This window comes from Peromyscus maniculatus, chromosome 10 (assembly GCF_049852395.1).
Source record: "Peromyscus maniculatus bairdii isolate BWxNUB_F1_BW_parent chromosome 10, HU_Pman_BW_mat_3.1, whole genome shotgun sequence".
Classification (NCBI taxonomy): domain Eukaryota; kingdom Metazoa; phylum Chordata; class Mammalia; order Rodentia; family Cricetidae; genus Peromyscus; species Peromyscus maniculatus.
The window spans coordinates 14,633,441-14,878,826 of record NC_134861.1 but is presented as its reverse complement, the minus strand read 5'-3'; the positions used below and the strand labels follow the sequence as shown (position 1 = coordinate 14,878,826).

The 245,386-nt window shown below is 45.1% G+C and overlaps 3 protein-coding genes and 1 long non-coding RNA gene across 55 annotated transcripts; 2 read left to right on the top strand and 2 right to left on the bottom strand.

Annotated features, from left to right (window-relative positions):
* The first annotated feature begins 16,584 nt into the window (after positions 1–16,584).
* Positions 16,585–104,732, top strand: Ddc (dopa decarboxylase). Of its 4 annotated transcripts, XM_042285607.2 has the most exons (16): positions 34,871–34,921; positions 35,009–35,094; positions 36,688–36,896; positions 41,518–41,631; positions 44,865–44,984; positions 52,299–52,433; positions 53,533–53,676; positions 72,519–72,585; positions 79,739–79,833; positions 83,520–83,587; positions 89,764–89,840; positions 94,113–94,132; positions 96,980–97,078; positions 99,530–99,631; positions 103,125–103,342; positions 104,319–104,732. In XM_042285607.2, exons 3-15 carry the CDS (start codon positions 36,696–36,698, stop codon positions 103,323–103,325), a joined length of 1,443 nt encoding a protein of 480 aa, XP_042141541.1. In that variant the 5' UTR covers positions 34,871–34,921; positions 35,009–35,094; positions 36,688–36,695; the 3' UTR covers positions 103,326–103,342; positions 104,319–104,732. The 4 variants fall into 4 exon arrangements, with proteins under 4 accessions (XP_015847354.1, XP_076402118.1, XP_006973100.1 ...); XM_015991868.3 differs by lacking the exons at positions 34,871–34,921; positions 35,009–35,094 and adding an exon at positions 16,585–16,744; XM_006973038.4 differs by lacking the exons at positions 34,871–34,921; positions 35,009–35,094 and adding an exon at positions 26,010–26,203.
* Positions 77,330–86,731, bottom strand: LOC143267565 (uncharacterized). Of its 6 annotated transcripts, none has more exons than XR_013042773.1 (4): positions 86,348–86,730; positions 81,883–83,787; positions 81,065–81,335; positions 77,330–78,240 (listed from the first exon to the last, which is right to left on the bottom strand). It is a non-coding gene; the product is annotated as an uncharacterized LOC143267565 (long non-coding RNA). The 6 variants fall into 6 exon arrangements; XR_013042774.1 differs by having other exon boundaries at positions 81,065–82,412; positions 83,657–83,787; positions 86,348–86,729; XR_013042772.1 differs by having other exon boundaries at positions 81,065–83,787; positions 86,348–86,731.
* A 6,491-nt stretch (positions 104,733–111,223) lies between the features above and the next one.
* Positions 111,224–157,734, top strand: Fignl1 (fidgetin like 1). Of its 13 annotated transcripts, XR_013042769.1 has the most exons (10): positions 111,225–111,541; positions 112,063–112,152; positions 113,964–114,082; positions 116,698–116,866; positions 120,355–120,449; positions 151,481–151,594; positions 151,699–151,772; positions 153,938–154,021; positions 155,587–155,797; positions 156,036–157,734. XR_013042769.1 is itself a non-coding variant. In XM_076545968.1 (4 exons), the coding sequence occupies exon 4, from the start codon at positions 116,708–116,710 to the stop codon at positions 118,739–118,741; it is 2,034 nt and encodes a 677-aa protein (XP_076402083.1). In that variant the 5' UTR covers positions 111,310–111,541; positions 112,063–112,152; positions 113,964–114,082; positions 116,698–116,707; the 3' UTR covers positions 118,742–119,461. The 13 variants fall into 13 exon arrangements, 1 of the variants encoding a protein (XP_076402083.1); XR_013042764.1 differs by having other exon boundaries at positions 111,224–111,541; positions 153,938–155,797; XR_013042766.1 differs by having other exon boundaries at positions 111,224–111,541; positions 152,349–154,021; positions 155,587–157,734.
* On the bottom strand, positions 146,322–242,438 carry Ikzf1 (IKAROS family zinc finger 1). 32 transcript variants are annotated; one of them, XM_076545973.1, is made up of 9 exons: positions 242,195–242,412; positions 226,612–226,665; positions 218,106–218,225; positions 184,292–184,351; positions 174,147–174,407; positions 168,616–168,783; positions 164,198–164,323; positions 160,606–160,740; positions 146,322–149,557 (listed from the first exon to the last, which is right to left on the bottom strand). In XM_076545973.1, the coding sequence occupies exons 1-9, from the start codon at positions 242,250–242,252 to the stop codon at positions 148,854–148,856; spliced, it is 1,686 nt and encodes a 561-aa protein (XP_076402088.1). In that variant the 5' UTR covers positions 242,253–242,412; the 3' UTR covers positions 146,322–148,853. The 32 variants fall into 32 exon arrangements, with proteins under 32 accessions (XP_076402088.1, XP_076402094.1, XP_076402085.1 ...); XM_076545979.1 differs by having other exon boundaries at positions 242,218–242,411; XM_076545970.1 differs by lacking the exon at positions 242,195–242,412 and adding an exon at positions 241,626–241,723 and having other exon boundaries at positions 160,636–160,740.
* Positions 242,439–245,386: the final 2,948 nt, after the last annotated feature.

Here is a 245,386-nt window from a genome sequence, read left to right as displayed (position 1 = left end):
CACATACCTATAACACCAACAGTTGAGAGTCAGAGGCAGGAAGATCAGAAGTGTCAAGGCTAGCCTAACAACAGTGATGTAGAGGCCAGAGGCCAGCTTGGACTAGATGAGACTGTTTTTCTCTGTGTAGCGGTCCTGGCTGTCCTGGATGGAACTCGTTTTGGAAACCCGGCTGACCTCAAACTCACTGAGACCCTCCTGCCTCTGCCTCCCAAGTATACCACCACTTCCTGGCTAAAAAATATGTTTTCAATGACCATTAAAACACTAAGGAGCTGGGGGCTGGAGAGATGGCACAGAGGTTACGAGCACTGACTGCTCTTCCAGAGGACCCAGGTTCAATTCCCAGCACCCACATGGCAGTTAACAACTGTCTGTAATTCTACTTCCAGAGGATCTGACACACTCATGCAGACATACATTTAATAAATAAATATTTTAAAAAAACCAAAACACTAAGGAGCTGGGCAGTGGTGACCCAGGCCTTTAATCCCCACAGTTGGGAGGCAGAGGCAAGCAGATCTCTGAGTTTGAGGCCAGCCTGGTCTACAGAGTGAGTTCCAGGGCAGTCAGGGCTACACAGAGAAACCCTGTTTCGAAAAACCAAAAATCAAAAAAACAACAACACTAAGACAGATATATATATTTAATGACAAAGGAATGCTTGTTAAATGTAAAACAATATTTGCTTTTTAAAGTAGAAAACTTGTTTGGACCACTTTGCACCTTGGTGCTTAGATTTCATTCTTAATAAAGATTGGGAACAACAATGAAAAATGCATCATTGACAGCACTGGACTGTTGTTCAAATCTTAGTCTTTTAATTAAAAAAAAAAAAAAAAAAAAAACACAGAGCCAGATAATCAGGGTGAAAGCTGAAAGATCAGAGAAGCAAAACAGCCAGCCACCAGTTCTTACCTCCATGAAATCTTCAGCCTAAAGAGAGTGAGTTCCTGTTTCCTCATGCCTTATATACCTTTCTCTACCCAGACATCACTTCCTGGGGTTAAAGGCATGTGTGCCTCCTAGTACTGGGATTCAAGGTGTGTGCCACCACTGCCTGGCTCTGTTTCCAATGTGGCCTTGAACTCACAGAGACCCAGACAGATCTCTGCCTCCCTAGTAATAGGATTAAGGGTATGTGCCACTACTGCCTGACCTCTATGTCTAATCTAGTGGCTAGCCCTGCCCTCTGATCCCCAGGCAAGTTTATTAGGGTACACAATATATCACCACATTGGACTTTGTCTTGGTTTGTTTTCTATCACTGTGATAAAACACGATAAGCAAAAACAACTTGGGGAGGAAAGGGATTCTTTCATTTTGCAGCTGTAGTCTATTATAAAGGGAAACCAAGGCAGGAACCAAATCAAGAGCCACGGAGGAGCCTGCTTACTGTCTTGCTCCACCTAGCTTACTCAGTTTGCTTTCTTACACACCCCAGAACCCCTTACCCATGGGTGGCATCCCCACGTCAGTCAAGAAAACGCCCCACCAGCTTTCCTACAGGCCAGTCTGATGGATGTATTTTTCTCAGTTAAGGTTCCCTCTACTCAGATGACTTGGTGTCACAAAATATTAACACAATTGACTCCTTGTCACCTTGGCACACTCCACATTACTATGACACCATAAACTTTCCCTTCTTCTTTGTCCCCAGGAGTCCATGAAAATATATCACAACAGAAAACAAAGCATAACTTTATAAAGATTTCAACATTTTAAAAGTCGAAGTTCTCTTTTTAAAAAAGGTCTCTTAAAAAGTCCCAATTCTCAACTGTGGGTTCCTGTAAAATAAAAAATAAGTTACACACTCTTATTCCAAAAAGAAAGAACCAGACCACAGTCACAATCAAAGCAAAACCAAAATTCAACAATGTAAATTAAATCCCGTAGCTCAAAGTCCCCGCATCTGGGCCACACCTTCCCAATGACCTCTCCTGGCCTCTCACAGTGCCGAGCCTCCGTCATGCCTTCAAAATCGGTAGCACCTGAGTGACTCCTACCCATGACCAAGTTCGGCTGCCAACATGAGATGCAGCCTGGGTACTCCTGGACCACAGCTTCTGTGTGTTAACCCTGAGGAAATAAGCCCAGGAGATTTCACTTCAATGATGCCGGTCTCCTCTTAACCACAGCTGGTTTCTCAGCTCCAGCTGACCAGCACCAATAGTCCCAGCAAAGCAGTGGTTCTCAAGCTGTGGGTTGTGACCCCTTTGGGGACAAATGACCCTTTCACAGGGGTCACCTATCAGGTATCTTGCGTATCAGATGTTTACATTCCAATTCATAACAGCAAAATGACAGTTATGAAATAGCAGCCCAAATCATTTTATGGTTGGGGGGTCACCACGATATGAGGAACTGTATTAAGGGTTGCAGCATTAGGAAGGTTGAGAACCCCGAGCCACTGCAGTAAATCGAAGGTTTAGCCTCAGCGGGGCTGGTCTCTTGTTGATCGTGGTGACTCTTCAGCTCCCGCTGACCAGATACCACAGATACTCACTTTAGATCTATGGCATGAACTGCCCTGCCAGCATCTCTCACACTTCCTTCAGAAGCTTCACAAGTCAGGCCTCCACTGACCTTGTAGAGAGCATCGTCTTCTAAGCTTCCACAACACAGTAAGCTCAGAGAACTCAATGGCTTTTCCAGGCCAAAGTTCTGAACATTTCCACAATACACACACACACACACACACACACACACACACACACACACACACCACCAAACCAAACAAAACAAAACAAAAACATGGTCAGTTGTGTCACAGCAGTAGTCCACGATCCTGGTGTGGTGTGATAAAACACCGTGCACTGCTGGGTACAGTAGTGCACTCCTTTAATCCCAGCACTCAGGTGGCAAGGCAGGCGGATCTCTGGACTTCAAGACTAGCCTGGTCTACAAAGTAAGTGCCAGGACATCTAGGGCTGTTACAAAGAGAAACCCTGTCTCAAAACAAAACAAATTAAACAACAACAACAACAACAACAACAACAACAACAACAACAAAAAACACCTTGCATGACCAAAAGCAATGTGGGAAGAAAAGGGATTATATCAGTTTATAGTTTACAGTCCATCACGAAGCAAAGTCTGGGCAGGAACTGAAGCAGAGACCATGGAGGAACACTGATTATTAGCTTGCTCATCTTGGCTTACTTTGTTTGCTTTCTTAAACAACCACATAGCCTACGATGGCACCACCCACAGTGCCACATCAATCATCAGTCCAGAAAAGGCCCCACAGGCTTGTCTCCAAGTCAATCTAAAGGAGGTATTTTCTCCACTGAGGTTCCTTCTCTGTAGCTGGTGAAAAAAAAAAAAACAACTTAGCCAACCCAGGTTTTATGTGTCATTCCCCCCACCACCACCACCACCACAGAGGTGAGGCTGTTATCAGGGCCCTGGAGGTCCAGGAGCTGTAAGAGTGACAGCCATGCCACCAATCTCAACCCAGCCCCAGAAAGCATCTTCAAGATAAATGACATGCTTTGAGGAGCCATGAAGGACCATCTGCAGAAAAGACAGTAGATACAGGTGCCCTTTTCTGATAGATTGGAGCCATATTTTTTTTTTTCTGGAATACCGTGTATACCTTCAAACTATAGGTTTGATCCCTTGGGCTAGTTCGTATATGACTGTTTTTTTTTGTTTGGTTTTATTTTTATTTTTTTTAAGTGGTACTAGGGATTGAACTTAGGACTTCCTGAGTGCTAGCCAAGCACTCTACAAATGAACTATATTCCCAGCCCCTTAGTTTGGTTGTAAAGAGCACAATTGTTCATATGTTGGATCACTTTTACCTTCTGCTTACAGCATCTGCTTTTCCCCAACCCTTTGGCACTCATGCACATTCAACTCTTTGCTGCCCTCCCAACTGCTTCTTGATATTGATACACAAAATAAATCAGCAAGCCCTGTGACAAAGGGCTGTGTGGAAAGTTCAAGGGCCAGGCACACAGGCCATCATAACTGATCATCTCATTAATTCCCCCCTCCCACATGGGGACACACACCTTCCAGATGGCTCTCCTGAAATGCTGTCCAATAAATTTTACAACCAAAAAACATTTTTACTTGGATTTTCCATTGCAAATTAATCAGATGTCATTTGGGAGGCTTGTTGTTTGAAATAAAAGTTATGGCCAATTCTCTTAGTAACAAAATCTTTGTTGGAATTACAGCCAGACCTTTGAATCCACTGGTCTCTGTAGATTTAACTAAGCCTGAACTGAAATTGTTGCGTTGTTGCCAATGTGTACTCTCTAGTTAGGTTCATGAGGTTACATAGATATTGAATATTTGCAGCCTCCCTTTCCCTTATTCCCTCAACAGCATGTACAATCATTATTACACAATCTTCATATTGTATTAGGTACTTCGTATTGTGTAAGTATTCAATCGACAATACAAAGTTTAAAAGAGGATATATTTAGGTTATATGCAGATATGGTAACATTTGATATATAGGACCTGAGAATTTGCAGATTTGGGTACGTACAGATTTTTTTTTAGTCTATACAACATATTGTAGCCTATCCCCCATAGACAAACAGGAACAGTACTGTGTGCTTTCTCACATATATACAGCCTAGAATGTTAAGGAAAGTTCAAAGGTAAGCACTAGGTCAGAGGGGAGATTCATCTGGAAGGTGTGTGATAAAACTGTGAAGATGTAGGTGACCACAGGTGGTCCTAGGCCTTGTGTGTTCTGTCCAATGACACCACTAGTCCATAGAACTTTAAATTCACTTCCATTAATGAGACAATAAAAGGGGACCATAGAGATGGCACCATGAATCAAAGCACTTGCTGCACAAGTCTGATGAGTTCAGTTCTGATCTTTAGAACCACTGTTTAAAAAAAAAAATGTATGTGGGAGTACCCAACAGTACCCATCTACAGTCTCAACACTTCTACAGTGAGCTGGAAGGTGGAGACAGAAGTAGCACTTGAAGCCTGTGAGCCAGCTAGCCTGGAAACCAGGTGAAGACAACGGGAAAGGCTGTTTGAAAACAAGCTGTAAATCAAGAACAAATGACACTCTGCCTCCAAAACAAGGCAGAAGGTAAGAACAATGAGAAAGACTGCCTGAAAATAAGTTGGAAGTCTGGAACAAGAGACACTCTGCTCCAAAAACAAGGGCAAGGTGAGAACCAGAGGGAAACCAAGGCCTCCGAACAAGCAGAAGACAAGAAAAACAGGAGAGACTCTGCCTCAAAACAAGCTGGGAGGTGAAACCCAACCCCTGACACCAGTTTTCCTCTGATGTCTGCTCATGCACCATGGATATTCTCACACACACACACACACACACACACACACACACACACACTATAGATCCACACATCCATGCACACCATAATACACACACATAATTAATTATTAAAGCCATCATAGTATTACACCCCTGTGCTCATTCATGGCTCTAAGACAAAAGATTATGAGATCAAGGCCAAGAAATACTCTGTCCCCTGTCCAAAAAGAACTGAAATATGTAAGAGGAAAGTGTTAGCCTCAGGGATCCCCCAGCTATATTTTAAGTTCTGAGTAGCAATAAGTAGATAGTGGCTCTTGCAGAGATTACAGAGAGAGTATATTTATCACCGTAAAAGGGTCAAGTAAAAGGCACGAGTGTGAGAGACTGAAGAACAGAAGTGGTGATGATGGGTTAAAGTGACCACTGGTCCATTTGAGAATCTGTCCCCACCATGCCCTGTTCGGTCGTTAGTCTGTTTCAGCAAAACTTGACTCTAGATTTGAGGGTAAGGACTCTTTGCTAACTGATCACATCCTACAGGGAAGGTGCACGGCTGGTCAGATTAATTTACATTATAATATACAGCCTACTGTCGGTGTTCAGGTGGGTCTTTTTACTCTGTGCTAATAACTGAATGTCAACAATTCACATAGGTGTATGTTGCATGTAAAATTCAACCATTGGAGCCTGATCTCCTACCCAGTGGCCTCTGAGGAGCAAAACAAAACAAAACAAAACAAAAACCCACATGCTTCTTAACTAAATGTCAACCTGTCAAGAAGCAAGTGGGAACCAGAAATCAAAATGTAAATTTTATATTTCTAAAAGAAGGCACTACGGCCCCCATCCCCCGCATTGCCATCAATGGGGTCTCTCTGCAGACTGGATTGTCTCAATATAGAACACACTGGCCTGTACAAAGCCAATGGATACAACTGCAGGAGTGGGAGAAAACCGTTGCTTGGCAGAACTTCTCAAAAGATGGCTTTGCCTTGCCTTGGCGACTGCATTTGAAATAGGGATCATTATCCAGGGTATGGCTCAATGGAAGAATGACATTCATCGATAATTAATTAATTAAGTTAAAGCAGATTTCATTCTACATGATTCAAAAGATATTTGGGCAGAGCATAGTGGTGTTTCTGTTTGTTAGTTAAGGAAGATAGGCCAGTTTACCTCACCAGACTCTTTCTAGTTTGAGAGATACAAAAACAGCTCACCCTGCTCCCAGCCAAACCACAGAACATTAGCCACATCTTCCTGGGAGTTATGCATGCACGTCCCCTCAGCCCTTCTAAATGCACTCAACCTGCATTCCACAGAATAGTTGCAGCCTCTCACTGTTCTGATAAAGCAGCCTTGCTCTGTTGAGATTGAGTCTATTTGCTTCTCTGCCTCATTTTTCTTACAGATAAAATTAGGGGGGGAAAAAAAGCCAAATTATCTCTATTTGCAGATGATCTGATAGGATACATAAGAGATCTCAAAGATTACACCAGCAAATATCTAAAAGTTTCAGAAAAGTGGCAGGATACAAAATCAACTTAAAAAAATCAGTACCCTTTCTGTAAGTGAAGAGCAAACACTCCAAGAAAGAGGTCATGGAAACACTCCCATTCCCAATAGCCTCCAAAAAGAGAAGGAAAAGAGGAAGAGGAGAGAAACGCCAGGGATTGAAGAGATGGCTCGCAGTTAAGATGGATCTTCTTCCAGAGGATCCAACCTTGATTCCCAGGACCCATGTCAGGCAGCTCATGAGTGCCCATAACTCCATCCCCAAGGGATCCGATGACTCCAGTCTCCATGGGCACCTGTACTCACATACATACACCCACACACATGCTCCCCACTCCATGATTAAAATTAAAAGAAATATTTTAAAAAATAAATATCTAGGAATAAACCTAAGAAGTGAAAGGCTTTTTCAATGAAAACTTAAAGTCTTTGAATAAAGAAATAGAAATTGAAAAACCTCTCATGTTTGTGGATTAGTAGAACTAACATTGTGAAAATGATCATTTTACCAGAAGCACTTTATAGAGTCAATGCAATTCTAATAAAAATTCCATTATATTCTTCAAGGAGAGGAAAAAAACAAATCCTAAAGTTCATATGGAGTCACAAAAGACCCTGTGTAGCCAAAACAATCCTGAGCAAAAAGAGGGATTACTATACCAGATTTCAAGTTATGTTACAGAGCCGTAACAATAAAAACAGCGTGGCGTTGGCACAAAAACAGACATGTAAATCAATGGGACAGAAGGGATGACCCAAACATAATTACAGCCCCAATATTGAACAAAGATACCAAAAATATACACTGGAAGAAAGACAGAGTCTTCAACATATGGTACTCAGAAAACTCAATGTCCACATGCAGAAGAACAAACTTAGACCCTTAGCTCTCACCCTGTACCAAAAAAATCACCTTCAAATAGGTCAAAGGTCTTAGTGTAAAACCTAAAACCTAAAACTATGAAACTGCTGAAAAAAAAACATAGTGAGTACCCTATAGGATAGAGACACAGAAAAGGACTTCTGGATAGGACTCCATTCGCTTCAGAATTAACCCCACCAGTTGACAGGTGGGGCCTCACAAAAAGAAAAGTTCTGTACAGCAAATAAAACAGTCAAATCAAGTGAAGAGGAATCCCACAGAGTGGGAGGGAATCTACTAGTTATACAACCAATAGAAAATTAATATCCAGAACACACACATTAAAAAAAAAGAAAGAAAAAAAAAAGCAAAGAATTAAAAAATGAGCCAATTTAAAAAAAAAAAAAAATGGACCGCAGATAGAATAGTTTTCAAATGGGAAAATAAAAAAGCTAAGAAATATCTTAAACAGTGTTCAACGTCATTAGCAATCAGGGAGATGCAAATGAAAATGACTTTGTTATTTCATCTTCTCCCAGTCAGAATGACCAAGATTATGAAAGCAATTGATCAGCCAGGGCTACACAGAGAAACCCTAGAAAAAAAAAAAGGAAGGGAGGGAGGGAGGGAGGGAGGAACGGACAATAAATGCTGTTGAGGAAGTGGGGGAGGGGAACTCTATTTCACTATTGATGGGATTACAAACCAGTGTAGCCACTATGGAAAGCACTGGGAAGTAGTCTCAAAATGCCAAACGTAGATGCCCCATCTGATCCATCTATGTAACTCCTTGCCATATGCCTCAAGGACTCAAAATCCTACTGCAGTGATACTTTCTCATCCTCGTTCATCGCCACTCTGTTCACCATCGCTCGTAAACAGAAGCAGCTTAGATGTCCTCAGATGATGAATGGATAAGGAAAATGTAGTACATCCACACAATGGAATTCAGCTCGAATGAAAACTGAAACCATGAAATCTGGAAATAAATGGATGGAACTGGAAAACATATTAAGTGAGGTAACCCAAACCCAGAAAGTCAAATGCCACATGTTATTTCTTCTCTGTGGCTCCCAGCTCTAAAGCTTTGGGCTTGACTTTGGAAACTTGCAGTTGCTGCAGAAACCGGGAGAGCAGAAATTGTCAGGTCTGAAGGAAACTCCATTTTCCCTAAATTCTGGTGGGTAGACAAAAGCCAGCATTCCTCAGGAACTTGTGAAACTAGTTCTCACTTGCCAAAAGGAGTCATTCTCCTTATCGATAGCTAAGGGGAAGTGTGGCTCTCCATTAACATATGCCTGGGGCGCCTCTCAACAAATCAAGGTGTGTGCCAGCTCCCAAGCTCTCTCGGTGGGCTTGCTATGTCCTTCAAAGTACTCACAAGTACTTGTTATATACTTCAAAGACCCCACTCCAGCTCACAGACTCCTTTCTCCCCCAGGTACCCATTCCCTTGTAACCCTGAAGATTATCCCCCTCTCCGTTCTCTCTGGTAGACAGCCTTGGCAGTGTGGAATAAACTTTTCCCTTTTCCACGCACAGAGCTTCTGTTTCAGTTTCTTTACTCAGCCCCTCGCATTCAGAAGTGAGGGGGGGGGCAGGCGCTCTAGAGAGCAGAGGAGTAGGTCAAGGGTGCTGTGACAAGGAGCAGCGGGGAAACAAGGACTTAATTAGCCGTGTGTGTGTGTGTGTGTGTGTGTGTGTGTGTGTGTGTGTGTGTAATGCAGAGGGAGGCAGACTAAGGAAATTTGAAAAAGCCATAGAAAAATCTATTATTTTATAAACTCACTTAAAAATTAATATATGATAAATACATATATAAGTCTGTGCATAAATGAAATCATCCCAAACTGAGGAGTAGTGCTTTCCCCAGGAACCATAGACTGTGTAACAAAAACCCCAGGACAAGGTAAGGGACACCTCCCTTGCAGTAGTATGATGTGGGAGTCCAAGAGACCCTCCTAAACAATTTAGGCTATGGCTAATGCACTTGGCCACTACTCAGTGTGCTTTCTAGTGCTGTGATAAACACTATGATCACAGGTGTTTGGGGAGGAAAGGGTTATTTATCTCAGCTCACAGTTTATAGTCCCATCATGGAAGGGAACTCAGGTAGAAACCTCAAGGCAGGAAATGAAACAGAGGCCACGTGGAAGGGCTTACTCCTACTTGCCCAGTGTGGAACCACCCATAGTGGGCTGGGCCCTCCCACCTCAATTGCCAATCCAAAAGAGAAAAGTACTTGCCTACAGGCTTGCCTACAGGCCAATCTTATGAAGGCATCTTCTCAACTGAGATTTTTTTTTTTTCTTCTCAGATGACTTTAGTTTGTGTCAAGTTAACAAATCAACACAGTTGTCTCCCAAAACTTAAAGGTAAGTCCCTGTTACTGAAGATGCTAAACAGGACTTGAAAGAAAATCAAGCTAGTATCGACCTGGAAGCCCCTTCCCTAGGGACTAGACTGGCACTCCTCATGTCAGAAGGTGGGTGCTGGCAGCAAGAGTTGCCAACAGGGCAACCCAGCAACAATGACCAGGCTGGCCAGATGGTTTCAACAGTGTGAGAGTGGTGCTTACACATTCACCTTTACCAATGACATCTAACTGAACCAAAGGCCTGCTGCTACTTAGTAAGCGGCACAACGTTATTCTTTAATTGGTGCCACGAGGTACAACAATACCCACTATAAGAGTTTATTAAGGGAAGGGAACAGAAGGGGTGTGCATAGGCCTATGGAATGACCCTGCAGGAAGAGGGGGGAGGAATAGGCAGGACTCGCCTTTATAGGTCCCCTACCCCCTCATTCTGCCCGGTCACCCTCCACCCATGCACATTCATATGGGCTTACACAGCTTCGCCACTTATGCACATAGATTATGTGACCACACTGCTTGCAGATTACGTGATCACACAGCACACAGATTACGTAGGACGTAAGGTCCTAGAATGACTAAGCATCTTGCCTGGCTACTGAACAGCACATGTGTGATCATGTAGCTGGGGGAGTGGCTACGAATTCTTCCACCTGCTCAATAGGAGTGTACACATGCCTGGTACCCTAAACCTAACCAAGAACCCACAGCTGGTGTAGTCATAGACCCTACCATTTTGCTAAATTAATATAATTACAATTGCTTTCTAAACACGTACACTTACGTCCATATCTAAGTACAACTCTCATCCTTCATCAAAGCAGCTTCTTTTTGCAGAAGACAGAGGCTATTATAGAGATCTACCACTGGTCAAAATGCAGAGAATAAGTGACCTGGGAAGAATTAGCCCCAACTGGGACATCTACCCTACACCTCAGATTCATGAGACAGGGGGAGGAAAGATGGTAGGAGCCAGGGGACTGAATGACTACTGAAAGAGAGTGAGTGACCTCTCAACAATGCGGTCACAAGATCTGCACAAGAGCACACAGGTCAACATGCCAACATGTACAGAGGGATTTTCACAACGCCCCACCCATAGATGAAGGGCTGCAGGTCATCAGTGGCTGCTCCTCAGGAGAGGATGACTAGTTCTCTCTAGGAACAAACCCTAAACACATGTACATATGGGTAACACGGTCTATCTGTCTGTCTATCTATTTCAATGATAATTATAGGCAAGGTCATGAATTTGACAAGGAGTGGTGAGGGCAGAAGGGAAGGACTTGGAATTGGTAGGAGGAGGGATAGAAATGATGTAAATACAGTGTGACTCGCATATGAAATTTTCATAAATGTAAAAAAATGATAATCATAGAAGTAACTGGCTGCCTATGGAAATTGCCTTCTCTCGTGTTCGGTAGTTACTGTTTAATCCTAATTTTCAGATTGGACAAAACCTGGTCTCCTCTACTTCAATAGAAGGAGATCACCACTTCGTAGCTGTGCGTGGAGACTCACACCTGGAATCCTAGCACCTCAGAAGCAGAGGTAGGAAGAACAGAAGTACTGTAGCTCTACAGTGAGTTCAGGCTGGCCTAGACTGCATGAGACAGAGAGAGAGAAAGAGGGGGTGGTGTCACCTCCTTAGAGGGGTTCTGGAAGTTTTCATTACCGTTGGAAAGATGGTATATATTGTGACATAGGATGTACATACATGTTTGCACTTGAAACTACGTTTCAGAAAATAATATTCTCACTATTGGGTGCAATATTCCTTCTTTTCTATTCAATTCTGTTCTTTAAAACAAAAACAAAAAAAAAAGGCTAATCTTCAGACCTTCACAATTAATGACATGACCCACTGGTAAGCTAAGGCCAGCAATTTGTAAAACACTGAATGAAATAGAATGTGCAGCCCAGAAATGTACCCATATAAACATAGCCAGCTGGTCCTGGACAAAGGAGCCAAGATAATGTAGTGAGGGGAGCAGCAGCCTTTTCAGTAGGCAGGGCTAGGACAAATGCGCAGCCGCATGCAATCAACCAGGCAGCGGGGACATAGATCTGAGACCTCACACTCTTTTCAAAATTAATTCCAAATGCATCACAGACGTAAAGTCCAAATACAAAATTGTAAAACTCCTAGAAGAAAATCCAAAAGCAAATCCAAGGGAGAAGAAAAAAAAAAAAAGTAAGATAGACCATTAAAATTCAACTTTTCTCTGCAAGGACTGGGGAGATAACTCAGTGAGGCAGCATTTGCCAGGCACTGTCATTGGCATCTGTAACCCCCGTGTTCCAACCATAAGATGGGAGGTAGAGACAGGAGAAGCCCTGCTGGAAGCTCACAGGCCAGAGAGCATGGCATGCATATCAGCCTGTCTGAAGATGGAGGGCAAGGACTGACATCCAAGGTTGTCCTCTGACCACACAATCGCCGTGGTCCATGCACACCTGCACTCACCACATATGCAGAGGTAGAATAAATACATTACAATGCTTAATTTTCTTGGCAGGAACAACCAAGTTCGTATTCCTATCAGGTCCTCATTAGGGTTGCTTTTCTAAGAAATGGTGATTCCCTGGGCGTTCCTCCTCTGTGCACTCAGCCAGTGTTGGTACTAAGGGCGGCCCATCTTTTCACCTTGAAACCATCTCTCCCAGTAAAGTCTGTACTCACAGCCTGGCCCCTGCCACACACCCAGTGCTATCACTGATGGCATGAAGCCCAGTCACCCCATCTCAGGAATAGCATTCACCACAGCAGCATGTGCTATCTTCTGCTTCCCTGGGTCACCGCAAGGTCACATTACATCAACAGTTCTCAGCCATCATCATGTTGCCACCAGAAAACATGAGCAATGCATGGAGACACTTACGGTTGTCACAATGAGGGTGAGTGGTACCCAGTGAACAAAGTCCAGATGTGGCTGAATACCCTACAATGCCAAGACAGCTCCCTCCATACTCTCCATCCTGTCAATGGTGCTGACATGGTATTTTTGTTTGTCACTATGATGGGAAAAGCAATGTTCAGATAACTAGTACAGCATTATGTCTGGAGTGTATCTATGAGGGCATGTCTAGAAGGAATTAACATTTGACTACATAGACTTTTCACCTTGAAAATCCAAGAAAGCAGAAAAGGGTTGGAAGGAGAGACAGTACCAAATAAGGACAGAGAGGGAATATATTGGGGATAGGAAGGTTCAAACACATAGAGTAGTGAGGGATGAAAGAAATAAGAGAACAGGAAGGGGGTCAAACAGGATAACGGGAGTGCGAGAAAACCACCCAGTAACTTACTATGTGATAAGCCAGTTTGAAAACACAAGAGCGAGTATGAAGACAGATACCCAGCAGGACTAGACAACACAGGTGCTAGAAGAAATGGGCCATTAAACAAAAACCCTGAGGCCAAGTGTGAGACACCTCCGGAGGAGTTACCAGTCAGAGAGTTGCCCCAAAAGCCCTCAAAACAATACAGGCTTTTGCAATTCATACTTAGTTTTCCACCAGAACTATTTTATGAGGCCTTCCTACTAGAGACAGCATACACGTCAGATGCAAGGTGTAGAGAAATCAAGTTGGAACTGGGCTAGAAGAATCCTCGGTTCTGGTTGGCTCTCATGGCTCCAGATGGTGCTACGCAAGGCTACTACCGTGCCAGTAAAAGCACCAACAGTTGAAGCCAGCTGAGAACTCAACAAATTATAATACCAACCTTCCAGGCAAGATATGCCCATCATTTCAATTGTGGCATGACTGTTATGGATGTAACAACCACCATTCCCTGAGTGGATCGGGGTTTGCTATAGATGAGAGAATCCATGCCTAATGCTGTAAACCTGGTCCAAAACCCGTGACTAAAGAGGTCTTAGACCTTGTGGGATGGTAACCGAAGATGGCTGCTTAGCTTAATTGGCATAGTATCTGTTTATACACACAGAGACATGATTGATTCTCTCAGCCTTACATGGAGAAGCCTTTCTTTGCAGAGAACAGAGGTAAATGCAAAGACCCATGGCTGTACAAGACACGGAGAATGAAGGGTAGTTGAGGGCTCAGCCATAGTTGTGACATTTACACTACTCCTTTAAGGTTTCGGGAACAGTGCAGGAAAAGAGACAGAAAGACTGTAGGAGCCCAGAGGAAGCGGAGAGAGGCTGCAAAATACCACCTTCTAAGCATGACACAGCCCTAACAGCCATGACCTCACAGCAGCTGTGTATAATTAGAAATGGGTCCACAGAAGTTGGGCTCTCTAGCAGTCAGTATGGAGAGGGAAAAACTCCTGGGGCCCTGCCACAGATCCTGCCTATCTATTGGCAAGATTCTAAGAGAGGGAGACATCGTATCTAGCTGTATACCACTGAGGAGGCCAGGCTGTGATGGTTAGCTCCAAACTCCGGATCACATAAATGGCTCCCAATTAAACCCATGGAACACTACACTAAACGGAAATATCTAAATGGGGCAAAGAAATTTGTAGGAAAGAGGGAGGCTCGTGAGGGTAGGAGGGAAGTTGAAGTTAACTGGGAGAGGAAACCACATGCACAGGGTACATACGTGAAATTGTGAAATAAACACAATGTATTAATAAAAGGAGCGTCCATCCTCACCAAGGTGCCACATAAGCCACAATATTGATGGCAGGAAGTGGGGAAAGAGGGCAACGTTTCTCTCTCTGCTTTAGCTTGACGTCGGAGCTCCTGATTCTGGAACCTTCACCCTCAGACTGCCCCGTGATCTCCTGTTTCCAGCACCCTCAGAACTGAGGTCACGGGGATGTGCCAGCACCCAGCTTACGTGGGTGCTGAGATTATTATTTTGAGGGGAAACTAAGTTGTGTGTTCTTATTGCTTCAGTTTTTATTGCTTCAAAGTCGTGTGCTTCTTATTGCTTCCTGCCAAATCCTTTCCACTCATAACTTGATTTCCTGTCCAGGCACCTCTTCTGAATTTTAAGCTCAGATACTGAAAGGTCTACCGGATATTTACTCTTAGATAAGAAGGTATCGGAAATTTAATTCCCAAACTGAATGCTCTGTGTCCTCCATCTCTCCTGAGCCAAAGCTGGTCTCATCTGCTGTGTTCTGTTAGTCCATAACTACAGTCTACTGCCCTTGGGTTTCATGCCCAAGAATGCATCTCTGTGCTTCCTTCTTCTTCCCAAGAGACTTCCTGATGTGTGTACATGGACTCTCGTGCACACATATGCATGTGTATATCTCAGACTTGTCTGCCTTTCTTATCTCAACATTCTCCCCTCTCCAGGCCTATAGTCTGTCTCTCCTGGATTTCTGAGCTTTCCTCCTCTCAGGAAAGCAGAGAGACTTCCACTCTACCCTCTCTTGCCTCTGGATTCCACACATGAGCCACAGTGAGGTTAAACATAAGTAAGCCAAGGGAACCGCTTTCTAGAGTACTCCAATGTCTTCCATTGCTGTTGAGGGGTGCACAGTAGGTATGTAGTGTGGCTTGCAAGGCGCATCGTGGGTGGTCTTTGGAGTTGGCTTTCTTTGCGGCCTGGAAGGGCTTGGGGCTCCCATAGACGCTGATTCCCACCAGGGGCCCTCCCTTGACTCTTACCTTGCTGAGAACTACCACTTCCCAGGCCTCAGTGGAGACTTGAAGTGTGGGGCACCTTACAGCAGGTCCCTGTGCAACTAACTATCTTGGCATGCTTTTCCCCCCATCTTTCCTTCAATAATTCTTGGGGGGATCTGAAATATCCTCAGTGTCACCCAGATTCTCTCCCAAGTCTCGGTTCTGACTGTATCAATCCTTGGGTCCAAGCCCACTCCCAACCCCCATTCCTGACCCTCCTGTGGAGTACAGACAGCTCTACCCAACCTGTGGCAACTACCTCTGGTGACAGCCATTCCGTCTTCAGCTGCCTGGACCCAGTCCTCCCCTGGTTGCCCATACACAATCTCACACCCACTCTCTTCTTTGTTCCCGATGGCCCAAGTTGGTCACCTGCCTGGAAGGCCAGCGCTTAGTGCTGCTCTGTGGGCTGTCCCGACGTGCCTTCTTCTCAGTGACACTTCCTTGGCTCTCCTTTATGCACCCATGAAACTCTGTCAGCTTGGATTTCCTGAAATTAATCAAAATCTCATTCCTTATACTGTCGCCTGTATCACAAGTGTCAAGGGGCTGGGAAGGAAGGCAAGCAGATGGGTTCAGCCCATGGTCTAGCTCTAGAGACTCCAGGAATACGCTGGCAGTTTGAAGGCTCTGGGCAGAGAGAAGGGCCTTTTGTCGGACAGCCTTTTCCTGACACAAGGCTTGGAGTTGTGGAATTACCTAGCAGGGCTAACAACATGAATTTGAGGCTATGTGAAGAAGCGTAGATGGTAGGATTATGTAGTAAGAAAGACCCATGCTGTCAGGGCTTATTGGAAATCAGGCTCAACCAGAGGAGCTTTCTTCGGAGCCCAAAGGAGAGCTGCACCCCAACCCCCAAGCACGTGTGCTTTCTCTAGACTTCCTTGACCTTTATACCATCAGAAATTAAAGTTTAACCAGAATATGAGGCTAAAATGCAAGGACGTAGCAATGCGTTGCTGCCAAGCTTCAGAGATAGTAACTGCCCAGGCACCAAGTTCACAGCTGAGCTGCCTCCTCCTCCTCCTCCTCCTCCTCCTCCTCCTCCTCCTCGGTTCGCAAAGCTGGACAACCTCAAACGGCAGAGAGGAGCTGTGAAGACTCCAGATTCCCAGCAAGTAAGTGTTACACTTTGTCAGATCACAGTTGCTGGAAAGGCACTGTTTCTGTTGGGACTCTCGGGCTCCGCTTTACCGAATGTGTGCTGAAGGCGAGGCTCTCCTGCGAATGGGGACCGTGGATGAGAAAATGCTTGTTCTTTTGCTGAAGCCTTGGCCAACCTCTCTTTTCTATTGTGACTGCAGAATTGTTACACATGTGTGTAGACATGCAGGCCCTGCTGGAACTCGCACACAGTGGGGACGCGATGATGGCAGGCTTGCCGTTCAGCAGCAGACAAAGGCGACAAGGTGTCTCCTTCGCGATATCATGCACAACAAGGGGGAATCGGGCACTTCACTTCCCTAGGCCCCCTCATCTGTGAAATGGGGTTTTAGTGGAACCTACCTTGCCAGGTTCCTGGGAAGATTAAACTCTCTATTCTGAACAAGTCATCACATACAAGGGAGATGATCCATGTGTATGAAGTCTTCCTTCCCTGAATAGTGTCTGTGGTTCTGTCAAGGGCTCTCTCCTTTCAGCTGCGCAGACAGTTTAATTTACATTACTAGTTACAATTCTCATTGAAAAGTAAACTCCCCCAGGCGGTGGTGGTACATGCCTTTAATTCCAGAACTCAGGAGGCAGAAGCAGGCAGATCTCTGTGAGCTCCAGGCCACCTTGGCCGAGAGAGAGAGAGAGAGAGAGAGAGAGAGAGAGAGAGAGAGAGAGACAGAGACAGAGACAGAGACAGAGACAGAGAGACAGCAGATAGAGACAGAGACAGAGACAGAGAATCCATTGGAAGAAATCATTGTGCATCTGTGTGAGTAAAAGCAACTTCTGTGTGTTTGGCTGGTACCGGCCTCCATCAAAAACAGAATGAATGTTAAGCTCCGCTTCGCCAGCGCACTGTCTAAGGAGGAAAAGGAGGGGAAGGTATGCTGCTTTCTCACGGTAAATGGAGATGAGATCAGAACTGCAAATACTTTCACTTCACAGCCTGGCATGTTCTGCACTGTCATTTTGGGGAAAGATGCATTTTGAAGCACTTTTTTGGGCCCAGGCACTATACTGGCTTCATATGAAGGTTCCTCAGAGTCCCTTAAATGTTAAACTTGCATCAGCATTAAAGGAAAGCATCAGCATTCAAAGGGTATTTCAAAGCCCTACTGGTTAGTGTTCTTCAGGGATGAAATCTTGCTATCTTCTGTATCAAATCCATGACCAACTATATTTTGCATTTATTCTTTATTTTTTCAATGCCAGCTCTTCTAGCTAATCACTATAATTTTACTATACTTCAACTTCATAAAAGCTTTAGGAAAAAATGTCACAGAAGCTTAAGAAGGAAGCAATATACGTTTTTTTAAAAAATCAAGCTGTTGAATGCAGAGAGCTGGACAGAAAAGGTGGGGCTGTGGGTAGGAGAACGAGATGGGGATAGAGAGAGTGGGAAGTACAGCCCGAAAGCCAGGAGGGCAGGACCAGATTTGAGGTGAACAGTTCTGGGCTTTCAAGACAGCATGCAGCATGGGACCAATGCCATCAAAGCAACCCGGGCTAAACATCGTCCTCAGGCAGGTCTCCTCCTAAGCCAGGGAGGGCTCATGCTCCCAGATCTGAAACAATCCCCTCACAGAACTCTGAGCTACCTCAGAAGGGACTCGGCCTGGAGGACACTCCCTTGGAGGGCTGAGGAAGAGAAGGAGGTTTTTCAGATTTGAATAAAGTTATTTGAGTAATCAACTCAATAATTGTAGTATATTGGTAAATTAAACGACAAACATTCTACTCCATCGAGACTATAATACAGAAAGAAAGAGTCCAGAGAGACAGGAAGCTCTTGAAGAGAGTCCTTAAAAACTGTGATAAAGATGCTGAAGTGTAGCTCTTCACAGCTGACAGCTTCCGTGGCGGGGTGGGGGGTGGGGGGTGGGGGGGTGGGGGTGGAACTCAATTTTCTTTAAGGGGCTGGTCACTGGGAGTTTGACATATTCCAATGAGTATATGGGTAATACAAATTGGACTTCATGGCTTTTTGTTGTTGTTGTTGTTGTTGTTGTTTTGTTTGTTTTTTTGGGGGGGGAGAGCACAAGGCTGTGAGAGTGGACCTGGGAAGAATGAGAAGTGAGTGTGATTGAGGCGCATGTATGAAATTCCCAAATAATTCATAAAAATATTATGTTGGGGGGAAGAGTATAATACAGTTCTAAACACATAGAAGTTCAAGTACATACAAGAAATCTTAGTACAATTATAGGGAGAAATTATAAATAGGCAACCAGAATGGAAAATTCCAGCATGACTATTACTTATAATTGTTTCTGTACCCATGAGGGATGGATCCTGGAACCCTGAGGATGCCAACTCCCAAGATTTTTCTCTTTCTTTCTTTCTTTCTTTCTTTCTTTCTTTCTTTCTTTCTTTCTTTCTTTCTTTCTTTCTTTCTTTCTCTCTCTCTCTCTCTCTCTCTCTCTCCCTCCCTCCCTCCCTCCCTCCCTCCCTTCTTCCCTCCCTTCCTTCCTTTCTTTCTTCCTCCCTCTCTCTCTTTCTCTCTTTGTTTCTTTTCTTCTCTCTTTTTTTCCCCCAAGACAAGGTTTCTTTGTGTAGCCCTGGTCACTCTGTAGACCAGGTTGGCCTCAAACTCAGAAATCAGTGTGCCTGGAATTAAAGGTGTACACTACCACCTTTACCTATGAATTTTCAAGTGCCTTTTTAAAACTGGCCTATTTAGCTTCCAACCTACAAGTACTACCTCCCCCCCATACCTGTGAATCCTCTCTAGGTTACATGCAATACCTAATAGCAGGTGAACATTTGTTAATACTCTATTGTACAGGGACAATGACAAGAAAAAACATGTGCATGTTCAGTGCAGATGTAATTTTAAAATACATTTCTGACCCTTAGATAGTCAAAGCCACAGTTGAGGAACCCACTAGTTTATTGGACACGTATGGGACCTTGCATCCAATAAATTGAAAATACAGTTCTCTCGAGTGTCCCTGAAATCTAATCCCCTCACCTCACAGCCAAGTACAAATGAGAGGAAGCCCAAGAGGCTGAAGGCCCAGTATCCCCTTCAAGGGCATGTTCCCAGTGATCCAGTTTCCAGTAGATCAAAGCCTTAAGCTTCCACCACCTCCAAACAGCACCATTGATGGTACAGGATGTAGGGAGGGATGGCTGGGGCTCAGCCGATAATCTCTGGGGGACACTCCAGATTCGAACTACCTGTCGCTCATCACACCAACAGTTTGGATAAGGAGTGTTATATGGCTTCCTGTCTCGATACAAAAGCTGATTAACTAAAGCATTGATTAGAAGAACAAGAACAGACAGTCATTGCAGTACATTGAGCTCCACAGCGCCGGGGCAAGCGAGAGCCGGACGGACACGGGGCGACTCTGTGCCTCACGGAGGAAAATCAAACATGAGCGAAGGAGATCCTAAGAAGCCAGGAGGCAAAATGTCCTCACACGCAATCATTGTGCAAACTTGCAGGGAGGAACCGAAGAAGAAGCATCCGGATGCTTCTGTCAACCTCTCAAGAGTTCTCGAAGAAGCACTCAGAAGGGTGGAAGACCACGTCTGCTAAAGAAAACGGGAAATTTGTCGACATGGCAAAGGCAGACAAGGCTCGTGATGAAAGAGAAATGAAAACCTACAATTCCCCGCAAAGGGGAGACCAAAAAGAAGTTCAAGGACCCCAAGGCACCCAAGAGGCCTCCTTCGGTCGGCCTTCTTGTTCTTTTCTGAGTATCGCCCCAAAATCAAAGAACGCCCTGGGTTATCCATCGGTGATGTTGCAAAGAAGCTGGGAGAGGTATGGAAAAACACCGCTGCTGACGACAGGCATTCCTGTGAAGAGAAGGCAGCCGAGCTGAAGGAAAATACCAAAAGGATATCGCTGTCCACAGAGCTAAAGGAAAACCCGATGTGGCGAAGAAGGGGGTGGTCAAGGCTGAAAAGAGCATGAAAAAGAAGGAAGAGGAGGAGAAGGAAGAGGAGGAGGAGGAAGATGATGATGAATACGTTGGTTCTAGCGCAGTTTTTTTTTTCTTGTCTATAAAGCATTTAAGCCCCCTGTACACAACTCACTCCTTTTAAAGAAAAAAATTGAAATGTAAGGCTGTGTCAGATTTGTTTTTAAACTGCACAGTGTCTTGTGTGTGTGTGTGCGCGCGCGTGTGTGTGTGTGTGTGTGTGTGTGTGTGTGTGTGTAGTTAACACACTGCCGAATGTGTCTTTAGATAGCCCTGTGCTGGTGGTGTTTTCAATAGTCACTAACCTTGTCTGGTACAGTCTGGGGGTTGTAAATTGGCATGGAAGTTTGAAGCAGTTCTTGTTGGTGCATAGTACATATTAGTTATATGGGGACGGTAGGCTTTGTTTTATTTTTGTTTGTTTGTTTGTTTGTTTTGCTTTGTTTTTTTCATCTTCAGTCGTCTCCGCCACAGCTTATATGAAGATATTTGTTGTTCTGTCAACTGATACCACTCTTTAATTGAAAAAAAAAATGCAGCTGTTTTGTTGACATTCTGAATGCTTCTAAGTAAATACAATTAAAAAAAAAAAAAGAATAAGAACAGAAGAAAATCCAATATTGAATTCCCAGTTATAATTAATAGCAAAAAAATATTAGAAGCATTCCTTTCAAAGTCAGTGGGACCAGGCTGCTTGCTAAGTGCTTCTAACCAATATTATTTAGGAGTAAGGGTTTTCAGGGCCAGGCACATGAGTAATTGCCGGTTGAAAGTGTTCTGGTTGCCACGTCTTAAAGGGTAAAAAGTGTATCACTACCACAATGGAGTGAAAACAGATCTTTTTAATACAATTCAATTAGCGTTTTACACTAGCCTTGTGTTTAATGGGGGCAATAGTCACACTGCTCCAGTGTGTAAACAATCTATTCGAACTTTTAAACTAGATCGAGCACTCGTCTCTTCCAAAGGGTTGGCTGCACTCTGAGAGCTCCAGATGTAGCTGGGCCTGCCCTAGCATGCAGCAAATGCAGGCCAGAAAACAAGGAAAGGAAAGGCCAGGAAGAAGTGAGATCCTTACACTCACAGAAGGTATGACTGTTGACCTGGAAATCCACCAGAATTAATAAGCAAGATACTAAAATTTTAAAGAGAGCGTAGATAAGTGGTCAAGACCCAGGTTTCCCTATAAAACTGTCTCAACCCTGTCTGTTTCTAATAAACAGTTGTACTCTGGTGACCAACCACAAAGTTGTACTCCCATACTCATGAGAACCCTGGATTCTATGTCTCACAAATGCTTGCTTTTCTAAATTTTTTTTCTTTCTTTCTTTCGTTCTTTTTCCTTTTCTTTTCTCCCCCCACTCTTTTTTGTTTGTTTGTTTGTTTGTTTGTTTTTTTAAGACAGGGTTTCTCTGTGTATCCCTGGCTGTCCTGGAACTCACTCTGTAGACCAGGCTGGCTTCAAACTCAGATGTCCACCAGCCTCTGCCTCCTGAGTGCTGGGGTTAAAGGCGTGCGCCACCACTGCCTGGCCTTTTCTTATTTTCTTGTCCATAGCTGCTTACCCATAAGTAGGAAGATGCCTCTAAAGCCTCCCTCTAGTTTCTGGCTTTTGTAGTTTGAAGTACCAGTAAGGAAAAACAACAACAACAATCAAACTGTATCTTTTATGGTTAGCTGAAAAAGTAAACCATTTAAGAAATCCTTTTTTGCTCCACTGTCATGAAAGACATGCACCTCCGTTTCTTTTAGAAGCTCGCCCCTACTGGTCAGGATGGAGAGAGGAAAGCATCCAGCCTCATGTCCTTCCAAGTGGAGCACAGTTGTTGCAGTGTCTAGGACCCCACCCTTTCCATTTTGGTCTGCAATGTGCACCTGTCAATTTTCCACTCTCAGGGCTCTGTTTTCCTCCTCCTGGAATTTCTGTTCTATTTAACTACCCATGAGTCTATTTGCACCCAGCAGACCTCACCCCACACACTGCACACAGTACCATTGTGTTTGTGACCGGGGAGCATGTTGCTCCCCCCCTCTCCACCCTCCAACCCCCACCTCGCTGCCACCATGATCTTCCTTCTCAGAACGCCACTGGCCTTTCTTAGACTTCCGCTTTTCCATTTCTATTTCAGAGTCCGAGACATGTGCTGGATTTTTATTACAGTGGCACCGAGTCTGGTCGCCTGGTAGAAAAGAATTCAAGTATTTATAACCTTGGCTGTTCCTATTCAGCACTGGTTTGTTTCCATTTAGGCTCACCTTCCTGTGTGGCTCTCCAGAACCCCCCAGAGCTTTTGCCGGCTTTTGTTAGCTCCGTTCCTCTTGGTTTGCTTCTGTTGTAAATGCTGACCTCTCTGCTTTCACTGAGGTGCAAAAAGTGCAGTTCCCCCTCCCAGGTGGTGAGAGCAGATTCCAGGACAGGACCAGGACCTGGGACCTGCTGGCTGGACCCTGTACCTCAGTGCCTTCCCATGCCACCCCAAATCTTATCCTTTCTACTCTTAAATAAATCGTAGGTATCTGGATTCTCTCATTCTTACCCTTTCAGCCTCCCATTTTCTCCCTGAGATATGCTGGTGAGTTTCTATACATGAACCTAAGACACATTCACGTTCTCCTTCAAACCTCAGAGAGCCCACATGTCCTTGGAACACACAAACATGGTCCCTGTGCTGTCCGGACGTCCCGGCCTCATCCCAAGTGATGCCATCACTTATCTTATTTTGTTGACTGATTTTTTTTGGGGGGGGGGCTGGTTTTTTGAGACAGGGCTTCTCTGTGTAGCCTTGACTGTCCTAGGACTCACTCTGTAGACCAGGCTGGCCTCAAACTCACAGAGATCCCTCTGCCTCTGCATCCTGAGTGCTGCGATTAAAGGCGTGTACTTTGTTGACTAATTTTTAAGAATAAAAACAGTTTATATACCATTGGGGTAAGCTGGGCGGGGGTGGCACACGCCTTTAATTACAGCACTTGGGAGGCAGAAGCAGGTGGAGCACTTTCTCTGTGAGTTCGAGGCCAGCCTGATCTACAGAGTGAGTTCCAGAACAGCCAGGGCTACACAGAGAAAACCTGACTTGAACTCCTCCAATACTAATACTGATATTGATACTGATACTGATGATGATGATGATGATGATGATGATGATGATGATGTTGGGGTAATGTTTCCATACATGTATGCATTGTATAGTACTTAAATTAGGTTAAACATGCCTATATCCTCAAATGTCTGTCTGCAGCTGTGTGGTTTTCAGTAAGTTCCCTGACCTCCCTGAGGTGGTCTCCCCATCTGTAAGTTGGTGCTGGGGAGAAAGGGATTGTGAGGCTCCGGGAACCCATAGGAAAAGGCTAGAAGAGAAGCTTTGAGTGCCTGAATGCCACATGCTATCAGGGCAAGTCTCAGAGGGTTTCACTTTGTCCACGGACCTCATCTCCAGAGGCTTCTGCCTGGGTGCCTTGGCTTCTTGTACGCAGCCAGTTTTTCCCAGGACCCTGCTCTGGGTAGAGCTCTGTGTCTCCCCATGGGCCTGATCTTCCTAGAAGTCAGTGTGTGTAGCCATCTTTCCTGTCCCCGTGCTCCTGGCCAGTCCTCCCTGATCAGGGACTCCTCTTCCTCATAAGAATATGGGCAACAGTGAGGTTGAGCTGGGGAGGCATCAGTCTCAGGCTATCTATCCAGGTTGTTGACGGCCTTTCCCACCTCACTGTGGCTTTCTCCGGTAGTCTAGGAAACCTGGGGGTGGGTGGCATTGCCAGCCTCCTGCCCATTCAGCTAGGCTCCGCTGATGATGGCACCAGGTGCTAGGGAGCTCCATCTGTGCAGATAGACCTAATCTCCTTACGTCCTCCATTGCGGGTATGGCTGCTGCCTGCACTGGTAGTGAGGGGAGTTGCCTGTGCTGGGGGCCAGGGTCCGTCACCCATGGCCAGCAACCATGTGCTGGCTCCCCTGGCCACACCACGTCTCGTATATTCTGCTGCTCTGGAAGCCACTGCCTCTGTCCCAAAGGTGTCTGTGAAGAGATCGTGCTGGGGCCACGTCACAAATGGTCAGTTCTCCTTGGAGAATTCCTGACTCTAGACTGTATACAGAGCCTGACATGGTGCATGTGTGTTGGATATGCAACTGTATATGTGTGTATATGTCAGTGTATGTATATGCCTGCATATGTGTACATTTTATGTGTACACATGCGTGAGCATAGTGATTGCATGCATACATTTGTATTGGTGTGTGTGTACACATGCATGCACATTTTTGTGTGTGCCTCTGTGTGTGTGCTCTCTGTGTATGTGTGTATGTGTTCTCTGTTCATGTGTATGTGCCCTTTGTGCATGGGTGGGTACCATCTATACATGTGTGTGCTCTCTCTACGTGTGTGTATTGTCTATGCATGTATGTGTCTCTGTGCGTGTGGATGTGTTCTCTGTTAATGTTTGTGTCCACTCTATGCATATGTGTGCCCTCTACACACCTGGACAATGTGGGTACCCTTTATGCATATGTGTGTGCTATTTGTGTGTGTATATGTTCTCTGTGCATGTGTCTGCTCTCTTTGCATGTGTGTATACTCTATTAATGGGTGTGTGCACTAGGTGTGCCCTCTGTAAACGTGTGGGTGCCCTTTATGCATATGTGTGTGCCCTCTGTTGTGTGTATGTTCTTTGTACATATCTTTGCTCTCTCTGCATGTGTGTATACTCTGTATGCATGTATGTATGGTCTTTGCACTTATGTGTTCTCTGTGTGTGTGTTCTCTGCACATGTGTGTCTGTGGTTCTGATAGAAGCTTCTGCATGGTGCTGCTGTTCAGAACGGGCTCTTCTTCCTTCCTTCCTTATCTGCATGGCCCAGGCTCCTGTTCTAGATTCATATGGTGATGTGTTCCCCTTACAAAGTCACACTGGTTAGCAGGATGTATGGTCTGCCTCTTCTCACTCACTCCTACCCACTGGACAGAAGTGTACAGAGCCCAACGCAGTTTGGCTGGTGGTTGGCCAAAGGGCCCCGGGACTGTTTTTGGAAGGAGTCGAGTGAGATTTAGGTTTGGCACTCTTAGTCCCTGACAGCCCCTGCGTCAGGCAGCATCCCAGTGGTCCCCATGGATGAAGCAGGGCCTGAGCCGGACTTCTCCCTCAGAATGGAGCCTGAGGTTTGAGTTGCTAGGAGTCTCCAGTAGCACTGACCCCTAGTCTAGGTCCCACACAGTGACAAGGAACCCAGGACCCACCTCTCCTGGGCCTCTCTCTGTGGCCCATTGTTCCCTCTCTGCCCCGCTGGGCTCCATCCTGTGGAGCAGGAGGCATACAGGGAGAGGAGCAGGAGAGGCTCTGGGTAAATAAGACAGAGAAAGCTGCTGATTGGCTTCGGGAGGCGGACACTTTGTCTACATAAATGGCAATCGCATCCTCTGTGCCTTTTAACTGTCACCAAGGAGAGAGAGAGAGAGAGCAAGAGAGCGAATAGAGAGGAGGCGACTCCAGCTGCCTGTGAGTACAGCTCTTTGTCTACATGGCTCAGGGTCAGACCCCAGCACCCACTTCTGGCCGACAACGACCCGGGGCTGGAATGGGAGTCTGTGGCTGATTTTGGTCATGGTGTCTTTCTAGGGATAGAGATGCTGCTGGTTGTGTCCAACATCACAGGTGTCAGAGCTGCTAAGGGAACTTCCTGAGAAATTTGGTACCAGCCTCTGCCTGCCTATTTTGAATCATTTCTATATGAGCCCAGCAGAGAATCGGGACTTCTGGGGGCTTTTAAGTTCTTGTTATTTGAACTATTGCAGTAAGTGGGTGGGCTGGTTTTCAGGAGACTCCTATACCTGTGGGATAGAAAGTGAGAAGGTGACTTTGGGGCCACAGACCTGGGTGTGGTTTGCAGGTGAAGGAGAACTAACAACAGTCTCCCACAAGTTGTAGTAGCCCTATTCTTAAAGGGTTGGGCACACGATAGACTCACAATACCTGAGAGCTCTGTTGTAGATGAGCAAGGCAGCCACAGTGGGAAGGTGCACCTACTCCGCCCTCCGCATCCTCTTGGCTCCAGTTTCCAAGGCAACTTCAGTCAAGTTACCTGGGTTTTCCTTTTATTTGCTTTTTTTTTTTTTCTTCAAAGGCTTCCAGTTCTGCTCCTTATACACAATTGCTTATTTGGAAACACCATGTTTCCCCTCCAAAACAGGATCAAAGTAAAAGTGACAATCTCAGGAAAGCTGGCCTCCTTTGGAACTTTCAGGGGTGCCAGAGGGAAGCAGACTTCGTTCAGGGTCACCCCAAGCTCAGCCACAGCCTGCAGAGTCCTGGATCAGGACATCCTAGGACAACGAAGAACTAGCCAGGGAAGGGTATCTGGATGTCTGCAGAGAGACAAGACATTGTCATCTGTGACAGCATCCTTTCCTCTTTCCTGGGCACATGGTCTGTGGGCCTCCACACAGGGATTGCGCTAATAAGATAAAGAAAATTAAATTCTCCTTTAAACCTCCACACATACAAGAAATGTCCAGAGATCTAGTTCCATTTTTTTTTCTCCCCCTGCTCTTGGAGCTATTAATTATCATGAAGGCTTTACCTTGAACTTTTGCAAACTCATCTTATGTCTGGTGTTAAGTTTGAGGAAGTGCCAGGGAGGCAATGCTCCCCGGTATTTTAAAACAATCCTAATGTTCTCTTCCCATTCATAGGCATTTTGGCAGGAAGACCCTCGGGGGGCACAGATGTACCTCGAAAGCAAGTAGATCAGGTTCATAAGGAAGGTTAAAATCCCACAGACTGAGTGACAAGAGGTAAGAAGGGATAGGCTTGCCTTTCTGCTGAGAGGCCCACGTGTACGAGCTACTGTGGATCTGTGCAGGTGTAGGCAAGCCAACTGCTGTCCCCACCTACTCGCTTACTTCAGAAGGGCAGGTAATTGCACTGCTCTGCAGAGCGGATGTGCAAATGGAGGGAAGGGAGGACAGCAGAGTTAGTCCAGCCTGTTCCCATGGAGATGCACCCAGGAGGGTACCCGGGCAGCATGGCTGCTCAGTCCTCTTGCTACTCTTCTGGTCTCCAATCAGAACCCTGGTGGCATAGGCAGGACCCCTGCAGCTGCACTTGGGGCTGTAAGCAACATCCCCATCAGTCCCGGCAGGAGCCCTTGTTGGAGTCCATCTGTGCCTCTCAGGCTATGGAGAGAGGGTAGGATGTCCAGGCCAAGGGCTGAATGGGAAGAGGCTGGTTTTGGAAGGAAAGAGGACTTGCTGACTGTGTGACTTGGGTATAGCGGCAGTAATAATCCTCACCTTACAGGGTTACTGGGTATTAAATAAGATACTGTGAATACCATGTGCTTAGCGGAAGGTTAGGAAATACTGATTTGTTTGGTTTCTCGGACAATAGAATGTGACAACCAAATGTCAGTGTATTCTCAGAAGTGAATGTGGAAGAGCCTGAAATACAGGGTTCCTAGCAACACAGTGACAGGCCAGCCACCGCGCAGTCCAAGGGATAATGAGGAATTGAGAAGCCAATGTTTACCACTGACCTCATTCGTGAGAGAAAATTGAGACTACCAGAAGCGGGTACCAAAGGGCACCAAATAGACTCACAATGCCAGGTGTCTGTGTTTGCAAAGACAATAAACCAATATGAGACTATTACCGAGAGGCAGCCACTGGAACAAACCTGAGGAGTCTCTGGCCTATAGGAAAGGCAAGTGGCCTGTGCTCTTTTGCCACAGGGCAAAAGTAAAAAGAGGATGAATTGAGGGGAAAACATAGAGTAGGGGAAAAGCATTCCTTTTGCGAAAAACTCTTGGGGGTGATGTCAAATAAAAGGAGCAAAGGAGAAAGTTTCAAATGAAAATCACCTGACACTTCTTTGGTAAACCTTAAAAAGTAGCAAATATCCCTGTCTCGAAAAACAAACAAACAAACAAAATAAAAGTAGCAAACATGAATAAAAGCAGGAAGATTTCAATGTTTTTACATTTGAAATTTGAGTGGATGAGAAAGGCTAGCTCAGGTGCATGTTTATATTGTCTGTATGTAGAGCTAAGCTTTCTACAGCATTGTAACTTTTCTGGGAAGAATTAAGCAATATGAAAAAAAGAATTGTACAACTCACACCTGTTTTGTGCACTGGGAGAATTCATAGCCTATAGGGACATCCTTGATGATGTCACCTGCCCTGTGATGCTTCAGTTCCTCCATCTGACCCTTGGCCGTACCAGTCCTAACATCAGGTGCCTGCTGGCCAGGGTGGGATGGATGACAGTAAAGTAACTTTGAGGTCTCAGTTTTGGTTGTGTTCTCTTTCTGCACATAGACATGTAGAGAAAGTCAAGTGCAAAAAAAAAAAAAAAAAGAAAGAAAGAAAGAAAAAGAAGTCTTTGTCCCAAATATTCTCTTTTTCCTTTGAAAGTCACAAATGTTATGAATTTTTCCAGGTTTCTCTAACTTCGGTCACACAGTGCGGTGACAGAGATATGGTTAGAAATAGTATTTCCCCGGGAGAACATAGCTGAAAATCATTATTTAAACTCCACGCATTGTCAGCCAAGAAAATGCTTAGATGCATCACGGTGGTTATGAAACAGGAAATGAGAAAGAAACAGCGGCTCTTTTCATGTCTGCAGAAGGGTAAGGGTAGGGCACCCTGGCAGGCTTTGAGCATCTTGTGGCATCATTACAGTTCTGTGTGGAGCTGGGATTGTGGCTCTCTCACAGATTGGAAATAGAGTTCAAAGGGCTGTGGCTTATGGCCTCCAAGCTCCTGTGCTGAGGTTTCACCACAGGACACGGTAGTCTTAGGAAGCGATGCCTTATGAGGCGCTTTGGTCAAAAGGATACAGTCTGGAAGATGGCCACAGCACCCCTGCAGAAGTCCTAAGGTGAGGCCCCGTTCCGTTCTCCAAAGACACTGCAAGAAGTCAGCAGTGTGAGCCTGGGAGAGGCACCTCACCAGAAAGCAAACATGATTTCAGAGCCCTAGCTTCTGCAACTTTGCAAAGCCACTGTGTGTGGAATGTAAGCCATCTGGTTTACCACATCTTCTGCAACAGCACAAATGGACTGAAGTGTGAGGGCCTGACCATGGTTACATTTCCACAACTGCTACCCAGGCCCACTCACATTTTGCTTTCCTTTGTGATGAACATGGCCTCTCACCAACTAAGGTGCCTTGGTAGCTGCTGTGCTATTGTGCCTTGGGAGGCATTTGGGAATCACGACTGTGTCTGAAGCCCGGGAGATGGTTGGGCTTCACGTTCTGATGCTGCTTTAGGCCACTTTTCTAGAGACTGTCAAGCAATGGGCATCTGCAACAACTGTTAGGATGCTAAGAACCTGTGTTCGAGTCCAGTGATAGTAGGAGTCAGACTGCCTGAGTTCGGCTGAAACGTGACCTTGCTGGGAGTCAGCCCCTCTGTGCTTCACCCTTCTTATTTGTTAAGAATCCTGACAAGGTTCTCAGCGACAGCGGAGTGTCCACCAAGCACCCATATGTTGTCCTGGACTCCAGAATGGAGTTATTGGCAGGGGACAGGAGCTCTTGTGGGAGGTCCTCGGGTCACTGGGATCATCCCTGCAAAGGAGATTGTGGGACGACATGAAGTGGCCAGAAATACAAGTCACCCACAGATAGGCCCAAATCAGACATGAGCGTAGGCTTGAGCTCTATGCTCTGGCTCCGTATTCCCCTTCCCTGAGTTTTAGAGCTTCTGCGGTTAGTGCAGCCCTCTTCTCAAGACTGGAAAGGAAACGGCGGCTCCAGAACAGCGGACTTTCCACTCGGTAAAGGGAAGTTTGTGAGTCGGAGGGCAGAAATGCAAGCCAGATAACGTGAAAGGGTGGCCTCGAAAGCCAGAAAAGGAGGTACTTCTGCCCAGTGAATTTTCCTTTCACTTGAAACACTAGAACGCACAACTTCGCTTCTAGTGTAGTAGTAGAACAGGCTGTGGTTTGTAAACTGGGGAAGTGGGGGCAGAAAGATCAGAAGGGCAAGGCCAGCCTGAGCTACGTAGTGAGTCCCCATCTAGCCTGAGAGGCAGAAGGTACAGAGGAGGGGAGGGGCGGGCAGGGGAGAGGAGAGGAGAGCATTCCCACATTTCCCCCGGCTTCCCCTACACAATGCTTCCCCGATTACTAATAAAAGTTTTTACTGAGTGTGGATTCTGCGGCAGGCCCTCAGCATGTGGCCTCTTTTCATCCTGCCGATGGCACTCCTGGGGGTACTTTCATGCCTGTTTGCCTTTGCAGGAGCTGACAGGAAACCTTAGAAAGGTTGAAGGTTGAAGGCTCCATGGTAACTAAAGAAGTACCCTTGACCTTGGGTCGCCTGACACTGGCACATACCAAGGCTGCTCTTAAGCCAATTTGGACTGTTCCTGTGCTTCACGGTCACCAGCAAAAATGTTCACCAAAAGTTCATTTAAAAACACGCCACTAAGCCAGCAGCTTAAGAGTTTAAAAAGACTCAGGGGACTTGGGGTTTTGTTGCTGTTGTGAGGTAAAGCATCAGATAGTCATTCTTCAAATTATTAGAGATTTCTCATGGCTAGAAACCTTGTTATGGTCTTGGATGGAAGCGTGGAAAATGTGAAATGCTAGGCAAGACTGCGCATGGGTGCTGGGAACCTTGCCGCCCTTCCCCCAGCTCGCAGGAGCTCCCTCCCCGGAACACACCATGGTAGGACGTGAGCTTCAGGTTTGCGGCCAAAATTCTTCACCAAGGTCCCATGGAAGCGGGATTCCTATACTACCCCCGACAACTTGTAAGAATGTCAGTAGGGGCCTGGACTGGGCTCTGGGAAAATGGCTGTGGCAGAGGAGTCCAAGAAATGAAATTGCAGAGAGGAAAAGCTGTAGCCTGGACATGGTGAAAATGATCTAGATCATCGGAGGCCAGATGAGGCTGTGGTTGCCGGCCTCACTCCAGCAGCTATGACTCTCCCAGAGGTGTGAATGACCTGGTGTTTAAGTTGTCGCAAAAGCAGGGCAGGGTCCAATATAGAATAGAGCAGAAATCAAATATTTAGAAGGCCAAACTGACTCATTCACTTATTTATTCATCCATTCATTCTCAGTTACCAAAGGACAGCAGTCGGATGGTAAATTACAACAATAATAATAACTTCTTAACAGAGGGTTGATGGGGAGGCCTGAGAGAGTTCAAGGGGAGTTCATATTTTCCTGAAGCCCATGGGTATGGAGTTGTGTTGACTGTCACTGATATAATAAAACATCCGGGGGGGGGGGGCGGGGGTGCCTGGCTCACCACACATGCACCAACGATGGTGGGGGGCTGCATGCAAGAGCCATGCAGGGCAGCTGCTGCCGAGACAGATCAGGTTGTGTCAACAGAAACCCTTTCAGGGGTCTGGAGAAGTAGAGACCGTTGCCCTTATCACAGTCTACATCTTCCAGCTAATATTTGCCCAACTCGGAGCCATGAATATCAGACAGCTCTCAAGTGAGTGTGAGAGTCTCTCGAGGCTGTGCTCTAAGTACCTTCTGCAAAGGTTTCAATGGGAAATAATCTTCAAATAAATGACAGGATGGTTTGAAAAGAATAACCAGGTATTATATTACAGTTTGCCTAGGAATATTTCCTTTCATAGTGAGTTGGGGCGTGCTTGTTTGTTTTTTCCTTGGCATATCCTGCTTTGTCCGTAAAACTGTCTCATTCCCAGTAGAAAGACCCCACTGGCACTTCAGAGAGGCTGTGGGTCTCTCAGCTTTGTAAGGCTTCCCTTCTCAAGACTTCAGCTTTCTGCAATGCTTGTACTCTCCTCGGCAGGACAAACAGTCTGCAAAAATGGTTCCTTTTAGGCGACTATAAAAAAAATCACATACCAGGTCCAAATCATAAGGGGAAATTTGTGAGATTTTTGCCATATAAAAATTAAAGCTCTTATAAGACCTCTTTATTCTGACTCTTATAAATCAGAATAAAATCATCCCAAATTAGGTCAGGCCTAAAGGAGGGAAATGTCATAAAACATATCACAGATACAGGCGTAGAAGTTTTAATATGTTAGGATCCTTGCAATTAAATTAAAAAAATAGCTAATATCCAAGTGGAAAAAATATAATGAATAAGCAATTCATAAATGAAGAAATCCAAACGTCAAAGAAGCATCAGAACACTATTTGATTTCAATAGTCAGCATTAAAAGAGAGCCATTCATGATTCTGAGACGGTTAAAGTTTAAAATTAACCTCAGGAACTGCACAGCACTCCCCATTAGAAGAGTAACTTGATAAAATAGTGTGCTCAGGGAAACTTGGCAGTATAATTTAAAAACACTAAAGCCATATATCTCTAGAAAAGTACTAAAAAAATATTTTAAAAAATGCTTTCCACTTTTAGGATTTTTTTTTAAAATCTAAAACAAACAAACAAATGAAAAAACGTGCAGGAACAGATAAGAGGTACAATTTGCAGTTGTAAGGAAAAGCTGCTACAGTAATTGCCTGTCATTTACAGAGTGATACAGTTCAAGACCTCCAGAGGCTACCTACCGGGAACTAACCACAGAAATGTATCCTAAGCATACATACCGGTGATGAAGCTCATTTAATAAATGAGACACAGAAAGAAGTTAACGATACCTAAAATGTAACAAAGCAGTTACTGCATTAGTACAAAGCTTACTTGAACGAAAGAACTGCTATGTTGTGATAGCTACCAAGGGACTAACAGGCAGGTAGTATTTACAGTGGAAAAACACTGTACTAAGGAACGATTCAGGTACTGGGTGACATGGAACAGGAAGGCACAGATGTCATCATGTTATTCAGAATTATGCACCATTTAAGAATTGCACATATTTTTCATTTAATGTTTTTGGATTGTAGTTGATTGCAAGTAACTGAAACCTCAGAAAACGAAAATGCAAATGATGGGCAGCTACCATAGCTGACAGTTCTTGAGTGATTGTTTAGTACCACTGTTCAAAGCTCTTCCTATGCATTTATTCAAAATTCATAATTAAATTCATATGGCGGTGCTATCATTATCTTGATCTTTGTTTTCTTTTTTTCCTTTTTCTTCTCTCTCTCTTTTTTGTTTTTGTTTGTTTTGTTTTGTTTTTCGAGACAGGGTTTCTCTGTGTAGCTTTATGCCTTTCCTGGAACTCACTCTGTAGTCCAGGCTGGCCTCGAACTCACAGAGATCTGCCTGCTTCTGCCTCCCGAGTGCTGGGATTAAAGGCGTGCACCATTGTTTTTCTGTTAAGGAAAACAAGGGTTAGTTTGGTAGCAATTCATGTAGTGTGTTAGTATATAGCCAAGTCAGGATCTGAGTCTGAGTAGGTCAGCTCTTAACCCTGAGCATCAGCCCTGAAATTCACCACCACTACACACACACACACACACACACCTTTCCATTAACAGAACGGGAAACAGGTAATGATGTTAATATTCCTCAACAGAGGTACAACGTCTGACTGTGGCCCAGTCACAGTGCGTAGTAATGCCTTCACGAGAAGGCACACAACAGAAATGCATTTATCAGTATGATTTCCATCCTGTTGCTAGTTTAGCACTTGCTGTTGCTAGAATTTAAATCTTATCTTTTGTGCCATCGTCTCCCAAGCACTCAGGGCTGAAATGTGCGCCCAAATGGTAACTCTGAAATGGGGGCTGGGCCCTCTATAAATTGTGCCTGTGTGTTGTCCCTTCAGCAGAGAACACTGGAGGAAGGAAAACCCTGATCAGGCAGGTTGTTCCTGGATACCAGCTATCACCTAACCCAACCTTAAGTCAGCTTAAGCCTAGTATGACAAAGAAGCCCTGCTGAGCCTACTGGGCGGATATTACGAGTATCTAATCAGATTCATCTCCTTCCACCCTTGGTATCTGATCCAGCTTGCTACCTCCCAACCCTCAGACTAACTCCCATGCTCTCAGTAATTTTTCTTGCCCACTGGTCTTACTAGCTGCTGTCATGGTTGTCCTTGGTTGTTATTTGGTTGGAGTTAGAGACACCTAGGAAATTGGTAAGGCGCATTTCTTGATGCTTCTGGGAAGTCGTTACCAGAAACCCTTAGAAGTCAGTGAACTGAGATGGAGCCTGGTCTTGACTCTGAGCAGCACCCATAGGCTGGGTCAGACGAACGGAAAGGCAGAAGAAGGAAGCCCCACTGCTCTGCCCCAGCAGACATACACTTTTGCAGCGGCCGTGACCTGTGGACATCAGACTCCAGCTTCTCCAGCCTCTCACTAAGTAAGTCCCAGCACCCAGTGACTCCCCGAGGCACCTTCAGGGCCTTGACCTCTGGCTGCGACTGCATCGTTGGTCTCTCCTGTCCAGAGGCTTCCTGGATTTAAGTGGCAACTGGTTTCTCTAGTCCTCCAGCTTGCTGACAGCCATTGTGGAAATAAACAGCCTCGGAGCATGTGAGTCAATCCAATAAACTCCCTTTTGTAGTTAGAAGTATATGTATATGGTGGGTTTCACTCCTCTGGAGAGCCCTGAGTAATCCCCTTTGGCTACATTCCCCATCTGTCCCTGGTGTTTCAAAGTTGAGGTCAAACTCTTTCCCCCCATGCAATACTCCTGAATAAAAAGTCTGTCTTCCCATTTTAAAAAAGTGTCTGATGAATCATTCCTAACGCATTTAACATCACAAAATCTGTCCAACCCCCCCTCCCACCCCAGACAATGGGGAGCATGGGGAAGTGCTGGGAACATGACATGGAGGTCAGCCCCATTGCTAATCACAATGGATTTGACTCATCCCCAGCACTTATTCTGATGGAAAATCCATCTTCAATTACAAAGCTCTGGACTAAGGGAAGGATTTAGAAATGTATCCTTTGTTTAGCGTTCAATTGTCTCTCACAAATTTAGGAACTATTCAGGAAAGACACATGTTACAATTGGGGATGATAGGATTCTAGGGGGTTGTCCATCTTTCTTGTTTTGCAAATACGTTCGATTTTTTTCCTACACATAAATTCCAGGCATTCAGGATCTCCTGCGTGCTAACTTGTATCTGAATCCTCAATTAAGGCTCATTGTGCCTTCGTGACCAAGTGCAGAGCTGGGGAACTGTGTGAGTCATCAGAGGCACACAATCCCTCTGAGGTTGAACAAGGCGATACTCTGCCTTATGTTTGAGCTCTTGTGATGTAAATAAGAATCCTCTTTTTTTTTCTAATCTGTTCCGACCTTATCCTTTATGTTGTTACTGTTTTTCTTAGTGATTTTACTGTTTAAAAATGACCCTCAAAATGTACTGCAAAAGTTGTTGTCTCTCAATCTTCAGCCCCAGCAAGCAGCAGTCAGCCCTGTGGAGAAAATAATTGTATTATTCAGCATCACTCAGGCTGTGGTAATGTTTATGAAGACAACAGACATGAACTCTGATAGCTGCCTGTGTGTGTGTGTGTGTGACATGGGTGATATGAAGAAAGCATCATTCTGACAAGCAGATCATAGGCAAAGGTGCAGGTCACCAGGAGATGGGATCCCAGGAAGACATCTCTGACTTTGGCCAGGGCTGTGCTGTCCTGGGCTCTGGGCTGAGCTCACAGAGTGATCATACCCTCACCCACTCCTTGGGGGCTGGCATTATTATCTTCATCTCAGCTGCCGAGTGGGGCTCAAAGAGCAAGGCTCTCTTTCAAATGGCTAACAAAGGGTACAGGCAGAATGTGGACCGGTGTTTGTTTTTAAAGTTGTAAGGATCCCTGAATGTGTGCTTTTTTTTTGCATTTTGCTGAAATAAAAAAATAAATAAATAAAAAATAAGAAGACGAAGTTGCCGCGGGGCCTTCCCTGAGTGTCTTGTGAGGTATGGAATGGGCATTGTGCTGCACTGTGTGGATCCAGTGGCATGTCTGTCTCATCCAGATGTAGAGGAAAGCAAGGGATGCTGAACTGGGAACTGAGTAGTCTCTAGGATGCAGTCACTGCCCCCTGGGTTTGCCCCTCCAGTTCAGAGGTGAAATGTTTTGTTGGTTGATTTCTATTCTCTCCATGGGCAGTTTCGAACATGGATTCGAGTGAATTCCGAAGGAGAGGGAAGGAGATGGTGGATTATATAGCTGACTATCTGGAAGGCATTGAGGGACGTCCAGTGTACCCTGATGTGGAGCCTGGCTACCTTCGGCCCCTGATCCCCGCCACTGCCCCCCAGGAACCAGAAGCATATGAAGACATTATCAGAGACATTGAGAAGATAATCATGCCGGGGGTGAGTATGCATATGAGGTCAGAGGACAACAGGGTTTATGCTAATAAAGCACCTACTGGAAGCTACAGCGTCACCGGGTCACTGAACCAGAGAAGTTAAAGAGAAATTCCTGCCATTGTTTCAGTTTTGGCTGAGACAATTTAAGATTAGGGGAATTAGGTGGTCCATGGAGCTCGGATGGGATGGGAAATGATAGATCCAAATGACATGGCCTCCAAAGGTAAAGGTTTTCTACCAAGGCCCCCAGGACCCAGTACTTGCTTCACCAAGCTCAGTTCCTAATTACCCTATGATGGCAAGAAAAAAATAAGCTCCTGGTAGTTGGTTGCAAGTAGTTTAATTAACTATCCCAAATAAAGGCACTTGTAGCATTCTTGTATCTGTCAAAAGGTAGCTTTCATGTCCTGAGGGGATGAGTTTTCTTCATTTTGTTTGGGCATGGGCAGTGTATACTGCTTCTGCCCAAGGGCACAGAATACCAGTGCCCTCCCTAATAGACGGGTGGATCAAAGGGTCGCAGTGAACCTTAGAGGTATGTCTCCACAGTACTACTTTACCCATCAAGCAATTTACCTAAAAGCCTGTCCATTAACATGATTCTGAACAAGTAGGCCTTACCCTGATCACCAAAATCATGTGTAAAGTCTGAGCTGGGCATCCGCCCCCTCCCCCAGCACTAAAGGTGAATGAGGAACAAGCATGTGGTATGCAGGGCAGCGGGGAGCTGGGATGGTGGGTACTCACTCTTGTTTTCAGAGAGAACACAGAGGCTCTGGGGAGGCAGCCAAAGTCACAGGCTCGAGTCAGCGCCTCAGTTCCAGAACACCTCTCACAGCCCTTGTCAGGTTTCATCTTTAGGAGATTTCCCCTGGTATTTGTTCTTTGAGTAAAACTCAAAATTCTGGCTCTGGCCTGCAAGTTGAACAAATAAGCTAAGCCAGTCAGCACAAAGCCGGTGCGGGGAGGTACAGTCAAATGTCAGGCCACAAAGGAATACAGGGGTGCTGGGAAAATGTGCAGTCTTCCTGCAGGAGTCTACACTCCATAGCAGTATTTACTGGGTCGAGCAGAACTGAGAAACGCAGAGGCTCTGGGGTTAGCTCCCTGGGTGACAGTTCCAGCCAGCCTGGTGCTCGCCCTGTGGTTGACCCGAAGCTACGTGAAAATTCTGTGCCGTGCAGAGCCCGTGTGGGACTATCAAGTCCACATGCTCTGTGGCTGTTCACAGAGAGAAAGGCAGGAGGAGTGTCCTTTCCAGTCAAGAATCGCCCTGGCCTTTCCAAGACGTGGATAGCGAGGAGAGGGAGCGGCAGGCAGCGTGGAGCCTCCGAGTACCTAAAGAAACGGACACCCTGGGCTCCAGCTGTGACCTCTGGCCCTGGGCATTTGTATAGTCTTTGGCCTCCTCCTCCATTGGCCTTTGCAAGTTACACTGTATAAAGGCATTTCCGCAAAGACAAACGAGTTACCACTGCAGATGTTTTGGTTTTTATCTGAACATTTTTTCTTTTTCTTTTTTTTTTTCTTTCTAAAGCCTCATGGGCTCCACTCCTGCTCTGCTGAACACATCACTCAGCCTGTGAAGTTCTCCAGAGCCTCTGAGACTCACTGTCAGCCTCCCTCCCTCCCTCCCCCCTTCCTGTTCTTGCTAACCCTGATTTTCTTTCACTCTCACTTTTTTTTTTTTCCGTTGGCTCTGTCCCACTCCCAGGCTTGGAGACAGCCATGCAATGAGCCTTGCTGGAATCTTCCAGTTTTTAATGAGCTATCCTAGTTGGTTATCTTTGTAATCATAATCGGGGGTTCCTTGTAGCACGTACTGGCCAGTAAATGTCTAATATGTGGTTTTACTGAGAAAAGACACGTTTGCATCTTTGCAAAGACTATGAAAAATGGCAATGTCGGCTTTCTGTGTTAGTCGGCTTTCTGACCCTGTAACAGATGGCTGAAATAACAAACACATAGAAACAAGGTTCATTTTGGTCTATAGTGTTGGAGGTTCAACCAGGACTCACTGGTCCTTTTGCTTTTAGCCTGTGGTGAGCCAGTGCATCGTGGCAGGATAGGGCAGAGGAAATCTACTCACCTTATGTGAGTGGAAAGCGATGCAGAGAAAGAGGAGGGGACCACTCGATCTTACACTTCTCTATGAGGGCACATCACAAGACCTAAAGCCTCTCATTCCTCCTGATAGTACCGCCTTGGAGACTGAGCCTCTAACACACGCAGCTTTGGGGAGTCATAAGAGCTGCATCATAACAAGTACACAGACGAGGTGACTTCAACATCTCTCACATTTCTGGAGGTTGGACTCAGATGAGGGATTCCTACAGCAAGCAACTCTGTACCCTCCAGCGATAGAGAGCTCTGGTCTTCTCCTCCTCCTCCTCACCCCCTCCTTCTCCTCCTCACCCCCCTACTCCTTCTCCTCCTCCTCACCCCCTCCTTCTCCTCCTCCCCACCCCCTACTCCTTCTCCTGCACCCCACTCCCTCCTCCTCCTTCTCCTCCTCCTCCTTCTCCTCCTCCCCACCCCCTCCTCCTTCTCCTCCTCCCCACCCCCTCCTCCTCACCCCCTCCTCCTTCCCTCCCCACCCCCTCCTCCTCACCCCCTCCTCCTTCTCCTCCTCCCCACCCCCTCCTCCCCACCCCCACCCCCTCCTCCCCACCCCCACCCCCTCCTCCTCCTCCTCCTTCTCCTCCCCCCCACCACACTTAGCCTCTCTCTTCCCTCTAATGGCTCCTTCGGTGCCTGACATCCAATGCTCCTCACATCCTGCAGGCCCTTACTTTCATCTTGACTTCAATGTTTACATGGAGTGATTTGAGCTCCCAGCTTCTCTAAGGTCAGGCTCTAGGCCCCTCCCGCTCTCAGGGATCATCTTTCCTTACACACTGATGAAGAATGAGTGCTTGTTTTATGTCTCTGCCCTCAGTTCACTTTGTGCAATCTCTTCCCCAGGACAGGCACCATCTTTTTTTTTAAAAAAAAAAAAAGCAAATCTATTATTTTAAAGAACATCAGCCGAAGACTGTGCATAGTGGCCTCATCTCAGAAGTCTGGGGATGACAGGGTAGATTCCATGCTTCTTACAGTGGAGGGTACATCTTGATTTCGGAGATCCTAAAACACAACAGAGTTTTGTCTTATAATCAATGAAAAAGAAGAATTTATTTGACTAAAATCTGGAGAAGAAAGTTACAGATGGTCTCATTGCCTAGCAATGCAGAAAGAAACCCAGTCCCTGGATTTGGGGAATCAGGAGTAGACCCTTTTTCCAGAATCCTTTGATCAGAACCATATAAGCCTTTTGAACTTTATTTTTTTTAAGATTTATTTATTTATTTAATGTACCTTGGGGTTTTGCCTGCATGCATGTCTGTATGAGGGTGTCAGAGCCCCTGGAACTGGAGTTACAGTTGTGAACTGCCATGTGGGTGCTGGGAATTGAACCTGGGTCCTTTGGAAGGGCAGCCAGTGCTTTTAACCCCTGAGCCATCTCTCCAGCCCTGCCTTTTGAAATTTGGAAAGAAAAAATATTTCCTTAGCCTGCTACAAATCACCACACAGAACATTGACTTTCAATGTTTCAAAAGCAGAAATTTTTGTTTAAGTTTGGGGTGTGTGTGGGGCGGGGGTTCAAACTTTCCAAATAGATACAGTGTCACAGCTCTCCATAGATTCTGGAATTGTTTGTGTATAGTCAGTCTGATCTCTTCTTAGAAGATCCCAAATCCCATCACAAGGGCCCCACTCTCATGACCTAAGTACCTCACCAAGGCTCTGCTTCCTAATACTGCTGTTTGGGGCTGAGGATAGGGAAGATGCTGCCCACTGAATCAATACAGATCTGTGTGTCCTCACCACGGTGAGGGTCTGTGTATCCACCATCCCCGGGATTCCCAAGAACACCACCTAGGTGCCTCTCTTCCTGGCCAACCTGAGCTTTTCTTCTGCACCTAATCCAGGGTTGGCCGGGAGCAAGTGTTTGCTCCCTCTGGGCTGATGGAGGCAGGGGGACAGTGGCCACTGTGGGAGACAGAGGTAGCAGCTCCTCTTAAAGGTGCTGATTTTTTGTGGGGGAGCAGTTTGTGCAAGCCAGTGGGAAGGTACCATACTAAAGAAATTCTTTTTTAAAAAAAAATGGGCATTCAAAACAAAACAAAAATAAATAAATAAATAAATAAATAAATAAATAAATAAACAAACAAACAAAAGTAACTGAATTTGCTAGAGCAATTTTGGGAAAGCCAAGCTTTTTACTCTAGGATTTCAGATGTCTGGTACAGCCTTTCTCTGTCCAGGACACTTAGTAAGAACCTGAAGCAATATTGCTATATCATTCCTACCTAGACTTCATGTGTTATGACAAATTATGATAATTTTCCATCTTCTCTTATGAAAACAGCATTTCCTTCTTGGCTAGCAAAAACCTTCAAGCACAAAACAGACAGTCTGTTCACTGTAGTGACAATGAGGTAAAAATCAGAAAGTGTAGGATGATTAAATTTGAGAAACTTGGTCCAAGTTGACTTCTGCATGCATCCTAGAGGAACTCATGGCCTTGTTCAGGTATAGCCAGACTCCCTTGCCCCAGAGTAACTGTTCCACCTTCCTACAGGTAACACACTGGCACAGTCCCTATTTCTTCGCTTACTTCCCCACGGCCAGCTCATACCCAGCCATGCTTGCAGACATGCTGTGTGGGGCTATCGGCTGCATTGGCTTCTCCTGGGTGAGTATCTCCAAGACCCTGTGGTGGAGTCTGTTCCTGCATGGGGAGGTGATCCCTTTACACATTGGACAGAAACAGGTGACTCTGTCACCTGTAGGTAGCAGGGCCGCTTTGCAGAGAGTAGAGTCTGGGCTCCAGGGAGGGAGTTTCTAAGGGAAGAGAAATTCTGAATGGAAAGTGGGAGAAGGAAGGAAGAAGGAGGGGGAGAAAGGGAGGAAAAGAGAGGGGAAGAAGGAAGGGGAAGGAAGGGGGCAGAGGGAAAGGGAGGGGAGGAGAAGAGAGGAGAGGAGAGGAGAGGAGAGGAGAGGAGAAGAGAGGAGAGGAGAGGAGAGGAGAGGGGAGGGGAGGGGAGGGGAGGAGAGGAGAGGAGAGGGGAGGGGAGGGGAGGAGAGGAGAGGAGAGGAGAGGAGAGGAGAGGAGAGGAGAGGAGAGAAGAGAAGAGAAGAGAAGAGAAGGAAGAGAAGAGAAGAGAAGAGAAGAAAGAGAAGAGAAGAGAAGAGAAGAGAAGAGAAGAGAAGAGAAGAGAAGAGAAGAGAAGAGAAGAGAAGAGAAGAGAAGAGAAGAGAAGAGAAGAGAAGAGGTCTTGCATAGGGCTTTTGTTTTGTTTTGTTTTGTTTTTATAAGCATTTGATTTGAATCAAAATCCCAGTCTAAGGCAGTGAGGCTTCTACAGCCCAAAGCTGGATCCTGCATTCCCCTAAGACCAGAAGATTGCTATGCACTCTGAAGTCTGAGAATGTTGCCACCCTGTCTCATTCCATCTGCCCCCCACTAGGCTACTGCCCAGCCTATCTGATGGGCAAGTATGCAGAGCAAAAGTGTCTGGAAATAGGCTTAAGGCTGCCTCCAGGCAGTCCATCCCTCCCTGTGTGAGGTCTCTTCCTGCATGGAATAAAGACTTAGAAAGTTCCCTACTCTGAAGTCAATGGGCCTAGGTCTCTCCTCTCTGTGTCCTAGCTGTGTGTTTCAGGAGGGATTTTAAGCAGGTGCCATTGACGCTCAGGTTCTGGGGCTACCCACACTATGAAGAGTTACTCCAAGTCTAGAGTTGTCTTTGGCTTTCTAGATGCAGAATGTCTCCCTTATCTGTACCTTGGAGCCCACTCGGGTTGACTAGTGTTGAGTGAGGACCTGGGCTATAGAAAGGGAGGGCAACTTGGGAATTCTCAGGAGCCAGCAGAGACCAGCTGAGCTGGCTGCTTCACCACCATGTGACACCTGCTTGTCTTCAAGCCGGGATCCTCAGGAGCTGAGCACATGGGAGTCACAGCTCATGGGAAGAGCTAAGGACACCTCCCTACTGTTGCTGTTGCTCTTCTGTCAGGCAGCTGGGACCTCCTCCTCCTGGGGACAGACCTGGCCTAGGCTGAGTGTACCCTTTTCTTTCATTAGATGTTGTAGTGGACAGTTTCACTGGTCTAGTTCTGCTGCTCCTGCATGTCTGTCTGGAGACCCAGCATCAACCTCTGATTTATCTGCTCGTCTGGAATGGTCTTTTATGTTTTGAATAAGGAAATGTCTGCCTTCCTGTTTCAGAGGTTGTATTACTTGATAGCTGCGGTTCATAACAGGGAATGCTGGTTCCTATGCCTGGAGTTAGGGTTAGCCTGACTGCAGTAAAACCCATCAGGATGAGGGTGACCATCAGATCAGCAGGGAGAGAGTCCTCAGTTCCTCTTGCCATCAATGTGTCATGATGCCAGAATGCACGGGTATCTGCAAGAGCACTCTGGACACCAGGTTGTGCTGGGAACTCAAATCACCTTTGCCTGGACCTAAGAATATACAGCCTCCTTCTGCGTGCAATGAGAGAAGGGAGGCCAGACGCCAAGTCACTGGGCAATTAAAAGACTTCATAAGATAAGTAGCTTGGCCAGGTGGCGGTGGTGCACGCCTTTAATCCCAGCACTCGGGAGGCAGAGGCAGGCGGATCTCTGTGAGCTCGAGGCCAGCCTGGTCTACAGAGCGAGATCCAGGACAGGCACCAAAACTACACAGAGAAAAAACAAACAAGCAAACAACAACAACAAAAAGATGAGTAGCTTGTCTGGTGTTGCCTAGGGGATGAAAGTAGCCAATGCCCATCTCCTTGACTCAACTCTGCCCTCTAAAATTCACTCACGGCCATAGAAGAGGGTCTACCAGTAGACCTTTCTGTGTTGTTCAAGTACACAGTGCATGAAGCAGGCAGGCTTGGTGGAGTAAGGTTCACAGAGGCCGATGCTGGGTCTCCTTGTCCCAATCTGGATGAAAGAAGCTTAAGTCTGAGACTGAGTGCAAGCACTTGAGGCCCATCTGCGATTGGGAGATTTTATCCTGGGGTTCAGTCAGAGTTGACCCCAAACTCCTCAGTATCTGAGCCCTTGCTTCAGCATTAGTTCCTAGAGAATCATGACTGTGTGTGTGGTGGGGCTGGGGAGGTTGATGTGTGCAGGGACTGTTCTCAGCTCACACCCTGAGACTTTCTGTCGTGGAGAGAAGATGGCGATGGTGAGGGAAGTCCGAAGGGGCTCATGGAGATCTACCCGGCACGGCTTCCTGTGTCCTATCTGGAAGGAGTTGAGGAAGAGCAGAGAGACGTCCTCCTTGTAAAGTTCTATCAGCGCTGCCAGGCCCAGGCCCTGCTTCCAGACCTCTTGGCAGAGCTAAGCCCCAAGGCTCCTCCCGATCTCTGGGAAATGAGAACACAGCATTGTCTCAATCGGTTTGCTGGGGGAGAAGAAAATACCATCGACTGAATCCTTTATAAACATTAGAAGTCTACTTGAGGGTGTGAAGAACACGCTACTGGCATCTGGCAGCGCAGCGTGCTGTGTGAGTGCAGCAGGCAGCAGGCATACATAAAACAGACAAGAATTGGGGTGAGCTTCCCCATTTCAATCTAGCCCACTCCTGAGACGACCCATTTTCCCGTCAGTTCATGACCAAAGGAGCCACGCAGGCGGGTTGACCCGTAATGTGCCCCCACCTCTCAATACTCTCCTAGTGGGTTCAGGTTTCAACATAGGAATGTGGGAAGACATGCTCCAGACACAGCGAGCAAGGGATTAATTCCCTGCCAAGAGTGGATTTGGGGGACAAAAAAAAAAAAAAATGTGAACTTTTTGTTAAATTGATCAAATAAAAGTCACCAAAGAAACAATGCTTTCCCATGTCACCCTTTTGTGCTGAGGCCAGCTGCCCCGTGGCTTTAAGTGCCTCACTCTCCCTCCCCCACCCCACCCCCACTGCAGGCTGCAAGCCCAGCGTGCACAGAGCTGGAGACAGTGATGATGGATTGGCTGGGGAAGATGCTGGAGCTGCCAGAGGCCTTTTTGGCTGGAAGAGCTGGGGAAGGGGGAGGAGTGATCCAGGTAAGATGGGGGAAGCGGGGAAGGCAGTCTTCTGGGAGTGTGGGGCCCCACAAAGAACCACAGCTGCAAACAGAAAGCAGTGCCCCAAGATTTCTTCCAGAGAACAGGAAAGCTGGGAAACTCTGGTCTTGGAGTTGACGGGATCTGGATTTAGATCCTGGTGCTGTTTCCCATGAGCTGTGGGCAAGCATTTATCACCACAGGCCCTTCTGCTAGATAGATCAGTGGCTACCACAGAGGGCAGCGAATATTTTTGTTGGGGTATCCACTGCTGGCCACCGTGCCTAAGCACTCTCCAGACGTATTTACTCCTCAGAGCACTGAAGAAACTGGGGGAGAAAACGACTGGTAACTTTCCTCCCAGCTTCTAGCTGGGAAGTTATAGACCATGCATCTGTGTATTCCAGAATCTAAGATCTTGCTACCACCCTAGGATCCTGTTTTTACCCCAAGTGACAGCTGTGGCCATGCCTCAATGTCTGTATGGGCTACTTGGCTGTATGTGCTATTTGTCGGTGAGCCAACAGCTTACCTAAGGCTTCTGCTATGTCCGTGCATACATTTAATTCATTCTCTGTATTCACTCGAACAACTGCAGGGCTTACATGAGGGTATCCAACAGATGCAAATGACAGCCGTGGTGAATTTTCCATTCCACCAGGATCTTCAGAGTGAATGATTGGAATTTATGTCCCCCCCTCTTTTTTTTTTTTTTTTTTTTTTTGAGACAGGGTCTGACTGTGTAGCCCTGGCCTGAATCTCACTATGTACAGCAGGCTGGTCTTGAGCTCAGAGCTCCACCTGCTTTTCCATCCCAAGGGCTGGTATTAAAAGAATGTACCACCATGTCCCAGCAAATGTGAGCCTTTAAAAAACATTTAATAGCACAAACAATGAACTACATTAACTCATCAGCCCTCCTTATGTATTGTTCTCATGTCAGATTCAGGGTTGCAATACTGAGAAAGGCCTGTTAACTTTAGAAAGAAGGATTTCAATATACATATTGTTTTCTCGGAATCTCCGAGTATAAGGTAAAGCAGTGAAGGTTCCACATATTTTATGGGTGAGAACACTGGGGCTGACAGGAGAATGCCTTGGTGGAAGATCACATGTCTAGTGTGGCCAAACTAAACTAGGAAGCAAGGCCCTCAATTTCTAGTCCTGAGACTACTCAATAAGACTGTGTGTTTTCGCCTCCCATGTACGACCTTTTTTCTTAAGGAGGCTACGCATAGTTTAGTGGCTTCAAACACATTTATTTTCCTATGGTTCTGCAAGTCTGACTTAGGTTTTAATGAGCTAAAATCGAGATTGTCATCTTAGAAGCCCAAGGGGAAAATCCATTTCCCCACCTCCTCAAGTTTTCTAAAGCCCTCTGGAATTCCTTGGCCTGCAGCTCCCATCTCCATCTCCAGAAGCAGCTGTGTTCCATCTCACTGACCTTTCTCTCACTGTCATGTTCTGACTGCAGATGTGGAATCGGGTCTCCACTTTTAAGGACCCGCATGATAGGATTGGGTCCACTCTGATAATCCAAGATAATCTTTCCAAGTCAGGGCTCTTAATGTTAATCACATCAGCAGAGTCCCTTTTCTCCTGAAAGGTAAACAATCTCGGTGTCTGGGAAAGAGGCCTGGCATCTTGGCGGTGGGAGATGAGGTCTGTGTTGTATGCTGTCTGCAGGGGAGCCCTGAAAAAGGACTTGCTGGTTCCTAGCCTCGGCCTGTACAAAGTCAAACTCAGCAAGGCTCCGATGGGCCGGGAAATGTAAATTCTTGTTCATTCTGATGCAGAGATCTGTGGGCAGGCCAGCAGTACTGTGATCAAACCATGCTTTACATTCTTTGGTTAGCTCACTTGGTCCTATCTAAGTCACTAAGTAGGCAGCTGATAAAAAATGAACTGGTAGAGTTGAGTGGGCTGGGACTGCCTGTAACACCAACAGTTTAGAGATGCAGGCAGGAGAATCAGGAGTTCATAATCATGCTCGGGGAATTCACACCAGCTTGGTCCACATGAGACCCTATCTAAAAATATATATTCTAGTAAATGTACATCTATACTGTACTGTAACAGAAGCATAAAAGGGTACTGTGAAGCAGATTTCTAAAAATGGCAGCAGGCATGTTCTAGGGAAGTCCCAGTAGAATTTTACAGGACCATTTTCTTCTTTTCAGAGGTTTTGCAGCACAGCCAAACCTCCTTGGCTAAAAGGCATCGAATAGGTGTTGCTCCAGCTTGAGAAGGGGCTGCCACACACTAGTCCCCAACATGAAGTCAGAGCCATTTTTGCGGGGTGAATCCCTGGTGGCTTTACCAGGCTCTGATGCTGAAATCCTGGTTTCCCAGGGACACTCTTGCCGTCCTTGACAAGGACAATCAAGTGAGAGTTTCCAGAGAAGACACAGCCCGTCAGGGCTTGAGAGGCCAGCAAAGCTGTCTGCAGAGGCATGGCCTGGAATTCTGGTCGATTTATTTCTGGGCAAGTGTCTCACTCTTCACAGTAGGCCTGACCCTAGAGCAAGCTTTCACTGTAACTCCATACTCTTTGCTGAGATCTTAGCAGTTGGTAAGCCCTCCTCATGACCCAGCTTTCTGTCTACCTTGGGGCATTTTCTCTGCCCTGTTAGTGAGTAGGCCACTTCCACACACTTCTCTGGTGCTTAAATTTCCATAGACTCAGTACTTTTTCCATAATTTCTCTCTCTCTTTGAATAGTCCCTCTCTTCCCCCTTGCTTTTTTGGTCATTTTCTCCTCTGTATTTTCAATAATTGCTCATGGTTTTCTGTGCATCACTGTAATTTTCCACATTGCCAATTTACTATCTTCAATGTCAGTTTTGATTACACTTTTTCACTTTTAAAAATTATTGTGCCCTCTGTATTTATGGATAATGGGCACTCACTGTAGAAATGGGAAAATACAGCAACTATTTTAGAGTATAATTCTCTCGAGGCCTTATCCAGTATCTCTATATTTGTGGGTTACGTAAATTGAGATGATACAATCCATACACATTTTCTGCATCATGTTTTATTTTGTTATATTTTCACTATTTAAATATTTAGTTTATTATTAATATTAATACTACTATTGTTGTTATTTCTAATACTGCTATTATTGTGTGTGTGTGTTGGGTGTGTGTGGATACTCAGCCATGGCTCTCATGGGGAGGTCAGAGGACAACTTTGTGACGTCAGTTTTTCCTTCTGTCTTCATGTGGGTCACCAGACTTGTAGGGCAACATGTCACCTAGTCATCTCACTGGCCTTCAAACATTTAAAACTATTTCTTCCTTTTTTTTTGGTTTTCAAGACAGGGTTTCTCTGTACATGTAGCCCTGGCCATCCTGGAACTCACTCTGTAGACCAGACTGGCCTCAAACTCAGAGATTTGCCTGCCTCTGCTTCCCTAGTGCTGGGATTAAAGGCGTGTATCACTACCGCCCCGCTAAAACTTCTTCTTAATTTACATTTTAAGTTAGAAAATAAAGCAAGGGGCTTCATTATGGCACTTCCATACACATCTTATCAGACTTTATTTTTATTCCACCCCATTCCCCCAGCGCCTATCCTGTTCCTCTCATACTGGTCCCCTTCTTGTCCAAATATTCTTTGAGAATATTATTACTGTACAATTTTTTTTATGATATGTCACAATTTATGCAAACAACACCTAAGATATTCAGGTCATATTACACTTTTTCAGTCTTGTAAGATTTCAGAGGGCAGCTTTCAGGATAAGAAGCAACAGTCTTCGAAGACCATCAGCTTCCTCCAGGTGACGCATCTGTACTCCACCAAGACCATAGCAGAACCACAGAGGCGAGCATTTCTGGGTCACTTGTCATACAGTGAAAACAATGTCATTTTTGAGTCTTTAGTATCCAAAGCTGAATCTTCTAGTTTGGTACTTGTCAAAGAAGTTTATTGAATGACGGCTACGCAACTGTGTTTTAGCCTATTTATTGTGCTTTATATAATCAATTTTCAGCCTCAAAATCCATATGAGGATTGGTCACATTATCAACCATAGTTTTCATAACAAAGAAACTGAGGCTCGTACAAGTCCGTGGCGGAAACTATTTAAAGGCGGTGTGTAAAAGATGGTGCTGTTAGCACCAGCTTGCCCGGGCTCTTTGCTTGTGATGGTGTGTGGAGGTTTGAATGCTACCGGGGGTTAAACCATCTTTAAAGACAATCTCCTTTTCAGAAGTCCCAGCCTTAGGTTAGGACTAATTCTGACATCTCCCAGGCCACTCTTCAACAAAGCCCTTGTGAGCTCAGCCCACTTAGTTTGGGTTGGTGGAAAGCAGACATTCACGTGTTTGCTGCAGGGAGCTGGCCCTTTTCAGCTCAGGAGGCTGATTGTCTGTAATTTGTGAGGCCTTAAAGAGCCCAGAGCCCAGTGACAGCCCGTGAGGCAGCCTGCCTTATCGATCCCCTCAGAGCTGTAATCACAGCTTAGCATCGGCGCAGCAGTGGGTGTCTGAGCCGAACGGCGGCACACCATCATTGTGAGGCCGGACAAATGAGACCTGCAAAATGGGTCTCTTAATTGGGTTTGAAAGCTCTTGTGGAAGAAAAGCTGCCAATTTCTTACCCTGTGTGAGGTGACATTTGTAAAACCTAGAAGATGAAAGGACCTTTCGGCTCAGGGCATCAGCAGCCTTGAGCATCGACTCTCCCCAAAGGTCCCTCCCACCTCAGAGCAGGCTCGCCATGGCAACCTTTGTCTGCCTGAAGCAAAGGCATGGGCGAGCCACACAAAGACGGGGGGGGGGGGGGGGGGGGGGGGGGGTGACTGGGTCCAGGTAAAGGAAGCAGCAAGTGTGTGGGCTTAGCTGGGTGCAGCGCGATCTGTTCAATTCCCCACTTGTCGGCTGGCCACGAAGCACAGTGGCCAGCTTGCACTCTGTCCTTGCTCTCTTAACAAAGAACAATTGCTCTCTTTCTCCCCTCGGCAAACTCCACTTCTAGAAAGCGACAGAGAGCCACTCACCTTGATGTTCAAGTGTGCCCAAACCGGATCTGTAATGGCATGCTGAGGCTCAGTGCTTTAATGGTGATAATTTTTTTTTTTTTTTTTTGCTCTGGACTTTTTTGCTATTTCTTAAATTATTTTTTTGTTGATAAAAGTAAAGAATTTTCTCTTAGAATATGGACAGTGTCCACCAAACTCATAGTGAATCCAGGGCTCTGAAGAGAGGGTGGAACCTTTTCCTAGCCGATTTTTGTTTTGTTTTTGGTTTTGTTTTTTTGTTTTTTCGAGACAGGGTCTCTCTATGTAGCTCTGGCTGTCCTGGAACTCACTATGTAGACCAGCTTGGCCTCAAATGCACAGAGATCCGGCTGCCTCTGCCTCCCAAGCGCTGGGATTCAAGCCGTACACCACTACGTCCAATTTTTCTACCCATTTTTTGATAGATCCTGAAAAACAAAATGTGGCCAGAAGGACTGAAAGAAGCAAGCCAGGAGGGGAAAAAAATAATGGGATGCACAGGAGAAGCAGGAGATGCCGTGTCTGCCGTCAGAGGCTTGAATTTCCTGAAATAGCGGCCAGTCTGGTCAGCCAGGCTTCCTTGACATGGTCTGAAACTGTGCAAAACAACTGCTGTGAAAGCGTGGCCTGAAAGGAGATGTGTGAGTCACTCCGACGCTGGGTGAAGGCCGTGGTCTGTCTGTTTATTTGAACTCATACAGTACAGCTACAGGAATAGGAACACACGCGTCTAGCTGAAAAGCTCACCCCATTCCTCGGGGAGTAGGAGTCGATTCAAAAGAATAGGTTAAAAACAGCGCATGGGAGATCAAAGTGGGATATCAGGATTGATGCAGGAGATAAAAGTAGCAATAAGAAAAATTTGCATTTCTACGCAATTCAGTGTACTGTACATTGCTCTGAAAGATTCCATGCTCTTTATAAACTTTCAGAATCAGCCCAAACTCTGATGGGTTTCTCCTGGGTTTTGTCTACCAGGGAAGCTGAGCACCAATGCTACGAGGTACCGAGAAAGACTGAAGGGGAGCTTCACTTTTAACCATGCCTAACTCATACTGCAAATCCAGGGAATGCTACAGCAGCCCACCTGAAGATGAAAAACTTTAAACACAGAGTTATTTTACAAATTAAATGGGATAACACGGTGGGCGCTGAAAGCTATTTCTCTCACTCACTCTCAAGTTCGAATGATGAATTGCGTACAATTCCATTTTACTTTGCTGAAATAAATGGGTGAGATTTCTTGCACTGGCTCACTAGGCCTGCCACAACAAAGCCCAGAACAAAGATGGCAGAAACAGCACATTCATTGCCTCTGAGGTGTCAGCAGGATTGGTTTTCTCTGAAGTTTAGCTCGGAGTTTTTCCGTACTATCTTCTCCCTTCTGTATTCTCCTGGTCTCAACTTTGTGTATGTCATGTCTGCTGGCCAGTTGCTGATTCTCCGGACAGCAGTCAGACTGGATTACGGTCTACCCTAAAGATTTAATTATTACTTTAAAGATCCCCTCTATCCCTTCCTCCCTCCTTACTTCCTCCTAACTTCCTTGCTTCCTCCCTTTCCTTACGGGTATTTTGAGACAATCTCACACTGTAGCCCTAGCTGGATTGGTACTTGTTAGAGACCCGGGTTAGCCTTGAACTCACAGTTATCCCCAGGCCTCAGCCTCCTTAGTGTTAAGACTACATGTGTGCGCATGATGTAGTGTACACCACGACTGGCTTTAAAGGTCTTATTTCTCTAAATATAGTACATTCTGAGATGCTGGGGCCTAGGACTTCAATATGTCGAGTGCAGGAAGTGAGCGAGCGAGCGAGCGACCGAGCACAATTCAGCCCTCTTACATTAAGGATTGGGCGAAACCGTCCAAGTCCACCTCTGTGTGTCAAGGAAAATGCATTCCTATGTTATAAGCAAATACAAATTGTTCTGTCCACATGCATAGGAACACAGAACAGGGATTGGGCAGGGTGCCCTGGATCAGTCTCTTCCTCTGATGGAAGTGGAGACAGTGTGTCCCAGACCAGGCCTAAAGAACCCATGAGAGAACACCTGCAGAGTCTTGTATATGCTACAGGATCAGAATGTTAGCTCACTGGGACATAATATGGATAAAGCAATGTCAAACTAATTACAAGAGCTAAACCAGCCCCTGCAGATGTTAGCTGCAAAAAAACGAGTGAATTTTGCAACTTCTGGCTCCACTTTTAAAGGAAACTATGGACACACTACTATGTCTTCCAACAGTTTGGGCAGGGATTCCTTTGCAGCATTTCAAATTTCCTTTGGCCTTTTTCTCTTGGATTCAGGGGAGTGCCAGCGAAGCTACCTTGGTGGCCCTACTGGCTGCTCGGACTAAAGTGACCCGCCAGCTGCAGGCAGCCTCCCCAGAGTTGACACAAGCTGCCATCATGGAAAAGCTGGTCGCTTACACATCCGATCAGGTTAGTGTGCTGGGGTGGGCATCGGCCCAACACGCCCTTACCCCCGACCCACCCCAGAGCTGAATCCAAGAACAGTTAGCATCATTTCAAATCCAAAAGCAGTTCCCCAGGGATCGTGAGGGGGGAAACTTCTTCTATCCTGGGAGCTTGGGAGATCTAGTCAGAAATGAAATACACATGCTGAGAGCCCCCACAACTGGCTGCTTCCCATTTCTGTAGTGTGGAATTGCACTGTGCCCCTGTGGCTTGCCTTTAAAGCTCCACTGTGGAAAAATTGGAAGTGAGGCTCCAACCTGGTGCCAAATCCCAGCTTTGTAAATCATGTACATTCTCAAAGCCTATTTTTTTTTCTATTAGCAAAAGGGATAAAAGCACCATGCTTGCTGTGACCACTCAGTCCAGCTTGTGGCTTGAAAGGACTGACTTGGAGTTCATTATACTGCTCATAAAACCCTGCAAATAGAAATTGAGTAGTTTTAGCTCACTTATTTTATTTACTTGACTTTGTGATTAACTATTTTATATTGTTCCTTTTTCTTCATTTTAATCCTGTTAGTTGTATATTCTTTTTTGTTGTTTGTTTTCTTTTTCAAAGCAGAGTTTCTTTGTGCAGCCCTGGCTGTTTTGGAACTCCCTCTGTAGTTCAGTCTCAACTCCAACTCAGCTTCCCAAGTGCTGGGAACTCGCTCTGTAGTTCAAGCTGGACCCAAACTCGGCTTCCCAAGTGCTGGGATTAAATGCATCGGCCACCACTACCCAACATATTCTTTTATTATACAACCCTGTCACCTTTGGTGTACATATTGCCATATATTTAACTCCATATGTATTTAAAGTCACACAAACGAATGAAAACCTTAATCAATAGAGAGCCAACACTTCACTCTGGGAGTGTTTGATTCCTTATATTGAAAAGCAAGTTTCCCGGATGGAAACAAGTCCAGGAAAGAGGTGACTTCATAAAGGAGGAGGAGAAGAAATCAACTCTGTCCCCTTCACGGGGCATCAAGAGCTCAGGCTGGGAGCTCTGCACAGCCAGTGCCTCAGGAGCCATAGGAACACACCCTCACAGACTCAGCCCTACCTGTTTTCCTTGCAGGCACACTCCTCTGTGGAAAGAGCAGGATTAATTGGTGGAGTAAAGTTAAAAACAATCCCTTCCGATGGCAACTACTCCATGAGAGCTTCTGCTCTTCAGAAGGCCCTGGAGCAAGACAAAGCAGCTGGCCTGATTCCATTCTTTGTAAGTTCAATGCTTGTTGGAGATGGCAATGGGTTCTGTGTGGGTCTAGGTAGAGTTTGGGGCATGCGTGCGTGCGTGCGTGCGTGCGTGCGTGCGTGCGTGCGTGCATGCGTGTGTGTGTGTGCATGCGTGCATGTTCTGGGAAGAGGCAGTCATTGTCTTTACTGGTTGTAGACTTGAAGGAGAAATTACCTCCTCACTCCAGGCATTTGAACACTTGGTGACACAGAGTTTTGGTGGTGCCTTTCACTAGGAGTGAGCTTTGAGAAAAAGAAAAGCCTTAGGTATTCCAGTTCACTCTCTCTGCCTCATGCTTGAAGCTCAAGATGTGAATTCTTACATTCCTGCCACTGCTACTATGTCTGTTGCATGCTGTCACGCTGCCATTTTGGACACTAAGCTTCTGCAACAGTAAGCTCAGATAAACTCTTCCTTCTCTGCCTTAGCCATGGTGTTCTATCACAGCAACAGAAAGAAACTAAGTTACACATATACCCACTGGTGAGCTCCTCACACTCCAAAGGATGCTCCAAAGCTTGTAGTCACAGAGTCAGCCACCATCAAAATCAGTGTGGGTCACAAGACAAAACAAAACAACATCGAATGTAAAGAAGAGACTTCTAAGGGGGAATGTCAGGGGAAGAAAGGAGATTGGAGAGAATGGGGGTGTGAAAGTAACCAGAATGTATTATATACACGTGTGATAGTCGCAAAGAATAAAATTAATGAAATTATATTTAAAAAATAACCACTGTAGGCTTTACTGCCTGGGTTTGTTGCTCTCAGCAGATACTAAGAAGGTTCTTTTGTTGTGAGCAAACAGTGAATTATCCCTCCCATGTAAAACTAACTAGCCAAATGGCATGCTGGTTCTTTTGTGCCTAGGTATGCATTCTAATGGGGGATGCACCTGGAGTTTGAGACTTGTCATGTTTCTGACGTAGCCACAGCAGTATGTTCTGCCTGGGACTAATATGTCATGTTTGAAGCAATTGGAGTGTCATTACTGTGGCTCTATGGGTATTCTGTCTGGCTACACAGTTTTATCAAGGGAGCTGTAGGAATGTTGACTCCAGGATAATTTTGGAAGTATGTCTATGGGTAGAATCAGGAATAGGTCATATTTAATAGCAAGATTCTAGTGTGCATCTGGGTTTGAGAAAGTTGTTGAGAATCCCCTTTTTCCTTTTTATTTTTTGGTGCTGGGGATGAAACCCAGGGTTTCTTGGAGTAGCCTTAACCCCTACACCCAAACTCTTCTATTATTATTACTTTTAGTAAGTTTATGAGATAGTAGCCTTCTAAGTGGATTTTTTTGTTTTGTTTTGTTTTTGTTTTTCAAGACAGGGTTTCTCTGTGTAGTTTTGGTGCCTGTCCTGGATCTTGCTCTGTACACCAGGCTGGCCTTGAACTCACAGAGATCCGCCTGGCTCTGCCTCCCAAGTGCTGGGATTAAAGGCGTGCGCCACCATGGCCTGGCACCCATGTGGAATTTTTAAACCGCTCTCAGTGTCAAATTATCCCTCCCCAAGCCCCTGCTTCACACTACACCCCCATCTTTCTCCCCATGTAATTCTTCCTGCCTCATTATTCTCCTATCCACCTTCATACCACCATATTCTACTATCCTCTTATCCTTAAGCTCTCTATTTCTCCCTCTCCCCCTCAGCAGTCAGTGTCTACTTTCCTGGCTTCTTCTCTAAATACTCCACGGTAAACACACGTATCTGAAGGTTGCTGCTAGGCCCCAAATATGGGAGACATTTCCTAGCAGTGGTGAATACAGCAGCAATGAAAATGGACGAGCGATTATCTCTGTAGTAGGATAGAGAGAGTCCTCTGGGCGTATGCCCCGGAATGATAATAGCCGGGTCACAAGGCACTTCTGCGGCTCCGTTTTTCACTTTTGACAGTCCAGATCTCTTGCTGATTTCCACTGTGGCTGTGGCAGCTTGCACTCCCACCGACAGTGAGTAGTGCTCCCCTTTTCTCACATTCTCCGAAGTATCTGCTCTCATTTATTTATCTTGGCCATGGTGAATGGGGCAAGATGAAATACCAAAGCAGTTTTAATTTGCATTTCCCTGATGGCTAAGAATGTTTCTTCATTGGAGAACTCTCTGTTCCGTGTTTAGCCCATTTTTAATTGAGTTGTTTGTTTTCTTGATGTTTAGGGTTTTTAGCCCCTTATCCTACATCCTAGACACCGATCTTTTGTCAGATGCACAGCTGGCAAAGGGTTTCTGTCCTTCTCTATGTTGCTCCTTCACTCAGTGTCCAGTTAAGCGTAGAATCTTTTTAATTGCATGCTATCCAGCTTCTTGATAGTTGGCCTTATTTCCTGGACAGCTGGGGTCCCGTACAGAAATCCACACCTGAGTCTATAGCCTGACCTGTGTTTCTTATTGTCCCCTCTAGATATTTTGGGTACAGCATTAAGGTCTTTGGTGCATTTAGAATTGATCTTTTTGCAGGGTGTGATTAAATTTCTAGGTAACATGGCACCTACAGCCACCTGATTTTTGGCAAACATTCAAAAGACAAAAACCCCATTAGGGCTGGAGAGATGGCTCAGAGGTTAAGAGCACTGACTGCTATTCCAGAGGTCCTGAGTTCAATTCCCAGCAACCACATGGTGCCTCACAGTCATCTGTAATGAGATCTGGTGCCCTCTTCTGGTATATAGACAGACTGTATACATAATAAATACATCTTTTAAAAAAAAAAAAAAAAAAGACAAAACCCACCCTGGAGAAAAGACACAGCATCTTCAACAAATGGTGCTGGAAACACTGGAAGTCTCATTTCTTGATGAAGAACGGCTTGCTGTTAGGAAGTACTCTCTTCCTCTGTAACAGCTATCACCAATTTCTCCATTTACACCGAAATTAATTACTGATGGATTTAGATGTTACCGACCATCTGGGTGTTTGGTTCACTTCTTACACTTTTTTCTCTACTTTTTTTTTTTACTTTTTAAAAATTGAGTGTTTTTATATTGTTCCATTCTCTTCACTTTAATCTTGTTGGTTATATATTATCTTGTTATATCTTCCTATCACCTTTTGTGTGATTATTAGTATACGCTTAAATCTACATGTTTTTAAACTCTACTAGATACTGCAATTTTACAAGAGCAACAACATAAAGTTAGATAAACCTACTATATCAGTCTCATTAACATTCATTTATTTTATATTTCTTATTTTCTTCTGTGTGGAAAACATTTAGAATTTATTCTAGTGAGTTGACAGTGTGGCCTGCTGCTTTTATTTCCATGAGAACATCTTTATTTTCCATTTACTTTTGAAAGATATTTTTACTGATAAAATACACAGACAAAAAACAACCTAAGGACAGGGGGCGCTTTTGTTTCCATTTTTAAGATTTTCATTTTATTTTGTGTTTCACGTGGGTGTACTCTGTGTCTAGTGTCCCTGGAGGTCAAGGGCATCAGATCCCCTGAAACTGGAGTTACAGATAGTTGTGAGCCCTCGTGTGAGTGCTGGGAGTCAAACAGCAGTCCCCTGGAAGAGTAGCCAGTGTTCTTAAACAGCCTAGCCATCTCCCGAGCCTCTGCATGTTCTGTATTTCCAGCTCACAGTTCAAGAGCAGTACATCAAAAGCAATGCATGCGAGCACACTCCTGTTTCAGATTGTTTTTTCCGCTTTTGACAGTCCGGATCTCCCACCCAGGGAATGGTCCTGCCCACAATTAAGACAGGTCTTCCCATTTCAGTTAGCACAATCAAGGTAATCCCCCACAGGCTTTCCCAGAGGCCTATCTCTCAGGTGACTCTAGATCCTGTCAAGTTGAGGATCAATACTAACCATCTCAGCTGAGCATAGGATGCTAAGGAGAAAGCATATCTCTGTTCATTGACTTCCTTCTGTGATGTCTGGGGAGACGTCACTTGTCAGTATTATTGTTGTTTGCATTGAGAAAAAGGGGAGAGTGGCATTCCCAGTGGCTTATAATATTTGTTTTTCGTCTTTACTTTTGGGCAGTTTTACATGATACTTACTCTATTTCCATTTCATGGAATTTCTTGAGTCTAAGGTGGGTTCTGATATCATTGTCTTCTCATAGTTTACTTCTCCTCAATTTCTCCCTCTTTTCATTCTTGGACTATGATTACATGTACTTACATTTTCCCCCTGAATGTTGGCTCCACTCCTTTCTGTGTTTCTCATCTTTGGTTCCCAACATCTATGTCAGGTGGTTCATAACTGCTTACAACTCCAACTCCAGGAAGACCGAATGGCATTGGCCTCTATGGGTGCTTGCACTCATATACACATACCTATACACAGACACAAACACATAATTTAAAATCATAAAAGAAATTTTTTAAAAAAAATTAAAACAAAGCAATTCTATGCCTATCACTTTTGCCCCCAAGTATTACATTCCTATAATTGAAAGATAATATTAGAACCAAGAAATTGACAACAGTTTACTGTGTTAGTTCTATCATTACAGCGATAGAGCCCCCTAACTACTCTGTTAGCTAAAATCCTGAAATGTTTTGTTCCTAAAAGGATCTATTCCCTGTGGTTCTTTTCTTTGCTCTCACTTTCTTGTCTCCCATTATCCTCACAATCTGTTTGGTGTTCTAGATTTCGGTGATGTTGGGGATGTTGTAGAAATGGGATCATAAAGTAAGTGAAAAGTTGAGATTAGTATCTTTTCACTCAATCGTGTGCCTTTGCGATCCACCCAGGTGTCTCGCGTGTTCCTTCTTACTGCTGTACCCCAGACTTGGTATCCAACTGTGTTCGTCCATCACCTACTGAGAAGTACTTTGATTCCTCTCATTTTCCAACTACTGCAAATAAAACATCTGTGAACACTTATGCACAGATATTTGGATAGAGAAATGTTTTCATTTCTTTGGGATACATTTTTAAAGAAACCAATAAAATGTTCTCTAGACTGACTATTTTGTTTTACATATCCACTATGTAGCTTGAAAAATTTAGGTTCCTTTGCTTCCTCTCAAGCATTTGGTGTTGTCATTATTTTTTATTTTAGTTCTGTCGATAGGAGTGTAGCAATATCTCCTAAGGACACAACAACCATTTCTCGGGTGACTAACAGTGTTAAATATCTTTTCATGTGGATAGGCACTGTCCATACATTTTTTTTTTTTTTTTTGTAAAATGTAAAGTCATTTCTTTTGCCCATGTTCTAAATAGTTGATGTATTTTTAAAAATTTATTTCTTTAAGTGTGTGTGTGTGTGTGTGTGTTTGTGTGGTGTGTCTGTGTGTGTATGTCTGTGTGTGGGAATATGTGTATGTGTATGCGGGTATGTATAGCTATATGTATGTGTATATGTATGTGTGGGGGTATATGCATGTACCCCCAGAATCCAGAAGAAGGTGTTGAATTCCTTTGGAGCTACAATTAGTTACAAGTAGCTGTGAGCTGCCCCATAATGGGTAACTGAAATTGGATCTTCTGCAAAAACAGTATGTGCTCTTAGCTGCTGAGCCATCTTTCCAGCCCTTACCGTGATTTTTAATTTTTTCTTTTTTAAATAAATTTTTAAATGAATTCTTTGAGAATTTTGTACAATGCACTTTGATCATATTAACCCCCAATTCTCTCCCTAATTCTTTTCTGAACTACCCACATCTCCCTATGTATTCCCAAACTTATGTCTTTTTTTTTTCTTTTTAAATAACCCACCAAGTCTACTTTGTGTTGCCCAGAAATTTATGGGTGTGGGCCACCCACTGGAACACAGTTGGGATACCAGAAGCTGCACCCTTCCAGAAAACTGATCCTTTCTCCCTGAGAACCCACCAATGTCAAGCCTGGGTTGATTTTTTTTTTTTTTCTTTTTAAGTAACAGATTGATTTTGATAGAGCAGTTTTAGGTTGCTGTTCTGCCAGAATACCTAACAGAAATAATTCAAGAAGGAAGGGATTATTTTGGCTCCAGGTTTAGGGAACACAGCCTATCAGGTGGCAGCAGGAGCTGCTTGCCGGGCAGTTGGAATGCGAGACAGCTGTTCAATCATATCAGCATCAAAAAGCAGAGAGCTCAGGCTAGAAGGGAGCTGGCCAAGAACTCATAAGGCCTGCCCCGCCATGACCCACTTCCCATAGCGAGGCCCCATGTCCGGAATGTTCTACAGCCTTCTAAAGCTGTACCACCATCTGTGCAAGTGTTGAAACACATAAGCCTATGAGGGACATTCCACATTCAAGCCATAGCCCAGCTTCCCAGAAGAAAAATAGAACAGAAAGTTTCCATACTGACTTGCATGTTTTCCAAATGTCTGCTCCCAGTCTGTAGCTTGTTATTCTACACTCTGAATTGTGTCTTTTGTCTTTGGTGAGACAGATATCTAATTTCAGTAAAGTGCAATTTATCCATTCTTTCCTTTATCCATCAGGCCTTTGGTATTATACATAAAATGGTGAGAGGGCCCTTTTCCTCCCTGGAGTAGTGTTAAATACTGTTTTATAAAAAACAAACACAAAACAGTAACAACAAAACACTGTTAGCGTTAAATGACAAAGTCTTTAAGTACTCCTTGTGATGCTCATTTTCTCATAAGTAATGAAACAGGCAGGCACATGGCATGGTTTGACTCCCTAACTAGCAGCATTAGACGCTCCCTGGCTGCCCCAGCGGCAGCAGAACTGTCAGTCAGATAGTCAACGGCCCTTGTGCCAGCGCCAGCCATTGCGAACATTTCACAGGCACCCTAGGAAAACGACAGCCAGCCTTAGTTGATCGCCCCGACTACTGCTTCAGCAAGGACTGATTGAAACCATTTGTGCCAGCCTCTTTGTTATCACAAGCTTCCATGAGCTCTCTTTAACCGTGCAACCATTTCCACCCAGGCCAAAAGGAAACCACGGCTCTGCTGGCCTAGCAAAGGAACCGCTGTGACTGGTGGTAACTGATCCCCGCAGAAGTCTCAATGGTGTGATTGGTGCTAAGAGACAGGGCTGTGTTGGTCCAAAACAAATGGCAGTTTCTGCCTAAATGCCTCCTCTCAGGCTCTACTCCCAGGCTTCCCAGGTTCACTAAGTGTGTCAACTCGGATTATAGTCTCTTGTGTTGCCTTCCCTGGTGTTGCCACATTAGGCCTAATAAAAGGATTCTCCCCGGCACTCTTTCCCTTCAGTAGCGTGGCTGAGCAACAGAGAGGGCAGAGGCGCAGTGATGGCGAAAGCTGCCGAGGGGCAGGGGCAGGGACAGCTGAGCAGTTGGCAGGCTGGGCTGTGAAAGAGGCAAGGCAGCTGCTGGGCAGCTGAAGAGGAATCCGATGACCAGTCTGAGAGCAGCTAGGGTGGGCCGAGGAGGGGCCGAAGGAGAGGGGCGACAAGAGAGGGTGGACAGCTGAGACTGAAGGAGGATAAAAGACTCTCGGGTGTCAGAAAAGAAAAACTGCAGGCCCTGCTTGCCAGAGGAATTCCAGAGAACTGTCAGATCTGTAGGACCAAGGGTCTCGGATGCCCCAGGGCTAGCACGTAACACTGGAGGACGGGGTTGGGAGGGGCGAGGGGTTAAGGAATCCCAACTTCCTTGGCCTACACAAGATCTGTGACACTGGTTGCTGTCAAGAACTGAGAAATCCTTATACTCCTGCTGCCCACAAACTTCAACCCTAATTACAACCAAGGGCTGAAAAATCCCAGCTTTCTAGGCTTACACAAGAGCTGCAGCACGTACAGGGCTTAGAGTCCTGATATCCGAGGCATGCATGAAGACTGTAACACTAGAAGGTACCACCAGCTGCTGCTCCCACCTGCTTACGGCCATCACTCACTGCTGCAAAACACCAAGGGAAACAAAGGCGCCCAGGACTTGAAGGTTGTCTCCTTGGCTACACATTATTTCTGTGTAAACAGAACAAAGGGACTCCAGCCAAGTGATTCCACACCATGACCAGATAGATTTTCTCCAGAGTTACATTCTAGGAGCTTTGTAGTTTTCTTCTTTAAAAATCTATCATCTGTTTTCAGCTGATTTTTTTGTGAAAGGAGTCTAAAATGTGTTTAGAGTCCTTCAAGGGTGTGCGTATGTGTGTGTGTGGTGGTAGGCCATTGTTCCAGCGCTGTCTGTTGAAAGACTGTACTTCCTCCATTAAACAGCCTTTCCTCCTTTGTTAACGCTTGGCTTACATGTGTAGACCTATTTCTGGTCCATTGGTCTGGCTTTTTTCTTTCTTTTTCTAAGACCATACTGTCCTGGTTATTGCAGGTTTATAGTAAGTTGGCAAAAGTGGGATCAGAACTCTGATATTATTATTTAAAATTAACTCTGTTTTCATTTTGAGTCTTTTGACTCTTGATTATAAACTATAGATTCAATTGTTAGTATCAACTGTGAGACTCGTGGATATTACCAAGTTGAGGAAGTTTTGTATGATCTTACTATCCTAAAAGATGACGTTGCTTCAGATCATATATAATGATATAATTTCTTTTCTTTAGCCAGATGATATTCATTTGTTTTCAAACATTCAACCAGCCGTTACATCTGAAGTAAAGCACACTTGGTTGTAGTATATATAATTCTTTTCTTACAGTTGGGTTCATTTTGCTAATATTTTATTGAAGATTCTTACATCTATATTTATGACATATGCTTGACTATCACATCCTTTCCTGGTGTTGCTGTGTACAGTTTGGGTATTATGGTAATGTTAATATCATAGAATGAGCTATGGTTTCTTCATGTTTCTTTCTGAAATTTTCAGTGGAGCAACTGAGGAGCCCAGTTGGGCATGGTGTGCTGTCGCTTTTTGCAAGTTACTGACTAGAGACACAATTTCAATACATACAGCTCTACTGACAGTATTTATTTACCTTTATGTAAGATTTACGTTAAATCTCTCAAGAAATTTATGCATTTCATTTGAGTCTTTAAATTTGTGGACACCGAGCCCATGATATTCCTTATTACCCCTTTAATGTCTATGAAATCAGAGCCCATAATATTCTTTATTATCTTTTCAATGCCAATCAGATCAGCAGTGATGGTTCCAGTTTCAATTTTGATGTTAATCATTTGTGTCTTTGTTGTTTTGTCCTAGCTAATCTGGCTAAAAGTCTATCACGTTTATTGATCTTTTTCAAAGAATCAACTTTTTACTATTTCCTATTTCATTGATTTATTGGTATTTCTTTTTATTTTCTTATGTTCACTTTGCACTTAATTTTCTTCTTTTACTAGTTTTCTAAGGTGATTACTTGGGCTATAGATTTTAGACTTACTTTATTCTAGTAGATGCATTCAATGCTATAAATCTCTAAGCAATTTCACTATCTTGATAAATTATCTTGAATTGTAGTGTCATTTTCTAAGAGCTAAAGTACTTTTCAGTATTTCTTGAGAATTTTCCTTTGACATTTAGAAATGGGTTTTTATGATTATTCAGAGTTTGGGAATATAATCTAGCTATCTTTTGGTCAGTGATTTCTCCTTAAATTTCACTGTAATTTAAAAACGTATCTTGTACAATATCTATTCTTTCAAATTTATTGAGATGTGTTTTATGGCCCAGGATGTGGCTTGTGTTAGTGAATGTTCCACGTAAACATGCAAAGAAGATACATTCTATGATCATTATGTGAAGTATTTTACAGATTTAATTAGATCAAATGATTGATGGTACTCCTCAATTCAAGTACATCTTTATCAAATTTCTGTCTCTTGGATCTATCTATTCCTGGTAGAAGAGTATTAAGAGTCTTTAACTATGAGGGTTGGCTCATTTGTTTCTTTCTGCAGGTCTATCAATTTTTAAGCCTGAAGTTTCTGCTGTATATCACTGCCACACTGTCATAAGTTTGAAAAGTCTGAAGTTGCACCACTGTAAGCCAGGGACCATCTGGGTGTGTGTTATGAAATATGAGCTTTCAGAATAATCATTGCTATTGTTTTACTCCAAAAGCTAATGTTACAACTTTTCTTTGCAACTCTGCACCTGTATATATAACTTACTAAACTATGTTCAAACGATTAGTTTATATGTAGTTATTACCATTTGTCAATGCACAAAAGTCTTTTCTTCTCACAAGATTCAAATTTTGTGTCCATTAAATAATAACTTCCACTCCCTTAAGCCCCTAGAAATCACTCTTGTATTTTGTGTGCCTATGAATTTTATTGTTCCAAGTACCTTAAGGTACCTCTTTTCATGAAAGGTATTTTCCACTTAGCATAAGGTCTTCAGCATTCTTCCATAGTGTAACATATACCAGAGTTTCTCTTCTTTCTTTGTTTGTGTGTGGTGTAGTATATGCATGTCCATGTGCATGCATGTGTACATATGTACATGCAGTAGTATGTGTGCATGTATCCTTGTGTGTGTACATGTGGCTAACAGCTGTCAATGTTGGTTATCTTCTTCAATTGTTCTCCATCTGAATTTTTGAGACAAGCTCTCTCATTGAACTCGGAACTAGGTTGGTTGATGAGCGAGCTCCAGGGATCCACCTGTTCTCACTCCCTGCACAAGCCCTGGGATTACAGGCACATACTGCCTCCCCCAACTTTGTACATGAATGCTGGGGATCAAATTCTGATCCTCATGCTTGCATGGCAGACACTTGACCAACTGAGCAATTTCCCCAGCCATTCCGTTCTTCCTAACGATGATTGAAATGAAAAGACTAGCTTCTGCTACTTTCCATTTTCTTTCTATATGGTGTATAATACCCCCATCCTTGTGTGCTTTCTGATGCTGTGATCAACACTAACCAAACACAGCTTGGGTCTGGGAGTGTTTATTTAACTTACACAACTCAATCACAGTCCATTTGAAGGGAAATCAGAGCAGGAACTCAAGTCAGAAACGTGGGGGCAGGAAGTAAAGCAGAGATCGTGGAGCAACCCTGCTTACTGGCTTGTTCTCAAGGCTTGCTCAGTTTTCTTATACAATCCAGACCATCTGCCTAGAGGTAGCATTTCCCACAGTGAGCTTGGCCCTCTCACATCACACATTAATCAAGAAAATGCCCCCACAGACTTGCTTACAGGCTAATTTGATGGGAGCATTTTCTCAATTGAGGTTCCCTATTCCCTAGCTTGTGTCAAGTTGACAAAAAACTAACCAGCACACTCTCAAATTTCCTGCATTACTGTGTTCAGTTTAATTTTTTTGTAATGAAATGTTTACATTCACTATATACATTGGGCTTGTGGAAAATGTACAGAAATGAGAGGTTTATGCATAGAGTTGTATCTCACTATCCACAGGATATTGTTTCCAGGAAGCCTGTGGATGCTCAAGTGCCTTCTATGAAACCCACAGTATTTGCATATAACCTTTCTATATATTTTAAGTGCTTCTGATGTCTAAAGCAATGCCTACACATATTTTTACTCATGGATTTAGCACATAGTACTTCATGCCCAGCAAATTCAAGTGTTCCTTTCAGAACTTTCTGGATTTTTTTTCCAAATATTTTTTAAATTTCACTTTTAATTGAAAATAGTTATTTTCATACAATATATTCTAATCATGGCTTTCCCTCTCATCTACCAGATCCCCCCACCTCTGTACCCTTCCAACTCCACACATTGTTTCTCTCTCTTAAGAAAACAAACAGGCAAATAAGAAAAACAAGCAAAAATAAAATAAAATGAACAAGCTAACAATGAAAAGAAGGAAAAGAGAAACAAAGAAAGATCCCAAGAAATGCTTACACATGTGCACACACACCATATAAACACAAAATCAGAAACCGTCATTTACAAGCAAAAGACCAGTAAGTTTAAACAAACAAACAAAGTAATATGAGACCAAAAAAAAAAAACTTCCAAAAAATGCTTTTGAGTTCATTTTGTGTTGGCCACCACGGCTGCACATGGGACCTGCCTTGGAGTGTGGTTTGTACAGCCAGTGAGACTCCCTTGGAGAAACTACTTTTTCCTTTGCAAGTGGTTGTTCGCTGGAGCTAGATCCTTTGCTGGGCGTGGGGGCTTCTGTTTGCTTCCCCGTCTCAGTGCTGGGACCCTGTCTGGTTTGGACCTGTGCACGTCTGCGTGTGTTGCCACAGTCTCTGTGAGTTCATGTGTATGTCAGTCTTGTTGTTTCTGGAAGACATGTTTCTTGGGCATCATTCATCCCCTCTGACTCTTACAATCTTTTTGCCTCCTCTTGTGGATGGTTCCCTGAGCCTTAAGGGGAAGGATTTGATGAATACCTCCCATTTAGAACTGAGTGTTCCAAGTTCTCTCACTCTCTTCACACTGTCCAATGGTGGGTGGGTCTATGTGTTAGTTCCAATCTACTGCAGGAGGAAGCTCCTCTGATGATGACTGGGCACAGGGATCCGTGAGTATAGCAGAATGTCATTATGAGTCGTTGTATTGATATGTTCGTGTAGCAAAACAGTAGTATTTGGTTTTCCCCTCAGTCTTCGGCCTATTTAGTCTCAGACTCTTGGCCACCTGCGCAGTGGCAAGTTCTTAGAACCCAACCTCAAATCAAACCTCAGATACAGAGGGTCAGCTGTATTCATGTGCTCACCTGAAGAAACCAAGAGAGGAGGAACACAAGTACCGAAGTGAAGACTTCACAGTTCACTGAAATAGAGCTGAATTTTATTTCCGTGCAGAAGGGCAGAGAGAAACAATATGCCGTTTTTTTAAATTGTGCTTTAACAAACCAAACTTCAGAAAATATTAGAGGATGTCCTGGCCCTTTTGCAGGCAGAAGCTACAGATATCACCAGTCCTTTGCATTGGCACAAAGGGAAGTGTCACAGTGCATTCATGCATTCACACTTTCGACAAACGCTTGTATCTCAATGTCCCTTGAACAACTCTGAGGATATCTGACCAGCCACCCACTGTTTCCTCTTGAAGAGGTTTTTCATGCCAAAGATACAGATATGCCTGGTCTTTCCACCATTTTATAGCTACATATACAGACAAGAGTAGATGATGCAATCAGCTTTAGAGAGGATCAATAATGCCTGTTGCTAAGCAACACTATAACAACTATATCCTTGAGGTTGGACAGGCAGGGATTCATGGTGCATTGCATTTTTTGTTAAAGGAATGAGGATTGATAACATTTATCAGTGTAAAAGAGCACAGGATATGTGAGACAGTGCAAATGGTTTGTTATTTGAAGGTGTAGCTTGGGGCTATTCAACTGGGATGGGGAAGGGGTAGTAGCTAGGCCTTGCCTTAGTTCCCTAATGCTCTTTGGTGGTCATAAGTATTTGCATGCGTGCATGTGTAACAGCCACATGCACCCTTCTGGGATATGTCAAGAATTGCAGGCCCCTCTAGCTGGATACCCACTACTGAGAATAAAAGGCATATTTGGCTGAGTCTGACCAAGAAAGCTGGTTCTGTCCTTCCATGGACTTGAGTCCCATAATAAAGCTTCTCTCTTTCGATTTTCTTCATGATAGTTTGCTTCTCCAATAAAGCCAACTTAATAACATCAGCAAAGGGCAATGCCTGCAAGGCACGTACGTGAGGAAAAAGGGCTGGTGGGGTAGGGACAGCAGGGGAGGAGGTCACACAGGCTCTGTCACTAGCAGGAAGGCCGCAGGCTCTGAAGATAGAGGCTTGTTGTGGCTGCTGCCCCCTCCTGCTGCACAAATGTGATTAGGGCTCTGCAGAGCACACTGAAATCAGGTTAGCGTCACTGAGCGATGCTGAGCCGGGGTAATCAGAGCCTGGAGCAGAGCAGGTGCTAGCTTTAATATGGCTTCTGAGAATTAGGACAAGCTGACTTGTAGCTCGGTGGCACGTGGGCAAGTCATTAGAACACTGTCCATGCAGCCCCCTTCTGCCTCACCCTCTTAGGTCTTACTGCCTGGTCACACCTCCTGTGCAGCTAGAAAGGACTGGGGCCTGTGGCGAGCACTTGGGACCACTGTCTTCCAAATGGTGCGGCTAGTGGTATCACCATTGAGCTGTCCCTGGCCATGTGCACCTACTCTGGCACCTTCTTTAAGTCAAGCATGAAGCAGGGATGGTGAGCCTATCTAAGGTCACTGTGATGATCTACCCAGGAAGCACTCAGAGCAACCAGACTGCACCAGCAAAGCCCTCAAAACAGACACTCATTTTTTTTTTTTTTAATTCTCCCATCAAGGCTCCTTCCATAAGAAGGCAGAACATTATTGTTTGTGCTCAGTTGTCTCAAGCTCATTATAAGTAAATCAATACTTGTGTGCAAATCTAAGAACGAGCGTTTATGTTGACCAAAAGCTCATCTCAGGCGATAAGCAGTAATCATATTTGGCAGGAATCATTCTCTATACTCTTTGTGCACGCAGTAATAGATAAAAGCTGATTTGAACAAGCAAATGTTTAACGTGTATGAATTTAACAGCAGAAATTATTGTGCTTAGGCCAATTAGTGTTTAGATGAGAAAATGAGATGAAGCTGAAATAACTGCTGCATTGCAAACATGTCATCTCTAAGAGACACAAATGGAGGCGATAACGCAGTATTAACGTCTTGAGTCAATCTGTTTCTACTGAAACTACACAGTCTTACCCCGAGTAACACAGACAAAGCATTTTAAGAGTCCTATGATGAGCTGACCCAGTTAGCCAGGTACCTAAAGCAAAGCATTTTAATATTCAGTTAAATATCAGGATGAAATTACAGACACCAGAGAAAAACCACATGTGACCCCGCGAGGCCCACGGCGTGACTCATCTTGTACGAATGAGGCAAGTCTGGAGAACGTTGATTGAATGCGTGGAGGGAAGAAGACTGCATTGAGAGCGAGAGGAGTCTGAGGCTCAGGAGAGCCTGGAAACAGGGGGCCTTGAAGTCCACTGATACCCCTCACACTGGGCAAGTCCTGTGTCCATTGTGCTACCTTGTGAGTGAGAAAGATGCAGCCCGGCAAGCAGCCCAGCAATGCAAGGCAGCTGAGCCTCACACCTAGGGCTTTGTCTCTCTCTCTCTCTCTCTCTCTCTCTCTCTCTCTCTCTCTCTCTCTTGTTTGATTTTTGTTCTTTGGGAACAGGGTCTTCTTTTTTAAAGATATGGATGTGGAGGCCAGAGGACAACTTGTAGGAAACAATTCTCTCCTTCCACTACATGGGTCCCGGAAATCAAACCTAGGTCATCAAGCTCAGTGGCAAGAGCCTCTACCTAATGAGTCATCTTGCCTGCCCTGACATGGTCTTCCTAGATAGTCCAAACTGACCTCAAACTTGAGATCCCACTGCCTCCACTCCTGAAAGCTGCAATGGCAGGCCTGTGTCACTGCGGATGGCTTTTATTGCTTTTCTGATGCTCTGATGTCTTTGGCAATGATGTCCTTAAAGGGCCTACCTCTTCTGAATGAAAGACTGAGTGGCAAATTCAATATTCATATGCACACTAACCAAAGAAGAGCCTCAGTGAGGTTCTCTCTTTAGGGTGCTATCTCCCCGTTTACCCCAGAAATAGCCAGGTACCAAATCATTACAGGTAGCCTGAGCCTCTAAAACTAGTCAAAGCAGCCTCTTTGCCTGCCTTGACTGTAACTTCCCCTGAGCACCAAGAGAAAGGCCATGTCTTTCTCACCCCCACACCTGACATGTCCTAGAGTTTCAGCATGTGTTCCCTGTGGTGCACCCCACGGCATGACATGGTCCTCTCCTGGGGACCTGTGAATAGGACAATAGTCTTCAGTGGATGACTTCATGGTCTGCTGGATCACCATCCATCCACAATCACAAGGCCTGTATTCAAGTGTTTGCCTTTGCTAAGCCTGACTGAGGACAGCCCTGTTAGGGGCAGCAGACCTTTGTGGATATAGATGGGTGTCACAAAGAAGCTGTCAGAGCTCTGCCAGGACCTGCATCGCCACCATCTCCTACAACTGGGTACAGAAAAACTCTGGTCCCTGGTAAAGGCATTACCTATGAGAAATAATGCCAAGTACCTCCACCAACCCAGGCCTCTATGTGAGCATCAGGGCCCAGGCAGCCAGCCAGGTGAATGACCCACAAATGTCATGTTACCTGGCAAGAGAGTAGGATCTTGTTGAGAGGTGGGTTTGTTCTTCAGGACAAATATAGGTGGTCATCTGTGTAATGGAGCCAGAAAGACCTTGACAGATAACTATGTCTGAATTTTTGACCTGCCCAAGTTAACACTTGGGTCCTGTGGTGTACTTAATATTATTGGAGCGATGGACTTGACACAAGGTGCAAACCTTGTTCAAATAGCACTGTGTGACACTATTTTTGGGTAGACTTGAACAATCATGTACCCTTGACATTTGACATGCATTGGACACAAGGGTGCATGAAACTTCATCAAGCCTGAAGAGAAAGTCCACTATCCCAACAGCATGGCCTCTATGAATCTGATCAGCCCTTGGCTTTCATAAACAAGACTTTTTCTTATCATTTGGAGCATGTCAGTTCAGTAAATATATTTTAGCATCCATTCCATGCCCAGCAAAGTACAAATTCCCACCAACATAGAGACCTGGTTTCAAGAACATTGTGGGTCTAGAGAAAGAGACAGTCATGTGAATGAACAACATGAGTACCGGCATCCCAAGGCACCGAGAGAATGGATTCTAGGTCATGCTTCCCATTGCATGGCCCACAGCACTCCATGTTTTCTCAGAACACCCTTTGGCACCATTGCCAGCACCAGCAGAACTTTCTCACCGACCTTTTGAAGGTTGAAGCAAATCTTTGGGAGCAATGGCATTCTGGAGAAGGAAAGTCACCGAGTAAGGACATTGAGGCACACCCTTGAACAATATTCTGGTGTGGCTTAACTGACCCTAGAGTGAGTCAGCTGTAGAGCCATCATAGTTGTGGCCCTACAAGAACCACTCTACTCACACCTCCGCACATCACAGCTGGCCTCAGTGTGTGTCATCTCTGATGTGCTTGCTCTGTGATGTACACACACACACACACACACACACACACACACACACACACACCAAATTAGGTGAAAAAATGTCTAAATTCTTTATTCTACGGGAACTATGTTCTTATCTCCAGCAGATTCAGCTGATGAAGTAGCATATAGGAATTCATGTGATTGAATTCCCTCATTTCTACTCAAGGTTCCATTCCCTGAAAATCTTTTGTAGGTCAAATGTGGGTGATCATTCACTAAAGCCAATACTTCCTAGCCTCACAGTTCAGAGCTCAGATTTGTTTATATTTATGGTTGTGTGTGTGTGTGTGTGTGTGTGTGTGTGTGTGTGTGTGTGTGTGTAAATATTTCTGGGGAGACTTGAACAAACATCTACCCATCCCAGATTGGGAACCCATAACAGGTCAAAGCAAGAGTGTAATCAAAGTCCAATATATTTTATTTAATATTTAATTTTATTTGAGTTACATATAGGAACAGAAATGATTCAAAGGTATCGCCAAAGCCTGTAGCTAGAGTTTTCCTGCCTGGCCCACAGTCAGGACAAATCTCTGTCACCCGCCAGTCCCACAGCCGCTCAGACCCAACCAAGCAAACACAGAGACTTATATTGCTTACAAACTGTATGGCCGTGGCAGGCCTCCTGTTAACTGTTCCTATATCTTAAAGTAACACATTTCTACAAATCTATACCTTGCCACGCGGCTCGTGGCTTACCAGCATCTTCACATGCTGCTTGTCCTGGCAGTGGCTGGCAGCGTCTCCTTCTGCCTTCCTGTTCTTTTATTTCTCCTCTCTGTTAGTCCCGCCTATACTTCCTGCCTAGCCACGACCAATCCGGTTTTATTTATTGACCAATCAGAGCAACTTGACATACAAACCATCCCCCAATACAGCCAGGTGCAGACCATCTCAGACACCTGCACTCAGGCCCATGGTCCTAATCATCCTCTATGCAAACCTGCTGGGTAACGCCACAAGGAACCCAAGAAGGGCTCCCACAGGACATACATTAACATCCCACAGCAAAAGCCTCCAACATATCAGCTGCCCAGAGAGCTCTTAGAAATCGGGGAAATGCCCCAGGCAGTGGTGTTGCACACCTTTAATCCCAGCACCAGGGAGGAAGAGGCAGGTGGATCTCTGTGAGTTCAAGGCCAGCCTGGTCTACAGAGTGAGTTCCAAGACAGCAAGGGCTATACAGAGAAACCCTGTCTCAAAAAACCAAAAAATAAAAGTGTATGTGTGTGTGTATATAAAACAAATATATATAATATAATACAGTAAATATATAATATATTATATAACACACATTTTATATATATATATATATATATATATATATATATATATATATATATGGTATGAGTGTTTTGTCTGCATATATGTATGTGCATCTTGTATGGCCTGGTGCCCATGGAGGTCCGAAGGGAGCATTGGATCCCCTGAAACTGGAGTTATGAACAATTGTGAACAGCCATGTGGGTTCTGGGAACCAAACCTGGGTCGTCTCTAAGAGCAGCAAATGCTCTTAACTGCTGAGCCATCTCTCCAGCTCTTGTATTATTCTTTTAGGCAGGGTCTCTCACTGAACCTGAGGCCGGCTGTTTTGGCTAAGTCAACTGACCAGAAAGTCCCCAGCATCCTCCAGTGTCTGTCCCCCAAAGCTGGAGTTACAAGCATGTGAGGCCATGCCTAGGTTTTATGTGGGAGCTAAGGATTTGAACTCAGGTCCTTTTGCTTTCACAGAAAGCATTCTTACCCACGGAGCCATCTCCCCAGCCCACAGTGGAGACTTTTGTTCGTAGGTTTGTGCTCTTTATGTGCTACGACACTTTAACCAAGAGACTAAACACATACTCATGGGTTTCCATTTCCATGTAGGTGTTCATTAGCATTGTGAATGCTAGCTACTATCGGTGGCTGTGGAAGAGGGCTGGGTTACAACAATGGCAGCATGGGGGATAAAATGGTTATTTTTTTACTTCCTAGGTGGTTGTTACACTGGGAACCACATCTTGCTGCTCCTTTGACAATCTCCTAGAAGTAGGACCCATCTGTAAGTATCTGATTCAATTTTCTTTTTAAAAAGCATTCTTAGCCATGGGTAGCACATGCCTTTCATTTCAGCACTTGGGAGGCAGAGCCAGGAGGATCTCTGTGAGTTCAAGGCCAGCCTGGTCTACAGCGCGAGATCTAGGACAGGCACCAAAACTACACAGAGAAACCCTGTCTCGAAACCCCCGCCCCCTAAAAAAAGTATTCTTAAATGGAGGGGTGGGTTTAGCCAACCTTTCATTTTGAGCCCTGCGCCTCATCATTAATTCTAATCATCATGATTTGCATGCCTTGTCTTATATTTACAATAATGTAACCCCATTGACTTAAATTCCACAAATTCAGAGTTTGAGCTAATTACACACAGATGAGCTTAATAATACCAACATACTATTGGAAATGGAGAAAATGTCCAAGTACTTCATGGGAATATAATATTTAGGATATGGTAGCCCTGTTAAGGAAACTAAGCTCATCAACATTTGGGGGCAATTAACCCAACATGAAGGTCCTGTGTGTGCATGACATTCACATGGCCTGTGTTGTTTGAATCCAGTCTTTTGTCATATCTTTTTTTTTTTTTTTTTTTTTTTTTTGGTTTTTGATTTTTGAAGACAGAGTTTCTCTGTGTAGCCTTGACTGTCCTGAACTCACTCTGTAGACCAGGCTGGCCTTGAACACAGAGATCCGCCTGTCTCTGCCTCCCAAGTGCTGGGATTAAAGGCATGCACCACCCATCTGATACATTTTTATTTTTTTTTAAAGAACGTAAATTATTATAAACCAGATGGTGTTGGCACCCGCCTTTAATCCCAGCATTAAGAAGGCAGAGGCAGGCAGATCTCTGAGTCTGAGGCCAGCCTGGTCTACAGAGTGAGTTCCAGGACAGCCAGAGAGACATAGAGGAACTCTGTCTTGAAAACCCAAATAAATAAATAAATAAATAAATAAATAAATAAATAAATAAATAAATAAATAAATAAATAAATAAAAGACAAGATTGTGGAGTGTAGTAACATTTTCAGTGAGGGTAAACACCAGTTAGGATGGCGATGCTACATCCTGGGTGTGCACAAGCACACTCTGCCTTGCTTTCCTAATGACCGCCGTACGGAATGATACATTTCTCAGACTGCCCTTCATTAAGCAGCACGCGGCTGTTCGTATTGATCTAGCAAATCAATACTTTCAGGCTAAACTTGTGCCGAGAATGCTCCATTTCAGATCATTTCCCAGGCCCTGTGCTCTCTCCCTTGGTCCCTCAATCAGGACATTTTGTCTTCCTCATGGAGACTAGGATTCTGTGTCCATTGCAAAAATGAATAAATGCCAGTGTTTTCTAAAGTTTCACCTTTGATGTGAGCACTGGGAACTCAGCAGGCCTTGGAACTGTTTCTGAGGCACCAAGGATATATCAGCCCATGAAACTCGCTCCTCGCTGTCCCTCAGGGAGGTGAAGGCTCGGGTGGAGCTGTCCCTAGCAAGCTCGCTGACCTCAGTCCTTTGACTTGTGCCAGGCATCACGACACCTGCTTGGCATTTGGCTTCGTTGTCAGTCTGTGAGGGCCAAGCACGTTTCCCACCTCTCCTAACCCCGGGGTTTGCTCGCCGCCTCTGCTCGGGAATGAGCTCTTCTCCCCTGGGTCACTGTTCCCTGGCTAGCAGGAGACACGGTGGAGGTGGTGCTTACAGGCGTGCCGGCGTGGCGGTGGTGGGGGCTGGCCAGGGTCCTCAGCAGCAGAGGAGCTTATAGCTTACAGCTGCATGTCTTAAATCTGACCTTCATTTTCCCCTATCTAAAAATTGGAAAGAAAAACGGCTCTCATAATGAGAAAACAGTATTTCCTTCACAGTGCAGCTCAGGGGAGTTCACGCAGACATTTGGGCTGTCGGAAAGACATGGACTACGTGTAGTACATGCTTGTACTGCCAGGACCGTGAGGCTAATCACCAACCATGAGAAGTGGGGTGGACACAGCGTTGCCATTCACTCAGGATTTGGCCCCACCTGTTGTGAGCGGTGGCACAGCTGTGATTATTACTGGCTAAAGACAGGCACACACAGCAGGCTGAGAACCGAACTAGCTGGCCATCCCCAACCATGGCTGTACTGTGGTCCTCGTTAGCTGCAGACCTTCGCAAGCTCAGCCAAGCAAGTCGAAGTCCTCTGACTCAGATGTCAGGCCAAGGACTGAATGTCCTGGCCAACAGCCGGCTGATGTCATTCCCCAGGGCTATCGGATTTAAAGCACTGGAGTCTTCTGCCAGCTTGAGCCTACAGGGCTGCTATCCCTGAACTCAATCTGGCTCCCCACAGGAGCAGGAAGATGACAGCCAGCAGGTGGCCCCTGCCATTAATGCTCACAGTGCTGGATGATTACAGCTCAGGCTGCCCTGCTGGCCTGCAGCTCCCTCTACCAGGGAGTTCTGGTGCTGTGGGTAGAGCCTGAGACGTGCTTTGCTGTTTGGGTTCAATCCCAGAGATTGCTCTTGGGACAATGTTGGGGGTGTTGACAGGCCAACACCAAACCCTTTCATGCATGGCCAATGTTCATACTTGAGGGCAATATTACTAACCAGTGGTAGTGTCTTAGAGTCAAAACCTTTGTAACCCACTGTCTCTTTATTTAGCTATATCAATTAGCATGCTTCACCACCAAGCACTGTGTTCTGAGCTGGCCTTATCCTATTGATTAAAATAACCTAGTCCTAACAACACAGAGGTCTTCACTCACCATCTCTCGGAAGATGATTTTCTTCCAGTTTCTGCTTCAAGAAACTCAGGCTCTTTTTGGTCCCTTTGAAAATGGCACACCAGAGAGGATGAGGACATTAGTCCACCTGGATGAATCAATTGCCATAGGAGGCATCAATTAAGAAGAGGTTGGGTTATGGCAGATGGATAGGTGGCAGCCTTAGCTGCTGGGTACACATATGGGGACACTGAGGAAAGGGTCTGGCTGAGCAAGGTAGGCAGTCTCAGGGAATAGGGAGGGGAGGAATGTATTATAGCCTGCCACAGCTTCATCCTGAGGGCCAGAGGGGCTGTGCACCATGGCCAGCCTGGCCTGGTTTCTGCATACTGAGGTAGTCTCTTAGAAAATTGTTTGGAGGAGGAGGAGGCCAAGGGCTGCAGAAATCAAAGGTGGTGTGGTCTCAGTGGTAATGTTCCTGGCATGTGTAACTCCCTATATCTAACTGTTGTGTGTTCATGCTGCATCCACATCATTCCTACATGTGCTGGAGGACATGGATGATGGGGCTGGTATCAGTTAAATATGGAGGATGTAGAACATCAGGCTGTGTCAACTCCATCTCACTTCCTCATAGGTCCAAGAGGAGCTCATAGAGAGATGACAACAATAACTTCTTCTACTTCTTCTTCTCCTTCTCCTTCTCCTCCTCCTCCTCCTCCTCTTCCTCCTCCTCTTCTTCTTCTTTCTCCTCCTCCTCTTCCTCCTCCATACCTGAAGAGGGCATCAGATCCCACTACAGATGGTTGTGAGCCACCATGGGGCTGCTGGGAATTAAACTCAAGACCTCTAGAAGAGCAGTCAGTGCTCTTAATGCTGAGCCATCTCAACAGCGCCCATATAGAAGCTCCTAAGGAGCATTGTAAGTTATCTTTTGTTGGAGTTTGGGGCTAATCCAAGTCAAAGAAGACAGTCTCCACAAGGCATTCTTGCATCGGAGAACCTCTTTTCAGACACTTGCTACAGTTTCAGGACTCCTCAAACTCCTTTAGATATTATAACCTGCTAGAAGACTCAAAACTTCCTGAGAACAAGCTCACAAGGATGGCTGAAGATTAAAATCAGCCAAGGAGACACATATAACAGAGTTTTGAAGTGTGAGCCTACAGGGTTTCTGGTGGTCTCTAAGGAGTCGTGAGGGTATGAACTGCTCTAGTCATGATGTGCAACCATGTGCACGGGGTCAAGACATTTCCCTACCAGGCAAGCTCTTCTGATGCTTTACTGCCTGTTTTTGTGAGGACTTAGTTCTCCTCAACCTCTCCTGGAAGCCCACCTTTAAAGAACAACTTCTCCGGAAGTCAAAACTGCTGTGTCATCGCCCAGCGGCTCCATCATAAATTACAGGATCAGAATGTCTGGGCCAAAGCCCCAGGCAAAAAGAAAAAAAAAAAAAAAAAAAAAAAAAAAAGCGGTCCATAGGTCATCTCTTAGGAACCAGAGCACAAGCTGGATTTTTTACAGGTAAACTTGATTCTTTAGTAGAGATTATTTGGTGCTCCACTGGGTCTTTTCTTACCTACGGAACCAGGTTTTTTGGTGAAGGTACCCGAAGCATTCTAGAGTGGCCTTAGCTGTTCCCCACTTAGCTGTTGAGACTCAGACTGAACTGTCTCTCACCTGGGTGCTACAAAACAGGCTCTGAGATACTCAGGGGTCCAGCTGAATGGCCTACTTTCTTTTCAAGGTTTCATTGACTTACCCAGCATGCCTTTCTCCCTAGGGTAGAAGATATGGGAGGAGCAACAGAGGGATGAGAGAGAAAGAGCACCTACATGCCCTTCCAGACCCTACCTTCCCAAGCCATGGCATGAGTGTTTCTTACTGTGGGCCCATGCAGACTTTCTGTCTTGTTTTGTCTTACTCCTTCATTCAGCATCCTGAACTGAACATGAACAGCGGCGTCTATGGAACTCTGTTAGCGGACTTGAGCTAAAAAGGCGAATTCTATAGATAGAAGTCTATGTGAGACCCCAAGCAGCACCCATAGAAAACATGGAGTCACCTTGTTTTAGTCCATTTGGGGTGCTCCACAAAACACCACAGACCCCAGAGGCTCATAAAACAACAGGAATTCATTATTTACATTTCTGGTGTGTGAGAACGCAGGATCAAGGCACTAGGAGATTTGATTCCTGGAGATAACTCATACCCTGGCTAATGGGTGGCACCTTCTATGTGTGCTCACATGGTAGAAGATACAAGTAGTCTTTCTGGTGTCTCCTTTATAAGGGTGTTAACTGAATGCTACCATGATAATCTGGTCACTTCCCAAAGGTAATATCCTCAGCTTGATTTAATGGACATTCAAATTACAGCTTGTCTTGTCTTACAAAGGAGTATAGAGTTCTTCTGGCCTCACAGCTAATCCAAGTGATGGCTGGATGGCCATCCATCATGATCCTGCTGTTCCCTGGGGGAAAGTCTTGTGTTATTATAAGGCTTTGTCTCTTGCTTCATCCAACTGGGGTCATGTGAGCAGCTGCTGAGACTGACATGTTCACTCTTGCTTCCGATGACTTGAGTTTCTCTTTGCACCTTGGTTTTTTAACGTGGTGTCCTGGCATAGTGGTATCCACAAGCTTGTGTTTCATCTGACCTTGATTTCCTAAGAGTCTTGATTTGAAGAATAAACTGAAACAAAGCTTTGGAATGACTTTTACATTTTTATCAGCAGAGTTCAGAATGACTCATTTTTCCTCTCAGCACACACATTAATGGCCATCGTGTATGAAAAATCCGTGGTGGATCCACCCTTCTGTACAAATATAAGAAGACACCAGTATCTTGGCCTGTACAGGGATGGGTGCCTGTTATCCTCTCTGTAGCCTCAACCTTTAGGTCTTAGCCACCTCCTGACTATATTTGGTGACTGGGCTATTTCTCATGTTGTATGAGTTTTCCTAGAAAGATACAAAGCATTACTCATCTCAGACAGGAAACCAATGAAAGACCAAATTAACAATTCCACAAAAGTCCAACTTAGTGAACCATTTACTTTATTTACAGGAGTTTGGGTGCGGGGTTACTCACAGGAATGACTCAAGGGCAGTTACATCACTGAAAAGCCCACACGAGCCTGGGTGATATCTCAAAGAATCTGCATCCTGAAACTTCCTGTAGAACTTGTAAGCAGCACTTCTGGCCAGTCTCCTTTCCCTAGTGTACACACACACACACACACACAAGTAAAATATGGAATATATATATATATATATATATATATATATATATATATATATATATATATATAAAACTTGGGGGAGGAGGTCTTATAAATCTTACAGGTTTCAGGAACTTCCTGAGACCTGTAAGATTTGTTTACTTCCTGAGTCTTAAGAGGCCTCTCTCTGAGATAGAATGTTTCAATTTATATGAAATTGCTATACAACAATGAAAATAAATTTTTCTTTTCTTTTCCTTTCCTTCCTTCTCTCTCTCTCTCTCTCTCTCTCTCTCTCTCTCTCTCTCTCTCTCTCTCTCTCTCATTCATTCTGTTTGTTTCTTTTGGTTTTTCTGTGTGACAGCCCTGGCTGTCCTGGAACTTGCTTTGTAGACTAGGCTGGCCTCGAACTCACAGAGATCCACCTGCCTCTGCCTCCTGAGTGTTTGGATTAAAGGTGTGCAGTACTATGCCTAGCCTCAAAAATGAATGTTTTTTTTTTTTTCACTGACTTCTAAGTGATAGGATAGGCAAAGTAGGTATATTATCTAGTGTACACTTAAAGCTTCATTTCCCTACGAAAGAATGAAGTTTAGGCCAGGTGGATACAGGCAGATATCAGCAGAGCAGTGAGCCAGGATATGTACATATTGAGGGAATGTGCTTGCAGAGAAGGCTCTCTCATTCCCAAACAAAGTAAGGTGAGAATGCTATCTTTAAGGTAGTTATGTGTGGTTGGACTGAAGTTTAGTGTTGACTGTCAATTAGATGGGACCTAGAATCCCTAGGAGACAAGCCTCCAGGCACACCTGTACCTTTGTTTAGATTAGGTTAGCCTCTGGCCAGACCTTTGGAGGATTATCTGGATTAGGTTGATTGAGGTGGAAATACCCACCCTAAAAGTGGTAACACAATTCACTGGATTTAGGGACCTGTACTGCATAAAAAGTAGAAAGCTAGCTGAGAACAAGTATTGGTCATTTTCTGCTGCTTGACCATGGATTCAACAGGATTACCTGCTTCAGAAACCTGCTGTATGAACTACCCTACCTTGAACTGTGAACCACGGAAGCCCATTCTCCCTTAAATTGCTTTTGTTATGGTATTTTATCCTAGCAACAGGAAAAGTGACTGATTCAGTGAGGAAACGTATGCTAGACTCTAGACAGGCACTTCTTGCTCCACATGAGATGGGGGTGTGCCCAGGTGTGATCTGACCATTTGCTTCTGACCATTAGGCAACCTGGAGGGTGTGTGGCTACACATTGACGCTGCATATGCTGGCAGTGCCTTTATCTGTCCTGAGTTCAGGCATCTTCTGAATGGTGTGGAGGTGAGTATGCCTTAAGCTGTTCAATAAGGCCTTTATTTTGACTTTTTTTTGCACTAGGAACCAAGCCCAGGGGCCTCCTGTATATCTGGCAAGTACTCTGCCACTGAGCAACAGCGCTACCCCAAGATGATTAAAAAAAAACCTAACCCAACCCAAACCCAATGTGTTATCAGTGAAGTCTCCTTTTGTAAGAACTGGACACCCCAACTCGTACTGCTTGGGTTTCTTTCAGCAAACTACTTTCTAGCCAATTGCAATGGTTATTAGAAATTACATCTCCTCGGGGAGCTGGAGAAATGAATCAGTGATTACGAGTACGTGCTGTTCTTGCAGAGGCCTTGAGTTTGAGTTCCAGTATTTACTCCCATCACTGCATCTCTAGGAGATTTGATGACTCTAGCCTTGCACACCTGCATTCACATGTATACATCCCATGCCCCCCATACATAATTTTTTTTAAATGAAAACTAGCTTAATAAAAAAAACATGACACTTCCTTAGGACAGGGGCTGAGGACTCCAGTCATGCAGTCTGTCTTTTGAAGCGTTCCTGAAACTGACAGCTAGTTCCCAGTTCCCACAAATCCTAGACAGAGCTGTGCAGCGTAGGTTAGACGTGTCCACAGAAAGCAATGGAAAAATATTTCTGAGCAAAAATGAAATTTCTATGCATTCCAGTCAAACAATAATTCAAAATGTCAACCCGTAATTCCCTCCAATCTGGTTTAATGTGTTGTTCACATTCTTCTCATATACCTGAGCAAGATGGTCACATTAGTCAGTATCCCATAGAAAGTAACCAATGAATTTACGTGTCCCATGGACTCTTCTGAAAATTGCAAAATGTATCCTGTCATGCCAAATGAAACTCTTCCTTGAGAAGTAGCTATCAAAACAGTTAGCCAGGAGTCTTCTCTCCATAGAACTATGGAACATAAGTCAAAGCAGACTTAACACAGATTTCACCAACAGCTTTCCAGACTCATGCAGAATTCCATAGACTAGGAAGCTATTCTACCTGGCAACTAGCAGATTAATGTACTAAAGAGCCCCAAGAGGCCTTTTGTAGAAGTGTGACCAAGGAAGGAGATCCTAAAATAGGGGAGGGTCAGTGTCTTAGCCAGGAAAGAATTGCTTTCTTCTTGGAAAAAGTGGTTTCTTGAGACCTTACCTTCTAAGGGAAGCAGGACCAGCAAGCAGGCTTTAGCATTACACTCCCAGATTGGACTCACCATGTGCCCTTGGGCAGTTCAGGTATCCTCTCCTCACATCATAAAATGGTTTTCCTTGAGATGAATCCTTTGTGAGGTGATCCTAAGGAGTGGCTGTGTTAATCGCACTTAAAGGATTTAAGAAGAGTGTGCTGCATAGGAGACTGAGACCGCATTAGATGCTTTCATTATTTTCCACCAGCGCTTGAAGAAACTCCCTCTCCACCTCTTTCTGCTTGCATGTCAGGCTCGCCAATCAATTTTCTAATTACTATTTTGAATTCTCATAAGACTGTAGTAACAGAAAAGCGAATGTCAAAGGTATGGAATACAAATTGTCCCATCTTTGAAGAGAACAATCTCCCCTTCTTGCTAATGAACGAAATAGCCCCGTGGTTTCTATCTGTGCGGCATTTATTCATTTGCATATGCACTCACTAATTCCTTATTGTCTCAGCTGCGTTTATTCACTCTCTTATGCAGTCAGTAATTCCTTATGGAGTGTTTCTTACATGCTAAACTTAGGTCCATTCTAGGAAGTAGAAAGAGGTCAAAATTACTGAGTACTGAGGGTTTGCGTTAACATGTGGAAAGTTCTGATACTACGATTCTGATGCCAAACCCCTTAATGTTCCATAGCTAGTTTTGTGGGTATTTGGGCCTCAGAAATGAACACCAATCTCAATGGTGTGTGGACATTTCTAATCCAAACTCCAACGTCCAAAATCAGAAACTTTCCACTTCCCAAGCACTTATATTATGCCAAAGTGGCAAATTCCATATCATGAAGCTTTATTTCATACATAGAAATTTAAAAAAAAAACACTGAGTAAAATTACCTCCAAGCTGTAATCTTTGAACATTTATATTTCATGTTTAGATTTGGGTCCAACGGCTAATTTATTTCACTCTGCGTGTGCAAATACTTTTAAACATAAAGAAACGTTTTTAGACAAGGGATACTCCACCAACTTAGCCCTTCAGCTAGTGGAGGGAAGACGGGCCACGGTCTCCTTCCCCCGTAGTCAGGCCTAGGCTGGAGGCTGCTGAGTCCAGGTATCCGGTTTAGGGTTTCCTCCTCTACCAGGGCTCTTCTCTGGCTTGAACTGACAACTCAAAAGTTTCACCTTTCACGGAGAGGTGCGGGACAGACAGACCACCCCACCACAGCGATGGGCACCGCAGCCAGATCCTATCAACAGCAGACAGCATTCACGGCACTCACAGGGACAAGGAGTCGCTGCAATTTTTCCTCCATTAGTGGTACCGCTCTCTCCTTGCCTGGCTAAGGGCTTGGCTGCTCCGTGGTCAGATAAGCGGCCGCAATATCCTGCTGTGGCCCGACCCTTGCAGATAAGGGCCGTCCTCTCTGTCAGCGGGAGGAAAATATCACTGTACCGTAATGAAAGAAGTTTAAACAGATCAGCCCCAGCGGAGGGAACTAATAAAATCCCCAGCAAACAATGCTCCTCTTTAACCTTTTGTTTCCTTTTATCAACAAATGAAACTTGCTGTAATTTCCTGTCTCCTTCTCAAAATTACTTTTTCTGAAACCTGGGAGGAAATGAATCGGCACCTCCAGCTTGGGTCCATATGGAAGCCTGCTTGGCTGGCCCCAAGTCTATCACTCACACCAATCAGGCCCCTTAGGGCTTTGCTCCCTCCTCAGTGAGGGTCCCTGGAATTAAATAAAGAGGAGTAACCCCAAAGCCTTGGGAAGTTTGAAAAATGTCCCTTTAGGAAATCGGGCTAGACTGAGTCTCGCTTCGATCTAAATTGAGCTCTGAGGCCAAATCCCTGACATTCAGACGGACTCGTTGCCACTCATCAGTCACATGGGAAGCCAGGGCCTGCCTTTGGAAAAAGGCAGAAAGCAGCCTTTGTGAGGCTCTTGGATTTGTGAGTGCAGAGCTGAAACCCAGGAGCCTTCAGCTGCTGTGGGTAGTTGAAACCTGTTTTCTCCCCGAAAACACGGTCGGTAAAGCGGCAGCTGTTATCCGATCCTCCAGCCAAGAAAGCCGTAACTGTCGGGAATTCAGTGAACTTACACATCATCTTTAAAACTGAAAAAGAAAACCCTTAGGTACATGGAAAGTACGATGCTGTTGCCATGCTGGCAAAAGAACCTTCCGTTAAATAAAAGAGGGAATTTCTAATCACCGCCGATGAGTTATGAGATTTTTCTCTTTCTTGTCCTCATGATTTTTACATATATTCTGAGAACTTTGCTAGTTGGGGAAGTTGAAGGAGCGACGTGCATAAAGTATTTGCGGGCCCTGTTTGTATTTTCTGGATATAGTACTTATAAATTAAACATTCTGGATTTCCAGTGTTTCGAACTCTCCCATGGGGAATCTTGTGTGCTGTTAGTGTGTGTAATGTAGAACGTGAACTTTTAGAATGCACAGGCTCTTGCTTTATCCCTAAGGAGCTGTGACTAAACTGTTTTCTTTTTGTTATTCTTATTCCTCTGCAGTTTGCAGATTCCTTTAACTTTAATCCCCACAAGTGGCTTTTGGTGAATTTTGACTGCTCTGCCATGTGGTAAGTTTCTTTGTTGTTCAGATACTAGCTGCCCGCGGTGACCCTTGCTCTGCAGAGATCGGGGCCTACCTGCCAGAACACATCCAGGGCCCGGGTGAGAGCAGAAAAAACAAATCTAATCACTCAGCTCATCAGTCACTTCCATTTCAGAACCACTGCTGGAGTTCTTGCTCAATCGCACTCCGGCTGTAAACTTTTATCTAGAATGTATTGTTGCAACAGATTAGCTTGAGGGAAGAGTGGAGACAGCCGACCTGCCTTTTGACTTATCGCTCCTGAGCAGACAACAAATCTAAGGGGACTTCAGCACTTATATGTAATTATTTTGCTTCTGTGTATTTATCCTTAGCTTTATCATCAGTCTCTCAGACTAACTCTAAGTTTAAACAATCTAAATGCTTTAAAGTACTTGCTAAAAACAAATAAAAGAACCGTGTCTTTAAAAACGCTCTGAAAAGTCTTAGTAACAGTGCAGTAATCACGTTGGCTATATTTAAGTAAGAAAAATAAGTTTAAAAATCAAATAATATCGTAGCACATAATGACGTTTTAAGAAATAATGTCTCGGGGTGATGCAGGGACACTAGAAACTTGTTTTTTTTTTTTAAATCAGAGTGAGAAATTGATTAATTACTCATAGAACCAAAGGGAAGCCTTTGTTTGAATTTTGTGTAGTAGGTAAGGTTAATGTTTTCAATATGCTTGCTTTGCAAAATTCCTTAAAACAGGAAGGAACACACCTCTCACTTTTTTTAAGTAGTGTCAGATTGCCCCAGTTCACCAAATAATCAGTTTTTTCTAGCATATCTAGCAATAATCGTCTTTCTAGCATATCTGTAGTCCTTTAACTGCTATAAAAATTAAATTCATTTTGTCACAGTCTCTTCACCTAAAATTTTAATAATATTCTACAAATTTTATGTATTAGTTTTAGTGTATGGTATGTCTCTGTGGGGTGTGTGTGTGTGTGTGGTGTGCGTGTGTGTGGTGTGCGTGTGTGTGGTGTGCGTGTGTGTGGTGTGCGTGTGTGTGGTGTGTGTGTGTGTGTGTGTGTGGTGTGTGTGTGTGTTGTGTGTGTGTGGTGTGTGTGTGGTGTGTGTGTGTGTGTGTGTGGTGTGTGTGGTATGTGTGTGTGTGTGTGTGTGGTGTGTGTGGTGTGTGTGTGTGTGTGTGTGTGTGTGTGTGTGTGTACAGGCACGCACAAGCCTTGGAATGTGTGTAGAAGTCAGAGGGCAATACTCAGGAGTTGGCCCATTTCCTGCCATCTTGTGGGATCTGAGGGTTGAACTCAGGTTGCCAGGCCTGTATGGGAGCACCTCTACCCATTGAGCTATCCTGCTTTCTGTCACTACAACAAAATACTGAAGAGAATCAACTTAAAAAGAAGACAAACATTTGGGTTTACGGTTTCAGAGATTTCAGTCTATGGTCAACAGGTTCCAATATTTGTGGCTTGTGGTGAGACAGCACATCATGGAGGAAACACATGGGTGTAGAAACTGCTTGCTCCACAACCAGCCAAGACACCCAAGAGATGGGAAGGACCAGGTTCCTATGATTTCTTTAAAGAGCACAGCTTGACATTGGAAGATTTCCCACTAGTCCTCCTCTTTGGGAGGCTCTATCAACTCCAAATATTGCCACAGGTTGGGGACCAGGCTCTTCTGGGCCTTTGGAGGTCCGTTTATCCAAACCATCACAGGTGTGCTCTAATGAAATACCTCAGGCTCACTAGATTACTAACAGAAATTTATTCCCTACAGTTGTGGAGGTTGAAAGTCTAAGATTAAGGCCACCCGTGGTAGACTCAGTATGTCAGATTAGAGTGCATTTCCTCACAAATGATTCCTTCTTAATATGTCCACATGGAAGGGGTGAGAGAGTTGTCTAGGATCTTTTATAAGAGGTATTCAGTAATTCCATTAATTAAAATTACACCACTGTGACCTAATAACCTTGAAGTCTCTTGACGACTCCCAATTACCTCAAGATTCAGATTCAACATTCAGATAGCCGCTAAAGGAAAATTCATAGTTTAAATACAGTTGCATTTTAATCTGTGCATTATGAAATTAAAACAAGAACAAAATTATTTTATACTCTAGTGCTCTTAGCCACGGAGTGCCAGGAAATAAAATAATAACTGGTGTAAGTTAAAAAAACTAGATCAAGTAGCCGGTGACCGTACATAAAATGTGGGTAATGGCGGTGGCGGCTTCAGTGTCTGTGATTAAGAGGCTGTCAGGGAAATGCTTGGGGAAAGACATTTGGGTGAGGAGTGTCCAGAGGGCCTGGGAGCTGACAAGAGCAGGAAAAAGTGCCCAGGACCCCATGAATTGGCTCTTTCATTCACTGATAGATTATTTACGATAGGGAGGTCAGGAGAAGGCCCTTTGGGGAAGTGACATTTGACCAGACCTCTGAATAGGGAAAGAACAGGCAGGAGTGAAAGAGTGTGTGCAAAGGCCCTGAGGTAGGACGACACAATGCCTAGCTCAGATTTGGTTGAAAGAGTTGCAGTTTATCTTGTGGGGAGATGGCTTTGCGCTTGTTTCAAATAGGCTACTACATTTTAAAAACGGGTGGTTGGATAGACGACGTGTGTGTCTTTTCAAAAATGTCATTCTCACAGTTAGGGTGGGTGAGAGCTGAGGTGCCCTGCGCAGGGCACAAGCTTCCAGGTTCCACACAGCCCTACTAGCCAGCGACCAAGCATGAGGCTCCCAGAAAAGCAAGATTCACAATTTGCTCACAGCAGACCTTGTCTGGAAGAAGGGCTGTGACAAGTTAGGTGCCGACGACGACAGATTTTTGCCGAGAAGCAGCACACATCTGCGTTCTCAGGCTGCGCGGACAGAATTTCTCTCCTCTTCTCTGGCCCTTGCTGCAAGTGACAAAGGGCCGGCCACAAGCAGCCCCCTGCCAGACATTCACTGCAAAGAAGGGTGCTTTGAATAAGAATTTTACCTTCTGAGCACGGGGGCTTATTTCTGCAGCACTTCACAGCTTATGTGGGCCTCTCAATAGCTCTGCGGGTCAGGAATTGCCTCCCTGTTTTACAGGCAAGGAAGCCAGAGCTTAAGGCTTAATCCAGAAATACGTGGAGGCATGCACCTACGGTCTCAGCTCCTCAGGAAGTTGAGATAAGAGATTTACTTTAGGCCTGGAGTTTGAAACCAGCTTGTGCAACAAACCAGATTCCTTCAGAGAGGGAGATAGAGAGATAGGTAGCGAGAGCTGGGGGCGGTGGGGAGGGGGTTGTTTTTCTCTTGTGAAAGGGCACATAGTGATCTGTATCAGGGCTGGGGGGACTGGTGTCTTCAAACGCAGGGCCCAGTCAAGAGTAAGGCAGAATCCTGCACTTCGTGGCATGCCCTCTAAGAGCAGACACAGGAAACAGCACGTATTTCACAGACCCAGGCGGAGATGTGCACGGGGAGCCGAGTGGGGCCATTCATCATGTGCACAGAAGAAGCTGAAGAAAGGGGCTGTGTTTTGGTGAAGGGGGGGCCAGACTTAGGCATCCATTCTGTTTCAACTTTTCGTTCAAACAGTTATTGACTGTGTTTTCTCTCCGGGCACTACAAAAGGCCCTGAGTTTTAGCCCAGAAAGTACAGCCTAAAGGCAAAAGGTCACTAGCTAGACATAACATCCCCATCCTGTCTTTCTCTGCCCAGCTGCCTTCACCGAGGGGTTCTGTGGAGCATGCTGGGGGTGGGGGGTCCCTCTGAGTGTTTGCAGAGGGCTCCAGGGGAAGATGGCGCCTTGTAAGGTGGTGACAGGGAGCTACTCGGATGATGAAATCCGAGAACTTTTTCAGTGGTCTTTTGCACTGTCCTGAACATCTATCCGCTAAATAGAAAGAAATCTTTTGCTAGCCCCGATATCACGGCAGTAATGTGATCTGCCCTGTCAAAATAGAGCACAGGCGGTCAGGAGACCTGTAAACACACACCAGAGTTCTGAGGTGGCTGACCCTCAGACCCTGCAAAATGTGACACAGGTCAGCAGTCCCAAGTTAATCATTTTTTACAGATATGTTTTAAGATTTGACTAAAACAAGAAACAAATGTAGTTCAGTTTGGGGTGGGTTTTTTTTCTTCTTCTTTGTGCTCTGTTTGCAATCTTTAAAACAGGAGTGTCTCTCTTTTGTTTAATGAGATTTCGCCAACAGCTTGCCCAGAAGGTAACATAAACACTCTGGTTGACATCTTTAAATATTGAAATGGACAGGAAAATGGAGGCCTCATCACAGGCTCAGTAAACACGTTTCTTAATGAATTCATTATTTTGTTCGTACGCTTTTTACCGTTCACTGGGTACTTTGACTCCTTCATATGGAAGAAAGTATGAGATGATCTGTTCAGACCTTAACATCCCTTTCAGATCAGAGCTGCAGAGAGGATCAGCAAAGTCAGATATTTGGTCACTATTCTGTCTCCTTAGAGAAGGGATCTAGGAAAGAAGAATAAAAATTAAAGAAGGGCTGGAACGTAGCTCAGTGTCGGCTCCTCCCGTCAGTTTGCTGGAGGGCCTGGATTCATTCCCCAGCGCCATAAATGAGGAAGTAAAGAAAGCCCGGCCGATCAGTGGTGGTAGACAGTAAAATGGTTGCAAATACTTCGGAGATGTTAAAAACTGAGAGAGAGGAATATGGTCAGGTCATGTCGAGAGCGTCCTCAACTCCACATACGCTCCCACAAAAACTTTTTTCCCCCCAAAACGGACTTAAGAATAAATAGAAAACTCGTACATTATGTCTGTAAAACAGTCAAATTCGTTCCTCCTGCGGTCTGTCGGGGGAGGTGTCAGGCCAAGCACAGATGTGGTTCATAGGGAACAGCAAGCTTCTCTCATGCCACCAAGTTAGTTTCAGCTTCATTCCAGACACAGGTGAGAAGCCCAGAAAGAAAAACACAGGATAACCCCACAAACGCAAAAGTTTGAATTCTACGTCAGACACCGTAAAACACAGTGATGCTTAACAAAATAGTTTAGTGGACCAGAATGTGTGTATTCCAGATATGTGTGTGTTAGAACGTTAGAAGGTTTAAAAATGTCGTTTTTCATGTTCAAGAAAAAACGAGAAACGGAGTTTTTTCTATCAGGTTCAGAAAACACATTAGGTAAAATGCAATACTTCTGCAGGACAAAACCAGTCTTGTGCCACTATGCCCGGCTCTAAGTTTTTTTTTTTTTTTTTTTTAAAGACTGATTTATTTTTCGCTTATTTATTTATTTATTTATTTATTTATTTATTTATTTATTTATTTAGTGTGTGTGACTTACATGCAGTGTCCAGCAGTCCAGCACAAGGCCTCTTAATAGAAAGTAACCAGCCCCATCAATTATCACAAATGCAAATGAAGATCACAGTGATGAGCTAGCAGTGTGGCGATCTGTGTTAGAGCTCTTGCTCAGAATGAACAAGGCCCTGCACTTGATCACCAGTAGCAGAAATGCAAAAAAAAAAAAAAAAAAAGAGCTGAAATTAACACACAGAAAGCCACAGTGAAAAGCTACCGATGGTTGGAAGTCAAAGGTTCCATACAAAATGTGAAACCACGGAAGCCCGTAGAGTGTAGGGCCCAGTGTGTTGCTGACTGTCCAGCAAGGTGTGCTCCCTAAGTTGTTAGGGTCAGAGCCCTGGCAGCTCTTACAAGCTAGATTTGCCTACCTCCTCTCGATGTACCAATTAAGAGGCATAATAATAATAAATAGAAAAAAAGGAAAAGAAAAGAAAGACTTTTTCTGTGCGGCCACGGTGGGGAGGGAAACAACAAATAAAGAGGCCCAGGAGCGACACTTTCATCCACATTTTAAACTGGGTGCGGACATGGAAATCAGATTTAACTAAAGAGCAAGGGATATGCATAACTAAGAAGTCCTGGTCAATGTGTGGTCTAGCCCATCATTACCCTGGCTCCACTGTCTCCTGCAAAAGTGGCCTGACAAGTCCTCAGAACTGGGTAAAACCTGTTTCTGGGAGACAAGTTACCCTCTGGCTGGCCCTGGCTTCCAGGCTTTTCCTTTTCCCCAGCATGAGATTCCTGGGGAAATTCCAATCGGGTTTTCTTAATAGTCTGATAGCCAAAGGGAGGGTGCAAATGTCTCTTTAGGCTATCTTTATTCCCCCTGGGATTTAGAAGCCTTATCTTTTGTTCTCTCCTATCAGGGTGAAAAAGAGAACCGACTTAACAGGAGCTTTTAAAATGGACCCTGTTTATCTGAAGCACAGTCACCAGGACTCAGGTGAGCAGGCCTGTCCACTTCTGCTGTTTGTCCAGGGTTTTTTTTTTTTTTTTTTTTTTTGAGGGCTGCATCGGCAGTTTTACCAATTACCCTCCCAACTCCTCCTGTGCTGTGCTGGCTGAGTGGAGGGCAGTGGCTGGATTTCTCTAGCAGAGGCTCCTTTTTACCCCCGAAGCATCAAGAGCCTGAGTTACACAAGGTCGGAACAAGGGCAGAAGCTCAGGACAGGTCCAGGCACATTTTCCAAGACTGAAAACACTTATAATACTGACCCTGCTGATGTCTTTCTGAAAAGGGTTTCCACAACATCCATCAATACCATGAAGAAGAAAAAAAAAAAAAAAAGGAAGAAAGAAAGCTGGGTAGAGAAGGAAAACACAAAGAAAAACTTAGGTAGGGCTGCTGCACTAATGCACACTTCTGCGTTCGGTGGTCAATCTGTGTTCTGTGCCTGGCGCTGATGGAGTGATAGTTAAGGAGACTCAGTGTCTGCGCAGACTGATGAGGAAGAGGACAAGTATGCAGTGAGCCCGTAGTGTGAGCCTGCACACAGACGTCTCTCTCAGAAGCCATAGCAGGAAGCCCACAGTTCCAGGGGTGGCCTCTAATTTATCCACGTCCTTTCCAGAGACCACGGCAGAAAGCAGACACAATGAGGTGTTTGAGCCACGATGACTGTATAAGTGAGCCTCCTGTTACGACCATGAGACGCCTGAGGCACTTAACTCATATTTCTAGAGGCTCAATCCGAGATGGGGCAGCCCCATAGATCTGGGCCTTTGTTGAGAGAAGCAGATCATGGCAGGAGCATGTAGTTGTTGTGTGATATTTTGATCACATTCTGACGCTCTCCAGACTGCCCGATCAAATCTGCTTTGAATCAGAGGGCAGAGCTAGCAACTAGCTGAACAAAATGAACCATATAGATTTTGGAGGACTGAGGACAGAAAGAGAGACCCCGAAAGTAGTACGGTGGGGCTTAGAGAGAGTCTGGGACCTTTTGGATGGAAGAACGAGAGAGAGAGAGAGAGAGAGAGAGAGAGAGAGAGAGAGAGAGAGAGAGAGAGAGAGACAGAGAGAGAGAGAGAGACAGAGAGAAACAGAGAGAGACAGAGAGAGACAGAGAGAGATCTGATCACTTCTCCACAGCTTCTCTGATTATTCAGTTTCTTACCCCAATATCTAACTCTTGAGTTTTTATTATTAAAGAGTAATCAGATAAACACATCATGTAGTAAAACAAGTGCTCACATTGTGGCATATTCATAAGGCAGAGGTGGGGAGGAGAGGGGGAGAAAGGGAAGAGAAAACTGGTGGGCCATCATAATTTATTTTGAATGCACATCCCCAGTGATCTAAGAGCATCCCAATAGGCCCCACCTCTTAAGGCTCCAAATTATCTCCCAAAGGCACCACTGCAGACCAGGATCTACTGGAATTATAGCAGGGCCTATAGTACTGACAGAGCTTTCTCTGGGACAAAGAGATGGGGGGCGGGGACGGGGGGTGGGGGGTGGGGGTGGATTCTGCCAGTGCTTCATCAAGCCCTGGTATATGCAGCTGAATTTTTACAAAACATAAAGTACTACATTCTATGTGCCTATTATCCTTTGTAGGCCACAGCACCCGATACAAAATCATGAGTCAGTGTAGGCTTGGGTCTGAGGGGCACCAAGAGAGTGGAATTCCAGATTTCCCTGACAAGTAGTTCTACTCAACTGTGTTGCCGTGGACGATGACCTCATATGTCTGATTGTCTTGCCTCTACACCCCTAGAGTTTGGATTACAGAAATGTGCCACCACAACCAGTTTATGATTCTGGGGATCAAATCCAGGCTTTCCTACATGCTAGGTAAACACTCTACCAACTGAGCCTGTACCTGCAGCCTGCGATTTTCATGTAACAGAAAATGCTGACTTCTGCTGATAAAAGGGGGTGGGGTGGGGGTGATGGCTCTAATGAAGTAGGCTTTTCAGATATAATCTGTGTTGATAAAGACCTATTTTTGCAAAGTAGAAAAGAGCCGATGCTGAACTAGATTTCCTAACTCAACCTTCCTAATGCAAATATGTCTGTATTAGTCACTTTTTTGTTACTGATATAATAAAATATCACGGACAAAAGCAACTAGAAGAGAAAAGGGTTAATTTTGGCTTACAGTTCCAGTGGGATTAGAGTCTATGATGGTGATAAAAAGGCAGGATCACAGGCAAGGCTTAACAGGAACTGAAAGCCAGCTGGTCACATTTTCATCCATACAGGAAGCAGAGAGAGTGAGAGCAGGAAGTGGGGCAAAGCTATAAACCTTCAAAGCCTGCCCCCCCCCCCAGTGATGTACTCCCTCCAGCAAGGAAAGCTCTACCTCCCAAAGATTTTTTTTGAAACAGGGTTTCACAGTGTAGTTTTGGAGCCTGTCCTGGATCTCGCTCTATAGACCAGGCTGGCCTTGAACTCACAGAGATCCACCTGGCTCTGCCTCCCGAGCACTGGGATTAAAGGCGTGTGCCATCACCGTGGCCCAGAAGTTCTATTATCCCTCCACACGCCACTGCCAGATGGGGACCAAGTGTTCAAATATATGAGCCCATGGGAGGCATTTGCCATTTAAACTACAAATGTCAATATATTGTATTTCTCACAGTTATAAGCATTGCCTAATTTTATTGCTTTAATGTTCCGTTTAAAAACTGCGCACACCGAATTAAATTATGAGGGTTTAAAGATGTAGTAGATATGTAAGACACATTAATTCGTCCACAATGTGTATACCGCCGTAGTCAGCCATTGCTGCTGCTAGCACTAAGCGATTGTACAAGGAGCCCAGGTGTTGAGGCCAGTCCTCACTCACCCCGGTGAAACAGACTCACAACGAGGCAGATTCTCACTCCTGTTCTCCTCTAGCTCCAGAAGTGACCATGTCTAAATCCTTCTCCTCCAAGCCCCCGGTTGTACCCTCCCGCCGTGTCTCCTGCAAGGAGGAGATGTTCTAATTCTGTGCCGTCCACACGGCAGCCACTAACCCACGGCGGGTGGATGACACTTGATGGATGACTCATCTGGCAGAACTACCTTTTCAATTTCCTCTGGTTTCACACAACAACTTATTAAAGTAGCTGAATGCAGCCAGTGCTGCTCTATCAGATGGCTCAGACATACACACTCAAAGGAGGAAATGTCATCCATTCATTTTCACTTATGAGTCATGTAGTTATTACCAGGTACCTTGGGCCTTTGTGAGTCACTATCAGGTTATTTTTGACACCACGCCACTGCCATCGGGTTTATTGAAGAGCTCCGTTGCTGGCAAGGGGTTCCAAAGAAAAGGTCAGCGTGTGGGATGGGAGTTGAGGACCCTGTATAAACTGCAAGCTCTGTCTCAGAGTTATTCAAAAGATAGGCCGAGACTGTTATGCGTGTCCCCAACACTGCCACTTTGATCCTAGTTCAAAAAAGACCTAGACTTTCCTGAGGCCAGATGGAAGTCAAGTAACGACTTTAGATGCCCTGTAAATAGAATGTGTACCCTCCTGGGCAGTGCATGTTGGGTATATTAGAAATGACCATGCTGCCGTGGCTGTTGCTTCTGGGATCCTTACAAGCTGAGGCATGCTTTGCCTGGCTTGTGTTCATGGAAGAGATTTCCAAGGTGCCTGACTCTCTATTTGTGCCCAACTGCACAGCATCTCAGCACTCTCCCCTAGTCTCTTTGTCCAGGACACTCAAGAAACTGGTTTGTGACTCCTCACTTGGCCTTCTTCTTCACACTGTCCAGGGAACTAGGGCTCTAGGCACCAGAGTGCAAAACAGCCTTTTCATAACCAATGTGGGGACACTGAGTCCAGGGTGAGGAGCTTGACTCAGAGTGTATTCATAGAGCTGCTGTTCTGTGCCAGATGCCAGCCAACATCCTTGAACATGGGGATGAAAACTGCGCCCTCCAATTCCCACCAACCTCCCCCCCCCCCCCCCCCGCGCGCGCGCGCGCACACACACACACACACACACACACACACACACACACACACACACACGGTGCTTATTATTTGAATCATTCTCGGTATCACCAGCGCCATTAATAATTCAGCCTTCCAAATGTGTCCTGGGCATCCTGCTCTCAGGGACTTGCCTTGAATCTGTTACCTTGAATGAGCCACAAAAAAAGCATAGCCCTAGCCAGGCCTTGGGTAGTTTCATGTCTGCCCCGGAAGACATCATTTATAACATCTCTCTCTCTAATGGCCTTTCTTTGTCTGTTTTTTTTTTTCTCCAGGACTCATCACTGACTACAGGGTAAGTAGGTGGTTTTGTCCATTGTAATCCCAAGTGAACAAAGTGCCAGGGCCTTCCTACTGGGCTAGCTGCTGCCCCACCTCCTGAGCAGGCGTCCCCAAGAGGCGCATTCTGAATGTGCTCTAGGAGACATATTAGGTGGCTTAGCAGCCAACTGCCCTGCCTCGTCCCTCAGAGGTCCCAGTTTAGAAGACACAGCCCCAGCTGCCTTCCAGGACAGGTGGAAGGAGATTTGAGATCAGCTCCTGCAAGGGTCTGTCTCCCCAGGGCCTGGGTCCCTCCTTTTTGCCTTCTATGGGGCTTTGGGGGCAGCATCCTAAGGAGTGCTAGAGCAAAGGCAGAATCTAAGAGCTGGATTCTTGGACAGGAGATTGTCGTCTTGGCTGCCTTTCCTCGACTCGCTTTACTTCTTTCTCCTTTATTTTTTTTTTATTTGCCACAAATGTTTTCTGGATTTTGAAAACACCAGGTTGTCCCAGCTTTACTCTGGAAAGGAATTTGGAACCGCAAGTAATGCTGGGAGGCTTCTTCCAAGAATAGAAGCCAAGCAGGCCGGGAACATGAAGGGGCCCACTGCATCTGCTGCCGCTTTGACTCAAGAAATGACCCGGCTCATTTGCTGGGTGGGGAGGCGGGTGTGCATGGTGAGCCCAGGACATTATCAAAGAGTCTTGTCCGAAGCAGTGTGTCTAAATTCTTGGGGCAGTATGTCAGCCGCTGATAATAAGGTAGCAGGATTACCTCTCAGACATAGAGTACCCTTCCTGTTTCTGGCGACAGCTGCAGGCTGGCAGGTGCAGGTCACCAGGGACTGACTCTTCATTACAGCTCCCCCAGGGCAGAGTTCCAGGGAAGCTTGTACCATGGGGAGAAGCCAGGACATGTATAGACATGGGTACAGCCAGGAGGACAATTCCTCATCTCATTTAACTTTGTATACACCATTTCTATTTAGGATCCAACTTACCTTTTAGAAAGCACCACTTAAAGGGATCATGTGAGAATAATATTAAAAAAACAGCTCGAGGATAAGATCACTCACAGTCTCCTCATCCTGACATTGCTGTAAAGCTTTGGATTTGTATTGCCTTCATTGTGGTCCGGTGCTAGATTTTTGAGAAAGCGCTCACAATCTTCGTTAACCAGAGGTTGGCAAGTCGTCTGTAAGCCACTGTCAGCAGAGACCCCATTATCATAAGTGACCTTGGCATGGGGTCAGATCTCCCCTTCCCCACAGATGATGCTTACACTGTGCAGAGGCAAAATTTAAAGAAGAATAAAACCCACAAATTTCGCACATCCTGTGGCCTCATCGTCCCATTTTTATCTTATGCACATGGTAACTGTACGCCTACTGCACAGCAAGTCAGGAAAGCCAGAAGCCTTCATAAAGAAGGTGCTTCACGCCTTTCATCCCAGCACTTGGGAGGCAGAAGCAGGCGGATCTCTGTGAGCTCTCAGCCAGCCTGGTCCACAGAGTGAGTTCCAGGGCGGTCAGAACTACACAGAGCAATCCCGTCTGGAAAAAACAAAAACAAAACAAAGAGAGAACCCACAAAAGAAAGAAAAAAAATTCAATAGTAAGAAATTAAAATACAGAGTAAAATCAGATAGGAGGGTGCATACTTTTAATCCCAGCATTCAGGAGGCAGGGGTGAGAGGATCTCTGTGAATTTGAGGCCAATTTAGCCTACCAAGTGAGTTCATACCAGTTGGGGCTACATGAAACTGTCTCAAAAAACAAAAACAAAAACAAAAACAAAAAAAAAACAAACAAACACAAGGAATTATACCATAGACATACATGTGTAGGAAAAAAAAAAACGGCATATGTAAGTTTGGTGTTGTCCCAGATTTCATCCATCCACAGGGGAGAGATTTTGTTACTCACCTCCTGGTTAAGGGAGGCACAATTGCATTTAAAAAATAATCTTTATTTTCCGAGAAACTGATTCTCACTAACTCAGGCTGACTCTTATTTCTGTCTCTGGTGGCAGACAGTAGTGGAGTTTAGGGTGCTCTTCCCAACTGTAAAACACTGTCTCATGCCCAGCAGGGAAATGGCTCTCTCTCTCTCTCCCCACAGGAAAGGAGCCCAGGGACTCCACAAGAAGCGAAGGGCTCCCCTCCCCCAGCCTGCCCTTTATAAGCTCAAGTAGAGAATTTCAAAGAAAGCCAGGAAGTAGTGCAAGGCCAGTCCTCCCGACTGGCCTGCGTCTCATCCCTGTCCTGTCCTACGTGCTTTTATTGCTTTTCCAACCATCATCCATCACCATCAAGAAGAATGTGAGGAGCCAGTGTGAACAGCTAGTCAGCTGACCGTCTGGGAGAGCGAGGAGAAGCAGGGGAAGGCTTCTTTGGTGAAAGGGTATTGGGGTCACCCCGGAGGTCAGCGAGACAAAGGAGCTGATACTGTTTCAGAGCACACTTTCAGTGCATCCAGGCGGAGAAAGGCAGGCACACAAGGGGCTCAGCACCCTCGCGCTCTGTCCGGATGACCCCCTGGCCCCGTGGAAGCTCCCTCGGGAAGGACCACATCTTTTCTTATTTCTTACTCTAGTCCCTCCTCTGTGGGCTGTGTGCTCAGTCTGTCCTGGGAAACTCATAAACATCTGTGCCTCCCCATCAGTGCCTCTTCTGTCCTCTTCTCCACAGGATGTGAAGACAGCTTCTGACTCTCCTCTCCCCAACTCACACACAAGTTCTTTGCTCTCCCCGGCTGGAAAATAAGCGTTCTGTAGGAAAATGGCTGCTTCCAGAAGAAACTGGTCAGCTGAGAAGTTGAAAAGGAAGGAGCCTGGCTGTTAACATGCTTCTCACTGACGTGTTCTTTATATTTTCTTTCAGCACTGGCAGATTCCCCTGGGGCGGAGATTTCGCTCTTTGAAAATGTGGTTTGTTTTCAGAATGTATGGAGTCAGGGGCCTGCAGGCGTACATCCGCAAGGTGACTGCCTTCTTTGTTTATCTGAGTAAAACTGTAATCGTCTTAGCAGACTCAGAAATGAATTCAAGTGTCTTAGTGAGCAAACACCGTCCTCACAATGGGGACGTTCTGAGAAACACATCATGAGGCCCTTCCATAAACACGAGGACATCAGAATTTTTATATACAAGCTGAGATAGACCGTTTCCTAGCAGGCACAGGCCTTTGGGGATAGAGGAATATATGGTCTGCTGTTGTCTGTAACAGCATCTTGAGCATAATTTTGGAATCAGGGTGTAGTGAGCAACACCAATAGTGAGAACATATTGGTTTTTCTCCCCCCTGCCCCACCAAAACAAAACAAAACAACAACAACAACAAAACAAAACAAAACAAAAAAACAAAAAACACAAAAAGCCACAGTAAGAGAACCTTTGAGTTGGTTGGCATAGATACCATTTGGTCCCCTCTGTCTCTAGGAGGCTTACTGGGCTGTACGTAACTTCTGTTTCAACAAGCCATGCAGATCACTGCAATGTGCACTCAACTACTTTGTGGAACCGCTGATTGGTTCCAAGTTCTACTACCCTACTTTTTTTTCAACAGCCAGGGAAGCTGAGGCCTGACTATGAGCCAGGACTTGTCCACCCATTTAGCCAGATGCCGAGGGCCCGCTGACTTCAGCCGAGCCCTTTCTAAGCCACAGCACCATCTTGATGAGGCAAGCATGCCTGTGGTTTCCAGCCTGTGGTGGTGACAGCTTTCCCCTTAAGTCCCAGTACCCACTGCATCACCAGATGTGCAGCCAAAGGCAGGGCCTGAATGTCTCCAGGCTCCTCTTCTGTGACAAGGATGCAGAAAAGCAAAAAGCGTTTGTTTCCAGAGTATCTGTCATGTGTCACGCGCAGCACGCTGGCATCTGTCCTGATCACAGACCTGTTGTAAGGACACGTATGCAGACATCAAGCATTGTGAGAAGCTACACAGGAGAAAGAGCTAGAAACCGAGGGGTGTGTGTAGATTTCTAGGATAGTCCCTGATCCAATTGCAAAAGGAAAAAAAAATGAGGGTGAGTCAACTTGGTGTAATAAGAAAAGATCCCAGAGTGGTTTATCAGTCGAAGGTGATGATGACTTTCAGTTCAGGACAACTCACTGAGATTAGGCTGTGCCAGGTTAAAAACACACCACACCTCTTTCTGGAAAGGCCTCAATCCTGTCCTAACAAAAGACTGTAGGAACGGTCAAAGCGCGTGTTCTTAGGCCTGAGCTCATCGAAGAGAGTTTTTCATCCTGAATCTTTGGTGCCCCCTGGTGGGCTGACGAGAGGCAATCGCTTCTACGGTGCTTCAGTCCCAACAAGTCTGTGTCCTTCGGCTCCTCTTAAGCGGCTACCCTGTGGCAGCCAGCGCTGGGTGCCAGCAGGTTTCAATTAGCTACGTGTGTACATGGACAGTGATTGAGTGTGTTCTCTGCAGATCATATGTGGTTTTAATCAACTTTTGAGTTCTGTAAACATCTAGAGATCAAATAAGCTTATGCGTTCAACATGAGCACAAAACTTTATTTTATTTCTTATTTTGGAGATAAGGTCTCACTGTGTAGCCTTGGTTGGCCTGCAGCTCAGTATGTAGACCAGGTTGGCCTCAGACTCAGAGGCCTGCCTACCTCAGTTTCCTAGGTGCTGGGATTAAAGGCATGCACCAATATGCCAGAGAGCACAACGTTCTTGAATACAGCAGGTTGGAGTGCTTCCTACCTATCTGTTGCAATCAGAAAGTGATGTTCCAGTCTTAGGCAGCTGCTGTGAATCCCATCTGAGCCAAGGCATGACCATAAGGCCTTGGTTATGACACTTATTCTCTCTCCCTGAGCCTCATTTTTACTCTCTGCAAATTAGCAAAGTAACATCCCTGTATCACAATATTTTAAGCTGTCATGAGGAGGGCAAGGCAGCTAGATGTAGCCTTTGTTTCTTCTAGAATCTTCAATAACTTCCTTATGAGGTTTATTATAAAATTATAAAAGAAAGGGGGGTTTAAAACATAGATCAGCCGGGTGGCGGTGGCGCACGCCTTTACTCCCAGCACTTGGGAGGCAGAGGCAGGCAGATCTCTGTGAGTTCAAGGGCAGCCCGGTCTACAAAGCAAGATCCAGGACAGGCACTAAAACAACACAGAGAAACCCTACCTCAAAAACCAAAAACAAACAACAACAACAACAAAACCATAGATCCATGGACAGAAGAAAATGAGTGTTTTTCTGAGGAAACTGTGGTATACCTCGTGGTATAGGGCAGTTGAGCCCTCTCCACCTGTGTGGGAGATGCTGGTGAGGGAGACAGACGTTGCTCAGAGCATGAAAATATATAATAGAAATAGATAACAGAAGTACAGTCCTGTAGGGTGCGGGGTGGCCAGGGGGAGGCTGAGGTTGCGATGAGAAAGACAGGAGTTTCCCTTCTCTTTTCTAGCACGTGGCACTGTCTCATGAGTTTGAGTCTCTGGTACGCCAGGACCCTCGCTTTGAGATCTGCACAGAAGTCGTTCTTGGGCTGGTCTGCTTCCGGCTTAAGGTATGCCATGCCAATTTCAGCCATCTTTGTTTTCGTTGATGAGATAAAATATTATTCAGGACATCCACGTGCAAAGTTGTGTACCAGTTGCCAAGGGCTACAGAACATGACCCGTGGTGCTTAGCAGGCGGTGCTGGCTAGCTGACTGGCCTCGTACACTCTCTTCCATGGACTTGCTGCCCAGTTTCCTCAGATGTGATTGGATGCCTTCCTCTTGACCCCATGCCAAGAGTCCATCCAATACCTCTGGAACTGTACTCCTCTGCTGAGTTGTCTGTGGCCTCAGGAACCAGGTCACCTGTGGACACACGGCATCAGCACATCTGGGATCTGGTTGGATAAACAAACTCCACTGTCCCAGTCATCCAGCTATATATACCTCGGCAAGATTCCTGCCCAAAGGGGGCACCTGGGCTGTGTGTTCACTTCGTGAGGGAAGCCTGCCCAGACAGGCAAGGGAGTAAGCTATCTTTGCAGAGACTTACACAGCCATGTTACTCCAAAGGCCCCTGCTCATCACCATCTTATAAATGAAACCAGATGCTCTGGCCATTACAGAGACGGCTTTTAATAGGCCAACAATTTTACGTTTTGTTTTCTTGCTCCTCTCCTTCCTCTTCTTCTTTTTACAGTCCTGGGATGGAACCCAGAACTTCACACATGCTAGACAAGTCTACACTATACTACAGTCACAGACCCTCCCTCCTTTTTTCTCCCCCTCCCCCCCTTTTTTTTAAAAAAAAAAAAGAGAGAGAGAGACAAAGGCCTCATGATGTTACCCAGGCTGATCTGAAACTTGCAATCCTCCCAAGTAACTGGGTCTGCAGATGCATACCACGACAGTTGACTGGAAGTTTCTGAATCAGTTCTAGGGCTTGCCAGGAGGCCTCTTTGTCCGAGTCTAGACAGCAATCATGAGAAGGAGCAATCTGGGCTACATCAATTTCATGATGCTGCACCTCCACGCACTACTCTCTCTCCTTCCCACATTTTGATTCTTAAGAGTTTGAGATGAAACCCAAACCTAGGAAATCCTAGAAGCAGTAAGCATTAGTGTTGTGAGGAGCCCTAGGCTTTCTGCAAGTAGAAAATGGGATGTTTGGGAAGACGTGCAGGCCGTATGCAGCCTGTGTGGGATGCCTCAAGGTATCCATGTCCCCGGAGTCTGGTGTGTGGACCATGGGATGTGGCAGGTCTACCAACATTGGTGTTGGCATTGTGTTGACTTCTTTGTCCCCAAAGTAGGTATTTGTTTTTATTGCCATAGGATGTTGCTGCAGGATATTTTCAGTTTTGTAGGCTGCTTATATTTTAACTTTTATTGAGATGTAATTCACTTTGGCTTGTAACTTGTCTATTTGAGTGATTTTTTTGTTATGGCTACAGGGCTGGGAGGCCATCACCTCAATATAATGTAGAATGTCTGTTTTCCCCAAAGACCTCTGTATAATAACGCCCTTGTGATTGTCTGCTTCACTCTTGACCTGGTGTTGTCAGGGCTAAGACTATTTATTACTGGATCTGCATAATTGAAGATTATGCCAAATACACTTTGCCTCAGTTTCTCCTCCTTCTCACATGCCTGGTAGTGTGTACAGCCCTCACTTGCAAAACCCTCCAAAGCCTTTCTTCTGTGAACTTTTACTGTCTCCTTCCCATGATTACACCTTTTCCTTTTCTTGGTTTTTTGAGACAACGTTTCTCTGTGTAGCCCTGACTGTTCTGGAACTCACTCTGTAGACCAGGCTGCCCTCAAACTCAGAGATCTGCCTGCCTCTGCCTCCCAAGTGCTGGGATCAAAGGTGTGTGCCGCCGCTGCCGCCACCACCATCAATCACCACCACGGCCCAGCTTACACCTTTTTCTTAAGGCAGCACATTAACTAAACACGAGTCCTCCTTTTTCTGCCTATATAACTACACAGTATAATTTCCCCCCTTGTCTTTGTTTTCTCCAGTCTGAGTTTTCAATCTTCTCTATCCTTGATGGTTTCAACAAGCACATAGTGTGGTACTGACTTATTGAGACAGGATCTTGTATAGACCAGGCTACCTACCCTCAAACTGACTGTAGCCAAGGACTCTCTTGAACTGATTCTCTCATCTTCAGCTCTCAAGAGGTGAGGTTACCCGTGCACACCACTCTGCTGGCTAAAAACAGCACTCACCACGTAAAATTCATTTTTGTGTCACTGGGAGTTGAAACCCAAGTCTCACACGTGCTAGGCAAGTGCTCTGCCACTAAGCTGTATTTCTGGCCCTGTGGCCCTTTATTGGACCTAAAGCATGTGACATTCCATGGCATGGTCGCTCCTTTCTCCCTGGCCAGACTCCTCTAATCTTACTTGCCTTACTTTGGCCTTTTTCATGGTTGTCGTTCTAATCATTTCTGTGGGCTTTCTGCTCCTACTGTATGGAAATCCTGTCTGATCCAAAGCAATTGAAAATGGCAAACAACTTTTCCTAAATCCTTGGTTTTTGTTGTCTGTGTTATCGTCTCATGTCTCCATCTTCCTTGAACAGGACCTCATTATCCAGACGTGGCATTTACACCAACATTCTGAATAGCCTGTAGTTCCTTGCTGTGCACTTAAGATTTTCTTGGGAGTTACATTCAGACCCACGTCTAGAGGCACATGGATCTGTCCAAGGCCAAGAACAGTTTTCTGTATCCAGCAGGTGTTCAGCTACCATTGTCCAGACCAAGAGGACACTTTCCTTCCCATTCATCTTCCTATATCTTGACCCTTGAAGTCCAGAATAAGTGTTCCAACCCTGCAAGGGTCTTATGACTAGGGAGTGATACCCGTGTCCACCTTCTTCTATATTTTGCTAAACTGAAAGGCTTGGCAGGCAGGGAGCCACTTCATGACAACTTATACAGAGGAGTGAAGGAAAGAATAGGCAAAGAACTTGGGGGCCCAGAGAGAAAGTGAAGGCTTCTGTGTGTCGGTTGATAAGGCCCTCTTATCTCTGGTCAGTCATTGGGAGTGGAGGACTTGGGCCTCTCTGTCCCCAGCTGGTTGACTATTCTCTTTCTGGAGAGGCTGTGTAGAGATCATCCGTGATCCCCTGTTCCTGCACTTACAGATGTCCTTTCCAGATTCTCACAACAGCCTGGCTGTGGTGTTCCATTATCTATGTTGTTAAGATCTCCTGTGGGTCCCAAGGTCCCTAAAGCTGCTTTAGTGTACCAGAGACCCAGTTCCATTGTTTATGCTCACCTGTTTTTTGACATTGCCCCTACCAACCTTTATCGTTCTTAAACAAAGTTGGAGGATGGGAAGGTCAACTTCTGATAGCACAGATCATGGAGAAGTAGTGTCACAGGGAGAAGCGATCCCATAAGTTCTGTTAGCCTGTGTTATTTCATCAAGCTTTCTGACATCTTACACACAAAATGAAAAGTAAAGATGATTTCTTGGTTGTCTACCATTTCTGGGTGATACCCAGACTTTGTGTTCCATGATGGATCTGCTTTCTAATTACCCCAGGGCTCCAACCAGCTGAACGAAACTCTTTTACAAAGGATAAACAGCGCCAAGAAAATCCACTTGGTTCCCTGTCATCTCCGAGACAAGTTTGTGCTGCGCTTTGCTGTGTGCTCCCGCACTGTGGAGTCTATCCACGTGCAGCTGGCCTGGGAGCACATCCGAGAGCTGGCAAGCAGCGTGCTGAGAGCTGAGAAGGAGTGAAAGCAGAGCTGCTTCAGGTAAGCTGGCTCTGCCAGGAACATGCTGTCCTCCTGGCCTCAGGAGTCCCGCTCCGTCCCAGCTTGGCCACTCAGTGCTGTGGGGCTGGGCTCCATTGTAACATGAGGCAGAGAAAACCGTAGCATGTCCATTCGGGAGAAGCAGAAAGAACGCTACGTGTAATGATGTTACAGAGTGAATTTGTATTCACTTCTGTGAGATGAGACATAATAACGTAGAGATCTTGCTCTCTACGTCCCCCCCCAGATTTCCCCAAGCAGCATTGACCATGAAAACAATTAATGGGACTTTCATGTGACTGATTTACTTTGGCAGCGACGATCAAAATTGTGATGGTAAAGAAGGGCAAAGCCTCCAGGCTGCTTACAGTTACAGTGATACTTATCATTAGAAATATCAGATTGGCAACTAACCACATTGTTTGTTTTTTTTTTTTTTTTTTTTTGGTTTTTCGAGACAGGGTTTCTCTGTGTAGCTTTGCGCCTTTCCTGGAACTCACTTGGTAGCCCAGGCTGGCCTCGAACTCACAGAGATCCACCTGGCTCTGCCTCCCGAGTGCTGGGATTAAAGGCGTGCGCCACCACCGCCCGGCATTGTTTGGTTTTTGAGACACAGTTTCTCTGTGTGTCCTTAGCTGTCTTGGAACTCGCTTTGTAGACCAGGCTGGCCTTGAACTCAGAGACCCGCCTGCCTCTGCCTCCCGAGTGCTGGGATTAAAGGCGTGCGTGCGGTGCCACCGCTGCCTCGCCTAAACTCTTCAGTTAAAACTACTTATTGTATTGTTTCACTGCAAACATAGAATAGTCCTTCTCTGTACTCAATTTAAAAGTATACAGAATTCTTACTTTTATTATTTTATTTTCATATTTGTGGATCTTGTGCCTTCTAGACAGGCGCACCACCACTGGGCCACACTGTCACTCTCTGTGTTTTCTAAGCTAGCCCCTAAGTTTGTGCCTTTTTTTTTCCCTGTAGAGATCAAAAGTTGAAAAGAAGTAGACCCGCAAAGTGGAATGAGAGAAAACTAATCATCACCCCGTCTTCGTGAAATCACGGTTGTATGTGGCTTCGTGTCTGTCTCCAAAACTAACCAGAAACCTGTGACTGACTTTTTAGTGACTTGTCAGTGAAGAAGTAGTTTCTGTATTATGCAGGGAGATATGTTTTCTGTGCGCAGAGCTGATGCCAGTGGCTCTAGCCCTTGTTCTTTATTTGGCTGTGATTTTTGTTGATAATAACATGTCTTTGTGTTCATAAAGCCTTTGGTGGCAGGAAAGGCTTACTTCATTTTCCAGGAAAGTCTTTGCTCTTACCTTCCGACTATATCTATGGCAGTTAGCTTGTCCTATGTGGCTCAATGCTTAATAAACAATTGATGTGCAATACTAACTGTGTTGAGTAAGCATCTTGTTTTACAATGTTTCAGACTCATTCTCGTAAATGTCACTTGCCCTTTCAACCATGGCGCCCTTGTTGATGTTCATTTAGTCATCATGTGTTTAATGAAAGCCTGGTGTATGTCAGTCACTGTTCAGATTCATTAACAACACTCAAGGTCTGCTTAGAAATGAGTTCAACTTCTAGGTATTTATTCAAATAATCTCTGATCTTTATATGGACTCATTCTGATTTTAGAAAACACTTTTTTTTTTTAGATTTATAAGTGTGTGTGTGTGTGTGTGTGTGTGTGTGTGTGTGTGTGTGTGTGCAGTGCTCAAGGAGGTCAGAAGAGGCCACTGAATCCTCTAGAGCTAGAGTTACCGTAGTTGTGACCTGCCTAATTGTGGGTACTAGATATCAAACTTGGGTCTTCCCCAAGAGCAGTGTGCACTCTTAGCTGCTTGGCTTTCTCTCCAATCCCAACCTATGTGTTTTTATTCCAAGATTAAGGATTGTCCTTTGGAGCCTTTAGAAATGCCAATGGCATTCAAAAAGCATCCTTGCGTTATTAGCAGCTATGGTGGTTTATATTGAGTGTCCTCTTGGTAGGACCTAGAGTCATCTGGAAGACAAGCCTCTATGTATGTCCGGGAGGGGATTTCTAGATTAGATTGCCTGAGGCCATGCCCGGGAGGGATTATTTTGATTAGGTTACTTGAGGTGATAAGACCTACCTCCAACGTGGATGGCATCATTTCCTGAGCTTGAATCCCAGACTGCACCAACAGGAGACTGCTAGCTGAGCACAGTATTCATAGGTCTCTGCTTCCATACTGGATGCAACATGGTCGACTGCTTTAACGAGGGCTTGCTTCCCTCCCATGATGGACTACATCTTCAGACTGTCAGGCCAAATACACGTATTTTCCCTTAGGTTGCTTTTTGTCAGGGTATTTTATCATAGTGACAGGAAAAAGAAAGACAGCAGGTATATTTTGAATTTCGGATGCTTCTGCCATTTGTGTAACCATAACAGAATGATATGATCTGTTCTTCAGAAATCTTGATGCTTATAATGCATGCTCTCCATCTTATTTGGTAAGGACATTATTTATAGATGAACCAGATTTGGCTTTTGTCCTGATGTGGAGGCAAGAGATGGTATACTGAGGCCACCAAAACTATCTGTGGTAGGACCAGTAGAGTATGAAACACTCAAATTACTGAGTTGAGGTTGACATGCCTACATGTTACCATGATTGGTTTTCACTTCTCAGTGTGCCCTTGTGTGTGCTGTAAGGCTCCAAGAAGAGCCACTGCTGCCATTGACATGATCCCCCTCTTCTGCTGCAGAAAGAGCTCCGTTCAGCATAGTCTTTAACTCTAGCAAGACGGTTGAGACCTCAGTCTGGGCAAGTGGTTAGGTGGCATGTGGCACAGGACACATGGCACAAATGGGAGGCAGGGGTTATCTGAAAGGCTGGGGTATTTCTTTCTAGAACTATCTGAATCTTTAGGGAATAGTCTAAGACCCCAGTTTATGTTCAGACCCAGGAGGGATGCAATCTTGCCTAATTATGGCTCATTTTTAGCTTATTCACTGTCCTATTAGAGTTTCTATTGCTGTGATGAAACACCGTGACCAGAAGCACCTTAAGGAGGAAAGAGTTGGTTTGGCTTACACTTCCACATCACAGCCCATTGAAAGAAATGAAGGAAGTAACTCAAAGCACGAATTGATGCAGAGGGAGTAATGTTGCTTAGGGCTTTGCTCAGTGTGTTTTCTTTCTTTTGGTTTTTCAAGACAGGGTTTCTCTGTGTAACAGCCCTGACTGTCCTGGATCTCGCTCTGTAGACCAGGATGGTCTCGAACTCACAGAGATCCACCTGCCTCTGCCTCTCAAGTGCTGGGACTAAAGGCATGTGCCACCATGTCCGGCTTTTGAAGTTTCCTCTTCCCAGATGACAGTAGTTTATGTCTAGTTGATACCGGCACACTCATCTACTGGCCTCTCCAGGCATGTCTTCAGCTTGGTGCTCAGACTCCAGAACACTCAGCCCTAGAAACAAAAAGAGTTTCCTTCCATTTAACATAACTATACACCAGCACTTCCTCTATGACAGATGCTGTTGCCCATATTTGAAATTATCCATTTAATATTCATCTTTAAATTCCCTGAGGACCAGGTGGTGGTGGTACACACCTTTAATCCCAGCACTCAGGAGGCAGAGGTAGGCAGATCTCTGTGAGTTCGAGGCCAGCCTGGTCTATAGATCCAGTTCCAGGACAGGCTCCAAAGCTACACAGAGTAACCCTGTCTCCAAAAAATCAAAAACAAACAAACAAACAAACAAACAAACATTCCCGAGGTAAGCTGTACTACTACCTCCCTTTTACAGAGGAGAAAACTGAGGCACTGGGAGGTTTGATAACACGTTTCAGTGTCACAGAGGTAACTGGCACCTGAGCAATGGACGCTGTCCAGGCAGTCGGGCTCTAGAACCCACCATGGACTAACCCAGGACTAACCTTGTGTTGGTTAAGTTTTTTTTTTTTTTTTTTTTTGTCAAGATGATACAATCTAGAGCCATCTGGGAGGAGGGAACCTCGATTGAGAAAATGCCCCCCTCAGATTGCCTTTAGGCAAGGGTGTGCAGGATATTCTGGATTAACAATAGATGTTGGAGGGTCCAGCCAGCTATGGTGGTAGCATGCCCATGCAGGTGGTCCTAGGTTGTATAAAAAGGCAGCCTGGGTTAGCCATGAAAGTAAGCCAGTGAGCAGTGTTCCTCTGTGGCCCCTGCTTCAGTTCCGGCTTCTAGGTCTTTGATTTGAATTCCTGACTAGAATTTCCTACAGGATGGACTGTAAGTTGTAAGAAGAAATAAACCCTCTCCTCCTCAAGCTGCTTCTGATCATGGTGTTTAATGACATCAGAAAGCAAACTAGGACACAGTTTTCTCAGGGTAGGTGGCAGTGGCGACATTTGGTGCTTATGGGACAAGCTCCATCTTTATCTGCCTGGGTAAATCTTTTCCGTGACACCACCTAGAATTTATCCACATAGAATTTAGTACGACAAAGCCCGGGATGGTGGCATACACCTTTAATCCTAGCACTTGGGAAGCAGAAGTAGTAGGATCTCTGAGTTCAAGCCACTCAGAGCTACAAAGAGAAACTCTTGTCTTGAAAAAAAAAAAAAACAACAAAACAACAAAAAAGAATCTATGCCTGGATTGAGATTAGTCCGTGGTCAGCACGTAGTACCTTTATTTAAATCTGTGCCCAATGCAGATCCATATTAGAGCACAATGACCTCTGATGGTACTGGTACCAGATGCTGCCTGTATGGCCTCAGGTGTTTGCTGATTACAGGCACTTCCTGCAGGTGTTGGGAAAGCCCTAGAATTATCTGGACACAGCAGACAGCAGACGGCAGACTTATCCTGGAACATCTCTTATCTAGAATGCAGCAAAGAGCAGCCTTCCTGGAACCAGAGATCCAAGTCAGGCTGACCACATACCAGTCAGCATGCAGAGAAGCCCAAGGCAGAAGGGTAGGGAGATGTCACAGGTGGCATCTCATCATCTTAAAGGGAACACAGGAAAGGGATAAAGGACAAGACTCCAAGGGAAGGCAGGATTGAACTTTCAACTAGGGAATCCAATAGATGGTATGAACTGGAAAATGGTCTTACTGGCATTTTACCTAGAAAGTCTACATTTAAGGAAACATGGTACTTGACTGATAGCATTTTGGCCTAAGGATAGCTTTATTGTTTTATACAAATCATATAAATTCCCAATTACTAACAGTTTTCACTACATTGGTCTGAAAATCTGTTTTCTGGGCACCTCTCTGTGTGTGCCATAACATACCCTTGTAATATGTAATGGGGAAAATATGAAGAGGATACTAGGAGTGTAAGTTGCTTGCATAAAATGGGAATATTTGGAAAGACCATTTTAAAGAAACTTGCGTGGTTCCCAGTAGTAGACATGTAATGGACAGGAAGATTACAGGTATGTACCCCATAGCCAGCTCACATGGATACTTAAGGAAGCAAAGGGATCCACAAATGGACCAGTTTCTCCTAAACACAGGAAATACGCAGCAGCCAGAGCTCAAACTGCCTGAGCTTGACTAAGTCCCCCTGCTTCAACCTCATAAGAAAAGTGACCTGAAGTAAGTTGCTATCGAACTGCCAGCTCCTATCCAATAGTCTTGTCTCCCTGCTTTACGAAACCCACCCTTCTGCTTTTGCCCAGTACAAGCTCTCACTCCATTTTGTAGAGTGGAGGTTGCCCCGCTCATGAATATAAAGGCTAATTAAATATAATTAGAACTTAGACTTGTTAAAACTCTGCCTCTGGTCGTAGGGGAGAGCAGCATCTAATTAAAACTTCATTAGAACTGTGTGTTCCATAGACTGTCCAAGGAATGGCTGGATACATCTCCAGTCTTCTTTGGGCCTCTTTCACCACAGTGGCTGGGAGCAGAAAGATGTGACAATTGGCAGAAATCCAACCACACTCAGGAAATCTCAAAGAAAGAGCCAGATTTAACTTTTGTCCCATCTTTTTTTTCCTATCCCTACAACATTCTACTTCACGCACCTCTATAAACACATTTTAGAAAACATTTATTATTGTGTGTTTGTGTATGATGTGGTTGAAAAGACACATGTGCCCAGAGGTCAACGGACAGCTGTGTGGAGTCAGTTTTCTCCTTGCATGTTCTCACGGGGTCTGGCGCTCAAACTAAAGCCCCCCCGCTTGCACAGTAAGCACTTTTACCTGAGACATTTTGCTAGCCCCCCAACCACACATTTCCTGGCAGAAAGGATGCATATTATTTGGGATCATTTTCTCTCTCTGCTCAAAACAATTTAGCTAACTAAACTATACACAGGCAATGTCTGAGATTATGTTTACAAACGCCCAGATACATACACAAGAAGAACCTCTCTCACCAAGGGCACTGGATCTGTCTGCTCTAAGTGGCAAGTTCTTCGTTGCAGGCCCAGCAACTTCCACCCATGAGAGAGAGTCTGCTAAGCAGTTTGTGTTCTCAGACAGCAAATTTACTACTTGCATAGCTTAAACCTTAAACTTGTCCACACTCTGCATCGGGTTGTGAGTCTAACAAAGCTAATTTTTAAAAGATGGAAGTCTTTACATAGCATAAGGGTTTGAATTGCACCAGGGAATCAGGTTGCCTTTTGCAAGGGTCCTGGTCTAACAGACAGAATAATTTAAAAACAGACTCAGCAGGAAACTGGAAGGCAATTTTGAGTCGAGGGGAAAAACAAGGCAATCTAGACATCTCAGCAGCCTCTGGGAGGAGGGAGAGGGATAAGAGGAAAAGAGAAGGCCATGCTTTGGGAGTTAAAGGTCAGAAAAGCAGGCGTGCTCAGCAATGCAGCTCGGTGAACAGCGGCGGGGGGAAGGGAGGGTCTTCAGAGTGAGTGAAAAAGCCCAGAACCTTGGGGTGAGCAGGGTTAGGATTTTGTTCAGTTTCTAATGAGGGAGGTAGAATGAAAGAAAGATAAGTTTTCTCAGTGAAAAACAGGCAGGCTTAGCGATGAGGGTTGCAGACAAAGAGACATAAATAAAAAGCACACCCCCCGCCCTCCCTACTCTGACAATCAGCTCCCGACTTCTTGGAGCCTGACCCGGTGGCTTATGCCCTAAACAATCAATTAAGAACCTAACCTTTTGTGACCTCACCCAAATTGCAAGATGTTTTAGCTCGTAATAGGGAGATGGGAGGAGGGGTCCAGAGCTGTTTATGAGGGGGGACGGTCCATCAGTGACTGCCAAGCTTGTCAATATGTGTTTTTATGATTAGTAACAAACATAAACCGTTTTAGTTCATGCTGGAACCCCGCCAGCTACTGCTTTGGTAATTTTGGTATTAAGTCTAATGCAGGCTGTAATCTTTACCAAAGCTGTCTGAATTCGAGACTTATTTGATAGCTGCTGGTGAACTAGACAGGGCTGGAGAGTCGCAGATGCGGGCAGGCTCAGGTCTGGCGGCCCGGAGGCGCCTCCCGTCCCAGGGGAGTCCTGCTCTCTGCAATCCTGCGCCTTTTGCTTTCCTCTCTCACCGCCCTTCTCTAATTTTGCAGCGTTTAGCCCTGCAAAAAAAGGACATCATCATCATCAACCCGAGGTGAATCGGAAGGCCATGGCGTGCTTAGGGGGAAAAAAAAAAAAAACTATGGCCACGGCGCGGGAACAAAGACCCAGGGCCACATAGACGGTGGGCGGGAAGTCCGAATTCCCGCGCTCGGGGCCGGGGCGCCGCCCGCCCGCCAGGCCTTCTGCGGCCCCGCCCTCGCGCCGCCCGCCGCCCGCCGCCCGCGCGCGCGCCCCTCGGCCCTTCCTCCGCGCAGGCGCGGCGCTGGCCGAGCGCGTCACGGCCGCGCAGGCGCGCTGCGAAGGGCGCGCTTTTCGGTGGTTGCTGACCCGGCAGGGATCGCTGGGGAGGGGGGCGGGCGCCTTGGTAGGCGCCTGGTTTCCGTGAGGGCCGCGGGCCGAGGCTGTGGTCGCCACGTCGGCGGTTTTTTTTTTTTTTTTTTTTTTTCGGGTTGTCAGAGAGGGTGGTCTTGGGAAGCCTGGGGCGAGGCTCTCGCTCCCGGCGGCGGCGGCGGCGGCGCCTGGGGTTGAGGGACGTGCCTGTGGGCGGGACGGGCTCGGGGTCAGCTCGGCCGGCCGCGGCGCCCTCCCCGCCGCGACTGTAAGGAAGGCCGGAGCAGGTCTGCCGCCTGCAGTTGACTCCCTTTCAGGACCGTGCCTTCACCAGTACTCACAGGTTAATTCCCCCTCCTCCGAAAATCCGAGAGGCCCCCCCAACATCGAGGCCCGACATCGCAAGTGGAAAAATCCTCTTCGTGAAACCGTTCCCCATCCCCCCCCCCCCGCCCCACTCCATTCGGTCCTGCTCAGAATTATTTATTATTTAAAATATATACAGTTAGCCTTCTGGTTACGTGGCTAAGGCATATATTAAGTATATGCGAGTCTTGTGTTTAGGATGGCGTCCCCTACCTAATATATTGTGTTAATTATCTGGAAATCAGACACACTTCTGACCCCAAGCCTATGGGATGGGGATATTTTGTCAGTTGCGATTAGGTAGCTGGTTCCCGGCCGTGCACAGTCACTGTGGTCGGAGGGAAACTTCCAAAGGGAAGGAATAATGTAATTCACGATCTCTTACCCGATATTTCTAAGTTCTGGGGACTCTTAATGCTTCCAGTAATTCCAAAAAAAAAAAAAAGATCTGTCAGCCGAAGTTTCACATTGCTTTTTTTTTTTTTTTTTCCTTTTTAGGTGGAAACACATAGCTTAAGAGATATACTCCAAGTCATTGCTGAAAGAACAGATCATCCACAATCCCAGGCCTGGGAAATGGTTTAGCCGGTAAAAGCTTTTGAGCTTGGGGACCCATGTGGTGAAAAGAGAAAACCCAATTCCTGCAAGCTGCCTTCAGACCTAGACCTCGATCCCTCCCCAGTAGATACAATTAATTAAAAAAAAGTAAAGCTTTTATGTCCAGGATCTGGCTTCAGGTCCTGTGCTCTAAATTCCTCTGCTACTTTCCCACTAAGGAATTAAGAGTGTTGTAAAGGTCAAAAGTGATGTCTGGTATATAGTAGGCACTCCAGTCTTTAATCATTTTTATATTAGTGGATACCATAGTCTAGGTACTGAAGAAAATCTAAATGCAATAAGAAATAGCTCTTGCTTGCAGAAGCCAACTGTCCGATTCGAATGACAAGTGACTTGCCTAGTCAGAAGATTAACAGAATTAAGAAGATTGAAATGTAGCTCTGATGTCCATACTCATTAACCATAATGTATAGGTTTTTATCAAGACCAGACAGGTTGAAATAACTTGGAAGTGGTAGACAATTCAGTATCTGTGTCACTGAGCAGTGGTGACAAACAGTTTTTGGTTGTCTATATCTGGTTATAGGATGTGACTGAGTGGAAAAGACGAATATTGATTAAAAAGATGGTGGTGGAAGAGGATAATTTTGAGAATGACTAGAATTGGTGATTTTAGTAGCAATGTTTTCCAAGTCACCTCTCTTGTTTCCTACCTCAGATGTTGTGTAATGGAGATTAGAATATGGTTAAAGCAGATGAAAGCAGGGCAGCTTGCCCCAGAACTGTTGATTCAGTTTGATACTAGTTTAGATTTAAGTTATAGCCTTACTAGATGTTAGGTTTCCGATTATTGTAAGTAGAGACTTCTGTTCGCCTACCTATAATGTGGTAAATTCTTTCTACTGCATTGTGGGACATAAAAAGCTATATATATTAAGCCAGGTGGTGGTAGCAGGTGCGTGCCTTTAGTTTCAGCACTTGGGAGACAGAGATAGGCAAGTCTTTGAGTTCCAGGACAGCCAGGGCTACACAGAGAAACCCTGTCTCAAACTGCCCCCCACCACCCCCAGAAAGCTATATTAAATATAGCTCACATACATAAAAAGTATTGGTTATTAAGCTATACTTCCAGATAAATTTGAAGTAAATTTAAAATGTAGACGATCTTTTTACTTTATTGTCATACTTCTTAGGAAATCAAAAATTTTTCTTAAACTTTTCCCTTGCTAGTGTGCAGGCAAAATTTACAAAAATAAAAATAGTTTTTACATGATTTAGTGGTGAGTGGGGCTCTTTTGTGCTACGCTGTGCATGTGGATGGCGGGCACTACTTTCAGGAGTCATGTAGGTCTCGAGAACTTATGTTGGCAGACGTGAGAGCAGGTGCCTTCTTATGCTAAGCCATTTCTCTGGCCCATCTGTTTATTTCCCTGAGATTCTTGTATAAAATGAAAGGTTTATGAGAATATCTTGAGGAAAATCTGACATAAAACTCCTTTACTATAGATCATTTGACTTGTTCTTGCAGTTAATCTTTCACAAGTTTTAATTATTATTATTATTATTTTTTAAGACAGTTTCTCTGTTGCCCTGGCTGTCCTGGAACTCACTCTGTAGACCAGGCTGGCCTCTAACTCATAGAGATCCACCTGCTTCTGCCTGTTGAGTGCCGGGATTAAAATTGTGAATTGTGTGCCACCACCACCCAGCATAAGTTTTAAATTTTAACACTGTGAGAAATGGGGGAAGTTTAGAAGATTTGTGGCATCATGTTTCAAATGTATATACATGATAAACCATTAAAATATTAAATATGTCATTCATATTTATGTTTCATGCAGCTCCATCTGCACTGATAGCATCAAGATAGCATAGTCTGTACGTGGTGAAGTACACAGTATCTCACGTGGAACTTTGAACTTGACTTCTGGCATTACTCCTAATCAGCAGGTTCTTTCTAGTAAGTTCTTTAACTCTTTCAACCTCACTATCTACATTTGTGCAGCTGGGGAAAGTTTTTAAATTATTTTCATATTTACCTGATTTGATTCTCACAGTGGTTCCTTCAGATATAATCTGAAGACCCAGAAATTGCAAATGATTTGCTTAGTATTTTTCTTAGAAAACATGCTTAAGATTTAAAACTTCCTCAGGTTGTCTTCAGAGATACATACATATATATATATATATATCATTAAATTTTGTTCTGATTTGTTCCCCTCAGTGCTACCTCCTACCCAACCCACCCTTCCCGGGTTCCCTTCCCATTAGATCCTTTCTGCTTTCCTATTCCATGTTCCATTGCCCCATTTTCCACCTCCCTAAAGATCACCACCTCCTTTCATGATCATCTTCTAATCCATCGTCTACAAACATAAATGTAAAATGCATGCACACTTCTGTGCACACATATATACACAATTTTCTAACTCTTTCTGCTTTCTATTCCATGTTTCATTTCCCTATTTCTCACCTCCCTAAAGATCACAACTTCTCATGCTCTCCTTCTAGTTCTGATCTACAAATACACGTGTACACACACACACACAATTTCTAAATCTAGATTGTGTATATGAGAGAAAATGAGGTATTTGGCTTATTTTGTGTAGCATATGATTTTTGATTCCAGTTTCCTTCAAAGATTAGGATTTAATTTTTCTTTATGGCTGCATTAAACTCCATTGTGTATTTATACATCTATTCATATGTTGGTAGACATCTAGGCTGTTCAGTTTCCTGGCTGCTCTAAGTAGTGTAGCTATAAACATGGGTGCACTGGCATCTCTGTGGTGTGTGGACTTAGAATTCTTGGAGTATATACCCAAGAATATAGTATTCAGTTCTTTTGAGAAGCATTTGTGTTGATTTTTATAGTGACTGCACAAATTAGCATTCCCACCACCAGGGAATAAGAGTTTCTCTTTCCCTACATCCTTGACAGCTTTTGTTTTCATTTGTTTTGTTGATGACAACTATTCTGACTGGGAGATAGAATCTCAAGACAGTTTTAATTTGCTTTTCCCTGATGACTAAGAATGTTGAACACTTGTGCAAGTATTTATTGGCTGTTCGTATTTCTTTTTGAGAACTGTTCAGTTCATTAGCACATTTGTTTGACTGGAAGATTGGGGGTTAGTTTTTTTCAGTTTTTTTATATTCAGAAGGTGTGTGTGTGTGTGAGATTGGGTTTTTTTTTTTCAGTTCTTCATATATTAGGAAGGGGTGTGTGTGTATGTACGTATGTATGTGTTGTGGCCAGAAAAGGGTGTCAGAACCCCTGGAGCTGGAGTTGCAGGTAGTTGTGAGCAGCCACCATATGGGCAGGGTCCTCTACAAGAGCAGCAAGTGCTCTTAACTGCCGAGCCATCTCTCCAGCCTCCTTCAAGTTTTCATGGAATCTTATAAATCTGGTCTGGGGTAAAAGCTCAGTCTCAATGAACTATGTTCTGTATAAGCATCAACCTTCAAGTTTGATTCCCCAGAGCCTCCATAAGAAAGCTGGGCTTGGTGGCAGGTACTTGTTATCCTGCTGGGGAGGCAGAGACAGGCTGGTCATTGGGGCTTACTGTCCAGTCAGCCTGTAACCTACTTGGTGAGCTTCCATTCAGTAAGAAACCTTGTCTCAAAAAACAAATTGAACAGTGCTTGAGGAACTGTCTCTTCAGCCCCACAAGAGATTATTTTGATTCTTTTGTATTTAGTAAGCCTTGATATTTATCCCAAAATGTGATCTATTTTAAAGAATTTTCATTGACTTCTGAGAAGATTTTTCTTTCTTTTTTTTCCTCTTGGATGCAGCCTGTAAATATCTGTTGAGTCTATTTTATCTCTGGTGTAGATTAACTCTGAAGTTTCTTTGATGATTTTGTTTGGATGACCTATCTCATGATAGTGGGATATTGAGGTATTGATTGATTTTAAGTCTTTCTATGCATATTCTTGTATATGTGCATATGTGTGTATGTAGGCCAGAGGACAATATTGGGTATTTTCTTCTGTCACTCATCACTTAATAAATCCTTCCTTTCTTTAAGTTGTTTATAAAAACTTTTGGGACAGAGTCTCATGTATCCCAGATTGGCTTTAAACTTACTGTGTAGCTGAGGGTGGTGACCTTGAACTTATCCTGCTGAACCCATCGTTCAAATGCTAAGAGTATAGGAATGCATAGTTATACCCAGTATATTTGTACTGGGGATCAAACACAAGGATTCGGGTATATTAGTAAGCACTCTACAACCTGAGTCACATTTCCCCACCCCTTTCTTTGGTTACCTTTAAATCCTTTTGGCTTAAATCCATGAATATTTTCTTTGTAGGAAAATTTTCTTATAAACAAGACAGTTTAGCATCTAAGAAGTCATTATTTGGTTGTCCTTAATCTTGAAAACTGTACTAATGTATCTTTGTGTCATGAGTACTTGAAATATATGATTAACTAGATACTGCTTTTACAAATAAATGTCTGTATAAATGAACCTTATAAATAAATCTAGTGTATCTTTTTTTAGCAGAGAGTTTTATACTCTTATTTTCTTGATACTGATTTGTCTTCTATTTTGTTTTGTGTTATAGAACTTCTGACATGGAGACTTCCAGCTCTAGGTCTGTGCACCTGGGCGAATGGCAGAAGAATTACTTTGTAGTTACATCCAGCACATGTACACCAGGACAGAAGGCGGATGCATACCGTGCACAGATACAAAGCATTCAATATGCATGGGCCAACTCCGAGATCTCTCAGGTCTGTGCTACCAAACTGTTCAAAAGGTATACAGAGAAATATTCTGCAGTTATTGATTCTGACAATGTTGAAACTAGCTTGAATAACTATGCAGAGAGCGTTTTAGCTTTGGCAGGATCTCAACAGGCTGACAGTGACAAGTGGCAATCTAGATTGTCAATAAATAATGTTTTCAAAATGAATAATGTACAGGAGATGATGCAAGCTGGAAAGAAATGGAAAGAGTCCATGCTGAAACCTGTTGATGCATCAGTAGTCATCTGTAAAGAGCCCACTGTCTTTGAGCTTTCTAAATTTAGTGTTTGTGGAGGTTCTGGAGAAGGTGACTTCTTAGCCAGTTCAATTCATGACACAGATAGGACCCAAGCTATCCCAGGCAGCAGTCTGGGACATTCGCAGTTTCAGAGTGCTCTGCTGCCTGTGGCAGCTAATAGCACTAAGACTTGTCCCACCTCCTCAACACCTTCAGGTGAGTCAGCCACTGCAAAATTTCACACTACGCCATTATTTGGAAGTACTAAAAAGGAAACTCACAGCTTTCCTAAAACCAACACAGGACCAAATATGTTCTTATCCAGTCTGTCTTGTTTTCCTTCTGGCTGTGAAAATCCACGAGAAAAGAAGGCTTTTTATGGTTCTGGCAACATTGACATGCTTTCTGATTCAATACCGAATAAAGCTTCTAGTAAAACAGAAGACAGTGACCAAAGGGAAGATAATAGCCTGCCTACCTTTAAAACTGCAAAAGAACAATTATGGGCAGATCAAAAAAAAAAGTGCCACCAATCCCAGCATGCATCAAAATCTTCATATGGTAGTGTGAAAAAGTCTTTGGGAACAGGGAAATCGAGAGGAATATTTGCAAAGTTCGTTCCTCCTGTATCTAAGCAAGATGAAGATGAGCAGAATGAAAGAGTGAAGTGCAAGCCTACTAAAGCTGAGTCTGCAGAACTAGAACACCCCATTGATGACCGCCTGAAGAACGTGGAGCCAAAGATGATTGAACTGATTATGAATGAAATTATGGACCATGGGCCTCCAGTACATTGGGACGATATTGCTGGAGTAGAATTTGCCAAAGCCACAATAAAGGAAATCGTTGTGTGGCCTATGATGAGGCCAGATATCTTTACTGGATTACGAGGGCCTCCTAAAGGAATTCTACTCTTTGGCCCTCCAGGGACTGGTAAAACTCTGATTGGCAAGTGCATAGCTAGTCAGTCTGGAGCAACATTCTTCAGCATCTCTGCTTCGTCTTTGACTTCTAAGTGGGTGGGTGAGGGGGAGAAAATGGTCCGTGCATTATTTGCTGTTGCACAGTGTCAGCAGCCAGCTGTGATATTTATTGATGAAATTGATTCTTTATTGTCTCAAAGAGGAGATGGTGAACATGAATCTTCTAGAAGGATAAAAACAGAATTTTTAGTTCAGTTAGATGGAGCGACCACATCTTCTGAAGACCGTATTCTCGTGGTGGGAGCCACAAATCGGCCCCAAGAGATTGATGAGGCTGCCCGGAGAAGGTTGGTGAAAAGACTTTATATTCCCCTCCCAGAACCTTCAGCCAGGAAACAGATAGTAGTTAATCTCATGTCCAAGGAGCAGTGTTACCTCAGTGATGAAGAAATTGAACTGGTGGTGCAGCAGTCTGATGGGTTTTCTGGCGCAGATATGACACAGCTTTGCAGAGAGGCTTCTCTTGGTCCTATTCGCAGTTTGCATGCTGCTGACATTGCTACCATAAGCCCAGATCAAGTTCGACCAATAGCTTATATTGATTTTGAAAATGCTTTTAGAACTGTGCGACCTAGCGTGTCTCCAAAAGACTTAGAGCTTTATGAAAACTGGAATGGAATGTTTGGTTGTGGAATGTGAACACAGCAATTGAAAGGAGAAGCTGACATCTAATAGTCCAGTCCTTTTGCCTTTAGCATAGGAAGCTTGGAGCGTGCTACTTGTTTTGTGGAGTATATCCTGAATTTTATGCCTCAGATTAGAATGGTAACAGCTTAACTACTGATTGATAAATCTTACATTAGTATGTTGTGTTTACCTTCCAATTATTATGTGATGTATAAGCTTATTTCATTTAAATAGAATGACCTTTTATTTCTAAGTGAGTTCAGATTAGAATTTGAATTTGGTAATAATAAACTTTGCTAAGTGTAGTCTGGTTTCATTTGAAACAGTATTGCTTACTTGGCTTAGATAGAGTTAAGATCTTACCAAAGGTACCAAAAACTAAGCCACATTAACCTGTGCTTGTTTGTAACCTGTTTTGTGTTTTTTTTTTTTTTCTCCCCTGTCAAAATTAACTGATAAAAACATGTTTAGAAATAGCAAAATGTAATCTGGTATCAGGGATGTAGCACCCTCACTCCAAACAGAAGATGTTAAGTGTTTTTTTCCCTAGGGGTCTGGACTGTTTTCCATTAATATTTTATCTGATACCACTTCAAAGCCTATTATTTCACCCTCTTTCAAAACTAAATGTTTTTAAATTGTTGTATTGTTTTGTCTTGTAAAACATGGTTATTGTAGAAACTTCAGAAGACAGAAGCAAAAAGAATAAAAATTATTGTTAGTTTATTACCACTTTGAGGAGCATACCTTATTTTGTTATAACTTCTTTCAGATTATTTTGTTTTATACTGGACTGTGAGTTTACTATGAGTCTTCTTTTGTAGTCTGTTTGGTTTTTCCCTCCAACTGGTATGCAGCCATGTTGGCATGAAACCATCCCCTGCCTCATTCTTCCAACTGCAGTGATTACAGGCCTGTGCCACCATGCCTAGTTAGCCAGTTCCTTTTCTTAAAGAATGTCATCATTTTGAGTGCTATTACACATATCTACATAATCTTCCTTTACACACTGTTTGGGAGGTCGTGGTATAAATGGGCAACTAATTAACCCAGGAGCTGATATTTTTCTCTTGTGAATGTGGCAAGTTGAAATGGAATTTGAAACACTTTTAATGAGTGAGTTTAGAAAGTTTGTACTTCATGCTGGCTCACTCCAGTTCCTGGGGGATACAGTGCCCTCTTTTGACTTCAGCTGGTACCATGCAGGCAAAGAAATGTAATAATTTTATTTACATGTAAAATCTAAATTAAAAAAAAGTTTGTACTTTGAAGTAGTATATATCATTTTTCATCTACCTTCTATTTATACATTGCTGCTTTAAAAACTTTTGCAAATTTCCTCTTTGAAATGTGTAATTGTCTCATTAGAACTTAAGTTACTGTTTTCAATTTTTATTTTCTTTTCCTTTTTTTTTTTTAAATTTTATTTTTTTGAGAGAGGGTTTCTCTGTGTAACCCTGGTTGTCCTGGAATTAGCTTTGTAGACCAGGCTGGCCTTGAACTCAGTCTACCTGCCTCTGCCTACTAAGTGCTGGGATTAAAGTCGTGCGCTACCACCACCCAGCAGTTTTTATTTCCTAACACCTTAAAATGTCTCCTAATATCCAGTACTTTATCGTTGTTAGGATTTGAGAATGAAATGTCTCTCACAGGCTCATATGTCCAGTCATTGGCTCCCAGATAGTGGTGTACTTTCAGAAGGTTCTAGAAACTTCAAGAGGTAAGCCTTATTTATAAGAAGTAAGTCATTGGGGTTATATCCATAGGGGCTAAGTCTTGTGCCAGGCTCTGGGTTTCTTTCTGTGAAGACTCCCTTGTCACCGGCTCTGCTGCCAAATCACCTTGAACAGAACCTTCTGAAGCAACCAAAATTAATCTTTCCTCTCTGGAGAGTCTGTCTGAATTGGTTACAGTGAAAGATAACTCAGCCCTTTGGATTTCTTTTTATTTATCTGTCTATTTATTTATTTAAAGATTTGTTCATTATGTATACAGTGTTCTGTCTGCATGTATGCTTGCAGGCCAGGAGAGGGAGTCAAATCTTATTACAGATGGTTTTGAGCTACTATGTGGTTGTTAGGAATTGAACTCAGGATTTCTGGAAGAGTAGCCAGTGCTCTTAACCCCTGAGCCACCTCTCCAGCCTGCCCTTTATGATTTCCACGTAAAGACACGAACCTTGGATCCTTAGTTATTAATACCAAGGAGTTAAATGTAGTTTTTCTTATCCAGAGTTTATTAATTCTATTTGCAGATCACTTCTACACTCTTGGATCTTAAAAATTAACCATAGTATTGTAGACTATTACCAACTGCTTATTGATATATTTTGATAGCATTTAACTCCATGACTTAATCTTATCATTTTTTTATTCTCCTTCCCCATTAAAAACACCTATCAATACTGACTTTTAACTCCTATTAGTCACCAACTAGAGGCCATTTCCCTCTGTGGAGCTTAGTTTAATTTGTGTCTGAGAAAAATATTATTCAAAGATGCCAACAATATACACTGGAGAAAAAAACAGCATTTCAACAACTGACGTGAGGTAAACTGATAGCCACGTGTAGAGGATCCTTTTCTTTCACTCTGCACACAACTCTAAATGGATCAAGGACAATGTAAGACCTGAGACCCTGAAACTGCTAAAAAAAAAAAAATAGGTATATGCTTCATATTATAAGCACAGGGAAGGATTTTTTAAATGAGATTTCCAGTAGCACAGGAACTAAGACTAACAACCAATACATGGAATTCAGTGACACAAAAGCTTTGGTGCAGTAGAGGAAACTGAGTTGGCAGCCCACAGAATGGAAAGATGAGTGCAAGTCGTTGCACTACTGGAAAAGGGAAGGAAGATTGGTCCTTCTAAATAGCACATCTTGGGTACTTATGCATTGGGTTAGAGTTCCCAGGCTGAACTTGTAGTGGTCCTGTGGAAAGGCCAGCTGAGATTGGTCTTCATAGACCCAATCCTGAACTGTTGCTTAGGCAGCCAAGCAGGCTGTGGGCCAGCAGCAGTTTTTCTGTGAAGGAATTGGAGACTGGTCTTGCAGAGTTTGCTTCCTACCAGGACTCACTCAGATGTGGAGCTCTCTACATCAGAGTGATTTACAGCAGTCTGGCTTTTGTGAGCCTTGTGACCTGAAAAGTGGGTTCATGCTGCCACCTTACATAGTACTTGAAGCAATGAGTTTTAGGGTACTTAGAGTTTAGTTCTGCTTTACTGTGAATTATTTGTATAAACCCAGCCTAATTGCACGAATCCTTAAAGCAGAAACTGTTTTCTGGCTGGTGGAAAAGAAGTAGTCAGATTCTAAGCTGACACCAAGATGTAAAGCAGGAATTGAGGGAGGCCTCTCAAAGTTGACCACTGTAAGATAAATTGCTAAACAGTCTTATTAATAAAAAACCCAGGTTTTTAAATTGAGGTGAAAACTGAGAGATCAGAGGAAGACAAGCCACAGCCAACCTCACCTTACTAACTCCTCAGCCTCCAGAGAGACCTGCTTCCTGTATATCCACACCTGTATCCTTTCTGTCCCTGGCATCTTACTTCTTTTCTCTGCCCAGCTATGTCACTTTCCTCTTTCTGCCCAGCTCTATCACTTCCTGTGTGTCTGTACAGAGATCCAGGCCTCTATGGTTAACTAGTACTGGGAATTAAAGGCATATGCCACCACCCCTGGCTTTGTTCCCAGTGTGGCTTTGAACTCACAGAGATTTGGATGAATCTGCCTCCCTAATGCTAGGATCAAGGGTGTGTGCTACTACTGCCTGACTTCTATGTTTAATATAGTGGCTGTTTTTTTTCCTCTGATCTCGACGTAAGCTTTATTTATTAGAGCACAAATAAAATATTACCACAGAACACAGCTCCTACAATTAAAAAAAAATCAGGTCTACAATTTGATGCATAAGGCAATTCTAGCAACTTAAAGGAGCCTGCAAGCCACCCCCAGTGACTGTAGCAGAGAAGCCAGTAGAGCCTACCAGACTTGGGCGTTACAGAATTGAGAGAACATTGCACTGTCTGATCTACTAGACTTGTGGTAATTTGTTAAAACAGTGTAGTGGTTTGAATGAAAATACCCCCCATAGGGTCAGATGTTTGAACTCTTAGTTCCCAGTTGGTGTTGTTTGGGGAGGTTTAGGAGGTACTGCCTAATTGAAGGAATTTTGTCTTCAAAGGTTGGCTTTGGGAGTTTAACAACTCCATATTGTATTCATTTCTTTCTGGTTTGTGCTTGTAAGTTGTAGATGTGAGTTTTACGCTTACTGCTCTATAATCTTCCTTGCTTCCACTCTGCCATCATGAACTCTTATCCCTTTGGAACCGTAAGCTAAAATAAGCTCTTCCTTCATTTGCCTTGGTCATCCTTTTTTATCACAGCAACAAAAAAGCAATATAAACCACAATAATAGAATCATTGCAACTGTAAGAAAATGACAACCAACAGACCCCAGCTCTGAACACAGTAAACTCAATGGAGGGTCGGAGGTGCTTATAAAGTGCCTGTTGTGAATGTCCATTGGGAGTTGTACCAAGAATGGTCATCTTTCCCACAAACTCTGTTAGCAGATCATGGAAACTGTCTTTGTAGTTAGCACTTCACTGCCTTTCATTTCATGAGTGATCCAGGGCCATTGAGAAGACATTTGTTTAATACACACAGTTAGAAATATATATGTAATTTGAAATTTTGTAGGACCTATATTAAAAAGTAAAAAGAACAAGGTAAAATTAATATGCCAATGATTTCAGCAGGTAGTGAATATTAAAACCACTTATGCAATTTTTCAAATCTGAGTTTTAGAAGCACAATGTGTTTACATTTCCAGAGTATCCTCGTCCTAACTCACCTGTTTCAAGCATTCCTTCATTTTTATATTGGTCAGGGCTGGCCAAAAATTTAACAGCAGGAGCTGGAGAGGTGACTCAGTAGGTAAGAGCACTGGCTTCTAGTTCAGAGGGTTCAGGTTTGATCTCCAGCACCCACATGACAGCTAATAACCATCTATAATTACAATTCCACAGGGTTCCTGGCCTCTGAGGATACTAGGCAGGCAAATGGTATACAAACATACATGAAGGCAAAATACCCATACACATAAAATCCCCCCCCCCCCAAAAAAAAACAACCCAACAATAAAACAGTATTTCTAATGTCTTCCTTTTGGTCCATTTATACCATGACAAACTTTTTGAGGAAGAGTTAGAGGAACATAGGTTGACAAAGAAAGTGAGATGGTCATTGCTTGTTCCCAGAGGACACTGCAAGGAAAAATGGTAGGAAGGCATGGGCTGGCATTGGTGATCAAAACAGGACCAGCAGGGGAAAGGGAAGGATCCAAGGGTTCTATAAAACATCCAACCAAGCTGAACATGGTCGTATACACTTTTAATTCCAGAGGCAGCAGGCAGGCAGATTTCTGAGTTTGAGGCCAGGGCTGTTAACATAGAGAAACCCTGTCTTAAAATAAATAAATAAATAAAAGTAAGAAAACAAAAACAAAATCAAACAACAAAAAAACAAAACCAAACAACACCCCCCCCAAAAAAGCACCCAACCCAGAATAAGTTTGCTGAATTAGAACTTGCAGTCTTACTACCCCACCTTCCTGGAAGGGAAAAAGCTCTGGCTTTCTCCAGTGTTCAGTCTCCTGTCTTTACCAGACATTCATTCATCCAGTTGTTTGTCTATCTAAGAAAGTGAATTTGGGGATCTGTATCACCCTATACTGTTACATTCAACCAGGAAATCATTTATAGACCTTTGAAGTGCAAGTTTGGATTTTGCTCTGTAGACTTGAGAGCTTCATGGGAGCAGGCTGGCTTCTCCTGAGCAGCCTTACGCCAGTCTTGTTATCCTAGTTTCTACAGAGTTGGGCACTGACATTTAAAACTCAGCCACCACTAAACACCGTGCTGCAGCCTAGGTGCATTTTATCCTAGTCTAAGATCATGAGGCAGCCGGCAGGAGTGGGGCTGGCTGCAGGCCTTGAATCCTAGCACTAGGGAAGCAGTGTTGGGTTTACACACAGTGTAGTTATTGTTCACGATGGTAATGTGCTTCATGTAATTTAAAAAGAAAATAACACACGGCTATTTTTAAACTACTGGCATGAATAATTAATTTTTAAAATTAGAGGCACTGGATGTTGATACCTAAGGGAGACGTGGGGGTTGGAAGTGAGAGTCCCTATTGGAAATTCCTCTTAGAAAACATTCCACATTTCATATAGAAAACAGGGCTGAAAAAGGTTGACCAAACTGAAGATGAATCTTTTTTAAAAACAGGTTAAAAGTTTCCATGTTTTGCACATAGATAATATTGTATTTCAAGTAAACCTCAGAATCAGAATCCATAGCAAAGAGTCATTCATCCAACTCCAAATTGAGTAAAGCAATCAAACCTGCTTTAAAAAGTAGCTGTGATGCAAATATGGATTTCATCTGCATTTTAAGAAATTGAATGTTCAGAAACCCATTTTACAAAGGGATATTTGAGCAAGCAACATATATGCATAACATTACATCTGTGACTACAGAAGTGGATAAATTCTATTTCCTCCAAGTTTGGGTACAGATTTCTGTGAGCTCTTACGCCTGTGAGAAATGTCTTGGCTGTGTGCATGCTTCTGACCCAGAGCAACCACACAACCCCCAATGCATGATAAGCATCTGTGAACATAATTTCACAGAATATCAAAAATTGCTGTAAAACGAGGGCATTATTACAATTTAAGGGAAATGATGCAGATAAATCTATTTTAATGGATAAGCATAGTTGATGCAAAAAAAGTATGCCAGTGCTTCATTATTTATTCCTCTCAACTTGTCTAAATTAGAGTGGAAAAATGCACACTGTCTACCCTAGCACTGTATACAAAGAAATGGAAAACTGTTTTCCTAGCCACGCTAGTACCTTGGAAAAACTTAATCCTAGTGTATAATTGATTTCAAAGGCTCTGTTGTATTCCTTCAGTTGTACCACATAATCTCCTCTGCACCATTCTTGTCAGGCGTTGCCTAGGCGATCCAGTGCTCACCACTGGATGGAGTTCACAATTCTCTTTTGAATGAATGAGTCTCTTCATAGTAGAGTCAGTAATTTCATTTAAAAAAAATACGTTAGTCTAAACATATATCTGACATTGTTGCCCAGTCAAAAGAGCAATGGTGATGAGCCTAACCCAGATTCCCTTACAAGGCCATGATACTTGCCAACTTGATGATTTGTGGTTTATTGAGCAGTAATATTAAGACGTGTACTTATTGCAACCTGTACAGCAGATAGATTAAGAAGAGGTCGAAGTTAAAGTATATTACTCAAAGATTTGCTGGAACTCTCCCAAGTTTGGTAATCTAGCCATAGATAGCACTTCTCTGATATGCTTCTTTTATGAAATGCTGTCCCTTAATGTATGTAGTTTATAAGGGCTATAGAGAAAACACCACTTTACAAAGCCAACAAGAGGGCGGAGTGATGGTTTCATGGTAAGCGTGCGTGCTGCCCTTTGGGAGGATCTGGGTTTGGTTCCTAGCCCCTGTGTTGGGTGGTCTCTGGGCACCTGCAGTGTATGGCATAAATTCTTACAGATATATCCACATAAATTTTGAAAAATTAAACTATAAATAAATCCAGTATGAGTCCTTCAGGCCATAGCACAATGGTATCGTGTGAATCACTCATGATGGCTGCCAAGGAATCCAGCATTCTTACTTCCTAAATGAAAGTTTCAAAATAATTTAACCCCAGACTTCTTAAAACAGCTTTATTAAGATAAAATAGAATGTACAATTAAATTACCTTTAATAGATGTATACACAGTCAAGGGAAGAAATAGTCTTACCTTAAATGAATAAAAGATAGGGTTTATTCTGGAGGCAAATATGAGTGACCATGGCCTGAGAACATAGAGTTAGATCCCCCAAATACCATTTTCTAACGAGGCAGCAACTTCATGAACTTTTTATAATAATGGAACAAAGAAAGCCACATATCAAGACACTTTTCAATACGTTAATGGGTATATCAGGTAGGGGGCTTATAGCAAGGTGGGGAGAACTCTGCTATAGACCATGAAGAGAACACTAACTGACAATACTCTTAACCATTTGAATGCTGGGAATCTATGGTTCTATTAATACAGTCTAAAAAAACAAATAAAAAAAGTCTGTCAGGATGTTTGGTCCAACACAGAGGAGAGCAGGGAATGGCTATTTAGCAGGCTAAAGATCCCCTAGAGAAAATTGTCACTGGGTTCTTTAAACAGCAACAGTTCAACCGTCTTCATACCATTTATGTGTTAACCAGTCACTAGCCTTTGCAGACAGACACAGTTTATTTATTTATTTATTTATTTTTTTAATTCTCATTCACATACATAATAATCAGATTATCTGTTACTGTGACCGGATACCTGAGCAGGAAAGATTTATTTTGATAAAAGTTTCAGAGGTCTGTTGTGGGAATGAGGCCACGGAGGAAAGAGCAGGTTGTCGTGTGATGGCCAGGAAGCAGAGAGAAAGAATGACAAGTAGTGGACTTCTCTTTCCCCCCTTTATTCCAGCCTGGCCCAGCCTATCCATCCACCATTGAGGGAAGGCTGACCCCTCTTTGTTATATTCCTGACATGTCCTCACAGATGCACCAAGAGGTGTTCCTCATTAATCTCCTCAGTGATTCTCAATCCAGTCAAGCTAACAATTACATCACCACAGTACGCGTCTTAACTCTGAATGTGCCTTTGTGTTCTTTTGTAATTCCTCCTACCCACTGCTCCCGACCCCAAGGCAACGCCAGGTAACTACCGAACTGCTTTTTAACATAATACTAGTTTGCATCTGCTAAAATTCTCATAAATAGAGTCTCACACTATACTCTCTCTCTCTCTCTTTTTTTAAATTTTATTTTTCAAGACATGGATTCTCTGTAGCTTTGGCTGTCCTGGAGCTCACATTGTAGACCAGGCTGGCCTTGAACTCACAGAGATCTGCCTGCCTCTGCGTCCCAGTGCCGGGATTAAATGTGTGCACCACCACTGCCTGGCTACTCTTACTGATTCATCAAGGGAAGGGAATGTAATTACTCACTATGTTGGTGCATGTATAGTAGTTTGTTCATTTTTCTCATGAATAGTATCCATGATAGGAGTATATCACAGTTTTTTTTAAATCCATTTTTATTTTAATGGATGTTTGGGGGTTTTCTAGCTTACAAACAACTGGTAAGAACAGAGTTGAATAATTAGTGTAAATTTAGGTGCCTGTTCAAAAATGCACAAGAGCCATCATGAATAAATGAAGCTTTCTCATGGGGTAGCACTTTGTTTCGAGACATAAAGAAATGCTTACAGCAGATGGGTTTGTACCAGATACTCCGAGTGGAAGTTTGTCTTCCTCATAACTCTCTGAGTCTGTTCACGGTGAAGTTAATTTTCATAACTGTATGGCAGACTCTAAACAGTGCTGAGAGTGTCGGGGAGGATGCATTTGAAGGATTTCTGGAAGGGAGCTACCTCTTCGGAAGGCATTCTGTGCACCAGGCTGTGATTTCCTACACCATTGCACTTCACCTTCCCCTAAGGCCACCCTGGAGACTAGAGAGGCTATTCTACCGTCACAGAGGAGCGATGGAGTCCTCTGACAGCTCACCTGAGTTAGGATGTGCTCGTTTGGAATTGGAGCCCAGATCTGTTAACATCTTGTCATCTCCTGTCATTCTCATTCACGGGTTGGTGGAGCTTGCCAGTGGCAGCAGTGTGATGAGCTCTGAGAAGGACTGAGCTAAGTTTTTGCTCTAGGCAGGCTCCACCAATTCTGACCGGAAGAGGTCAGGGCTGCCGAGATTTGGGGCAGCAAGAGGGCTCTGGGCTTCGGAGTGTCCCCTTGGCCGCCTAGCATTAAGAGTTTATACAAGAATTGGTTTCAGTAGACACAATTGTTGAGTTCTTAAGGTAATTTCAAAATCAACCCACAAGTAAAGGACGCTGACAAGAACACTTTTACCAAGGGGTAACCCTGTGCCGGCCCCTAACTGTCTGGTGGACACTGCGCTCTCCCAACCTTTAAGGTTCTGGGGAAACCGGTGCTCAGTGAAATCGGCTTCCTGGTCTTGCCTGTCGTTGCCACCAGGGGGCGAGCGCCTCTCAGATTTTTTCCGCGGCGCGGCCAAGGCTATGGAGTGAATCCTTTTGTGGGAAAAAGTTTTGAGTTTGGTACCCTCGCAAGGAATTCCAGCTCAGATGTTAGAGCATTTCTGCTCATTGATTTGCTAAAAATCTCAGGTTTGGGGATTTCTTCGTATTTTAACAGTGAGTTTAGACGCTTTAAAACTCAAATAAGTTTAAAAAATAATTGTATCCTTTCAAAATTCTATACATTTAAATAATACATTTTGATTAGATGCATCCACCGTTACCTCTCTCCTGCTCCCCCTGGTGGCCTTCACCCCATCATCCTCTCAGCTTCATGTACTCCTTTTTGTTACTGTTATATTTTGATAGCTCCTGAATCCACTCAGTGCTGTCCAAATGCAAATGGGTGTGGGTCATGTCTGTAGGTGCTCCCACTTCGGCAGCCATCAACTGCTAATAGCGCCTCTGCTAATGTGGGACGTCCGGGGTGTTGCCCTCATTCATGCTGGGAATTTTTTTTATTATTAAGTAATTTTCTATTCATTTTACATACCAACCACAGATGCCCCTCTCCTCCCTCCTCAGCCCTCCAGCCTTCCCCCCAACTTGCTCCCCATTCCCACCTCCAAGGCAAGGCCTCTCATGGAGTGTCAGTTGAGGCAGGTCCAAGCCCCTCCCCCTGCACCAAGGCTGTATAAGGTGTCTAACCATAGGCACTGGGCTCCAAAAAGCCCTCTTGTGCACCAAGGACGGACCCTGACCCCCCTGCCAGGGGTCCCTTATCATGTTGGAATTTTTACTGGCTTGATTTTGTGTAGGTCTTGCACAGGAAACCATAGCTGCTGTGAGTTGATGTGTTTGGCAGCCATGGCATGTCCAGAAGCCAAAATTTCACAGCTCTCCTCACCCATCAGCTCTTACATTCTTTCTGCCCACTCTTTTGTGATGGTCCCCGAGCCTTGGATGGAGGAGGCTAATATAGGATCCATCCACAGCTGAGCCTGAGTTACTTATCCGTGGCACTTTGATGAGACATGAGAGTCGGCATTAACCACTATTCACATCAACAAGAAACGAAAGTTGAGAGCAATACAGATTTCTGGGTTCAGAACTGTAGTAGCATCTTAGTTGATCTTTCCTTTAATGAGTGTGACTTGGCCCTCCTTATCTGACTAGATTTGGTCTGAAGTCATTCTGTCAAATATTAGAAAGCCGTTTCTTAGTTCTATTTGCTTGGAATTCCCTTTTCCATTCCTTTACTCTAAGGTACTGTCTTTTTATCTTTTTAGACAGGGTTTCTATGTATCCCTAGCTGTCCTAGAACCTCTTTGTAGACCATGCTGGTCTTGAACTCAGAGATCAACCTTTCTCTGCTTCCCAAGTGCTGGGATTAAAGGTATGCACTACCACATTCAGCTTGGTAATGTTTTTACTTGATGGTGAGGTGGGTTTATTGAACTAAAGTTTTCCTTCCAATATTCTCTGTAGAGCTGGTTTGGTGGTTATGTATTCCTTGAATATGTTTTTATAATGGAAAATCTTTTTACAGTATATTCTTTAATTAGTTTACAAACTAGTGGACTTTCATAAGGTTTCTTCATACATCCTTCTCTCATCTCCTCCATTCTCCTCATCCCCACTTAAAACTTTAACCTGGAGTATCCCTGTTATGTTACCTTTGGCCTATTATCCCCTCTGATTTTATTTTATTTTTTCTTTTAGAAACAAGGTCTCACTAAGGAGCTCTAGCTGGCCAAAAACTCATAGAGATCCGTCTGCCTCTCCCTCCCAAGTGCTGGGACTAAAGGTGTGTGCCACCATACAGGGCCTAATTGTATTTTCTACTTAGATCTTAAGATCACAGGTTTCCATCTAGCTTTTACATTCAATTTCATTTTGGCAAACTTTTAGTGCCTGGTGGCACAGGCCTGTAACTGCAGTGTCTTGGTGGGCTGAGGCAGGAGGACTGCTTCAATGCTGATGATGCAGAGCACATGTTCAAAGCCCAGGTGCCATCCCTAACACCACGCGCCTTGTATTTACTGCGTGTGAGATTTCCAGCTGGGGTGCTTTTCCTGAGGTTGTTTCTATAAATGTGAAAAGTGCTTTGAATCCGGTCCAAGTGAACTGTTCTCTTCCAGGTCAAGGGGACACAAAGGGATTGTGGAGATTTGGGAAGGAGGGAGTAGCCAGCTAATTCAGCAAACACAAGTTCAAGGTTTCTCTGTCGTCACAGTCCTCAGCACACAGACAAACTTCACTCATGATGATGCTCGACAAGACTGCCTTACCTGCCGGATGTTTCATGAGCACTTCCTTCACACCTCAAGAGGTGGAAGGGTCCTGTTTTCCTGTAGCCAGAGTGTATTTGGTGTGCTTTTACCCATGAAAGAAGCAAGGGTCTCATTAGCTACATGGGTGCTCTCTGCAGCCCACGGGCTCTTGAGGCACAGGCTTGGGTTAGAGAGCAGGCTTTACTGATGCGGTCTGAGTAACTAGATTGGTTTGACTTTCTCAAATTCCTTTGCTGCAGGACCCCGAGAAACCGGCGCCATTCGGGGATGCAGGATGTTGTAGTCTTGAGCCTTAAGATGGAACCTTCTAGAGCCCCTTCCTGCCCACCTCTGTAGCCCAGTGGAGCCAGAATGCTCTGTGAAGGACCTGCTGATTGAAGTCAGTGTGACTTGCTCTTGATTTTTGTCTTCTAGCAGAGCTGACGGGACAGCTGAAGCTTCTGGGACAGAGGGAGACTGGAAATGCAAATGCCTCTGGGAGGCCGGTGGAGTCCACAGAGTTTGAATGTGTGGAAATAGTGGCTTTCACAAGGAACATTTCTCTAGCTGCAGAGGAAATTAGGCAAGCAGTTTATGTAGGAGAAGCAGAAGCAAGTGGAAAGTGATTTGCCTTCTTTTCCTCTTTCTCTCCTGGGAGGAGGATGATCCTGCAAGAACTGGCCAGGAGGGTGTAGCCCGTTCTTCCCTATTTCTGGAGATCCCACCCTCTGCCTGCTGCCCATGAGAGTTTCTGTTTTGCAGGTTGCTAGCTTATGGGAGGGGCTGGAGGTCACAGGAACCCACCAGGGCTCAGACTTCCAGGGAGTGCAGCACTCTGAGCTGTCGCAGGGCCACCTCCATCATCAGCACTTTGAACTGGATCAGGGTGAACACCCTGACAAAAGCACAGGGCCTTAAGTGAATGCCATTTTCCTCCCAGGCCAAGTGAAGGGTCTGTTCACAAACCACACAAGTTGCTGCAGTCTTTGAACAGTGCAGGTATCCCTTAGGAAGCACGCAGTAGCCCAGGATGGCTTGCTGGGAATCTCACTGAGAGGGCATGGAAACTCAGTTTCCGGGAGGAAACTCAGGCTTTACAGGTACAGGTACCTCCTGCACCACGCACTGTGATAGACACTGGGGAACCCCAAGGAGCAAGGCAAATAGCTACCTGTCAGCATTGCCTCACAGAGCTTGCTGCATGGATGGGAGCGCTCCTTGTTTGTGTGATCCAGTGTGGATGGCAGCCAGAGCCCTGGCCAAATCCAGCTTATTGAATACCCAGAATGTTTGCAACCAAGAGGCTGAATTTTCTGTTCTAATTAATTTTAATTAAGTTTAAATAGCCACAGATGGTTTGTGTCTGTGGCACAGCATTGTTATAACAGAATCTCTATGTGGGAAGGAAATAAATATTCTTTCCTGTCATTCTGGCATCCCATGTTACAGTGGTTGGATGGATAGCATCCATATCTTCCAGCATGTAGTCAAGAAATAGGATTGCTGTTTGCTTCTGCCAGGCATGAGTTTCTAGGCTCTTTGTATTTTATCTTTCTGTGGCCTCAGAACACCCCCAAGGGGCATGTATGTACCTTGCATGTACTAGTGACTAATCGTTAGGGTGAGAATCTTTCACCTCCCCCCCTTTGATGCTTAACACAATCCTGCTGACATTATCATGTGTCAGGCTGCCCACTGAGTCCTCGGGGTGGTGAAAGGTGTGGCTTCCACTGCATGGGGGAGCTCAGGTGTGATCCTCTTCACTCTGAGGAACAAGGTGTAATAACTCCCTTGTCATGAGTTATTGTCATCATTGCCACGAAAATGTTACAGTTCTCTCTGGGCCTGTCCCTTGCAAATGTTCCTGCTGTGACTGCATCAGTGTCCACAGGGAAGGGTTCGGATCCTTCAGATAATAAGAGGGCAGGTTCATCCCTGGGCGAGGCTGTGTAAGGAAGGCAGGGCGCTGAGAAAGGCTGTGTGACCACTGCCGGCAGTGGTCCGGCAGCTGGCTTTTTCTCATCCTGGCTATTAGGGCAAAATCTGTCTAGGATTGGGTGTGATTTTGTTTGCAGCCACACTTTTTTTTTAAAGATTTATTTATATAAATAAATATACATAGTATACAGTGTTCTGCTTGCATGTGTCCCTTCAGGCCAGAAGAGGGCACCAGACCTCATTACAGATGGTTGTGAGCCACCATGTGGTTGCTGGGAATTGAACTCAGGACCTCTGGAAAAACAGCCAGTGCTCTTAACCTCTGAGCCATCTCTCCAGCCCCGCAGCCACACCTTTTATTACATTATATTAAAAATAACAGAAAAACTGATTCTAGGACATGACTTAGTAAACACTTATAGCAATTTTATTCTGTGTGAAGTTGAAAAGTGTAATTCCTTACAGGATACAGGGAAGAATTCTGGAGGGCTTTAGTCCCATGCAACTTTGAAAACTAAAGCATGTTTTGACTTGTGTTGGCACATAATTCTTGTACCGATTGATGGGGCACAGAGTGACCTTCTAGTACGTATATAAAGTAAGTGTATAAGGGTCAGATTAGGCCTCAGACATTTGTCACACCTGTGCTGGGAACTTTCAGACTGCTCTTTACTGGCTCTTCTGAAATGGTCACTTTTATTTGTGTGATTTTTACAGTGTGTTGTCATGTGCAGGAGATGACTAACTTTATCCTAAGGGTAGATAAAAGGTTTGTGTGATTTATCGCAGGATCTCTCAAAGAAATTCTCCTTAAATTTCTGAACCTCACTTCACCCAGGAAGATGAATTCTTGACATCTTATGCTGTGTATCATTTGATACTAAAATAGTCACTATGGTCTGACAAGTACAGAACCATTGAAGTTTTCCTGTGTTGTTTTTCCACCCCAAATACAGCATCTACTCCATCTGAACAATCAGTGTTATTTTGCTTTCTGTTGCTATGACAAGTGTCAGGACTAAAAGCAGCTTGAGGAGAGGAAAGGGTTTATTTGGCTTACACATCCTCACCACAGGCGATTGTTAAGAGAAGTTAGGGCAAGAACTCAAAGAAGGAATCTGGAGGCAGGGACCGAAGTAATGGCCATGGAGGAGCATTACTCACTGGCTTGGTCTCTGTGGCTAACGCAGATCCCTTTTTTAAAAAAGCTAATCCAGGACCACATGCCCAGGGATGCTACCATCCACAGTCGATTGAGGCCCTCTCACATCAACCCATTAATCAAGAAAATGCCCCATAGACTTGCTTTCAGGCCAACCTGATGGAGGCATTCCATTAATTGAGGTGCCCTCTTCCCAGATAACTCCAGTTTGTGTCAAGTTGGAAGAAAAAAAAGAAAAACAATCAGCATGTCCACCTTTGCTTCTCAGAACATTTCCTCCTTCATCTGTTAGAACTCAGACACACAGCATTGAGCATGTCACCCAATCTCATGTCACAGGTACGTTGGGGCATTGCTTCTCATGCAGAAACACAGCCATAGTTCTTTACCATGTTTTTGTTTCGCCAGAACAGTCTGTTCTCACCTGCTGCAACTTCCTCACACACAGTATTGTAAGTAGGCTTGGCACCACCCAAGTGAAACAGTTTTGAGGATTCGTGATTCGAAATAATTAATTCTATGTTGGAGAGTCTGCATATTTTCACAACTAAACCTGAATCCTAACGAGAGGCATCATGTTTAAGGAGTGTAAACTGGAAAACAGGAAATTGATTAACTCAAATGATACTCTTTCTCCTCTAATTAAAAGTAACTCTAGCCGGGCGGTGGTGGCGCACGCCTTTAATCCCAGCACTCGGGAGGCAGAGCCAGGCGGATCTCTGTGAGTTCGAGGCCAGCCTGGGCTACCAAGTGAGTCCCAGGAAAGGCGCAAAGCTACACAGAGAAACCCTGTCTCGAAAAACCAAAAAAAAAAAAAAAAAAAAAAAAAAAGTAACTCTAGAGATATCATTAATACCTTATACCACCTCAGTGCTGATATACTGGTTTTTGGTTTTTTGTTTTTCTTTTTGGTTACTGTAAAGGACATTATACTGCCAATCAAGGATGCCTATTTTGGGAAAATAACTTGTCCCATCTGAGCCTTAGCAGTCTGCATTTGTAAGTGGGCACAATAAATCATTATAGATAGGTTCTAGCCTGGTGCAACTCAACAAATGCTAGTGTTTCTCTTTCTTTTTTATTCTCATCTGTAAGCATGTCTAGGGACATGTCTAAGTGTAGAATAGAAAACATATGTAGCAATGATATGTTGGTGCTTCTTGTGGTCAGCTCAGATATTTAGAACTTCATCTGTTTTAAGCTAGTCAGTCCCTAGGTCAGGTCTTCAGTTTCAGTGTCCAGCCCAGATATAGGCAGCAGTCATAGGTTGCTCTGCCTCTTATTCCCTGTCATAAAGAGAAAAAGCCTTAGGAGCCTTCCCAGTGGCTATAATCTCAGCTTTGAATTATCCCAGCTTTCTCACTATGGGTTGACAAATGGGCCCCAGAAAGCAGGAGACAATTATGTCTTCAACCTCTTGAGAACAGAGATGCCAAGTAGCCCACAGATAGAGTAGGTTAAGGGTCACCTGGCCTTACCCCAACACTGGTCAAGCCATTCTGTGAACAGAGCCTGTCTTCATTGTTGATTCAGGGCCTGGTGCTCCTGGAAGGGAGCAGCCATGCTGAGGACCTTCACGTCCTGAGGGCAGTAGTGTAGGACTATGCCAGACTTGGAAGATAGGGTCAGCCTGCAGTGGGTCTGTCATGGATCACGGCTCTTCCTCTAAGGCCCTGTTTACCTAAATTGTTTCCTGCCTGCAGTGACATGCATGTTGAAAACATTTAAAAACTGTCATAGGGACTTTTCAGACTAAATACATTTGAGGAAAGCTGCATTAAGTAAGTCATAGTCCATTTTCCTCAGGCTTTCACAGAGACATTGTGGATCCCCACGAGGGGACAAGAGTGCACGACTTTTCCTTAGACTTTTGGCCTCATTCCTCTTTTTTGTATTGTGCGTTATGAGCTTTAGGAAATGTGGCTTAAGGGTGACTCCCTGTGACCTTGACCAAGGCACTCTTCTTCCCTGGCCTTAGTTTCACTACCTGAAATCAGGGATCACACCCATTTCCACCCTTACTCCAGGGGCTGTGCCACCCAGAACAGCCCAGCAGCTGCGGTACAGGCCAGCAGCTGCGGTACAGGCCAGGGCCTTATCTTTGGCTGGAATGCTGAGAGATGCTTCTGCAGCTGAGCAGTAGTTGCCTCTTCTGGTCTTGCTCAGTACCACTGAGGCCAGCAGGCCTGGCAAGCATACCCACTCCAGGCTTACGACTTGGCTTACTTGAGCATAGTAGTCCAGGTCCAAGCCGCACAGGCCCCTCTGCCTAAAATTTCCTCACTATCTTTCTTTGTCCAAGTCATTCTTATTTTTCAGATTAAGTACATCCTTAGTGATTTCCAGGCTTCTGAATCTGTCACTTCTTTTTAAGGAAAAGATTTGAGCTGGCAGTGGTGGCACACACCTTTAATCCCAGTACTCAGGAGGCAGAGACGGGCAGATCTATCTCTGTGGGTTCAAGGCCAGCCTGGTCTACAGAGTGAGTTCCAGGACAGCCAAGGCTACACAAAAGAAACCCTGTCTTGAAAAACAGAGAGAGAGAGAGAGAGAGAGAGAGAGAGAGAGAGAGAGAGAGAGAGAGAGAGAGAGAGAGAATTTGAAGATTACATTTACTTTCTTTGTTTCTTGTGTATATGTGTGTGTGTGTGTGTGTGTGTGTGTGTGTGTGTGTGTGAAAGGACAACTTTCAAGAGCTGTTCTCTTCTATTAAGTAGTTCCCTCCATCTTGCTGGCCTATACTTTTTATAGAAGACATAAGAAATAGTTTTTGCATTTTGTTTTCTGTTGTGTGTTTTGAGGCTCTGTTGCTAGGCATATAGATGTTCAGGATTGTTAGATTTTCTAGGAGTGCTGACTGTTTGTTCATTATGTGATGCTCCTCCTAACTCCCAATAACTGGCTTTACTCTGGAGTCAGCTCTGTATGACATTACCGTAGTGACTCCAGCTTTCCATTTATGTTTTCAAATTAACATCTTACTTCTTTCTCTCTTTTTGAGAGTTCATGCTTTTAATAACAAATAGAAGGTACAGCAAAAATGAGCATGCTAACATGATGGGGCTGAATTAACTCTGTCCTCAAAGGTCTAATACATTTCTGTGATGTTCTGCAGCTTCTGATGTTCTGATGTATAGGCTTTTATTAGTTTAAGGTCAACAATTTTCTTTAAAATTTTTTTGAACATTCCCCTTTTTATCATTTATTCACAACTATATACATATAAATATAATACGTACTTTGATCATATTTCCCTCATTATCCTCCTGTCCTCACTCTCCAAACCCTGTCTTCCCAACAAGCCCCTCTTCTCCTGTTTTCATGTCCTTGTTCTGTGTGCAGGAGCCACTGCATTTCATTAGCGTTGCTCGCAGAGACATGGGTGGGGATTATGTCCCCACTGCGGAACGTGACTCCCCTCTCCTAGCAATCATTAATTGCCTATGGCTCCTCAGGGAGAGATGGGGCCTGAGGAGGCTCTCCCAGCCCCAAAATGTTAGGTTGAGGGGCCCAGTCAGGAGCAGGTCTTGTGCAGGTTTAGCACAGCTTCTGTAAGTTTGTGGGTGCAACAGGCCCGTCATTCCAGAAGAGAGTTCCATGGCACTTCTCTCCATCCTCGGGTTCTCTTTGTGCCTCCTCTTCTAGGGTGTTCACTGAGGGGTGATTTAGATGTTCCATTTAAGGCCCAGAACGCAACAGTCAATAATTTCTAGTGGTTTGACCAGTAATGAATTTCTGCCTTTATTTCCACCCACTGCAAAATGAAGTCTCTGATTGAGACTGAAAGCAGCACTACTCTGTAGGTATAAACAAAATCTGTGGATATAAACACATCCATTTGGTAAAATACAAGTTCTTTACTAGTTCTTCACTAGGGCCTATGACCTCCCTAGCCATTGGCTGTTGACCAGGCATCTACCCCCTCTAGTGGAGGAGGCCTCAAATCCAACCAGAAAATAATTGGTTATCACCGTAACAATCATGTTACTATTCAGTTGGCACATCTTGCTTGGCAGGTTGGTTTTGCAGCACATGGGTCCACAGCTGGGTAAAACCATTGGTGACTTTTCTTACCTAACATTCTATATAGTACCCTCCAGCACTATGAAAATAGCCCACAGGGAGGAAGCTGTCACCCGAGTTCTCCCTTAATACCTCTGTGTCCTATAGACAAATTATGTTATGTCTTTAGCAATAGGGTCTTACCGTCTAGTTCTTGTGGGTAATCAAAAGCAATGGGATTAACCTATATTGTTTTTTGGGGGCCTTTGGGGCCTCCCTAGCAATTCATAGAGAAGAACCCTACTCCTGGCACTGGGATTTTCATGTAACAATTGATGGCTTCTGGGAGCAGTGTATACTCCATACTTTTATTCAATCAAAAATCTTTTCCTTCCTTCCTTCCTTCCTTCCTTCCTTCCTTCCTTCCTTCCTTCCTTCCTTCCTTCCTTCCTTCCTTCCTTCCTTCTTCCTTCTCCTCCTTTTTTTTTTTTTTTTTTTTAACTTTTAACCTGTATGTTATGTCTAAAGCGAAGGTCCTATGGACAATCTGTAGACAAGTCTTAGTTGGTATTTATTCTAATAGTGTCTTTTATTTATTTAATATTAATATTATTATTATTATTATTATTATTATTATTATTATTATTATTATTTTGAGACAGGGCCTCACTATGTAGCTCTAGCTGTCCTGAAACTCACTCTAGACCAGGTTGGCCTTAAACTCACAGAGATGCACGTGCCTCTGCCTCTCAAGTGCTGGGATTAAAAGCATATGCCACTGTGCCCAGCTAGTGTCTGTGTTTTAATTGAAGTTTTGTTTACTGGCACTTAACATGATTGTTGATATAGGTTGATTAGCATTTCCTATATATGCCACTATTTCCTTATTATGCCCTTTATTTGTTCCTTTTTCTTTTTGTCTTCCTTTCTATTTGGCACCTCTGGTTTTGATTATCTTCTATGCCTCCATTATTCATTCTTTTTGCTGCCTGTTTTTCAAAAGTTGGCTGAGATGCACTTGGTCTATGGATTCTGACTGGTTGCTGGCTTCTGTCTGTGCAGTGTTGAAGCTGATTCTGAACACCTAACTCAGCCTGCAGTCATTGGCAAAACTTTGACATTGATCTGTTGTCCTCTTGCATCTCCATCACTGGCCTTGGGTCCTGAGATGTCAACAGCCTGCTGGGCTGTTCAGAGTCAGTGGGAGGAAACTCACCCATGCTATAGGACCTCATTATACCACTGTACTCTGGTAGGAATAACAATTGCTTAAGTTAGAAAGCCAAAGTCCCAATCCTTGAGTTACAGCTGCTCCCCTATACCTACTGCTCCAATACCTAGCTTCTTATTTTCAAGGGGCTGCTCTGCCTCATGGCCCTTCTCTCTGCTTTTCTCATGCCAGGCCACTGCCCACTTCAGGATGAGTCCTTGGATGAAAGCCTGAACGCCAGGACAAGGAGAGGCCTCTTCTGGAGATTCCAGGGCGAGTGCTGCTGTATTCACCCCTCTCCAAAGATGAGAAGGAGCTTCCAAAAGAAAAGTCAGGAGCTAGGGTCCAGATCATCACCTTATGCAGGACCCATCTTGGAGCCAGGGAGTCCAGGACACTGGGAGGACCCACATCACTAGATACCATTATTATGAAGTGGGTGTCTGGGAAGCCTGCAACCAGCTCAGCTCCCTCCCTCTAACCTCACAGTCTGATGGGGAGAGTCCAGCACTTAACACCCAGTACCAGGAATGCTCAAACTCCAACTTACTTAGAAACAGACTGGGTCTTGAGGAAGCTTAAAACACTGGGTGCTGTGACTTCTGTTTTAGCAGCCAGTGCAGTGTGGGAAAAGTAGGGGGTCAAGCAGAGCTCTTGTAGTGAGACTGTGTGGGAATTAGGTGTGGTTTAGTAGACATCTGAAGAGATGGCTTGGGAACAGGACTGTCATGATGGAGAGAATGGGTTTTACCTGCAGAAGAGCCACCTTGCACTTCATGGTCCCTGAGATTGTGAGGTTGAACTCATAAGAAGGTCTGCTTTACTTTTGTATTCTGTGATATTCTAAATTAAATTAAATGTTTAAAAAATGGAGGCAAGACAAGCCCATTTGAACTCATTTGCATCCACAGTCACAAGCTAAATCAGCAGGAGCAACATGAAAGGCTTTCATTTTAGTGAGGAGCTGAAGTGTCTTTGTGTGCTGATCAATCATCAAGGCCACTTGATGGTCTGCTTTTGGGACCAACCAACCTGGAAGAGATGCAAGCTCTCAAAGTCTAACCTCCTGTCCCAGGCTATGCATGCCTCACATTGCCCTGTCCTTATTATCTGTAGAGAGTGTAGGTTTATGACTCTCCTCTCACAGATTTTGATATAAAACACAGTGGCTGCTTAGGGGTATGTATGTGGTGGGGGGCAGTTTTAACACAATCTAGCCTTCTTGTTGCTGGCTTAGGGAATGTGTCTCAGGGTAGTCTTTCTTTTTGCTAGCATCTGAACAGATCTATAAATGCTTTAGAATATCTGTCACCTCAAAATTTGGTAATAGTATCAGTGGATATAAATGCACAACTGCCTTCCTGTGAGGTGTTATAAAATTAGTATTAAAAACTAGCTTATGATGCTTGCAGAAGTGGGAATTTATGGGGGCAGTAGGGAGTCCCTGGAAGGGCTAGAGAAGGGCTGTACCCCATCTGTGGGTGGGGATGAGGGTGGTACCATGAAAGGAGGAGGCCTGAAAGGGGAATGAAACTGGGGAGCCCTGAAACCACACACCCTTCTTACTCTGGGACTGGTCCACCCTCTGCCCACAGACAGCCACAGGGATAATGTCAATGAGGAAGCTCAGGCAGGCTCTCGGGAAGCAGCAGAGTAAGGTAGCATTGGTCAAGTATACAGCAAAGAGGCAAATGACCACTAATGCTGTTTGTGGGTCTGGAATATTGCATGCTTGTGCCCAAGGTAAGAGCATTTGGGTGTCCCCACTTGGCATATGCATGGGAGGGACCGAGGGAGTGCCAAAAGCTCACTTTGGGCACAAGGGAGTGGCAGAGTGGAGAGAGAAAAGGCCTGGTACTGACTCCTGAAGTTAGATAACAGTAAAGATAAAACAACACCCCTAAACCTTTGGACAAGTCACGCACTCTACCTCATATCTAGTTAGTTTGAGAAAACATGGGAAAGAAGAAGTGAAATTTGTGAACTATACTGAGATCCATGCAGTTTACTTCAGGGGACAGTTTTGGTACCAAATTATCCCTATTATGCAAATTTCCTCCCCTCATGGCTGGTTCCCGGTCGTGCCTGGGGACCATGGTAGGCACATCTGCTTCCCTTGGTGCCGATTCACTAGTCTCCAGGGCCTACATGCTCTGTCCTTGGCCACGTGCCTGCTGATAAAGGAAGCACAGGCCAGGGGCTCATGGCTGTACAAGGGCCTATCCGACTTGTTCTTTGAGGTGGAGCTTGAAGCATCCTGCCAGAAGCAGCCCTCTCCCCAGACACTTGCAGAGTCTGTAGTCGTTGGAGAGGGAGTCAGAGGTCAAAGGATGTCTACTTCACTCCTGCTTTTGGCCTGTCAAAAGCAGAAAAAGCCAGGAGACATCCACATCCAGTGAGGCTCTCTCTCTCTTTTTTTTTTTTTTAAATCTGGCCGCGAACTTGGCACCAGCTGAGAGTTGGTACCATGTTGCTGGAGCCCTTGTCTTCTCTGTTAGGTGCCTTCTTGAGGTTGGAGCCTATATCTCTGCCCACACGATCTCTTCCTATACACTATCTACCTTCAGTGTCATTTGGGGCATCCTAGACATCTGGGTCAGAGCTTCCTCAGCTGCTGCATTCCCCATTTGCTCTTCTTCAGACCTGTAATTTATAATTTGGTCTCTCTCTTTTTTTTTAAGATGAAAACTGGGGATGCCTGCTCAGCTGGCTTTCCTTCCTTCATGGATGATTATTTTCATTTCCTTTGCCTCCTCTTTCTGTTCCTCTCCCCAGTCCCAGAGCTGTTTTCTATTCCATAGGAACATCCCCAGCACCGTTCACAGCCTCCATTACAGTCTGGGGTGGGCAGTGCTGCCCAGACACACCCCCGTGCACTGGAGTCTAGAGATGATCCACAGCTGTCATAATTCAACAAGACCTGGCTATTTCTGCCTCTGCCCATGTTCTTTCCTGCTGTCGGCTCTGTGAGTCAGGATCCCGGCCCTATGCCACTTGCCCTGTTGCTCTGGGGCAGGTCTCAGGGATAGTGACTCAGTGAGGGCAAGACCGAGAAATAGATGTAACATGTAACCTGGGGCGAATATGGTGAGGACCAGGCTGAGGGCTGCTTTGAAGGCACGTTTCTAGATACAGGTGTTCTCCTCCCTCTCTGGGAGTGGCACTGTGGCTCAAGAGCATCAGATTTTTACCCATTTTTCCTAAAAGGAACATCCCAGATGAAGCAGGAGCCAGGTGGAGAAGGGGCCAGGGTCAGGGCCAGGGCCTACAGCCGTATCTGCCTCTGCCCAGCACCTTCTTTCTGTAAGAATTGAGCTCTCAGGTGAGCCCTGGTCTGTTGTCTTTCATCTGTCCAGTAGGACATGACCCTGTACCTCCTAGGGCAACTGTGAAGACTGGGGTAATGAGAACTTATCAGTGCGGCAGGGGTTCCAAGGGAGGAGAGGCTTGCTGCTTCCTGACTACAGCTATCTGGTCTCTGAGATGGAGATACAGATGGACTGCTGGCTTGCCTGGTTGTCATGGAGATGAAATAAAATAAGAGGGAGAGGACAGTGTATATAAATGTCAGACAAAGTAGGAATATTTGAATGACCCAGCCCATTTCTCACATTTTGTCAGATACTAATGACTTGAGCCTCACAACCCCGCAGCCTTCAGTGATGAGGAAAGGCGCCTCAGAAAGCCTAGGCCATGTGTCCACTGTCACACACCTTTAGCCTGAAGTGCAGACATTCAAACACAGGCTCGGTTGCCTCCTGAATCCTGTTCTTAACGACCAGACCATGCTCTTGGGGGCATGCCCAGAGGGATGCCTTCTAAGAAAAAGCCCACCTCAGCTTTCCGGCTGAGGAAACCATATTCCATGTTGAAACTTGAGCAGAATCACTAATGATCTATGGGTAGGGACAGTAACTTGGTCAGGTCCCCATTTTCACAAATCACTTTGGAAACCCTCTAAAGGTCGGACTGCAGTAAGCAGACTCAGGGGGCAGGAGGACAGTCACAGAGACCAGATTGTTTTACACAGAATTGTTGGGGGAACCCATGACAGCTGGCACGTGGCCTTCTGTCCCTGTCAGACACACAAGCAAAGCTCTCCACTAGGGGAATGCTGAGGTGCCGAGGGTAGGCTACGTGGGTCTCCCATCCTGCCTGCTCTTGAAGGATGGTCACAATTTGATGCCTGGCTTTTTGTGAGTAGCAGAATAGACATTTTGATTTCTCACCTGGTTCTTTCTGTGTCTAAGCTGCTTCAAACCCATGTGGGGAGACATTGTTCCTCTATCCAGACAACTGTGGATCCAGGCTCAGGAGAGTCAAGGCTATAACTGGTCCTCAGTGAACTAGGATTGACTGGTTATCTGCTTAGCATGCTGGAGGGCTGGCCCCATACCTCATGGCTGGGGAAAGGTGGATTGTCCTATGAATTCCTCCAGCTCCAGAATGTTCAGTAAGTGACCCCTAGGAGCTGCAACTGAACAATACAGGGAGGTGGATAGGGTGGTATCTGAGATGCTTCTGAGAGACCAGTTCTAGGACACATGGGAGTCTTGATACCCAGCAGGGCTGTGGTTGATGAATTTGGAGCCGGGCCTCTTGTGTGCTAATCCCAGAACTGTTTTGCTAAGGGCCGGGGGTTACTAGTGGACAAGAGAAGCCAAAGGGATTGGGTGCTGGTCCAGGGGCCATGGGAATCCCTTTTGGTTTCATGAGAGGTGGTATGTGTGCTGGGTGGAGGAGAGTGGCCTGGGAAAAGACACAAGAGGAGGATGTATGTGGCAACATCAACATTTGACCCCACCTCTGCATGGGTCTGTGCCAGCTGCTTGCTGCTTTAGATTCTGGTGCAGAGGAAGAGCCAGAAGTTTCCAGAATGATGGAGGAACATGGAGTTCCCACTTTGGTTGTCTGAGAACTTCCTCTGAGTCTCACTAATTGCTCAATGCTGTATCTCTTTTGCTCCTAGCTCTGTGTCTTAGTTGAAGCCATGGGAAAAGGCAACATGCAGAAAGAGCCAAAGTTTTTTTGTTTCTTTCTTTTTATGAAACAGGGTGTTAGGTATCAAAGGCTCCCTTTAATCCCTATGGAGTCAAAGAACACCTTCAACTTCCGATCCTCCTGCCTCTACCTCCAGAATACTGGGAGTATAGGTATGTGTCACCACATCCAGTTTATGGGGACTGAACCCCAAGATTTTGTGCATGCTAGGGGAGCACTCTACCAGCTGAACCATATCCCCCCAGTGCACAGAATTTTGTGTCATGAGAATCTGAAGAGGTTTGAAGAATGCAGGGAGGATTCAACCAGGGAGTCACGACATCTATATCATTTTATGCTGATTGAAAATATGACTGAGAAACACTGGAAATGGGGTCAGGGGCCTTGGCTCCCCAACCCCTCAATGCTGATTTCAGGCTCACACCAAAAATAGAGTCCAGTGTTTGCATTTACATGCTCCTTAGAAGTGAAGCCTGTAGCAGTTTCCTAGCAAGCTCTTCAGAAGAGAAGCAGGTGAATGAATAAGAAAGCCTTGCTCCACAGGGCCAGAAAGTCAGGCTGAGAAGGGTTCTTGTGCTTATTTCAAATGGAAGGGACGTGAGAGCTGTCATTCTGTCTCGGGGTTTGGATGCCCCTCTTTTAACGCTACCTTCACGTGACGCTGGGCTCCAGGAGGCTTACCAGTGACTCTCACCTCCTGGTCTCTACAGCAGCCTCCCGCATGGGCGGGGCTTCATTTATGTTTGCATGGGCTTCACTGGATAGGTCAGACAGAGTGTTTGTAGAATTTATTTGTTCTCTCACTACAGAAGAAGCACAAAATGTGTACAAAAGGATACTCCACGCTTCCAGTGGAAATCACTTGTTCACAGCTAGACAGAGAGTGTTTAACATCACGATGGAGCCAGGGCTGCAGAGGTGACTCCGTTGTCGCACAGGCCTCTGCATGCGCCTGCCAACAAGGAAGTAAAGGGCTGCAGCTGCAGCAGTACATGGAGATTTGACCTCAACAGTCACCACACACAACAGTAGAAAAAAGTGTATTAGAAAGGACTTGGAACAATATTGCATATTAATATCTGGTCACACTTGTTCACAGTGAGTGCTGTCGCTCCAGATGCACGTGTGCTTCTTGATTTTTGATGCCTGTACATCTCAAGTCTAATTGTGGCTCACTTTAAAGTAAAAAAAAAAAAGAAAGAAAGAAAAAAAACCCTGGATGTTAAATGTGGGAGATTTGGGTTTTAGAGTTTATCCATTCTTATTGCTGGAACTGAAGAAGAGAAAAACAGATGATACGTCATGATATGTCTACACAAATTCAGTTCATTTCAAGTTTGTTTTGGCAAGATGAGGTTACAAGAGTCAAAAACAAACAAAAGAAGAAAAGAGCGCAAAATATAACACAAGCATAAAACAACCCCCCTCCCCATCTCCATAGCAAGTGCCTCTGCTTCTCAATGAAGACTCTAACCGTTTATTATGTGGTTGATTCTAAATTGGAAACAGAGTGTGCTGGTATCTGAAGCAACTGGTGCTGGGACATGTCCTGGGTGATAATGCAGTGGTAACACGGTGATGCTCATACACACACACACACACACACACACACACACACACACACACACACATTAATCACAGAAGGGACCTGGGACAGGAAGCTGGGGTAATAGGGAGGAGAGGGAATGAGAAATGGTGATTGCTAGCTGTCACTAACAGGTCAGCCTGCTCTTAGGAACCCTCCTGTCTCTGATGGCTACTTAAAAGACAACACGAAGGCATGGAGTCTCAGCACACTTTGTCGTCACACAGCAATACTGAAGACACACACCATACAACAGAACAAACCACAGAACAAAAAGTGAGGTCATGCAAAACCCTACTTTACCAGCTAAAGAAAAACATCATCAACTTTGGATACAGAATATAGCCACCTTCAAACATAATTTAATTACTTGTGGACATAATATGAAACCTTATCTTAAATACAATAGTTTCAAAAAAATGCTGTTACAATATAAAACCACAACAAAAGGTGTGCAAATAGACATTTATATCAGCTAAAAAAGGCAGTGAGAGGGAGGGCAAAGCGTTCTAGAAAACAGCTCCTGAAGCCACTATTTACAGTTCTGCTTTAACATCTGAATGCTGGTGGCAGGGGTGGGGGTGGGCTTGGAGCCATCTCCTTTGGACCAGCTGAGCCTGTGGCTCTCCTGGATAAGGACAAGAGTGAGCAGGAGCTGCCAGCAAACTGGAGGCTTGGAAGGTTGTCATCTGGAGTATATGAATTTGGGTAAGGCCAGCCTTTCTCTGTAACTGCATATTGAACAAAAGCTCTTCACAGCTCTAGTTCCTCAAATTCTCCCTTTACTCAGTGTAAATCATTATAGTTGCAATTTTATTTTCACTTTCAAAATGCCACATTGTTCTGGGAGCAAAGAAACCCACACTTAAGAGTGATACCTTCTCGAACTTCACTCTGGCAACTGAACTCGGAAGCTCTGGAGGAACTGTATTCTCAAATGCGCATAGAGAATTCACCCACTTTCCAAAGAAACAAGCGCAGCTGGAAGCAGCTGACCAGGAAAGGCTTCAAGGGCTTTTTGTTTTCCCACACTTTCCACCAGTTTAAGATTTAGATCCGTGGTTTGCCCCCATGGAACACCTGGGAGATAGTTTTGGATATCAACTAGGATGCTCCTGGCATCAACTGGACGCCGGGGATACTGCTAAGTAAGCTGCAATTCCGAGAACAGTCCCCACCAGTGATGATGAGCCCCATGTGTCAGGAGGGCTGTGACTAAGAACCCCTGCTTTACCCTAGGAACTGCTATAGACAGTCTCCCCTCCAGTTCTTTGGAATCACCTCAGATTTTCTGTGATTTACAGACAGTGCTGTAAACATGGACAGTTCTATGCTTTTGTTTCGTTGAGGTGGTGGAGGGTAATGACCCTAATACTGACTCTTAAGAGAGGCCCATCCTGTTGAGAATCTCCAGCTAACTGACTTAGCTTCAGTGTGGCACTCCTGTCTTGCTGGACCAGATCTCACCTCTACCACCTCACCTGCCTCTTTCCTGTGATATCTGGTGGGCATTCCTCTCTGGGAAACCTGCACTGGTCACATTGTGGCCCCAAACATTCCAATATCCCAATACCTCTACCTGATAAAGGATGCATGGTCCCTGGCCTGTTTATGTGAAAACACATGCTGCTTGGTATTGTGCCGAAAAGCTTCAGAATATTTAAAAAATTTTGTTTATAAAGCAAGGATATTCTGTGTTTTAGCCACTGAGATGCTGGGCTCATATATCCTAAAAATGGTCATTCTGAATAATGATTTTACAGGCTTTCAAACGAAAACAACATACAGTGTGAGTAGGGAAAGATATTTATCTGACTAAGATAGCCAGGCCCATAGCTATGATCAGAACAGGGATTCAATTGGAATGAAGGGATATGGTTGGACTTTGGTGGGAGACGTCCTGATAGGTACAACCAGTCCAGGGAGGAATAGAAACCCAGACAACCGAGAGTGGGGCTTGAAAGAAAGCTTTGGCTTCTGGGGACTTTTACAGTATGAGAAGTTTAAGTTCTCAGTTTCAGGATTGGAGTCTAAAATGTAACGATGAGCTTTGGGACATTAATGGCATGGGAGGGGTGAAGGAACAGGGCTACCCCAAAGTGCCCACAGGAGCACTGAGCTCATCTCACTGGGGGTCAAGCCCCAGGAGGCTGGGTGTGATCAGAAGAGGACTCTGCCAGGCTCTCCAGTCCCTTCCCTTCTTTCTCAGAGGAGAACTTAATCCAGACACCATGTTCCCATGCAGTATATGACTGAATAGCATCTTTCAAAGTTCAGTCTTTGGCCCTGGTCTTCACACGGCTGCATTCTTGCTCCTCCCCAGCTGCCTTATGTCTGGTCCTGTGCCACCCTGCGGAGCTCCCTGAGATGGCCCCACCCCAGTGGCTATGGTGTTTTGGGGGATTTGGAGAATCCATTGGGCATAAACTCTGCTTAGGGCAAGGTTCACCTTGCTCCTTCTTGGATAATTCTTTTATTCAATTCTCTGAAAATTCAGGCTGTATTTTTTGGGGTGGGTGGGTGGGTGGGTGCGTTGGATCAGAAAGCCATTGGTCACAGAAATCTCAGCTAGCCATCAACAAAACCGTCTAGAAGGGTGGATGTCCTGAATGCTCCCGATGCAAAGCAATCCTGTCTCTAACATTAAAAACTTGTCGTCATCTACCGCAAATCAAATCCCAAACAACCAACAACTCAAAGGGACAAATGCTGCCTGCAAGTCTACACCAAACATTGTCCACTGTGGGTCCAGCTGCCAGGAGGGAGGCATAGGCAGCTGTATTTGTGCTTCTGTGGGGCCTGGCTGGATTTAGTTCAGGTGGTAGCGATGCTCTCCCCGGGTGATATGGGATGAGAACTCGTACCTGTCCCGGCTGTGATAACCACACATGTTACACTCAAAAGGCTCCCGGAAGCCATGGCAGCCCATGTGGATGGTGTACATGACGTGATCCAGGAAGAGCACGCGGCAGTGTTCACACTTGTAGACCTTCAGCTGCTCGCCACTCGTGCTGACGACGCGGATGGCATCCTGCGAGTTCTCTGAGGCCGCCCTCAGCACCTCATAGGCCCGCTGCTCCTCCTTGAGGGCCAGCCCGTTGTGCACATGTGGGGTGATGTGGTTGGTCAGGTAGATGAGGCCACTGCGCTGCTCCTCTGCGTTGCTCTCGGTGTCCGTGGAGTCTTGGCAGCTGTTGCTCGGGGAGGCCTCCCGCTCCGATGACACAGACTTGGCCTTGGACAGCAGCAGCAAGTTCTCCACAGCGCTGTCCTGCGCCGAATGGTTGGACCGTGGGGGGCCATCTGCGGGGGGCTTGTGCAGCTGGTACATGGAGCTGATGACAGGCACCACCTCAGAGCTGCCAGGGGGTGTCTGCACCAGCGGGCGCAGGGACTCGGCCCCCAGGTAGTTGATGGCATTGTTGATGGCCTGGTCCATCACATGGGATGTCATCATCTCGTCCTTCTCATAGCTGGCACTGTCATAGGGCATCTCTGACAGGCACTTGTCTCCTGTGGGAAGTAGGTGACCATTAGTAAAATCTATACCCAGGGGGTTGGAAGGTGTCCCTAGTGTCACAGCAGAGAGGACACATTTGCCCAGGCACAGGGTGGAAAAAGGGAACATCCTGCCCAGGGTCGTACTATAATATGTGCTTTGAGAAATCCTATTTATCCATGAATAAGAAAACTAAATGTTGTCCATGTCAGCTTGAACTGTGCATGTTTCACAGGGCTAACCCCCATCTTTCATTAAGTAAGGTAAAATTAACACTATTATATTAAATTTAAATATTTTAGGAGAGTTTTCTAAATGTATACTGTTTAATTTATCCTAAAATAATTAAAATACACAGCCATGAATTAATTCATGTAATAAATCTAAGATACTATATTACATTTATCATTTTAATATAGAAAAACATGTGTTAAAAACATGATTACATATTACTTATAATAAACTAAATATTTCTTAGTAAATATTTCAAAAGTGGATGAACTCCAGTGCATGATGAAAGCAGAATGGATACATTAATACAACTGTATGCACCCTTGCTTCATAGTTAGCAGTAGTGAATGATCTCAGCAGAAACTGGAAGCGGGAAACAGAGAAAATCCATTGGAGTAGACTGGGAGGTGGGAACCATTCACTTACTATTTACAAAAATGCCTAATACTAAAGATGAACGAAACTGAGAATTCAGTGGTGACTTGTTGTGGGATAGAGTGCTTGTTTAACTCTGTAAAGATATGTTACTTTTGCTTATGCTGTATTTGTTTAATTATGTAAAGATGTGTTGCTGTCTTACCTTGCCTGCCTAAGGCACCTGATTGGTCTAATAAAAAGCTGAATGGCCAATAGTTGGGCAGGGGAAGGATAGATGGTGCTGGCAGGCAGAGAGGAAGACCCCAGCTGGGGGCCGGCCAGCCAGCCAGACATGGAGGAAGCAAAAAAGCAGGATGGACAGTACATAGATGAGGTAAACGAGCTTCTGGGCAGCACATAGATTAATAGAAATGGGTTAATTTAAGTTTAAAAAAAAGCTAGCAAGAAACAAGCCTAAGCTAAGGCTGAGCATTCATAATTAATAGTAAGTCTCTATGTCTTTATTAGGGAGCTAGTTGGTGGCCCAAAGAAAACCCCAACTATAAATGGCACCCAAACATAGGGCATGTATTTTTACATAGGGCCTGGGAAAGCTGGAAAAAAAAAAAAAAGAAACCAACATGGCTTCCTAGTAGCCTGGTGCTCGTAGTGTACGGTGACCTGTACAGCAAGCACTTGAGCAGCTGGCGTGTTAACCAGAAACAACAGCTAAGTAAAAATACCCACCATAATGTGGGCACCAACTTCTTAGAGCTGAGGTGATTAAATGCAGCTCCCAGTTAAACTCAACTCTTGGTCAGGCCTGCAGGGCATAAAGCTCGGCTCTCACAGACCCAAGTTGGGTGGAGCCAGCTGTTAGTGCAAAGTCGAGCAGTGAGTTTAAGGTTGGGCTCATATGGTCAGAGAACACTACAGGTACACAGTAAAGCAGGTCCAGACAGGAAAAAAATACAAAACTCTCATTAGGTTACAGTTACAACTCTAATTAGTTTGAAAATGTGCGTAGGTGCTTAAGAAAGAAAAGAAAATGGGTATAGATGGTCATAGGAAAAAATAAATAGTTTGAAAATAGTACAGTCTTTAAAGAGAGAGTGAAGTAATATAAAGGAAAAAAGCCATGTAAAGACGGGAAATACACAGGGAGTCTATGGATCCTGTCTGGTGTTGTGTTGACTTTGAATTTTTTGAATGCTAATGAGAGAACAATAGCTGCTGAGAGACATAGGATTGTAACAGGGACTGCTGAATTAAACCAGCCTAGATACTTTAGGGATGTCTTAACTTTAAAATGGAATTCAGAAAACGAGGTTATGCTTTTGTTTCCACAGGAAATGAAAGGCTGTGGATTCCTTCAACGTTAGTAGAGATCAGGTTTGATCGGGGAGACCTCCTGAAAATTTTGATAATAAAGAAATAAACCAAGAAAAAAAATTACAAGACAGGTGATGTATATGCTAGTCCTCCTGCATGGGAACAGCTCTGAGACTGGACAACAACTGTTACAACTAGTTTTTCCATAACGTGACCATTGTCTCGGTTTTCTCAGGGTGCCTTGGAGATACTGTTGCCTCCAGACAACGGGGAGCGGTCTAGAGAACACAACACCCACACTCCCAAGAGGTGGGTGATTTTTGGTCATTTGGTGGGTTTTGGATATTTATCATCATTTTTTTTTTTTTTTTTTTGTTTTTTGAGACAGGGTTTCTCTGTGTAGCTTTGCGCCTTTTCCTGGAACTCACTGGGTAGCCCAGGCTGGCCTCGAACTCACAGAGATCCGCCTGGCTCTGCCTCCCGAGTGCTGGGATTAAAGGCGTGCGCCACCAACGCCCGGCTATTTATCATCATTTAGGAGTGATATAGGAATATAGGATAAAAAGACAACTATTAACCTCAAATATTTTACAATGGTATAGATTTTGATATACTGGTACAAATTTAAAGTTATTTTTGTTATACTGTATGTATATTTCTATTCTTATTTGGGGTGTTGTGCTTATATAGCTCATTTAAAAATGTAATGTATAATTAAGAAATGCAGATTAGTAGTTAGTCATCTATAGTAACCAAATTTATAGCTATATTAGGTATGTTTTCAAGGTTAAACAGATATATTTTAGATAGGTGACCTTCAAATGCTTCAGAAACCTACAGATATGGCATTTAAGATGTTTACTAACCTAAGGCTTTTCATGACAGTGAGACATGTCTACTCCTGGCAGCACCAATCTATTTCATAAAAGAATGATGGGCATCAAAGAACCTCCATACAGAGTTTGCTTTCATTGTGGCAAAGCTAGCCATTTGGGCAAGAAACTGTCTTTGCTTCGACAGCTGACCATCCAAACTGGACATGCAGGACACAAAGGAAAGAGACTGCCCAACTTTGTCAGGACAAGGTGGGACAGTCCTTCAAGATTCTTGTTTTGTAGAAAAGTCTGCCAGATACTCTAGGCCTGTAGGCTGAAGATGGATGCCACAGTGTTGCAGAAGAACCTTGGGTGACTGTCCAGGCAGCCAGATGTCTCTGTTGTTTTTATATTTTTGGAAGTTGCTTGCTCTGCACTTCCTGTTTACTCAGGTAATAGCATATCCTTCTGGGGTCTTTGCTGGAGTTGAAGACTAGATAGTTATAATTACAGTTTTCCTTAGTCATGAGAAGGTAAATTAGGTATAGAGCTTTGGACTCATCAAGATAAGATAGATAACAGAGTGATTTCTCCTCATTTGGCAAATGCAAAGAGACTGGATATTGTAAATGTAATTCTTACTTAATAACTGTTCTTATTGTATATAGTTTTACTGTGTTAAAGTCAAAACCTTTCTTCTTATTTAGAAAAAAAAGGGGGACATGTTGTAGAATATTTGTTTAACCAGGCAAAGATGTGTTACATTTGTTTATGCTGCATTTGTTTAACTATGTAAAGATGTGTTGCATTTGCATTAATTAAATACAATTAACCTGGGCGAAGAGGGACAGGGTTAGCAACGAGTGGACAGGAGGTAGCAGGGAGGAGGAGAGCCTGGGGGTTTAGTTGGGGCAGTGTGGAGGGAGAGAGGCTTCTGGGGACACCAGCTAAGAGAGGAAGTTAGCCAGGTGCCACTCTGTCTGAGCTCGCACCTTTTCACCCTAGCCTTTGAGTCTGGAGTTTTATTAGAACGATAGAGATTTAGGTAAAGCTACCTTCAGTGGCAGCAGCAGAGCCATTGTCGGGGGAACAGACTTGCCCCCAGGCTATGGCCTGAGCAGCTGGGCTGACAGTAGTTTAAAGGGCAGCCCCCACATAAAACAGCCAGCTCTCACCTTAGCTTTTAGACTACGTGAACTCTACTACAATCTGGACCTTTGATGTTGCCAAAGGCCCATGTTTTCAGGTCTTGTCCAACGTGTGGCCCATAAACCAGATGTATCCCAGTATATCTATGGATGTGCCTGAATCCATTTGTAGATAATAATGTCTTATCACAATGTCGAAGAAGCTTGGTGACTACCCAGGGTCATGCTGTCGGGAGTTCTGGACTCTTTAGGGAAGAAGGGCTGAAAGGGAAGACCTTAGATTTTGGGTGACTATATTCTCAAAGGAGATACTGAGACTCTGACCCTCTTATATTTTCCTCTTGCTTCATAACCACACGGCAAACATTTTTAGTTTTTCGAGACAGAGTTTCTCTGTGCAGTTTTGGTGCCTGTCCTGGATCTTGCTCCGTAGACCAGGCTGGCCTCGACCTCACAGAGATCCACCTGGCTCAAACATTTCTTATGACCTACTTATGCTTCCCTGCCACAGATCCAGAACACCAGGGCCAGTCTTGGAGAGGAACCTTTCAAAGCTGCAAATTCAACTTCTTTTTTAACAAGTTGAACATCTCAGGTATTTTTCTTCAGTGATGGAAAATCTGGCTAACACAAACCTCCTTCCGAGGTACCAGTGGGAGACGAGATTAGATCTGGCTTTGGGTAATTAGTTTTGGAGCAAATGTTCTAATAATGAAATCAAATGAATTTCTTTAGAGATTTATCTTCTAGCTGGGCAGTGGTGGCACAAGCCTTTAATTCCAGCACTCAGGAGGCCGAGACAGGTTGATTTCTGAGACTTTGAGGCCAGCCTGGTCTACAGAGTGAGTTCCAGAGCAGCCAGGACAACAGAGAGAAATCTTGTCTTGATAAACAAAACAAAACAAACAAACAAAAAGTTTTATCTGCTAAATGTTAAGTCTAATATGAACTCATGTCTCAGACAGCAAATTCATTCAAGCAATTGTTTACGTTCCTCTTGGCAGGCAGGGATAGCCATTTGTGGACCTTCTCGGTGATGGTAAGTGAGAACACATGAGGCAGCCTATAGAATCAGATGCAATCTTTACATTTCACCTCGAACCCTGCCTCCCTCCTCTTCAACACATCTGGCTCGACAGTGGGACCCAAAGGAAAGGCAGTGAGGACTGTCCCTATCCTTGGATGCACACAGCTCACAGGAGACACACACTCAGTAGTCATGGCAGACTCCATCCCCATCTGAGAAATCCCACGAGCACAGGAAGGCTTGCCTCCAGAGTGTCAGACAGGCATCTCACCTCATAAAGAGCCAGATGGGGGCATGAGCGTCTGTGTCCATGGCTGGGGGCAGCAGCAGTAAAGGTGCTGAGGGTAAAGGGAGCCTGGAGCTTTGGTAGGACAATGTGGAGGTCCAGGGGCCAGAGCTCCAGGAGCATGGGCAAGGTCCAAGTGGAAGCCAGGATCATATCCTGGAACCTTAGCAAACTGGATTTGTTTAAATACAAAGGGGAACTGGTGAAGGGTCTGAAGAAAGTGACCTACCCAGCCACAGTGAGACTGAAGAGGTACAAAGATGAGGGTGTACCTGAAGGCAGCTGATGAGGGTGGTGGCAGAAGATGATCCCAATGTCTTTCACACCGACATTGAGGTCATCACCTTCCCCAAACTCTTTATTTACAGTAGGACAAACTATTCCACAATTCATAACTCTACCCATAGTCCTTGAAAAAACATTAGCAACCATTAAATAGTAGGCCAGGATTGTGCCAGTTGTGTAGCTTGGTCTACTTGAGGGACTCCACGCAGTGAGAGCGGGGTCTGTCCCTGATGCTTTGGCAGGCTCTTGGGAACCTACTCCTCATACTGGGTTGCCTTGCCCAGCCTTAATACAAAGGGAGGAGCTTAGTCCTACCTCAACTTGACATGCCATGCTTTGTTGACACCCATGGGAGGCCTGCCCCTTTCTGAACAGAAACAGAGGAGGAGTGAATGGGTAGAGGCAGAGAGGAGGTCGGGGGGTAGGGGATGGGAGAAGAGGAGGGAGGGGAAACTTTGGTCAGGATGTAAAATAAATGAACAAATTTAATTCATTAAAAAAACGGTAGCCCAGGAATATATCCCACATGTTTCAGTATCTTTCTTTGCGTTGTGTTTCTTAGTTACTCCGTGTGTACCACATGACTCCTTGGTTTCATTGATTACATCATCAGAGCAGCACATCCTCTGACACTGGCACAGAATGGTCCTCAGACTAAAGAAAGCAAACGTGTATATGGCCAGTTACATCTTCTCAGAGACTGGACAGAACAAAAGCCCTGTGTGGTGGATGGTAGAGACAACAAAGGGATTTCTGTCTCCATTCCAGGGGAGGTAATTACGTAGCATTCCTAAAACCAAAGATTTTGTTCCTGTATTTTTTTTTTTTTTAAAATCAGGGTGCTAACCCATCTGGCTACATGGACAGAAGGAGCTTATTCTCGCTGCACTTGCATCTCGCTTGCTGCCGGAGCCTAGCCCTGGAGGAGGGTGTGGGCCCGGGGCCCAGTTCTGCTAGCTGTCGAAGTGTGTGTTCTCGCACCAAAGGTGGTGCTTTCCTGTTTCTCCCCAGAGTCGTGGTTCTGTGGTTTTCTAAGCAACCATTGAAGCCTGCTGTTTCAAGAACTGAGTTTCAACAACAAGTGGGTGTTGCAAAGAAAGCAACATAGATTCTAGATGAGCGTGGAGTGACAAATCTACCCGTAGAGTTTCTCTATTCATATGTGAAAAATGGAAAGCGACGAAAGTCTCCAGTGCCTCAAAGAAATCTATTATCTATCTATCTATCTATCTATCTATCTATCTATCTATCTATCTATCTATCTATCTATCTATCTATCTATCTATCTATCATCTGTCTGTCTGTCTGTCATCTACTACTATTTTACATTCATCTATTTACGAGCAAGGAAAGAACAGAAAGTTCTTGAAGGAGTTGCATGACAAAGCTTTGGGTAATGTCACTTCTAGAAACAGGTGGGGTCAGTAACATTTTCAGCATGCCCCCCAACCCTCACGCTGACAGAGAAACAGTTAAATAGGCTGATTTCTTTTTCCCCTTTTGTGATCATGGAGCTGAAAGCTCCTCTGGCAGGAAGTACGTGACCTTAGCATGTGGGCTGGCTCCCCTGCCTGGAAGCCAAGGCCTTGATGAGCTGTACTGCAGGGGAAGTGAAGCCCTGAGATGTCCCCTGTGGAGACAGGAGGCACCATCTGCTGGTTTAGGGCTTTAACCAAATCGGAAAAATTCGAGAGAGCTCTCAAAGGGAAACATTTTAAGACAAAAGCCACACTTTGCCTCACTTGAACTCCCCCAACACCATCTTTGGCATTCTTTCAGGATTTAAAAAAGTCGTAGTTCTCATAGGAAAAAGTCTCAGATAAAATGGGAAGAACATTGAAATGTCAATCAAGCCCCATTAGACCAAGTACAATGAGCAGGCTGAACAGAAATGTCATGGTTACAGTGAAAATATTTTTTGGCAAGAAAGGAAGTAAGACAAATCAGTAAGTCCATCCTAGGGGAAAAAAAAACCCTTAACTCCAGGAAGAGAGGAAATGTAGCACAATTATTTCATGATATGGAGTAAAAAAATTTTTTTTAGTTTTAGCTATTTTAATTTTTGGAATATGCAACCAGTCAGATTTAGAAAATATTCAAAGGCAATACTGAAAAAAAAAAAAGACAACAGAATAAAGGAAGACTTCAGATTCCAGGAAACAAAATGAAATTCAGTCCAATAAACACTTATTTCGTGAGTTAGAAGTAGCAAACACTAGAATAAAAATGACTAGAACTGGATTTCTGACAACGCAGTGTTCAAGAAGAACCGTGTGAGGAGAAAGGTAAAAGCATATTAAAGAAAAGAAAATCAGGCTGAACTTAGCATCCCAGCACCATCCAACAAACAATGTTATAGGCAATGGGGCATGCTCTGTCAATCTCGGAGAAGGAAGAGCAGCCCAAGGCCACACACTCCAGAGGGACTCCTCAGGGACAAAGGTGACAGGCAGACATCCTCAAACTCAAGGCAACGGTGGGGATGGAATGTCTACAGAAGGATGCCTGAATGTAAAGTCTCCTCGATGAAAGGATTCATCAAAATACACAGAAATGATACTGAGACGCCTGGGTCTGACTCTTTAACCTGTTAAAATACATGGTGGTGAATATCTAAACTATGTAAGAACAATGATTATTGAATAGAATGTGAATACTCTAGAGATGTACAGTGCAAAAGCAAAAAATAAAAATGATTCATAGCTCTTAATGTCTTTTACAATAAATACTTTTATTTTGAGAGTAATTCTTTTTAAAAAGTAGAATCCCCTCTGGGAATGAATATTTATTTGAGGATTGGTTCCACCTCTTAAAGTTTAAGACATGTTTAATATGCCATGGTCATTTGAGTCTGTTTCCTGTACATTAGCAATGTACAGGAACAGGTTAAGCACACAAACCAATACATCCATCCCCAGGAAAAACAGTTGGAATCTTTCTGAGGCAGCATCTTTGGAAGCTTCCAAAGCCATTTACTTCACATCTCTATATTGTAATCCACCTATTATTAATCCTATCCGCTGAAACACGCATGGCCGGAAGATATTTAAAATGATGTTCATCTAATTTAGTACTGGTAATGTCTGGATGTTAGATTTGGCTAACAGAAAGATGTCAAATATTTCCATCAAAATTCACAGTAGCTAGCTATCGTGTTAGTAACACAATAATATATTACCCTCAATGTGGAGAGGAGCCTTTGAAGGCCACCTCTTTCTGTTTAGAGATGGAGAAACTATGAGACAGTAGGGAGCCATCACAGGACAGTGAGAGGGAGGCAGGCAGACATGTGAGAGAGAGCAGGAAGGGGCACTGGTTAGGACGTGAACTGCCAATCACCTCTGGGGAACACCAGCAGAACACAGCTGCTGGGAGCTCTTCCTTGCACACTCACTTCTGCTCTCCTGGTCCTCCCGTTCCCACAATGCCACTTCCTCCTGGGTCTAACCTCTCCCCTGGAGAGTGCTGTCTCATCTCAGCTTTGCTTCATCGATTCTGTTGTTCCCTCTCACCCAGAAGCGTGTGAATCAAGGCAATGCCCATTCACCCAGGACAGCCATGGTAAAATTTCAGATGCTCCATTTGGCTTGCAGTCCTCCCAAAACTTTAGGTCATTAGTAAAGCAAGGGGTATTCTTCAGGTTCCTAGTCGGAAAGAGGAAGTCACACCCTGCCTCCTGAGGTCAGTAGCTCTTCACAACCCTTGAACACACTTGCTGCTTCATCTCGGCCAGTTTCCCTGGGCAGTCCATCAAACTCTCTCCACAATTCCAGTTCTCAGTGCCCGCCACAAGGGGGAGATAGGGACCCTGCGCCTGATACTGTCTAAAGTCTCAGCCATCCAGCCAGAAGGATTCCCTCCTCTGATCAGGAAACCAAGTCTCCTCCCTTGTTTCGGTTCACAAGCTCACATTTGCACAGACAAGTCCACGAACAAAATTTCCAGTAAGTGGTTTCTGCTGTGTCTTCTGACAGTCTTTCTTCCCCTCCTTCTTCCCATGAGAAACCTCTATTTAATCAAGATAAAACTGGAGTCCTCCTTGTACTTGTAAGAGGAAGGCTGTTGCCCAAGAACCTGATCTCAGTGTAGGTGCTCTGGTGTGAAGGTGTGTGTGTGTGTGTGTGTGTGTGTGTGTGTGTGTGTGTGTGTGTGTGTGTGACCATTTTTTTAAGTTCCATGTTCTCTCTAGCATAGTTTCCATGGGATATCCTTATCAGGGTGACATTCTTGAAAATAATTACACCAAACCCTGAACCCTTATTTTCCAGACTTGGTTTCGTCTTTTCTGCAAATGGCACACTAAGCAAGGAAACCCACAGTTTCCTTCATCAACCCCACCCTAACCTCCATTTCTTCCTCAGTAAAGCATCCTCCTCTTGATTGCTACCCATATTCCTGCCATCTCCTCTTTCCAGTTAATTCTGACCCATGCTGTATTTACATTCAAAGCTGCTGCTCCCACTGAGAACATACTCAAGATTTTTCTGTGATTCTGAATAAGACACATTGCACTTAATGGCAATCAAGACCATTAATACTATAGTCGAAGCTTCCTGGGACAACTTCACCCACTGCTTCCCCGTGGGTACTTGGACAAAGTTGGGAATACACCTGTCCCTCCATCACATCCCACTGGCCCTGTTCCAGACCCCGCCAACAGCATAGTTTTTTTTCTCCTCTCTGCCTAGACTCCATGACTCCTTTCAGTGTCTGTCTGGAGAGGTGCTCAAGTCTTGACTCTTTCTCAAAGTCCATCTCAGCTTCACAAACACTATCTCTTCTTTCCTGGACATAGCTTTCCTCTCTTGACCATGATCGTAGCTGACCTGCACACTGAGGGCTTCTAAAAGTTTTCACAGCTGTAGGGGCCTTTTATGCTCACCATTGCTCTATGGGACACATAAAGCATGGAACCCAGCTTGGGAAGGTTGATTTATCTTCCCAAGGTCATAGAGTTAATGAACACCTCTGTTCTGACCTCAGGCCTATCTCTGAGGCTAGAGATTTCTACTGAGGCACCTGCCTCAACTTTGTCCGTGTCCTTACAGTGTCTGCCCCAGCTGGTGGGCAGGAAACACTTGTCTATGTCTACAGTAGGCAACAGAGGTTCAAGGAACAAGGGCTCACTCTGCATTATTCCTCACAGTGTCAAGGACAGGTCAATGGTCAAAACAGCAATTCTAGCTGCAACACTCCATCACTGGAACTTCTGAGGGGCCGTTCTCTGTTCGGTTCCCACTAGCCCTCACTGTTCTCCAAGGGGAGTGTTGCACAGGCTTCCTGGGAAAATGTGAATTGAAGCTCTGTGAGGGTTGATCCACCTGTCATCAGAGTGGCCACAGAAACATCACACCAAGGGCTCCAGATGCTATGAAATCCTATCTAATTCCTGGTGAAAGGTTTCTGAGTTTGAAGGAAATTATTAGAGAAAAAACTTCAATATTTAAGAAATATTAATCTTATCACTTTCTTTTCCAAAAGGGAGATTTTTTCCTTTCCCTCTACTTTCAGATAATTTTCATTTGAGTCTAGAACACCCACATAGTTGTAAGTTAAGAGACAGCAAACATTTAACTCTTACCAAGAAATTTCTGAGGCATAGAGCTCTTACGTTTGGCGACGTTGCTTGCCAGTCTGTCCAGAACAAGGGACCTCTCTGCTCCTATCTTGCACAGATCTTCTGCCACTTCACTGTGGTTAGTTTCTTCCTTAATGACTGAAGTCAAAGACAGTTAGAAAAGCTAGTTTAGACATGCTTGCACTTCAAGATGCTGCTGTATCCAGTATCAACCTCACATTAGTAAAGTGCCAGCAAGAGCCTACTTCTCATCTTCCGGCAGACCCAGGGACTAACTACCTAACACCCCATCCTCCACCTATTCAACCCCACAGCAAGCTACTTGTCCCCCATCCAAGGTTGGACAACAGAGAATTAACTGTGTCACTTGGGAGGGTCCTTTCTCAAGATTGCCTTAACCAACTCTAACAATAACCTTGAGAACCAAAGATCATCAGGTCTAGACACGATCGAAGGGTCTGAAGTCACAACTGTATAGGGAACAGTTCCCACCCACACAGCAAATTTCTAATCATCACACAGGGTAGGGAGCCTAGCAGTCATGAAGGGAAATGCAGAAATATGGGCTAGTTCAATCCATCTCTCTCTCTCTCTCTCTCTCTCTCTCTCTCTCTCTCTCTCTCTCTCTCTAAAGATTTATTTATTTATTGTGTGTATAGTGTTCTGCCTTCATGTACCCTTTCATACCAGAAGAGGATGCCAGATCTCATTATAAATGGTTGCGAGCCACCATGTGGGTGCTGGGATTTGAACTCTGCACCTCTGGAAGGTCAGCCAATGCTCTGAACCTCTGAGCCACCTCTACAGCCCTGATCTCCTTCTCTATAACAATTCTTCCTATCCCTTAGTGAAGGTCCAAGCCTGTCTTCTGCATAATCTCACCCAGCTGCCTTCTAGTTTGCACGGGAGGGATTTCTGTACTATAATTCCTTCATTCCCCAAAATGCACCCTACTATTTAAGGAGCTGAGAATGTAAAGTGATCAGCTCCCGCTTTTTAAATCAGCTCTTCCAACACTGTTTCTGTCCTGTGCATTTTCCTTCTCAGATAGCTCCTGTTGATTTACCCTAGCTTTATCCAGTTCTATGCTGGCTTATCTCCATGTTCTTCAAAAGAGTTCCTTGAGCCAGGGCTACATCTTCATGTAACTCTAGTCTTGCCAATCTTCTGATTTATTTTTTTTTCAGATAGATTTTATAATAAATGACTACCAAATGCTAACGAGATGCATAAAACAATTTTTGTGTTTTAACCATGCCTAGATTTGGGAGGGTGTTCATGGATGGACCAACTCTCTCTCCTTCTTTCATCTTCTACATTTCTTCCTTGCCCAGGACAACCAGGTAGCTTTCTGCCCCTTACCCTGTACTCTTCATGCCAACAGCATCCCTATGCATTTTATATCTTCACTGCCATTGTGAATGCCACTTTAAAACCTGCATTTCTAGTTGAATATGACTTCTGCATAGTCTTTTAGAGGTGGATTATAAATGCATCTTGTTAAATAGCTCAACGTTCAGCCCACAGTCTGATTAACTGGAGGAAGTACAGAAAGTCATAAAACCTAATTCTGAAAGTCATCATACATGTGCTCTATCAAGCTAATATGCTCATTTACATACATGTCTTTCCTTCTCCGTGAACTAGGCTCAGTCACCAGCCCAGGCACCCCATCTCTCGGGTGAGACCATACCATACCTCTGAGCCCAACACTTTTTCTCTGTCTTTTGTGAGGCCCAGGGGAAAGTTCTTTTGTCCCATGATGATATTAGCAGAGTGTAACAGGTGACCTCAATCATTTTACTAAAGAAAACTTTGTTCAGAAAAACAAACTTTTTCTTACATCTCTCGAGCTAGGCAGTTTTTACTCAATGGGCTCAATGTAAATAAGACTGGGGAGTTAATGAAGTGACCTGAGGGACATGGAGGGTCAGGAGAGGGAGGTGAACAAGAATGTACAGGTTTATTGGCAGGACTTACACTAAAGTTCATTTCTGGAGCCTGTCAATGCCAAGGTTCTTAACCCAGCACTCACTCCATGTCTACAAGGTAGGTGTTGGAGGGGTGAAATAAACATGGCCTTGGCAGCTCCAGTTTGGAACTGGAGTGGCCCACAAAGACCCAAATGTTGGAGTCCTGGGCTCTAGGGTGATCCAAGTAAGAGGTGCTGGAACCCTTGAGGGTGGAGTCTTGGGGGAGGTCCTTAAGTCACTGGGATCTGTTCTCAAAGAGGAGCATGGGTGCCTAGCCTTTTCTTTCTCTCTTTTTTCCTGGCTTGTGAGTATATCTCCCCCCCTCTGCCCTCCGCCCCGCTCCCAGGCAGGGGATTTCAGTGTACCCATGCTTCTAGCATGGTATGCCCAAAGCAAGGTAGCCGACCAACCATGGGCTGAAATCTTCAAAATTCCAGGGAGAGTTGTCTTCCTTTTATAACTGGTTGTCTCAGACACCCATTACAGCGATGGAAAGCTGGCTGCCACTGGCTCAGGGGTCTATGATCGTCTTGTGTATCTTAATGTGGCATAAGGCAGAGACAGGAAGAACCCAGTGTGATTAAATGCTGGTGTCTGCCTCTGTGGCTGTGCTGAGGTCACATCGCTGCCTCTTGCTAGAGTCATTTCTCACTTCTTGAGAAAGAACTCGAGCATGAAGCCATCAATCACTTGGCCAGCAGTCAGGACACACCAGAAGTTCAGGGTGAAACTGATTCTCACAACAAGGTAGAGTTTAGTGTACCTCCCAGCACTCTTCCCACAGCCTCAGTACCGATGACAGCCAGGGTTTTCCAACAAGCTCTGCCCTCATCTGTCCAGTATGGACACTCAAAGCCACCCCAAGTTCCAGCCCATCACTTCTCCTTTGATGACCTCAATGAATAGCTAGTTTTTTTCTTTTTTAAAAAGACATCTTTAAAAAAAATTATTTATATTATGTATATGAGTTCTCTATCTGCGTGTATGCCTTTATGTCAGAAAAAGGCACCAGATCCCACTATAGATAATTGTGAACCACCATGTGGTTGCTGGGAATTGAACTCAGGACCTCTGGAAGAGCAGTCAGTGCTTTTAACCACTGAGCCGTCTCTCCAGCCCAAGACACATCTTATTTGGACTTTTAAATGCAAAGAAGCAATCACTACACTATTCTAGCTTATTTTTAGTCGTCCCCATCCCCCCCCCATGTGTGTGTGTGTGTGTGTGTGTGTGTGTGTGTGTGTGTGTGTGTTGCTGGGGATCAAACTCAGGGCCTCCTGCATACTAGGCAAGCTCTGTATCACGTGTCTATTGCTCCAGCCAATTTCTCTTGGTTTAAAAATCACTCCCTCCCCCAAAAATGCCCAAAACCAAAAACACCCCATAACACAGAATCTTATTAGGGCTGCTACTGGTAAGGGAGGTCTTAGGACAGGCTACGCCTGGTCATTGAGAACACAGAAAGTAGAGGAACACAATGAGTTGTCCCTTGTGTAGCTGCAGTACTACCGGACAAAAAGCTCCTCTTGGACAGCGTGGCCAGAAACCTGCCACAGAGCCCCCTCCTGACCCAGGTGCCGGGAGGGGAGGGGTCCAGCTCAGCAGGGAGCCTCCGTGCTTACCTGGGTACATCGTGCCTGGAAGGCCCATGCTTTCCAAGTAGTTGTGGCAGCGCTCTTTATGTTCCTCTAAAGAGCTTCGCTGCTTATAGCTTCGGCCACAATATCCACATTTGTGAGGCTTACCAACTGCAGAAAACACAATTGAGTTTAAGACTCCAATTACATATTGGCCTTCTGGGTAATGGGAATGCATGCAATACAGTTATAACAAAAAAAAGAAAAGATAAAAAAAATGTACTCTCTGAGAGCTATGACTGTTATGGACTGAGTCAAAATGAATGAATTTAAAAAAGGTTAATGCCCAGGTGACTCATTGATGGCACCAAGAATTCATGACTCTAGTTGTCTCTTAACCCACCACTCTGACTACCAAACTCCTTTCTAAACCACTGAAGTGTGTCCTATGATGGGAAAAAGTAAACCATCGCAGGGCCGCAGTGTGGACAGAAACCTGAGGAGACTGTAGAGATCACCTCCAGGGTGGGTCTCTGCCCAGGTCCGACCCTTCATTGGGACAACATCTAATGGAATAAAGTGATAATAAAGTTCAGGAGGCCAACTGAGGTCACTCAACGTCTCTAAGAAACCATGGCAGGAAAAGGCTTTCATGAAATGAATATTTCCAAATGGTATCTTTCTATATCATACAAATGTACTTTACATTTGTAGTACATACTATCTTACTTAAGAATATACAATATGAAAATACAAAATGAAAAGTGATATGGATAAACCAAACTGCATTTTCATGTACATGGAGAATATACACTGTATTTTGTATAGGAAAATGCATTGGAGCCTATGGAAACTCTCTGTTTTATCCCCAGAGAACACTAGGATGATAAAACTCCCAGATCAGCCCTGTCCATTAAAACTCACTATAATGCTCTAAGTGTTCTCTTCATGTCTGTTCAGCGTGGCATTCACTGTGTTGTTCAATGTGGTAGCTACCAGCTACATGGGACTATGGGACATTCCAAGTTTGGCTAGTGCCACAGAGGACAGACATTTTAATTTTGTTTAATTTTAACTTACTAAAACTCAAGTGCCACATATGACTAGTGGCTTCTATGTGGAACAATATTGTTCTATGTGAGTTTAGCCTTCCCTGTTTTTTTTTTCCTTTGAGTATTATTTCAGGTGAAGACTAGCAAAGGGTCCACATAACACCTATTTTTAAAGACTTCAGTAAAAACAAATTTTAGAGAAAATATTCTCCAATTACTTGATGAGGAATATAGATTTTTCACCCCCATATCAACACTGCATTTCTCATGTTATAGGACTTAATATATTTCAAAGTATGATACAAAGCCATGCAAATAGGAATGCTTGGTAACTGGTTTACAGCTGAGGTTTCTTAGCTCTCTCTTTTCTAGGCAATCAGATGCTATGAAGAAGTTCTCATGGAAAACAAAGCTTCAGCTACCGAATTCAAAATAGATTTTTATTTTAAGTGTACAGATGTTTTTTCTGCATGTATATCTGTGTACCACTTGCATGCCTAGTGCCTGCCTTCAAAGGCCATGAAAGGGAGTTAGATGCCCCGCAACTGGAGTTACGGATGATTATGAATTGCCATGTGGGTTCTGGGAATCACATCTGGCTCCTCAGGAAGAGCAGTCAGTGCTCTTAACTGCTGAGCCAACTCTCCAGTCCTTATAGAATTTTTGTTGAGAGATAATGATGCACCCCAAACATAAGATAATAATGATGAAGTATGGAATGAATGCTGCCCCAAATTACATATTTATATTCTATTGTTGTAGAAATTAATGCAATGTAAACACCTACTCCATGCCCTTTCCTGAAAAGTTTATAACTTTAATGATTGCACCCTGTATAAATGGTATGGTGTCTGATTTTTCTCAGTGTTTTTTTTTCTCAGCTAGAACACAAAAAACAAACTGTCTCTAACAAAGCTTGGAGTTTCCAAAGAAGTACTAACCCCAATATCAGCACAAATTCCCTTGCCATACTGGAGTCTAGAGCCTCAGTCCACCGTCAGATGCTAGGGAAAGCTATATGGTTGATCTCACCTTTTAATGGAATATGAGTATGGCCATTCACAGAGGAAGAAAATGTGTTACCCTTTGTTAGCCTTTGCAGACAAAGGCTGAAGTCTTGTAATCTAGTAAAGAAAGAAGGAGCAAACACAGTTCTTCTTTTCTCCCAGAACTGTGGCATCAAGGGCATTTTCAGACAATAGAGTCATCAACACCGCAGGTCTATGATGGCTGTCTTTACTAGCTCATTGGTGATCCTGTGCCAGAAATAACCTGTCAGGAGCCCACCACCTGTTTTATGTAACTGCTCACATCATTAGCCCCACTGAGAGGAGGAAACCATTATGCCTCCAATGCAATGGGCAAGCATGGAAAGCAAAATACAATCCTGCAACAGTTTCATCAGATTTCATCTTGCCACCTTACAGCTTAAGGATGGCGATGTAGGAAAGGTTTATATTCTAAACCAGGAATTAAAGGGTGATAATGCTGGTGTCAGCCTAAAAGTAAGTCTTTGAATTTCCGCTGGCTTGGGAAGCTGGGCTGCTGCCAATCTGAGAGCATGGTGCCTGTCAATTGTGCTCATGTGACTTTTCATAAATGATAGATGGGCAGCTGCTTTCTCTTAGTCACCTGCTAGCATGGCGTGGACTGTATGATCCTCACACCTGACACCTACACACAGGTCTGTACATCACCCCCTCCCTGGCACCACCCTCACTTGGTGGGGCGCACATACTCATCACTAATACATATAGACAATGTTACCCCATCTCAGGAAGCCATCAGTTCTTCTCATTTCTTGCAGAAAACCCATCCCAGGTCTGAGATAGTGTCTCATCTAGGACAGGGAAGCATTGATCCCCTGCCTTATCCCCTGAGAGCGCAGCTCCTCAGTGGAGGAGGGTAGCACCTTCTTGGCAGTGCCAAGAAACTCACCGCAACCATAGCTTTCTGCCATAAGCTTTTGTGAGTCTCCTGCATGGTCACTGTCAGTCAGGGAGGAGAGCAGACTAGAGGGGAGATGACTCTTGGCCTTGGCTCCTTCCCTTCTCTACAGCTGTCTGGTGAGTGCCCATCTGGAGGGGACCACTAACTAGAAAAACCAGTTCTGGCCAACACCCATTAAAATGTGCACCATAGTCATGTTCCACTCTCACGTGTTTAGAATTCTCCAAAAGTGAACTCAGTTTGGGCTGAACATGTTGTCCAGCCTTTCTGCGGTGGGGATCTCTCCCGATCCTCCTGCTGGGACAGACTGTCTTTTCTGTCTCCTCCTATGGAACTCCTATGGTGTGCTCTACCATGCTAAATGTGCATAGGATGCCGCTGAAGGGCTTAGGAAATGTGGGCCAAGAGATGGGTAATTTGCACCACGAACTGCATCTTTCCTGTTTGGGAAGAGGTTAGCGGTGGGGAGGATGTGGACTGAGGAGTTCCCGCCTGCGTAGCCACTGCCTTAAGGGTGCAGCCGCTGCTCAGAGAAACCACTGAGCAACGACAGAGTGATGGGTGGCTAAGACAGGGCATCCTTTGAGGGCAGGGACAAAGCCCAGCGACCTGGTGCTCCTAAAGCCAGTGTAGCACATGACACCATGCGACAGGGTGGAACAGGGGCAACCTGTGTACGTTACAGCGTGTTGACTACCTTTCAAGCAAACATGATACAAGTGCTGGACACAGTCCCTTTCTCTAAGACCTGGAGGCTTGTGGGGCTACTGAGTAAGAGGCAGCAGATGATATCATCTAATCCAAGACAAGTCTGTGTGACAGGCTGAGAAGGTTTTGACAGTTGTCCAGCATTTATTGTAGATTGTGTTCTGAGACTCCAGAGTGTCTGGGACATCCTGTCTTTTTTTTTTTTTTTTTTTTTTTTTTTTTTTTTTTTTTTTTTTTTTTTTGCTGTCTGGAGTTTGCTGAGAGCTCCAGACTGGCCAGTCCCATCAAAGCCTCTGCTGGTTTCTGGCATGGGAACTTCTCTCTGGCTAGGGCAGTGTGCCCTGGGTTGGTTTACTTGACCAACCTGTCTGTGCCCTCTTTGCAAGGAAAATTATGTCTATTACTGCTATTCAACATATTCTACACGAACCAGTGATACGTGTGTCGTAGCAATGAAACTAAAGAGATGTGTTTGGAAAGTTAAGGGCATGAGCAGTGCCCTTTAGAAAAATCCCACTTACCCGATGTGGTGGGAGGGAGAGGGCTTTTTTCTGAAATGCACCAAGGAGGTGGGGCTTCCTTCTGTGTTCATTCCCCCACCCATTTCCTCTGGTTCAGTGGGGGAAAGCAGGCCATCCTGTAGAAGGCCAACACCCCCAGAGGGTCGTGACTGGGAACATGGAGCCTATGATCTAGGGCCCCTATACTGAGATGGCCAGGACCTGGCGTCCCTGCCATGCCCAGGAGACCTACCGGAGTGCGTCCTCAGGTGGCCGGTGAGGGCGTCCCTCCGGCGGCAGGCATAGTTGCAGAGGTGGCACTTGAAGGGCTTCTCGCCCGAGTGCAGCTTAATGTGGCGCAGCAGGTTGCCCTTCTGGGTGAAGGAGGCCCCGCACTGGTTGCACTGGAAAGGCCGTTCACCTGGGCGAGAAGGGAAGAGGGGAGCCTGGTGAGAACAGAGCGAGGGCTGCTCAGGAAGGACGGACGCAAGAAAGTTGTTTCCCGTGGGCTTGGTGACTTCCACCGGCTGCAGGTTTGATAGAACACGAGGCTTTTAGACGCAACCTGCCAGCTGCTTAACGCTTCACTGGCTGGGTCAATTTGATCTGAAAATCTAATTTTTTTTCCCTAAATCAGAATGGCACATCACAATGCAAATTCAAACTCATTTAAATAAAGTGACTGCAACATTTTGTGATGAGGAGTCACTCTTCCTGATCAGCAGTTTTGGAATAAACCAATATCCAATTTTGCGTGTTGTGGCATTTGGTGGGGTTTTTAATGTGGCTTTTTTCAAAGGGTCTTTAAAATATGCCACTGAAGCAGCAAAATAAAAAGGAAACTCATTAAAAATGCATTTCAGGATCACAAGTTCATTTCAGCGTTACATTCTTATATTTAAATGAAAGGCACTTCATTATAACAGTTATAATAACTTCTTTTCATTTACATTTTCCCTGTATTTTCCCTTTCAATTTCTTATCCATTACCTGTCTGTCCCTAAGCAGGCAAATCAGGAGAGAGACAGCCAGAGAAAGTGTGAGGGTGAGAGGGAGATTGGAAAAAGATTGAATAAAATGAGAAGAACCAGGGCAGCTACGGCCTGTTCTCCGGAGGGGATCCCCAGGCTCCTGCACTGGGAGCCGCCTGGAGACTTCCTCCTATCCCTTCTTCACAACGTGGAAACCCTTCATGTTCGTTTTTATGTCCAGACTGGACAAGTCCTATTTCAGGTACTGATTCCGCTGCCATTGGAGGAGTCTTACAAGGAGGCCACTCGGGTTGTGACTGAACTAGTCAAGCTAGCGCCCCTGCAGTGTCAAGAGTGGCAGCTTACGCCCTGGGTCTGGAGAAGGTGCTGGAATGACTGCTTAGGAAGAGGGAGTGTGTGACTGTCCTGCTGGGCAGTCACAGGTCTTAGTACTAATTCAGCCTTTACCTCTCGGGATGATGGCTTGTCGGGTTTCTCATAAAAGCTTCTTCTGAAGAACAGATGCTACATTTAAAAGACCATTATGGATGAAAACATGTGTCCCAAGACATGTTTCTCTTAAAAATACCTAATTAACATTTTCCCAACTGGGTAACGGAGAAGAGACTGTTTACCATGGTGACTGAGGAAGAGCTCAGGCCGTGCTGTTAAAACCCAGGCCAGGCGATGTTTTAAAGCTTATACTGGCGCTTGAATTTCCTAATTACCTCTTGAGTCTTTTTCAGTGGGCAGTGCAGACACAAAAATTAAAACTAATTTACAGTGGCATTTAACGAATCGTAGGCCAGTCAGAGGGGTCTTGATACTAATCAGTATGTATTCAGTGTTTCCCAAAATTCTTGTTTGGATTAGATTCAGCTGAACAGAACGATGCTGTTTAAAGTCAAAGAGATTGGAGAGGGAAAATTGAAGTAGCTCACCAACTGTCACTAAGTCTGCCTATCCCAAGTGCACACTCAGCTGACATTGTGTTCACAAAGTGCTCAGCTCCAATTGGATGAATGGACCAATGTATGAAGAAGACCCAGCTCCAGAACGGGAACATGCCTAATCCCACAGCTCAGCTCTTACTTTGAGAGGGTAGGCCCTCAGGCTGTGTGGGAGAGCCCATGTCACAAAAAATGTTCAGGAGACCTGGGCGGTGGTGGCGCCTACCTTTAATCTCAGCACTTGGGAGGCAGAGACAGGCGAATCTCTGTGAGTTTGAGGACAGCCTGATCTACAGAGTGAGTTCCAGGACAGATCTACACAGAGAAACCCTGTCTCAAAAAACAAAAACAAAAACAAAAAACAAAAAACAAAAAACTGTTCAGGAGACACATTGCCCTTCTAGAGAGACCCGCCTTCTCACTCCAGTCCATGCACCTTCATGGGGACTGCTTGCCCTGGTGTCTTAATCCCTGCCACAGGGCAAGGTAAGGCAGGCTTACTGTGAATCCACTGGTTTCTAACTGCTTGGGCATGAATGTATAGCCCATGGTGGGAAGTCTTGAAGACCACGTTCCCCAAATGGACCACACACTAGTCCACTCAACAGAGGTATTACACATAAGGGAATGTGTCCAAAGAGCTGGCACAGCAAGACACAGTTCATGTCCCTCTCTGTTGCCAGTGATCATGGCCTGTTTCCCGAAGGGCAACACCTGATACTGTATCTGAGTTCAAGTTTCTCTAAGCTTGTATCTACTTACATTTACCTGGGATGAGGAATTAGACATTGCACATTCTAAATTTAATTTTCATCCCACACTCTAGACTTTTCATGAAGAGGTGTTCTGCACAACGTTTGAGACCTTTTGGATAACTTACTTGGGTAAATAAATAATATCTTTGTGTGTGTTTTTTTTAAACTGGTAGAACCTTGGAGGGCATGTCTGCAGAAGGTAGATACAAGAATAGATGTGCAGCTACCACGCCCGTGGCAGCACCTGTTGGGCTGGGGACCACAGTGAGCCAGAGTCTTTTATTCTGCTCGGGTCACTCTTTACTGTTGAGAATAATAATGTTATGGGCGGGGCCCTCTACAACTTCCTGCCGCTTTCCTACCTCCTCAGGACGATTCTCACACTCATCCTAAGATGCTGGTGGGGACACGGAGGCTGTGACACTTGAACCCGAGGGGAAGTGACACACTGGTGCCCACGAACCATGTAGGAAATGGCAGCAGTGGAGCTTGACTTAGGGAGAGGAGCAGAGCCAGGACTACGCCCCTGCAGGCTCTGTTTACTAGAGAAGGGGAAGGGAAGCCATGGGTCCCGATGGTTGGGTCATGGGCAGTGGGAAGAGGCACCCTGGCTTGTCCCCTGGGGCATCACAGCCTGCATAACTGAGAGGCCACACTGGTGGTTCTGCTCATTGTCCCTCAACAGAGTGTCCCCAGAGACTTATCATGCTCCAGGATCCACGTCCAGTGTTCTTGGGGCACTTCTTAGGAATGCCTGCTCTCCAAACTCTCCTGGGGGCTGAATTAGAACCTGTGTTTTCTCAAGATTCTGAGTGACCCACAGCTTCTTTGAGGCTGGAGGGGGTATTCTAACTACCTGCTGTAAATGTAGGAATGTAGAGCACAGACTGTTGCTGATACATTCCACCTGTCTATCCTGTCTAGTTATTCAAACCTAGTTGGCTACACAGAGTCTTTATTTCTACCTGTGGCTTCGTGTATTCCCATATACGAAGACAGACTGTGGAGTCAGCCATGAGCAAACTCGGAGTGTGTGTGTGCGGGATCTCTTCCTGTTTTTAAAGTGAAGGACTAGGCAAGACTGATTCAGTGGGTGGTATGCACCTTTCTGGAAGTTATCTTTCCTATAATTGAAGTGCTTAGCATATGAGGTCTCAGTCACTATTTGTTGGGGAAAGTATGTAGCAAACATCAGGCACCCTCCCAGATCTGTGCCTGGCGGGTTTATTCATTACGTCTCCCCTCCCCCTGCCCCCCTCCCCCGCCCGCTTTTAAATCAAGGCAGGCAGTCATATTTTGGCAATTTGGTATTCCAGAACTCGGTTCACTAATCAGGTATCTATCTAAGGGAATTTTCATTGCACAGCCTTAGATGAATTAGCGGGAAAGCGATTCACTTGAGGTTCGCTCCTCTTCAGGAATGTATTACTATAGGCCTTAGACTGGCTGAGTGTCCGTCACAGTAGTTTACCTCCATGTTAATTTCCACCGTATCACAGGAGGCAAGAGCAAGATTACCTTCACATTTGCTTTTCTTAGGACTGGGTGTGCCAGGTCTATTTCAATGGGTAATTTGAGGGCTAATGGGTGCCTTCAGAAAAGCCAAATTTGCCTAATTTTAAAGCTAAACTTTCATTGAAGACAAACCTCTACTAAAAAAAAAAATCACCCTATGTATAATTTCCACATATATTATACATGGAACTTATCATTTTTAGAAACTGCTTCTGTTCATATATCAAATCACAACCTTAGAAATACCTACATTCCTTGATGACAGCATTTCTGCTCCATGAGTGTTCTAGCCCTTGATTACTTTTGGATAACACACACTTGTTGGGCCCCATGTAAGAAAAACACAAGGCTGCCATTTTCAAGCCCTCTTCCTCACCTTTCTGAGATGTCTTAGAAAACCTGCCATCAGTAGTTTCTGTTTGTTTCTCTTCTCCCTCCTGGACACTGCAGTAGCAGATGCCAGCATTCTCATGCCCCGAAGAAGCCAGGGCATAGATAGGGATGGCTTAGGGTGTCTAAGTTTTACATGTAAGATTTCTGTGGCTGTGAGAGTTGGTGAACCCACCGGGTTATATCTGCCTCTCAAGAAACTTTCACGGAAGGAAGAGTAATGTTTCTCTTTAGTTCTAAAGAAACCTTATGGCATGCAAGACAAATGCACTGAAGGGCATTAATGTTTTATACGAAGCCTCTTTAGTGCCCTTAGTGATGGTGGTATGACAGTTATGTTGAAGAAGTAGCTGACTGTTCATAAACATGGTTGTTTATGAGGTGGAACAGGGGTAGTGTAGCCAACTGAAGCTGGGCAGGCTTCCCACATTGCCAATGGCAGGGGTAGGCACAGCTCTTGAACACTGGAGAGTCCACATTTATTTATTCACTTTTGAACAGACTATTTCCTTCTCTTCCCCAAAAGCCTCCTGCAAACCTCCCACTAGAAGAGGAGTCTGGCAGACAGTTCCTCCCGGCCAGCTGACCCAGAGATTCCGATTGCAGGGTGAACGTCTCAAGCTGACCAGCACCCTTTCTGAAAACGCTTTTGGCCACCACTCACTAACACCTCTGAACAGAGAGCCCCGAGTATCAGCAAGACCAAAACAAGTATTTTACTTATAGTTTCTCAATGGGAAATGTGTCGGTTTGGGTCTGTCTCTAGCTTTTGATCTGATCTTGTGAAGGATGGACACTTTATACATGAAAGTCAACACTGTGGCTGAGATTTTTTTCAGTGAGTATATCAGGCCCTCAGGAGGTGGCACACATATGTTCTTAACCTTCCCTTTTGTTTATGGGGTTGATTAGCCACACGCTGAGGATACCTTTCAGATACTGCCCTAGAACAAGACAGCTGTGTCTCAGTACAACTTGGGGGCCAATTATGTGCATCAGCTGCCTTGCTGGTCAATTGGAAGCACGCTTCAAGACCACATTCCCCTCCCCACCCTCCTCTTGCACTTTGAACTTAGGGACTCGCGTGTGCTAGGCAGGTGCCCTCCTTCTACGATGCATCCCCAGTGCTTGACAGTCCAATTTGCTCCTTCAGCACCCACGGGGACCTCTGGAGAACTAAAGGAAAACTACGCCGGGCCTTACCAGTATGACTTCTTTTGTGAACCATGAGCACATTGGGCCCGATGCAAATGATCCCACAGATATCACACTTTAGTTTTCCGTTAGGAAGTCGAATGCCTCCAACTCCTGACAGAGCCGAGCTGCCTTGGTCCCTGTGGGAGCCATTCATTTTCTCTCCTGAGGCATCAAGCATTCGTAAATCCTCTGCACATTCTTCCCCATTCATTTCACAGGCACGCCCATTCTCTTCATCACTCTGAGTCTCTACTTTAACATTACTGGCTGAAAGAGATAACACAGGAGGCCCACTCAGTGGCATGGCAAAAAAAAAAGTAAGTCACAAGACAGCAACACAGCAGTAGCAAGTCATCAAATAGACAGTCGGGGCTTCCGAGCAGTTCGGAGCCTATACCTCAGGGCAGGGAGCCTGGCTTTGCACGCGCTGGGCCTCCAGAGAGCATGAATGGAAGCTGCGGGATCACTGGAGGTGCAGGGACAGAGGCAGGGCTGGACAGGGAGTATCTGGTGAAGCAGGAAGGTCTGTTTATAGAGACATGATTGGGGGGGGCGGGGGGGGGCTGTGGGACCTTGGAGGTAGGTGGCAGGGGAGTGGAGCTGAATCCTACGGGCTCACAATGAGAACCCCTGGCGGTAGGTAGGGACTGGATATCTGGTCACACAGTCAGCCTCCCTAGGGCTGGTGAGTATCAGCACAATTCGTAAGAAGTGGTTTTCAAGCCCGGAAAAAGCCCTCTTACAAGTATGCCCAATGAATTGAGAACGAATCTTTGCTGTTTGGAGCTCTGACCCCAGCTCCCATTTCCAAGTTCCATCGTCTTTGCACCTGACTTCCCTTTTATCTTACAGTGGCATACCTCCACCTGTGCCCTGGGGTAGCGGTGTCCTCCCTCTTACATCTCCTTCATTTGCTAAAGGGTTAGCTAGAACAGTCTTTGAGTGTAACAGGTGAGAGTTTTTCAAACAGAAAGATGATTGTAGGTTAAACAAAGATAAAACCAGCTTTTGATCCTGTATCCCTGCATAAGTTACGTAGTTTTATTATTCACCTATTTTTTTTTAAAAAAAAGAAAATATAACACATTGTCTATACATTCTCCTGAATCACTAACAGTACAGTGATGAATCCCACATGTAATGGCCAGTAGAAACTGTAGTGATGTCAGAAGTTATAATTTCTCTCGATGTTTTTACAGGCTTGTAAGAGTTAGGGAGGTATGTTTTTCTGAGTAAAATAAGCAGTGTGGTGATTATCTAACATAATTAAGAAACACTTATTTTGGTTTTCTTTGGTGAGTATGCGGGAGTGCCTGCATATATGTATGCATACTATGAGCAGGCTGTGGGTCAGACCCTCCCGAACCAGGGTTAACAGGCTGTTGTGAACCACTGAAGATCGGTACTTAGAAGTAAATCTGGGTCCTCTGTAAGAGCATCAAGTACTATTATTAACCATTGATCCATCTCTCCAGCCCCTACTAACATAATTTTTGAACAGCATTTTCAGTCAAGAATTCTCAAAGTTTGGTCCTCAGAGAAGCAGCCAGGACACGGCCTACGAGAATGTCTGAAGTGTGTACTCTTGGATTCCCCAATCCTGCTGGTTCCTAGATCCTGGGATGAATTCAGCCATGTGTTTGAACAGACTCTTGATGGATCCAAGGTCACTTTACAATGGAGACTATCCCGTTTAAGTAGCCCACCTGGTTCACAGCCTGTTAGATGATCCTTTTCGCCAAAGTCCTCTTGACTGGGACATTTGAGGTCCAGACACCAAGAGAAAAATGGCTGCCTGGAGGCTGGGCTCCTTTACTTGAAGGTGCAGAGATCTAACATCACCTAACTTCTCTATGCCTTGATTATTCATCTACAAATGCAGGAACTATCATAGCCCTGGCCAGCCCGAGAGAACCGAGGCAAGTAACAGATAACTGGATTGGCACTGGGGGACAGCAAGTGCCTCCCTACTCCCCACACCGTGGTTCCAGAGCACCAGGCTCTGCCTGACCCCAACAGTGTGTTTGGCACTTACCTTGTACGAGACCTCTGGTAATTTAATGGGCTTGCCATTTAACCTCACAAGAACTCAACAAGGGAATGCCATCACCATTCCATATTTTGTAGGGGTTGAGGTACAGTTCAAAGACCTTGCTATGGTCCCACAGCTAGAGAGTGGTAGAGCTGGGAGGCAACGGCCGCCCAGCGGTCCCCAGTGCCCACTGACTGCCAACATCATCCCATTAGCTCTTCGGAGAAAAGACTTACTGACAGATATGGAACATGATGCACAAACCAGAACATGGGCTCCGAGGTCCTGGAAGTGAGAGTGTCCTCTGAGGCTGAACTCAGCCCATGCGTGACACCGAGAAATTCTGTAATGGGGAATTCTCAAACACACTTTTCCCTACGAGATTCTGATCTGAGACTTTGCAAATCAGCAGTCCTTCTTACTTCCCTCAGAGGCCAGATCCTATCTCTGTGGCAAGAGAGGAGAGGTTTGCTGCTCTCACCATGGTGCGTAATGACACCGAGCTCTGGAGCATCAGAAGTCTTATGTATCTTCCGGGGGCAGATTCAAACCCACCAATGTCTGTATCCACCTTGCTGTGGGTTGGGTAAATACTTCCCCAAGGCTCATACATACATTAAAGGCTTGGTTCCCAGGGTGAGGACCTGCTCTGAGGCAGGACTTAGCAGGAGGTCCTTAGATGGCTGGTGGCATCCCCTCAGAAAGGACCGTGGGACTCCATTCTCCCAATGCTTTCTGTCTAATTGGCTTTGACACAGGCTCCTCATCACCACTGGCTGTTCTCACCAAAGTCCCCCCACCTTGGCCTGGAACCCCCAGAGTGAGAACTAAATACAAATTTCTCCATAAACTCCTTGTCTTGGGATTTCACTTAGTCATACAAAGCTGACTACAAAGTGTTCTATCAGACAAGGAAGACAGGCCTAGGCCAGAATGTGTGCCCTGTCTAGCTACATAATGCCTTGGGTTAGTTATGGAGCAAGAAGACCCTTACCAGACGCAGACACCACACTCAACTTCTCATCCTCCAGAAGTACAAGCTCAATTAACTCCTATTCTTTATATGTTCCCTAGCCTCTGGAATTTTTGTTACAATGACAGACCACAGACTACATCAAACGTGCTCTCTTGGGAGCATGATAAAGCTACAAAAATCTCAATCTCTGGTTATTTTGCAATTATTCCCCTTCCCCCTTCCCCTGAAGTGAGACCAGGTAGTTAAAGACTCCCTGGAACATATCATAGCTTGTGGTGGTAAGTCCTTCCGGCATGACAGCCAAGACACAGGGGCGCATCAGTGTATAAATCAGAAGCACCCACAGCTGGACAAAAGCCACCCTGCAGAAGACACATGTGGGGATGATGCCCTTAGCATATTTCTGGCCCGGCTGGATCCCATGAAGGTAAAGGAGGCTAGTCAAAGGGAAGTGGCCCTGTTTTCCCCAGGCCACTGCACGCAGGGCACAGAAGCACATGCCAGTCATAAGCATTTTTCTGCCTGAATAAAAACAGTAGAGTTCCTGTGCAATCCTCTGGGGAACTCCGTGGCACATGTCACTAATGCCTATGTGGGTGCTTCCCAGAGAAGGTCAGGATGGCAGGCTGCATGGGCGGTGACCTTCAGGCTTCCAGGAAGAGCTCTACTCTAGCAGGCTGCTCAGGAGGGTGAGTGGAGAGTCAGGGAGGAAGCCGGTGAAGGATCATGTGATGGATGCTGCTTGATAGGCCACTGGCTTCCTCAAAGCCACCGAGGGCTCACCTTAGTGTGACTAGGGCAACTGAGGGGTAAGGCTTTGGTATTTCTACCCTACGAGATGGCGCTGCCACCAGCTGTGAGGGAACCAAAAGAGAAAGGCAGCTCAAAAGGCATGAGAGTTCTTCACAAGTTGTCCTGCAATCAGTGTGGGCACCAGATACAATCTGGGGAAGAAATAGATGGGGAAGAAATAGATGGATGGCTACTAAGGACATATAGCAAAAATTTCAAACTTACTTGATCTGATTTATAGTGGAGTGGTAATACTTTCAATTATATATATATACATATATAATTCAATATATAATTCATATATACAACATGTAATTATATATCTAATTGTGTGTGTACTGTATGTGTGTGAGAGAGAGAGAGGGAGAGGGAGGGGGAGGGGGAGGGGGAGGGGGAGGGGGAGGGGGAGGGGGAGGGGGAGGGGGAGGGGGAGGGGGAGGGGGAGAGAGAGAGAGAGAGAGAGAGAGAGAGAGAGAGAGAGAGAGAGAGAAGAGAGATCCACAGTATAGGAAGTATCATAATCAGAAATTTTTAGCATCAGAAAGATTGTGTTTCTGAGAAAGAAGATTCAGTGTCTGTAGATGCCTGCGGGTGTGGCCAAGGACCATAAGTCATGGAAACAGGGCAGAGGCTCACAACAGGCCCTACATATGTTCTGACATAAGAATTCCATGGCAACCGCTGAGTGCTGTAGCTCTGGAAGCTTGGTGGTTGTGAGGAGGACATTGCTGGCCATGTTTTGAGTTGGGAAGTCTGTGATGTTTAAGGGAGACTGTGTGGCCAGAGAGAAGAGGCTTTGGTGAGACACAAGTTACACCGTCAGCATGAGGAATTTCAGATTCCTGCAGCGCGGGGGTGTTTCCTATACCAAGACGGGGAAGGCCCTCGTATCTCTGAGGATCAATGCAAAGCGGGTGCTAGCTTAAGTAGGAGAAATCTAGCAGATTTCTGCCCGGCCCAAAAGGCTGTCCATGGAAATGGGGGACTCTGTTTAGAACTAGTTAGCTGTGATGGTCCTTCAGTGAAATGCTGCAGTCTCTCTGGATATAAAGAATAGACTTGTAACTATTCTGTAAACTCTATCCCTACTCCACTACTTGGAACAAGGAGGAACTTGATAAAGTGCTGTATTGAGCTGATTAAATAGAGATCACGAATGAAGTCCTGGGAGTGTTTTCCCCAGAGGGCTCTGGGTTAGCCTGCCCCATGCTCTTTCAGCAACTGATGAGGCCTGGTTTGAGTGTTTCCCCAATGTGGCTCATATTAACGTGGATATTTTCCAGCCCCTAGAAAAAGCTACTTTGTTACTCAGATGCCACTCACAAGGGGGAAACATGAAAGTCTCATCATTGTGTCTTTTAGAGGCATACCACCAGCAGCCCAGTGACCCCATTGTCCTAAGAGAATGCTCCCCAACTGTGCCAAGTCCCCTAGCATTTAGGAAAAGGGTAGAATCAGTCCTGAGAAGCCAAGGAACTCAGGCCAACAGGATCCCAGAGGCCTGGCTTCGCCGCCACGTGTGCTGTACCCTTGTGAATAATTGAACATTTTTAATGCAGTCGTGTAACGCGCCCTGGCAGCTCCGCCTTACAGATGTTACACTGTGTTCACTGTCATTCCTCTCTCAGAACTCATCTTCAGAGTTACCGGACATGTAGCGTTTTAGAACTCAGAATGTGATTTTTATATTGGAAAAAAATTCTCAAGTTGTCCTTTCACCTTGGGTTTGGGCCGTGCAAATGAAATGTTCAACATTTTAAATGGAGAATGGGATAGAAATAGCAAAATCCAATGGGATAAAAATGTTTAGGGTATGTTTCTATTTATCTGTGGTAATTAAGTGAAGATTGGAGATGCCCGTGTATGTGCAGATCAGTGTTTGTGTGTCTGTGGAGCACATCTGTAGTGCTAGCACTTGGGAGGCAGAGGCAAGAGGGGTTAGGAGTCCCAGGTCATCCTCCACTACCGGGGAGCTTGAGGCTAGCCTGAGCTACATGACACCTTGTCTCAGAAAACAAAATAAAACAAATTGTGAGCATTAGCTAGACCAATTTCTATAACTTAATATCACTTAAAACATAGTTAAAATAATAGGGTTTCTATCTGATCAAGAATATTTTTAGAAATAATCATATTTGATGTTTTAGGCTTTCAAGTATAAGGAAGTCAAAGATAAGAGATATACAGAGAAAATCTGAAAGTTATATAAAAAAGAAGCAGTTTCAAGCATATTTTATTTATAGCTAAAAGAATCCTGTACAATAAAGCAACCTCTGGAGGCATCACGATCCCTGACTTCAAGCTCTACTATAGAGCTATAGTAATAAAAACAGCTTGTTGGTGGGAGTGCATAAAAACCAGCATGTGGACCAATGGAATCAAATTGAAGACCCTGACATTAATCCACACATGTATGAACACCTGATTTTTGACAAAGAAGCCAAAACTGCACAATGGAAGAAAGAAAGCATCTTCAACAAATGATGCTGGCATAACTGGATGTCAACATGTAGAAGATTGTAAATAGATCCATATCTGTCACCATGCACAAAACTTAAGTCCAAGTGGATCAAAGACCTCAACATAAATCCAGTTAATCTGAACCTGATAGAAGAGAAAGTAGGAAGTAGTCTTGAACACATTGGCACTGGAGATCACTTCCTAAATATAACACCAGTAGCACAGACACTGAGAGCAACAATTAATAAATGGGACCTCTTGAAACTGAGAACTTTTTGTAGGGCAAAGGACACAGTAAATAAGACAAAATGATAGTCTACAGAATGGGAAAAGATCTTCACAAACTCCACATCTGACAGAGGGCTGATCTCCAAAATATATAAAGAACTCAAGAAACTAAACATCAAAATACCTAACAATCCAATTAAAAAAATGGGCTACAGAGCTAAACAGAGCATTCTCAACAGAAGAATCTTAAATGGCTGAAAGACATTTAAGGAAATGCTCAACATCCTTAGTCATCAGGGAAATGTAAATCAAAACGAGCCTGCGATACCATCTTACACCTGTCAGAATGGCTAAGATAATAAACACTGAGGACAGCTTATGTTGGAGAGGATGTGGAGCAAGTGGAACACTTCTTCACTGTTGGTGGGAGTGAAAACTTGTACAACCACTTTGGAAATCAATATGGTGGTTTCTCAGAAAATTGGGAATCAATCTTCCTCAAGACCCAGCTATACCACTCTTGGGCACATACCCAAGGAATGCTCAATCATACCACAAGGACACATGTTCAACTATGTTCATAGCAACATTATTTGTAATAGACAGAACTTGGAAACAACCTAGATGCCCCTCAACTGAAGAATGGATTAAGAAAATAATCATGAAATATGCAGGTAAATGGATGGAACTAGAAAATCTCATCCTGAGTGAGGTAACCCAGACTCAGAAGGACAAACATGGTATGTACTCACTCATAAGTGGATACTAGATATAAAGCAAAGGGCAACCAGACTGTAACCCACAGCTCCAGGGAGTCTAGCTAGTAAAGGGGACCCTACGAAGGGTGCATGGATGGCCCAGCGATGGAGAAATAGATGAGATCTACATGAGCAAACTGGGAGTGAGGGGAAGGTAATAGAGGGCAAGGAACATGGGATGAGAACATAGGGGAACGGGAAGTTCGAGCTGGAACAGGACAGAGTGGGAGAACAAGGAAAGAGTTACCATGACAAATGAAGACACCATGGGAATAGGGAGAAGCAGAGTGCTAGGGAAGTTTCCAGGAATCTGCAAGGATGACTCCACCTTAGACTAGTGGCAATGGTTGAGAGGGTGCCTGAGCTGGCCTACTCTCGTGATCAGATGGCTGAATACCCTAACTGTCATCATGGAGCCCTCACCCAGTGACTGAAGGAAGCAGATGCAGAGATCCGTGGCGGGGTGCCAGGTCGAGCTCCAGGAGTCCAATCAATGAGAGAGCAAGGGACATCGAGATCATGATGGGAAAATGTACAGAGCCGGTCAGCCAAACTAGTGGAAACACATGAACTGTGGGCCAATAGCTGAGGAGCCCCCATGGTACTAGACTAAGCTCTCTGGATAGGCGAGAAAGTTGTTTAGCTTGAACTGTTTAGGGGGCTCCCAGACAGTGGGATCAGGACCCATCCCTGGTGCATGAGCCGGCTTTTTGGAGCCTAGTGCCTATGGTGGGACACCTTGCAGCAGCCTTGGTGCAGGTAGGAGGGGCCTGGACCTGCCTTAACTGAATGTACCAGGCTCTGCTGACTCTCTATGGGAGATCTTGCCTTGGAGGAGGTGGGAATGGGGGGTGGTTTGGGAGGGAAGGCTGGGAGGGCGGGAGAAGGGAGGACAGGGGAATCAGTAGTTGGTATGTAAAATGAATAGAAAATCTAATAATAATAATAATAATAATAATAATAATAATAATAATGATAAATGAGAGAGAAAAAAGAAGCAGCTTCAAGCATGTTTTCATTTCTATCAGATATCTAGGGACCCAAAGTGGGATAAAGATGGCCAAGGAGGCAAAAGGTTATTTTAAAACTTCAAGGGAGGTGCCTGGGAGCCCGTGGGTCAGTTCTCCAGCATGACCACAAGGTGGCGATATTGGCCCAGAACAGTTTGGTTGCTGTTGGGTGGAGACTTGAGGATCAACCATCAGTTTGTTCCAGAAAGATACTTATTACTTAGAGATACTGAGAGAACAAGGGAAGGAAAAAGAGATAGTACTACTATGAACTCATTTTTATAAGTATATAGACATGAAATACATGAAAACATCTGCTATGTCTCAGAAAATCTGCCACTATCATTTGTACATCCAGCACTTTCCCATCTGCCTGGACATTGGGCTACACTGGGCTTTGCCCTCTCCTCAGGTTTAATGACAACATGTCGTAGAATGTGCTGTCTTACTATTATGAGCAACCGACTTATCAAAACATTCCAAAAAAATGTGATTGGTTGTCTCACGATTAACATGAGTTCCTGCCCTGACACATTCACGTCTACTCACAGCTAAAAAATATTCATGGGTGCACAAATGCCTTCACTGAAGAAATAAACCTGAAGTTCTCATCTTCAAGCTGAACTGAAGGAATATTAGTAGGAGGAACATCTCAATAAGCTTCCTATATTCTGGGAGGGTAAATTAATCCAGTCTCTGACCTTAAGCATAGGTAGATGGATACTGCCAAATCCTACGCTCCCCAAATAGCATCCACTGACAGGACATCAGAAACCCAACCTTACTGTTACTGACACTTCATTTTAAAAATGTAGTGGTAATAGTACAATGTCAACAAGCCGCTCTAAGGGTGTGCTTTGGTGGTAGAACACTTGCTCGGGTTTGACCCGAAGCACTATGCACACACAAACTTCTGCTCAAAGTGCTGTCCACACAGTCTGTTTTCTGGTGCTGCTTCATAATACTAAAAAATTATTGATAAAATGTCTGGAAGCCTGAAAACCTAATGGGCTTAACAACTTGTAACATTTTTTTTAAAATTAATTTCACTTGTATTAAGGGAAAAAAAAAGGCCTTCTCTATTCTTGAAACTATTCCTTATGGTTGCCCAAATATAATTATCATTTTCAACTCTCAATACATTAAAAAATTAAATTACCATCTAGTTTTTGGTATAATAGCCAAGAGGAGAGCAGGTTAGCCTGTGTGCATGCTAATGGGGTGCATGCTCATGCAATGAGCCACCACAGAAGAATGGGCTGGAAACCCATGAGTTTTTTTTCTTTTCTGTTCTGAGGTTAGCACTCCAGAGCAAGAGAAGGAGAATGCACCCTTCCCCCCAGCCCCACCCCATCACACAAAATTGCACAATTTATCCGAAAAGATGTTGGTTTGTTTGATGCTGGCAGGAAGCATGGGCCACAAAGCTGTTGATCACAGCTTTAATCCTGACCCTGCTGAGCTGACTCTTAGTGACAGACCCACTGTGACTACATTAGCTCTTCTTCATGATCGCTTCTCTTTCATGCTCTCTACACCTCTCACTATCAAAGCCTGACTGGTGAGCTGGGCCATGGGTGTGCCTAGCTTCAGGGAGGCAGAGGCAGGAAGGTCACTGAAAACTGGAGATGAGCCTTGACATCACAGGACATTCTAGGCCAGCCAGGGATAATAAAGAGAACCTGTCTCACAACCAAAACCAAAACCAACCCAACAACCCCTCACCATTTACCTCTGTACTTTATTGTATCAATGACATGCCCAATGGTGAATAGTTAATGAACGGAATGGCGACCATTTGATGAGAGAACATGCAAACTGTGGTGTTCGTGTGATGGAACAGACCATGAAATGAACACATGCTACTGTTTTCTAGGAGCAAAGCATATACTTACGGGAGAAAGATTTGGGAATTATTGCATGAAAATCCCTAAAGCCATCAGCCCCATATGCAACTGCAATAGAGAAGGCAGAAAGAAAGCCAGGTTGTAATATCATCACAAAGTAAGAGTTCAGTGATATTCTCAAAAGCATCTTAGTATGTAAAACCACTAGCTAGCCACTAACTGGATCTTCAGACAGTAACAGAAGTCACCACTTAGAACAGGACTTCTGAACCTAAGAGTCACAACTCAGGGTCTCGTCACATTGAACTACAGTAAACAAGCTCCAAAGGGCTCAACAGCTTGGAAGTATACCTTAAGACACTCTAGAGACATGAGAACCATTCAGTAGTGCTGGTCCACAATTTCAGCCACATCGCACTATCTCCGGGCAGAGTACACATCTCCACAAGAGCAGCGTGTTTCCTCCTAAGTAAACTGAACCTCAAATGCTCTTATTTATTTATTTATTTATTTATCTTAGAAAGTATCAAAAAAAAGTTTTCAATCAACATGTTGGATGGGAAAAATCTGTTGCTCCAAAAGGAACTACTAGATTTCTGTAGGCATTCCTTGGCAGTTGCCTTCATAAATGGCACCAAATCTCCATGTTTGTGCTCTCTTTTGCAGGCAGTTCCTGGTGAGTTCTATTTCTGAGACTTGGTGTATTGTGTACATGTGTCTGTATGTGTGTACATACATGTACACACATCAGGTGGGTACACACACACACACACACACACACACACACACACACACACACACCACAGTTTCTTTCTAAGAGTGGCAGTCAGAATTGTGCACACAATGTATCTGGCTAAATTAAACTTGTTGGATCAACTACTGACTTAGCAGGAAAAAGGCTGAAGAACTCCAGGAACTAGACACACTTATCAAACTTTGCTTAGACCATCTTTTCTCAAATTCGTTTGTCCACAGACCCTTCCATTTTCCCCTTGAAAAATTATATATGTGGATAGTGCACGTGCAGCTGTGTTCACACATGTGGAGACGTCAATGTCTGATATCTTCCTCAATTGCTCTCTAAGTTATAATTATTACTATTATTGATAAGACTTTTTGCTGAATTTGTAGCTTGCCGATTCAATTGCACTGGCTAGCCAGAGACCTCAGAGAACCCCCCCTGGCTCTCCCCCTGCCACTGCTGAGATACAGGTCTTTGTTGCCATGCCTGGATTTTACATAAGTGCTGAGATCCAAACTCAGCTTCTCATGCATTCACAGCAAGCACTGTACCACTGAGCTGCCTACTCTCAGTCCTCTTCATGAAAAACAATAAGATAACTGGGATAATGTACAAACGTAGTAAAGGAGACATTGTCAGATCTCTTCTGGGAAGTGCTTTTTATCTATTTGTTTTGTTTCTTGGTCTAAATCGCTAGAGTTAAAGTTAACATCATGCATCCCATCAAAGTCATTATAAATTAGTTTGTTGGTCCGTAAAATGGCTCAGAGGGTGAAGGCACTTGCTGCCAAGCCTGAGGATGTGAGTTCGATACCTGAGTCCTGAATTCAGCCCCCTGCAAGCCGTCCTCTGTTCTGCTCCATACCCTCACCATAACACGATAATTACATTAACATATTTTTTTTTCATAAATTGATGTGTCTAGGCAAACAGCAAAACCCCCATCTATACTGAAATCCAGTCTCTTATAGTAGGAACTCAGTGAGGGTTTTATAAAGGTCAGATACACACAAGCCACTTTCCACAGGCAGCCCCAAGCCTCACTATGGGCCTTTGAGGTCGACGTCATCACTCTTTTGGTAGCAAGGGATCTTAGGCTCAAAGGAATTTATATGATTTGCCATTTTGGTATCTAACGTGTAAATATAAAAAATTTAAAATTTAAGGTCATGGCTAGTTATACGGCATTCAGAATTAAAAAGACACATTTTTGTAAGCAACCTTCTTTGGGTGTTTGTGAGGCACTGGGAAATGTGTGAGTTATTGCAGTTGCACACACATTCACATCTGCAAGTGTGCACGCACATGCATTTGCACACACTTGCCCGTATAACAGAGTTCCCCAAATGACAAACACATGGCCAACCAATAGCTTTCAGGGTGTTTCAGATACAATCACCCTAGGTAAGCCTGCTGAACGGCCTTCACGGCTAAGCCTGGCATTCCTCATTCACACACAGAAGAGGTAAGCTCGTGGGATGCCTAGGGTGCTGTGTCTTCTTGGAGCTGGCTGGCCATAATGCCATCTGACAACACTCCCAGGTTGTTCCCAGCAGCAGGTATATGAAACAGGACACAGCTACTGGTTGCTTGTTTTTATTTTATTTTTTTGGGGGTGGGGGAGAGATCTGCAGGTACAGGCGCTCACTCTGCCCTGTGAAGTCCCTTCAGAAGCAGCTCATCCCGTTATGGGCAGGACCTCGGAACCACTCAGTGATTTACTTCTGGCTTTTTCCTCATTTCTTAGACACTCTACCCCCAATTTTAAGCCACTGTTTTATGAATTGGCCACAATAAAAAGATATATTTTTGAGACAGGATTATACTATGAAGCTTCAGCTGTCTTGGAACTTGCTACGTAGACCAGACTGGCCTTAAACACACAGAGATACATCAGCCTCTGCCTCCTGAGTGCTGGGATTAATGGCATCTGCCATCATCATTCTTGGCTGCATTGAGAACTTTTACAAGTATTTTAATATCACCAAGTACATTGTTTTTAATCCCACTTCTCTGCTAGGGATTTCTGATCACCAATTTCTTGCGATCATCACCACATAACACGCTGTAATTACCTCAGATTCTGAACCTTGTTTGACTTGCCACATCTGTGAACATTATGGAAAACAAGTTGACATTGCAGAGACCACACTTTTTGGTGTGCATTGGCTGTAATGAGTCACTCCTGATGTTACACCCAAGGGGGAGGCTGAAAACCGTGAGATTTTCAGAATGAGAGAGGACACCTACTCCACTTTCAAGTCCAAGCAGGACGATGACAATCTTCTGGGGATGGCTCAGAAAAAGCCATCAGTTACATCAGTTAAGCTTTCAGTTACAGGGAAGTCTTGAGTGTGCTATTAACACGTCTACAGTTCACAGTGACCTTGGCATTCCTTACAGATCTAAAGATGTGGTTGAGTCAGCATGAGTGACAGGGCTGTGGCTGCAAAGGGCACTCATTAGGTCTCCACAGACACCGTAGGTGTCCTTCAACAGGAGTGTCGGGGGGAGCCAGGAGCAGGTCCTCTTCGAGAACCTATGCACTTTATAGATGGATACATTCATTCCTAAGCCTCCCTGCTGGCTAGGTGGCTCAGGGTGTGCTCATAGGAAGAGGACACTTGGTGGCTGACATCACTTATAGAAGATGCTGTGGTTCCAGCCTCTCAAAGAGATGGCTGAAACACAGAGAAGCTCCATGCCCTGCCTACGGACACAGCAGAGGCGTGCTGGTGTGTGGTCTGACTCCTACTCAAGTGACGTCCACCGCTCACCCAGGTGCAGGGTCAGAACAGCTGTGAGGCTGTCACACCAGCTCTTCCTGTTCAGACTTTGAGGGTCCTGCTGTGTAGCCTAGGATGTCCTGAACGGCTGCAGGCATGAGAGTGTGGAAAGAGCAGGCAGCAGCACTATACTGGGACCCAGGGAACAGAATGTACCTGGGCTTCCTTCTGCTCGCCACTCCTCTGCCCTCCAGATCCTGGACAGTTGTCTATCTCCAAATTCACCCTTTTCCCCGGGCCTGGCTTTCTTCCTACATCTCCACATGTGTCAATACACAAGGTTCTAGCTAATCCAATCCACCAGAGACCCTCCGCTACTACCTGCAAAGTCCAGTGATCATCTCAGTTTTTCCGAGGAGTCTTATTACTCCTGCTGCTCCCCAATCACACCACACCCCAACCCATCCATGAAGCTACCACCACCACCCCTGCCACGGCTCAGCCAAGGCTGTGGTCTGTGGCACCACCTGCCCATGCTCCCTGCTCACCATCACACACCTGCCTGGCTTGTGTGTGCATTGTGGGCTGTGGCCTTCAGTCCCCCATCCCAACACATCTGTCCATGAGACTCAGGCCGTCATCTTCCATACTGCTAAATCACATGACGGTTCGATCACATCTAACTTCCAGATGCCCCACCAGTCTACAGTGCTATGTGAGGGGAGAATTGGAAATCTCCTGCCGAAATTCCTGTACCCCTGGCAACTGCTGTCAGAGAATCTCTTGGCAGATCACACTATTCAATAAATAAAGGGATGAACTGTAAGAAGATGTTAAAACCATCACAAGGCAACAACCAACGCTCACAAACTACCCATGTTGATAAATGCTGTAGTTTCTATTTAGCTGGGCACATCCTTGTCCCATAGCTAAGGCCCAGCCTTGATTGGCATGTCTTCCTGGCTTAAGTGACTTTGCAGGTTTTGGATGGAGATTCCCAGGTCATTTCTTCCTGAGAACTGGGTTCCCCACTTTCCCAGCTCCCTGTCCTTGGTCTTCACAGGATGGAGTCTGCAGGGCCAGCTTGGTGGTTCTAGCCTGGAGATACTTCTTCAGAAGCCTGCCTCCTACCCTCTCTCTCTGACTAGGGCCTTTGGTCTTCATATGAGCCTATTCCAGGTCAACACCCAGCTCTGAAAACTCATGTGGTCTGAGCACAGGAATGCTCAGAAAGAGGCCATGACCAACTAGCACACGGTGTCCCCTTGGCAGCATGCACAGGAGGCACAGAGTACCTATGACAGGGTTGGACTAGAAAGTTCCCTACTTAATAACCACAATAGTTGGCTATTTTCAGAAATCCACTTCAACGAATTGAGAAGTGTCAGAGCACATGGCAGAAAGCATTGGGTTTCATATGCAGTTCCAGGACACATGTGTATGTAGAGCCAAGTCAATGGGGGGGGTGGGTGGGTGAAATAATTTTTGACATTATTTTTAAACAGTGTCATACATTACTGTGTCTACTGGCTTTCCAGTCAAATGGACCCCTTGGATTCCTTTGCTTTTGGATGTCCTTGAACTCTGCAGAAAACAAAGGTGGCCATGATCTCATGGAGGAAGAGGCAGCTGACCACGAGTGGGTCAGTGGAGGCATCAATGCTGGGCTTTCCCTCCTGGCCGGAAAGTGCATCATGCGCTGACTATCTGAGCTCACTTTCCTTATCCACCAAATGGGAATCATCCCATCTGCTATGTCAGGTTTGTGTGCTGATTCATGATAACACCCCAAGGGCCTGGCTGTCACACTGCAGAGACCAGTAGTTAGCCTTGTGCTCAGCACAAAGCCACAGGCTGGGAAGATAATGCCTTATCTTTTTGTCCACAAAGAATCCCACGGGCCTATGGCATTGGCTACACCCAACTACCGTTTGCCACCTTCCTCGAATGGGAACAGCAGTAGGAAGGGAGCTCGGCAGCCCACCCAAGACAATGGAGTCAGGGAGGAGGACATCAGGGCAAACACCATTTGTGTGTTCCAACCCCAAAATCCTTGCAGTGGCCTTCTGTGCTAATACTTGGACGGGGACTAGTCCCATCTAGGGTAAGTTTGAGGTGGTCAGTCTCTGTGCTTAGGCTGTTGGGTAGATTGACATTGGGGTTGTTCCCAATGGCACTCTGTCTTGCTCCCAGTCCCACCTGCCAGATTTGCTTCCAGAGCTGACAATGTAGAGAACACAATGGAAGTGGCAGTGTCGTTCTTGTCCTTGAGGTAGCACACCTGGATTTTACTTTCAGTGTGGAGGGCAGAACCCAGAGCCTTGAAGATGTGAGGCAAGTACTGTCCCCGTAAATTACACTCCAACCCCTGTCCTATTTTTGTTTATATTTTATTAATGCAGTATTAAATCGTCACAGTGAACCAATTAGGCTAGACAACGCTCCAGCTGATAAAACAATGTATGACTTAGAAAGAGAGAGATGGATTCCGAGTTCCCTCTAGAGAGCACAAGGAAAGAGCAGAGAGTGAAAACGATTGTTCTATTAATATATACAGGAGCATCTACAAGTCATCATAAGGTACCGTTTGCAGTCTCCCCCATGTTCTCTCTCCCTCTTCTTATGCACACAGTCCATGTCAGCTAGGTCAGGGGCCTGTGTCTCACAGACTCATCATGATTTGGAAGGTTGAATATGGTGGGCTGAAAAAAAATATTTTACGAATGTTTTAAGTTTCATGCTTTTTCTGTTTTGTTTTGTTTTGTTTTTTTTGAGACAGGATTTCTCCATTTAGTTCTGGTGCCTGTCCTGGATCTCACTCTGTAGACCAGGCTGGCCTCGAACTCACAGAGATCCACCTGGCTCTGCCTCTCAAGTGCTGGGATTAAAGATGTGTGCCACTGCCACCCAGCTCTGTATTTTTTTTTAAAGTCTTACATTTTAAGCAAAAACATTACTTGTTTAGTTGTGTGGTACTAAGTGTGCGGAAATGGCCTGAGGGCATGTCTGTGATTCAAGAAGAACATGTGAGCTAGAGAAAATTAAAACAACAATGAAAGCTTTTAGAAAATATTTATTTATTTTTATGTGCATTGGTATTTTGTCTGTATGTTTGTCTGTGAGAGGGTGCCAGATTCCCTGGAACTGGAGTTACAGACAGTTGTGAGCTGCCATGTGGGCACTGGGAATTGAACCCAGGTCCTTTGGAAGGACAGCCAGTGCTCTTAACCACTGAGCCATCTCTCCAGCTCCAATAGTGAAAGCTTTAAACACAGAGCAAAGGAATATTCTTATGAGTAAGGTGAACACAGTGAAGGCAGAAGAAAGACAATTATTAGAAAGGTGCTTGTCTTGTGTCCCACAGTAGGGAGACATCATTTGAGGTCTTGTATCTGAGTTAAAAGTCGAGATATTTATTTCCCATTTCATCTGAAGTTCTGTGTAGTGAGAGACATCTTTGCTAGACTGCCTGAGCCAGTATGCTGATGAACCTTGTATGTGGGGAGACTTGCTGGATAACTACGCCACACATCAGAGCACTAATTACAAACGGCAGGAGGGATACCAGGAGGTTTCTGTGGTTATCTTCCAACACCCAGGCCATGGAAGGGCTGGGCAGACATAGCCAGAGGCACCCACCACAAGGTACAGAAGTGGCTGTGTTCACCAGAAAAGTGGAGAGGCAGGGGAGGAAGGTAGCCTCGAAGGGTCACACATGACAAGCCTAGTCATTATGGGAGTACTGAGGTATGGACCAACTAATGAGAATTTGCATCCACTGCAGGTATGGGCCGAGGAAAGAGGTTACACATGGACAGTAGACTGGCCTTCCCAGCAACGCACTTCCAAGAGCAACACGTTGAACTGTCCGCTAGTGCCAACTACCAGTTGGCAAAAATGTAGGGCTGTAAACATGTGGACTGCTCCACTTGAGCTGGCTTCCTAAATATAGCTCAGAAGTGCACAGCCCTCACATTGGCAAGGTGTAGGATAAGCCAGTCCATAAAAATGAGGGGGGCACATGCAAAGTAAAGCCGAGACTCTAAGCCTCCCAAGAGCTCAGGAGAAGAGGACACCAAATGGGTTACCTCCTTGTGGGCTCTGCTTACATTCATGGCCATTCCCTCCCATCCCCAGAACTGGCGATGTGTCAGCCCCGAAGATCCCAGAAGCCTAGGTCCAGCCTCAGGGAGGCCAGAGATAATGTAATCTCTCCCAGGACACACAGAGGGTGGATCCTCTGCTGTCCCTCCCTTCCAGAAGCCCAACGGGTCCCTGTCAGAATTCCAAGCAAAGAGTGACTCAGCAAAGAAGGCAGAGTGACGGGAAGGATGGCTGTCACTCTGTCGCCCTCTGGGCCACACGCCCAGGTGTTAGCTTGCAGGTCGTGCCTTTGGGTGGACGCTTGTCTGTGGAAAGGTACTTCTGCACACTCAGGTTGAGGGATTAGGATGGGGGTGGTTAGCAGGCTTCTGACAATTCCACGCGCTGCAGGAAGCAACGGAGCCCTAATTCTGCTTTGGTTATTTCTCCATGTGCTCCTCCCAGGGAGCCTGTTTCTCGGGTACCAGCTCAGTGAGGCGTGGAAAGGACACCTGTAAGAGCTGACCACGTGCACAGGGATGGGAGCGTGGGGTCAGTGGCTGGGATGCAAGCATGCTCATGGGGATGGCTATACCTGGCCTGGCGCGCTAGAGTTGTGTGTATACAGGAGCTGTCGCATGTGTGCATTCAGTATGTGAGTGGAGCGCATGAAGACCACAGAGGCAGCTCAGTTAGTGGCTGAGAACCCGTATTTACAGGGACATTTCCATACAGGGTGACAGCGATACAGATACAGAGACCCATCACCCCTGTTCTGAACGTGAGATCAGCTTACCCCCACTTTGTGACACATTCCCCAGAATTCTAGCTCGGGGACACAGGAACCTGAAGCTATTCAGGAGATGAACTGGGCCTCTGCAATATTTAGAAGTCAAAGTGATGAATTCATACTCTGTCTCTTAACAGGAACAGGCCTGTAGAGCAGTGGTTCTCAACACGTGGGTCTAGACCCCTTTGGGGCTGAAAGGCCCTTTCATAGCGGTCACATATCAGACATCCTGCATAGCAGATATATTCACATTACAATTCATGACAGTAACAAAATTACAGCCATAAAGTAGCAATGAAAATGATTTTATGGCCGGGGGTCACCACCACGCGAGGAACTAGGAAGGTGGAGAACCACTGCTATAGAGGGTCCTGGCCAAGGGACTGGAGCTGGTGGCACAATTCCATGAGGGTTGTTAACTCCCACGATGAGAAGGCAGGGCTCATGGAGTGTTCAAACCCTTTACCAACCCGGGGCAACTCACTGCTACCTTCAGCATAACCAAGCCTTTGCATTACATGGTTCGTTTTGTAGGGAGGTCTTTCAGGCTTCCTCTCCATTTTCTTATTTTCCTTCCTCTCCTCTCTTTATTTCTCTTCTGGTCTCCCCTTATAAGAACTTAGCATGACAAATGCTAACCACATATTCTAGCTTGTTTGGCCATCACAGCAAAGCTCTCCGGTGTTAGCCATGAACATGGTCTCAGCGCCTGGCCTCCATGCTTGGGAAGCTGCTATGGAAATGGGCCCACAGAGGCAAGCACTATTCAGGCCCCATCTCCACCTCATCATTTCTGTGGGACTGAAGAGTCACAAGACCTCACCAAGCTGCAGCTTCCTCTCAAGGAAACCCAGAAAAATGCCTGTCTCTTGGCTCCACACAGTCTGAGACACCAGAGAAGACACCTGGCCCTCAGGAAATGCTGGCTGCCCTTTGGTTCAGGTGCCAGTACCTTTCTCTGAGCTCAGCTCATTACTCAGAAACTCTTAGGTTACTGGCACTTTCATCAAAATGTCACATCTCTTGGGAAGAACCTTCAAATACCACATGTTTTTCCTAGTAGGGACCAGCAGTTTCTTATGATCAGGGCATCTCAAAAAGTCCTGTCCTTCTTATCATTAGCATTTCTTTGAAATGAGAGACTTTCTTTCTTCCTTTCCTGTTTTTCTCCTTTTATGATTCAGTAGCATTTATTGGGAAATCTATAGAAATGAGTAGTTCAAGTCATGTGTTCTTCCCAGTTAAAAATCAGATATATTACGCACGTAACATCTAGGTCAAGACTACTGGCTCCCCCATAGTCCTCAGAGAAGCCTGTGAGCTTTCTCTAGGTGAGGGAGCTGTGTTGAGCATCTACTGTGGATTTACTTCTTTAATCATTGAAGCAACCCTTAGGAAAATACCCCCTCCCCCCCCCCCCCCCCGTGCATTTACCAGAGAGAGAAGTAAGACTCAGAGACAACAGAGCTGCCCAAGGTCACCAGTGAGACTCAGCCCAAGTTCATGGGACCTCGAAACCCATTCCTCCCAGATTACTCCCTAAGTCCTGAAAATTTTTTTTTTTTAATAAATTTTCTGCTTCTAGTAGTTTATGAAACAAGCCCCTTTCAATAAGCCAAACATCACTGGAGGAATGCAGGCATTCCAGAAGTATGCTCATAACTCCCAGGGGGTCACTTGAGAACTTGCAAGAGGAAGATGTGTCTCTGCCTCCAGAGTTTTAGCTTGGCAGCACTACAGGAATATAGCAAACGCACCACCCACTGCCCAAGAGCCACCGTGGAGCACCAGCAGACATGGACCTTGGGCCCTGGTTTCCTAGGGGGCTTGTCAGAAATCATGAAAGGTAACTCAAGCCAAGGAGATACTGGTAGTGGGCATGGAAGTGATCCTCTGCCTGCTCAGAGTTATGGAGACAGTGTTCTTTGACCCAGGGCTGGAGGGATGGGAGGCTGGCAGCCATCCTAGGCCCTCTGGAAGCTGGAGTTCGCAGGCAACAAGAACTGTACAAGAACTGCCTGAGATGCTTGTTCAGTGGGTCACATAGGAACTGGCTTGGGGATGGAGAAGCCTTGGAGGAAGGAGGAGACCATCACACCCCACAGGCAGAAATAGGGAAGTTGGGAGCCAACAGGCATTTTGGAGGAAAAGCAGGATTATGAGGCAATGCTTGAGAGGCCCTGCCCCCCAAGGCAGATGCATCAACCCCAACTGCCATCCCAGAAAGGTATGGAATGGTCTACTTTGGCTACCACACTTCTGGGACGGCAGCTATGCAGCAGGAAGCCCTGGGCTTCCAGAGCCAAACTTTGCTATTCTGTCCTTATCCCTCCCTGCCTCTCCTGCCCCATCAGCATCACTATCCCCAGGAGGTAGGGCTATGCTCAGTGATTGTGACACTGCGCTGTGTGTCATATTGTAACTGGGTTTCCACATCCTCCTGACCGTATGGTGAGAGCTCGAGAAGAGGAAGGAGGGTGCATATTGAAATATAGGAATACAGGAAAAGAGGAAGCTGCCCAAGACACCAGCCCAACTGAAATCAAAGAATTATGGAGAACTGACAGAAAGGGAAGTAAGAAGAGGGAATCATACCAGGGGCTTAGCAGAGAGCTCGGGGACACACACAATACACAGACACGCAGACAGACACACGATTCCAGGTACATACCCAAACAAACACTGGAACACACCACCTACATATTCAGACACAAGGAGATTCAGACATAGATATAGATACAGGCACAGGAAAATAATATACCCGACACACACACAAACACACACACACACACACACACACACACACACACACACACACACCCAAACACACACACACACACTCAATAGGCATGTATGCACAAGCATGTATGTACAACAACAAACATGCCATTAGACATGTGCAGATGCAAAAATACACACGCACACATATATGTATGCTCACACACAGGCATGTGCACCCCCCCACCACAACCTTTCTTGAACGTAAAGTGAGAGCTTGAGCTCTCCATTCCTGGTCTCCATAGAAGAGTCTGATGACCACCTTAGTCTTGCTGGCTGAGAGGAAACGCTCATCTGTGCCGGGCATACCTGCCTCTACCTGCCAATCAATCCTAAACTCTAGGAACTTGTGATTTTTCAAGTAGACCACTCAAGCATCCTTCTCTTGTATTTAGAAAACCAGAGTAAAAACCACAATAAGATTTTCTTACATTATAATAAAAATTCAGTGTCAGGGCTAGGACAAAAGCAAGCAAGCAAACAACAACAAAAATAGACTAAAGAAACAGAAAACCTAGGTATATTTAGAAGGGCACAGTTAGAGACCTCTACAACTCACTCTTTGACTGAGGAGAATAGACAAAAAGAGACTATCCCAGAAAATTGAGAACAAAATTACAAATCAACACGTTTGTCTGTGGCGTTCTGTTTGTAGAGATAATCAGCAATGCCCCGTTGAGTCAAAGGCATCCCCCGGTGGAGTGTGGACACCACTTAGAAAAAAGTCCTTATCTAACATGGCCACAGGCTTGCAGCAGAGCCTGCAAAGCCTGCTGAGGAGGTTGGAAGACAGCCTGATGCAAAGGGAAAGTTCCCTTTACCAGTCAGGGGTGAAAGTTCACACACTGCTGTCCTACAGGGTCCCTCAAGTCACTGTTCCAGAGAAGCATCAGCTACCCCAGAGCCACGGTCGGTCTAACAACAAACTGATGCTCACGGAGACTTTCTGTGCCAGTGGCTCTGATGATTGTTTCTGTTGATTTATTGTCTTGTAATCTAGCACCTGAAACTTTGTAGGGACTCTCCACAAGAAAGCCTTAGGCCAACCGAGAAACAGTCGGAAGTTCCAGCCTCGGCCTCAGCTTAAGGCAGTGGGCAGTGCTTGCATGTCTGTGTGCTTTTGTGTGTCTGTCCCGGGGAGGCCATGCACCGAGTGGGTGAGGGCTCTCCTGTGCTCCGAGCATTCTTCTTACAAGACATTAATTACTGCTAGACACCACCATGTTCAGCCCTTCACCAGGTCCCAGAGCATGCACTAGACAAGGTGCCTCTCCACCTGTGTGGGACAGGTGTATTTGTGAGTGGGAGGGAACGTTCAGATACCTCAGTCCTTCCCTGGAAAATGGAGGCCGGGGAAGATTTGCCTAACGGAGGCTGAGGGACTGGGCTATGCAGAAGAGGGGCCCAAGACCCACTGAGTCCACCTTCCGGAGAAATCCAGGCCCATCCCCCACCTATCAAGGCTTCTGATGGGCATTCTCCTGCTCAGATGCTCTGGATGGTATCTTCTCTGTGTCACATATCTCCACCATCATATTTTTTTATGTTAAAGTATACACTGAAGCCAGCAACACCAGGTAAAAGAGCAGAAATGCTAGAGCCTATGTAAGAAATCTGTGCCTGGAGGTTTCTGCCATTCTATCTCCCCCATAAGTTTTGATAGTATTTTGATTTCTAAGTATTTTTTTTGTACTGTGTATAAGACGCACATGGTGTAAAGGTGGCTGCCTGGGGTGCTGTGTCTCCTGCTTTTCTGGGACCCTTCCAGGCCACACTCAGAATAAGCAGCCCATGTCATCACCTCAAGCCTGGCATTCACTTTCTGGATGCATCAGACTGTGGAAAGGGCTGTGCTCACACATCTGCAGGTAGGGAAAGGAGGCTGCCCACCTCTGCCATGCCACCCTGAGGGTAAGGGTAAAGGAGCCAGGTAACCCAGAGCAGTGGCTGCCACACACCCTTTGCACTGGTTTTCTCTCCACCCTCTCCCCTTATGTTCCCAGGACCACCAGCTGCCCAAGAGAGCTGAGAAATGCATACCTCAAACACACAACAGGTAGGTACAGACCTTTACCTCCTGTGTGGCAGAGGGGCTCAGCAGAGCCCAGGAGCCGGTGCCCTCCAGGCAGAAGCACCCTCCCCATACCAGTGCCAGGCTGGGTCCCAGGATAAAAGGTTCTGGGTGTGGGGTTGTTTGGGACAACAGGGCCTTCCCTGAAGAAGTCAGGCCAAAGCTGTGGAACATAGTCTGTCCTGGTACAGAAATACTAAGTGGGTTGCTGATATTCTGTAATTAATAAATGAAATGAGAGTAATTTAGATACTGATGAAAATAATAATAGCAATATGGTTGAAAGTTAATATTGGGGCAAAAGCCCTATCCAGTAGGCTCTTGGCCATCAGTCTGTCCCCACAGTCTCTGGGACTCCACAGACATCAGCTTAGGTAGGCGTGCTGGTTCTGCTGGCCTGTGTCTTCACGTGTGCTCTGGCATATTAACTGGATTTCCTTACTTGGTGCCATTTGTTCCCTGAATGTCCCAACTGTCATGTGGGTGGCTTCACTGTGTCACCGCATGGAATCCTGTGCCATGTGGATGTCTCACCTGTGTCATGTCACAGAGATCACTTAACCCATATCACCAGGATATCCTCACCTGTGTCCCAGGGCCACTTAACCTGTGTCCCCAGGGATTGCACTAGATCATCAACCATGCTATGCTAGGACACCCACGGTGGCCTGGAGAGGTGGCACAGGCTGAGGCAGCTTGTCATTGCAAGTGTTGGGAGGAATGGCTGAGGTCAGGCAAACCAGGCCCGTCAGTCCCAGTGCCTTGGAAATTGTGGATTCATAAGCTGCAAATGCCTTCTAGTGCAGTTACGGACACTCTCCCTGTAGCCTGCCCACCCCCCTCCCTCCCCGCCCAGTCCCTGGGACTCCCATCCTTTTTTTGGTCTTGTGATTTTATGAAGAGATCTGACCGTGAAAGCAAGACCAGGACAGAGAGACACAGAGAGTCATACACCACCCATGAGCGCCAATTCGTTCTCCAACAATGAAGTTTAAACAACCTGAAAAAAAATCTGAGGGGAAATGTGCATTGCGTGAAATTTGCAAAGTTCTACACTCCGCAGTGACAAAACATCCATGTCTACATGACTGGTGCTGCCGAGCTATGTCAGGGAAGGGGTCCAAGTAAAACACATTCTTAACCAATATGAAGACACATGTGGCCATCAGCTAAGGAGATGGTTGAGTCTCATGTCCACTTGGAGGCTTCTAGTTTAAGTGACAGAAATACAGTGGAAGCTTAACTAGAAAGAATCTGAAGAGAGAGCAGGGGTTGGAAGGAACAGCCTTGAGGCCTGACCTTTAAAATACTAAGTTTAAAATGTGCCCTCGTCAGAAGACCAGCAGATCCACACCGGGCCCCTGCCTCCATCACTCTGCTCACTCCTTGGTCATTCACACTCATCTGCACCAAGCAAAGACAAGGGGTCCAGGATGGCAAGGAAAGAAGAGCCAAACATCAGGACCAGCAAACCCCTGAACTACTACAGTTCATGCACTTACCCTGGTGAACCCCTGAGACACCCACTCTGAGGAGGAGGATCCCTGTTTTATGCACTGTCACGGGGGGAAAAGACACTTTCTTATCCTAGTCTTCAGGAGTTTAACAGAGGAAGAGACATAACTCAATGTGAGAACAGAGAAGACATTTCAGAGCCAGGGGCTCCAGAGGCAAAACAACCTCTCTTTAGTAGAGCGCAGGACCTGTGGGCTGACAAACATAAGCATGCTTTCTGCTCCTGGGGGTCTAACCATCTGAAATTTGAACAGAAGTGAAAACCTCAGCTCAATACCCCTGCTACATGGGAAGCAAAAGACACGCTCGCTGAAGGAGAGAATAAATGAATGAACAAGGAGTGGGAGTGTGGCCCAGTTGGATACCATGTGCCAAGCATGCACAGCTGCTGGGATCAATCATCATCACCATCACCATCACCATCATCATCATCATCATCATCATCATCAATGACACACATCTTTAAAGACTCTCGGGGCAGCTTCAAGCAGCTTCAATGAAAATTCTTTACACACAGCGGCTCAAGCGCACTGGACATAGAATGGGGGTAAGATTAAGTAGTTTCGGGGCGTTGGTCTTGAACGCCACCCCCACCTCAATGACAGATGGAAAACACTGTCTGTGGTAGACTGGGGGCACGAGAGCTTGTGCGTCAGACATGGCACATCGCTGCTGCTGTGATGAGGAGCTCCAGGGCTGGCTGTGACGTTTCAGACACTAGGGGAAGAGCCAGCCCTGCCTCACCGATCTGTGCGAAGATAGTTTAGAATGGATGGCAGCTATGTGAACAATTCTCGAATCTCAGGTAGGGCCAGAGTTTGATGTTGACTTCCAGGGCCGTGCTACTGGGAGTGTAGATATGGAGCAAAGACAGAACAACCTGAGATTAAAACAGGAAATGGGTGAATTGAGTGCCTCTTCTGGGAAATGGTGAAATGAAATGTGTTTCAACTTTTAAGGTGTAACCATGAAAGGCTGAGTTTAATCGAGGTTCTCAAGCTGTACGCTATGACATCCTTTTAAACATAAAAGCCTTATTAGTACTACGGTTCAACCCACTCTTCGAGTATCATAAAAATGACAACAGTGAAGCCCACAAACCGTTCACCATGTCACAAAGACTACCCAATAAGGGGTACAACTCGTGAACAACTACAAGGTGGTGGCTGTTTCAGAGTTCTTCAACCTGAACTCACAAAGTTTATTATTAGTTGGTGTGTGCGATTTTATCCAGAGATGTTAGCACACAGATTAATTCAACAACTGGGGGATCCGTAATTGTGTCAAACACACACACACTTTGTTTCCTCAGCCCTTGGCTCCAGGCCAGCTCCTATAGCACCACCTGTGACTCACTGACACCCAGCACATGCAGGTGAAGCAGTTCCAGGGGCCAGCCTACCCAGCAAGGCCCTTTCTGCAGACTGACAACAGAGCAGTTGTACAAATCATACCGAAGATCTACATTTATGAGTAACCCATGCAAATGAGAGGGATTGAAAGGATAGAAATGATGGGAAATCTAACAGCACGAACATTTTCACACTTCGGTGACACATTTCTAACCGTTCAGGGGTGAGGCAGAGCTCTTTGTGGCCAAGGTTAGCAGCTCTGGGCAATGACCAGCAGCGCTCAGTGCCTGAGGGTCTGTGGTGCAGCTGCAGGGCCCTTTGCCACAGATATCCTTTACCGAGCAGCGCAGAGAGGAGGGAGCTGCTTTTGCTTCGGTGGGCTAAGATTGCCAGGAGGATGCTAATGGAACGTGGGAAACCTTCTACAAAAGCCAAAGGGCTGGGCCAGTGGTGAGGAGGAAGGTCTGTAGATCTCTGTGAGGTACCAGGGACCCTACATATGTGTCCATCAAAACTGATTTCTTGCTGGGCATGGTGGCACACACCTTTAATCCCAGAACTTAGGAGGCAGAGGTAGGTGGATCTCTGTGAGTTCAAGGCCAGCCTGGTCTACAGAGTGAGTTCCAGGACAGCTAGGGCTACACAGAGAAACCTTGTCTTGAAAAACCAAACCAAACCAAACCAAACCAAACCAAACCAAACCAAACAAAAAAACAAAAAAACCCAAAACCTTGATTTTTCCCTTTACTTGTTGTGTGCATTGCAGTTAAAAAAAAAAAGTTCTGCCTACTCAGAAAAACTCAGGTTATGGCTCATTCACTCCCCTCTCTGCCCCCACATTATATGGCTGGAAAGAATGTCCTACATGAAATTAGACTAGATGGTAGGTACCTGGCCACAGAATGCCATTCAGCAAGTATTTGTTCTTTGGATGGCAATGAAGAATATGAACATGTACACTTAAAGGAAAAGGTGGTCACAGCCTAAAGAGGGTTCATAGTACTGGGAGATTCAAAGATAAGAAAACTAAGCTAAGCAAGCACGGTGTCTGGCAATTGGACACAGTGAGCACTCTTCCAGCCTGTACTGGGTCCTTGGACATGTACCTGGAATCTCTCTGTCTACGCCCCAGAGGCAACGTCTCCTGCAGCAACCATATCCTATATGTCCCATGAACTACTTCTCCCTGCAGTTAGCTGTACATCGTTCAGGGTGTCACCTCTTCGCTTCTGTGAGTGGCTCACGGTCATCTTACGGAAAGATTGGGCAATATACACAACAACCCCTCACTGAAGCGGTTGTCTCCTATCTCAAGTTTATTTGACTCCACGTCTACCTACAGAAGCATTGTTGACTGTAACCATATCTGGTACCGTGGTCTGGTTGGTGTGTTCTCAAAAGAAAATGGTGGCCCAGCTCACTGTTCTGGTGAGGAGGGACCCCGCTTGCTGTGGGTGATACCCCTCGTCTTAAAACCACTTCACCCTTGTTCGGGCCTTCAGGCTATAGTGGAGAAGGAGCCCTTTAGAGAGGTGAGTCACCCCAAAGCATGTGCCACAAATGACTTTCTGAGCATGCCTACCCACTGTTGCTCTCCTTTTGGAGGTGAGAATTTCACTAACAGCTTATTTATGGGGTGTCTCTGACCAGCAAACGTTCTCCTATTGGAGAATGTTCCTTGTTGGGACTCGTGTGGATCTGAAAAGACGGTATCTCTGGATGCCACAATTCACGACTTCTAACTTCTCTGACAAACTCAAACAATTTCTGTCAGCATTTAACAGTGTGAATGACAGATGGGAAATCAAGCAAGGAAGGGCATTCTCTTGGAAATGCTCCAGGCACACAGCAGGAGAATCTTGGGATTTGTGTTATCCTTTCTAATCCGAAAGCTAAATATTTACATCTTGATTATAGTAAAACATTCTGCCTTCCAAACCAGCTCCTGTTTCTTTGTGGAATGGTCAGCCTTCCTGACCTGAAGAATGAGCAGGGAACTCCACCAGCAACAAGGCAAGGCATTTAACACAAACCAGGAATGTTGTACCAACAGCCACAGACACATCTCCACACACCATTATTACCAAGCATTCTTCCTCCCTGGTCCCCCTTCACTCAAACCTTCCAAGAAATCTTTATGCATTTATAAACTGCTCTTGAATGATTTGACACATTATGTGGCATGGCACCAAACCTTTCAACTGACTCTCAGAAACCCTGAATGTTAGGAGAAATATCAATTTGCCAAAGTAAAAATGAAACTCAATATAAGACCTGATGGATAAAGCTCCTTGTGAAATAAGCTTCACCAGGATAAGAATTGAAAAGAGCGGGCATCAGGATGTTTTTACTCCTTTAGCTGAAGAGTATGGGGGTGTTTGGGGCCCCTTTAAAGAACCATATTTTGAACGGATTGAAAGAATGACTTTAACTTTAAGCCTGGTCCATCAGTTTCCTCCTGCAGGTGTTTGTCTAGGGGAACAGGGATCAACTCAGAACTCTGAGCAGCTCAGCAATCCTAATTTCATCATTTCCATATTTTATCCACAGAGTATCACATGATCAAAACAGAAAAAACGATGTTTCCAGACAGACATATTATGGAATAGAGACAATGAACCTCTTAAAGGCAGGAATCTTGTGTTACTCAACAAGGCCCATGCATCCTGCACAGACTGAGCTGAGACACTCTGGACCGAGCAGGATAATGAAAACGAGCAGATCTCATTGTTTGGCCAAATGTCAACAGTTCCGGGAGGCACAAGAGATACCTCTTCTGGGGAAAGCGCGTATGAGCCGATAGCCAACAGGAGACAAGGGACGTGGCTGTAAAACTCTCACATACTCTTATGTGTGTACTCATGCAACACACCAAGAGTGAGGGAGGCAGCCCTCCTACTCAGCCTTGTGTCCTCAGAATAGTAAGAATGTGCTCAAGAAGCCACGAGGTCACAGATTGTGGTTAGTGAACCCCATGGCTAGCTGTGGCATGCCGTCTGCAGGCACACTGACGTAAGAGAAGTGCACACAGGTAAACGTCTTCTAAAGAATGAGAACCGCCGGGCGGTGGTGGCGCACGCCTTTAATCCCAGCACTCGGGAGGCAGAGCCAGGCGGATCTCTGTGAGTTCGAGGCCAGCCTGGGCTACCAAGTGAGCTCCAGGAAAGGCGCAAAGCTACGCAGAGAAACCCTGTCTCGAAAAACCAAAAAAAAAAAAAAAAGAATGAGAACCATAAGCAAGGTCTGTACTGTACTGTAGTGTCCACGCTTTGTGTTTATTATATTCCATACGAAGAATTAGATAGAAGAAGGGGGTATTTAGTGGGCCTCATGTATGCATGTCTCGTCTGCAATTGGAAGGGCTCCCACTGATGAGAAAACAGTGATGTTGCAGACAGAAGCAAGGGACTCCAGATGGACAGACTTAGTTCAATGCTTATTGTCTCACCTCCCATCCCCACCCCATGCTGCCAGCACCCATGGTGAGTAACCTGCCTGTTGATTGGTTTAAATGGACTGCTGAGTCCACATGGTGTCTGGGTGGCCTTTTATCCAGTGTGTTTTAAGGGAATTGGGACCTCCCAGCATAGCAGCAACATGACATTGCTCACAAGTTGTGCTTGTATTTGCCTTGCTCTGTGGGTACTGGGTGTGGGAGAAAGGCATTAAAGGCCAGTCATGTACATTCGGCCACATATATTCACTATCTGTTTCATCCATGTTCAGACAGAAGCTATTATAGTAATGAATCACTTGATACCACGGACATTCTTGAAGAAGAAATGTATCCTGAGGTGGTTTCAACCCCACGTGATCATCAAAGTGTGTTAAGTACAGACACAGACAGCTATGATTCCACTAGCAGATACCATCAATGGGACTGTCACATACGTGGTCCACTGGTGTGACTCAAGTGTCATTTTCTAACATATGACAGCTTTTGCCAGGAGAATGGTCACACTACCATTAGTGAATTCAATAAAAGTGGTTATGAAACTTCAGTAGACCTAGCTAACCATTTCCATAAATATGTAAGTGGATTTTAAGTGTCCAAAATGAACAGAATAGTTTGTGGGACAGGCTATATTCTTCTACATTTTATTTCTCACTTTCCTTTTGTTTTTTTCTTGTTTCTCTATCTCTGCACCTTTCCTCCTTTCCATCAAAGGTAAACACTGTGATCTCTTCTTACTTGGTGACTTCTGCCTAACGCTTAACCCTGCATCTGTCTCAATAGCGCCTCCAGCTGTCTCTTGAGCTCTGAAACGTTGAGTCCACTCAGAATGCATTCCCCCTTCAGCTCCACGTCTGAAGAGCAGCCAGCGGCAAGACACAGTGTACATTTAACTCTTTAAGGGACAGGTTGCTGTCCACCCGTGATTCTCAAGACACTCATTCCAGTGGTCACAAGTAGGTGCAGTGGCAGTGTTCTGGAGACTACACAGTTTTGAGGAACATGGCAGTAATTATTCAGATTTCTTATTAGTTTTCACAAGCAAGTAGGATTAAACAAATCCACTTCTACTTGAAAATTTGCTACAATAAGGCTGGTTCCACAGTCTGGAGTGGTCAACGTGCTCAGGAGCCCTGGTTTTTATACCTATGGATATGGCACAGTAAGTCTTCTGTGATACAGTCAGCTAGATTATTTCACCACAATAGACCCTGAACCAGGGAATGCCTGACTAATTCACTTAACAAGAAGCAAAAAACCAAGAGCTAGTGGCCTTGAGACACGTGGCTTTGGCTCTGCTAGCTACCACCAATGGGCACCAAAGATGCTTCCGGTTACTTATGACAATGGGCCTGTATCTCATGGACCTGCCTGTGCCTCTGGAGCAGAGTGCTGAGGCTGGACCAATGCAACACAATCCATCTATCAGTTCTTAGATCCATTCAAGCAACCAAATTTTGATGACCACATATCTATGATTAAATGAAGGAATGGAGGGAAGAAGAAGGAGAAAGGAAGGAAGGGATGAAGGAATAAGGGAGGGAGGAGGGAGGGAAATCAGAAGTAGAAAGAGGGAGGGTAGGAGAAAAGGAGGGAAGCGGGGGGAGGGGTGAGGAGAAAGGAAGAAGGGTGAGCATTAGGGAGGGAAGGGGTAAGAGGAGAGGGAAAAAGGGAAGGGGGAGAGAAGAAAGAAGAGGAAGAGTGAGAGGGAGGAAGAGAAAGGAAGTGGACAGGGAGGAAGAGAGAGAGAGAGAGAAAAGGGAAAGGAGGGGGAGGAAGGGAGGGAAGGAGGGAGGGAGAGAGGGAGGGAGGGAGGGAGGGAGGGAGGGAGAATCATAAGACAATAACAATACAAAGCCACAATGACAGATCCTATCTCTGTGCTCTGGATCATGGTGTGCTCAGGAAGCCCAGCCGCCACACGCACAGGGACACACCCTGTCCCCTGAACCGTAAGAAGAGCAGTAGGCAGTGGCAGGGCAGACATCTGCAAGGCTGGGGGTGTCTACGCTGGGCCCAGGCATGGGGGTGCAGTCTGAGGGGTGGCAATGCCAGAGCCATCCACACCCCGGCCTTCAGAACAGCAGTGGGTGCTGAGGCAAACACACGGCTCACATTTTAAGGTTACGGGAAGGAAGCTGGCCTCCGTTTCTCCCTTGAGAACCCTTTTCCAACACCTCTTTGCCCCTGTCGCTTCATCAGGTTGCAGTGGTATTCTTTAGGAAGTAGCAAGAGGATTCGGGGGCCACCATTTCAGCAGAACCAGTTCCACAGCAGTCACGGTGTGTCTCAGGCTCAGCGTTGGGGGAGCTGTCCCCTGTGGTACCTTTCCAGAGTGTGCTTTGCCTATGAAGCAACTGCCAGGCTTGGGAGATACTTATGTCAATAAATAGCTTCGCACCAAGATCACAGGAGAACAAAGGAATAAAAGGAAGGGAAGAAAGCCAGGTGGTGGTGGCGCCAGTCTTTAATCCCAGCAGTCAGGAGGCAGAGGCAGGTGGATCTCTGTGAGTTCGAGGCCACCCTGGTCTACAGAGTGAGTTCCAGTTCAGCCAGGGCTACACAGAAAAACTCTGTCTCAATAGACAAAACAACAAAACAAAACAAAACCCAAACAAAGGGATGGAAACACAAGCTAGAAGTGTCCCCCCTCCCCTCACCTGGGAGTCAGCTGGGCTCAGGGAAAGAGATGTGCTTCTCAGGTTCCTGCTGCTCTATGCCTACTGCTCTCTGGGTGGAAGCAAATGTCTACAGGGCTTACTGCTAAAATGCTGATGCCTAGAATGATTCACGAGTGCAAGTGGGACAGGATTTAGATTGAGCAAAAGTATGGAAGACATAGAGCTAAAACTCAGTGTTAACCCCATGATATTTTGCTATGATGTAGTTCTATGCTTTTCTCAGGAACTCTTAATCTCTGCCTGCCTGGGCTGGGGCTACAGCTCAGTGCTAGAGCACAGTACAGGGGCGAGGGAAATCAACCCCCTCCATCAGGCCGGCTTAGTTGGCTCCTGAGGGTAAGAAAAGCAGCCAATCTGAACTGAGATGTGATACAAGCATCAAATCCACACTGGGCTCAAACTGTTCAAGGGAAAAGTAAAAGTTCTCATTTTTTAAAAACCCTATTTAGAGTGAGTACAGTTTTTTTTTTTTTTTCCAAGATAGGGTTTCTCTGTGTAGCTTTGTGCCTTTCCTGAATCTCGCTCTGTAGACCAGGCTGGCCTTGAACTCACGAAGATCCGCCTGCCTCTGCCTCCCAAGTGCTGGGATTAAAGGTGTACGCCACCACTGCCTGGCCATATTTGTAATACTATTTGGATATATCGACTAACTAGAATATAGTAACATTAATTTACCTGTGCTTTTATTTCCTTTTTTGAAAAATGAAAATTCCTTGCTCCAGGGAATTCAGAAGCACCTTTGCAGATTACTGCATTTCCAGTAAATAGCGCTACCCAAGGACAGTGACTCATGCATAGATGTGTTCCAGAGACACCGGCTACCACACATCCATGAGACTCCTGACCCCAGACAAGGGCTGCTCATGGTTGTGGGGGGAGCCTGTCAGTGTGTGAGGGGATAACAGAAAGTTTGGGCATGTGTGGTACGTAGGCACAGAGCAGGCTGAGAGCAGGGTTATTATTCAAGAGGCTTTCCACCAATAATAAAAGTAGTTACTGAAATACGAAAAATACACCGATAAACACAAACCCTTAATGGGTGTTTTCATACCCATAAGCACAGAGGCAAATGTAAAAACCAGTGTGAGGACCACAAGGAAGTAACAGTCCTCTAAAACCGTAAGCAAATGCACATGGCTTTCCAGCGACCAACGGCCATCTTCTCAGGATTAAAGCCACTGCGCTGAGGTCTCAGCACGCTCCACCCAACACTAATGTCACTAAAGGCTGTTTCAACTGTCACACCAGGATCAAACAAGTGGCCACCACACCAGGCAACAGTTAGTAGTCATTATTAAACATCATGGTGTAAATAGAAGCTGAGAGAAGTGCTCCAGGGGTCACTGCAGCTTCTCATTTTTATCGCAGCCAAGTTCAAGCGGAGTGTGGAGACATTGTGAGAGCAGTCAACATTTTGCCAGGTTCTAAGAATAGTAATAACAATAATCATATAGCTGCCTGCAGGGCTGTCATAAACGTCCTTTTCTCATTTCAGCAGGGTTTCACTTCTAGGGTAACAGCCCTTCATTTGGAAAAAGTGGATGTCCACAATTGCCTGGGTCCTGCCGGGCAGCAGGAGCCAGCCTGGAAGCCATCCATTGATCATCCGATCACAGTTCACACCCTGCTGGATGGGGAAGATGCCGGATATTCAGGGCTTCTTCACTGGAATCCTGGCCTGGTGACTTCCGTGGAAATCGACAGCCTGCAGCCACATCCCCTGTAGGGGAAGTACTTCTGGCAGCCAGCCTTGCAAAGACACACCTCAGTCCTGTGACCAGGGATGCCTGCCTTGACCTGACTCCAGACAGGGGTGGCACCAAAATGGCTCTTCTTCTACCAGAGAAGTGAGTTCCAGCAAGGGTCAGGTGCTTCAGAGCCCCAAGAGTCCTGCGTCCCTCCACGGGAGGATGAGTTTTTGATCATTCTCCTCCACATTTGCATACTGCTAAGCCTTACTGAGAAAGTGGCTTCACAACCACCACAGGTGCAGGGGCCAGTGAGGGGAGTCACCTCTTGATCTGTGTACCAACTTCTGGGGTGCACATAACTGATGGATTCAACAGAAGTTCTGTGCTTAGTAAGAGGCCGAGGGCAGTTGCTGCGGGAGGCCCCATCTGTGATACCAACTGCAGAGAGCCACTGGGAGTCAACTCTTGCGAGGCAAATTTACCCTTTACTGGATAGCTTTTGGAAAAAGAAAAAAAAAAAAAAAAGAAAAAAAAAAAGAAAGAAACCTCCCATACTTCATTGTAGCTGTCAAAATACAAAAATTGTATCAAGCCAGCTCTCAAATCCCAAACCAAACTAAAACAAAACAAAACAAAAAAGCCCTAACTTGTAGCACTGGCCAAATGTGTGTGGTGTAAAGACTTCTAACCACGGTAGACTACAAGCTAAGAGTCTGGCAGCACGAATGAATCTATCTGAAATCGGCTGATTCTGTCTGGCTCCAGGCTAGCTGGAGTACACTTTCTGAATTCTTTCCAAGTTTCTCTTATCCTAAGACAATTCCCAAGAAAAGGTTAAAATCACGAGCAGGTCTGTGATCCTTTGAGCATGTCTGGTGGAGGCCGGAGCTGGGACTGAGCCACGCAGGCCTGGGAGGAGGGGGAGGAATGCCTCCTGCACTCTTCACTACCCCCCACCCCCAGCAGGCATCTGCACCCTGCTCGACTGCTTCTCTGCAAACTTGAAGGGTGATGGGTAGGGCTTGGTGTCTCTGGTTGAACCTTTCTACTTTTGCATAAAAGGAAGGGAAGCTTTTTTTTTTTTTTTTTCTTCTGGGTTATATTTACACTTCCCAAATCAGAAAAATGTCCTAACCAGATAGGAGGACAGGTGGTAACTGGCAACCACAGCACAAAACCTGTTTTTTTTTTTTTTTTTTTTTTTTTTTTTCCATTTCTTTCTGAAACCCCATGCAGGAGGAAAGTTAACGGAATGTCAGTTGACTGCTCTACATACAGAACCGCCAGTGCTTTCAACACACAGAGAACAAAGCAGAAAATAACAGAGACCAAAACCCGACACAGAAAGTAGCACTTGTCTTATCTTCTCCAGAGCCCTTTAATCTTGGACTCTTCTTCGTCTCCCTCGGTAAATTAGAGGAGCACAATGCGAATTTTGAATTTAAGTGGTCAGAGTAAGGTGAAGAGAAGATGAATATTGGGTTTTAGTTATAGGAACAAACCACTTTCCACAGTCAGCCTGTACCTTTGGAAACACATGTGGGAAAATAAAACCAGGAAGAAGGGCTGCTGTTCATCCTACGATGGGATTCTGTTAGCTCTTGTGGTTCAGATTTTCTACAGTGTACTTTTAATTTCTATGTTGGGTTCTGGAACATTACTAACCACAATGAAAAGTCTTAGCCAGCTGAAGATGGCCTGTGTGAACTTGAAAGCTCTCGTGTGGGGAAGACACTGAGGGAAGTGTGGATGACATTTAAGTCAGTTTCTCACCTGGAAGCTTTATGGAGATGTGCGGCTGTCACAGTGACCTGGGTGGGGTAGCACCATTGGCGATGTGGCAGGGCAGCCTCCCACAAAGGCTCTGCCACTCTGCCCCAAACAGGAGTTATGCCATTGTGAATGAATAATGAAGATGGTGAGCATCAGATCTTCTCAACTTCAAACCCTCCTGCCCTCCCTCTCCTCTCCTTTCTCCACCCTTAATAGGGCAGCACCATCATTCCATCCACACTGCCGGGACACTGTCCTACTCTAGGGAAGAACAGGTGCTAACCCTAACCCTCAGGGGGGAAATCTAGGCCAACTCCACCTGTAGGGATGAGGTGTGAGGCTAGAAAGAAAATAAAGGGTCCAGGAAGCTCTTTTGGGTCAGACTTTCTGCAAAGGGATCCAAAGGGAGTGCTCAGGGCATCATGGGAACCACCCTGCTTGCCTCCCAGGACTCTGAGCTCAGTCTTTTCTTTTTCTCCAGTCCTTGCTACTTCCTAAAGTGAATTTAAATATTTTCACCCTAAAGCACCAACCTGGAAATCCTCCCTTTCAGCCAGCAACTTTCTCAGTCTCTTTTCCCCCTCTTCTGATCTTTCCATCCTTCCCTGTGCCTCCCCCTACTCCAACCCCCAATCCTGCTGCTCATCTGCCTGATTTCCTTGGCACTCTGTCTGGTTTCTGTCTTGTTGAGCTACTTTTGGAAAATGCACAAGGGGCCCAGACTCTCCTTGAAGGGCACTTCCTGTGCACACTCCGACACTTCTCACCTTTGCTACATCTACTCTGTGGCTTCCATGCCGTATTTCTTCTGAGAAACTTCACCTGAACCACTGGATGTGTTCTGTTTCTCTCTCTCTTTTTTCTTTTCTATACAATTAAAGGCTCCTGTTCCTACAAGGTTTCCAGTGTGTGCCCGAGGTTTCCCTCCATTGTCCTACCCGGCAGACTTTACCCAAAGATGGAACTTCTGCCTTTTCCATCCCCACATTCCAGCTAATTCCTTGGCTCAGAACCATCATTGGATTTTATCTTAATCAACTTTGGATTCCTCACTTGGCTCAGCAGAGTCACCGTTGTCCCAGTCACCTCAGTTGGTCACTAGACACAAGGACCTATACCAAGTCAGTAGATAAACACCATCTCTACCTGCTTTCTTCCCCACATTGCCTCCTGGCACGGGTTCAAACACCCTTCCAGGAGACCAGAAGACTTCCAAAGACTATCATGAGAACAAACTCCAACACGCAGATCAGCTGGGTCTCTCACCTGGGCCACCATGTTGGGAGGGGCCCCTCGCTAGCACCACTGCTCACCCCCAGACCACCCAGACCGAGCTGCAGAGGTCCTCCTGTGCCTCTACTCCGTCCCTTCTAAGCATCCTTTCCTCTTTCCTCAACTCTTCCTCCAGTGAAAACAGGGCCGGCTCCCTCTCACACCCCTGCTCACACCAGCTGCTCCATGAACCTGAACCTCAGTCCAGTTAGGAAAAACTCTTCCTTGTAGATATTCTCTAAGAAAACCATGTTCTCGTGAATTTATCATTGTATCACTGTACTACAGGCATCCCTCTCCAGTCTTTCTCTAAGCTGTCAAAGGGAATAGTTTTGGGATCTGATGGGTTTCCCTCATCCCTGAAGGGCCAGACAACCCAAATGAAGCTGGGAGGTGACCCAAACAACATCCACACAAATACTAAACTGAATGAAGCAGAGGTTGGGGCAGGGCTATGCTTTGCACCTAAGGGGCTCTGTTTTGGATCAGATATTAAAGACATTTCAGGGCACTGTGGCCACCAGTCTACAAATACAAGGAAAGTGAAGGGGTATAGAGTGGCTTTTTGTATACAGGAAGAGGCTAGCCCAAAGTATGAGGTCATGCTCTCTCCCCTGACCCTCCATTTGTCTACACATTTGTCTACACTCTCTCTACCAGGGCCTGACAGAGCTGGCTTAGGCTTCTTGTGCCCTGGAATTCAGACAGGAAATTAGTGAAGTTCTTTCAGGGACCTTGAGTTGCCCTCTGTTGGGATTCAGGGTATAATTTTATGTCAGGCTTAGTGTCAAGGCTTCTGTCCAAGTCATTTACTTATAGGGTCTCAGGCACAGGGTCTCCCAATTGAGATATGTGATTTTTGTCATTAGCACAACATGAAGACATTAACAACACCCTGAGTGTTGGCTGGGGTGAACTCCATGCCAGGGTGTAACTTGCAGGCATTGCCTGGGTCAGGTGAACTCCTCATCTGCTAGGTGCACAGATGGTAGTCACTGCAGAGCTGAAGAGCTAGGACACACCAGACCCAGGGGCTCCACCTGCTTGAAAGCAGCCAGCCGAGGGCCAGCATGTCCAGGAAAATAGCAGTGGTAAGATCCACACGTTTGGGCCAGTGAGATGGCTCAGCAGGTAAAGGTGCTTGCAGCCAAGCCTGACTTCAATCCCTGGGATCCACTTGGTGGAAGGAGAGAACTGACTCCTGCAAGCTGTCTTCTGGTCTTCACACATGCTTCATGCCACATGCGTATTGCAGCTCCACACACCCCAAAATAAGTGCAATAAATATAAAAAAAAGCAACAGTCATACATTCATCTATAACACACAGCATATATATATATAATATATATATATATATATCACCATCCATGCCACAAACATCCACGCCACACCTACACTACAAACATTGTGTACAACATACATACTATACAAATTGTACAAGCCATACCCATAAATACCACACACATATATCCCACAAGCCCCCTGCACACCACACACAAGTAATACATACCACACATATACATGCCACACAGAAGCCATACACATACCCTACACATAAATACTACACACAAGACACAAACATACATATCACACATAAACTACACAAACCACACATGCCACACACAAGCCACACACATACATACCACATATATACTTACCATACACATGCCACAAACATATACACCACATAAATACCAGACACACTACTCACACATTGCTACACATCATACAAATACACATGAGACTATACACATCTCAGATATACACTATATACACACCACACATATTGTGTCATCATATACATACGACACACACACCACCCATATGCCACACACATATACACAGATATACATATATACCACACATAACATATACACATGCACCATATGTGTGTATACATAGCATATACAAACACATATATACGCACAGTACATATATATATACATATTCCTCACATACCTCACACATACATACCACACACACCATAAATATTTGTGTCACCTACAAACACACATGCATAGAATATCACATGTCCATATTCACATATACTGTACCTATGTATAAATATATGCATATATACATGCAAAACATATATATGCAAATACCACACACAGGAACACATAAACAAGCACACACATATCTACCACACATAAATCACATCCATTCATCATACATACAATAACATAATCTCCTCCTAACAGAAGCAAGCATGCATGAACAGGTGTTGACAAACACACATCAGTTCGCATTTCCTCCAAGGGATACTCTTGAATTCTTGCTGCTTGGTCTGCCTGTGTGCACCCAAGCCCAACTCAAGATGGCAGGTGTTGCACAGACTCACTTCGAAGTTCAGGCATGACCCCCTGTCAGGAAGATCCCTGGGATTCCCACTGGCTGATAGATGAAGGGAGATGCAGAAGACAAAAGGCTTGGTTGACAGGCTGCAATTCTTATTCCTCTGCTGGAGGCAAGGCTGCAGCCACCCACCACCCCCGGGGCCAAACATGGAAAGAGAGAGAGGGTGGGAAAGTAGTTTTTATAATACTACTTAGAATCTTGTTTTTGAGAAATTCATGAAAAAGGGATCCTTCCCGGCTGGTTGGGAGATGCCTATGGGGGTGGGCATGCCAGTGGCACTTACAAGCATTCCATGGTAGAGATGGTAAGTTACATTATGAACAGAATTTCACAGATCTGCCCCATTGAAACCACAGCCCAGACCATTCAGCTCTGAAGAGGAGGAGCAAGGACGGGAGAAAGAAAGAGCAAAGTGCTCAAAATGCTAACCTATATCCTCCAGTCATCCCCAGAGAAGAGAAACCAAGGCCGGCAGCAGCTCCCTGGAGAGGCTGGAGACGCTGCCTGCTAACACCTTCAGCCCCTGCACTTGCTGCAGCTGCTCAGATACTGCAAGATAATGCTTCTTCCAAGCTGAAGTGGGGCTATCGCTTCAGAAGAGATGCATTTCACCGATAAAAACAACTTCCTCTAGCTGCTGATTAGATAACGGGGCTCACATCCGTACTTGAAGCCAGCTGCCCACTCTCCAGCTAGGCCTGTGTCTCACTTCCAGTCCTGAAAAACTCCCTCCAGCCCCTCTTCCCTCTCCTGGGCCTAAGAGAATCCTCATATCTGCCACCCACCCGAGGACCACCCTCGCCTGCCTGAAAGCTGACCATGGAGACAGGAGAAAGGCAAGGACTGTAGCGGCAGACAGGGTGAATGAGCCTGGTGCGGTAGTATGTTTGAAATGCCACAGTGACACCCAGAGTTTGTATGCCAACCAAAGCCCAAGCTAAACGCCACCCCCCTCACAGGAGAGGACCCTGGCACCAGGGCTATCAGTGACAAAATGTGTGACAATATATTTTAAATGCCCTCATGTACCACAGTACCATCTACGCTGCCTACACGCAATGAAAACTTGAAATGATTGCCTATAGTTTCTGCTTCAGCCCTGCTGTCATGGCTGAATCAGAAGTGAATTGAGAAGAAACAAACAACAAACAAACAAACACACAAAAAAATGAACAAAACTAGTCAAACAAAATAAAAACCAAGATCAAGACTTTGATACACTCCATTATTTCTCTCAGGCTTCCTAGAGGAACGGAAAAATGCAGATTTTTTTTGTACCTTTTTCCCCCTTCCATCCAAGCTAAGGAAAGCCAGAATTCGGTGCAGGCACTCAGTGAGAAGCTGTGCAGGGTCAGCCTCTCTCAGAGCTGGCAGGTGAATTATCAGGCTAAGATGCACTCGAAGGGCTTTGCACAGCCTAGAACAGACCCTCTCAGAGTTTGCACACATTTCCTTCTGTCTGGGTTCCAATGTCAGGGGCCAAAGCATCCCCTGAAACCTCGACTCAGGTTGATTTGGAAACACCCCGTTTCCTTGGGTGTGCCTGTGCTTCTGCTGCCATTTTCCTGGACTCCAGGCTAAGCTCCACACTGGCCCGGCCTTCTCACGGCGTGGGTCTGTGCTTTTAGCCTGGAATCCCCCTCCCCTCTGCTCCGGCTTCCCTGTGGTTGCATTCAACACAGAGGGGCACTCTGCATTCTCAGTTTGGCCACAGTCCTTGGCTTGCCAGGTAGGAAGGGTGGCACAGCTCTGGTCCCTTCTAGGTCACAAGGGGCACGAGCAAAGCCAAACCAGGAGAAAACGCACCAGAAAGAAGGAAGAAGTATTACCGAGCCAAGGAAGGCAGTTACTTTTCTTTTAAAAGTCGCCCATCTCTCTCCAGACATCAGCTTGGACACGGCCCCACAGGAAGACCTCTACGAGGCCCCACAGTCCTGTGTCAATGCACTGGCCCTGCACTCCCTCCAGCAAACAACTGAGACTCGGTAAACTCAGGGTTGCCTGAAGAGGTCAATGAGAGCTTCCTCAGCTTCAAATGGTTTCAGACACAACCACTTCAGAGAGCTGAGAGTTCTCTCATTTTTAAAGAGACCACTTCAGAAAGAACAAGCCACAGTGTCATTAAGTAGACCATTCTGATGACTAAATTGCTGCTTGCCAGAAAGTTCTCCTTTGGGTCTGACTTAAGTTCTTCAAGCTGCACTTCAAACCCTTTGTTTCTTCTTATTCAGACTTTGAAGAAAATGGAGGCCCAATACTGGTGCTTGTCTTGCTCTGCATCTGGTTATCATTGTCCTAATATGTATACACAGATCTAGGGTGTTCTTACAGCATTATTAGAAAAAGCAGCAGTGTGTGAAATCCTGACTTGCAAGTCCTGGGAATGACCATTAACCAGCTGGGGGTTGGTTTCTAGCATTTCCTACTGCTCATTTTCTTACTTGGTCTGTTCTCGTCTCCTCTGGAATAGCTCACAGCTGTCAACAGCAGGCCTGTCTCTCTCCCATTGAGTGACCCAACCTCCTCCACCCTCACTGCTGGTCAGCTCTGACCGTGCCTCCTTGGACTGTCCACTCTGATGGTTCACACCTGGATTTGAAGTCAGTCTTCCCTTTGATACTGTCTTATTTCAACACATTTCTCCTTTTTCTGGCTGTTTTCAATTTGTTTATTTTATGGATTCATTCCCCCCCCCCCACCTCCCCAGACAAGGTTTCTCTGTGTATCCTGGCTGCCTTGGAACTCACTTTGTTGACCAGGTTGGCCTCGAACTCAAGAGATTCACCTGCTTCTGCCTCTCAAGAGCTGGGATTAAGGGTGTGCACCTCCACGGCGTGACTTATGGATTTGTCTTTAATTAATAAATTTGTTGCCTCTTCCTGATGTCCTGTTGCCTGGCCCTCTCTTACTCCCAAAGCGACCCTGGGCCCCTTTCTCCAGGACTGCAAATCTTGGCATGCACATGCACTTTGCCTACCTTCTCCTTTTTGTCTGCCACTAATGTCTTCTGCCACGAGAAGCTCTGCTCTGAGGGTCACAACCAGGGACCAGGAGTCTTGGATGTGTCCTTCTGAGACTTGGCCTCCTGCACCACCACATCCCTCTTACTGACTCCCTGTCTCCATGGTGACTCTTGCTTCCTCCTGCCGCCCTTTGCTCCTGCCCCAGACTGTTGTGGCTCCTGGTTCCCTGTCCTTTTTAACTCTTTAGTTCTCATGAGCCATCCCATGATACAATGTGGCGAGGTATGGCTTCAACTTTATTTCCTTTAATCTGTGAATTTCCTCTCCAAGTTATCTCCACACTATTCTGTTTAATGTTATATTCTACAAGTTATGAAACTCACAGCCTGCAGCTTACAGGTGCAACTGGGGTTTTTCCTTCAAGGGTTGCACAGGACAAGGTGGCTACCATGGGATGTGGCTGGGGGCATTTCTAGGGTGGATCCTCTCATCCTTTTCCCACATCCTATCTGTCCTCTGGGCTTTTTTTTCTCTGCTTTCCTGATAATCAACTCTTTGGCCTCTAGCTGCCCACAAGAACTCTTGCTCCCTTTGTTTGTGGGGCCTATTTCAAAGAGCACCCCCGTCTTCAGGGCCAAGTTAATTGCTATTGCCGAACCAGGCATAAAGATCTACCAGGGCCTTTTATTTTCTCAAGTTTGAAATTCCTATTTTCTAAACTCCACCCTGAAAGGAAACTGTACCGAAAATTGCAAATGGTGGTAGTCAGGGAGAGGAAGCCCTGGAAACGACAAGTCTAAGGGAATTCCCACACTGAGAGCGCCTGGTACTGAGCACTGTACTCAGGACGTAAGGGGCTCAGCCTGTGATGGCGCCAGCCAGCAGTGACAGCCAAGGCTGATCCCCACTCACACTCCATGGTCAAAGGGACAAGATGCCAACAGCATTTTGCTGGCACCCGTGACCTACTCATCTATAACAAGTGGAGAACACATGTCTTCCCTGCTCTCCAGGAACCAGCCTTGTTTTCAGTTCCCTAAAGCATGCCTACAGTATGATGATTCTGCAGAGGTTCCACAGCAGCTGTGGAATTTCAGGGCAAGCCCACCTCTTTCTCCATGAGATCCAAGTCAGCAGCCTGACTCTCCCTGTGTAGCATGGCCCAAGGACAATTTCTTCTGTTTCCCAGAACCACAGGCAAGTGTTGTGAGCATCTGTTTATGCCTGGGTTACCTTGGAAAACAAACCCCTATCACCTAGGGTAGTTCTGGGACTAAACAAAGGAGATCTATATGCTCCAACACTGGCTGAATCTCTTGATTTAAATTGACCTTTAAATTTATGTAAATGAGTTTCAAAAGGTACCCATGCTAGTAGTTCAGCACATAGTAACACCAAGACCGCTTGCAGAGGCAGAAAACCACTTTAAAAACACACCCATTAAAAACACATTAATTGAAACAGATTGCCCAAGTCGGGAAACCCTGAAGTACGTAAGTGACTGACCTCAGAGGACAGGAGGGAGCGACCACACCTACCTTACCCTACACAGCAGCCATTTCCTAACTGCGTGTATCTCGCAGCCTGAGGGACACCACGTTGACCCACTTACCCATGCCTCGCTCACTCTTGGAGTTCTGCTGTGCCCCGGAGGTGGTGGAGAGGTCTTCAGGGACAGGCATGGGTTCATCCCCTTCATCTGGAGTGTCACTGACAGGGGGGCTCTCCTTCCCTGCAGACACAAATCAGAGTTTGAGTTTCCGGCAGGCATTGTCAGCTGCCGGGAGAGCCTCAGCGCCTGGGCTTCACCTGGATGGCAGGAGAGGGCAGCATGAAGGGGGGCATCTGCTCTGCATTACTGCTTCCCTGTTAGGACCAACATGGACTTCTCTTTCTAGGAATGAATATCACTGCCAAGCAATAAACAAACACCAGGGAACAAAGATTTACAAAAGGAAAACAACACCTGTAACCTTATCTATTCCTGGTGCTAAATTACTACCTAAGCATTGATACAGTAGAGACAATATGTGGCCATGTTAGTTTTCAAAGGAAACCAGCTTTTAGACAGTCTCAATACATTCTGGTGCTACAGACCTATTCCTACAATTTTATTTATAATGGACACATGAGGGATTCCATTATTTTGCTGATTTTAACTCTCTCTCTATTTTTTTTTTATTTTTATACTTTTTAACAATATCAAGCTGAACAGCCTACCAGTCAATTTTTGAGCATATCCTTAAAGACATCATTATATACTCTTTGGAAGTGTTACTGATGGCACCTGTGTATCTGAGGCTTTTCAGATGCTTTGACAAACTCACAATCCACACAAAGACAAAAGTTTGTTACACTTCATGAAGTAGGGCCTTCCTCCCTCCCTCCCTCCCTCCCTCCCTCCCTCCCTCCCTCCCTCCCTCCCTCCCTCCCTCCCTTCCTTCCTTCCTTCCTTCCTTCCTTTTTTGTTATTATTTGACAATCCTATACATGTATATACAGCATTTTCGTCATTTTCACCCCCTGTTACCCTCTCATCCCCCTCTTTTTTTTTTTTTTTTTTGGTGTTTTTGAAACAGGGTTTTTTCTGTGTAGTTTTGGAGCCTGTCCTGGATCTCGCTCTGTAGACCAGGCTGGCCTCAAACTCACAGAGATCTGCCTGGCTCTGCCTCCCAAGTGTTGGGATTAAAGGCGTGTGCCACTACTGCCCGGCTCTCATTCCCCCTCTTAATCCCACAAACTCCCTTCTCCCCTGCAGTCTTTGGCTGGATTAAAGTGAAGTTTGTCTAGCTCTTTTAGGTATGGGGGAACTGAGATCAACAGTGAGAAGCTGTCATTGGGAGAAGATTCTCTTTTCTCACTGAGGCTGGAATTGCTAAGGCTTCACCTTTCTGGGGCTGATTTAAAGGGGTTAATAGACACAAACCACACTGGAGACACAGCTGGTGAGACCCTAAGCCCATGCTAGCTGACCCACTGTGGCTACCTACAAAGACAGTCTTGCTAAGAACCTGAAGGTAGGCTACCAGAGCACCAATACCCCAGATGTGTGCCTGCTGAGTTGGCAACTTGGCCCAACAGGCAAAATGACCTCCCCACAGACATTAACCCAGGCTTTTTGGAGCACATGCAAACCAACACGTCAACCAGTAAAATCTTCTGAGGCCATGACCAGACATGGTGTGAAGATTGGATCAACTCACAAGAATTGCACCAACATTTCAGGAGATGGGCAAAATCAGTAAAACAGTCTCAGTACACGAGACAAGCATTCCTGGAATCTTTAAAATAGAATCTGTACAGGCACCAAGGGCATGCTTTGGGGCTATGTTACAATCTCTAAGAAAGAGACATCACAACGTAATATCCCAGGTTAGCTGTGATTAGAGTAATTGGCATATTTTCAGGAAGAGCATTATTGGGTATATTTGGATGGCTGATAAAAGATAAATAGTTAAAGATGGGGTAAGATTACAATAATTTCCCAAAGAAAAGCAGAAGACCCAAGAGACTGACTGAAAATGCTCATGCTATGCTAGAGCATTAGTCAGGTGCATTAGTCGGTACTGTCTCCATCACCCTAAACAGCAGACCTTTAAAGTAACAGTGGCTGGATGTGTGGCACTGACTCTCATCTCTGCCATAAGTGAGGAAAAACTCTAACCAGGAGGATGCCGAACGCATATGAACCTTTTGACAACTCTTACTTCCATACAGGATCATGGCCCAGAATAAAGGTTTTCAAAGTCTGAGGACTTTAGGGAGATATTCAAAGATAAGAACCACACAAGATTCTCATTAAACAGATCTTTCTTATGTAGAGACATTGCTGTGGAGAGAGGAGGAGGTTGGGTGAACAAAGGCCTATACCACCTGCCTTCTGAAAGGCCAATGAAAAACCTCCAAAGAGGGAAGGGAAGAGGGAAATGATGTAATTACATTACAACCTCAAAAAAATAAATGAAATAATCATAAAAAGAACCTCCATCAGATTGATAGTGGGGCCCCTGGCAGCAAAGTCACAGCTTAAGAAGCTGTTGCACGCGTCGGCACACACAGAAACAGGAGCGTTGGGTCCCTGTGATTAACCAGCTGCTATTAATACTGAGTAGGAGAAAGACAAAGAGAATTGCTTTGACTTATTTTGTTATGATAATCTTTCCTATGATAACTTTGGTGTCATCCATGATGCTTCTGGGCCCATGGAGATGCCACACCAGAGCTGGGGGGAGGGCGTGTGTGATAAAGATCAGGTATTAGCCAATAAAAGCACGCCACACTTTCAGCCCAATTCATGCTGAATTGTATATAACCCCCACCCCAAACCCAACAAAAACACCCCTCTTATTTACCCATTTTTAAAAGAGTGGCTGATCCACCTTTGAATGAACAGTATCAACTACATCTTAAGGTTGATGTTCATAGTAACAGCTGTGCTTCTTAAGAATTACAAATGGCTCCAATTTTTACACTAAAAGGCCAGCTCCACAGCATTCCCTCTCTCATATCTCAGTACTTTTCCTTCCTTATATGGAGGACAAGGAATAATGAAAACAGTAGGAATCATGATTCTAAAGTACTGAGAGTCAGACTGATCAATAGGAACTCTCAGAGTAGAAGAAACCACACAGGGAGATGAAGAATTACAGATCAGTCCCCATGTTTTGGGGGCATGGCGTACACAACCAGACCAGAAGGAACAAGACCAGACGTACTCACACGGCAGCCAAGAGCATGGCATTAATTCAACCCTGCCTCCCCTCAGCTCACTGATGGATGGTTTTTAAGAGCTCCTCTGATTTGCCTAAGAGCCCCCAGTGTGAGTTATGTTGCAGAGACATTCATCGCTCCAGGGGCTCTGTGCCCAAGCACCTTTGCATGCTTTTATTGATGGAAGGTCTTCCTGAGGAAAAGCTACCATTTCATGAAAGCCTTCCTGACGGGCAAAATCGTGGTGTATGTTACCTTCTGCCCCACTAATCATTTGGATCATTTCTTTAAAAAAGGAAGTGCTAGGTAAAGCCAACACAGCCCCATGATGAATACAACGATGGAGCTGGGTTACAGGTCTGAATAAAGCAACTGGAGAGCTGATGGAAAGGATAGATGGCCATCACTTTAGAACTCTCTCCTCAGGTACAGTGGGAGGCTAAAATTCATGATTTGGGTATAGTGCAGAGGGTCGTGGTGAAAATAAAATGAATAATGAGTGTGAACGCTAACCTGTTAAGCTCATGGTGTCATTGAGTAACTCGTGGTACACTGCAGAAGTATAGGCTATGGCTTGTCCCTTTACCCTGCAGCACAAGCAATGGGATGGAGAAAGTAAGACAGCAAATATTTAGTAAGCCATACGGCATGACTCTAAAGAGGCAAATACAATTTCACTTACTTAGAAAGCAAAACTTCTGGCTAAATTATGAATACACCAGTTCGTACCTAATTTGCCTGTTGCCTATGTGTCAAGCATGTCTTTGAGAAGTTTCTGTGGTCAAATTAAAGAAACTGTGCCCTTAATCCAAAACTCAAGTAAATGATTTCTAAAGTAGATTATAATTTACCCAGCTACCTGGCAAAGCTCTGGGAATCTCTCCCAAAGGCATGTGCCTATAATATACTAAGGGACCCAAGGGGGCATAATACCTGGGGTAAATAGATGTTCCCACTACAGAACCACCACTCTATAGAAGAGTACGATGTTTGGAGCCTAGGGCTGAAGTAGGCTCATACTGTCTGGCTCTTATGGAACTTCTTGTCAATTTCTTATCAGCTGAGTTTCAGCTTCCTACAATTTGGAGGTAACTACATCCTCCTTCAGTGGGTTTTTATAAGGTGAAAATGAGACAATGCTTAGGGTAGTATTAACTAATTCAAAGTGCTCAATCAAGGTGATTTACTATGATTAACTGGGAAGGATACTTCCATTGTTATTTAATATATATGAGGCTCCTTTTCCTACACAGATTATGCATGTCCACAGGGTGTACGCCTTGTTTCCAACAAACACATTACAAACAGCATTAAGAAAATATCAAATACATAGTTCAGGTGATGGGGAACCAGAGGAGCCTCAGAGATTCACTGGCCAGAGTCCCTGCTGCTGTAGGAGACACACCTTGGTTTAGGAAGCAAGAACACTGGCTTGGGTCCTACAGCTGCAGTCAGAAATAAGTGTGGAGATGGCCTTTCAACTCCTTCAAGCTTCTCCCCATGAACTCTCTCTTTCTTTAGAAGGCAAACAAAAACCTAATCCATATGCATGAGTAATTTCAAAAGACTGATGAAGAAGAGACAAAAAGTTAGTGAGGAGGGCCCCCGAAGGAAAAGGCAGCTTTCTTTAGATCCACACGAGTTCAACTCAAAAGTCTGAAGACTCCAGGCCAGGAGAGCTTTGATGCCCCAATTTGTAAACATGCGGAAGACATCGAGGGGTTCTTGGTGATTATTTTGTAACTTTATTGCAGGTCCCTGAGTGAGAACTCTGTAGATGACAGTGTGATGGGGGTGGACACACCTGCAAGCGACAGCCTATTCCTATCAGCGCGTGAGCTTTTCCCAGTTAGTGGACTCAAGTCAGTGAGCATGATCTGTAATGCCTGTCAGCCTCTAGGATTGTCCCCAGCCCAGAGGTGGCATCAGCTGGAGCAGATTCTGTTTAGGATAAATGCCAGGGAAGAAGAATCCAAAGGGCTTGAAAAGAGGGGCTTTGCAGGGACTCTTTTTAAAGTATTGCACACGTTTGGGGAAATCCTATGAAACTGCTCATCTTTGAACATCTTATGAAAAAGAGAATGACTCAGTAATACATCCTTCAATTTCTTATGAAGAAAGTTGACCCCCAGGCTGGGGATATAGCTCAGTGATAGAGTGCCTGCCTAGCACAAGCAACCTCCTGGCTTCCATCCAGGATTGCCCACAGGGCTGCTAGAAAAACAAAACAAAACAAAGAAAACAAGTCAACTCCTGTTTAGCTAAATGTGCATCTTATCGCCCAACTTTCCAATTTCTCCCCAGTCTTAGCAGACAAAGAAGTAAATATTGGTTTGAATTGGGAAAGTATCAGATTTAAAGAAGCATAAAAGGAGTGTTTCATTCCTTCCTAAACATGACACACTCTATGGATGCTCTAACCATTGTTTGGAATGCTCGAGGCTGACCAGAGCTCAGCAGCTCCATCAGGGTTGGAGAGAGAGTCATTCCTTTGCTATGAGCATACAGAGAAAATTTCAGACCAAATATTTTCAAATAAAAAGGAGAGCAAAGGAGTTTTCTTTTTTTCAAGTCATTTGTTATCCCTGTCCCAGCTTCTCTCTCCTTTAGGGCAGCCCACAATACACTAAGTATTCAGCATCATGTTAAGGGCAAGAAAAGGAAGTTCAAGAAAATAAGGCATTTAAAAGCCTTGGTATCAAAATGGAAAAGTGAGGATACTGACTATTCCTCCTAGTTAATATTTTAGAGGTGGTTTTCAAGGCTAAGGTGTATTTGTGTCTTTATTGTTTTTAATTTCTTATTATTGATACCCAATAATTGATCATGTTTATGTGGTACAGTGTGATGTTTGAGATTTCAGTCATGGATGCAGTGCATAACACTCGGATTTCCTAGTGTGGGTGGCACACCCACCACCCCAGACTCTCCACTAGAGTGAGCAAATTCAGAATCCTGTCTTCTAGGTATACCACATTGCTGTCAATAGCAGTCATCATACCGTGCAAAAGTACCTGGAGTTTATTCCTCCTAGCTAACCATGGCTTTGAATCCAATGGTCAGCCTCTCTCTTCCTATACCCCTCTACCCTCCAGCTTCTGGCAGAAATCATTCTCTCCACTTCTTTTTTTTTTTTTTGAGAGAGATGTTCAAATATTATACAATCTGTCCCCAATTCACTTAACATACACACACTCTTTACTCACTGTACAGTGTTGAACAAACAATGGCATGTCTTTTATGGGATGAAACATGGAAAAGATCATACAAGTAAGTATAAAAATGCAACTATAACACGGGCTGAAGACTTATATAAAGGTGTGGAGCCTTAGGTGAGGGAATCTGTTTCCTTTGTGGTGTATTCCTTTTTTTTTGTATTTACAAACATGCAATGGCCATGTTACCTCAATAAATTGTCCTATTTTCTGTGAGACACTGAAAATATCATGGTGTTTTCTGTCTGAAAGGTTTTTTTCCTCTTCACTTTGATTTTTTGCTCACCTTTTAGCAATCAGGTCAAGTTCTTACCTTATCAACTAATTTTTTTATTACACTGCTCTGTGTGCATATACATGAGCACAGACATGCACATGTGTGCATGCCATGGATTTTTAGTGCCTGGACTATTTCACTTAACTCGGTGCTCTTCTGGTCTATCCATGCTGTTCTAAATGACAGGATTCCAACCTTTATAACTAAATAGTATTCCATCATGCACACATACCAACTTTATCTATTTACGCACTGGTGGACAGTTGGGTTGACTTAATCTTTAGCCTATTTTTTTTGACACTAGAACATCAGAATGAAGGTGCCATGTGGTCTCACTCCCACCAAGTACATTTTGTAAAATATAAATTCAGAAGTCATCTGAGGTCAAAGAAACTAAGATAAGCAGAAGAACAGAGCCAACAAAAGGGGCTCTTCCTGCCCTTGGAGCTTCTCACCATCCCTGTTTTTGTGACATTCAGAGCAATCCAGCAGTAAGGGGTGAGTACAGTGGGTGGGGTCTTCCATCAGTTGAACCCACCATCCTCCTTTAATTTATGTTTAGCACAGACTTTTCCTGGGCTTTGGGGGACAGATAGGGATGCTAAATACAAAGCTGTGACAAGCTTAACAACTTTTTTCCATTTAACTGTTTTGCTTAAGAGGCATAAAAGAAAATAAAGCAAAACAACTCTGAAAAGCACAAGATAAAAGCAATGTCTTCTCCCCCTCAACACACCAATCTTTCTTTTAACAAGCAGCTTCTGGGGGAAGTCCAGGTTAATATACACACTCCAGAATCACTGAAACTGTTCACACAAGCATGCAGAAGGTATATGTGCACACGTGTGTGTAATTTATTTTCTTTTTTCACATGGAATCATACTTTGCATCTTCTCCATTTTCATATACCTTTCAGATTTCTTTCCATACCTGAATATTCATATTCTCTCTGATTTGAGGAGCTAAGGGTACAGGTTTGTGCACATACTATAGATTTGAAGTATTAATAACAATGCCACAGTGAGCATGCGCTTAAATGTTACGTGCACTTGGTAAGGGGTGGAACTCAGGACATGCAGGTTCTCTAGTGAGCAGCATAGCACCACACACGCAGGGCAGGTCCCCTAGGAGCACCCGCTTGGATCAAAATGCACATTTACAAATAAGCACCCCTTCAAAATGAGGGGGTGGGCAGCTCAGCCAAGGCACAGATGGCAGACTGACCAGTGACACATGGAGGCCAGGCATCTGGGACCGGGGAATTGCCTGGAGGCTCTGAAACAGAAATACTGAATAAACCTCCAAGTCCAGGAAGCCTGCTTCCAGGTACTGTCCCGCTACAGGGCCAGGCAGGAATGAACCTCATATACTCATCATACAGGAACAGGGCGGGATCTGCGGGACGGCCCATCTTCAGTGCTACCCCAACGGACAGCCTGGGACCTGACTTGACTTTCTCCTAGCCATAGCATTTCATCTTCTAGGTCTCAGAAGGTGAGAAGACTAGGCAGCCATGTTTTTGCCTTCTTCACTGGGCAGGTGCTCAGACTCTGAACTGGGCCCTGACGTTAGTTAGGTTTTCTCTTCATGCCACAGTCTTCTCCTCTTCCTCTCCTGTCTTTTATCTTCTAAATGCCATCTTTAGCATGCGCTTTAGCTGTTTGGTAGGTGAATCCATCATGATTTTCTCGGGAAGTACAGTATTTATCTATCCTTTTTGAGATGCTGTCAGAGTTAGCACTGTAACTAATTTCATTTGGGAGGCTTTTATCTTCAGGTTCTCAAACTGGGATGCTTTGAAAGTTGAAGTAAACACTGACACACATGCCATCTGGGTTTTTTTTTCCCTTTATGGCAGCCTTGCTAGCTCCCCTGTGCACAACTTCTGGACACACATGTATCACCCAAGGTCTCACCTGAAACTTGGGACATGTCTTGACCCTCGTCAGCATCCATTGTGTTCAGATTATCTGAGAAAGAGAAGAGAGAAATGGATTTAGTTTAAAGCAAAACTAGAGAGAGAGAGAGAGAGAGAGAGAGAGAGAGAGAGAGAGAGAGAGAGAGAGAGAAAGCATTTATGCTATTTAACAACAACACTATCTAGCAAGAATAATGCATTTTCCTCTTCACATACTTGCTGGAGTATCAGACTAGCACAGACCTTGATCCTTTAAAAAACAGCATTACAAAGATTTATAAAAATATCATTACAAGCACAGGAGGACCAAATTTGTTATTTATTGTTAATTTCCTACTGCATAATAACCCAAAATGCAAACCGACTGCAACAAAATTAAGCAGAAAATTAAATGGCCCTGGGTCATTGTAGGCACAGAATTCATTCTCTTGGCTGATCCATAGTTATGTTCTTTCTAATTTACTGAGCATGCATCGATGAACCTTGAGTCAGCTTGGTGACACGCGTACAATCAGCAATCAAAAAACGAAGCAATTTGCTGAAGAATGTCTCATTTACCCAGGCAGGCTGCATATCTGAACAGCAACGCACTACCTCCATCAATAATGAATACACCTCCAGCCTGGCAGATGGGCAATACATGCTCTGTCCCTGTCTCCCACTCCTCAGCTCTAGCTTCAGATTCCACCGACATTCTCTCACAGAGAGAAGTGACAGAACGAGCCAGGAGAGGGCCCAGACTCCTCCTGTTTTGCAGGCCTGTGGCTGGCTCCTCATCTTGGTTTGAACTGAAAACACCCATAGGAAGAGGCTGCCCTTTAGCGGCCATGGCAAGTGCCCCATGGATGATACCACCAACTACCACAAATACCAGGGAGGGAGCCAGAGCCAGAGGGAGAGAAAAGAAGGCTGTAGGGCTTGGCTCGAAGGCCAGACTTCAGAGCACTCAGGTGCCCTTGGATGTTGCATTATTATAATATATATATATATATATATATACATATATATATATATATATAGTTATTATATAACATCTAGTAGCTTGATAAGAAATCTACGTCCAGCAGAATTCTGTGGTGACTTCATTGAATCTGCTCACCGTGCTTTACTGGACAGCTGTCCCTGCCAGCAGACTCAGGCTCTCTGCTGGGTTGAAGGCAAGTCCCTTTGTTTTTACCTGGGTACCACTGTTTCTCTGCTTCAGCTATGTGGACATGAGCCGAGGCCCTCTTTCCACAGAGACCTGGAAACTGGTGGGGGATTCCAATCGTTTGGGAAAGTGTGTGGGCAGAGGCACACATGTAAATACTTTTATATAGCACAGAATCATATGTAAGATATGGTATAGATACATGCAGCATATGCATGTATTTGTGTATTGTATATATTATATATGTATACACATGTCATAGATCACTATATATGTAATTTATGTGATGTTTTCTATCTATCTATCTATTTAAAACTTGATGTATCTTTTTAACTTTAACATTTTATGGTATACATGGATGGGATATATATATATATATATATATATATATATATATATATATATATTTTTTTTTTTTTTTTTCAAGAATACCATTAGTTGTAAGGAAAGTAGCACCCCCATTTTCTGGATGGAGAAGGGTTTCATCTGAAAGGCATTTCACTGGTCTCGGTTGTGAGAACTTTGAAGGCTGATACATGGCTTCGGAGAGCAGCCAAGACCACAGGGAGACAAAGGCCCCGTAGTACACATGTGTTTCAGACCCTTAGTAAAGATCCAGTCATCACTGAATGGAGACAAACCAGCCCTAGAAGCGATCACCAACCAGTGCAGGAGCTGCCAGAAGTTCTGGGCCCAGTACCACCCCCTGCAGCATAAAAAGGACTCAATTCTTCCAAAGTTGTCAAAACAATTGAGAACTCAGAGGAGAGGCCTGTGTGGTGGGCTGGGCTGCACTCGTGAGAGCTGAGACCTTATTCCTGTGGCTTTCTGGCCATACCTGCACTGCTTCTTGAAGCTCATCACAAGCTCTGCCATGCCCCAGTGTTGGCAGGTAAAGCAGAACCCACTGACTTCAACACAAAATGTTTGAGATGTGAACTTTGAACTTTTTGTGACATGAATGAGTTTTTTGGTAAGAAACTCATGTAAGTTCCACCACTTAGGACTCATAATATTTTTAACCTTCAGCTTTTTTTTCCTGTGTGTTTATTATACTTTTCATAACAGGACACTAAACATATTTCAGAAGTATTTTTATTTAACTACTATATAGCACCATCATTATATTTTATTGGATATGCATTAGAGGCTTGATTCACTAGAGGATAACCTAGTATAATATACCAAGTCACTCCAAATTCAAAGGAAAACAAATGTTTTATGAATACCTGCCCTCTTCTGAACAGTATCTCATAGACAGAGCAAGCAGCTCTCAGGGAGTGGGGGACAGGGAAGTGAGGCCATTGGAAGTAATTGGAGCAAGTCTCCATGGGCACCGTGGCCTTAGTGGTGCATGTCAGGAACCCAGCAACACACCTCTGCTCATGGCTGCTTGGCTGGGTCACTTAATGACAGACCGACTGCCAGCCAGGGCACATGGACCCTTGTGACACAGCCTTCCCTACTTCAATTTTTATGCACATTTTCAACTCCACCCTCTCTGGACTTGTGACTATACAGTTGCCAGCAGCATCCCTTAAAAAAATTCAACCATCAATAACATTTTTGATACGTAATAATTTTTTTTTTTGGTTTTTCGAGACAGGGTTTCTCTGTGTAGCTTTGCACCTTTCCTGGAACTCGCTTTGGAGACCAGGCTGGCCTCGAACTCACAGAGATCCACCTGCCTCTGCCTCCTGAGTGCTGGGATTAAAGGCATTCGCCACCACCTCCCGGCAGATACGTAATAATTTTTAAGCTAAGGGCTGGAGTCTGCCTATACTGTGTCCTATGAATTCTCAGCCTGACTTGTCTGTCGTCACGGGAGGGTCTTCACAAGCCCCTCAAACTTCCCCAAACTAAAAATCTGTACATTTGGGGGGAAAGACTAAAGAAGTAATCTATCAATGGCAGACTGAGAGGGAAATACATTGGACCTCTTTCAAGGCGAAGTTTACAAAGGACATCACAAAGTGTCCTGAAGAACTCTAACCCATCCCTGGGTACTATGCTGACCACCAGGGGCTGCTGACGAAACCGCTACTTCCTCCATGTGGAAGGAGCAATGCAGAGCATCTGAGGAGAAAAGGTGGGATTTAAAGGGCCAGAGAGATGTCGCAACAGATAGAGGTGATGCTGCCACGCCTGTCAATCTGAGCTCTAGCCCCAGGAGCCACACAGTAGAAAAAGAGAAATGCTCTCACAGGCTGTCCTCTGACCTCCACATGTATGTGCACACACAAAGAAATGAACGTATTTTAACAACTTAAAACATAAAGAATTTAAGCTCGGTTATGTTATAGTCTCAGCTAAAATAAAAATAAAATAAAAAAGAGCTTTCATTCACTAAAAGGAGTTAATCACCAAGGAAACGAATGGCATGTGTTCCTAAACTTTGACCCGTCTGAAAAGTTAGCATCCTCAGGTCTGGGCAGGGGTGTCAGAAGGAATAAGCGTGTCACAGCAACGTGCTGTGATAGTCCACTTTGCATGGGAAAAGCAAGCAGTCTCAGGTAAGAGCCAACCCAATGGGGAGAACGCCACACTATCAGTAAACTAGCTCTCACCTGCACAGTTCTAAACATGAATGCTTTTATTGTTTCTTTGGAGCAAGCAGTTCTGAAACTTGCACAAGGGGAAATAGATGCAGAGATAAGTGCAGGCCAGCGTGACAGAGGCTGCCCAAGGCTGGCCCTTTAGGACAGTGAGCAGTGAAGCTTCCCTTATAACCCACCATCCCTCCAGATCTCTTTGCATTTCCTGTCTTCTTCAGTTAACTCTCTTCCCATCTCTATTTCTGTGTCTCCCTCTCCCTTCCCTCTGTCCCTCTCCCTTCCTGTCTGTCTCTTTTTTGTTCTGATTGAACAGGGACAAACAGGTTTCGTTTCCTTGATTCAGACAGAAGGAGTCAATGCACCACTAGTGTGAGAGAAAAGGCATGGAAGACAGGAGAACGGGTGCCAGGTTTCAGCCTGCATAGGAAGGACCACAGTGCTCTGGAGACTAGGCGGGAAGCATGGACTCAGAGCTTCTGCAGCCCATGGGAGTCTCCCTGGGAAACCAGGAGCCTTTCCTCTTGCCACAGAGGCCACTGCCACCAGGCTGGAACCTGGCTGGCTCCCGGGAGAAGCATCCAACAGCCCTGGGCAATTGCTGCCTCCAGGTAAGCGGGCTGGCCAGGTGTTCCTTAGTGCTGGCCCATTTCTAACTTGCAAGGCCCAGAGGAGGGCTTACTAGCGCCCAGGAGCACAGGTGTCCCCAACGGGCGCTGGCAGATCTTCCTTCAGCAAGCAACTCTCCCCGTGGTGCCTGACGTCATAGCCAAGTGTCTTTTCCAGAATTTTCTCACACTGAGTGAGCCTAGATCTATTAAATCAAAATGGAAAACCAGATGCCAGTCAGAAACCACAAGTGTCTTTCTTTTCAGGTTAGTCAAGCAGTCTGGCTATCAGAGAACTGCTAAGCACATGGCATGCAAAGCCTCCTGCAGGGACGGTCAGTAGAAATCAGCCTGTCACTCGGCCTGAGCTATTCTTCCACAAGCTTTGAGAAATGTCTCCTGAAATTAAAAAAACACTGTACACTAACTGTTGTGTTTGTTTTCAAGGCAAATGCCCTCCCCGCTCCTGAAACTGCCTTGCTATCTCTCTGTGCAGTGATACGGCACCACAAAGATCCTTGAGGACCTGGTCTACAGCAGGAAATGGAAGAGCACAGGTTACCTTTTACGCAGCTCATTACAGGGGAGGCATTTGAGAGGTGAACTGTTAAGCTTCCTGAGACTGTGAGACCCTCCTTGCCTTGCCCAGCATTTTACTGGGCAGCCTGGCTCAGAGTCCAGCACAGAGCTAGCAAGCATCCAATGCCTATTTGTCAGGGAGACCTGCTTTATCATCTCCATTTCACAGAAGAGAAGACTGAGGCCGAGAGCAGAGTCACAAAGCATGAGTAGCCTGCCCAAGGCTACATCCAACTAACAGCAGAGCTGAGCTCTGAGGTCACTGATGACAATATCTACTTCCTGCTCTTCCTGCTCTAAGAACTCCGTAAACATAACGCAGTGGCAACATGATCCAAATGTCCGACAGACAACGCAAGGTGCCCCGTATGTTTGGCCACTATATAAACTTGCCCTTTGAAATAGCCTGAAACCAAGACAGCTTCTTCAGAACAGAACTTCTGCAGCACAATCTGGTTGTGCAGTTACACACATGTGCCCAGTGGTTTTCTTTCTTGCTGGTGAAGCTGCTCCAGGGATACTTGGGACTAGCTACTTAAATAACTCAGCAGTACTTGCTCTGAAGACAGTTAAGTAAATGTGTGTGTGTGTGTGTGTGTGTGTGTGTGTGTGTGTGTGTGTGTGTGTGTGTGACTGTGGGGGTGGGATGGGGTGGGTCTAAGACTATAACCTATCAAAAATGCCTAGGTCACAGACCTCTTTAATAAAACACATTATTTTGTGAGAGGCATGTTTTTTCATTTTCTGTTCACTGAAGGTTTTAATTTTTTGCAAATTTGTCGTATCACTGTGAATTATGCTGTGTTTTTCAAAAGGAATGCTCCAAAAGAAAGGCCAGCAATATGCAAATCTTTGTATCTAGTCAGAGACCTTCCAGGTTTGCGTAACGATTTTGACAAAGCAGGTTGGGAGAACATAAAAACTTCCGAGCACTCCTATTTCATCTCTGACTCTTTTCATCTTATCAAAAATTAGCTGCCAATCTACACATTTTTTTTTTTTTCGTGATTACTTCCCAGAGCTTTGCTGGTGCAAATAACAATGAAAAACAAGATTTAAACAGGAGCATAGGAATCCAATTTAGCGTTCACCACGCCCCTCCTCCCACAGCCAGCTCAGCTGCGGAAGGCTCCAGTAGCGTGTTCTGTGAACCTTCTTCTCCAGGGCACATCGCTCAGATGTGCAGCCCTGGATGCGCATTTTTCCCTCCGTGGGCAGAAACTGATATGCAAAAGGAGAAGGGTCGAAGGGAAATGAGGAAGTCCTTCACAGATACAGCATGGGGCGAAGGGGATGCCTTAGGCAGGGAAGTGCTTGCCAGGCAAGCATGGGGTCCCGGGTGTATTCCCAGAAACCCACAGAGAAAGCCTAGCGTGGCAACTGCGATTCCAGTGCTGGGAGGTGGGGGACAAAGGGTCTGGGAGGCCAGGTGGCCAAGCCATCGAGCCAGTCAGGGACAGACTCTGGCCTGGAAACATGGCGGGAGAGACTGAGAGAGAGAGTCTCCGTTTTGAGCTCTGGCCTTCACACACAGCTGTGTGTACACATATGAACATGTGCGCACACACACATACACCTCTGAGAGACAGGAGAGAGAGAGAGAGAGAGAGAGAGAGAGAGAGAGAGAGAGAGAGAGAGAGAGAGAGAGAATAGAAAATAAAAAACGCTTCCTAGTAAAAAGCCATGACCGAGCACCTGTTCTGTGACTTCCCACCATTTTCTATTACACGTGTAATCTCAGGACTTTCAAAGAGGCACACGAGTTTGAGAGTGTCTAGGCTACATATGAATCTATGAGTTTCAGGTTAGCCTGGGTAACGGTGAGGGTGAACCCCCAGGCTAGAGGAAGAAAGAGAAAAGGTGGTAGATCTTACACAAGAAAGACTACTTTAAAAATGTAGACAATGGAATTGGGGACAAGAGGTCCACAAATGTCCTGACGTGACAGTCAGTGTTCCCTTGGCTCTCCCCCGCTCAGGCAAGCCATGCTCACACGACAAGACTGGGTTTCCTGTCTCTCCGAAACATGGGCCACCTACTCACAGCAACGGAGGGGAGACATGCAGCCACAATTAAGATGCTTTTTGATTTGGACCATCAACACTGGCCCCTGCTTAAGTAGCTCCCTCAGATGTAAGCGGCTTCCCCCACTTCACCACTTAAGGGAAAAGAGAGTCAGTTTAGAAACATTTTCGTCTCCTCCTGTGGAAGACTGCTGTGCATGGCCAGGAGCAGTGTGAGAGAAGGGAAACGCAGCACCAACGAGATTTCTATCTTCAAAATACAGCAACGGCTTCCACAAGACTGATTCCGTACACAGATAATTCCCAAAGTGCTGATAGCTTGTAATTGCTATAAAGAGACAGCAGAGCCCTGTTCTCCCAAGTTCCTACTTGTTTATTTTGAAAGAGGTAAGTACAAACTTACAACATTTGTATTTTTTTATTTGGCAAGGGAATGTGGTGCTACAACAAATATAGTATTTCACCGTGACTACTGGCAGTGAAATTGTATAGATATGCAAGTAAATCCTATCCAATGGACACTTGACTATCCAACTTTAGACTGTGTCTGATGGAGGGAAACACTTGTATACCCCTAACATTAAGAAAGATGCACCTCTGATGCTGGTGTTTCTACAGCGCGACTCTACTTTGGTTAAAAGGGGCCTGGGTCAGTTTATTTGGCTTCATTTTATCTAGGCCTAAAAAAAGTCAAACCATGAAGATCTTCGTAGGAGTATCCCATTGTCCAGGAGTCCTTACATGTAGACTTACCAAACGTAACTGAAAAGGCACTCAGCCCTGGCTCATTCACTGATGATACTGTGATGTACTTCCTAGGTGCTAGCACACATTGCTTTTCATTTTACTTATCTCAACAAAATGGGACACTGTTCCTGTTTCAGGTCAGGACTATCACTGAACTCATTGTGACACACACATTCTCTTTCTCTTTGAAACACCAAAGTCCATTTTGGCATACCTCAGACATAATAAGGAATATCTAGTCTTTGCTCCAAAGAGGAGGACAAATTACTGATGTCCTGCTTGCTGTCACTCAATTAGGGTAGGCCACATGGATTCTGCGGCCATTTTCCCCAAAGTACTGGAATGGATGATAGTTTTACTGACAGCACCTGCAAAAACCACCAGCCATCATCTCTTAAAGTGAAGCAACTTTTTTCATAAAAATTATTAAAATATTAATAAATAATTCACTCTCATTTCAAAACTATGTCCACAGTATTGTAACTCAGATTCAAAAACTGAGTTCCCTCAATCACACCATGATCTTTTAAAGGCTTTGGTGGTTTGGAAAGTTACCTTGCTCATCCAGCTTCTGGTGGGGTAAGCAAGACACTTGTCGTGTTAGCAGAGGGAAAACCAGTTATTTGGTAACAACTATAGGCAACAAACTGAACAATGACAGAAAAAAAAAAAAACCCACCACTTGACTATCTGCACTGGCTTCCTAGCGAGATCTTAGGGAATGTCTACATTTTTTTTTTTTTAATTTCATTGTACGATATGTCTCAGTAGCAGTGTCCCCTGACCCAGACCAGGGAGCATCCTCAAGACATTCACACCAACACCACACACCAGGAACAAGATTGCGACCCATGTGTAATGTGCTCACCCAACCCAGGCTATGTGGATGGATTTTTTTTTCCCCCCGAGACAGAGTTTCTCTGCGTAGTTTTGGTGCCTGTCCTGGATCTCGTTCTGTAGACCAGGCTGGCCTTGAACTCACAGAGATCCACCTGCCTAGGCCTCCTGAGTGCTGGGATTAAAGGCGTGCGTCACCACTGCCCGGCTTGGATGGATTTTATAATCCTTCACCTTCAGCCTACAAGGTCCTCATGCAAACCCAGAAGGGTCATCAGCTGAACCCCATGGAACCATACAGCTTCCTCATTTGTATAGTTAGAAAAATCAGCGTGTCTATTTATAACCGGGCAGAAAAAGCCCTGGCCCTTTGGAGAGCCAAACATAGGGAAACTGAGTTTTAATGCCTGCTGGGACTGTTCTGCACCCTCCCAAGAGACAGGGACAATGAGTTTTCAATAGTTTGAGTCTTTTTCCGAAAAGTTCATTACTTTGAAAAAAATACCATACACCTTTAATAAAAGTGAACATCCTTCAAATTCAGTCAAACAAACATACAACCTCCTGGTGGAAAAGAGCTAGAACCTTCCAAACCATGGTTTAAAAAGTAAGTAACGAACAACCTCTGCTTTAAGGACCTGAGATAATTAGCAGCTGGTTTTCATTTGATGAAGTAAGATACACAGTTTTCCTGTTTTTACAACAGGTCTCTCTGAATATCGCTTTAATTTTCTACTCTACACAAAACTCAGCACAAACAAGGGAGAAAAGGTCACTTTTTTTTTTTTTCAGCCTAAAAGTGAGGCTGGCACTAGGGGGTCGATGGCTTTCTCTAGTTTCCATTAAGAGCCCTGGGGCACATTGCAGAGTGCCTCAGGTAAGCTTAGAAAAGGTCAGCTCCTCACACTCACATCTCTTAAAGTTGCTAAATTCAACACTGTCCCCATTAGGTTGAAGGAACTATCTTAGGGAATTCTATGTGGTCCAAATCTACCAGTGAAAAACGCGATACAACAGAAAATAATCAAAACCTGCTTAGTGGGTTTTCACTGAACGCCTAGCTTTGGCAAAAGTTTGCTCCAAACTGCACTGTTCATCTTCCAACAGTTTGAGCACAACAGAAAATGACATAAAGCGCAGAATCAGTGTCTAGCCTAAAAAGCACAACACACACACACACACACACACACACACACACACACACACACACATCTACTCGATACATATAAAGACTTTGAAGAACACTCTTCGGTAATTGATTGTTTCAATAGTTTAGTCAAAATATCACATACCACAGGGGGGAAAAAAAAAGAAAGAACGAGAAGGGGAAGAGAACGTGGGAAGGAAAGGAAAACAGACGACAGCTGGAGAGACAGTGCCGGGTTTCTCTTCAGACTCCGTAGTCCGTTACATCTAACTCTCCACCCATCATCTTAAACTTCTGTTTTGAAAATGGCGGCAAGTGTCAGGTTTGCTGCAGAGGTGAGCTGCTTTCCGAAGAAAAACGTATCACTGCACCCTCGACTGAGGAAATATGAAGAAAGCTCTTTTGCTCTAATTAGGGCCCATTTTTAGCAATTCATTAAGCCGCGGCCCCATGCCACAAGCCGTCAGGAGGTGGAGCACAGGGCTAACTTGAGAGCAGAACACACAGATGGAGCCTAATGATGCCTTCCATCACCCCGAGACAGAGAGCTGGGCAGGGGTGCCGGGGAGGGGCTCACCAAAAACCCCAGCGGGAGATGGAAAGAACACCGGCTAGTTCAAGCCAAGCAAGCACAAGGAGAAGCCAAACCATGTGACACTCACCAACAAGCTTGAGCCTCCCCAAGGCCAAGTAAGAGCTGCCTCTCTCTCCCACACAAATCCAGACTTGGTCTGAGTGCCCTCTGAGTAGCCACTTGGGAAGGACCCTGGTCCCTGGCTGGGCCTCAGATCCCTCTTCCTCTTCTTCCAAGGTCCCCCTGCTGCCTTCACACACCACTGGGGCTCAGAGAAAGGTGGAACCAGCTGCCAAGTATGCAAAGGAGGAGGGAAGCTGGTTTTCTCTCAGGGAAGCACACACAGGAAGGGACCTATGCTTCCTGTCCTAACCAAAATGAGTTCAGAAATCATTCGGATGTCTGATTTGTCAGCCATAGGGTGGAAAGGGGGTGTTCTTTTAGTCAACAGGAATTGTGACTTCCCCCAGCAAGACATGGCCACAGGAGAAAAGCAGCCGGGACAGGGTTGCAAAAGAAGATCAATGGCCTACATGCCTGAGACTTGGACTTTCCGACATTTTTTTTTTTTTTAAACAGTTGATCACCATTGGCTGAAGACACACTGGCATCCACTTATTTACCACAGCCAAATATGAAAATGGGAAAATGCCAATGAAAATAATTTGCCAGTTGTCTTTAGATTGTGCCTCAGCCACCTGTGTCCCTTGGGGACTCTCATGAAGCATCAGTAGGCTAGCCCCAAACCAGGGCAAACATCCATTTCTTCCCTTAGAAAGTATTGGCAAATTGTGTTTTGCTGGCTGGTATAGTGCACTTATAACATGTAGTACTGCATGCAAACATGCTTACACATGTCTTAAGAATAACTGTTATATTATCATCCAGCAGCTAAAGGCTGTATCAGAGAGATGGCACCGAGATTCTAAGAACAGGAACATATATTCCAGCAGTGGGACAAAGTAACTTGAGGGATGAAGCCATGTTTTGCACTGAAAGGGATGTGAAGAAGCAGTGGGTTATATTGAAGAACACCAGCGTGAGCATCGGATTAGCACCACAGTGGAATAGTTTTGTTACTGTTAGTATGGTTTTATTTAGACCCAAGATTCTAACAAAACCCCACTTCCCCAAAGCTCCTCATCTGCGTTGTGTGTGTGTGTGTGTGTGTGTGTGTGTGTGTGTGTGTATGTTTAATGCTAATTCTTTGACACTCAACGACTCGAAAACCTCTAAAAAAATGCATGTGCCATTTTTGAGCAGAAACCAGGATCTCTTTCAAGATGTGAAATGGATTTCTGTTTCTCTCCCTGTATTCCCAGGGGGGATCACTTGTTGCATTTACATTTCATGTGTTTTCCTGTAAAATGCAATGCTCACACAGTGAACCTATGAAACGAAGCAGCCTGAGAGAGCTGCAAAAGAGAACAGTCTTGTTCCTACGTTTCTAGTCAGAGCACCAGCTTCGGCTAAAAGGAGGAACCACAGTATTCCTAAATATTTGCCCGTCTTAAAAACCAGCATGGGAAGCTGACTGTTCCCAAGGAACCCAGGGGCTCCTGGTTTGCCTCCTGAGGCTGAATCCACTTCCATTGCTCTCCTTAGAACACAGCACATACCACCAATTTTATAGAGAGATTGTTTTGAAATGTCAAATATTAGAGAGGACAGACCGCTACTCACACTAGTCTTGACGAATCTTAACTAACCGCAGCAGCAGTCCAAGAATGTGCAAAATTTGGCAACCACTCAAAATTACCTAATATTATAAAACTAACATTATCCATTTGCCATTACAAAGAAACCATTTTTGTTTTATATTAAAAAAGTAAAAAATAAATACGATGAAAGGAAATTTACCTCTCATGTCAGGCGTGTGTAAGTGTTATAACTTCTTTCATTGACACTCTCAAGCCTGTCTCACTCCACACAGTGTGTGTGATGTGTGCATGTGCAGGCAGGTGTCCATATGTACACGTGTAACTTATTTCCTGTATATATTAATATAAGCAATCCTGGTATGCCACACACGTACGCACACTCGCACGTGCGCGCCCCGCACGCGTGTGCACACGCACACGATCCACCTCGGATTTCAGAAGTTCTGACATTTTCATGAACAATGTGATGTTACCTTAACTCAATACGAAACACACAAATTCGAAAAAAAGGGAAAAACTTCCTCGAACCAAAGAAACATTATCCTTACATTCAGCATCTAGTGAAGTAGAAAACTAGAGGGGCCTGTGGCTCTCCTGGGCTTTAGAGCTTTTTTTGGTCAATAAATTCACTGTGATCTTCATTTTTCAGCAATGGAAAGGCTGCAAGAAAACCACCATTTGCTTTCTCTTTAGGACACAGCACACAAACTTCTCAAGAGAGTCAAACAACCCACTCCCACACTTTTATTAGCAACCAGTGTCTGCATGGGAGGCTATTATTGTTACGGTGCTCCTAAATTTGGGGGGGGGGGGTGGATACTTGGAGTTTGGCCCAATTCATTGGTTAAAACACCAATAAATTAAACAAACAAGTTCTCTGGACTTTCTTAACTCTGGGTTTCAATTATCACCATTAACAAAAAAAAAAAAAAAAACCCAAAGCTATTAGACTTAAGACATTTTGGCCATCATCAGCTCTGGTGGATTGTAAGTCCGGGAAGCACATTTTTTTTCTCCGATAAAGAGGAACAAGCATGTATGTTTGTGGGGAAATATATGAAATTACACATGTTTTTATAAAAACTAATTGTATAGTCTGTAAAATACTCCACTGTCGTTTATATGGATGTCCCCACTTTACATCCTCAACATGTTCTGTGTATTACAGGGTGTCGATCCAATGTAAGCAGATGAATCTTTTGTCATGGATATTTGTCCCCGTTTAAATTTTGAGTCACATCCCAAATAATCTGATTTGTCCCTGAAACCATTTTGACACATGCTACCATAATATGAATGATGTTTAAATTTTTACTTTAAAAATCTCATAGAAAAAATTTGAATGAATTCAATTAATCTCCTAGAACAAACATCGTCAAACAAAGAATCTAACGCAGGCAGGCTCTGGGATTTTCTTACAGATTTCATCCCCCTCTGCATTCATAACCAAAAGGAACCCATCGTTAAAAGCATTTCAATGTCTATGAAAAATATTATAAATTTTATGCATTTCTAACGTTTTAAATTTTCTTCTACAGGTAGGTTGGACCAGTAAAGAGCTATTTCCCTAACACCACTTTGGTTCCGGAAGTTTCAAACAAGGCAGCTCAAAGATGGGAATACGTTGTCTGCAGCAGGGAGAGAAATTACCCGTGGGTAACTTGAGCAAACCGCACGTTAAAATTCACTCTGTGTGGGCTCCAGCCCAAGAGAAAATGGAAACTGTTTCTGGCTCAGACCTTTTGAATTGGTACCTCTTTGGGTCACGGGATGACATATCCTGAGTTTCCAAATTAGAAGGAAATCAAAGGCTCATAACCTTGGGAATCACTAGTGATGCTTGGCAATTTAAAAAAAAAAAACACACTTCAAATAAATTGCAAGCGTCCTGAAGCCTATTTGATAACAGGGTCTCCCTTTGATAGTTGCATGACCTGGGGATCACACACTGCGATGAGCAAAGTACGTTTTCAATACCCAGATCATTTGTTTTGCACAAAGCAAACTCAGACTGGATCTTACCAGTAGAGCAAATAGTTCTCGCACCAAAAATAAGGAAAGTCTTTACTCACGACGTTGGAAATGCTTGTTTCTGTGATCTCGCTAGATCTGTCCACATAAGCCTAAACATGAGCAGGGCATGCTCTTCGTGGGACTCCAGGCTACTACTCAGAAGTGCCTCAGGCTGGCCTGATCTCTCACCTGCTTGCCCCAGCCTAGAAAGGCGGAGGAAGGCTTTAGTTAAAGCTCTCAGTCCTCAGAAAGGAAGAGATAGGCATGAGCGACACCGACACTATGGATTTCGAATGACTTTCCTTTCTTTTCTACTTCTAATTTTTTTTAAAAAATCCACCAGTTACCCCAAGTTTTCCTACTGAAATTCAATTTGAAAACACTCACGTGGATTTGTGCGCCGCGCTTTGAGGGGCCAACACTGATCCTGGGGCGCGAAGAGCAGCCGGGGATCTGGGGCTCCTGCACCCCGCGGGACCTACTGGGTCTCCGCCTGCCACGGCCGAGTGTCCCGGGATGGGCTGCACTGCGCCGGGCTGCCGCTGTCGCCGGCCGGGGCGCGGCCGCGCAAGCACTTGTTAGAGTGCCCTCCTAAGTTGGCCGCGGAGCAATTCCCAGCTTTCTTTCACAATGACTTCCTCAAGTTGCTCACTCGCATTGTTCCCCATTTCTCGCCACACTCCCCGCCCCCCGCGGCTCCGACCGGGCTTGGAGCCCCGGGCAGCCCGGCCGTCCCGCGCTACAGCGCCGCCCGCGGGCAGCGCACCTGGCCGGGGCTCACCGCGCCGCCACCTGCGGCCGCCCGGAGCGCGCGCCCCTCGTCCCGCACGGTGGAAACTTTGGGGTGGCACACGCGACCCGCCTCCCGCTCTGCTTGTCCCGTAGCCCACCCGGCCCCGCGCGTACACCTCGCGGCTTCGTGACACCGGCGGGGACGAGGAGCCGGGCAGATAGAGAGAGAGAGAAAGAGAGGCGCCGTCCCGTCACCGCGCCCGCCGCCGGGTCCCGCAGCAGATCGCAACTCCGCGACCCGCCGGGCCGCGCGCACAAAGTTTGCAGCCGCGCGGGGTTCGGGCCCGGCCGCCGAGGGTCGCCGGGCCGCGGCGGGCACCGGCCGTACCTGCTGGCGCCGCCGGCGGCTGCAGCCCGCTCGCCCGCGCCGGGCCCGCTCGGCGCGCCGCCGCCACCCCCGCGCGCAGCGCGCCCGGGCCCTCCCCTCGCCGCCAAGCTTCCTCATTCCAGCGCAGCATCGCGCCGCTGCCCCGCGCGGGATGCCGCGGCCGGAGCTTTGCCCGCGGGTTAGCCCGGCTCAGGCGCGCCACTGCGGGACCCGCGCTCAACCCGCAGAGGTGCGGCACGTGCGGTCCCGCGGGGAGGGGGAGGGGCCTCGCGGCCGCAGCGCCACGCGCGGGACAGCCGGGCAGTCGCGACACAGGCGCGCTCGCCCAGTCGAGGGACTCGAGGGACACGGGACACTGTAAAGCACTTTTTTTTTTTCCCTTCCTGGTGTCTAGGAGCACCCGCTGCCTGTGCAGAGAGAGCCAAGTTCCTGGAACTGGGACCCCTGGGCTCCCACGTTCGGGCCCAGACCCCAAAGTACTAATGCCCACCCTAGGGGGTGGGAAAAAGTTGATCCTGTGCGAGTGAGGGGAAGGTGCAGTTCATTTTCCCAGACAACCAATGGAATACCTCTCGCGTCTCTTCCCTCCCACCTGCTCACAGCAGAAGTTAGGATGGCGCCTTCCATCCTGGCCTGCGTGCACGCGCCAGCGGGCAGAGGTTGGAGCGAGATTATCCTGCACCGCGCTCCACGGCAGGCGGGCGCCTCAGACCTCTTCCTGGCGTGTCAGGCACGGAGTGCCTGCGTATGAACAGGACTGCAGCCTCCGACACACACGGCACCCTTCACACTCGCTACAAAGAGCCCATCTTCGTTCTGATTAGCTGGGCCACACCCGAAGGGGGCCAGGCAATCCTTAACCCTGAGCACAGAGGGAGGAACTTGAATTCCATAGACGCAGCAGTGTCCCTGCTGGGGGTCCTTGCCTCACCACGTTTCAAAGCCACTTAGTAAAGCACAAAATAAAACTCCGGAGCATCCTTGGGAGCTACAGTGGCTGGGAGGAAGACTGTGGGCCTCCTCGAAGGGGTAAGACACAGGCTTCCCAAGTGGCAAGAGGAGTGAGCCACAGGGACAGGCAGAAAATGTGACTTCAGGGCAGTTGAGTGTGGCTGGGGACACAGCTGTCCAGGACGATTGTGGTCTGGCTGAGAAGGCTGCCGTGGCAGGACTCATGCTCCTCAATGACAGGCTTTGCCTCTGCTATCCTTGTGAGGAGTCCTTTCCACCCACCATGAGCCCAATCAACGTACGCACCAAGTTTTCTTGGGCCACTTAGACAACATCTACTAGCCAGTTTGTTCCCACAGATGATCCATTGTGCAGAGATCCTGAGCCAGTCAACTATTTGGTAGAAGCCCCGGGGAGGCCAAACTTGTAAACTGCTGTTGGGTCCTATTGCTAGCTCCCTGATTTTCCTGTGTGATCTTTTGTGAGTGTTCCAAGCTATGGCTGTCTTCCTTACGCCTAGGAGCGTGTCGACTCTGGAGGAATCCTGTCAGGATTCTCTGGAGATTATTACCATGAAGTGTAAGGTGCAAGGGGAAGTTAGGTGGTTGATCAGGAGTGGGTCTTGGACATCTCTAGTTCTTAGATGCTCAGGCTCTCTTAGACTTCAGGTATGTCTCTTTCAATGTGTGCCTGGTCCTTGGGAATGGACTCAGACACAGTGGTCCTGGCAAAGTGTCTTCTCCTAACTACAAGTTCAGACACCCTGGGCTTTACAATATTATCTTATGGCCTTCCGTCCTCTAAGCCAGTTTCCCTGTTATAACTTGGGGGTAATGATAAAATCTTCCCCAAGGGAGTCATTTGAGAGTTAAGAAGGATCTATATGGAAGACTCGGCTGTAATGCCCGAGGAGCAGATGTATCAGTGACTGTTATTTATTATTCAGCCCATTAACCACCAATTCCCTCTGTGGTGGTGTGTGTGGGGGGGCATACTACCGAGTCAGGTTCTAACATCTACTTCCTGTTCACCCCTCCCCCCACAAGCAGGTAGGTGGAGCTGAAGTAACTGGTTGTAACTTGGGGTCTCTGGACTGACACGAAGAGACCAGAGGTCACTTAAAACACTGACGCCTTTAGAAACAAAACAAAACAAAAACCCAAGATACTTTTATGCCTGTCATTTTATTTATGAATTAATAACGTGCATTGCCATTTTCAAAATGTTAGAGAATTAGCACTTAATGTGTTCAGGAAAAATCTCTGAGTTACCGGTTCTTCAGTTTGAGAGGGTTTCGTCGAGAGAATGAACACCTCCCATGGAGTCAACCTGAGGCTCCTTGTTCCCAGCTTAGGACTGTGAGGACTCCGCTGGGGACTTTGTCACAGGGGCTGGAAGACACTTTACGGGAAAGTGAATTCTACAGAGTGGAAGGGTGCCTGGGTACTGTGAGTCAGCTAACAAGTTGTCAGTTTTCAGAAGTCACCTGAGCTCCCCAACTTCAGGCTCTCTTCGGCAGTGGACCCCTTCCGTCTGCGGGGGTGTTGATGCTTAGGTGAGACTAGATGAAACAGGACAAGCTCTTCTTTTAAAAATTGTCCTCCTTCCCCTCCCCTCCCCTCCCCTCCCCTCCCCTCCCCTCCCCTCCCCTCCCCTCCCCTCCCCTCTCCCCTCCCTCCCTCCCTCCCTCCTTCCCTCCTTCCTTCTTTCCTCCCTCCCTCCCTCCCTCCCTCCCTCCCTCCCTCCCTCCCTCCCTCCCTCCCTCATTCCTTCCTTCCTTCCTTCGAGACAGGGTCACATGTATCCCAGGTTGGCCTCAAACTCACTATGTAACAGAAGAAGACACTGAACTCCTGATCCTCCTGCCTCGACCTCCCTCCCAAGTGCTAGGATCACAGTCATGTGCTGCCATGTCCTCTATGCCACTGTCAATACAAGTATAGTTTTCTTCAGTTTTAAAGAATCTGCTGAACAATCATCTAACAGATGTTCCTTTTCTTCCAGTCATCGGGAAACAACAAACACATTTTTCAAGTGATGGGAAAAATTTTCTAGTTTATCATTTTTCTATAAAGTTAACTCAAGAGAGCTTTGCTAATTCCATCTGATAAGGAACAAGTGAGCCTGGAACTGTATGAAACTATTATAGCAACGACCAATCCTCCAGTTTCTTTTTCCCAGTTTTCATGACTTCCAGCTTCTGCTTCTGTTTCTTTGGACACCAGTGGTGGCTGCTGGGGTGGATGACGTCCAGTTCCCATACTGGTTTCCTTCCTTTTACTCAGACCACAGGCTTCCACCTCCTGCCGAAGTGAAGGAACAGAGGACTAAGGGACAGGTGAGGGTCCCTTTGGCTGTGGCTGGCTGGCAAGCCTCCTCAGGAACTCCAGAAGCCCCTCTGTGAGCTCCCTTGGCAACCAGGACTCATTCACACCCACATCTCATCAAGCCTGTGCCACAGCTCACAATCACCTTCCATTTCTTTTGGATTTGTAAGATTTGGTCCTCAGATGTTAAAAAATAATTTATTTTTAAAATCAGTATTATTTTCTTAGATTGAAAATTAAAGCCAGAAGCAGTGGTTTGGAGACAAGATTTTATAAATAGCTTTCTGATGAAAGAAAAATCTGAAAAATGTTTTGAGTGGGTACAGATAAATAGATATTCCTCATATATATCTGAGAAAAGCCAGAAGGAAGATACCAGGCTTGTGGCAAACTCTGTTGACTTTGCTAGACAAGGAAGGTTTGGAATACTATTTTTGAAAATATAAATACGCAGGCAATATGTAACACTTTATGTGTTCAGAA

What these genes read in the sequence shown, in the direction of transcription:
- Ikzf1 (XM_076545973.1), bottom strand. Translation starts at nt 242,252, where the DNA reads ATGGAAGGCGCCATCCTAACTTCTGCTGTGAGCAGGTGGGAGGGAAGA. An exon ending in CCACCTGAGGACGCACTCCG is followed by an intron (nt 164,324 to 168,615) that starts GTAGGTCTCCTG and finishes TGTTTTCTGCAG; the next exon opens with TTGGTAAGCCTCACAAATGT. An exon ending in TATGCCTCAGAAATTTCTTG is followed by an intron (nt 149,558 to 160,605) that starts GTAAGAGTTAAA and finishes TACTTCCCACAG; the next exon opens with GAGACAAGTGCCTGTCAGAG.
- Fignl1 (XM_076545968.1), top strand. Translation starts at nt 116,708, where the DNA reads ATGGAGACTTCCAGCTCTAGGTCTGTGCACCTGGGCGAATGGCAGAAG.
- Ddc (XM_015991868.3), top strand. Translation starts at nt 36,696, where the DNA reads ATGGATTCGAGTGAATTCCGAAGGAGAGGGAAGGAGATGGTGGATTAT. An exon ending in ATCTTCTGAATGGTGTGGAG is followed by an intron (nt 79,834 to 83,519) that starts GTGAGTATGCCT and finishes ATTCCTCTGCAG; the next exon opens with TTTGCAGATTCCTTTAACTT. An exon ending in TGCAGGCGTACATCCGCAAG is followed by an intron (nt 97,079 to 99,529) that starts GTGACTGCCTTC and finishes TCTCTTTTCTAG; the next exon opens with CACGTGGCACTGTCTCATGA.